General features: G+C 40.5%; 6 protein-coding genes across 11 annotated transcripts; 2 read left to right on the forward strand and 4 right to left on the reverse strand.

Annotated features, from left to right (window-relative positions):
- Positions 1-2,374: 2,374 nt before the first annotated feature.
- Positions 2,375-34,120, forward strand: HEATR9 (HEAT repeat containing 9). Its single transcript, XM_060760974.2, has 16 exons — positions 2,375-2,471; positions 10,805-10,854; positions 13,472-13,641; positions 16,207-16,303; positions 18,543-18,599; positions 20,185-20,241; positions 22,477-22,537; positions 24,308-24,438; positions 24,554-24,742; positions 25,493-25,585; positions 27,348-27,467; positions 29,185-29,258; positions 32,135-32,186; positions 32,921-33,007; positions 33,124-33,215; positions 33,571-34,120. Exons 1-16 carry the CDS (start codon positions 2,375-2,377, stop codon positions 33,653-33,655), a joined length of 1,512 nt encoding a protein of 503 aa, XP_060616957.2. The 3' UTR covers positions 33,656-34,120.
- A 23,699-nt stretch (positions 34,121-57,819) lies between these two features.
- LOC137096188 (protein CD300H-like) lies at positions 57,820-62,866 on the reverse strand. Its single transcript, XM_067464810.1, has 5 exons — positions 62,845-62,866; positions 60,659-60,673; positions 59,468-59,632; positions 58,638-58,985; positions 57,820-57,991 (listed from the first exon to the last, which is right to left on the reverse strand). The coding sequence occupies exons 1-5, from the start codon at positions 62,864-62,866 to the stop codon at positions 57,840-57,842; spliced, it is 702 nt and encodes a 233-aa protein (XP_067320911.1). The 3' UTR covers positions 57,820-57,839.
- Positions 62,867-76,693: 13,827 nt separating this feature from the next.
- Positions 76,694-81,961, reverse strand: LOC132766643 (CMRF35-like molecule 7). Its single transcript, XM_060760973.2, has 4 exons — positions 81,685-81,961; positions 80,595-80,918; positions 78,401-78,473; positions 76,694-77,345 (listed from the first exon to the last, which is right to left on the reverse strand). The coding sequence occupies exons 1-4, from the start codon at positions 81,725-81,727 to the stop codon at positions 77,207-77,209; spliced, it is 579 nt and encodes a 192-aa protein (XP_060616956.1). The 5' UTR covers positions 81,728-81,961; the 3' UTR covers positions 76,694-77,206.
- Positions 81,962-83,512: 1,551 nt separating this feature from the next.
- On the reverse strand, positions 83,513-93,070 carry LOC132766641 (CMRF35-like molecule 7). The gene is made up of 5 exons (XM_060760972.2): positions 92,913-93,070; positions 91,932-92,267; positions 90,352-90,436; positions 86,934-87,105; positions 83,513-84,594 (listed from the first exon to the last, which is right to left on the reverse strand). The coding sequence occupies exons 1-4, from the start codon at positions 92,950-92,952 to the stop codon at positions 86,946-86,948; spliced, it is 621 nt and encodes a 206-aa protein (XP_060616955.2). The 5' UTR covers positions 92,953-93,070; the 3' UTR covers positions 83,513-84,594; positions 86,934-86,945.
- Positions 93,071-100,023: 6,953 nt separating this feature from the next.
- On the forward strand, positions 100,024-203,640 carry RAB37 (RAB37, member RAS oncogene family). 6 transcript variants are annotated; one of them, XM_060764737.2, is made up of 10 exons: positions 100,024-100,044; positions 154,616-154,726; positions 177,851-177,961; positions 185,103-185,144; positions 190,154-190,220; positions 190,764-190,816; positions 192,745-192,810; positions 197,514-197,570; positions 197,788-197,864; positions 199,310-203,640. In XM_060764737.2, exons 1-10 carry the CDS (start codon positions 100,024-100,026, stop codon positions 199,413-199,415), a joined length of 711 nt encoding a protein of 236 aa, XP_060620720.1. In that variant the 3' UTR covers positions 199,416-203,640. The 6 variants fall into 6 exon arrangements, with proteins under 6 accessions (XP_060620720.1, XP_060620718.1, XP_060620721.1 ...); XM_060764735.2 differs by lacking the exon at positions 100,024-100,044 and adding an exon at positions 116,865-117,497; XM_060764740.2 differs by lacking the exon at positions 100,024-100,044 and adding an exon at positions 117,716-118,000.
- On the reverse strand, positions 137,536-152,439 carry CD300LF (CD300 molecule like family member f). Its single transcript, XM_060760971.2, has 7 exons — positions 152,117-152,439; positions 148,509-148,841; positions 143,476-143,563; positions 142,500-142,609; positions 140,934-140,968; positions 139,245-139,415; positions 137,536-137,794 (listed from the first exon to the last, which is right to left on the reverse strand). The coding sequence occupies exons 1-7, from the start codon at positions 152,175-152,177 to the stop codon at positions 137,708-137,710; spliced, it is 885 nt and encodes a 294-aa protein (XP_060616954.2). The 5' UTR covers positions 152,178-152,439; the 3' UTR covers positions 137,536-137,707.
- Positions 203,641-215,061: the final 11,421 nt, after the last annotated feature.

The following is a 215,061-nucleotide window of genomic DNA, read 5'->3' on the forward strand; positions in this document are numbered from 1 at the left end:
TGAAAATACATCCTGCATATCAGATATTTACATTATGATTCATAACAGTAGCAAAATTACAGTTATGAAGTAGTAACAAAAATAATTTTATGGTTGAGGGTCACCACAACTTGAGGAATTGAATTAAGGAGTTGTGGCATTTGGAAGGTTGATAAACCCTGTAATAGAGGTTTTGCTGAATTGATAAATATAAGGCCTCCCCCGAAAGTGAGACCTAGAATTTTTTTTTGTTTGGAAGAATGATCCCCCTGGTGGCCAGAAGCTGCAATACTGTCCCTGCTGTACAAGTGGTCCAGGAATTGCTGTGGGAACCCCAGAAGCTGCGTGGGAGTCAGGTACTTTACAGTCCTTATTTTTTGTGGCCTTGTGTGTGAGGGCCAGTACATTTATTATATACTGACAGCTACTGTACAGTATATAATAAATGTTTTTTTTTGGGGGGGGGGGGTCAACAATAAATGTGAATTCTTCTTCATGGAAAAATAAGACATTCCCTGAAAATAAGACCAAGCACGTCTTTGGGAGCAAAAGTTAATATAAGACACTGTCTTATTTTGGGGGGAAAAGGATATCTTTTAGCTTTGGATTGAATAGGGAAGGGTTAACACGCCTGTTGTGTTTTTGTTGTTGTCTGTGCCCCTGTTCAGAAGATTTCATCTCTCTGTCATTATGATAATTGGATTTTGAAAAAAAAAAGCTTATTATGGAAACAAGGATTGGTTATAAAGCTTCAGTAGAGACACCTTTTCCCCGTGAATTTCCTACCCAAAATGTAGATTTCTTTCACTTCCTGTTCTCGCACTCCTGTTTTAACTATGAGTCATTTGTAAGTTGGATGTTTGTTACTGAGGGACTGCCTGTACAGGCGTCTGTGGACTAGACCTCTAAGTGAAAATTCTCAGAATGCTAAAAGTACAAAGATCTTTAGGTTTTCAGTGTGTTTACACTGTATTTCTATGCTGTTATAATTAGGATTACATAAAGCAACAAATCCCCGGGCATTGTAGCTATTTCACAATTTAATGGTCTGTAAGCAGTAGTGTATAGAAATGCAAGGCACGGGTTTTTTTGTGGTTGTTTTGGCTTCAGAACTCTCTTGTCTGGATTAATAGGAACAAATTCTTCTTCAGGCTGACCATAAAACAATCCCTTGTTAACATAAAGGGAGATGAGTGTGTGCTTGTATATTCATATACACATAGATATATGCACATTGTTTTCATATATCATAAAATTTCTTCATGAAGGTAAAAAAGGATAAGTATTTCAGGTGGGCGTTGTTCTTAAGAGGAAAGGGTCCCCCATAGCACTCTTTTTGATATATAACAAAAGAGAACGATCAAAATGGTAAAAAGTCTGGAAACCATGTCATATGAGGAAAATCTTTGAATATCAGAATTATATCCATATATTGTTTCCCAAAGAAATTGGCATTTTGCTCAATGTTGAATGAAAATGAGCAATGTGGGCATAAGATAATACCATATATATTGCATTGTAAGACAGCCAATTCTGTTTCTTTAATTGATCTATGTGTTGTTCCTGAAATGTGCTATTTAAATAGTTTTTGAAATTCCTGGTTTTGTCTAAGGCTTTCATGGCCGGAATCACTGGGTTGTTGTAGGTTTTTTTTCAGGCTATATGGCCATGTTCTAGAGGCATTCTCTCCTGATGTTTCACCTGCATCTATGGCAAGCAACCTCACCTTGCTGCTGGATGATTTTAATTGGGGCTGATCTGTATGCTTGCCACAGCAGGGGCCCACAGAAAAGGGGCAGCTCAGACTTATCACTTGTCTGGATTTCTGCCAACAAGCTTCTTCTGGTCTCACTGGCAGGGTTTGCCTCCTAAATTGGGGCCAACAGAACTGCATTTTCTGTTGATTTGTTGTAAAATATGTTTTGGTGCTTAATTTATAAAATCATAACGTAATTTGACGTTTAATAGGCTTTTCCTTAATCCCTCCTTATTACCCAACATTTTTGCTTATTCGGCATTCTGTTGGCCTGTTTATGTTGGATAAGCAAGACTCTACTGTATGTACGACTGTTATATAGTATTATGTCTATGTCTTGTAATTATTATTTTGTACGTTTTTCTGTCGGTAATTGCCCTCAGGGAGAAAAAGCAGTATACGAATAAAATATTATTATTATTAAAATGATTAGTACCATCCACAAATACTTGGAGTTGAGCTATCATCACTCTGGGGTTATGTTTGGTCATACATGCAAAATAAAGGCTTTATCATAGAAATGGTTTATGACATCACTATTCACTCTCAGTTCAGGGAATAAATACTCAAATGTTTGACAACCTGTCCACCAGCCACTCTGTAGGTCAAGCCCCACACCTGCAGTGAAAGCTCTCAAAGATGGGTGGGTCAAAGATGTTCCCAGCGATGACTTCTAGTACCAAAATGCCCCGAGTCTCATCATGGGGCGTCATGATTGAGAGACCAGAAGACAAAGGTGAGGCTTGTGAAACAGTATCGAGCGGATGATTTCTTTGGTTATTATATGAGCAGCTCCTGCTTCAAGGGTCACCCTGTGACATACACGATCCTTAATGAAGAAAGACAATTAATTTTCTAAATATATTCAGAGAAAAGCTGATGCTATGGGAGAACTCTCTCTGGGATGTTTAGATATCAAATTTTATTTTTGTAACAAATTATGTGTGGGGGGGTTTCATGTCTGCAGAAGCCCGGAGATTTCGCTCCTACTTTTCTCACTCAGCCCTTCATGATGTTTCATACATTTTCATTACAGTATATGTTGTATTTGCTTTAAATAAAGAAGAAGTGTCTCCTTAGACTTTTCTTTTAAAGGACATCTTTCATTTATTTTCATATTTTTTTTGCTGGCTCTTACTTTTTGTTGGATGATGAAACACTACAATATAGAGAAGCAATCTTTGGTAATATCGAAAAGCACAGCAACAAAAATGACTTGAATCACTTCAAAGACCTAAAGCTTGTGCTGCAATGAATCTCTTAGGCTGCAATCCCACATGTACTTTTTTATATGTCCCCTTCTTAACTAAACTGAAAAGCATGTGATGAAAATGGGCTGGAAAATCTTTGATTCTACAGATATTTCAGTTATCAACCCCCAGTATACATTGCCAGGGATAAGAGCCTATGGGACTTGTAGCCTCGAACCTCCAAATAATGAAAAATCCCCCTTCCCTTTATTTAAAAACTCAAGGACAAGATCTCTGGGAAAGCCATAAACAGGATATAAGGACAATAGCACTTTTTACACATGTAACTTTGCAACTAGAACTTGGTTCTGGTTTGGCCTTACTATTGGGGATGCTATTTTACGCTACTGAATTGTTCTTTCTGGTAGAATGTTGATTACTAAAAGAAGTAACCACTCTGAATAGTAGTGTTGCAGCATATTATAGGAGGGATTATATCAAGAGAGATCCTTTCAGGAGGTCAGAAAAGTATGGCTTTTATTTCCAGCTGCTACCCTGGAGTGGAGCTGTGTCCAAAAGCATCCAGAGCAAATGATAAAGGCGTTGACTATGACTTTTATACCCTCCAATTGCAGGCAAACAAAGAACATGCGTCTACATACATTTTTTTTATAAATTTTTATTAAATTTTTTAATATACAACGAAAGTGGGGGAATAATGTAAGGAGATAGAAAAGTAGGAAAAAACCCCACCCAACCCCAGGTGAAAGAAAAAAGAAAAAAGAAAAGTCCAATAAATTCCCCCCCCCCCAAAAAAAAGGTGAAAAATGAAAAAATAAAAAATGGAAAAATATATATGAAAAAAAAAGGAAAAAAGGGGGGGGGGGGACTTCCTTCTGATTCTGCTCAGTCACTGTCCTTGATTATACATCCAAAATAGCGAGAGCCCCCCACACACACAAAAAAAGGAAAGGGGGTTCTGCATTTCCTCGTCCATATAACCTCGTGTTCTTTATGTAAGTTTCTCCATATAATCTTCAACCGTTGACCAATTCGTTTCTTTAATTACGTTACCTGTATTCTTTTTCAATAGAAAAGTCAGTATGTCCATATCTTTTATTTCATTTATTTTTTCTATCCAGTGGGGTCTTTCTGGAATGTTTTTCTGCTTCCACATCTTGGCAAAGACAATTCTTGCAGCTGTTGTTAAATATACAAACAGAATATCCTCATTAGAGTCCAATTTAATCTCATCATCTACAATTCCCAGCAGGTAATATTCTGCTTTCCTTGGAAAATTCTTTTTAAATACTTTTTGCATTTCTTCGTGTATAATTTTCCAATATTTTTGGGTTTCTTTGCAACTCCACCAAAGGTGAAAAAAGGTCCCTTCATGTTCATTGCATTTCCAACAGTTTTTTGATAGATTCTTATACATACAATTTAATTTTACTGGAGTCATGTACCACCTATGAAACATCTTTAGCCAATTTTCCTTTAAATCCATCGCATAGGTGTACTTTAGTTTTTTCTTCCAAATAATTTCCCAGTCACACATCGCAATAGGTCTTTTAAAGTTTTCCGCCCATTTAACCATACATCCTTTGATTAATTCAGTCTCTGTTGACCATTCTAATAATTTTTCGTATAATTTAGTTGTGCATTTCGTGTCTGTCCTTAAAAATTTATCCCAAAACACTTCTTTAGTCTGGAATCCGTGTTTTAAATCCTGAGTATATTGTTCCTTTATTTGCAAATAATGTAGCCAAGTGATATTTGGAAAACTCTGATTAACTTCTTGAAGAGGTTTCAAAACCACTGAATCCTTTTTTAAAAGTTCTTTGTACGTGGGCCAAGTCGTCCAGCCCAATAATCTCCTTTGTTTAGCTTCCATGGGTGAGACCCAGAGAGGAGTTTTAGAGTAAAAATAATTTTTATATCTTTCCCAAGTTCTAATTAGTGAGGACCGAATGAAATGATTTCCAAAATTTCTTTCCTTCTGTTCTCTTCCGTACCACAGATAGGCATGCTAACCTACCCGGAGGTCATGACCTTCTAAGGTAAGGAGTTTCTGTCTTTTTAGGGCCATCCAATCCTTTAACCAAATGAGAGCATTTGCCTCATGATAGAGTTTAAAATTGGGAAGTCCGAATCCCCCTCTGACTTTTTTATCTGTCAAAACTTGATATTTTATTCTCGGTTTTTTACCTTTCCAAACAAATTTCAGAATGTCCTTTCTCCATTCATTAAATTTCTTCACATTCCTGATTATTGGTATGTTTTGGAAAAGGTATAGTAACTTCGGCAGTATTGACATTTTTATCAGGGCAATCCTACCCAGCAAGGAGAGATTCAGATATTTCCATTTTTCTAAGTCTCTCTGGATCTCCTTCCACAATCTTTCATAATTATTTGTGAGCAGTTGAGCATTTTTTGATGTAATCCATATGCCCAAATATTTCATTTTATTGACTATTGCTAGTCCCGAAATTTCTTTCAGCTCTTCTTGTCTTTCTTTTGTCATATTCTTTGTTAGAATAGTAGTTTTTTGTTTGTTTAGTTTAAAGCCTGCTAGTCTCCCAAACTGTTCAATCGTTTGCAACCAATTTTTGATGTTTTCTCGTGGGTTTTCTATTATCCCTATTATATCATCGGCATAGGCTCTGGCCTTAAATTCTTGTTTACCAATCTTTACCCCCTTTATGTTTCGGTCTTCCTTTATATTTTTCAGCAAAATTTCCAATGCCATTATGAAAATTAGGGGCGAGATAGGGCAGTCCTGTCTAGAGCCCTTCCCTATCTTAAATTCTTCCGAAATTTGACCATTTATTTGCACCTTTGCCTTTTGGGTTTTATAGATTTCTTCCACTGCCATAATAAATTGGTGTCCCAAATCCATTTCTTTCATTAAAACTTTGAAGAAATCCCAATTAAGATTATCAAATGCCTTTTCTGCATCAATAGCAAGAAAGGCAACTTCTTTTTGAGGGTTAGCTTCAAAATATTCAATCATGTCTATAACCGTTCTCAGGTTATCTCTCATATTTCTTTTCGGGAGGAAACCTACTTGTTCCTCCCCTATCCAGTTACTTAAAAATGCTTTTAGTCTTTGAGCCAAAATATTCGTGAAAATCTTGTAGTCCGCATTCAGTAGGGAGATAGGTCTATAGTTACGTACATCCGTAGGGTCAGTTTGTTCTTTATGGATTACTATTAATTCCGCTATATTCCATGTCTCTGGGATACCCTGGCCTTGAAATATCCCATTCATTACCTTTCTAAGAGTTGGCATCAGTTCTTTCCTAAAGGTTTTATAGTAACCTGCGGAAAAGCCGTCAGGTCCTGGGGCTTTACTGGCATCCATTCTCCTTATGGCCGCTTCCACTTCTTCTTCTGTTATTTCTCTATTTAAGTCCTCTCTTTGGTCTTCTGTAATCTTTGGTATATTAAATTTACTTAAGTATTCCACTACCTCTTCTTTTGGTATTAGGTCACAAGAGTATAGTCTTTCGTAGTAAGTTTTAAAGGCTTTTAAGATTTCTTTGTCCGTCGTTACCTCTGTTTCCCCCTTACTAATTTTTGTTATTCGGTACGCTTGCTTCTTTTTCCGAACTTGTTTAGACAGCCATTTACCTGCTTTATTCGCATTTTCAAATTGGTATTGTTTTAAGAATTTTAACTGTTTAGCTTGTTCCTCTATTTCTATGTTACGTCTTTTCTGATGTAATGTTTCAATTTCTTTTATAATTTCTTTATTTCCTGGTTGAATCTTCAATTCATTCTCTTTCATTTTTAATTTTTTCAAGACCTCCATTAAATCCTTCTGTCTAAGTCTATTATTTCTCGCATTATGTTGTATAAAATGGCCTCTCATCACTGCTTTTGCTGCGTCCCATATTGTATTATGATGCATTCCTGGGGTATTATTAAATGCCATGTAGTCATTAATTTTCTTCTTATAGTGTTGAACATCGATTTCTCGTTTTATTAAATTATCGTTTAATCTCCATCTGCCCTTTATTTTTTTTTGGTTAATTAAAATTTCCAAAGGGGAATGATCGGAGATGTCTCTTGGTAGAATATTTATGTCCCAAATTTTTGTGATAACATTATTTGTGGCCCAACACATGTCTATTCTCGACCATGATTTGTGTCTATGGGAGTAAAACGTATAATCTCTCCTACTCGGGTTCTTCCACCTCCATACGTCCTCTAGTTTCTGGTCATCTTTCAGATCTAACATTTTTGTAGGTAGGCGGTTTACCTTCCCATTTGTTCCTCTCTTTGCAGGTTTAGTTTTGTCCAATTGGCTATCAAGTATACCATTAAAGTCTCCAAGGAGTATTAGGTCGTCAAATTCCACTTCTTCCAATTTCCCCTTTAAGGTCTCCACAAATTGAGTCTTAGGGCCATTTGGGGCATATATGTTACATATTAATGTCCTTTGGTTTCCAAACATAATTCTTACCGCAATCATTCTTCCTTCTGAGTCCTTAAAAGATAGTTCCGATTGTAAAGTGTCCTTAATGTACAAAGCTACCCCCCTCTTTTTTTTTTCAAAAGAGGAGTAGTACAATTTGCCAATCTTATCATTATTTAGATATGCTATATGTTTATGCATTATGTGGGTTTCTTGCAAGGCCACAATGTCATGTTTATCCTTCTTCAATCTATTAAATAACTGTTTCCTTTTATTGGGAGAGTTAAGGCCATTAACATTCAAAGATAGTACCTTTATTTGATGATCAGTTGCCATTGGTGGTTTCCTCTGCGTCTGGTCCCGAATCGTCTAGCTCTTCATCCGGGTTGGAAGTTCCATCGTCGTCCGTTCCTGTTTTTACATAATCTGGGGAGGTGAATCTGGCCCTTTTACTACGTTTCCCCTTTCTAGGGGTAGTTGATGATGATCCTCCTGCAAATTTGCGTTGTGGTTTTGGAGATCCATCGTATGGTTTTTTTTCTTCTATAGCGGGTTTTTGGTCCTTCATTAATTTCTCGTAAAAGTCCTTTGCCTTTTCCATTGAGGTCAGCCAGTATTTATTCTCATTCAGAGTCACCATTATACCCTCTGTACGTTCCCATCTAAATCTTATATTTCTCTTTTTCAGCTCATCTGTTAGGAAAAAATATTGTCTACGCCTCATTAATGTTGACTTTGGAAATTCTCTCAGGACCGCCACCTTCATTCCGTTAAATTGCAGTGGAATTTTACTATTGCTTGAAAGGACCTCATCCCTTGTCCATTTCCTCAGGAATTTGACAATTATATCTCTCGGAGTGTTATTCTTTCTTGAATAGGTAGTCGCAATTCGATAAACTTGGTCAACTTCCTTCTCCAAATCAGTCACTGGTCTTTTCAATGCCTTGGCCAAGATGTCCAAGACTATCATTCTGATATCTTCATTTGGGTTTTCTTGAAGATTTCTGAGACGTAGGTGATTTTCCAAGTCTCTCAACTCCATTGCTTCTTGGTTTTTTTCAAGTCTCGATCTTTGTTTCTCCCATAAAGACATTTTCTGTTCTATGTTCTTTTGTACTTTTTCCTTCTCCTTCGATTTAACCTTTAATTCTTTTATATCTCGTTTCATCGTGGACATCTCTTCATCAATTTTGCCAATTTCTTCTTTGAGATCCTTCTTTAGTTCATTTTTTAATTCTATTTTTAATTCGTCAATTTTATTTTGCATCTCTTTATTATGTTTCTCTTGTTTTGCCTCTAAATCTTTTATCCCTTTTTCAACTGATGTTTGGAAATTGGATTGCGCCAATGCCAGGTTTTGGATTTCTTTGACTACATCTTTCAGAGTAGGCTCTTGGGAACCTTGCGAATTTCTCCTTTGCAGTAATGACTGATCAATCTTCTGGTCTTGTTTTATTTTTGTCACAGGGTCTGGCTTTGCCTTTGGTGTTGCCATTATAATAATAAATTGGATTAAATATATCTTCAAATTAATTGCCAGTAATAAAATTTGTATAATTAGCTGTCATCTAATAAATGAATTATAGTATCTTAGCTCCGACAGATCAAAGGAGTTTAATTTAATCTTATATAAACAGTTCAATTCAATTAATTAATTAATTTAATTTTTTTCCCCAATTAATTTAATCAATTTAGTTAATTCAAAATAACTAATTATAATGACTAATTATTATAGAATAATTAATTGAAATTTATAAAGTTAAAGTTTAGCACATCCAAGATATTTTAATCAGAACAATTAATCACTCCTGTCTTCCTGCCGCTTCACCCGCTGTTCCGTTGTCTCCGTCTCTGTCTTTGCCCCGTCTGTCCCACGCCGTCCCGTTTAGTCCGTTGCCTCCTCCGTCGTCGTCTCCCCGCTGGTCTCTTCTTCGCTCCCGTTGATCCTGTAATTTGTGTCCTTTCTCTCCTCCTTCGTTCCTTTCCCTCCTCCCTCTCGTTTCCTCTTGTTTCTCTTATTTCTTCAGTAACAATTTAATTTATTCAGTTCACACTTCCGCCCTTCTTTACAATGGCGGGCGCTATTTTTCAGCCCTCAGCGGCTCGATTTACGCTTCCGCCCTTCTTTGTAATGGCGGACGCTGTATTTCCGCCCTCAGCAGCTTACATCCGCTTCTGCTTGGCTGGTGTTCCCAATAGTTCATCCGACCTAAGGGTTCCGCCAGGCGTGACTCACCGGCTCCTCCCCTTCCTCTTCGTGTACAGCTTCGTCCAGCCCTCTCTTTTTATTTACAAGAAGGTCGCGTCGGAGTCAAAACATCATGGCGCCAAGGTCAGAGACTGTTTTATTTTTTCAATGGCGCTCGCATAGAAAGATGAGAGGAGGGAGCAAAGGGAGGTGGACGAGGGGAGGGAAATTATCCCAGATTATCCCAGAAATTAAGTTAAATTCAGATCTTGGGATTTTGTAAGGTTTTATAGATTGTTATATTTATATTAGATTTAAATTAAATTTTCCAGTTTTCCAAAACATTATAGTTTCTTCCGCTTCTCCAAATTCTTCCAAGTTATTCCAAATTCTTTAGCTCACAATAGGTCAGGTTCAGCAATTTAACTCCGAACTTGAGGGAAATAATCGGGTGTCTTTGCCCCGTTTTCTTGTTCCTTTTTTTCGTCACAGAATCAGAAAAAAATAAGATATTATTTTCTTACCCACCCTCCGTTTCTGAGGGTTATTGTTGTTGAAAATTCTTCGCTCTTAGATAGATGGGGAGGTGGCAGTAGTTCCTGCAGAGGTTTCCCCCGCACCCCACGGGGCAGCCCGCTACCGGCGGATCTCTTCCCGGACCCTTTTCGCCCCCACCCTTGAGGGGAGGGTGGCTTTCGGGGTCTTCGGGTAATCCCACCCGGTTTCGCGTACCCTCAGCTCTCGATCCGGCTGAGGAGGGGAGCTATTTGCTCTACCCGGCCGCTCTCCGTGGGTCCTTGCCGAAGAGCTTCAGCAAGGCACTCCTGCCGCCATGCCGCCCCACCGGAAGTCGCGTCTACATACATTGACGTCATTCTCTGCGTCATTTCAGCATCATAGGAATATCAAATTCTATCTTCCAACATACAAAAGGCATGTCTGTGTATTTCTTTCTTGAAGAGCAGCATACAGCTTACATTCATCAATCAAGGGGCCTACTTTGACCTGTAATGAGGGAGATATAGGCTCCTCCTCTCTTAGAGCCTAGTTGTACCAATCTCTGTTGCTACTAGGATGGGCTTATCTCCCCTGGAATGTTCCTCTCCCTCTTGCTGTGCCTGGACGCAGCTTGGATTTCTGATACAGAGAGAGCCTGATTTTTCTAGACATTTCAGTGCTTGTAAAGTACATATAATTTATACATAAGTAAATATCTATTTTCCAATATCTCCTCATCAGTAGTGGATGCTTCTCTTTTTCTTTTCCTTCAGCGGCCAGGTTGTCTGTCCAGTCGAAGATGCCAAAAATCTCCTTTCACCAGGTACTCCTTGCTGAAGCTCACAGAAATGTTTCAGGATTACTCAAAGGTAGCAGGGCCCCACTGTTTTTGTTTGGTGTTTCAGTGTCCTCCTCCATTTGCTGTAACTAACCCTGCTTAAGGAGAAGTCAGTCTTCATCTGCCTTTCAACTTTCAGTGATGGAACTTGGTTCTGGTTTGAGCCTTACTATTGGGAATGCTATTTTACACTAGCAAAATAATAATAATAATAATAATAATAATAATAATAATAATAATTGTTTAAACTTTATTTATATTTATATACCACCCTATCTCCCCAAGGGGACTCAGAGCAGTTTCCACATATGCAAAATAATGCAAAAACATACAATATAAAACAAAAACATAGGCATAAACTGTTAACACAACATATATATTAAAATAAATTTAAAACCAGTTCCGCTCTCTTCTTTGTGCAAGGTAAGCTGCCAGGGGCCAAGATTTCAATAAGAGGCCTGGACTATTTGGAATGGGCTGGGCCAAGACTAATGCCAGGAGAAGGGGGAAATGGGGCCGGCTGAATGCTATAGTGCATATTGCAGCACTGCTAATATCCATGCTGGTTAAGGATGTTGGGACATGTAATTAATCACATCTTAAAAGCTCCAGGTTGGGGGAAGCTACCATGCTGCAGGAATTTGAGGGTCTGTAGTTTCTGAGAATACATGTCACATGGACATCTCTGTTCTCAAGTGAGGCTATATCTGGTAGCTTCTTTTATCTAAGTGTTGGCAGAAATGTAGACTTCATAGGAGTTCAAGTTTACAAACTGAGTTGCCTGGGGTATTTAGTGATGTACCCTTCATATCACCTCATATACCTCAGTTCTGACAGCATAATAATAATAATAATAATAATAATAATAATAATAATATCTTATTACAGCCAGAAACCTGCAGATTTGTTGTACAACGCTCAAAGGCCCTTCCACACAGCCCTATATCCCAGAATATCAAGGCAGAAAATCCCACAATATCTGCTTTGATCTCTGTTATCCGACTCCACAATCAGATAATGTGGGATTTTCTGCCTTGATATTCTGGGAATAGAGCTGTGTGAAAGGGCCCAGAGGCCTTCCACACAGCCCTATATCCCAGAATATCAAGGCAGGAAATCCCACATTATCTGATTGTGGAGTCGGATAACAGAGATCAAAGCAGATATTGTGGGATTTTCTGCCTTGATATTCTGGGATATAGGGCTGTGAGGAAGGGCCCAGAGATGTAACAGTAGATCCTCAACTTGCCTTCAATTCAACTCCACCAAACACTGTCAGAATTTACTCAAATTGTAAACCTGATTTCACTATATGTGAACTTTACTTTCCCTTTTTCATCCTAGCATATATATATGGCTTCTCTAGGCACATATCTTCTTTGTCTTAACAATGGATATTTCACTAATTTCCTACTAGAAAATTGAAACTGCTCCAATTTAAACCCTGTATGTCTCTGTAGACTAAGCTGGGAATTGAGAAACCTATGAACTAGATAGTACCTAGCCTTAGAGGTATGGAACCTTATAGGTTTTGCCCAACCTCTCCTCCAATCTCCAGACTCTCCAAATTAAAATGAATAGAATTTTATTGCCTCACAATTAATTCCTTGTCACTTCTGGAATGCTCCAGGAGTAGTGCAACAGTGAGAAGTAATGTTCAATCATCATCCAGTCTCTCAAAGTCCCTGAAAATCTCTGGATAGAGAAGGAAGCTACAACTAGTTCTGACCTCCTTTTGCGAATTTCAGGCACATAAATGGCTCAGTGTGACTTCTTTGGAGTTGCAGGAGCCAAAATGGTCTCTTGGACCCATCATATGTGCCTACTCCTTTTTGGCAGGAGTTCTTTGCTTTCCATGAGGTACTGTCTTTTGTCTGAATACTGCAAGAATGCTCAGCTGGAGTTCATGAAGCTTGTGGAGGAGGATAGCTACAGGAAGGCACAAAGCTGTAGCTATGTGTGGGGAGAATGAGGACATTGCCCACTCAGTAAGAATGAGATTTTATTTCAGTCTCCAGATTTCTAGAATTACAGTCACTGAAAATACCCACATCCGGAACCCTCCTATATGCAGTGTTTTCATTCCCTTGGTATCTTTGCCTCCCACTTTTCTTTGGATGCTCAAACTGTATCTTTTGAGTGTTCACTAGATTTTCAAAGTTACTACAATACTGGAAACTGGAGGTCTTGCATGGTGGTGAGAATTCATTTCCCCTCCTTGCTCATATTTGAATGGGGGACCAACACAAAGATAGGAGGTGCTGTAGACTATATTTCAGAGGAGACCATGACAAACCACAACTGAACATTGCTAGCCTCCAAAAACTCTATTAAATGTATAGGGACACCATCAATCAACATGGGATGTAAAGGCACAGATCCATAGTTGATCCCTTATGGGACAACAAGCTTCCAGAATGGCATTCCAAGAATTTGGAAAGGCGTTCTAAATTATTATTAGTGAAAATGCTTAAGGGTTATGCTTTAGAATAAGCATTCTGAGGAAGGCTGCCTTAGTTCAGAATTGTGCTAGGTTTCTAACAGTTAAATGTACTTTGCTTTGTGACTATTGCAGTGTTGACTGTTTGTTTTGTCTTCCTAGACTCCACACATTACTTACCCACGTAGCCCATCACTGTGGAGAACATATGAACCTGAGCCACACTTCATCCCACCCAGAATTGTTGAGCAGCCAGATCCAGCAACTTTGAAGAAGCAATGTATGTATCGAAAGAAGCTGGAAAAGGAGAAAATTAAGGCCATGAAGAAAAGGTAAGCAGTAAGATGCAGTTTCCATCTCTACAGTGAAAGCTGATCAGAACAAATACATTAAATTATTATTAGCTGTTTTTAAATAGAAAATACTTTTTAAAATGGGATGTTGATTATCCTGACTCTAATGCATTAAAATTATACTTCTATAAAGTATGTAGGATCCTAGAACTGCCTATCTCCCAAAGAAGAGAATAGTTCTTCAAAAGGGATCAGAAATAAAGGTGTGGGAATAAAGCAAATGAATACTTCAAAACATGTTTTGTTTAGACCTTGAAATATTTTTCAGTTTTCAGGCAAGATACAGTTTTGAGGAATTGTTCTTGATGAAATAAAATTAAATTGACCTTTTAGTCCAATTTGTTTCTCTTACAATATTGTAACATAACAAAACAATAATGCAGAAATCCCACACAGTGCTTGAAGTTGAACCAAACATTTCAAGGTCTCAATCCAATCAATAGTCCTAGCTGGAACACATCCATTGAATCAACAGAAGTTCTGGTATGTGTTATTTAACCAGGTTCCCATTAATTAAGCTCTCCTAGATGGGAGTATTAACTGGATGTAGGCCTGGGCTTCCCTGTGAGATTTATCCTCTTTTCTTTAAAATTAAGGTTGGATTACCATCTTAGATAACACCATTTAAGCCTTGCATTCATTATTGCCGCTCTCTAAAACCTTTTAAACTTTGAGCACACATCCTTCCCTTTCTCTCGGGATATAAGGGTAAAACATGTTCAGTACTGCATGCCACTCTTTCCAGGAGGAGGGATTCTGTTTATATATCTGTTTCCTTATCTTCACTTTGAGGCATGTGAACACACCCACCTGCCCTTTTCATTTGTCCATGGACCTTTTAATTTCTTCATTGTTATAGCATTACGGTTCTCCGACAATTGCTATGGTTCAATCCCATGGAATCCTGGAATGTACATGTTAGAGAGGGACTTCTAGAGTTCCCAGCCAGGCATTCCCTCTGTTGTTTCTGATTAAAGTCCCAGCCCTAGGATCCAAGATCTTGTCATGGCAATTAAAGTAAATTCATACTGCTACCACACAGCCCAACAAAAAAAAATATTGGTGTCTTGGTTTTTAGGTTTGTTCCTGGGATTATTTAGGGCACTGATTCAGAAAGGTGCATTGGATAGACTGCATCAGCCCTAATTTTTTACATATGGCTATCATGATTTTTTATGGGCAAGCAGATGAAGTGTTGGCATTGTTGACTCATATAATCTAGATCATAGCAGATAAACTGGGTTCAGATACTAGATTATGGGGCAGTATATATCCATCTGAAGACTGGCATGTTATATGTTCTGTCTCTATCTCAAAAACTAGAGCTGAAAGGGGAAAACTGATGCCATTTTTTGGAATCAAAATGTCAATTATAGCTGGAACAGATCTAACGTTTGAGGCACCAAAATGTATATTGGCTAGTGTGAACAGAATAAAATTGAGACTCCTGCTATCAAAAACTTACCTTTTTGCTTTTCTCATAATATCCAGTAGGTGGTGGTAGCATATCACAAATCCTGTATTTTTTTTAAAGAGCAGCTTTGCATGTTTGTCTTATTTTGTGTAATAATATATTTACTCAACCTTCTGTATCCACATTTTCTGCATCTACTGTTTCTGCACCCACAGATCCCACCATCCATGGCTTGGAAATGTTTTTTTAAAAAAATCCCAAAAGCAATCCTTGATTTTGCCATTGTATATAAGGAAAACCTTTTTCAAATACCATTGTATATAATGACATTTCTGCATCCATAGATTTTGGAACCAAACCTCAGTGGATATTAAGAGCCAGCTCTATTATGTTTACGCTTGGAAGTGACAAACAAATTGTCTATGTAGGGCACATTTCCACAATTTAATCGGGTTTCATTCTCAACTAGCATTTAAGTTTTGTTAATGGAGCAGTATAAGAACAGGTAAGCTGGATCAATGTGAAGGCCTATCTAGTCAAACAATATGTTCACACAATGGTCAGTCAGTTGCCTATGGGAAGCCCAACCACAGGACATAAGGACAAACTGCTAGGTTGGCAGAAGCTGGGGCTAACAGCAGGAGCTCACCCTGCTTCCCGGATTCCAACCACCGGCCTTTGGGTCAGCAAGTTCAGCAGCTCAGCAGTTTAACCCTCACAGCTCCCCACACCCAAATCCCACCCACAACCTCCCCAAAGCCTGCTTTTTATCATTTTTCCATCTCTAAAGTATCTTTTTTCTTTAAAGTGCCTGAAGTATACATTGTATTTGATGTAACTAACTGCACTGTGGTCTCATATGGGCACAGTGTGATGTTGACAGTTTTATTTTCAGTTTCCTTTGGAGCTCTTCACAATCCTGTCAGTGAGGTTTTTGCAAGGTGGGACTGGAGTCCTGTCTTCTATGCAGCCCACCTCAAGTCTGCAACACAGCTTAGCATTTTGGACCTGATGTCATTTCCAAACAATTTCCAAAACAGCCGCATGTTCAGTGCATTGCAGTTATCCAACTGAGAAGTAATCAAGGTACATGTCACTATAGCCATGATGTTGTTTCTTTTTTCCCTCAGATCTGATTTTTCTCTCTCCAAGTTTGTCAAGGTAGCAAAGATTAAACAGAAAGAGATCGGCATTTGGGAGGAAGACCAGAAAGCAGAAAGGCTCAAGGTCAGATGTTAAACAAAAGCTATGATTTGTAACAATGCATCCATCATTGGGAATCTTGATTCCATTGCTGTAGATCAGAGATTGGGAATGTTGTTGGACTGCAAAACCTATTAGCAGTCACCACTGATTATTTCAGGGAAGGCTGATAGAAATCCAGCAACATGTGGAGAGCCAGATGCTGCCCATCTCTGATGTAGATTAATGTGGCAAAACTTATATATTCCAATTTAGCTCAACTGTTAATGGTTCTTAGTGTGTCTCCTGGTTTATTACCTGTTTATATCACTTGTTTTTTTCTTCAGCGTGCATCCAAAACATAAGCTCTCTTCCACAATAGGCTACATGATTAGAGCCATTAGACACATGGACACAGCCACTAAATAATTTGCTGCACAAAACATTGATCTCAGAAATGGTGTGCAGCATATTATTGAGCAAAGCAACAGACAGTTTTGATGAATTTACATTTTACACAACAAGTAAGATTTTACTCACTTGGGCACTGGTCATCCTAATAGCAACATTTGGAAGCAAGGAAAATAGCAAAAAATGCAAATGGGAGATGACTGCTTTAGCAGAAACAGAACTCTAGACTGCCAATGTAGAAGGGATAGAGCCAAAAGTTTGCTGAATCAGGTTATTTCACTATTCAGGGTGGGAATGGTAGGGCGTCCACATGTTGTTGAACTGCAACTCCTATAGCTAGTGGTTAAGAGCAGCAAGGAGTTGCAGAGCAACAGCACCTGGAGAGCTGCATCCATCCTTTCTATAGGTATAAATCTGAGTCTAAATTCAGACATATGCTCATCTACATGAATGCAAGTAATTTTAAATTAAATGGGTCTTACTTAGGGCCCTACATCCCAGGATCTGATCCCAGGTTTTCTGCTTTAAACTGGATTATATGAGTCCCCACCGATAATCTGGGATAAACAGAAAACCTGGGATCAGATTCTGGGATATAGGGCATGCCTGGAAGGGCCCTCACACAGATGAAGATATAGGATTACAGCTTGACTTTATGAATCTTATCAGGAATTTATTCCAGTAAGACCCAAGCAAGAGGGAGATATGGAGTTTATTCATTCATGAGATTACCATAAATTGAAGTCAATTTTATAACACTTAACTGTAATAACAACCATATAAGGAAGGCTGAGCGAAGGAAGATAGATGCTTTTGAGCTGTGGTGTTGGAGGAAAGTTCTGAGAGTGCCTTGGACTGCGAGAAGATCCAACCAGTCCATCCTGCAGGAAATAAAGCCTGACTGCTCATTGGAGGGAAGGATACTAGAGACAAAGTTGAAGTACTTTGGCCACATCATGAGGAGACAGCAAAGCTTAGAGAAGACAATTATGCTGGGGAAAGTGGAAGACAAAAGGAAGAGGGGCCGACCAAGGGCAAGATGGATGGACGACATCCTTGAAGTGACTGGACTGACCTTGAAGGAGCTGGGGGTGGTGACGGCCAACAGGGAGCTCTGGCGTGGGCTGGTCCATGAGGTCACGAAGAGTCGGAGACGACTGAACGAATGAACAACAACAATGTATATTTGTGCTACTGTCACCATCACTGGTCGCTACCATCACCGGTGGCGCAGTGGGTTAAAGCCCTGTGCTGGCAGGAATGAAGACTGACAGGTCGCAGGTTCGAATCCCAGGAGAGGCGGATGAGCTCCCTCTATCGGCTCCAGCTCCACATGCGGGGACATGAGAGAAGCCTCCCACAAGGATGATAAAGAAATCATCCAGGTGTCCCCTGGGCAATGTCCTTGCAGACGGCCAATTCTCTCACAACAGGAGCGGTCGCTCCTGACACAACAAAAAAACAAACAAACCCATCTTATAACCCAGGGATGGGAATCAGCATTTCCCTGAGTCCCTCCAGGGAGATAGAGCGGAATATAAATAAAGTTTTATTTCAGATGATGCTGGACTTCAACTTCCTATAATTTTTACCTTTGACTAGGCTGACTATGATTTGCTGAAAACTTAAGTCCATTTTTTTCTTTGGAGGACCACACAATTCCCATGGCAGAAGGGGACCTGTTATCTACCCAAAAGCTATATTGCTTAAGGTCATAGTTTTATGGTTTGGTTAGATAATTATTGTAGCTTTTCCCTGTATTTTTTTCTTGAGATGTTACTCAACTCCACTTATAGATAAATGTAATCCATCACGTACTTTGATTCTTTCTCTTCTTAATACATCAATGTTTTCCAATTCTATGTCCCTACAGGTTCTCATAAAGTACTTGGCTTCCCCTGTGGAACTTCAACAACTCTATGCAGCTCAGGTAACATTAAGTGTTCTTCATTTGGTCTACAGTCTGTTTTATTTACCCCAGTTCAACACTTAAACAAGAATAGTACACAGGTGCCCAGACAAAGTAAAAGCTGCGACTCTGATGATAATAAAAGTTAAATTTCTGGGTCAGAAATCATAGTGTAAATTAAGCCCTTTTCTGGAAACAAGGAATAATGAAATGTGTAGCTTCTGAGTGTGGTGTAGTTTTCTTTTCTGCAGGCTTTTAAACATAGTGAGTATCTGCATGTCTTCCTTTGTTTCTTACATTGAGGGAGTGGTAGCTTGGGGGAAGAAGAGATTCCATCCAAATATTAGGAAAAGCTTCCTGACAGTAAGAGCTTTTTGACAGTGGAATATGCAGCTCTTGGAGGGTTTTAAACAGAGGCTGAATGGTCATCTGTTCTGAATGCTTTGTGTATTTCTGCATGACAGAATGAATTGGACTCTATGAACTATAACTGTAGAGACATTGTTGTAAAGTAGATATAGGAAACATGTGGCTTTCCAAATATGATTGGAGAAGATTAATCATAATTCATATCTACCATCCAGTTCATTTGCTGCTCGTGCCCCTCTGCCTAATTGAAGCAGAAGGATGGAGAGAAAGGACACCATATGTTACAAATGATGAAATAATCAGGAGAGATCTAATTCTAAAATGGACCCCCCAGTAGCACAATGGGTTGCTGACCAAAAGGTTGGCGGTTTGAATCCAGGGAGCGGGGTAAGCTCCCATCTGTCAGCACCAGCTTCTCATGCGGAACATGAGAGAAGCCTCCCACAGGATGATAAAACATCCAGGCATCCCCTGGGCAACATCTTTGCAGATGGCCAATTCTCTCACACCAGAAGTGACTTGCAGTTTCTCAAGTCGCTCCTGACATGAAAAAAAAATCTAATTCTAAATAAATATTGGAGGGTAAGATCTGATAAATGCAGCAGGACTTACTTGTATATGAACATGTTTGTCTTAGCTGAAATAATCCTTATTTGAGGAGGATAATCTTTGTGTTTCAGACTTCATGTTTCCCGCTAGTACTGTGTTTACAAATGACTTGTTTCCTCAGTTTTGAGAGCTGCATTCATTTTGCAATGTCTCCTGTAGTTTTTCATCTGCTGTAGATTTGGAGCCATCAGTTTAGAGATAGTTGATGAATTTATCAATTGTGCTTAATATAGGCAAAACCATACCTGGCAAAATCACTTCAAATCTTTCTGCCTGCTTTGTTCAGTTGGGTGTTTTTATTAAGTTACAGAAGTGAGATCAACTCAAATGGACCTTTACATTTATTATACCTGCTTTGTTTTGTTTCAGTGGAAGCAGGTGCCTGCAGGAATGGTGTTTTTTTTGTCTTCTGGAAAGTTAGGGGAAATGTTTGTGGCATGCTAGGAGTTTTAGTTCAGAATGATAACTTCCCCAATTTCTGATTTGGCTTTATCATGTACCTATATAGATGGAAACAGCTGGCTTTTAATATATTTTCCAATTCTTCCTTAGAGTCTATTCTCTAGAACTGGAATTGTGAAAGGAGTCCCTGGTGATAATTCTTTGTTTCTCTGGCTGGTTTTTGTAGGCCCTTGGGCACCTTGGTGTTGCTGAAGAAATGGTTGTATCTGCACTTTATAATACTGTAAGTACTTGCCCTCCAACATTTCATAGGAGGAAACCAAAACATATTTGGACAACAAACATCAGTATGTGGCCTAGATGGCAAAAGCTATCGATGAGGAAGAATATATAAGCTTGAAGGAACTGGAGCAGTTTGCTTTTACCTGAGCCTACTGGGATAGGAAAAGCTGCCTCCTCCTCTCCTTTCCTCCTTCCCTTACTAGTTAATTGAGTGTAAACTCCTTTTGAGTGAAAACTAGTTAGCTGAACTCAGAGCAAGTGAAGTAAATGATGGATGGATGGGAAAGTGGGAGAAGAAACTGAAACTGGGATATTTTTAAAAGCACCTGGAACTGGGATTAATCAGGATTGCCTCTGAAAAATCAAGACAATTGTATGATGTGGGAGTTTGTAGGGATTTGTAAGTATTGTCGAAGGCTTTCATGGCTGGAATCATTAGGTTCTTGTGGGTTTTTTCGGGCTATAGAGCCATGTTCTAGAGGCATTTCTCCTGACGTTTCGCCTGCATCTATGGCAAGCATCCTCAGAGGTGTGAGGTCTGTTGGAAGTAGGAAAAATGGGTTTATATATCTGTGGAATGGCTGGGGTGGGGCAAGGAGCTCTTCCCTGCTGCAGTTAGGTGTGAATGTTAGCTGATCACCTTCATTAGCATTTGAAGGCCTGCCTAAGCCTGGGAAATCTGTTGCTGGGAGGTGTTAATCTGTGCCTCCCAGCACAGATTAACACCTCCCAGCAACAGATTTCCCAGGCTTAGGCAGGCCTTCAAATGCTAATGAAGGTGATCAGCTAACATTCACACCTAACTGCAGCAGGGAAGAGCTCCTTGCCCCACCCCAGCCATTCCACAGATATATAAACCCATTTTTCCTACTTCCAACAGACCTCACACCTCTGAGGATGCTTGCCATAGATGCAGGCGAAACGTCAGGAGAAATGCCTCTAGAACATGGCTCTATAGCCCGAAAAAACCCACAAGAACCTAGATTTGTAAGTACATATCATACCTATGGAATTGATTGATCTTGCAATATTTTGAGGATTTAACTGTAGACTTTTAGAATGGTTGGATACAATTTCTCTCATCTGAAACCAACACTTTCTTGGAAAACCAACAATCAAAGTAGATACAACATTATCAATTATCTAGATTTCCTCTGTGCACCGGTTTGCACCAGTTAGCCCATGCAAGCAGATGTTAAAGGGAAAAGGCCACAGAAAAAGAAGAAAAATCGTTATTAGACCTTTATTTATTGATTTATTGTTTAATCTGTTTAATTTTTTAAATATAAGGTAGCAAGAACAAGACTATCAATTACCTAGATTGCCTCTATGCACCAGTTTGCAGGCTGTGTGTATGCATGTCTCTCTCTATGTAGAAATGATGTTATAGCATCACACTCCTCATCTCACTTTGCTCACTGCTGGACACATAACAGAAGAGATGAGGAGGGAAATATAAAACGTCATGAACTGTTATTGTCTTGTTATACTAAAGATTTCAAAAGGTGTTGTTGGGGGAAAGAATGAGTACGAGTTGGGTCAGTGACAGTCATGCATTTCATTTAGCATCAAATTACATAGGAGTCATATTTAGCAACAGGAAATTATCATGTGTGGCCCCTGATCCCCAAGAAGGAATAAAACGAATGAACTAAAAGAATGGGAGGGAGAGATGAAGGAAGTGAAGGAAGGAAAGGAGGAAGGAAAGAAATGAGGGAGGGAGGCCTGGAAAGAGAGGGCCAGTTGAAATTTGAATAGGGGCTACAATTGGTCCCCAGGTCGGACTTTGGACATGCCTGTTCTAATGTGTATGCACTCCAATCAGTGGTCTTATTCGTATGCACTACAAGTGCGTATAGTTGATGTCATTGCTGTTGGGTTTTTTAAAATAGTCACTAATTTTGTCATATTTTCTGGTATTTTAGCATCAATATTGTGGCATAGTCTGGTGCAGTAGGATGTATCTGGGAGTAACACCAACTGTAATGACACCTCTATTTACAGTATAACCTAAAATTTATCTTGACTAATATACAGTAGCTTACTACTTACTTTCCCTTTTCTTAAGGTACACACAGAGTGTTCAGGCTGTGAGGCTCTGATGAGCAGACAAACTACACTTTGATGTTAGATCTCATTGTTCTGGGGGATCCTTCCACTTCTGTTAAGTATAAAGGTAGAGGTTCATGCATGTGAGTGGTTTATAGCTGTTCATTATTACTATTTATTTTTTCAGCTTCAAGAAAGTAACAATCAGCCATTGCAATATGAAGCAGCTCGATCCCTTGCTTTGCTGGGTGAGTGGATTTTTTGTCAGATAACTCAAGATCCCTAGTGCTGGCATGGGGGAAGGGCGTTAGACCCATTGGTGGATCACCAAGCAAACTGGCAGGGACTTTCCTGTTCATTCTTGCATTCATGTACAACTTTTGTTGTAATATTTTTAAAGTGTGAAACTGGCTTAATAAAATAATAATAATAATAATAATAATAATAATAATAAAACTTTATATACCACTCTATCTCCCTGAGGAGACTCAGGGCGATTTCCAAGTAGAATAGAATAATAGAATAATAGAATCAAAGAGTTGGAAGAGACCTCATGGGCCATCCAGTCTAATTTCCTGCCAAGAAACAGGAATATTGCATTAAAAGCACCCCTGACAGATGGCCATCCAGCCTCTGTTTAAAAGCTTCAAAAGAAGGAGCCTCCACTACACTCCGGGGCAGAGAGTTCCACTGCTGAACGGCTCCCACACTCATGAAGTTCTTCCTAATGTTCAGATGGAATCTCCTTTCTTGTAGTTTGAAGCTATTGTTCCACGTCCTAGTCTCCAGGAAAGCAGAAAACAAGCTTGCTCCCTCCTCCCTGTGACTTCCTCTCACATATTTATACATGGCTATCATGTCTCCTCTCAGCTTTCTCTTCTTCAGGCTAAACATGCCCAGCTCTTTAAGCCGCTCCTCATAGGGCTTGTTCTCCAGACCCTTGATCATTTTAGTCGCGCTCCTCTGGACACATTCCAGCTTGTCAATATCTCTCTTGAATTGTGGTGCCCAAAATTGGACACAGTATTCCAGGTGTGGTCTAACCAAGGCGGAATAGAGGGGTACCATTACTTCCCTAGATCTAGACACTATGCTCCTATTGATGAAGGCCAAAATCTCATTGGCTTTTTTTGCCGCTACATGACATTATTGGCTCATGTTTAACTTGTTGTCCATGAGGACTCCAAGATCTTTTTCACATGTACTGTTCTCGAGCCAGGCTTCCCCCATTCTGTATCTTTGCATTTCATTTTTTCTGCCTAAGTGGAGTATCTTGCATTTGTTACTGTTAAAAAGTAACATCACCAAAGCTTACAGAGTAAACAACATAAGCATAAAATTAACAAAACAACATAAGCATAAAATTATTGCAATGACTTAAGCCAAGGGAGCAAAATTTTGTACCATATATTATGATATGTGTATTTTTTAGGTATTAGAATATATGATTCTGGGTTGCTGGAAAACTATGCAAATATCTGGTGCACATGTAAGTAGGTTACCTGAGTAGTATTGGTTCTGGCTTTTGGAGGACCATTCACCATATGGGTGTAGGAAGACTCTTTAATTGTATTGGGGATGAACAGAGGGATGTTGGACCAAGGCAAAAGGCAGCAAAATTTAAATCCATCAGCGGCAATGAAATAATTCCCCTTGGGATCAGGATGACTCTGTGCCTTTGGAAGCCCTCGGCTCCTTCCTTCGTTAGAGAACAGTGAACAAGAATGGCTGTGTTGTAGATCATGAATATGATTTCTGGGCAGAAACTGTAAGTACATGTATGTTTAGCAAGTAATTACTTGTTTATATTGGCATATCAATTAGTTTTTGATGTTTTGTTGATACAGATCAGTACAGCTATGCTTCTGGAGACTAAATGTTTTAGTTCTGTTTTACTAGAAGGTCCTTAGTCTTCTAGTGAAACACAAGGAGATAATTTGTGGCATTCCCAGATGTCCATTAGCTTCCTGATTATTTTATTTTACCTTTGATCTATGCCACTTATCTCTCTGGAGCAGGTTGCCTAGAGACTTCTGTAATGAAAGTACTCATTAAGCATCTGAAAGTAGTAACCCTGAACAAGAGAGAAGATATATTGGCTGCATTGAAGGTTTCTCTGCAAGCCTGGTTATTCACATCAACTTTTGAGGTAAGACATGAGGGTTTACTGTTGGTGGTCATGGCAGTCCCTCTCCTTTTTCCTCTGGACCTATTACAACAACATTCAGATCAATGCTTCTCCTCAAACTGCTGTCTTCCCCCAGCAACATTGCATAGGGTACCGGAACAGCTTAATGCGAAATCTACAGCGGCTGGTGAACTTGCAGGAACCATTGGATGATATAAGCTTCGATGCAGCCCTTTGCTTGGGTTATCTGGACAACTCCAATCTGCTCTCCCAACAGACCATGTTGATGTGCTTGACCCAGAAAGACTGGAAGAAAAAAAGTCAGGTGGGTGTGAAGTCAAAATGCAGACAGAAACCAAAGTTGCATCTTCATGTTCCAAAGAGACCTTTGAGATCATTTTGAAAAAGAGAGGAAGGAAGAACTAACACAGTCCTGCATTCTAATGAGACAAGGATGAATTTGTTGTCAGCCCCAGTTTTTCTACTTGGTGCATTTAAAAAATGTACATTTGTTCTTTATTTCCTACAGTATGCCTTGCTTTGCCATATGGTTCCCTCCTCACATATTTAAAAGTGCTTCTAATAAAAGGAGACAGATGTGCCACACACAAAAATAATACTGGGATTATTTTTGTTTTTCAAAGTAGACAAAAATAAGCAACTTTAGTTTCTTATTCTTAATTCTGCAAACTGCTAAGTGGTGCCAAAAACATATTTCCTTTGCATCTACTTTATTGTCAGTGCACCAGCAAAATGGAAGATTGAGCTTCAGCCAGCATCCGATCTGTGTGTGATGTTCTTCCGCTGCCACTGAGTGAGGCCTAGGCCCTGTAACTATAAATATAATAGTGTGACAGTTATTGAATGTACTCCTCATTAAGTTAACATATAAGTTTACTTATACTTTCACTATCAGAAATGCTAGATCATGATTACTTATTCTAACTATTTACCTCTAAGATGCATTTATGTCATTGGTCTATCTGAGTCTTCTTACAATGACACCTAATTTGACTGTTTACACCCTCCCGCTTGGGGAGTTTGAACTCCCTTCATCCACATCTTCCTTTTGTAGGCCTTGCTTATGCTTATAAAGCACATGGAAATCATGAATGCTGAAATTATCCAGAGTGTTCTACACCATCTCCAACATTGTCCTGTGTACAAAGTAAGTGACTTTTGTACTGTGGAGCTCTTATGGAACCTGTTCCAAGGCTTGTGGAGTTGCTTTTGCATTTTTGGCAATATTACTCTGTTTGCTTTTCCACAGAGCTACATTTAGAAATTTGTTTCTATTTTTTTCAATGTGATGCTTAGGTTATTTGATTAAATGCCAGAGCCTATTTGTTGTTGGTCTGTTGGCTTAGTTGTTTTGCTAAGTGACTCTGACCACATTTAGTTTCTAAAAAACAAAACAGTTCAGTGCAATGGACTTTTTTTTACTGTTTTCTAATTTAAACAGGCAACAGGATGCTGACAAGGAATCTTTGTTAGGATCGCAGTATAGGAGAGGAGGGTATAAACTATGTTTTGAACTTTCTCTCCTTGCCCAGCATGAAAACATCGCATAATAGTAATAATAATAATAATAATTTTATAATTATATTAAAATAATTATTTTTAATTTTTTATAATTTTTAATAATCATCAACACACAGTCCTAGATGCTTGGGAAGTGTCCGATGTGTGATCAAATACAAAAACCAGCATAATGATCTTGTTTGCTGTGTATCAGTCTTATTGTATATCAAATATTAATAATTTTCTTTCTTACCTGCTTTTCCTCATAGCTTGAAGTTAAAGAATAATTAAAATACATAAACATTGTAAAAATACTACAAATACACATATTAAAATGTATTTCTATAAAAGCTACGTATTAAAATGTATTTCTATAAAATACATGTTAAAATACACAAAACGGAGAATAAACAATGGACATGCATTCAAAATTCATGCTTAAAGACTGGCTGGGTAGGCCAATATAACAACTTCACTTAATGGAAAATCCCACACGAGGAAGAATTTAATCAGATTGTGTAGTCAGGCTCTCACTAGCATACAGGCTTTGCCGCTTATTACCTTTCCGAGTTCTGGTAAGCTGAACATATTGAAAAAGAATTGCCCTCCCCCTGCAAAAAAGATGTGGCGTCTGCACATATAATAATAATAATAATAATAATAATAATAATAATAATAATAATAATAATAATAATGTACAGAAGAAATGGGCAGAAGGTTGACTGGGATCAGATGCTGGATCTCTGAGCAATCTGTATCTGATTGGTATGTGCTTTAGCTTCTCCACTGATAACCTAATAACTCTGTCTCTCTCCAAAATGTGTTGTTGAAATAATTAAAGTTTGAGGAAGCAGGCTTGGATGTTTGTGTGAAAAAACAGAGTTCAGTCCAATCAATCTGTTGGGTATTCTGACCTGACTGGATTATTCTAAGCCTTCTTATCTCCCCAAAAGTAGCATTTCCACAATGTAAGAAGTAGACATAGCCCCTTTGACATATCCTCCAAAAGTTCACACGTGAAAACCAGGTCATGCAACACTAGAGTGTGGTCAAGATGGAAGGTATTATAAATGAAGAAGACTACTCAAGCTGGGAGCACCTGAAACGGTTTATTTTAAATGGGCCTTCTGAGAACGGGAAAATGCCATCTTCTCTCTCCTGCTGAATTACTCAAGTACAAAGTAAATTTACACTTTTAACTCAGTTTGCTGTATTTGAAGGACAAAGAGGGAAAGTTGAAGGAGAGAAAGACTAGGATGCTTTAAAAGCATCTGAAGAAGTGAAATGACAGAGGATTACGACAGTTGTAGAAGGATAGTGAAAGTTAGGCTTAATGAAGAGGAGGATAAAGGAATCAGTGTGTTATGGTTTGAACAGTTTTGTGTTCTCTCCCACCTGTTTGCACCTAGCTACGTGCGGACTCTGCACAACTGTTGACCACTATAGGGCTTGAGATTATCCAGCAAGAAGGCATGGAGGAAATGGTGTTTAATGTGCTTCTGATGAAGTTATCTGAGGAACCCTTTCTGGTGAGGCTGAAAATAAAACACCTGCTTTATTCTGTTTGGTTTGCTGGTCTTATTCCCTAGGACATCTTTGATTCCAAAGAGATGATATTTGTGGACTTTACCTTCTCTCAAAAATGTCTTTGCTAGATTTTTCTGCACATATCCAAAGCAATGTTTTAAATCATGAAAGGAGAATAGATCTCTTCTACTTTTTCCACTGGGAATACAGCTGCATGTGTAGGGCTCCATCAATTTCTTTGAATAGCTATTTACATGATTTTAAGAACATTCTGAACAAGAATACCCCTGTTTTTGCTGTTAAAACATAACACCACAACAATGGTAATATGACCAGTGATCCACTTGGTTTGCTTGCTATAGGTATGAACTGGACTTTAGTGCTAAAATATATTGATAAGTTCCCAACTAGATTAGAATCAGGCAAATTATAAATTAGCTTAGATTCATCTCATTGATTCTTTAGTCTATGGATCTATTTTAATTAAGGCTAGCAATTACAATGGAATCAGAAAATAAACCATGAATGCTTTTCATACATTAGGGACCTCTTCACACAGCAATCACTGGTGAAAGGGAAGGCACATGGGGCAGGCCTTGGCACCCCGTATGCCCTCCCTCATCACATGGTGGCGGCAGGAGAGGGTACTATGGCACCCTCTCCCCATCAGATGGCAAAAAGGGTGGTAACACGCATTGCCCCACCACCCTTTTTGCCATCACATGGCAAAAAAGGGAGGAAAGTGCTCTGACAGAGCTACCTAAACTACATTTTCCTTCCTGTAGTGGAGGAGAAAGTGCATTTTGGCACTTCCTCTCCACTTTGGGATGAATGTGGGTAGGACCTACTGTGCATTGTGTGATGGTGCACTGCAGGCCCGGTCCTTGCCTCACATAAAAGTGGCAAAACATATATGAGTTTTTCTTGAGCAAAACAGATGATGATGATAGTAATAATAATAACAATAACAATAATAACAATAATATTGTGGTGAAGACCTAAAAGCAGAACATTAAGTGTAGTTGAGTCCGACTCTAGGGGATGGTGCTCATCTCTATTTCTAAGCTGAAGAGCCGGCATTGTCTGTAGACGCCTCCTAGGTCATGTGGCCAGCATTATTGCATGGAGTACCATTAACTTCCCACAGAAGTGGTACCTACTGATCTACTTACATTTGCATGTTTTCTAACTGCTAGGTTGGCAAAAGCTGGGGCTGACAACGGGAGCTCACCCCATGCCTCGGAGTCGAATTGCCGGCCTTCTGGTCAGCAAGTTCTGCAGATTAGTGGTTTAATTCACTATGCCATTGTGGCTCCTTTTGAAAGTAATAGTATGTGTCATGATTTTTTGATTAGTTTTTTATACCCACCTTAAGCTTTTGCCTACATTTGCTTTACATCCAGCTATTGTAGTATAAGTGTGTGTGCTTAGTAGGCTCCCCAGGGTTCACCCATGGCCGCTCAGGTGGGGCAACACCTGAGCCAAGAGCCTCATGCTGCCAAGCAGTTCCACCCCATCTTACGCTGGTTTTTATGTCTGCAGGTCCTGAACGCATGGCCACTTTAAGCCAATCAAGAAGTGAAGGAAGAATGTCCCTGGGGGTGGGGAGGGAATATGGTATCCTGCTTCATGCTCTGCTACAGATCAAAGTCCTGGTCCAGGTTGAACTACTCAGTACTAGATGTTGTGTATTTAACAACATTCTTCATTTTCACCCAGGTGGTAAAGCAATTTGTGGCCTTAGCTATTGAAGAACTGAATATGAAAAAACAGGTCTGGGAGATAGTAGAGAAGTAAGTGGCAGAAAAAGGCAAAGTCTTTTGTGCCTAATTCTTTTTTCTGGCTTTTCAAATGATTGTGAGATAGTTTTGAGACACAGATAGTTTAGTATCTGACCCATTAGCAGAGAAAGTGATGACTGGATAGCAAAAACCCATAGGAACATAGGAAACTGTGTTATGCTGGCACAGACCACGAATTCATTTGTTTGGTCTGCTCTTTACGGCTTTAGATTGGACAACTGTGCTGGGGATTGTAATTATTACTTTTTTTTTTTGAAGAAATTCAAACAATACTTCTGTTGGCTTTGAATATTTTTTAGCAGCGTCTGGACCAGTTGCAAAATTTTATTCCTACACTCAAGTTGATTTCTTTCTTCTTCTTCTTCTTCTTTTTTCCGTGTCAGGAGCGACTTGAGAAACTGCAAGGTGCTTCTGGTGCCTCTATATCTCTTTTTATTCTAAGAGGTATAAAGACAAAAGAACCCTCTCCTTTAATTCTCCATTTTAAAGCAAATCTTACTATCATGGTCTGCTAATGACATGGCATAACTGCATTATAAAACTGTTAAAAAATTACAAGAGGAAAAATGGTTTTGAAATAGCAAGACCATCCAGCAGGCATGCACTCTGTTAAAAATAGGGTGAGTAAAGCAGGCATAGTTTCCTGCCTCTGTCTCTTTAGGCTAATCACTTCATCACACTAGAGAAATAAATCCTTCTTAAAATCTGATTTCTGCCTCCTGCAGAATTCTGGAGCTGGTAGTTTAGTGAGGCTGTTAAAGGGATTGGGAATTCTTTACCATTTATCAGCTAATCTGGAGGTCATTTTTATCACCTTTCTGACATTTGGGTCTCCAACTCATGACCAATGCTAATATCCATACAGACAAAGTCTACATCAACAGAATATTTAAGCATTCTTACGAGCTGGAATCTCAGGATATTTATATAGGATAATAAGGAGTCCTTTCCAAATCTTTTATGTTATTTATTTTATGCATTCCTAAAGGAAAGAGAAGCCAGCTTGAAAAACCCAGGCAGCAGAAGATGCTAAAAGAGACCTCCAGACAGATATTAATTCATAGAATCAAAGAGTTGGAAGAGACCTCATGGGCCATCCCGTCCAACCCCCTGCCAAGAAGCAGGGAAATAGCATTCAAAGCACCCCTGGCAGATGGCCATCCAGCCTCTGTTTAAAAGCCTCCAAAGGAACCTCCACCACGCTCCAGAGCAGAGAGTTCCACTACTGAACGGCTCTCACATTCAGGAAGTTCTTCCTAATGTTCAGGTGGAATCTCCTTTCTTGTAGTTTGAAGCCATTGTTCCGTGTCCTAGTCTCCAGGGCAGCAGAAAACAAGCCTGCTTCCCTCCTCCCTATGACTTCCTCTCACATACTTATACATGGCTATCATGTATCCTCTCAGGCTTCTCTTCTGCAGGCTAAACATGCCCAGCTCTTTAAGCTGCTCCTCATAGGGCTTATATTCCAGACCCTTGATCATTTTAGTTGCCCTCCTCTGGACACATTCCAGCTTGTCGACATCTCCCTTCAACTGTGGTGCCCAGAATTGGACACAGTATTCCAGATGTGGTCTAACCAAGGCAGAATAGGGGGGGGGGGTAGTATGACACTATACTCCTATCGATGCAGGACAAAATCCCATCGGCTTTTTTGCTGCTGCATCACATTGTTGGCTCATGTTTAACTTTTTGTCCATGAGAACTCCAAGATCCTTTTCACACATACTGCTCTCGAGCCAGGCTTCCCCCATTCAGTATCTTTGCATTTCATTTTTTCTGCCAAAGTGGAGTATTTTGCATTTGTCCCAATTGAACTTCATTTTGTTAGTTTTGGCCCATATCTCTAACCTGTTAATATTTTTGAATTCTGCTCCTGTCTTCTGGAGTATTAGCTATCCCCCCCCCCTCCCAAATTTGGTGTCGTCTGCAAACTTGATGATCATGCCTTCTAGCCCTTCATCTAAGTCATTAATAAAGATGTTGAACAGGACCGGGCCCAGGATAGAACCCTGCTAACAAATGGCCAAGAGCCTTCTGTCCCTCATTCTAAAGAGATAGGATCCACACTTTTGAAATAAGTCCTAGTGTAAATCCAAAAAGCCAAAACAAGTAGCCCTAAAATAATGCATCAATTGGGTGAGAAGGAGCCTATAGTGAAAGAATACCCACTTGTTTAAATCAGGCTGTAAGTGAATTCTAATTTTGGTGATTCTGTCACACATAATCTCACCCTGTATTTAAACTACATATGAAAGGGTGGGTGGCTCCACATTCATGTGGCTGTAAACTACAGAAGGAGATAGAAAATGTAGGCATCCAAATGAAATAGCTTCAGCAAGGAGCTTCTTATTCCCATTATGGTAGGCAGCAATTAGAAAGCAGAACAAGAGCAGGATTCTGTCATTTCCCAGAGAGGCTCGGTGTCCTTTTCTATTATGTTTGCATGTTTACTAAGTGACTTGTTTTGATTCAGGGCTAGTGTGTGCTGTAGAAATTGTGATCATCAAATGTAGTTCCAAAGAAATAGCTACCTATTCAAGGGCTTATAACCTGTGGCCCTTTCACAGTACACAACTATAGCAATGGAACCAATTACCTATAGAGAGGGTTTTTTTAAATGCATCGTTAGCTGGATGTCTTCAAAAAGAGGCTGGACATGTACCTGTAGAAGATCCTGCATCAGGCAAGGGTTTGAACGCAATGGACCATGAAGCCCTTCGCAACTCTGTAATTCAATGAAGACTTCCCTTTGGTTGAACTTTACACAGATCAGCTGAATTCAATTCTGTTGTCCTTTAAAAAATCTCATAAAGAGACAAAATGACATCTTACCAAAGTTTCAGTTAATGTTTCCATTATCTCCATAGGCAACTGAAGGATGAACAAGCTCAGATTCGAAAGCAGGCTGTGATTGCATTGGTAAGTGATTGCATTTTCTCAGATTGTGGCATAATTAAATGGTTTTTGAAAAGCTCCACACTTTTGGGTTAAGGGATAGTCTGACAATCACTCAACTTCAGGAACCCTTTCTCTGTTTTGAACTCGTTGTGAAGAAGACTCATGATTGTGTACCTGAAAGACTCAAGGCAGATTTCTGGCTGCCATACCTCAACATACTACTGCCTAACTGTGCCTTAAGTTGTGTTTTATTCTGTTTTACCCGGTCTCAGGGTCCATGCCATTGATGACATTTGGATTTATGCATTATACCCAAGAGTGTTTAACAAAAAAACACTGTGTCACCACACTTTTTCTTTAAAAGCTGCATATGAAAATTGGCTTGCTAAAACCTGTTATCATGCAGCACTAAAGAATTTGCCTCTGGCCCTTGCAGTTTTTAATTAACAGTAAGAAAAATAATGCCTTTTGTCCTAAAAAAATGATAGTGTCATTATAATAATTGTGAAGATAGAAGCTCCTCTTTTTAAAATGTGTTTATTCATTTTTTTTAAAAAAAGTATTGTTATTTCATTCTTGTTTTACTCCTGCAAACTAATACTTTGGCTTAATGTTGCAGAAATTATTGTAAACTGCTTTGAAATGACCTCTGTAGATAAATCTGGAATATAAATTTAATAAATAAATAAATAAAAATAAGTAGATTTGCCTTCCACAATGGCGAAGTCACACTCTGCTCCTTTGCCTCTTACCAGGGTGTCCTTGGTCTTCGCAAGGCGAGTGTTTTCCTTGCCATGTTGGAGATGCTGGAGCTGGATACCAGTGTGGATGTTCGTGTACAGGTTGGTGGTGCCAAAGTGCTCCAGCAAGACTAATAGGAAATAGAAATCTCCATGCTGCCTATATTCTGCCCCCTTTTTTGTGCTCTCTGCTGACACATCTCTTCCTTTCTTTATAGGTTATTAGGACATTTTCTACTCTGGGAATAAACAATGCACAGGTGCAGAAGAGTCTTAGAAGAAAGGTACAGACAGGAGGCATTCTAGCCAGGTATTGTGCTTATTAAGCAATGCATTGGATATAGGAAGGCCATGCCTACTCTGTCCCTTGGTAGACAGAAGAAGCTTTGTGGGAGGGGAGATGCAGAGCAAAAAAAGGAACATTGGTTAGAGATTATCTAGATCCAGCATTGCATTGAGCAGGTTGGGCTGATTGACTTCCAAAAAGAGTACTTAGTGTGGGCAGATAATATTAGAACGAGGCAGGGTATTCCTAGTAAATGGTTCCAAAATATGTGTTACTACATGAAGTCTTGTTCATAAACGTTTATTTTGTTTTAGATGCTCCCTGAGTCATTTCCCCCACCCCACTCTAATTCTCCTTCTGTTTTACTTTGATTTTATAGAGAATGTGCCAAAGCCTTGAAAATCCTTGACAAAATCTCTGTGGCCAGGAAGGAGTCAATGCTCAAATCCTACAGGGTCATCTGAGAAATCGGTTTTGGATAACAGAATGCCATGACGACCAGCTTAAATCCCAGGATTTTGCATTACACAACACAAAGGAAAGAAATGGGAGTGTGTGGCATGAAGCTTCCTTTGACTTTTTGCGGTAGGTGAACAAACTGTGGCCCTAGATATTCATGTGCCCATAGATCTGATCTTCAGACTTCTGCAAATGTGATCTATCCTCAGCAGCCTTCTATGCAGAAAGAGGTAGCAGAGAGAAGAAGAAGAAGTGGTGGTGAGGGAAGGGGGAGGAAGAGGGGAGGTTCAACTTGTAATTTTTCTTGCCTCACTACATCTATGCAGACTGAACACCTCTGGTGGATTGGGAGCTTCTGCCTAAAAAGGAGTCTCTTGTTTACAGAATGCCTTTTTTCAGAAATTACTAGTTTCTGGGAGGTAAAATTCAAAGCAGACCCCAATTTATGGTTGGTGCAGCCTTTTCATAAATTGACTTCTCTTGAGTTGCCATTCAGTTGATGCAATTTAAAGTCATGTTAGATGAAGAAATTTGCTCCTGCCTTCTTAAACAAACCTGCAGATCATGCCCTGTGAGGAGCATCTTACAGAACTGGGTATGTCTCACCTGCAATAGAGAAGGTTGAGAGGGGACATAATAGCCATGTTTTCTGCTGCCCTTGAAACTAGGACTAGGAGCAATGGGTTCAAATGACAGGAAAGGAGATTCCACCTGAACATGAGAAAGAACTTCCTGTAAGAGATGTTCAACAGTGGAACTCTTTGCCTCAGAGTGTGGTGGAAGCTCCTTCCTTGTGAGCTTTCAAACCAATGATTCTCAGCCTATGGGTCCCCAGATATTTTGGCTTTCAACTCCCCAAAATCTTAACAGCTGGGGACCCACAGGTTGAGAACCCCTTCTCTATAATTCTTCTATATCATGTATGTATGTATGTATGTATGTATGTATGTATGTATGTATGTATTTACAGTATTTATATTCTGCCTTTCTCACCCCTACCTATGCTCTTCATGGATGGCTGCAAAAGTGAGAGGCGCTAATGATAAATAAAATCCAGCAAAGTTTCAGGAAGATAAGTTCAACAATTTACATGGAAGAAGAGTCCTCAGAAACATGAGATTAGTGAAAAGAGAAAGAGTAATTGACTTTCTCTTTTTTCCCATTGCTTATAGAGAATTAATAGGAAAACATTACAAGTCATAAAGGTGTCCAGAGGCCAGATTTCCATAACATTTCGTCTGGGAAATTATAACCCTTAAAGATCAATTGAACATAATGAAGCATGGTGGAGTTGGAAACATGAAAGATGTATGTATGTAGATTTAAGAAAAAAACACAAAAAGATGGAATTAAAGAACTGGAATTTGAAAAATTCATGTAGAATGTAATACTATTGAATATTCAATAACATTGAATACAGCTTATTAGAAAAAATAATAGAAACAGGAGCAAAGATATATAAGTACTGTAAGGAGAAAAATCTGAATGCACTTTTAATTTGAAAGCATTGAAGGGTCTACAGAAGGTACAACAAATAGGATTTCTCTCTCAACCACCCCCCTCTCGCACCATCTCTAAAGAAGGAATACGCACCAAATTTGAAATACAGGCAGTCCCTGACTTACAAACATTGGACTTACAAAGGACTGGTAGCTAAGATTGGGGGTGAGATAACAAAATGAGAGAAATCTACCCTTCAGAGGGGAAATTCATTCCTGAAAGAGTTGTCACAGAGAAAAGGTTACTCCACTGAAGCTTTCTCACCAATCCTTGATTCCACAACAAGCTACATTTTTCAAAATCCAATTATCACAGGGATAGAAAGTGAGGTGAAATCTGAGCAATGGCACAGACAAGCAAAACAAACACCAGAGGATGTTAACCCTTCCATGTGCTTTCCAAGGCTAATATATATGGTTGAAGTTACACTTTAATAATGTACCTGTTCCGATTTAAACAAATTCAACTTAATATCAAATCTACAGAACCTATCTTGTTTGTAACTTGGGGACTGCCTGTAAACTCTCAATATACATTTTATCTCTGTTGAAACTGGGGTGTGGTAGACAAACACGTGTTAAATATTTTAAGATTTCTGCAGTAATAATACTAGAGTAATAATAAAATCATTTTAAAGCATATTATGGATTAAGGGTTTGGAAAAGAAGGGCTGGTTGAGAGGCAGGGAGACCAAATGAGATGAATAGGGGTAAAAGAAAAACTTGGAAAGAAAAGATAGATTAAGGCAGTTAAACAACACAAAGCAATAAATAAATAAATAGTTAAAACTTAAATTTTCCTGTATTTCTTTCTTTGACTGCAAACATTCACAAAGAAGAAAAGTCACAATTCTGTTTCCGCAGCATAATGTTCGGAGCCCCCCTGCAAAAGTATGTGAACATGAGAGTCTCTCATCCCTATTTCTGCTCTCCCCACTTTCAAAAAGTCTGTTTTTCACAGAACATTTGCTATTTTGGGTACCAGTCCCTACTTATCTGCACCTGAAGATCTGGTGAAGGTTTGGCTAGGCTCTGTTCCAAGTCCTTTTTGCATTGGGAAACAGCTGGACCATTCCTGCTTATGTTTGGACTGTGGTCGAATTTGTCACACTTCCCTTCTGTCCAGGCTTCTTGTTCACTTTTGCATACAAGCCCTCCTGAGAAAGAAGATGTACAGATGCTTGGCTGGGGAAACCCACACTGTCATAGATAGTCTGTTCCTGTATATCTGAAAGAGTCAGTGTGATGTAAGGATCCTCATCCCCATTGTCCATAGGCTGAAATAAAATGAAAAATACAAGCTTTTATCCATAGAAGGCCTCACTCATCGTGTCCGTGGCAGTGTTACATGGGGACAACATTCTTCCTCCAGTAGGTCCACATTATACTGCCTCACTCTGGGCTGGACATATGGGACAGTGGGCCTATGGCTAGACCAAATGTACTCAGGCAAGAGGCCACTACAGACAATAATATAATCCAATAATATAAATTGAATAGAGAGCAGAGCACTCTTGTAGAAGAACTTATATGAGTATTCATGTTACTGTTTTTGATGCTTCTACTACAGTTGGTAATTTTTGTCTTGTACTATGTTTTCTAGCCACTCATATGTATTCCCTATAGGTCCACTTCTTCGTTGATACTTGTATATTGATTCACTTGAAGAACTCTCACAAACTACCACCTGAGGAAGACTCTACACAATTGAAACTGGTCATGGTTTATAAAGACTTACAAACCTTGATTCGTAGGATTGGATTTACATCCTGTGATTTACATAGTCCTCCATATGGAACATGAACTTTATATGATATTAGCTTGGGGACCTGGCGCTGCCCAGGTTATTTGAGAAAGGAATTGTATATCAAGGTTGGTCTTTATCAGTTATTTATATGGCTCGCAGTGATCTCAGGAAGTTAGTGAAGGTACTGCGAGTCCCATCATCTGTGGTCCGTCCTCCTCCAAACTGCACCAGGATGGAGAGTGGGTCATGAGGGCTCTGTGTGCCAAGTTTGGTCTTGATTGGTCATTTGATGAGGGTTGCAGCATTCTTAGGAAGTGACTGGAGGTACTTGAAATCCCATTATCTATAGTCTGTTCTCCCTCAAACCTCACCAAAATGTTGAGTTGGCCATGGGGGCTCTCTGTGCCAAGTTTGGTCTTTATTGGTATTTGGATGAGTGTCGCTATGGTTTCCTGTTGAGGCTGGCCAATCAGAAACCATATGCAATTTTTTTCCCCTCTCAGCCACTTGAGAATCTTGGAATGTTGTGGCTGGCCAATCAGAGACCATATGCAAATAGTACCACAGTGGCAGCCAATCAGAAAGCTGCCACAAACACCTCCCACCGTACACATACATACATACATACACTGACTTTTATTATAGATAGATAGATTGGATTCGCAAACCTTGATTATAAGAGAGATGCCTGCTATGAGTATGTTTGTAATGCATTTACCATATTCCTTTGTTTCCTGTTTCAGGAAACATACCATATTGTTATCATATTCCTGTTTCAGGAATCATTTGTCACATGCAAGGAAGATTTTGTGTTAAGAGACTTGTATTTTGAATCATTGTGTAGTATACTTTGAACTTCAACAAGCTTTGTTTGCACATTGAATGCTCTATGACTATAGCATACATATGAAAAACATTCTTAAGTTTTATATTACTGGATTATATTATTGTCTATAGTAGCCTCTTCTCCGTGTACTTCGGGGAATCCTTTCTCTGTATTGTATAGACCAAATGTACTGTCATTGACTTGAACTCAACAAAAATGTGTCAAAAAGGTGATGCATTAAATAAGTGGAATATTTTTAAAAGAGATACTACTGTAATTAATACTATTAACTGCCAATATTATAAAATATTTAAGAATAAATCCTATCAGACACCCTAATGTTTCTTTAGTTATAAGTCAAGAAATGGAAATCAGGTTGCCTATTACTATTAGCAAAATGGTAAAAACTGTAAACTAAGTTGTTAGGATGCTGTATTAGGATTTGAGTGATCTAGGTTTTACTGGCTATATATTTGTTTTTCAGAACACAGTTCAAAGTGCTGCCCATGACCTTTAGAAACCCATGTTGTTTAGATTCAGGCTGCCTGGAAGACCATATTTCCCTATGTAAACTTGTCAGAACCCTGAGATCTATGGGGGAAGGTTTTCTCCTGGTCCTACCACCATCAGAGGTTTACTTGATGAAGACACAAAAGAGGGCCTTCTCGGTGGCTGCTCCCTCCCTGCTTTTATTTTGCTGGCAGACAGATATATTTCTATCCAAGCAGTTTTTAATGGGTAAGCAGGAGAACATTTTATGGCCTACCTTATTTTTAAACTTGAGTCTGTTTTTAAAATGCTTTATACTGTTTTATGTGGTTTTAATGGAAATAAATAAACAAAGCAAACTCATAATAAATAAATTCAGTGATTTCAGGTTTCAGGGAAGATGGTTGAACTATTCCTGAGAGACTGGTCTCTTGTTGCTACGACAAGGGATTATATGTTGGCAATATTTAACAGATGACATTAACAAAGTACACTGATTAAACAATACATTTTCTTCCTACCTTTTCTTGAAAGTGGATCTCATCATAGGTGTGTTTTGGATGGACCTCAACAACCCTGTAGAGCCCTGTCCCTTCAACATCTGGAGGGTGATCTGGATTAGTGTCCTCAATGTGGGCATCCTCTGTATTGTCTCGAGATGCCTGGGCAAGAGGCAAGAAGTGAACTGAATTTAGAAAGCATATCAGAGCAATGAGCTAAAGCTTTGAAAAGAACCAGCAAGGTGAAACTGGATCCTAAGCGAGGGAACATCTGACCCATTGGCTGAAAAACAACTTTAATCTCAAATCATAGAGTATAAAATAAGATACGAGTTCTGAAATGCATTTTTAGGTTTGTTCCTATTTATACAACTTCATTGTGAAGTACAAAAATGGTTGATATACCTGGTACTCAACTAAAGTGTCACTGATCATCAGTTTTGTTAATGTGTCACTAAGAACAAAATCTTAAAAGTGTTACCGCCAATTTGGGTTAGAGTCTCAAGAGCATTCAAAGATACATCACTGTGGCGACCATTTGTAATATACATGCAGTAACAAGCATCCAACTTGCAAACAGTTTACAGTTAAGGAAGTGGGAGAGACAATAGGAAGTGAAAGAAATCTACCCATAGGAAGGGAAATTCACTTCGGAAAGAGTTATCATGGGGAAAAGGTGTTTCCACTGAATTTTTATCACAGGCATGGCCAAACTTTTTCACATTGGGGCCGCATTGCAGGCTGGACTGGGAGGGGCTGGGGGGGGGGGGGAGGGGAGAATTATTATGTTTGACCCTACTTTAACTGCTCAAGACTATGGAATCCTAGGAGTTGTAGTTTTTCAAGGTCTTTCACCTTCTCTGCCAAAGGACCCTGCCACACAGCCCTATATCTCAGAATATCAAGGCAGAAAATCCCACAATATCTGCTTTGAACGGGGTTATCTGAGTCCACACACAGATAATATGGGATTTTCTGCCTTGATACTTTATTTATTTATTTTTATTTATTTATTTCATTTACTTATACCCCGCCCTTCTCACCCCGGGGGGGACTCAGGGCGGCTTACAGTGGGGGCACAATTAGATGCACAAGGCAATTCACAAGTAATACAAATACAAACAATTCAACAATTAATTAAAAACATCAGTACATAATAAAATAATAGAACAGTCTCTTGCTCAGGGTTCAGAGTCCATATATCCATTCCATTCCAATTGTCCTTGTCTATCATCAGATCCTTCAGTTAGCTGTCAGAATTCTGGGATATAGGGCTGTGTGGAAGGGCAGAAAGAGTGCAGGTGCGGTTCCAACATGTGACTGGGAAGGCCCTTCTCTTAGCAGGAGATTGTGGCGGGCCACTGTGTTCTCCTGCCGAGAGAAGGGGATGAAATGCAGCTGTGCAGAGCTCTTCCGAGAGCTCTGGGCAGCCACTTGTGAGTGGGAAGGCCCTCCTCTTGTCAACATTGTAAGAATCCTGGACCGTTTTGAATTTTCAGCCAGAGAACTCTTGTGCTTCCCCAAAATACAGTGGGTGCTATCACTGCTGTGCTCTTTTGAGTGGAAAATTAATTCCAGATAGGCTGAACCAAATAATTCAGAGATCAAACAAAATATTCAAGTATAGCTGTATATTTCTTGTACAGTACATGCATCCTCTGAAGAGTTTTGAAACTTTTTGGAAACTGGTGTTAAAACTGTATGGTATGAAGGAATATAGTGATTTGTCTTACCATGAATGACATGTTGGTTTCTTTTTTCCTTAGCAAACATACTCCTGAAATGGGGGCAACAGACAGAAATTAGTAGGGCATATTGTACACTGGCACAACAATTGATCTGAACACTAGATTAGTTTACTGGAGACCCAGGTTCAAATTACGACCCAGCCAAGGAAACCTTTGAGTGACCTTGAGTAAGTGATACTCGATGAGCCTCAGAGAAAGCCAATGGCAAAATCCCCTCTGGGCCCCCTGATACATTCACCTCAGGTGGCCATAAGGTGGAAATGACTTGAAGGCGCACAACAACAGTAACATGTTAAGCAGTTGAACAAACACACATGCACATGCCTGTGCTCAACTAAAACTCTAGTAGAATGAATTGCATCTACTGGAACAAAATCTGACACCTGACACAGTGCTAATACTAATGGCACCACAGGATATCCCCATGTTGCCAAATGTCACTCAGGTCCCTTCTACACTAGCATATAAAATCCAGATTATCTGCTTTGAACTAGGTTATCTGGCAGTGTAGACTCATATAATCCAGTTCAAAACTGATAATGTGGATTATCTGATTTGATAATCTGGATTATATGGCACTGTAGAAGGGGCCTCGGGCTCCTTTTAAGATTCAGAGAAGTTGAGGGTGCATGAATATGGATCTTTTAATCAATAGCTATAGCCATATTTTACAGATTCTATTTGCTTTTGTTAATGTTATATGTCTGGCTTTATGTAAATGTGTCATTGAATTTGTTGATGTATTGCATTTTATGTGTTGTATGGCATCATTGTGTACTGTTTTGTAAGTCACCCTGAGTCCCTATGGGAGATGGTGGCGGAGTATAAATAAAGTTTATTTTTTTATTATATACATTTAAGTTTTGCTTCTTACTTACCCTGTATCAATGTATATTTTTCCTCAAATGTCATACATTTGTAGATTATAGTATTTTATCATTTGTCAGGGATGATGCGGTTTTCACCATGACAAATATCAAGGGCAAAGGACCTTATTTCTCCTTTTTTAAAAAGCCTGTTTCACTGTCATCAGTTTGGAATAGAAGGTGTTTTTGAACATTTTTGCTATCCTGAGTTGATAGCTATTCATACAACTTTCACCAGCAAGAGATTGTTTTCATATCTGCAACACATTCTGTGTATATGGGCTGTAAAGAGGACAATAGAAACCCCAGAGCTGTTAGTTTCTGGCACTTTCTGGTGGTTTTGTATCTCGCAGGTTTGGGAGTACTCTAAACCCTCTAAACATTAAAAATAAAAAATGGATTAGAATTCACCTCTGGTTTCCACTTTATTGATGGTGTAGTACTGTTAGACATAGAGAACCCAGAGAGGCATCTGAAGGGTAAAAACTGCATGTTCTGAGGTTGCCCACGCCAGTCTATTCAAAAGTAAGACCTATGGAGTTGACTTATGCCTAATTAGAGTGACTGCCAAATCTCAAGGCATTGGCTTAAGTCCCCAAATTTCATGGGTAAGCTACAGATAGGAAGTAAGAGTGCAAATTCTCCAGATTTGGATAGGTTAGTGTTAGGGGAAAAAAGGAGATGTGTGTAAATTTTAATCTCAGAGCAATCTACTCCATGGATCTCTTTATTCTTCTCGACCTCTATGACTGTGCTCTTGAGAAACTTGAGATATCCCAAGTTGTATTTACTTGAGGGGACATCTATGTTACTTAGTTAGCTAATCTTCCTCACTTCTTCTCAAAGTCTGGCATCATCCAGACCTGGCACCTAATAAGCTAGAATTAAAACCGGGAATAAATTATCTCCCCCCCCCCCCCCCATAGATTTTCTGCTCTGATTGGGCTTTGTAGAACATTGAAAGGTAGGTATAACATTTAAAGGTATAATTTCAACTTTCCTGAATATTATATCCCCCTGCTTTCACTGAGTAACCAGATTTATTTCACAACTGTACATCCTCAGATATGGAGTGCAGGTGCTTTATGAGAAGCTTCCAGATGGTGGCGCTTGGGGATAGCTGCTCCTCAAAGAGGAGCTGTTATGTAGTATCCCGCAAGGCGCCATTCTATCCCCAACACTCTTTAATATTTACATGAAGCTGCTGGGAGAGATCATCCTTAAGCTTGTGGCGGGGTGCTATTAGTAGGCTGATGACACTCCATGCCTTCAAAAACAGCTTCAGCTAAGGATAGTGTGTCTCTGAATGAATGCCTGGAGGAGGTAATGAGTTGGATGAGTTGAAACAAAATGAAACTGAATCCAGATAAAACAATGGTGCTGCCAAATATCAAAACACCAGGAAAGAATCTTCCAGTACATGTCTACAGCAGCAAGAACTGAATATGCGAAACTATGAAAGCAATAAATAACATCAACACTAGATGAACGGATTACAACATCTTTTGAAATGGCTGTGTGATGGCGCGAGTGGCGCCACCTATGTATAGAACTGTTAGTTGTAAGATTTAAACTGTTGTAGCATGCTTAATCCTGCCCCTTTTTACCCTGCTTATGTATAGTTGTATGGATTGGTTGCATGTAGTTGTCAATCAGTACTGTTTGGCTCCACCTCTTCCTGCAAGAGGGGAGAGCTTCCTTTTTCTTTTCATTCTGCCATCAGAGTTCCTGCCACATGGACGTGAGTAAGAAACTTGATTCTAAAGGACCCTGATTTAAGTTACCTCTTAGCACCAGTTCTGAGGTTTTTTACCCTTGGGACTCATGCTTTATGTCCAGATCGTCCTGGACAATTATTGAGGAGACCCAAGCGCCTTCAAGCCAGTTCTTCTGGCACCAAAGGAAGATCCTGAATCTTCAAAACATAGGCCATCTGAACTGTGGTTGTAGTTTGCTCCGGCATTCACAGCCATTGAGGAAAGAGGAATCTTGGTGAGGCTTCTCAGCTTCAAACCCCTTGGACCCAGGACTAATTGAGACTGTAACGTATGTTTTCCTTCACCCCTCTAAAGTTTTCCAGCTCATTGCTTTAAAGAAATGACTTTGTGATAAATAAAACGTATTTTGAGCTATTTACAGCGTTTTGGGTTTTTGGGAGTTCCAGTTTCCTATAGGAGGGCAAGAAGCAATCCCTTGGGGGAAAGGTGCCACGTCCATCCCTCCTTCATTAAGACTAATAGCCCCCAAGCATGACAGCACAGGCTGAAATGGATAAATTAACTTTAACTCTAAAACAAGATAATACACAAAAAGTGGAAGGATAGAAACCTTTTATGGGTTTTTATAAAAAATCAGAAGAAGATGACTACAATAGGATTTGTGAACTAAAAGTATTATGAAATAATAAAGGAGTGTAAATTATATAGCTTGTATATAAAAGAGCGAAATAAAGGTTTTTTAAAGAAAATTGTTGAGTTAATACTTTAAATTAAAGAAGAAAAGCATACAACTTCAAGAAGCTTGATACTATAGATATATACACTTATATAAGAAGATTTATTATGTGTAAATCCTATGTGAATGATAGATAATTATAATAAATATTTACATATTTATTACTAATCTACTAACAAATGAAATTAACTTTAAGATATGTATATAGTTGGCTGCCATTAAGAGTAGAAAAAACAGAGTTCAAATTAGTTAATTGATATAATAAGGAGAAGGAATACTACACAGAGTTGGAAGAGAAAAGAAGAAGGGACAATAAAAGAAGATGAAAGAAACTAACGCAGATTTGGAAGGACAATTTGGTAGTCTTGTCAGAAAAGATGTTAAAGTTGGATTTTTTTCTTTTACTGCACTTCCTCCTTTACTAAAGAACATGTATAATGATAATCCCCCCTCTACATCTCTGACAATACAACAGAATTATGTATAGAACTATTTAACTAACATGGCTCTGTAACTTACATACTACATCCTTTTATGGTCCTTATCTTTTCCTCCCCCCTTTTGTTCTGTTTATTTGAGTTATTGTTATTATTATTTCTTTTGAAAACAAAATACTTATATAAAAAACCTAGAGGTGCTTCCCATCAAGTTGGTTCATAATATGGGCATGGAACTGTGTCAACCAGTTCTCGATGGGGCTACGCTCCCCTTGAAGACTGTGTCTTCAGCTTGGGAATGCTCTTGGATCCATGTCTCCAATTGTCAGCCCAGGTAGATGTGACAGTCAGGGGTGCTTACTTCCAGCTTTGGCTGATCTACCAGCTGCACCCCTTCCTAAATTTGGAGGAAATGAACATGGTAGTGCACATACTGGTAACATAAAGATTGGACTTCTGCAATGCACTTTACATTGGGCTACCTTTGTACCAAGTTCGGATACTCTAGTTGGTTCATAATACGGCAACCAGGAGTAATTATATCACACCTCTCCTAAAGTCACTCCACTGGCTGCCAATTAGTTTCCGGGCAAAATACTACGTGTTGGTTTTGACCTTTAAAGCCCTACATAGTTTGAGTCCAGATTACATACAAGATCGCCTTCTGTACAATCCGTCCCACACACTACTCCAGCCTGCCAGAACCTCACTGATGACTGTCACCCAGAGGACCTTTCCATTGGCCGCCCCAAGACTGTGGAATGACCCACTGGTAGACCTACAACAGTTACACCAGCTGTCGGATTTTAAGACACAAGTGAAAACCTATCTTTTTTGGCAGGCCTATCCAGACAGTTTTAATGATTAATTTTAAACTTGCATCTTATATTTAATATCTGTTTTGTGTATTTTTATATTTATTTTGTGGAAATATGTTTTAATATGTGTATTTTAAAGAATGTTTTTAGGTGAATGGGTATTTTACAATGTTGTAACCCGCCTTGAACTGTGAGGAGAGGCAGGCAAGAAATAATAATTATAATCATAATTATAAAATTGGGGGGGGGGGGGGGTTAAAAACAACTGTGCACTGAGTCAGCTCTTTTAGAGTTAATAATAGACACAACAAATTCAATTACAATACTATTTTCTTAATTTGAAGAGTTCATAAAGATAGAAAACTTAAACCCAAAATATGTTTGGAAGTCCAGAAAGCTTCAGAGTTTTTCTGCAAACATTGTTTTGGCCTTCTCATCATCCTGTGTGTATTGGGACTACAGCGATCTATAGGTCTGATCCATTAGCCTTGGGACTGCCTGATCACAAGATTACACTGCTTGAGGAAGAGCACCAAAATGTATTCTCCTCCCTAACAATGGCCTAAATACCCAAGGCCAGCCAATTCATCTTGCTAGCTTTTTAGTCAGGAAATTCCAGAAACACTTATTTTCATCTTCCTGGCAATAAAAATACAATAATAATGTTAATAACTTTTTAAAAATATTGCCTTTTAAATACTCCAAACCTACCTCATTCTGTTCAATGCCAGGACCAGTTCTGGCACCCCTTCATGTACAGCAGGGAGGTTTACTATGGATCTCTCTAACCTTCCTTACCACTAGTTATTCTGGCCAAGGCTAATGAGATTTCTAGTCCAATAGCCTCTTGGGAGCCGCATGGTTTCCACCTTTGCCTAACAGTTATCCATCAAGCCATTTAGAAGCATGTTGAAATGTTTCTTTTTGGGTTTATTCTCAACAAAATTGCTACCATTCAGCCAGATTTTGCTGTAGTTTAATTAAAACCCTTATGTCCAATGGAAATTTCTTTTCACTAAGTATACAGATGACTGTTCTTTTTTACTTATTATTTGTGATGCTATGCAGCAAGAAACTTTCTAACTTACTTTGTGTATTAGACTGAAAGGGAAGAAGGTATGGAGCATATGGTTGCTCAACTGAGAACTGAGAAGAGCTCCTATACCTTTAATGGCTCTGCAGAAAAGGGAATTTCAGCAGGTAATGATTGTCATGCAGCCAGGTAGCAAGGAACACCTAGAATCATAGAATCAAAGAGTTGGAAGAGACCTCATGGGCCATCCAGTCCAACCCCCTGCCAAGAAGCAGGAATATTGCATTCAAATCACCCCTGACAAATGGCCATCCAGCCTCTGCTTAAAAGCTTCCAAAGAAGGACCCTCCACCACACTCCGGGGCAGAGAGTTCCACTGCTGAACGGCTCTCACAGTCAGGAAGTTCTTCCTAATGTTCAGATGGAATCTCCTCTCTTGTAGTTTGAAGCCATTGTTCCGCGTCCTAGTCTCCAAGGAAGCAGAAAACAAGCTTGCTCCCTCCTCCCTGTGGCTTCCTCTCACATATTTATACATGGCTATCATATCTCCTCTCAGCCTTCTCTTCTTCAGGCTAAATATGCCCAGTTCCCTAAGCCGCTCCTCATAGGGCTTGTTCTCCAGACCCTTGATCATTTTAGTCGACCTCCTCTGGACACATTCCAGCTTGTCAATATCTCTCTTGAATTGTGGTGCCCAGAATTGGACACAATATTCCAGATGTGGTCTAACCAAAGCAGAATAGAGGGGTAGCATTACTTCCTTAGATCTAGACACTATGCTCCTATTGATGCAGGCCAAAATCCCATTGGCTTTTTTTGCCGCCACATCACATTGTTGGCTCATGTTTAACTTGTTGTCCACGAGGACTCCAAGATCTTTTTCACACGTACTGCTCTCGAGCCAGGCGTCACCCATTCTGTATCTTTGCATTTCATTTTTTCTGCCAAAGTGGAGTATCTTGCATTTGTCACTGTTGAACTTCATTTTGTTAGTTTTGGCCCATCTCTCTAATCTGTCAAGATCGTTTTGAATTCTGCTCCTGTCCTCTGGACTATTGGCTATCCCTCCCAATTTGGTGTCGTCTGCAAACTTGATGATCATGCCTTCTAGCCCTTCATCTAAGTCATTAATAAAGATGTTGAACAGGACCGGGCCCAGGACGGAACCCTGCGGCACTCCACTTGTCACTTCTTTGATGAAGAGGAAGCATTAATGAGCACTCTCTGTGTTCGTCCACTTAACCAATTACAGATCCACCTCACCGTAGTTTTGCCTAGCCCACATTGGACTAGTTTCCTTGCCAGAAGGTCATGGGGGACCTTGTCGAAGGCCTTACTGAAATCCAGGTACGCTATATCCACGGCATTCCCCGCATCTACCCAGCTTGTAGCTCTATCAAAGAAAGAGATCAGATTAGTCTGGCATGACTTGTTTTTGATAAATCCATGTTGACTATAAGCGATGACTGCATTTGTTTCTAAGTGTTTGCAGACCGCTTCCTTAACAATCTTTTCCAGAATCTTGCCCGGTATCGACGTGAGGCTGACCGGACGGTAGTTGTTTGGCTCATCCTTTTTTCCCTTCTTGAAGATTGGGACCACATTGGCCCTCCTCCAGTCTTCTGGAACTTCTCCTGTTCTCCAAGAACTCTCAAAGATGGTTGCCAATGGTTCCGAAATGACTTCCGCTAGTTCCTTCAATACTCTGGGGTGTAGTTGATCTGGCCCTGGGGACTTGAACTCATTAAGAGCGGCCAGGTATTCCTGGACGACTTCTTTCCTAATTTGGGGTTGGATGTCCTCCAATCCCTCATCCACTCCATCTTGCTGAGGTTGAAGACTCTCTTTTTGTGAGAAGACCGAGGCAAAGAAGGCATTAAGTAGTTCTGCCTTTTCCTTATCCCCTGTCAGCATTGCCCCATCTTCTCCTCGAAGAGGTCCTATCGCCTCCTTGTTTTTCCTTTTTCTACTGACATAAGAATAGAAGCCCTTTTTATTGTTTTTAATGTCCCTGGCAAGTCTGAGCTCGTTTTTTGCTTTAGCCTTGCGGACCTTTACCCTACAGGTGTTGGCTATTTGTTTGAATTCTTCTTTGGTGATTTCTCCCTTTTTCCACTTCTTGTGCATGTCTCTTTTGTGTCTTAGCACAGTTAGAAGTTCTTTGGACATCCATTCTGGCTTCTTTGCACTTGTCCTATTTTTTCTCTTTGTTGGCACGGTTTGCAATTGCGCCTTGAGTATTTCACTCTTGAGAAATTCCCATCCCTCCGTAACTCCCTTGTCTTTTAGTATCTGTGTCCACGGAATGCTGCTCAGCATTTCCTTCATTTTTTGGAAATCAGCTCTCCTAAAGTCCAAAATGCGAGTTTGACTTGTCTTAGTTTCGGCCTTCCTTTGTACCTCAAATTGCAGGAGCACATGGTCACTTGCCCCTAAGGATCCTACCACTTCGACCACATCGATCAGGTCCTCCGCATTTGTTAGGATGAGATCAAGAGTAGCCAATCCCCTTGTTGCCTCTTCTACCTTCTGGACCATGAAATTGTCTGCAAGGCAAGCGAGGAATTTGTTGGACCTTGTACTCTTGGCCGAGTTTGTTTTCCAGCAAATATCGGGATAGTTGAAATCGCCCATGACTACTACATCTCTTCTCTGTGCCTGTTTGGTCAACGGTTGGCAGAAGACTTCATCAAGTTCTTCCTCCTGGCTTGGGGGTCTGTAGTAGACGCCTACAACGACATCTTTTTGAGTCCCAGTTCCCTTGATTCTTATCCAGATGATTTCAAGCTGGTTTCCCAGCTGAAATTGCTTCCATTTTACTACTATTAATAGTACAGGAGCCCATTCCAGTTTTCACTCTAGCAACACCCTTCAAGAGGAAGCAGTTACAGTAAGATGACCCACCAGCCTCAATGTGCATTATTCTTACCTGCCCTCTTTTTGCTGGACATTACCACCAACACCACAGCTGCAAGTAAGAGGATAATAAACAGCAGCACTGTGCAATATATCAAAATGTTGACATGTGTTTCCCCAGATGCCCCGAGGGAAAAAAAACATGCAAAATCAGTCAGAATGCTTATTTGCATGTCTCTACTATTTTAGGAAATAATATAAGAGTTCTGCTTCTTTACATATTCCTTTAAATAACAATTTCTGTAATAAATATATGGTTCTTGCATAACAAGCACATAACATCCATGCATCCATGTGGCTATGGTCAATTTTAAACATTATTGTGCCATGATTTAGCAGCATACTGACCCTGGGTTATAAATTATAAATGTCATTTCCTAATTGGTTCTATCATTAAAAATGGAAAAAAGTTTATGAACTGCGAACGCTTTGTTTTTGCAGGACATTCTGCAGCACATTTTACTATAGTTTTTCAATCACTATCTGATATAGTCTCGACCAATTCAACACAGTTTGTGGCGGTCACAAAAATGAAGTTTCTGGAATATGACAACTACTTTCAAAGTAAATACCACATAATTAAACAGGAAATAACACGTTGGAACCAGGAACAGAATATTTTTCCATTTTTGCTACATAATGTAATTAGTAGCATTATGTAGCTACTCACCATTTGGCAACGTTTTATTGTCTTTTTAAAAGAAGAGGAAATAAAACATTGGGTTTTACATGTTAATAAGAGATAATCACTAATACAAACATTTAAGATTCGGAAGAAAAATAAAAATAGAGTTAGCGACAAGAAAAGCGGGTTCAAAGGGATTGTGAAAAGTTAATCTACCAAAAGTAAGAAGATGTAAGACAAAAAAGAGAGATATTTTGATTATGAAGAAAGCAGCAGAGTTGGAGCATGAAGTGTTAGATAGGGCTTTCATTTCCATTGCTGGAAACTTTGGTGTTCTACCACTTTTGTTTTTAAAGAAGGAACCCTAAGCAGGCAGCTACTGTAATGGTCATATTACATAGAGTTGTAAAGGATTATATGTTTTATAAACACATGCTCAGGGCAAACCCAAAAATCTTCAGGCAGGGAGAATCCTTTATTTGGTCATCCTGACCGCTGCCTCCAGAATGCAACAGTATTTACTTTTAAACATGGGGCCGAGGAAACAATTCCTTAGAGGCACTGAGGATTGATTAAGCTACCACCAAAATTAGAAAGGATTATTTGAGGTTTAACTGGATTTATGCTGAAGTAAACTGGAGTAGGCTGAATTAGAATTCAGAGCACAGAGCACAGAGGGTATAAACACCAAAGTCTTTCAAGTAGTGGGTTGTTGTAGGTTTTTTCGGGCTATATGGCCATGGTCTAGAGACGCATTCTCTCCTGACGTTTCGCCTGCATATGGGGAGCCCTCTCTGCCCATAGCTAATTTCTACATGGAACACTTTGAAAAACAAGCCTTGGAGACAGCAACAAAAAAGCCCCCGATGTGGTTCGGATATGTGGATGACACTTTCACCATTTGGAGCCATGGAGAAGAAGAACTCAACAGGTTCCTGGACCATCTTAACAGCATCCACCCAAACATCCAGTTCACCATGGAAAAAGAAAATGAAGGAAGACTGCCTTTTCTAGATGTCCTAGTCATCCGCAAACCAGATCAACAATTGGGTCACACCGTTTACAGAAAACCCACACACACAGATAGATATCCACATAATAACTCCAACCATCACCCAAGTAAAAAAAGAAGCACAATTAAAGCCTTGGCAGACTGTGCAAAAAGAATCTGCTAACCCCACCTCCTTCAAGATGAACTGAAGCACCTCAACTGGGCTCTCCAGGCCAATGGATACTCCACCTCAGACATCAGAAGAGCTGCAAGACCAAGAACAAGCCACGAGAATAAAGATGAAGATCCACCCAGAGGAAAAGTGTGCTTGCCATACATCAAGGGAACCACTGACCGCATAGGGAAGCTGATGAGGAAACACAACATACAAACTATCTACAGACCCACCAAGAAAATCCAACAAATGCTACGTTCAGCAAAGGACAAGAGGGATCCTCTCACTTCTGCAGGAGTCTACCGTGTACCATGCAGCTGTGGACAAGTCTACATAGGGACCACCAAACGCAGCGTCCAAACACGAATCAAAGAACATGAAAGGCACTGCAGACTACTTCAACCAGAGAAATCAGCCATAGCAGAACACCTCATGAACCAACCTAGACACAGGATTTTATTTGAGAACACAGAAATGCTGGACCACTCTCACAACCACCATGTCAGACTACACAGAGAAGCCATTGAAATTCACAAGCATGTGGACAATTTCAACAGAAAGGAGGAAACCATGGAAATGAACAAAATCTGGCTACCAGTATTAAAAAACTCTAAAATTGCAACAGCACAACAACAGAGAGGAAGCAGGCAGGGACATCTAATTACCTCTCAACAAACGTTTGCCCCAGGCACAGTCAGGCCATTGTATGCTAATCAAGGTGGTCAGTTGAAACATTCACACCTAGCTCCAGCAGACAAGAGTCCTTTGTCCCACCCTGGTCATTCCACAGATATATAAACCCCTTTTCCTAGTTCCAACAGACCTCACTACCTTTGAGGATGCTTGCCATAGATGCAGGCGAAACGTCAGGTGAGAATGCCTCTAGACCAGGCATGGGGAACCTTTGGCTCTCCAGGTGTGGTGGACTTCAACTCCCACAATTCCTTGAGGCCAAGGTAAGCCTTTGGGGCGAATGCCGAGCCTCAAGGAATTGTGGGAGTTGAAGTCCACCACACCTGGAGAGCCGAAGGTTCCTGACCCCTGCTCTAGACCATGGCCATATAGCCTGAAAAAACCTACAACAACCCAGTGATTCTGGCCATGAAAGCCTTCTTTCAAGTAGTGCTGCCACCAATATTAGAATACTCTTCCCCAGACTTGTGTATGGGGATATATTGTAAGAGAGGCACACAGAGGCATTGGCTTATTAACAACAAAGAAAGATGTTTATTTGTTTACTGAGAACAAGCATTGAATCTTAATGGTTGCAGAATGGTATAGAGCTTAATGGTTACTTCAAATAGTTCAATACTTCAGGTTCCAAATAACCTTTCAAAGTTCACAGGAAACTATTAGTCTTCCACTAATTAGTTCCTAATCTCCAAACAGCCCAATTCCAGGGTCTGTTCTAAAAACCCACTATCAAACTATTTCTCCTCAACTGCTCACTGACTTTCCCTAACTGACTTCTGGCTTCAAAAATTCCAACCACTTTCTTCAACTGTCTCCCACCAACTCACTTTTTCCCCACTGTCAGATTTCAAAAAACCCCTCTGGCTCCTGTTTTTTCTACATTTGACCAAGCTCCATCCACTTATCCTTTAAGACTCCCAGCCAATCAAATGGCTTTCCACATTTCCCCCAGGCTGCTTTCTGGCTCTGCCCCCTCTTGGAAATGTCTTTACCTAAGATGGCTGCCTCCTAGCTCCCTTACAAAATGGATGCTAAGCTATTGGGCCTATACAGAACTAACAAGCAAGGTAGGACAGTTCGTTACAGAGTGCACCTTTTCTTGCTGCCAATATTGCATCCGCGAAGAATAGTCCGGCTGAGCTTTTCCGAGTTGTCAGGGGCCTGTTAAATCCACCAAAATGCGAGACCTCGGATAACTCGGTGGCCCGCTGTGAAGCATTTGCTCGATTCTTCACGGATAAAATTGAGCGGATTCGGTCAGGCTTTGACATCATGTTAACGGCAGTCTCCGGGGATGTAACGAGAACATCTGCTTGTCCAGTTTTGTTGGATTCGTTTCAATTGGTTCAGCTTGAGGATGTGGACAGGATCCTTGGAGAGGTGCGACCCACCACATGCATCCTAGATCCCTGCCCATCCTGGCTGATAAAAGAAGCCAGAGGGGGTTTGGCAGAGTGGGTGAAGGTGATGGTTAATGCCTCCTTACAGGAAGGAAAATTTCCAGCGAGCTTAAAACAAGCTGTTATAAAACCGCTGTTGAAGAAACCGTCACTGGATCCCACTCAATTTGACAATTTTCGGCCAGTTTCCAATCTCCCCTACTTGGGCAAAGTCATGGAACGTGTGGTGGCAGCACAACTCCAGGGGTTTCTGGTAGACACTGATTATCTAGATCCGGCACAGTCTGGCTTTAGGCCGGGACATGGAACTGAGACAGCCTTGGTCGCCTTGGTAGATGATCTTCGCCGGCAGCTTGACAGGGGGAGTGTGTCCCTGTTAGTTCTGCTGGACCTCTCAGCGGCCTTCGATACCGTCGATCACGGTATCCTTCTGGGGCGCCTCATGGACATGGGGCTCGGAGGCACTGCTCTGCGGTGGCTCCGATCCTTCCTTGAGGAGTGATCCCAGAAGGTGTTACTGGGTGACACCTGTTCGGCCCCACAACCGTTGTTGTGTGGAGTCCCACAGGGTTCAATTCTGTCCCCGATGTTATTTAACGTCTACATGAAGCCGCTGGGGGAGATCATTCGGAGTTTCGGAATGAGGTGTTATCTCTATGCAGATGATGTCCAAATCTGTCACTCCTTCCCACCTGTCACCAAGGAGGCTGCCCAGACCTTGAACCAGTGCTTGGCTGCTGTGTCGGACTGGATGACAGCAAACAAATTGAAATTGAATCCAGACAAGACAGAGGTCCTACTGGTCAGTTGTAAGGCTGAACAGGGCATAGGGTTACAGCCTGTGTTAGACGGGGTTACACTCCCCCTGAAGACGCAGGTTCGCAGCTTGGGAGTGATCCTGGACTCATCGCTGAGCCTGGAACCCCAGGTCTCGGCGGTGGCCGGGAGAGCTTTTGCACAACTAAAATTTGTGCGCCAGCTGCGCCCGTACCTTGGGAAGTCGGACTTGGCCACGGTGGTCCACGCTCTTGTTACATCCCGATTGGATTACTGCAACGCACTCTACGTGGGGTTGCCTTTGAAGACTGCTTGGAAACTCCAACTGGTCCAGCGGGAGGCAGCCAGATTGCTCACTGGAGTGACATACAGGGAGCACACCACCCCCCTGTTGTGTCAGCTCCACTGGCTGCCGATCCAATTCCGAGCACAATTCAAAGTGCTGGTTTTGACCTACAAAACCCTATACGGTTCCGGCCCAGTGTATCTGTCCGAACGGATCTCCCTCTACGTCCCACCTCGTAACCTAAGATCTTCTGGGGAGGCCCTGCTCTCGACCCCGCCTCTATCACAAGTGAGATTGGCGGGGACGAGGAGCAGGACCTTCTCGGTGGTGGCCCCCCGCCTGTGGAATTCACTCCTCGGGGAGATTAGATCGGCAACGTCCCTTCTTTCATTTAGGAAAAAGTTGAAAACCTGGATGTGGGACCAGGCATTTGGACATTCTGGCAACTAAAGAAAGACCTGATGACAAGCTGGAATTTGACGAGACGGAATGGATTTACGGAACTCCGAACGCTGAGCTCAGGATTAGCCTACTACTGTGTTAGCCTACTAGTGTGTTTATTGTATTGTTTTGTACTGATGATTTTAATTTTTAATTTGTAACTGTTTAATTGCTTTTATATATGTATGTATATGTGACAAAGGCATCGAATTGTGCCTTCCTCTGTAAGCCACCCTGAGTCCCCCCTTGGGGGTGAGAAGGGCGGGGTAAAAGTGACTGAAATAAATAAAATTGCTACGTTTTACATTTATCAGCAAATACTTTTTTGGTTTTCAGGGTTTTGAAAATTGAGGTGCATACTAGCTTTGATTGAGCACTAGACTTGAGAAAATATAGGCATTACAGTATTAGATTTCTTCTGCAAATTTGGGATGGTCTGGTGTTTTCATAAACCTCATCAATTTGTCATTTTCTAGCAGATCCACCGTTTTTGTTATCCATAAATCTTGAGCTGTAATTTCTTCTTGTTTTCAGTAATCACAAATAATGAAGAGCTCTTCTCTTGTTTGATTAATTAGGTCCATTTATATTTAAAGAAAGTATATTTAGCATCCTCATTCTTGTGTTAGTAGATGATCATCCAATTCTTCTTCATTTGAAGTGGCTTGTTGCTGTTGTTGAACGTCTTCCTTATCCAGGTTCTACTGGAGGGGACGTGGTTTTAAAAAGGGAATTTTCAGAGATGCCCATCCCAATGTCCATATGTCATGATTTACTGCCATATTGACTTATTTCTGCAGTAGGCCTATGTTCACAGAAAATGCTGATTGTTTGAGAAATCAGTGCTCCAAAGAAGAAGTTACTATTCCAGGATAACAGTATATCCGGACAAAACCAGTTAGCTGTTGGCTAATTAGAACCCCCAAGTTTCCCAGTCGCTCTGAAGCCATGTTTGCAACAGACTAACAGATAAGATACAGTAATGGTCAGAGAACAATGCACTATAGTTATGTTATGGTTGTGCCATTGTTAGGATCCGACGTGTGCTATAATGTCAATCAAAATCATAAACAACTAATGAACAAATGTATAGCTAACTTAGACCAATGAAATGATTTGTCTTTGGGAACCAATGAAAATGTATATTCCATTTACTATAAATGCTCTGCAGCCCTATTGGGGGTTGCGACAAACCCTTTGATTGCATCCCTTTCTTCCTTTCTTCCTCTCTTGTTTAACTTTATCTAAATATTTTTCAGCCTGTATGATTCTCTTGTCAATCCTTACCTCCAATTTTTTTCAGTCCATCTGTAATAGTTCTTATTTGGGTCAAGATTTCCATCATGGGATATTCTTCTTGAGAAGGAAATCCTCTCCTGGAAGCTTCTTTCTGATCTTCCTGATCTTTGAATTTCGTTCTTGTTGACATTGTGGTCATTTTTGCAATCAAGCTGTATTTTTTGAAAAATAGACATCTACTGCATATGTACTAGGCACTAGACAACGTTTTAGGCCTGGAAAATCTTAAGAAAAGTTGGGGGTTGTCTAGTACACCGGGTATAAAACTAAAATAATAATAATTAAAAGAAAAGAATAAAATCCAACTACCTTAGGAGGGAGGGAGGGAGGGAGGGAGGAGGGCACAGGGAGGAGGAGCGGCAGGCCATATTGCCATGGAGGGGTGATTGCCCACTCAGCTGTCCCCATGGCTAAAGTCCAGGATCGCCAGTGCAGTGACAAGGGTGCTCTGGAGTTGCCTGAGAAGGCAGGAATCCTTTCTGCCTCGAGGCACGGCCATGGCTCGCTGAACCCACCGAAGGAGTCAGGAAACTACGGAGGCGCTGAATGCAGAGTTGTCTTAAATGGCGAGTATATCCCCAACTCTGTATTTTGTGTTGAAAAGTTGGGGGGGTCATCTTATAGCCCCAGTCGCCTTGTATTCTGGAATATATGGTAATTCTTAAAGATTTGTTGTAGTACCTCCTTTAGCCACTTTAGTGTACTGTGGCTTGCAGCTCTTTTAGTTGTTTCCCTGTTTTTTGTATTTCTGTATTTCAAGCTCTATGATTTTCTCTATGGTTTTATTTCTATAGTTCATCTCTATGGTTACTTCCTGTCTTATTTCATGTTTGGAATCTCTCCATAGGCTCCATGTGGTCCCAAAATGTTATGGCTATTGAGTTCTTAGGTGTGTTAATCAATTTTAATCTCACAGTTCTTATAGCATAATCTTTAACAAATTTATTTACTTTTTAGTTTTCTCACCAGATAGTTTTACAAGGCAGACATAGAAAATTATTGAAGAATAGTTTCACTATTTGGATTTTTACAGTGCTTTTAAAAAATCTCTACAATTTTCAACAAAAGAAAAAAGAATACAGTTTACCTCTCAGAGATGTCTTGCCCATGAATTTGGTAAGCTTACAGCAGATTTAAGGGCATCTTTTAGCTCATTTTTAAAGATCTTATATAAATGTTGTACTTCAAGAAGTGAATTGAAGCTACTTCTGTCTGCAACTGCCTGCTTGACAATGTTGCTGGGGCACACAATGAACCTCCCTCCCCTTCTCTTGTTTCAGTGGGGAAGGTGAGATCTTTCAAAATGATCAAGGGTCTGGAGAACAAGCCCTATGAGGAGCGGCTTAAGGATCTGGGCATGTTTAGCCTGAAGAAGAGAAGGCTGAGAGGAGATATGATAGCCATGTATCAATATGTGAGAGGAAGCCACAGGGAGGAGGGAGCAAGCTTGTTTTCTGCTTCCTTGGAGACTAGGACGCGGAACAATGGCTTCAAACTACAAGAAAGGAGATTCCATCTGAACATGAGGAAGAACTTCCTGACTGTGAGAGCCATTCAGCAGTGGAACTCTCTGCCCCAGAGCATGGTGGAGGGTCCTTCTTTGGAAGCTTTTAAACAGAGGCTGGATTTGAATGCAATATTCCAGCTTCTTGGCAGGGGGTTGGACTGGATGGCCCATGAGGTCTCTTCCATCTCTTTGATTCTATGATTCTACGATTCTAAGTCCCGAGAGGTTTGTGTCTGTCCTTTTTCTTTCTGAAAAAGTATTTCTCAACTCCGTGCAGTTGATAAAATCCCAAGGATGTACCAGTGCTCAGCCACTTTGCTAAGTCACTTCTCACAGATCCATTTTCTTCACTGGAAGTCAAGTCTTGAAAGCATTTCATGTTAATTAATCCTGTCTAGGATTAGGAGAAGACAATTATGCTGGGGAAAATGGAAGGAAGAGGGGCTGACCAAGGGCGAGATGGATGGATGGTATCCTTGAAGTGACTGGATTGACCTTGAAGGAGCTGGGGGTGGTGACGACCAACAGGGAGCTCTGGCGTGGGCTGGTCCATGAGGTCACGAAGAGTCGGAAACGACTGAACGAATGAACAACAACAACAACAATCCTGTCTAGGAAGGAGCTCAGGTTGTTACACACACACACACACGAAATTAAAATACTCACTCTGTGGGAATAGGGTTGAGACCAGATTCATCTGTGTCCTCTGCAATGTACCCAGGTTCTGATGTTTCAGTAGATGACAGCTTTTCATCATGTTCAATGGTTGATATCTTTTCTGGTGGCTCAGAGATTGTTGATCCTTCTTCTGGATCTGAGATGGCAGGAAAAAAAGATTGGCAGGATCAACAAAAATATTGGTTCTCATTATTCTTGGTAGTAAAAGAACATTCTGAATGAAATCTTCAGATAACGAGAGATAGCTGCATCTTTCAACGCAACTGCCATCCAAAACCTACCTTTTAAACAGTGCAGCATCCACTCCCCAACAAAGCCATTTCCATGATGCCGGAGAGCAGAGGGATGACTGGGAGCAAATACAGCCCTTTTACTGTAGTTGAAAGTGCTGTGATGTTGCAATCTACAATATATTCGGTGATACCCACTGCAGTTGCATACATCCCTGCTGATTCCTCTGCTTTCCAGAAAAATTGAAATAGCCTTCTGTGTGTGTTGTTCATACATTTTTGGGAGAATTTCATTGATTTTAGTGCATGTCTGGAAGAGAATTCTGATCATAGCTGTAAAAGTGAACTACAGCAGCCTGGGTCATAGAGCATTGTAATTCATGAACAGGATGCCAGCCACCATGTACTAGGGCATGAATAGGTCAACTTAATTTACCCCTTACTGCACTGGAGATTTTTAAATTTTCCACTTGCACAGAAATGGGCGTGAAATTGCATTTTTAATCCTTGACTTTTTATCACAATAATAAGAGAAGAAGGACAAATGTTTACCTTGGCAGACAATCACTTGAATATTATGTGTGGAATCAGGTAAAAACCTGCGTGTTATACCACACTGATAAAGTCCAGCATCTTCTAATGTCACGTTCTTCATATTCACTTGAAAACATTGGTTTTGTTGGCTGTCTTGGATCGAGATTCTGGTATACTCCACTTTTCTGTCTAAATCAGAACTTATTAATACAGCACAATAGTAGTTACTGAAGACTTTCCAAACTGCTTGGAATTTGCACCAATACTTAGAATGATTTTCATAGTCTTTGTCATAACAGCATTGTACTGACAGTGATGCTCCTACATCACTATGGACTTTGTTTGGACCATTGAGAGCCCAGCAACCTGCAGACAGCAAAAGAAGGTGAAGTCAGTGTTCATCCATCCTATGCCATACAATCACACCCATGTTGCCTCTGTTCATATTGCTTGCTCCATCCTGGAAAATTAAAGCAAGATCTGGGAATGTTGCCTTTCTCTGTCTTGTGACCTCAAGTCTCTTGGCAATGCACTTTCTGAATCATTGGGCAGTCCATAACAGCTACTCAATTGATTTTTAAAATGAATTCCTGCTTTGCCCCTTGTCATCATAATTATCTCATCCCACCAGCAAGGTGCTGATTCAGCCATGTTTAACTGGAATTTAGGAAACCCAGAGTCTAATCCCCATGAAGACTAACAATTCATGATCCTGGGTCAGGATCCTACTCCACAGGACTTTTATGCATAAAATGTGGCAATTGGGAGCAATCTGTCATTTTGAGCTGATAGGGGAGGAGGCAGGAACAATATATAATTGTAACTAATAACAAAAAGTAAATTAATACCTGGAATTAACACCCAACTCAGAAGAGAAAACATCTTCACGAGCCTCATGGTTCTGTTGTCCAAGTTTGAGGGCAGTTTCAGTGGTCCACAGTGTTGAATGTAGTCTGACTGATTTTGCAGTCCAAGAGTCAGATTCAACAAATCAGATGCAAAAAGCTGAGCAACTTAACTTTCTTTAGAGATAGTGTAAGAAAAGAAGCACTTTTTTTGCAATTTCTTGATCACCTGCTGCTGTGGTTGAGATATTTCCTCTTTTTTATTTTGAGAATAGGAGGAAGAAACAATACTCGGTCTTATTTGATTAGATGAAAATTTCAAGGGATTCTGCACTGTCTTCTCCAGAACAACTGGTAAGGTGCTCAAGGGAAGCTCAGAAGTGAAACAAGAGAAACCAGAGCAGTGTTAGAGCTTTCCATCTGATAATTAAACACTCCTCACCAAACTATAAATCCCTGGACAGGATAGAACTTTGGCAAGCAGAAGAGTCTCAACCTGCTACAGTAGAGCTATGTTGGTAAAAGGCAAAGAAGAAGAGGAAGTATTATCTTTCTTTCTGTGTCAACAGCAGTACTGTTTCTTAATCTGTGGTCAGAATAGCCAGGCGGAGAGAAGAAAGAGGATTTGCATGTTTGCTAAAACGAAACATGACCCCTGCCCTATAACTGTATTCTTCCCTTTTCTCAAGGGTTTGCCCCCTCAACTTGTCTCTGCTTTGTCCTATGCCTACTACTATGTCCTATATATTACGACTTAATATTCATTACTCGGTAGGAAGCCTGGGTACATGGATGTAGGATGAACTGCAGCCAGTAAAACACAGTGGCTTTCCAAAGAAATGTTCGCCTTCATGATCCTTTCCTTCATTCCCACATCTCCTTTGCTGCCCAGTTTCACCCCCTCTTCAATGGTATGGGGAAAATGAAAATGCTAACTGCCAGGTGGAAACAGGTATGACTTAAATAACCTAAGGGCTCCAGGTCCCATATAATCTTGGAAGCTAAGGTCAGCCCTGAGTAGTACTTAGATAGGAGACTGCCACCAGATTCCAAGTTCAGTAGGCTATATTTCAGAGAAAGGCCCTGGCAAAAACAACTATACATGTTCCTTAACAAAGAAAATCTAATTAAAGCCATACAAGTTGACATACAACTTGAAGGCACTTCAGCGAATGTGCATGTGAACACACACACAGAGTATGAGTAAAGCTCAGTTACTAAGTGTCAAGGGGAAACAATCTTTAACAGCTTTCTTTGCCAGAAGTTTGAGCATTTCTACCATTCATGGTAGAGGGCTGCCCTTTTTTGACAATGCTACTTAACAAGGCTGCTAACAGGGTGAGTGTGCCCCACGTGGGTAAGATATCAATGGATCAATTTTTTTGCCACCATCATTGTCATCTGTAAGGCCCTGAAAATGTGTGCTTATCTACAATGGCCATACAGTCCCAGAAATATATATATAGTGTGTTGGACATGGAATTTCATGAGCACAGCATTGTGATCCTTCTGTTTGATGTAGGAGTGCAACTTATGTAAATGGGTGTATGATGTCATTCCAAGGAGGCAAATGTAATTTTAATACCAATGCAACTTGAACTTTTGGGTATTTCTGGGTAATATGGAACATTATGGAACATTATTTGGTAATATGGAACATTATTTGCCCATAATGATGGGCAAATAATGAAGAAACCTATTGGACCTATGGAATGCGAAATATTGACCATGAGACTGTTTATTGTTGTGATATTGTGCTATTGTTGTGCTATTGTGCTATATATTGATGTTTTAATCTGCTAATTGTTTAATTATTGTAACTGTTTTTATATTTTGTATGTATTTGGATAAGGGCATCGAATTCTGCCCTCTTTTTGTAAGCCGCCCTGAGTCCCCCCTCGGGGGTGAGAAGGGCGGGGTATAAGTAACAGAAATAAAAAAAATAATTATGCATGGAAGAATCAACCTGTGCAGAACAAAACAGTATTGAAAGTCAATCTCATGTTGCTCAAGTCTGCAGTCCTCAATAAAAAAGAATTAGCATTAGGTTTTGCTGGGGGAACCCCTTCCTCACCAGCTCTTGAATGTCTGTTAATGTATCTATCTGTTCTCTCTCTGTCTTACTTCTCCTTTCTAACTAAAACCTCATGTTCTTACTTTTGCTTTTCTCGTCTTTGCATGCAAACCACTCTCTACTCTGTGTGTTTGAAGAAATGTAGTTTTTCAAGGATTTTCCCTCTTGCTTTTGAACTTAGAAGAATTGGAGTTAGAGAGAAGCTTAGACCCAATTCTTTTCTATCAAGAAACATAGTTCTTATATTTTTAAATGAACATTTTGAAACTTTAAAGATTGAACTCTGCATCTTTACCTTCTAATCTCAAGAATTCATTTGCAGCCACAACACGTCACCTTCTGCTTGCTGTGAGCTGACTGCTCAATTAAGTATCCTGCTTGTATTTTTGGATGCTCTGCTATTTGGGGGAGAATTTCCTAACAAATAGAATATTTTTATTTTGGTCAATAACCAGTATTAAATCAACCTGTACATAATGGCTGACAGACATATATCTTTTATATGCATAGAGACTGAAAGACAGTAATACATAAATGCAGGGATTGGTTGATAATGTTATCAAGCCACAATACCCCCCGCCACCAAGCACTGAATTCAGAAGGACTCCCCAAGCTGCGGACCTGTGTCTTTGGGGGAGTGTTACCCCGTCAAGCACAGGTTGCCATCCTATACTCTGATTGGCTTTTCAACTGACCAGGAGAACATCTGTCTTATCAGGATTAAGTTTCAGTTTGCTAGCCCTCATCCAGCCCATCTCAGCTGCCAGACACTGGTTAGGACCTGGGCAGCTTCCTTGGTCTTAGGTGGAAATGAGTAATAGAATTGTGTGTTATCTGCGGACAGATGACACCAAACTCCAAAACTCCGGATGACCTCACCCAGAGGTTTCATGTAGATGTTGAATCGCCTTGCGGGACTCCACAAGCCAGTGGTCAGGCGTGTGAGCAGGCATCCCCCAGCACCACCTTCTGGGTCCGGCCCTCCAGGAATGAGCAGAGCCACTGTGCTCTCAAGTCCTATCCTGGAGAGTCAACCCATCCGGATCCATAAGCCTCTTGGGGCAGACCATCCCCCGCCCCTAAAGAGGTTAGAATTCGCTGTCAAACCTGATCAGGTGGTGGTTGGTCCATGACAATGGAATGATAATGAGATCCTCCAAACCAACACCGTCATCCCCACCACATTAAAAACCAAGTCTAACATGTGTCCATTCACATTATTCAGATGCTCCCAACCTGATTTGTGATTCTGCCATTTAGAAACAATCCCTTGAGAAGTCCCACCTGAATTTTGACATTTTCCAACCTGAGACTGGAACAATCCACATAACAAAGTACTTGGCCTCTACTATTCTTCCCTCCAATGAGCAGTCAGGCTTTATTTCTTGAAGTATGGACTGGTTGGATTTTCTTGCTGTCCAAGGCACTCTCAGCACTTTCCTCCAGCACCACAGTTCAAAAGCATCTATCTTCCTTCGCTCAGCCTTCCCTATGGTCCAGCTCTCACATCCGCAGGTGACTATGGGGAATACCATTGCTTTAACTATGTGGGTCTTTGTTGCCAGTGTGATGTGTTTGTGTATTTACATTGTACTTATCTGTGTATTTAGAGAGTTTTAAAAAGGATGCCTGTTTTAAAAAGTGTGCTGGTGTCCTGAACTGGTCAAGCTAGAAAGGGGAGGAGGTGATCCTGTGTGATAGGGGTGAGTAAATTATCTGTCTTCTTTAAAGACAGAACCTCATGAAATGCCATGCAAAGAAGACAATTCTACCTGCTTTCCCCCTTTGTGGGATGAAATCCTTAGTTCTTGTAGCTTCTTTTAAAAAAAATATTTTTATTGAAGTTTTCCAAATACAATGTTTGGGAAATAGACATTTGGGGGGTGGGGAGTGGGGGTGAGGGGGGTTGTGGGGTGTATGTAGGGATTGAGTGGGGGGGGGGAAGAAAAAACAAAAAAAAGTGACATAACATAGGGGGAATAAAGAAAAAAGAAAGAAAAAAGGGAAGGAAGAGCTTATTGAAAAGAAAAAAAGAGCTTCTTGATTTTGATACATTGTTCAGAATGGATGGGGCAGAATTGTTGTTTTCTTGGGCTTTCATGAAGGTGTCTCAGAAGCCACATGATCAGATGATCGTCTGTTCTTTCTATACATTGCAAAGCCCGGCACAAGAAGATGAGCATTTTCGAGCCAACCGAAATCAGGAAAGGCAAATAAATCGGGTAACTGCATCAAAGAAACAGAATGTTATTATTTCTATAAAAGACAGCAATGTTATTTCTTACAGTTTCCTAATAGAAAAGTTGATCTGCATACTATGGATATAGAAAAGAAAATCTGCTGCAGGTTCCAATGCTTAGCCTCCAGAATTGAAAAATTACTGTGTCTATCCCATTCTTTACCTGATACCTTTCCAATGCAAATGACTGCTGATCATGAACCAATGGAATGTATTATTTATGTAGATCTATCAGGTGATATTTTTTACTAGTTGCTGATTGGCTACTCTCCTTGATTTCTAGCATCATGATCATGAGCAAAGCCTTCCTTAGACACATGAATGCATCTAGCCTATCCTTGCTAGATCTATAGATGGATCTATTTATAACATAATGAATGATGATGTTTACCATCAGTTGTCATATTTTCTCTAGAAGCTGTCTAACTGACATGCTCAATTCCTGATCAATGAAACCATAAATGATTTTATTCACTTAACAGTTAACAACATCCTGAGGTAAGTTCCTTCCACTAAAATCTAAAAATACACAGATTATCTGCTTATTCGAGGTTATATGGCAGTGGAGATTTATATCCAGTTCAAAACCAATAACCTGGGATCAGATCCTGGGATATAAGAACAGTATAAAAGGGGCCAAATACTAAGTGCTGTAGGTTATATTTCAGAAGTAATTCCTTTGTTCATATTTTGTCATCCCAAGTACTAGCTTCACCAGAATATGGTGAAAATTGGCCGCCTTATCTGGTCTACTTCTTACTACAGGGTCTGGAATTGGGAGGATTATTCTTATTGTTCCTACCTATAGTTAAATGCTTCGCATACTCTTATCTAATGATTGTTATATTGGAATGTTGATTCTTGTTTCCAGGTCTTCCTTTGCTTTTGCATTTCTTTTGCTGGACTCCTTCCCCAGTTGTGATCACAAAGATAAGGCAGCAAAACTCACAGTTTAACATCCTCATGAAATGTGCTGATGAAACACACACACACACACATTCCTATATACCTTAAGGATCTGGAATCCAGGATGGGAAAGGAGGAACTGCTGAGCTCAATGCTAGTTGATTTTTCAGTGGTTACTGATGCAGAGAAGAAAATAAAAGAAAGGTGAGACATCCATATAGTTCATGATAAGCCAGCCTGGATCGGATTAAACTCCCGACCGTTTGTCTAGCTTGCTGTTGACCTTTGCAGCCCAAAGACAGTTGCATCTCTCAAGTAGAAATTTAGGTACTGCTTATTCGGGGAGGCTAATTTAACTAATTTAAAACACCATAAAACTCTCCAGCAGCATGCAAAAGAATGAGGATATACTCCATCAGTGTCACAAGTGGATTGTGAAGCAACAGCTCCCCCTGCGGCCGGAATTCAAAACATACCCTCATGAAGCTGGAAAGTTCAACAGCCTCTGTGTGTCTGTCTATATATGTTCTGTGTCTGTGGAATTCATTGAATACTTGCCATGTATATGTGCATTGTGATCCACCCTGAGTCCCCTGCAGGGTGAGAAGGGTGAAATATAAATACTGTACATAAAGTAAAAATAAATAAATAAGCCAATCTCATCATACGTTGCAAATTTCAGCTGCAACTCCTGTTGTGCCACAGCTTTGCCACAGAGCATGCTGCCTCTCACTACACATGGGAGAAGTACTTCCAAGGTGTCTCCAGGGCAAAACAGTGCCAAAACCTAAGGTGCTGCTGAAAAAAAGCCGCCAGCAGGATCACGGGAGGTTTCCCGCATTACATTGTCCTCAATGAGGCAAGCAGGCTGGCAGACGCTTCCTCTCATGTGATGAGGGAAAGAGGAAGCCAGAATGGTACGAGGGACAGGGTGATAGGTCCCCATGCCTCCTGGGGGGGGGGGGGGACGCTGCAGGGATTGCCATGATGTGCATGTATGACAAGGTATTACATAGATATACACTTTACTTGGTAAATGTCTTTTACTTGGTAAATGTCTATTACTTTCTGCCCCGTGCCTCACTTTGATCATAAGCATTTGCCTCTATAGCCAGATAATCCTCCATTTTACATGAGAGAAGTAGTTAACCTTTTTTCCCATCCTCCTTCAGTCCTTATCAATAAAGGATGCCAGTTGCAGGGCTACACCTGACTCCAACCTTATTTTATGGAACTGAATGAACTGAAAGTGTTCACTGAACCCTTTTGCCTTCTCCCCCATTGAAGGTTTGACAGTGAAAGAGAAGAGGCATCCATGGTCACTTGGACGCCTCTGCAGATGTCAGCACAGGTCACCCCTAATGGCCAAGATCTCTCACAGAGCTCTGTGACCGCAACAGTGATGGTGACAGAGATGATAAGGCGACAGTTCATACCATCGTTGGGCTGAATGGGCCATGTAGCACGACTGGACTATGTTGAGGGCCTTAGACTGCCTCTTTCTTCTCCATGCCTTCTGCTATTGCATTCATCTGCAAATATGTCAGCTACAAAGTGTGTATTCTTATGGTGTTTTTACCTGTGTATTGTGGTCTGCTTGTAGAGGTCATCTGATGGATGATGTTCACTGAAATCAGATCTTCTTTATCATCCAATGATGCATTAACTAAAGCGGCTGGGAATTAGAAAAGAATCTCATTACTTCTGGACACACTAGGATGCCTCCTCCTTTTCCTGAGTCTTGTGGGCAACTCTGCCCGCAATGGTTTGAATCTTTTACAGAGCGCTGCAACCACTCAGCAGTGGTGACAAGAATGGTCCAGCAGGGCTGAATGGTATCAGCATAGCTAGACAATGTAGATTCTACCCCACTGCCACAGTGGTTTAGGCACAGAGGATGTCGCAAGCTCTGGGCTCAATCCAGTTTTGTTACTGCTCTGGACTGGCCACAGATTAAGTGACCAGTTTAGATATACCCTAAATAATAGGGCTGGGCAACCACAGAAAAATTTGTTTCTAAACTCGATTCGTTTTTAGGGGGTTTTTGCATTTCGATTTTTAAAAGAATTCCGAAATGTTTCTTTAAAAAAGTTCGAAATTTACGAAATTTCGGAAATTACGAAACAATTATGAAACAATTACGAAACAATTACGAATCGATTCGTTAATGGCGGACGCAACTGCACAATACGCTAAAAAAACCTCCAAATGGGACAGGGGGAACTTCTGAAGCTTCCCTCTCCCTCTGTTGTTGACTGTTGATGTGATAATTATATTTTTTTTTCACTGATAAAACAAACAACAACTATAAAACTTGCACCAGACATGCGGAAATAATAACGAAACGATTTCGAAACGATTTCGAAACAATTACGAAACAATTATGAAATGAATTGAAAAATTCGTTTCGATTTTTAGTTGCTCCTGAATGGTTCAATATCGCTTCGTTATAAAAAAAAATAACGAATTAATAACGAATTACGAAATTAACGAACGAAACCGCCCAGCCCTACTAAATATGGTGATGAGTACCTTATCACACTAGAGTTGAAAGAGTGGTACAACGGGCAGCAGCCAGATTATTTTTTTATTTATCGTGTCAGGAGCAGACCAAACAGTTGCATTGCATTTTTTAACAAACAAACAAACAAAACACAAAGTTTGCAAGCTTGGTAGTTGATTAAATGTCCTTTGACCAGTAGCTGGCCACTTGGAGTGTCTCTGATGTTGCTGCAAGAAGGTTCTCCATTGTGCATGTGGCAGGGCTCAGGTTGCATTGCAGCAGGTGGTCTGTAGTTTGCTCATCTCCACACTCACATGTCGTGGATTCCACTTTGTAGCCCCATTTCTTAAGATTGGCTCTGCATCTTGTGGTGCCAGAGCGCAGTCTGTTCAGCGCCTTCCAAGTTGCCCAGTTTTCTGTGTGCCCAGGGGGGAGTCTCTCATTTGGTATCAGCCATTGATTGAGGTTCTGGGTGTGAGCCTGCCACTTTTGGACTCTCGCTTGCTGAGGTGTTTCAGCGAGTGTCTCTGTAGATCTTAGAAAACTATTTCTTGATTTAAGTCATTGACGTGCTGACTGATATCCTAAAAGGGAATGAGCTGGAGATGTCACTGCCTTGGTCCTTTCACTATTGGTTGCTACTTCCCAGCGGACGTCAAGTGGTGCAATACCGGCTAAACAGTGTAATTTCTCCAGTGGTGTAGGGAGCCACTGGGGAAATTGTTTATGTGATTTATATTAATTGTTTTGTATTGATTTTGTTATTGCTTTTGTTTACTGATGTACTGTGGGCTTGACCTCATGTAAGCCACACCGAGTCCCTTGAGGAGATGGTGGCGAGCTATAAATAAAGTATTATTATTATTATTATTATTATTATTATTATTATGCCCTACTCACATGGAAATGAGTGGAGCCCACTCAACACATAAAAATATATCTTGCTAATTGCACCCCACACACTTATTTAAGAGACAATTGTTATTTCCTCCCACCCTGGACATTCCACAGATATATACACCCCCAGTTGCTTGAATACCATCAGATCCTCTGAAGATGCCAACTAGGTGAAAGATCAGGAGAAAATGCTGCTAGAAAACGGCCATACAGCCTGGAAACCACACAACGCCTCAGTGATTCTGGCTGTGAAACCCTTAGACAATTCATAACATGAACACTCCAGCAGCTTCTGTGTACAGGGTGCATCAGAAGGACAAGCCAATTTGTTCTTTACTTCAGCAGCAAAATATGCCTTCATTCTTTCTTTGTATGCATGTAATTTGCTAATATTAGCATCATTTTATTTTCATGCAACTTAATAATTGCTGGGAAGATAACGGTTTGTTTATGAAAGCTGCGTATCTGCCCAGTGTCGCTCACATGTTGGAGGCACTGCTGTCCCTCTGCTTCCATCCCTTTTTCTTATTCTCTCTCCTCATACCTTTTCCCTTTCCCCTTCCCCTCTCTTCCTTCCTTTCCTCCTTTTACTTTCTTCCTCTTTCCCTTCCTCCCTTCTCCTTTTTCTGTTTCTGTCTTTCTTCCTTTCCTTTCTTTTCCTTCCCCTTCCCCTTCTCTTAGGGCCTCGCAATATCTCCATGGCTCTCTTTGTGACTCTTTCTTTCCTTCTTCGTTTCCCCTCATACACATCACCTTTCTTTCTGAGTGACATCATGGAGGACAACTTTTCCTAGCAACAGTCATTCCTTCTCCCGGCAACAGCCAATCCAGTGACACCACAAAGGGCCACTGGATTGTCATCTAGCAATAACCTTTGAGGTACAGACAGGTGTGTGTGTGTGTGTGGTGTGGGCAAACTTAGGCCCTCCAAGTGTTTTGAACTTCAACTCCCAGAAATCCCAGGCAGCTTTCTGGCTGTTAGGAATTGTGGGAGTTCAAGTCCAAAACACCAGCAAGGCCAAAATTTGCCCATGCCTAATATAGATATAGATCTATAGACATGACTCTGACAGCAATGGTATTCCCTGTAGTAACCTATGGATGTGAGAGCTGGGCCATAAGGAAGGTTGAGTGAAGGAAGATAGACATTTTTGAATTGTGGTGCTGGAGGAAAATTCTGGGAGTACCTTGGACCACAAGAAGATCAAACCTGACCATACTCCAGGAAATAATGCTTGACTGTTCACTGGAGGGAAGATATTAGAGGCAAAGATGAAGCTTGGAGAAGATAATGATTGTGGGGAAAATGGAAGAAGAAAAATAAGAGGGGCCAACCAAGGGCAAGATGGGCAAGATGGATGGATGGTATCCTTGAAGTGACTGGCTTGACCTTGAAGGAGCTGGGGGTAGCGACGGCCAACAGGGAGCTCTGCCATGGTCACGAAGAGTCAGAATTGACTGACTGAATAAATAAATAAATAAATAAATAACAACTGACATCTGTTACCTATTAACTAACAAATCTTTGACAGAAATAAGACAAAACTTCTAGTATTTTCTGTAACATGTATATTCCAACTATTACACTGTGTAACAAAATTTGGAAAAAAATATGTTTCTGGCTTGAAAGTGTTATTACTTGTTTAATTGTATGGTTTTTAGCTAAAGAATCCTAGGTAGCTGATATTTTTGAAAATCACGCATTGGTTAAATGCTTTCACTCTAAGGCTGGCCCAACTCCTAGAGTTGTTTTTATGATAGGAAGTGGAGGAAGGGAGTCATGGACACTACTTTAAGCACATTGGAAGAAATGTGAAAACCAAGAATTTCTAAATTCAAGATATAAATCTTTTCTCTGCATCCAAATATGAGGCTGCTTCTACTGAGACTTCTAGTCTTAAGTGACAAGATTCTGGTCAAGAGATAGAATGCATGAATTCATTCCTCACTGGAGCTCCTGCTTATATTGGAGCTCCTGATTAATTGGGCCTTCCACTAAGCAGCATGGGGCAGCACAGAAATGGTAGCAGGGTATCGGAAGAGATACTCTTCCTATCTTAGACTTTTTCTTCCAATTACTCTTCCTTTCTCAGGCTTTCTCCTTTTACTTGCATTTTTTTTATTTTGCTGCCAAGTTTGGGAAAAGGAACTCACCTGGAAGAACTTGAAGAGATACATAGTATAAAATGCGTAATTCTTCTTTTTCTATGATGTCCCAATACTTCCCGGTATCTTTTTCTATGAGGTTCTCTAGGGTGACTGTTAATTGAAATGTTGTTTGGTTGTCTTTGATGGTGGTTCTGCCATTCTTCACCGCTTCCTCTGTTCCATCAGTTTTAACAACAGTCATACATGTACTCCAATCAGCTCCTTGGCACCAAGATTTAATGCTGTTTTTGTACATGTCTTCATATGGGAAGACCAGGACCAGTGAGTTGCCAGGACTTAGAATCATCTCTTCGGCATCTACCAGAACAGATGTGAAACCTGAAAAGCAGAATGAAAGGCATTCTGCTGAGACGATCATTCAAGCTGTGATCCTTCTTTGCAAAGCAGAATCTGTCAAATCACTTGTTGGCAATGCAGGATACATATTAGCTAGAGAATCCTAGATAATTTATTTTTTGAAAATCACACATTGGTTAAATGTTTTCACTCTAACGCTTACCTACCTCATAGGGCTGTTTTGATGACAGGAAGGGGGGAGGGGAGTCAAGGACACTACTATAGGAAGAAATGTGAAAAGCAAGCATTTCTAAATTCAAGATGTAAACATTTTCTCTGCATCCAAATACAAGGCTAGTTCTACTGAAGCTTCTAGAGTAGACTTAAGTGACAAGAGTTTGATAAAGGATATTTATTTATTTATTTATGACATTTCTACCCTGCCTTTCTCACCCTGAAAGGGACTCAAGGTGGCTTTACAAACAGGCAATGATTCAATACCTTAAAACACAATATACACTTAAATAAATATTAAAATAGAATTTAAAAGTACATTAAAAACAATTAAAACATTTAAAAACAATTCAAAGTTAAACACGTGATCCATGAGCGTAATCCAGGCTGTTCCAGTGGCCATTGCATATTGTTCCAAGTCTATCTACTGTACAAGTTCTCTAAAGGCTTGGTCACAAAGCTATGTTTTCACTCTCTTGCAGAAGGTCAGGAAGGAGGGGGTTGGTCTAATATCCCTGTGGAGGGAGTTACACAGCCAAGGGGCCATAACTGAGAAAGCCCTGTCTCTTGTCTCCGCCAATTGCACCTGCAAGGGAGGCAGAACCAAGAACAAGGCCTCCCCAGATAATCTTAAACTCCGTAGTGTTCCATAGAGGGAGATACATTCAGACAGATAAGCTGGGCCAGAACCATTTAGGGATTTATAGGCTAAAGCCAGTACTTTGAATTGTGCTCAGTAGCAGATTGGCAGGCAGTGGAGATGACGTAACAGAGGGGTTGTATGCTCCCTGTATGCTACTCCGGTGAGCAATCTGGCTGCTACCTGTTGGACCATTTGTAGCTTCCAAGCAGTCTTCAAAGGCAGTCCCATGTAGAGTCTGTTGCAGTAGTCTATTCAGGATGTAATCAGAGTGTGGACTACCACGGCCAAGTCTGACTTCCCAAGGTACTTAAAAATATTATTTTTTTAGTATTAGATATTCATAACTGGAGTTTCTGCTTATATGGGAGCCCCTAATTAATGAGCCCCACTGTTAAGCAGCACAAGGCAGCACAGAAATGGTGACAGGATGTTGGAAGTGATACAGAGTTCTGGGAAATGTAGTTTAGGGAAGCCGAAGACCTTTCTAGCTGAGAATTCCAAAGGACCTTTCCCAGAATTCTGCAGGAGATGGCCACATGATAGGAAAATGGGAGTGCCTGCTTTGTATTTAAGGTTGTTTTTCAGATGCCTTAAAGAGTGCTTTAAAATGTTTTAAATTTGTGTGTGTGTGTTTTTTATTTATTTTTATTTGTTCACTGCCTCAGCGACCCATGTGATACAGAAATAAAGTTCAATAACAAAGAAGTTGTGGGAAATACATTGAAAAGATAACGTATTAAACTTTCTCCAATAAACTACAGTGCCAGTGCAGAGTTAATATCATACGTAATAGCTGGAATATTGGTGTTACATAAAAATATTAGAAGTACATTTAATTTCTTTCAAAGAAGTGTTAGTTTACAGCTAACAGCTGTTGGGGTCAATAATAATAATAATAATAATAATAATAATAATAATAATAAAAAATTTATAGACCGTCCCCTCTCCCCGAGGGGATTCAAGGCGGGTTACAACAAAAAAAGAGGCAAGCATCCAATGCCCAGACAAATGCCACCCTCTCCCCAAATTACAATCTATATAAATAAAAATGTAATGTTCATTTGTGGGATTAACATAACTCAAAAACCACTGGACGAATTGACACCAAATTTGGACATAATACACCTATCAGGCCAATGAGTGACCATCGCTCATAAAACAATGAAAAACACAGTGGAATGGACTTTAAAAGGCCAAAAATAAAAATGCATTACAATGCATGCACAAAACCACATATATATACACAAACACACATATACACAAATATAAACACACAAAAACCACATATACACAGACTGGGCCACAGCAATGCATGGGAAGGGATGGATAGTAATGCAATATAATAAACATAATAATGACAGTGAACTTATTGTATAAAAAACTGACATCAAAATGAAAAATAAGAACCAAATAATCACACAGAAACAGACAGAGGCTTTATTCACTTTGCACAAATTTGTCTTCATCCTGGTGGAGTCATAGCTGGTGCCATTGTGCTAAGAGAGATGTACTCCAATCCCTTTCAAATGGGTTTCCTGCACCAGTGTTGGACCAGCAAAGTTTACTTTCAGGCTGAGGAGTAACTGTGTCAATCTATTACAGGAACCACACGATGTTTTCTAGCACTTTAAAAATTAGCATGCTTTATTGGGCTCCCCCCATTTGAAATGCATGGAGTATTGACTAGGTTTAATGTAACAGAAATAGCCCTCTTAATCTATGAATTCAACCATCAATGGTTTGAAAATATTCCTCCCCCCCCCCCAAGAAAATTCCTAAAAGAAAAAATCATTTTTGCCATTTTATAGAAGGGAACTCATTTTACTATTCCATAGTCTTAAATGGGGTTTGAGCAGCCACAGTACAGTATCTATGGCGATCCTGGAACCAAACTCCAGGAGACACCAAGGACCCTTTTTTTTCTTTAGTACTAGAACTGAGCAGAGCTTCCTCTCCTTCTTCTCCTGAAGGTACTTTCCTACTTAAGCAGTATAATCTAGATAGGGTGGGGAGTTCTTTTGTTGCAGTTCCTGTTGTTAAAAAACTGAGAAACAAAAACCTTCTCCAGCAACCCAGAGATCTTCCAGGACAATGGTTCCCAATCTGTGGTCCGTGTACCACTAGTAGTCCGCAAGAATGAAAATATGGTCCGCAGCCTCACAACTACTACACCATTGTCTCAAAACTAAGCTGCAACGAGAGCAACTGCTTTAGTGCTGAGGCAACAGGGATATCGGGAGGAGAGAGGCTGACTGGCCACAAAAGATTACTACTACCATATCAGATCTAAATTATTAAATATGGTTTTCTGTGAGTAAGCAGATGGTGACTGCTGGATGGCATATGTTCTCTATCAGAAACTAGAGCTGACATGATCTATCCAATGCAATTTTTTGAATCAGCACCCCAAATAACCAAACCGAATCTAAAGTTGACCAAAAACAGATTTGTAACTCTTTTGGTACTAATGCTGGAGAGTGGTCCCTGGCCAAAGTGGTCCCTGGTCAAAAAAAGGTTGGGAACTACTGTTCCAAGAGATTCAAATCTACCCTCTCATATCCCACACTGCTTTGCAACTGACAGAAAGTACTAAACATTGCGAAGATACAGTTAGAATAATAGAGTTGGAAGACACCACAAGGGCCATCTTTTCCAATCCCCTGCCATGCAGGAAAAGCACAATCAAAGCAATAAGTTATGAAACTAGTGAATTGATTTGCTTCTTAATGTACAATATGTAAGTGTCAATTTCTTGCATCTTATTATAAGCTGCTAAATCAGCTTCTTATAATAGGATGCAAGAAACTTTAAGCTGCTAGGAAAAATAACCCTCAGGTCCAGATCTGGTGCCTTGTCTCTAGCACTTCTGTTCTCGGTAATAGGGCTATCTTAACAGAAATATATGACCCCTGTTAAAAGCAGTAAACAGGCCCTGCGAACACATCTGCTCATAGGAATAAAAATGTATATTGTTGTTAAAATAAACATATTTATTGATACCTCCAACAAAATCAGTGTTTTGACATTAATAAAAACAAGATGTACAACAAAGAACTTTTAGACAATATAGCATGAGCATTGACCCTGAAAAACAAAAAATCATCATGAAAATGGTACTTAGTTGGTAAATCATACTGATGGAGATGATAAATCACAGATTGTGGAATTAGGGTGAGGCCCTTATCCTCATGGTGCCCTCCAGGCAACTGCTCAGTGTGCCCATGCGTTAAGGTGGCACAGCTTGAGCCATGCATTTCCAATTCTCTCAAGGTTTCCATGTCCCCTAAGGCAAACTAGACCAATGCAGCCATCTTACCTGTTAGAAGAAAGAGGGCTCTTGCTATCAAGTGCCATTGCTGTAGGCTGTCCATCCTCACAGGATTGTATTCTTGTCTACACCTTGACTACACAAGATGTTAGTTTTGTTGAACACTGTCAAAGAAATCTACATTCCAGAAGCAAGTGCTTTGTAATAGTATTTGAATACCACATACAGTACTTTATGATGAACAGATCCCAGACACTTCTCCTTTTGTTGGCCAAATGGAAGAACTGGCAATTCAACTTCCTTCCTTTGTTTTCCTTCTTGGAAACCCAGGTTTGACTGTTGTTGAAATCCTGTTTCCTCTTTCTATTCACAATATTTTTCAGAGTTAGGGGAATCAGATTAAAGGCAGGGAAAATTGTCACAATATAGGATACATGTATTTTGGGTTTGCTGATTAGTCGTGAATAGAACTAATCAAAGCCAACATCCTTAACTGGAGAGAAAGGTGCATTCTGACAGGGTCTGGAAGTACACTGCCATATAATGCAGTTTCAATCTGCATTATATGATTTGTGTAGACCCATATAATGCAGCTCAATGCAGTGTAGATCCAGTCAGAGTCTTACTTAAAATCATGCAGTTCAAGACAATAACATTCCCACCAATTTTGAAACATTGATGCTGTTACTTTCTTCACATTCAACTGTAAATCTGTCTTTGCAGAATGATGCTATCTGCATATTTTTAGCCTGATGTAAATATGCACCTTGTCAAATCTGAGCCAATTGTTCATAAGGCCAGTGAATGCAGCTGTTCTGCTGGGACAGTATGCATCTCACTGCCTCCATTCTTGTTTCATTTAGAACAATGGTTCTCAACCTGTGGGTCCCCAGGTGTTTTGGCCTACAACTCCCAGAAATCCCAGCCAGTTTACTAGCAGTTAAGATTTCTGGGAGTAGAAGGCCAAAACATCTGGGGACCTAAAGGCTGAGAACCACTGGTTTAGACTATCCCATCATATGGAGGCTGTTTTTGGTAAAATACATTAAAAAGGGGTTTACTATGCCTCTTTGTGTACCTTACTAACAAGCCTTGGCTAGGGTGCCACAGCTGATATCTCTATTTATCATGTGCGAAGCAACTTGAGAATCCAGTTATAATGTATAAAAACATCAAACAAAGTTAAAAACTTGGCATTATGCTATGTTTCCTTTGACAAGAAGCTGGCTACTTGGAGTGCCTCTGTTATCACCATAAGAAGGTCCTCCATTGTGAATGTGGCAGGGCTCAGACTGCATTGTAGTAAATGGTCTGTGGTTTGCTCTTCTCCACACTTGCATGTCATGGACTCCACTTTATAGCCCCATTCCTTAAGATTGGCTCATCTACCTACCCACTACAGCTGCTGCCTGGTAGCTGTTTAGGACATATAGTCTGTCTCTTCAGCAAAAGTCCGTCTGACGTGGGAGATCCTATTAGCAGCACTGCTGCCATCAGTTTAGCCTCACAGCATGAATGAATGAAAGTTTATTTATACCCTGCCACCATCTCCCCAAAAGGACTCGGGGCAGCATGCAATCCCATCACCATGGCTAGACAGTGCCATTGGTGAGCAGCATCTTCTAAGGGACTTGCTGATGTGATAAATCTGAAAATGGATAATTTCAGGAGAAAAGGCAAGAAAGAACAACATGTGATAAGGAATAACAAATGGCATTATGTGCTTTGTAACTCTACAAATCTAAAAACACCATGGTAATATGATCCTCCCCCATGGTAGTGAGTTCACTGTCAAATGTTAAGGGCCATGTGGTAGCAATATAACCTATGCGTCCTTCTACCTCCCTCGCACTGGAAGAACAAAAACAAATTCTTTCTGTAAATTCTTCTTTCTGTGAATTGTTCAGGGGAAGAACTAGAATTATCTTTCTCCCAGAGTATTCCTGACTAGAGTAGCTGCTATTTTTGGGCTGTCTTCCACCCAAGAACAAGGGCAGATCCTGTTTAGCTTCCAAGTTCAGACATGATCTGGTCCTTCGGATTATTTAGGCACCCATCAAGTTATCATTCAATTTATTATTCAGTTTATTATCATAATAACAATGGCAATCTCTTTTTCACACACATTACTACACAATGATATCCCTCTATCCCAGAATATATCCTGATAAATGTAGACCCACAGATGATTCATTAGCCTGTTATCTCCATCTTGAGACTGAATCTAAACTACAACAGGACACAAAATCTGGCCTAATATTGGGATTTTTCTGTTTCTTTCTGCATCCATTGGTTTCTGTATTGCCCAGCCTGATGAATAGTTCTGGGGAACCCTAGACCTTCCATTAACCTCTGAACAATAAGGGTATTATTAGGCAATTTCTCTTTCCTCTTCCTCTTTTTTTCTTCTCCAGAATGAAAATGTGAGTAGAAGAGTGAAAGCGGAATCCACTTTGTATGTTTAGTTCTTGTATCTTCTTGATTTTGATGTGCTGTTCAGAATAAACTGTGCAGAGTTGGAGGTTTTGGGCTCTTATGAAGGTGTCTCAGATGCTACCTGGGCAGATGACTGCTTGTCCCTTTTATACATCCAGCCCATTGCAAAGGTCAGACAAAGGAGGATGGGCATTTTCAAGCCAATTGATACCATGAAAGACACATAAACCAGGTAACTGCAACAAAACAAAACAAAATACAACATTATTACTATTACTCCAAAATAAAGCAATGCTATATTACCAGTTTTTTAATAAGAAAAGTGATCTGCATAATATGTGTATAAAGAAGCATTTGCTACTGATCCCAATATCTGACTACGGAATTAAAATATTACTGTGAAGTTTCCCGCTCTTATCTGGTGTCTTTACAATGCAAAGTATCTCTGATTATGGTCCAATGGAAGGTGCATATGCAGGGATAATCAGAAACTTTCTACTGGTTGCTGACTGGCTGCTAATCGTGATTTCTAGCATTGCTTTAGAACAGTGGTTCTCAACCCTTGATCCTCCAAGTATTTTAGATTTCAGCTCCCACAATTCTTAACAGCTGGTAAATTGGTTGGGATTTCTGGGAATTGAAGTTCAAAACTCCTAGGGAACCAAAAGCTGCGAAAGACTGTTTTCAAAGAATAGTGAGAAATAAGTGACACTCTTGATATAATGGTTCCAGTCCATCATCTCTTATAATCATCTATGCTTGCTAAAGTTGATGGGAGTTGTCATCCAAACTCATCTAAAGCACCTCATGTTTCCAGTTGTGTTATTGTGAGATAAATAGCCTCCCTATATCTCTTTCCATTGCAGCCCAGTAATCATCATCCTGGTGTGTATGTGTGCCTTCAAGTAAGCTATTGACTTGTGGTGACTCCATGAAAACTCATAAGGTTTTTATAGGCAAAGAATACTCTGAGACGTCTTTGCCAGTTCCTTCCTATGAAATGTATCCCAGACCTATATCCATCCAATTAGTAACCAAGGCTGACAATTACTAGTTTCTGAGAGTAAATGGGATATGGCTCTTTATCTGTAGTACTTATTATTACAGAATCTAAAATTTAGAACAGTGGTTTTATTTATTTTTTACCAGGGACCACTTGACCAGGGACCACTCTCCAACATTAGTACCAAAAGGGTTATGAATCCATTTTTGGTCAACTCTAGATATGGTTTGGTTATTTGGGGTGCTGATCAGTGCTCATGAAAAAAAATGCAAAAACATCCTTACACACCTGATGGAACTAGAATCCAGGCTGGAAAAGAAGTCATGGCTGAGCTTAGGACTATTTGATTTTTCAGTGGTTACTGATGCAGGAAAAAAAAGGAAACAAAGTTGTGAAATCAGTAAACCTCAGAAAGACAAAAACTCAACTTGTTAATTGTCTACTAATGTATTTTTTTCTGTTGTAAAATGCACTAATTTCAATACAACCACAACCAACCTGTGACTCTAAGGGCCCTTCCACACAGCCATATGACCCATAATATCAATGCAGAAAATCCTACAATATCTATTTTGAACTGGGTTATGTGAATCCACACAGCCATATATTCCAATTCAAAGCAAATAATGTGGGATTTTATTCAGCTGTGTGGAAGGGGCCTATGAGATGTTTTTAGAGATGCTTATATAGGAAAAAGTGTGCCTGAAAATTGAAGTATTGCAGTAATTATTTTAGTCAATGACCAGGAAAAGACTTTCTGACCCCTGCCTAATTTTGATTGTAAGCAGTTGACTTCTACATCCAGATATATCTCCATTTCACATGAGAGAGGGAGCTTACAATTATTTCACTTTCTTTCAATCCTCACTGATAAAAGATGCCAGTTACAGGGGTGACACTGTTTCCCAACTTTGTTTTATGGAGTGGAATGGGCCCCAAGCCTCCCTTGAACAACTCCCTTTGGCCTTTTCCCCCACTGGAGGTTTGATAGTGGAACAGCAATGGTGATCAACCTTCCTACAGCACACCCTGAATTTCCTAGTGATGCCACCGCTAATAGAGAAAAGGCGCAGTGAGCTACAATGGGTTATAGGACAAAATACAGTTATAGTAATATTGTTACAGTATTTCTGTCTTCCACACCAGCTTTGATCATCTTAAAAGAGCTCACACATTTTCAAGGAAAACTCTGGAAATTGTGATATGATTTGACAATAACTTGGGCTTCTTGGAACTTTGGGAAAGGCCATAGATGTTGTCATAAAAATTACTTCCTCAAAGAGAGGGCTGTCATTCAAAGAAGAGTTGGGTGTGACTGAGTGAGTTCTTTAATCTGAAATGTTGTACGTTAGCATAAATACTCACCAGGCAGGACCCTGAAAGCGGCCCATAGTCTAAATTCAACATCATGACCAGTCACAAAATACCCATTTCAGAGGAAATCAGACTGGTGGAATAGAAACAAAGAACTTGCCTAATGAAAGCCAAAACCCATAGCTTTGGACCTGCATTTCTTTCTCTGATTTTTGTTTTTCCTTCCAATCTATCTCTTCTCACACATGCACACACACCATGGGGGAGCTATCTGAATAAGGATTCTAAATTCCCCTCCCAAAACTATGAGATTTTTTACCCACACAAGTATGATGACACCTTTTACATGAGTGGAGTTTTATCTAAGTTGGGCTCAACAGAATTTCATTTATTGCCTTGGCAGACCAGTTTCAAGTGGACAGAAGAAAACCCCTCTTGGCTTTGAACATGGACATCTTAAAGAGTCCAGTTCAGCTACGCTTGGTATGTCGGCTGATGACTACCACACCATGACACCATCTGGTAGAAGGACATCATGCCATCCTTCAGGGAGAAGAGGTTAGGCTTTGTTCTATCAGACTGAAAACGTGTATAATGGCTTCCTGGGCAATGTTTATATGTTTTAATGCTCTTAATCTCATTTCAATTTTTAATTGAAATGTTTATTTAATTGTATATTGGAGGTATATTGTTTTTAAGGCATTGAATTATTGCCTATCCTGTAAGCCAGCTTGAGTCCCCCTCTGGGTCGAGAAAGGTGGGATATAAATATAGTAAACAATTAATTAACTAAATAAGAGAAATGTTGTTTCTGTCTTGCAGGCCATCTTGCAAATGGATCTGCTAGATTTCATACTATGCCAGAAGAAAGGGAATAATAAATGGATGACTGAGAAAGAATCAGAGCAAGGCTTGGAAGGATAAGAATGAATACTTATATCTCATAATCTCACTCATGTCACATTGTCATGCTTTATAGAGGAGTGCTGTCATCTTTGACTAAAATGAATATTGACTTCTGTTTGGAGCTGAGAGCTTTTTTGAGAAAGTCAGGTGCAAATTGATTAAATTAAAATTATAAAGCGAAAGAAGCAATGCAGTATTGATGTGGATACCTAACACAAAGAACTTTGGATGCACCTCACAGAGCAGGGACCACCTCACCTACCTGTCACATCAACAGGAGCCAATTGATTTGGACCTCCATTCACATTTACCCCACAGTTGTAGGTTCCAGTATCCATGCTGGTTAGGTTATCCATTGTAACAGTGAACTGGAGTGATGCATGGTTGTCTCTAATAGAGATTCTCTCTACTTTCTCCAGTTTCTCTGACCCTGAAGTCTGAATAATGATTGGACAATCTCTGTTCATTCTTCTGCACCAATATTTCACATTTGCTTCATACTTTTGATCATAGGTGCAGTTTACATGTACTGAGGTGCCTACAACTGCAAACACAGTTGTTGGGCCATTCAGATCACAGAAACACCCTGAAATATTAAAAAAACAGACTAAGTTACACACCTTCATTCTGATGTAAACACTGCTACATTTAGGGATTCAGTTGGATAGGTTGGATTGAAGTAATGTAAAAGTTTCAACATTTGACTATGATGCTGGAGACCAGGGTTAAATTCCCCAACTGGCCATGGAAACCCATTGGGTGACCCTTGGCAAGACACTCTCAGCCCCAGGTGCCCTTGGGTTGTTACAGGTTAGAAAATACAGGTTTGAAGGCACACAGCACAGATATTGTTACAGATGCTGCAGCAGTAGCTACTGCTGCTAAGGCTATTTTGCAGGATTGTTGTAAGAATGACTGAAATATGTGAGAAGCACTTCTAACACTTGGAAGATGCTATAAAAAGTAACTTTCGCCATCTCCACTAGCAGCATAACAATGTTAAGATTTATCAAATACCATAGCATAATACATCCTCACTTCAATACTAAAATATAATTGCCAGAAAATGTAGTGTCACCCAAGAATATCCCATAGTGTTTACTAGGATATGTACTGAAGCTATTGCTAAAGCATTTAAATCTTATAAAACCAAACATTTCTAATACTTAACCATTGATTTCAATACCCAGCCCCACATGTTTCCCAACAGTAACTTTAAAATCCTGAGATTTAACATTAACATTAACTTTCAGACATTATGTTCAGAAGTTATTATTTTATTGTCTTTTGCAGACTGGGCATATTTTAGCAATTTAGGTTGACCTACAAACTATTTTCTGAAACAAACCTACCAGGAAGGAGGAAAAGTGAACCCATCAAAGACAACAAAGCCATTATCTAAAACAAGCAGCTTCTCCCTTTCCACTCCTTTTTTCCTTTGAAGAAAGCACACTTGAGGACAATCAGCAGCAATGCTTGGTGGCATCATCTGTACATGTTATTGCTATGAAGCTGATAAGCAAACACTTTTTGCTGCTTCTTCTTTCTGAAAGTTCTTTCATCACTTCCTCTTGCTTTTTTCTCATTGCTTTTAGACACTTCAAAGTTGTAAACAAACTGTAAATTTTCTCAGGAGAGGGGAGATTGGTTTGAATGCAGGGCAGTTTTGGACAGAAGTTTAGTGACTGGCAACAACAGCCCAACAATGAGAAAGATGAGAATGCACACTAAAATGTAGAACTTGACAAAATTATTTGGAGAGGGGAAGTATAGTTTCTAGAATTCCCTAAGCAGCACATGGCCATATTCAGGTTGGACAGGAACACATTCTTCATTTTATTTCTTTTGCCCCTTGGAACAAAGATGGGAGAATTATGTAAGAGCAAATGATGGAAACAAGACACTACTATAACTTCTCCGCAGGAAGGGGCAGGCTGACTCGAGGTTGCTGCAAAGGTTTTGCGGCTTTAGTGTTCTGCACTCAAGCATAACCAAAAGGTTTCTAAGTAGCAATGAATAAGATGTACTTATGTACCATAGTTAATTGCATAATAGCCACGTCCCCATTTTTTGATCCAAAAATCAACATTTTTCCTTTTATCATATAAAATAATCACATTGTTTATTCATTGCCCCAACTTACTGTTGGCAGGCAACAGTAAAAGCATGTAGTCAACAGAGGAAGATTACCTCACTGCAGTAAAGTTTAGCTAAGCTTCTCTATCATATTTTCTTGATTCATTTCATAAGCTACAGCTTTGCCCTCCTGTCCACTCACTTTTAGGAATGGCACTTCATTTACTCACTCACCTCCATGCCTGCTCACCTTTCAAGCACAGACCTTCATGCAGCTGAGTGTGAGCAGGGGCGAGGGTAAGTTAATCTCCACTTGGAGATGCTAATATATAATCTTTAAGGAGTGTAGGGGTTTAAATAGGAAAATTAAAACTTATTATTCTTCCCTATTGCCCAAATTTCAGGGTTTATCCTGTGTGCTACAGGGTGGAGGGCAGAGTCTGGAATTGCTTTCCTTCTGTTAGCAAAGGAAGGATGTCAGGGGAATTCTCTCGGATCCAACATGACTCACCTTTACAGACATAGACATTTTATAGATAGCTGAAAAGAATAAATATTGCTGTGATTGGTACAAATTAGGATCCACAGTCTTATTGGTTCAAAATACATTCATTGTTGTAACGTTTACAGTTTGTGATTGGTGTACAGTGCAGCGGGAAACATAATAAAGCCTTTTACTGGAAGAATTATTGAGTTTGCCTTCTGGATCTGTATCACCCCTTTCTGCCTGTGAGAGCCCATTAACATAGGAAATGATTGTTTCAGGTGAAACAATGTTTGCTGATGGATATCTGGGCTGGGAAGAGGAAGACATGATTAAATAATAAATAGTAAAAGGCAAAAGATTTGTATGATCTGAAGAGAAACCAGAGTTTCTCACTGTTCAAGTTGCTAGAAGGCAAGATGGTGTCAGCATGATTTAATGGGCTCTTGTATTTTTGTTTTTTCTACTCAGTCTCCTTGAAATGGGGAACAGAAAATGCAATAGGACAAGCCCTGAGTCAACATCACACCATAAGGCTACTAAACAATTGAAAATTGACAATCTCTTTGGGGAGGGAACTGTGAGTATTTTTATTTAAATTAAATGCAGTGTTTGAAATGACTACTGACAACAATGTTACTTCCCTTAATTCTTCATGATAAAGCTAATGAGGCTCTATCATTAGCCACTGACAACAACTTGGCTGTATATCATGAAGGAGTGTCCTTGGAGTCAAATGAAACAGACACGTCAGAAGAGAATTCATTACTGAGATAAAACAACATACAGGGCAAACAATTACACCCCCCTCCCACATACACCTTGTAATGAATCAATGTCTTCTTACAGCCCACACTGTTGTTTCTATCTTTGAATGGCTAGAAAAAATTGTGGGACAGTTGGAGCTTCTTAAACTTGTGTTGACTGTTTCACTCAGAAAAATATACCTTTAAAAGAAAGTTCAGTTAAAGATTACAGCACGAGCCAGTGAGAAGGAGAATATGGTGTCTGAAAATGCCTCTAGGGACTGCTCAATAAAACCTACTAAGGAGCTACAAAATGTAACGGCAATAGGATTTTACAAGTAAATCAAACAATGCTGCAAATTGCCCACATTGGAATAAATAAGGACAAATGGAATTCATTTAGAGCTATCAGAACTTCTTTGGGCCAGCTATTACACATACATCCAGGTAACATCAATATGTTTGTGGTAGAGTGGCTTCCCAGAGTGTCGGCTCATGACAGGATTCTCATATTGTTTGAGCAGATGACAATTCTCTGCATGCTGATGAAGCTCTTTCTGTCCAGTTTGCAAATAACACCAACAAGGATGTTCCGACATTTAAGCATCACCCCTTTTGATCATTCCTTTGCACAGCAGTAATTGCTTGATACATCCCAAATAATTTTTTCACAAGAACATGCTGCACTTCAACCCAGACAAAACCCCATGCAACCTAACAGAGAAGCAGCCTTTGCACCTAAGTAGGTCAACTTGCAATGCTTGTAGATTATGTTTATTATCAAGAACCTGGATGAAAGCTTTGCTTTCGTCCCATATGGACTCAGTCTGATCAGATTTCAAGTGAAAGCCTTCAGTTTTATCCAGTGGCCAATGAGTGGTCCGGCTATGTCCATCTGCAGTTAACCAAGTTCTATGCATGGAAATGGAAGGTAGTGTTCATGCCATGGTTCACTCCTAGGATAAAAATAAATAGTACATTAAATGAAAGAGAAACAAAATTATTACCAAGAATATAGTCATTATCAAAGAGGTAACATGTGAATAGAGCATTTGGCTTAATTCTCTTGGAATGTGTGTTGTACTTGTTCTAAGAACAATTTTTGTACAGAATGTGAGTTTAAAACAAGTTTGACAAGAGAAGCTACATAAATGGTTCACCACTCTTATTTTGTTATTCATTCTATTATTATGCCGATAAGTAATCTAGCTATAGTTAATAATATCAGAGATACCTTGTCCACATCTTGTTGACCTGCCTGATGTGGTTGGGCTGCAACTCCAATCAAACCTCATAAAAGATGAAGATAGGCCCCTTCCACACAGCCCCTTATCCCAAAATATCAAGGCAGAAAATCCCACAATATCTGCTTTGAGCTGGGTTATCTGAGTCCCACACTCAGATAATGTGGGATTTTCTGCCTTGATATTCTTGCATATAGGGCTGCGTGGAAAGGCCCATAGCTGTAGTCCAGACACATCTGGAGGACCACAGGCTTTCTACCCTGTCTGACACATACAGAAGACTGGCAAATATATATTGCCAAGATTATACTACTGATACAAATACTAAAGATTTTGAATGTGCCAGATCTGTCAGTTCTGTCTTGAATGATTTGTATGGTATGAGCTAGCTTGAGTCAGGATAATAGTTCAAGAACTGATGCAATGTCAAGATCCCTGATTGTGCCAAGCCAAGCTGCACACTGATCTGCATAAACTATCTGTTGCAGACCAGCAGATCAGAATAGTGTGGATCTAGGAAGAGAAATAACTTTCCACATTAGTGGATTACTTTCTTTCTAAAATCTCCCTCCCAAAAGAATTTATGATCTAATGTTCCTAAGTTAGGATGCATTGCTTGGCACATTGCAGTCTGCTTAACTGTTTCGGAAATTTATAGATTATATTTGCCTTCAGCTTAGCTTTAGAGAAAAAAGGATGAAAGTGCTTTTAGATTTGTTGACCAGCTATACAAAATAGATGTTTACAAGGTATTTAAAAAACAACAGGTTTGCAACTGTGCAATTATTCATATGGGGAAAAGTTACTAGGAAATTCCCCCTTTGAAACAAAGGAAAAAAATCCAAATATTTCAAAAGTGAATTTATGGGGGAGGGGGGAAAGAGGAGAGGAAAACAAGCAGATGAATTTAAACCAAAACCAACAAATTCACTATTTGAAGAGACTTGAATTTCAGAGCATGCAGAGATTTTCATGAAGAGGATAGTCTGAGAGACAGCATATAAACCTCCAAAGTGATGTTAACAGAAAAAAAAATGCTTCACCACAAGAATGATCAAAATTTTGTTATTGTAGGTAAAAAAATTGCTCCTATACAGAGAAGGACTATTTTATTTTCTAACACTGCTCACTGGAGGGAAGGATATTAGAGGCAAAGATGAAGTATTTTGGCCACATAGTGAGAAGACAGGAAAGCTTGGGTAAGATAATGATGCTGGGGGAAATGGAAGGAAAAAGGAAGAGGGGCTGACCAAGGGCAAGATGGATGGATGGTATCCTTGAAGTTACTGGCTTGACCTTGAAGGAGCTGCAGGTGGCCATGGCGGACTGGGAGCTCTGGCGTGGGCTGGTCCACGAGATCATGAAGAGTTGGAAATGACTGAACAAATAAACAACAAAAAACGTGATTATCTTTGACTCCTGGTGTCCATAGACTGGCTAGCAAATTGGAAAACCTTATACAGGTTGAGTATCCCTTTTCCGAAATGCTTGGGGCCAAAAGTATTTTGTATTTCAGATCCCCCCCCCCCCCAAATTTTGGAATACTTGTATTTATATTTATGTACATAATGAGACCAAAGTCTATACACAAAATTCACATGTTTCATGTACACTTATACGCAGAGCCTAAAGGTAATTGTATGTAATAGTTTTAACAGTTCTGTCACTAAAACAATATTTATGTGAATTGAACCATTAGAAAACAAAGGTGTAGCAATGTCATCTACCCTTGTGGACAATTTTGATGGTCAATTTGTAAAAGCTGAATGCATCTTCTTTGGAGTCTTAAATGTATGTCACAAAAGAGCTGACTGCTTAGAACCATTTTATTGAAGGCTTAAGTTCAAGAAGTGTTGAAAGATGAAACACAGGTACCCAATTTATCACATATTTTGGTGGGATGCCATAGAGATATATGAGAATAAACTGGTTTCTCACATATAGCCTATAGTATCAATTCTTGCCTGATTGGCCTCCCGGCAGCTATTGTCCTGCGTCATATGGAAAGGACTGAGAGTAAAGGAAATAAGTGAAAAGAAGTTTCAAGTTACCTTTTGCTGTGACTACTTGACATTGTTCTTCTCATTTTGCTGTGTTTTGGTCCTGGGGCATCTTCCTTTATTGTACCATATGTTTACCCAAACTACAGCAGCTATCATGACCAGACAAATGGGAATTTTCAAGACGACAGTGAACAGGAAATCATTATTGCTGAACTGGATACTAAGAAAGGATATGCTCCATTAGTTTATTTGCTGAAATTCATAACGGCAAGCACATCATGCATACAGAACTATATCATACACTTATTTAACTATCTTGGGGGCTCTTACTCTAGTGATAGAAAAACAGCTTAGAATAGGATGAGCAAATACATATATGACTGAATATCCACTACTATTTTGGGATGAGGGTGGCAGAGGGGTTAAGAGTAGCAGAACACTCTCAGATCCAGACCTCTCCACTTGTGTTGGACAAGGGCACCCATCATCTCCAGCCAACAAAACCAATGAGCTACAATTCCCATGTTATTGTGGCTCAGAATAACTGAAGATTGTCCATGTGGAGAAGACAGAAATAGACTACAAGCACAAGCACAAGTCACTAGTTGGTATTAGAATAGTAGAATTGGAAGAGACCACATGGGCCATCTAGTCCAGCCCCCTGCTATAAAAGAAAAGCACAATCAAATCACCCCCAACAGATGACCATCCAATCTTTGTTTAAAAGCCCCCAAAGAAGGAGACTTCATTACACAGAGAGTTCCACTGTTGAACAGCTCTGACAGTCGGGAAGTTCTTCCTAATGTTCAGGTGGAATCTCGTTTCCTGTCATTTGAACCCATCACTCTGAGTCCTAGGCTCCAGGGCTGCAGAAAACAAGCGTGCTCACTCTTTTTTAATGACATAACTTAAAATATTTAAGCATAGCTATCCTGTCTCCTCTCAACCTCTCTTCTGCAGGCTAAACGTATCCAGCTCTTTAAGGCACTCCTCACAGGGCAGTCTCCAGAACTTTGATCATTTTAGTTGCCTTCCACCTTGTCAATATCTTTCTTGAATCGTGATGCCCAGAACTGGACACAGTATTCCAGGATATGTCTGACCAAAGCAAAATAGAGAGGCACAATGACTTCCCTCGATCTAGACACTATTCCCCTTTTGATGCAGCCCAAGATCTCATTGGCTTTATTATCCGCTGCATCACATTGTTCAGTCATGTTCAACTTATTGTCCACTAAGGAACTCATTACACATGTGGCGGCAGCAACGGAAGCTGTTGGCATGCACTCTCCTTAATGGTAAGGCCTGAGGCTCTCATCTCTTCTCGCCTTGCCAGGCTGGCACTGCCAATCTATAGAGATAAGCAAGGTGCAAGCAATGGAGGCTGTGTTGCCTGGGCGGCAGAGGGAAACCACACGCACTGCACACATACCTTGCTTCCCTCCATGGGATTGCCAGAACAGTCTCTAAGCTAAACCTTCATATAAATAATTAATAAAGATGTTGAAAGCACTGGGCCCAGGACAGAACCCTACGATACCCCGTCACTTCTTTCCAGGATGAAATTGAACCATTTTTTAGCACTCTTTGCGTTTGGTTGCCTAACCAATTACAAATCCACCAAACAGTAGTATTGTCTAGCCCACATTAGACTAGTCTGTTTATAAGAAGATGGGGGGACATTGTTGAAGCCCTTATTGAATTCAAGATGTGCTACATCCAAAGCATCCCTTGCATCTACGAAGCTTGTAATTCTATAAAAAGAGATAGTTAAGAATAGTCTGTATGATTTGTTTTTGAAAAATCCATGTTGACTTTTAGTGATCGCAATATTATTTTCTAAGGCCCCGTCTACACTGCCATATCATCCAGATTATTAAAGCAGATAATCCACATTATCTGCTTTGAACTGGATTATATGAGTCTACACTGCCATTTAATCCAGTTTAAAGCAGATACTGTATTTGCTCGAGTCTAATGTGCCATCAAATATAATATGCACTTCAATTTTCAGAACCCTGAACAAAAAAATGTGATGTGCACCAGCAAAAAATGAACTCTTTGTAATATGGCCATTACAGTTGCTGCCTACTTAGAATTCCTTCTTTAAAAACAAAAGTGTTAGAACACCAAAGCTTTCAGCAGTGGAAAAGAAAACCTTGGAGTGCATCTATGCAGTAGAATGAATCCACTTTGCTATGCTATGGAGTCATGGGGGCTGTAATTTTACAAGACCTTGAGTCTTCTCTGCCAAAGAGTGAGGATGACTCGGTAAACGGCAAATCCCAGGATTACATAGCATTGAGCTATGACAATTAAATTACAGATCAGATCCCTGAAATAGGAGCTCCAGGTGTTCGTGAAGCAGCTTTCCCTTTTGCTTTGGCTCAGCACTAGGATAACCATACAGCACAAATCTAATGCGCATCCTCATTTTGGCAAGGTGATTTAGTCAAAAAAGGTGAGCACTAGATTTCAGTAACTACAGGAATCTGGATTTTATGTGGCAGTGTAGAAGCTGCCTAAGTTATTACAGTCTTCCCCCTTAATGATCTGTTCCAGAATCTTTCCTGGTATAAATGTCAGGCTGACTGGATGGTAATTGTTTGAGTCCTCTTTTTTCCCTTCTTGAAGACAGCGACAACATTTGCCCTCCTCCATTTTGCTGGGACGTCTCCTGTTCTCCAAGAATTCTCAAAGTTTGTTATCAGTGGTTCTGAAATTACTTCTTCTAATTCCTTCAATACCCTTGGATGTAGTTAATGTAGCCCTGGAGACTTGAATTCATCTAGATAGCTAGGTATTCCATGACTACTTATTTACCTATTTTGGGTAGCATTTCCCCTATTACCTCATTCACTTCATGTTGCTCAGGTAGCATTTCCCCTATTACCTCATTCACTTCATGTTGCTCAGGCTGAACACTGATTTGTTTTTGGAATAAGACTGAGGCAAATACGGTGTTGAGTAATTCTGCTTTTTCCCTATCCTCTGTTAGCATTTCACCATCCTCTCCATCCAGATGCCCTTCAGTTTCATTGTTCTTCCTTTTTCTATTGAAGTAACCAAAGAACCTCTTTTTATTGGTGGTAAGCCTGAGCTCTTATTGCACTTTAACCCTTTGGCCCTTTTCCCTACATATGTTGGTTATTTGTCTAAATTCCTCTTCGGTGACCCCCCCCCCCTTTCCATTTTTTGTACATATCCTTTTAAAACCTTGGATCAGTTGAAAGTTCTTTGGACTTTCATTCTGGTTTCTTTAGACTTCTCTTATTTTCTCTCCTTGTTGGCACTGTTTACAATGTGCCTTCAGTATCTTGCTTTTAAAAAACTCCCAGCCATCATTACACCCTTCTCTTTTACTATTCCTAATCATGAGATCACATTATGTTTAGCATCCAATCCTATTCAAAGACTATTTTTGAAATTATACCGGGAACATAAGGGGTACAGGTAGAGATGGTACCTTTCAGGAGCTATGGTAGATCCACTTGAATCATTTATTTCTTGTTCTTTGTTTCTAATAAGGACTGATGAAAGGGATGAAGAAACTGTGGAGGAAAGTTGTGCTGTCAAATCTTGATCTAGGAATTATGAAGTGCATTTATGTTTCCTTATTGATTGAACTATTGAAATACTTCAGAGTTGGCCCAGATTGTCCTCAAGATGATGGTAATACCATAAGTTAAAGTTGAACTACAAAAATATCAGGAAATAAAAGTAAATACTATTTCAAGAGTGAGAAACCCATGGTGTGTGGCCTTTAATATTATGACGACAAACTGTTCCCAAGGGCTCTCCACTCATTCAGCTGAATTTCTAATAACACTGACAAAAAACTTCTTAAAGATAGCAAACTTAGCATGCCTGTACTCCATAGATCCCATTTTTTCCTGTCTGTCTAAGAGTATAGGGATAGCCTGTACCATAGGTAAAGGTAAAAGGTAAAGGCTTTCCTCTAACATTAAGTCCAGTTGTGTCCGACACTGAGGGTTGGTGCTCATCTCCGTTTCTAAGCCGAAGAGCCGGCATTGTCCGTAGACACCTTCAAGATCATGTGGCCGGCATGACTTTATGGAGTGCCATTACCTATTGGTCTACTCACATTTTCATGTTTTCAAACTGGTAGGTTGGCAGAAGCTGGGGCTAACAGTGGGAGCTCCCCCCGCTCCCCAGATTTGAACCTGTGACCTTTCGGTCAGCAAGTTCAGCAGCTCAGTGCTTTAACCCACTGCACCACCAGGGGCTTCACCATAGCCATGTCCTATTCATTAATCTCGTTTTAGGATATCTCCAGTCTATTGAAGCAATATCAAAAGTACAGTAATTTTTAAAAACTCATTGCAATTATAGCAAGTCCATAATCATAACAAGTCAGCTAGAGCAGACAACTAAAATTGCATTAAGCAACCATTCATTAAAAGCTTTGGGGATAGGGATGGGATTTGATTTGTTTGCTTGAATGACAAAACTGCAAAAAAAAAAAAGGCGGTGTAAAATATTGGGCCAAGGCAAGCTCCCTTCTTTACCAAGAAGATGGCACTTGCATACTTCTTTTGTTTTATTTTGTTTCTGCTAGCCATACGCTGGCTAAAATGGTATATCGGTCCTTAGATGTCTACTTCCCCTTCAAACGCAGAGATATCACCAAGGTTATCATTGTGTGCTTTTGAGTTGCCTGTCAACTCATGGCGACCCCATAAATTTTGTAAGTTTTTCTTTGTCATTGTTTTTCTCTGAAATATAGCCTATGTCACCGGTACTTCTTAGAAGTCATATTTCAACATACAAAAAAGGACCAACTGTGCTTAGTTTCCAAGATCAGATCAGAACTGGTACCTTAAGTATATTTATACCCAGTACCTTTAAATCCATCTACAACTAGAAACATTTCTTCATTTAAAATTAGAACTTGGAAGTCTGAGCATAACCAATACCCAATTACAGCACAGACCTGTTTCTAGCTTGCAGCTACAGTGCACAGGTTTCCTATGGAATTAATTGGCACAGGTTTCCTATGGAATTAATTTCCTCTGTGCAGTTTACCTGTAGTGATGATAACCTCCACCTGGTGCGAGATGTCGTAGTTCCACCTCTCAACCCCACAAAGATATGTCCCAGCATCTACTTCAGTGACATTCTCTATTGTCACACTGATTTCCCGAAAGATGTGGTTATCTTTTATGGATGTCTTGTTCACCTTCACCTCTGCCTCTGACCCTGTTGTTTGGACAAGGTGGCTGTGAGAACAGAATCGATAACTTTGCTCTCTGCACCAGAATTTTACAAATTCTTTATCCTCTTTTGTGTATTTACACTGCAGAGATATTGAGCTGCCGTAGGGTGCAGAGACTCTTTGGGGACCCTCCAATGCCCAGCAAACTGTGGAAAAAGAAATGGAAAACCATTTTCACATCAAGAAAAAATGACAGACCGTGTGAAACATTTTGGACTACCCCTCAAAACTCTGCAACCTGCACTTGTTATCAAACACAGGACCCGCCACCCAAAGATGTATAGTTTTTCAAGGGCAATAAGACAGAATAAAATAAAGTAAAATGAAATTATATATAAACTGGGAGAAACTCCAGGGGAATATTTGTGTTAGGTGTTCTAATTACCCTTTCCCAAGCACTTTGTGATATGATAACAGTCAGTCCAAATTAAATTAAGACATTGCAATCAGACATTAAAAGAAAGCAGTAAAACCGAAACAACAGATATTGAACAAATGCATATCAACTGCCCCAAAATCATCAATATAATCTCTCTTGGGAGAGAATTCCATGAACTGAGAAAGTTCAGTTCTTACTTCTGGAATCCACATTTGACACCATTCTGATTCCTTCAGATTTCTGCTCATGATTTGCTTTCAAGATATTAACCAGAGGAAAGTCAAAAGTAAAAAAAGAAATGTGTAGGTTGACCCCAAAGACCTTTGCCAACATGCCTCTCGCCATCTCTTTCTCAAACTGATGTCAGTTATGGCAAAGTATAATCTACCTCTGAGCTACAGTTTTCACTCACCTTGGGAAAGAGTACAAATCAAACCACATAATAGTTTCATTCTCCTTGTTCCGTTGAGTGACTTTCCTGAGAAATTTGGGTTTTTTGAGCTATTTCCAGAGTCCTGTTTTGCATTGTTTGCATCTCATAGCCAAATCCTTCAACTTCTCTCACTGTTTGTGTTTTTCTGCAGGAAAAAGAGAAGTCAGTTGTTACTCACTTGGTGAAACACATGATTATTAATCTCCTACAAAAGGCTGAAATAAATGGTAGATATTAGAAACCTCAATTTTCTAGTCAGACTTGTTTCCTTTGAAGAAATGTAGGAAATTTCTTTAATGTGAGCAAATGTGAAAGTAAAACTAGATCTTTCCCCCTCCCCCACCCCCTTAATAGTTATGTTCTCAGCAAGTGTGGTGGCCTTTACTGTGTTGGAATCATTTAATGAAACCTGATGATGATATGAATATGCTGAGATTATCTAATTACATGTATAAGCTAGAGATACTATGAGAAAAATATAGAGATTTTTATAATTGTACATGTAGTGTGTTAGCTACTAATTAATCTAAATTTGCAATATTGCTTAATATATCAAGATGACTGATAGATTTGACATTGATATCTGAAATTTAATTCAGATATGAATTTTAAATTTATTTACAGTCTTCACTGTATTAGTTGACAGTGATGGCCTACAATTTCTTATGTTCCCTACAATGAAGGATATGTGGCTTTAATGTAGGGGTGTCCAAACTTTTAAAGCTGAGGGCTAGTTCACAGTCCCTCAGCCTGTTGTGGGGCCAGACTATAGCTTGAAAAAACATGAATGCACTCCTGAGCACACTGCATATGCCAGTGGTTCTCAACCTGGGGGTCGGGACCCCTGAGGGGGTCATGAGGAGGTGTCAAAGGGGTCGCCAAAGACCATCAGAAAACATAGTATTTTCTGGTGGTCATTGGGATTCTGTGTGGGAAGTTTGACCCAATTCTATTGTTCGTCAAGTTCAGAATGCTCTTTGATTGTAGGTGAACTATAAATCCCAACAACTACAACTCCCAAATGTCAAGGTCTATTTTCCCCAGACTCTACCAGTGTTCACATTTGGGCATCCTGAGTATTTGTGCCAAGTTTGGTCCAGATCCATCATTGCATGAATCCTCAGTGCTCCTCTGGATATAGGTGAACTACAACTCCTACACTCAAGGTCAATGCCCAAAAAACCCTTCCAGTGTTTTCTGTTGGTCATGGGAGTTCTTTGTGCCAAGTTCGGTTTAAATCCATCGCTGGTGGAGTTTAGAATGCTTTTTGATTATAGGTGAACTATAAATCCCAGCAACTACAACTCCCAAATTAACAAAATCAATCCCCCCCCCCCAACCCCACTAGCATTCACATTTGGGCATATTGGGCATTTGTGCTCAATTTAGTCCAGTGAATGTAGACATATCCTATATATTGGATATTTACATTACGATTTATAACAGTACTAAAATGACAGGTATCAAGTAGCAACGAAAACAATATTATGGTTGGGGGTCACCACAACATATGGAACTGCATTAAGGGGTCACGGCATTAGCAAGGTTGAGAACCACTGGCATATGCCTTATTTGTACAAAAAAGTCACGAAAGAACAATACAATATGTAAAATGAAGAACGATTTTAACCGACATAAATATACCAGTCTTTCAATGGAAGTGTGGGCCTGCTTTTGGCTGATGAGAGAATCATGTTAATTTGGATGTTATGTGCCTTCAAGTTGTTTCAGACAGTGGCATATGCTGCCTCAGAGTTTGGTGGAGTCGCCGTCTCTGGAGGCTTTTCAGCAGAGGCAGAATGGTCATCTTTAATTGTGGTGGCGGCAGGGGGGGGGGTGTTATACTTGACGCCTGGTTCTCCCCTTTTCTTCCCAAGAAAGGAGTTGCAGCAAAGGGCAGGCTTTTTGGAAAACAAGGGGAGGCGATGTGGGATGAAGATGGGATGGAGAAGGAAGGGAAACAAGGAAGCCAGGCAGACATTCGGCCTCTTGTTCCCCTGCTACTTGACCATGCAGCAGCAGTAGTGGCGACAGCAGTTACAGAGGCAGCAGTTGAGTGCCTGGGAAAAGCAGGTCAATTGGGGTGCCTTCCTTTGCAAGGAAATAAAGAAAAAAGTTGTGGGAGGAAAGAGAGAAAGAGAGAGCGACAAGGGGCCACTGGGACAGGATACCTGAGGCCAGAGCTACCCGAGGAGAAGGGCACGCTTAATCGGGGTGAGGGGATACAAGAGGCTGCCATCTCTCTTTCTTTTCTTTCAAGGGCTTTGATCCCCAAGAAGAAACAAACAAATGAACGAATGAAGAGAGGAAGAAAGTCAAGGGAGGGAGGGAAGGAGAAAGTCAAGAAAGGAAGGCCTGAAGAGAGGACGCCAGTGGAAATTTGAACAGGGCCTGCATTTGGCCCCCGGCAGGCCCGTAGCCAGGATTTCGTTTCCGGAAGGGCTAAATTTTGAGTCTGAGTGAAAGAGGGTCTAGCCTAGCAAACCTTTTGTATCATTTCCCCAATACCCCCATGCATATGGGATATATTGAGTATGGTGATCAGATCATGATATGAATAAACATAACAGTTTAAATAATGCACCAGTAAGGCCTTTTCGCGAACCACCATGAAAATTTCAGGGGGGGGGGGGCTGAAGCCCCTCAAGCCCCCCCCCTCCGGCTACATGCCTGGCCCCCGGGTCAGACTTTGGACATACCTGCTTTAATGGATGTCTTTCCCTTAGACTTGGTGCTATTTACTCCACGGGGAGTAAATACCGCCAGCATGGTGCAGTGGTTTGAACATTGGACTGTGACTTTGGAGACTAGGATTCAAATTTCTGCTCAGCCATGAAACCAACTGGGTAGTCTTAGGCAAGTCACACTCTCTCAACCACAGAGGAGAGCAATGTCAAACTTCTTCTGAACAAATCTTGCCAAGAAAACATCCTGATAGCTTTACCTTAAGGTTAGAAATTATTTGAAGGCATACAATAACAACAACCTAAATCACAACAGTCAAGTAGGATATTGGCACTTTAGAAGCATAGCTTTTAAAACCTGGAACCTTTTGTAACCCATACATAAATACTGTACATAGATATATACTTTTTGATCATTGTACCTTGGTTGCAGAATAGTAATTGGATAGCTGTTGGGTGTCACTCTACCACCCTTGTAGTAATGTTAGATTCCTATACATATGTTTTGATGCATGTATTGTGTTTTATGGTGTGTTAGAACCTCTTCACATGGTATTTTATTTTGCTGTTCGCGTTGGCAATCACTGGTAAAATAGAAGGCATGTGGGGCGACATGTGGCACTCTGCGTGCCCTCCCTTCTCTCCTCATCACATGGAGGGGATGGGAGCAAGTGCTCTGGCACCCTTTCACTCCTCTCATCAGATGGCTGAAAAGGCGGCAATGCGCATTGCCCTGCCTCCTTTTCTACCATCACATGGCAAAAAGGGGTGGAAAGTGCGGATAGCATTGTCGGAGCTACACGAACTACATTTTCCTCCCCGTGGTGGAGGATAAAATGCCTTTCAGTGCTTCTCTTCCACTTTGGGAGGAATGTGGGCTGGGCCTACAATCTTATGACAAGATGGCGCACTGCAGGCCATATCCTTGCCATGATTAAAAGCAGCAAAATGGAACAAAAATGCCCGGTGTAAAGATAGATAGATACGTTTTATTGATTGGCTTTTTTTTTCCCACATAGGAATATTTGAAAATTCTGAAGGAAGCTGCTTTATTCAACATACAACTGGAACCTATTATTCTAGAGCTCTTCTAGACCATAAATATAGAATGAAGTAGGGGATAATTTTATCAGCACAAAGAGAGATAAAAGAGTAAGACAAGAAAGACAAAATCTTTGAGTATTTAGAAAATGTGTGGGGATTGAGGTAAAAACACTTCTGCAGACAAGAGGAAGGCCACAGAAGAAATCCATGATTGTTTTTTACAAAGTAATCACAGTCTAAGTTTATTTTCTGGAATGGTCCTCTAGATGTTTGTGGACCTCAGCTTCAGTGATGAAGCATGCTGGGAACATTAACTTCTAAGAGGTGCAAACACATTTTATTTATTCTTCTTCTTTTTGCTTGTTCTGTACAATTCTGTTTATTTGGTTGGTTACTTTTATTTCCAGGGTGTCTTATACAACTCAATTAATAATAGCAGTTGTAATAATCATTGTCAGAATCCTCTATGGCAGTTACGACTGTATAACCTGCAGTCATGACTGTTATGTATCCACAATTCCTACTTATCCCCTAGTTTAGAGGATACACAGAGACCACGAAAGTCCCCCACTCTCCACTTGCTAGGTACCAAGTGTCTATTCCTCTGTGGATTGAGAAGTAGCTGGTTGATAGTCCAATCCTTTTGTGTGAGTGATGTCTGTTGTGAAGGGGAATTTTGAAGAAGACATATAGAAGACGGAAGCTACTATCTTCTGAAACAGCTGGAACTTCCAAACTGTCTTCTGCAATACTCCTACACACATTGTGCAATAAATTATAGTAATCTATCCCAAAGTTTACTAGGGCGTGATGACTCAGGCCAAGATTTCTGGTAACCAAGAAGTCAGCCTCTTTGATGAGGTCCAGGAACTTGTTTAGTTCTTCTTCTCTATGGCTTCAAATGGAGAAGATGTCATCCACATATCTGAACCATATAGTAGGCTTTTTTTGGTGCTTGTTTCTCAAAGTGTTCCATGTAGAAATTTACTATGACCAGGCTAAGGGCCCTTCTACACAGCTGTATATCCCAGAATATCAAGCCAGAATATCCCTGGATTCAGATAACCCATATCAAAGCAGATATTGTGGGATTTTCGGCCTTAATATTCTGGGATATAGGCAGAGGTGGCCCTAGGTAATTTTCAGCGGTAAGCAAACAGTATTTTGGTGCCCCTCCCCCCCCCCCCCAACCAATCACTGATATATATTTTCTGTTCGTCGTGGTAGTTCTGTGTGCCATATTTGGTTCAATTCCATCATTGGTGGAGTTCAGAATGCTCTTTGATTGTAGGTGAACTATACATCCCAGTAACTACAACTCACATATGTCAAGGTCTATTTCCCCCCAAGAGCGCCTCAAGAGCGCCCCTGGACAAAAAGAGCCCTAAGGATGCTCCCCATGGCTTCTCCATCTTTCTGTTCATAGAAAGCATTGCTCCATTGGAATTAGCTTGTAGTGAGGCAATGTTGAAACAGGGCTGTGATGTCTTTTGGGAAATTCTGGTTGATTCTGGTGTCTGCTATAGGAACCTTGGTGAACAGAGACACCACATCAAATCTGATCAGTTTGTCATTGACACTGAGTTTGAGATTGCTGATTTTTTTCCCCATGAAGTGGTCTGAATCCTTGATGTAGTGTGTAGTGAGCCCAATATAGGTTTGTAGTTGTGTGGCCAGAAATAGTATAAGCTGTTTACCAGCATTGAGAAAAGGTCCCTGGCACCAACAAAATGTTTTCTTGATTTTGTGAGCTCCAGCTGTTCTCTCAGGAGGGAATGGGCAATCTGAATTTTCTGCATTACCTGGTCAGTTGCTAGGATAGAGGGCAAGGATGTTGGAGTGGGAAACAGGTGAAGGTCCTACCTGCACTTGACAAAGAATTGAGTTTGTTGTAGGAAGATATAAAAGGAAATTATGGTGAACCCAGGAACAGGTTACAGTTCTGTTTAGGACAGTCTCAGAGTGGCATGAACAATCTGGCAATCTAGTGGTGAATGCAACTCAGAAGACAGGTTTCATCCTCAACTGTTGGCATAAGTAGTCAACACAGCCAATATATACATTAAAGTTTTCTGCTCCTCCTGCACATTGGTGCAAGGATTTGGCCTGAAGAACATTACTGAACTGTTGTTGTTGTGGTGGTGATATACCTTCATGTTGCTTCTGATCTGTGATAACCCTAAGGCAGGCATGGACAAACTTTGACCCTCCAGGTGTTTTGAACTTCAACTTGCACAATTCCTAGCAGATGGTAAGCTGGGTGAGATTTCCGAGAGTTGAAGTCCAAAACACCTGGATGGCCAAAGCTTGCCCATGCCTGCCCTAAGAGGACCCTATTATAAGGTTTTCTAGAAATGAGAGTGATTACCCATCCAAAGTTTTAATTGCTGAGTGTGAATTGAACCAAGGACCCACACTGCCCTATATACCAGGATATCAGGGCAGAAAATCCCTCAATATCTGCTTTGAACTGGATTATCTGAGTTCACACTCAGATAATGTGGGATTTTCTGCCTTGATATTCTGGGATATAGGGCTGTGTGGAAGGGCCCCTAGTCTCCAGAATCATGATCTTTTAGCTTCTTTCCAGATTCCTTGGATGTTTACAGTACCATTAAACCACCCAAAAATGTTTTATGGAGAGTATACAAATAAATGAAATATATAACATACAAATAATAAAGAATGACAAAACAGCATGTAAGACAACCAAGGTAGAAACTGCAGCACAAGGTAAAAAAAACAACACCTTTATCACATAAAATAAAAACCCACCAGTATAACAATATGATTAAAAGAGAAAAATCAACGTAAAATAGTTCTTTTAAAAGCTTTGGGGTATGAAAGATTGGCATGGTGCCATAGCCTAAGTGGCACAATTGGCAACTACCTCACCTTGTCTCTTTAGATAAAATTACGTGTCAATTCAAAGAGTACCAGAAACATCTGAACTGAAAAAGAGACTGCCTCTTTTAACGCTGTTGGACAGAAAAAGTGGGCCACCCGCAATTTAAAGGCAGACATAGTCTATAAGATGAATATAAAGCTGACTGGTTCTCTTCTGGCTGTGCTTTTGGGAACTCCATAATTTCATCAAAACAGCCACAAACTGCTGAAACAGTTTGATGCAGCTGCTGTTCGACCCACCTCACTGTCAGCTGAAGGCCACCCAAAGATTATGAACTGTGGCCTGGGGTTTTCAGTCTCTTTTGTGGGGAAGATGGGATAGTAGGAGAGATGTGTAATCATCATTGTAATGTGAATCACTAAAATGCCTGCTCATCGGGTGGAAACAAAAGGCATAAAACTATTTGGGTCAGTGCTCAGAGGAACGCTGCTTTAAGGCAATGCAATTAGATTCCATGCAGAAATTCCAAAGGAGGGTAAGGAGATATCTCTGAATGCTCACGCACATCTATGGGAATCCTTTCTGACACTGCTGGATGCAGTTATAATGGGTAAAAAATGAAGGGCTGGACAGTACAGGAGTGCATGGACTATGACAATTTAAACTTTTAATTAAATTATAAGCATCTGTTTCATTACAATTTTCCATAATGTGCATTTAGGAATTTGAATGACATGCAGTCAGTCTTCCATTTCTTCATTTCTTCTTTTGCAGATTTTTAATGGAATTGATTGCTATGGTTTTTTTATAGACAGTTTATCATTTTCATGGGATCCTGTATCCAAAGCTTGGCCAATGTGGAAGGTTGACTGTAATATTACTGATAGAAAAAAAATTAAATATTGTTTAGATTCTTTTTAACCTGTTTACTATTATTAGATGAGGTCTGGTCAATGTTAAATGGAATTAAATTCTCCAGATTATAGTGAGAGCAATTGATTATGTAATGTCATCTCTATTGAAATTAATGTGATTCCAAAGTGCTTTGCTGTGGTTCCGTTCCTATGTTTTTTTCTACAGGTCAGTAAATGTATTTATCAGTGGATATTAATATGTTCTGTTGTATTTTGAAATGCTAATATTTTGTTACCACTAGAGTAAATTCCATTGAAATCAAAACTTCATTTGAATTTCAGTGGGATTTATTCCTATAGTCTCCAATGGTTTATCTACACCAGGGGTCCACAAACATTTTAAACAGAGGGCCAGATCACAGTCCCTCAAACTGTTGGAGGGCCAGATTATAATTTGGAAAAAAAATATGAATGAATTCCTATGCACGTTGCACATAGCTTATTTGTAATGTAAAAAACACTTTAAAACAATACAATAATTAAAATTAGCAACAATGTTAACAAATATAAACTTATTAGTATTTCAATGGTAAATGTGGGCTTTCTTTTGGCTGATGAGATAGGATTGTTGTTGTTGTTGTTATGTGCTTTCAAGTCGTTTCAGATTTAGGTTGACCCTGAGCGAGGGCCGGGTAAATGACCTTGAAGGGCCGCATCCGGCCCCCGGGCCTTAGTTTGAGGACCCCTGATCTACACAGTAGAATTAATTCAAATAGACACCCCTTAACTGTCATGGCTCATGATATGGAATCATGGGAGCTGTAGTTTCATAAGGTCTTTAGTCTTCTCTGCCAAAGAGTGCTGGGGCCTTACCAAACTACAACTCCCAGGATTTCCTAGCATTGAGCACTGCAGTTAAAGAGTGTCAAAATGAATGAATGCTACAGTGTAGCGCAAAGGCCCAGTTTTGTCTTTTAGATCTGACAATCTGCAGAGAATTTTTTTTTTGTGGGCCAGGAAAGGAAAAACAACTCCCACAGGACATCATATCCCCCATTCCCCTGTGTCATAGATGCATTTTATCTCACTACACAGGGTTCAGAAGACAAAGATGGATCCCAGTTGTTTTATAAAAACTACTGCCCATCTATGCTTTGCCATTGAATTTACACTGATGTGCCAGAAAGGCCCCTTCTACACTGCCAAATAATCCAGATTATCAAAGCAGGTGATCCACATTATCTGCTTTGAATTGGATTATCTGAGTCTGCACTGGCAAACATTCAATGCTGCAATAAAATATATATATATATATACTGAACATCTCTCACAATTATTAGACATTTGAGGTGTGCCCTAATCAGAAATGCTGTTGTGCTTTCAACAGTAAAAGACAAAGCAGCTGAAATCAGTCGCTATCTGTTTCAGATAACTGGTTCCTGACAAAGATGACTTCTTTCTGTATGTGGGGGTCAACTGGCAGCCTGAAAAAGGCATCTGATTCTTCATAGCTATTTACTGAAACATTTCTAACCCATGTTATATCAAGGGATTACCATAAATAAAATCTCTTTAGGTTAGGTGTGAGAATCATGTAGACCTAGAATCATAGAATCATAGAATCAAAGAGTTAGAAGAGACCTCATGGGCCATCCAGTCCAACCCCCTGCCAAGAAGCAGGAATGTTGCATTCAAATCACTCCTGACAGATGGCCATCCAGCCTCTGTTTAAAAGCTTCCAAAGAAGGAGCGTCCACCACACTCCGGGGCAGAGAGTTCCACTGCTGAACGGCTCTCACAGTCAGGAAGTTTTTCCTCATGTTCAGATGGAATCTCCTCTCTTGTAGTTTGAAGCCATTGTTCCACGTCCTAGTCTCCAAGGAAGCAGAAAACAAGCTTGCTCCCTCCTCCCTGTGGCTTCCTCTCACATATTTATACATGGCTATCATATCCCCTCTCAGCCTTCTCTTCTTCAGGCTAAACATGCCCAGCTCCTTAAGCCACTCCTCATAGGGCTTGTTCTCCATACTCTTGATCATTTTAGTCGCCCTCCTCTGGACACATTCCAGCTTGTCAATATCTCTCTTGAATTGTGGTGCCCAGAATTGGACACAATATTCCAGCTGTGGTCTAACCAAAGTGGAATAGAGGGGTAGCATTACTTCCCTAGATCTACACACTATGCTCCTATTGATGCAGGCCAAAATCCCATTGGCTTTTTTTGCTGCCACATCACATTGTTGGCTCATGTTTAACTTGTTGTCCACGAGGACTCCAAGATCTTTTTCACACGTACTGCTGAAGATGTTGTTAAACTGTATGACCCACAATGTCTTCATCAATGTAGCCAATGGGGAGGAATGCTGGGAGTTGCACTCCTGTACATCTGAAGGGCTACATTATTCCCTAAACATGTGTGACTTTGTGCCTTCAAGTCATTTTTGATTTATAGCAAACCTAAGATGAACCTATCACAGGGGTTTCTGGGACTGAAAGTGTATAAAAAGTGTATTAGGTCTGGGCAATAACCAATAATTGATAAGATCAAAGCCCCAGGCCAGCGTGAGCACCCGACTGTCAGCCCAGCTCACTATTTTTCCTAAGCAGTTAGAAAACAACTTTAGCTGTAAGTAGAGAAATTAGGTACCACTAAAATAAGCGAGGGAGGTATTTTACAACACCATAAGAAAAATGCCTGGCAGCCAAAAAAATAAATAAAGGAAGGAAGGAAGGAAGGAAGGAAGGAAGGAAGAAGTCCTAATGGATCTTCATCATAGAGGATGGAGCGACAGCACCCCCTGTGGCTGGATTTGAGCACAACTTCCAAGGTGACAAAAAGCTGGACGTCAACACAAATACCTCCTTTCTGTTCTGTCTGAATGTTTGCCGTGTTTGTGTAGTGTGATCCTCCCTGAGTCCCCTTGGGGAGATAGGGTGGAATATAAATAAAGTGTTATATAACCCTGCTCTTCAATGTTGTAGTACAGTTCTCAAACTTAGAAAAATGTGAAATGTACTAAAGAAATAATAATAATAATAATAATAATAATAATAATAATAACTACTACTACTACTACTACTACTACTACTTGGCTTCTTTCATTTCACCTTATGGTGTACCAGTAAACATACAGGTAGAAGCCAGGCAATGGTTCTCTCCAAATGATCCTCTGAAAAGTATCCCTAATGAAAACTCAGGAAACATCTGACTTGATAAACAACACATGTGAGTTATTTTTTTTTATGCTAACCTCCAGAGGCTAAAGATGTGGACTTCAACCTGGCACTGTTTCTTCATTGTCATATGGAAGGTGCTGCTGGTTGCTGGCTGAGTTTGCAGCTGTGGATATTTCTACAGATGTTTCTTGCAGAAAGCCAAATTTTCTTCAACACCTCTTGGGACTGTTTTGTTTAGTCCTATATTTATAAGTCACAGTGTTGCTGATCCACAGTGCCCCCCTCCCAATTTAATGTAGACATTTAGAAGACTTCAAGGAAGAGACATGATTTCATTTTTATTTTTAAAATCTTTTCCTTGCCTTGAAGTTTTGCTGTTCTGAAGCCACTGGAGGTTCCTGGAGGACCAGCATCAATTGTACTCCAAAATACATAAAAATCAAACCCATTAATAAATGTACTAAATGATATTTTTGTGTAATTTGTATTAATTGTGTACTATATTAATTCCTAAATGTATAGAACTAAATTAGATATATTGTGATGGCATCTGTTCCCCTTAAGTTTCTGAAAACAGAAATCACTCAGCCATCAAAAAGTCCCTCCAGCGATCTCCTAGATTTAACAATACAACTTCCTTTGTGTATATGTGGAAGACAGATAGTCCTTTATCACCAGGGATGTGTTTATACTTTATACTATTTAATTGACTATTTACATGACCAGGATCTTATGGTTTTCATGGAAGAGAAGGCTAAGACAGAGATAAATAATTTAGCATTTTGAAAGGATAGCCAAGCCTCTAGATATACAGCATTACTACCTTTTGTTTTCCGTACCTTACACCTTTGTCTTTGTGGAAAAAGACAATTGAGTCAATCAAGGAATCAACTGCATATCCGTATCATCATCCTCTTCAGTTTCACACCCACCATGTGTCTCTGCAATGGACTGGACCTTTAAACCAACTAATAATCAGCTCTTCTCCCTCCCACCATGGGGATCCCCTCCTCCTGTCTTATGATAAAAGAACAAAAACCTAGTCAATCCCTGCAAGGATCCTAGCCAGCCAATCAGGAGGAGGTGTGGGAAGTCTGAATAGCTGTCAAAATATACAAAATGCCTTGTATTTTACTGTAAAGATGTGCTTGTACATTTTTTAGCGGTGACTGTAATCAACCTCTGCAGTTTGCCTTCAAACCTGGAGTGCTTTGATCTGCATTCTGGCTGATCTAGTTTAGTGGAAGCTCACCGGGCACGGACCTTCTAGTCCGCAGATTTAGCTGAAATCACTACAGGAAGACTGCCAGTTTTTCAAAGAACTTTCCTGCAGACAGTATCAAACAGCTTTTGTATAAACCTTTATGTCTGTGATGTGGAAAATGTGCTGATTTTTGGATATCAAATTGCTGCTAAAAGCACAGAAAAAGTCCGAGCTGACTTTCTTCACTCCTTCACATTTGGTGGTTCTACAAGGGGTGAAAATCATGTATGTTTTCAATTCTTATTTGGTCAGCTGATAAATACTGCATACTGCTGTCCAACCACAGTTGGATGGATGTATGAGACCCACATCTGCTTTAGAAAGAGAGTTTTGTATCCCATTTTAGATCCCGAATATGAGCTCTAAAAGTGTCAAATTTCCTAAAACACCAGATTACATGTGCTCTTAGGACCCTTCTACACTGCCATATAAAATCCAGATAATCCGATTTGAACTGGATTATATGTCAGTGTGGACTCAGATAATCAAGGCCCCTTCTACACTGTCATATAATCCAGATTATCAAAGTGGATTGTCCACATTATCTGCTTTGAACTGAATTATGTGAGCCTAAAGCAGATAATTGGGATTCTATATGGCAGTATAGAAGGGCCCCCAGTTCAAAGCAGATAACGTGGATTATCTGCTTTGAGAAAGAAGCTAAGTAGGGTCAACCTTTATTAGTCCTTGAGTGAAGTATTGTCAATGAACACCAGGTGCAGTAGGCTATATTTCAGAGGAAGGGACTTGCAAACCAACCTATTTCAGTTTCTTAGGCCCCATCTACATTGCCCTATAATCCAGTTTCTGATACCAGATTATCTGCTTTGAACTGGATTATATCGCACTTAGACTCATATAATCCAGTACAAAGCAGATAATCTGGAATCAGATACTGGATTATATCGCAGTGTAGATTCAGTCATAGTCTCTATCTGCACTGCCATATAAAATCCAGATTATCTGCTTTGAACTGGATTATATGGCACAGTAGATTTGTATAATCCTGTTAAAATCAGATAATATGGATCATCTGCTTTGATAGTATAGATTATATGGCAATGTAGATCTAACCTTAGATTCCTAGCCTAACAAAACCCTATGAAATTCATAGAGTCACTATATATACAAATATGACCATAGCCATATTGTTACCTCTGTCATATGGCTGCCCCCTCGTGGCTCTTCTGGAAATTAACACAAAATATTTCTAAATAACAATTCTGCTTATTCAAAGTTCAGTTAAACAGAGAATGATGTTGTCAAGTTAAACCTGTATTTGGCATTTCTGTGGGCAAGAGCAAAACATAAATTTTGAAGTCCCCAGGACGTCAGTTGCATATTCTATAAAACAAGAACCAGCGTGTATCCTATTTTGTCATAAACTGCACTTTGAAAATACAACCTACATTGACAATAAAATGTGGCCTTTTCCACATCAAAGAACTGATTCAGAGCTGTTCGAGATGAGCTGATACGCATTTTGAGGGGTTCATTTGCAGTGTTGTCAGCCAAGCAAAACAACAGAAGGCTAACTAAACCACAAACGTGATGTGCCTTGCTTGTTCATCCTTAGTAAGAAAGAAAGCATAGGGCCAGGAAAGGACACATCCTGATATTGATTTCATCCGTCTAACATTGAATTAGTTAACTGCTGTACTTAGTAAGCAGCATTACTTCTTCAGGGAAGATAGGGAGAGTTGGCGAGCGGAGAAAAGAGCTGCAGAGATGAAATGAAATTTGCCTTGTTGTCTTACAGGGAAAGTTATCTAGTGATGAGAGCCAGTGCAGTGTGGCAGTTTACATGACACACGATGACTTTGTGAGACCAAGGTTTGAATTCTCATTCAGCCATAGAAATTCACTGAGGCCCATTCTACACTGTCCTTATAGCCCAGGATCTGATCCCAAGATATCTGCTTTGAACTGGATTATATGAGTCTCTATGAGGCCCCTTCCACACAGCTGAATAAAATTCCACATTATCTGCTTTGAACTGGAGTGTCATTATCTGCTTTGAACTGTCAAAGCAGATATTGTGGGTTATTCCGCTTTAATATTCTGGGTTATATGACTGTGTGGAAGGGCCCTGCCATATAATTGGGATAAGTAGATAATCTGGGATCAGATCCTGGGATATAAGGACAGTGTAGAAGGGGCCAAAGTAACCTTTGGCAAGTTGTCAGTTGATGAAGAAGTCCATGGCAAACCTTCTTTTAATAAATCTGTTGAGAAAACCCCTTGATAGGGTTATATTAAATTGGAAGTGATTTGAAAGCACTCAACAACTGTAGTAAGATCGTTGCTTGCAATTGATTCAAGAGAGAGCAGAGATAAGATGATGTTTATGGACTTTGGGAAATTGTCTATTTTTCCAAGTAGAAGTATACATGAATGGAAGAATAACCCTATACTACTTTCGTACTAATGATGGGAAAGCAAGAAATGAACTATTGGGCATGTGTTTTATGGTTACTTAATTAAAATCACTAATTAATAGTCACTAGTGGAATGTACATAAATAAAAATGTAATGTTCGTTTGTTGGATTAACATAACTCAAAAACCACTGGATGAATTGACACCAAATTTGGACACAACACATCTATCAGGCGAACAAGTGATCATCACTAATGAAAACACTGAAAAACACTACGGAAGGGACTTAAATAGCAAAAAAAAAGCAAAAATATGCTACGGTGCATGTGCAAAAGCAACTTCCCCTGGCAAACAAAACACACAGTAGCATATCCACACTCTCTTCTGGACTACAGCTCCCAGTATCCTAGACCTGGCCCTTTAGAAGAGAAGGATGATCCAAATACACTGCTTCCAAGCTGCAAGCTTTCTTCTCCTTGGATTTCTTTGAGAGCATCCCATTACCTGCATATTTCCAATATCCTATTCCTGGACTGCAACTCCCAGCAATCCTCCAGGTAGATAAGATAGATAGATAGATAGATAGATAGATAGATAGATAGATAGATGATAGATAGATAGATATGTAGATATGTAGATAGATAGATATGTAGATATGTAGACAGACAGATAGACAGACAGACAGACAGACAGACAGGTAGATTGACCAGGAGCAGTGCTGGGAGTTGCAGTCCAAGAATAGGTAGAGAAGGAAGAAAGGGGAGAAAGAGGAAGGGAAAGAAAAGCAGGAGGGAGGAAGGAAAGAGGAAGACAAGGAAGGAAGGAAAGAATGAAAGAAAAAAAGGTAAGGAAAGAGAAAGAAAGAAGGAGAGAAAGAGGGAGGGAAGGTTGGCCACAGCAACGTGTGGCAGGTACAGCTAGTTAGATATACATATGTATCCAATATCTAATATTACTATATGTTATATACTATTTTATTTGTGTGTGGGTTTTTTTGTTACTATGTTTAGATGTGTGTATTTCTGTTTGGGATGTGTGCCATTAGTGTTATATATTAATTAAAAATAACATGTATAACAGGATCATTGTTTTTCAATCATTCTGCCTCACTGTATGAATCTGATGTTTTAACCCCATGTTGTATCAGTAATTTTATAATGATTCTGCTCACTTAATTCATTACAATTGTCAGCAGCCTTTTGTCCTGTGCAGCCCAGTCTGAATTACTATTTAAATATAATTAATTAATCATGATGCACCTCTGCAACATTCTTCCCTACTGTTGATAATCCTACTGACCCTAATTCACTGGTGACCTTGGCTATATTTCTGCTCAATACGTGCTTATTTATGTTAGTTTAAAAACACAAATGGTGAGGAATGACATGAGATGCAAACCAAAAACATTGGAAGGATCCCACAGTCATTCCTCACCATTAGTGAGGCCAGTGAACTGTGTTGGGGCATGGGAAAGGGCCTTCTCCGTTGTGGCACCCTAATTGGGGAATACCCTACTTCTAGAGTACCGACTGGTGCTAATACTCACTTCATTTGGGTACCAAGTTAAAACTCACCTTTTGATCAAGCCCTGTCAGCCTCATTAATTCAACCTAATTAATTATAGATAATTTTAAAACATTTGCATCTTTTAAACTTGTTTTAACTCATTATGTTATTTAGTGTTTTAGCCCATTTAAATGATGTTGTTGCTTTTAAACTCTTTAAATGCTATTTGTAAACTGTCCTGACTTCTGAGATCTGGTGATAATAGGCAGGGTATAAACATTTTAATAAATAAATAATATATTATGTCTACTTTGGGAAGACAGTCTTATTTACTTCTATCATACTTGTTTCCAGGAAAGTGCTTTTGCAATTGCAGTCACAATGCACCTTGCTTTCAATTGAACTTTTTCTACTTTACAGTGGTCAAAGTTAACTACCTGGTTGTATTTTCAATGAACTTTTTGCATGCCTGTCATCATTTTGATATGTCTTTTTATACCATACAAAATATGCACACAGTGAAAACCTGGTGGTCTTCCAGATGGTCTGGAATTGCAACTCCAAGTAATCCCAGTCAGCATAACCAATGGCGGTGAATGCTGCATGTTATAGTTCAACATCTGGAGAATGATATCCTTCCTTCTCCTTCAGATGGCTAAGAGTTGCAGAAAACTTCAGTTTTAAGTAGGGAGCTATTGAACTATATTCCAGTGGGTGCATCTATATGCATTTAACTGTTTTGCCTCTAATCTATAGAATTTGAGATTTGTTGTTTGGGGATTTAGAGTGAATCTATACTATACAATTGGGCACAGCTCCATAATAATTAAACAATTCATGGAGCTGAGTTGTGTTAATATGAACTAAAGCGGCTTAACATGGTCTTTAACCACATCAACCAAAGTTTCTTCCCCTAGAATCTGGAGCAAACCATGACTTTGGGTCCATGTTAACAGTCAAGTGATTTTGATGTGGAACTGCCCACAACTGTTTACATGGCCATTTTGTGTTCCCTGGACTTGGACAACCTGGGGAACATGGGATGGTACTCACTGTCCCCTCCTGTTTTTCTTGTCATGAGAGTCAGCAGGCATGACATGGGTTATGTTAGTTGTTCATTGACTGGAATGATGCTGGCCAGAACTAAGAGAACTAGGAGAAGGGAGGGAGAGAAGATGGGATGATTCTTCCCTTCCCCCTCCCCACAACATAACACTGCCCCTCCCCCCCAGTTTATCTCATTGTAGGTGGCAAATGTCTCACACAAGCAGTATTCCTTTTGTTGGCCACCATGAGAAGGAGAGGATGGTAAAGGTGACCGTCTAATGGCATTGAACCAGGTTTGGCACTGTTGGAAGTCAGGACTCACCCTCATTTCTGGAGTGGCCAGTGAGGTGGCACTTTAAACCATCCCAGAGGTAATCCAGAATTATCATCATCATCATCATCATCATCATCATTTAATTACTTATTAATTGCCCTCTTTCCAAGATGCTCTAGGCGATTTACAAGTTAAAATTGTAAAGAAAAAAATACATACATACAGATATTGATAAAATTAACATAGGGGCACCTCCAATTGCCCCTGGGATAAGTGGGCAATGTAGATCTGCCCTCGAATTCCTATGGCTCAATGCTATGGAATCCATGGATTTATAGTCTGATGAGGCACCAACACTCTGGTAGAGATGGCTAAAGGCCTTGTGAACTTACAGCTCCCATGATTCCACAGCATTGAGGCAAGGCAATTAAAATGATGTCAACTTGCATTAATTTTACAGTGAAGATGTATCCTTAGAATTCTGTGCTAGGATATTCTAGTGTCACAACTCAAGAAAAGTTTTAAGATGAGTTTACTGTCTCCATGAATCATGGTAGTTAAAATAGGATAAAACTGTTATAATTCTGCAGTGTGGATATCTGCTCAGGAAATCCTACTGAATTCAATGGGGCTTATGTTTACATAAGTAGTTATAGGAAGACATTTGAAAAAAAAGTTTTAGTTAAGATACCCTATTGCTTGTATTTGTTGTAGTACAGGAACAGAGATACCTTTGTTAAATTTGGATTTAAAATTGTGCACAGTAAGTGCATGCAAATGCAGTACTAGAGTGCACATTTAACCAAGGAGCCAAAGAGAGTTCCCACATGAACTATTTAATGTACATTCTCTTTTTGTTGCATACATACATTAATGCATTCCTCTCTGTACTGCAATGCAGATAAAGAGTGCACATCTCTAATAATTGATCTAGGCTTTGCCGCATCGGAGAAATTACTGTTTTGACCACAGTCTCCAGAATCATGGCCATACTGAATTGTTACATGGCACTGTGGCTTTTAAAGGTTAGATAGAAAAATATTCCCTTGTACACCTTAAATGGAATTGATACAAGAGATCTTGTGTTACTGTTTTCACATCCTATACAAAAACTTCATCCTGGACATGGAAGTTAAAACCAATACAGTCATTATCAGGGTTCTGCTCCTGGGTGGTTATTTACATAAGTAAGCATATCAAAGTAAATTTGACATCTTGGCTTCTTTTCTGCATCCTGAGATAAAATTAGTATGCTTGACATAATGAAAAGAAATGATAGAATAGCTAATTTTCCAGGACCTTACTTCCCCTCTTCTGACTCATTACAGTTTCACTTCAAGTCTTTACTCAATGAAAACAAATTAGAAACTGAAGAAAGTTCAAGGTTCCATTTTTCCTCATTCAAGATAACTGATTTTTAAAAGAGGCAATAGAAAATTGCATTTGTACATGTACAGACTTACAAGCATCCCAAACAGGATAAATTAGATCCAATTTATAGACATGACTAAAATACAATATATCCACATCCCATTGAAATATGTTAATATATTCTCAAGTAGATAGTAAGACCTTGTACCTTCACATCCTTGCTGCAGAAAAGCATTAGATGAACTGCAAAACGAGTCTATCAGTTGGAGAAGATATTTTGAGTAGCCCATTGCATGAGATGTAATATTCCCAAAGTTGCTAGGTTTTCTTTTTAGCCATGATCTTCTGCTTTTAAGAAACCTCAGACAGAATTTGAGCCATTGATAATTTTCATGGCACTATGATTTTCTGATGGGGAACACATCAACTTCATTGAACACATTAAAAAGTTGCTTCTAGTAAACACAACACTGTGAGGAATGGAGAACTTGAACGACAGAAGGTCAAAAGATGGAATCTTGCATTTCAGAACCATGATCAAAACAATCAAAGGCAAGAGTATAGAAAAGGAGACACCCTGACTTGACAGTCCTACATGTAAAAAGGCACATATAAGTGTACTGTAGTGGATCACAGGCTAAATAGGAGCCAGCAGTGTAAATTATTTCCTTATTTCATAGATTCCCCCTCCCCCTAATTGGAGGTTCAAAGTGGCTCACTATGATTCCCTAAATGGGGGCTCAAGGTGGCTCACGATAGCTGTATAGTCAATACAGCCATAGCAGGGTTCTGCACATGGCAAACAGAAAAAGGTAACTCCATCATGTTGCTTGTGATCCTATTGTAATGCTTCTTTTGAAATTTGGGCATCGACTATATGAGTTGTGGCTTCCTTGGAGCAAGTGATCTCCTTTAAAGACTTACAGGAAGATGCAAGGCCATATGCCCTACAACTGAGCCTCAGTTAGGCACTCTGGAAACAGTTGGAGAATATGATGGTGCTGTTCTGGAGCTCCAGATTCTGCCTGTTGTTCCTACCAGCCCAGTATCCTGTTGCAACATCTGCTGATGTGAGGCTTTGTTCTGTCTTTTGACTTCACTTCCCGTAAGACCCTACCCACTTCAGTTCAGAAGTAGACTGATGAAACTCTGCATTGGCCTTTGGCTCCTGTGGATCATCTGACTCTCCTGTGGTTTATTTTGATTCTGATATTGTTGCCATGCTCTGACTGTCATTGAGTGTCCTTGTTATGGCGGTGGTTAGTTTGGCTGTGGCTTGCTATACTGTCAATGACTCTGGACTGCAACAGCCTGCTAGGGAGACCTTCATGAAAACAGGACACTCTTGCCTTATCTTTGCAGAGCTGGAGTTCATACCTTGAGTTTATTCCTTTACAGCTGGAATATATTATTTTCCGATTGCCCATTAAAATGCAACAGTAAGGCTCTGGCTTTTAAAACCTCTGCATCAAGCAATCCCATAGAGCACGTATTCCAGCAACATAACTGTATATACAACTGGCATAACCCTCTGCCATAAGGGAGCTTCCCCGAAGGCACTGAACTCTGCCATCATTCACTAAAAATATATCTTCCGTCCACAGTGTGAAGGCTGAAGGTCAAGCAATGCTAAAAAAGATGGGGGGGGGGGGAAATTATTGGAACACGTAATTCAAAATGAAGGGAGGGTACCTTGAGTAGCACATTCTGCATAGTCCTAAAGCAGAACTAACAAATGGCATAGCATTTGTTCACCAGGCCTTATAAACTCTTGCTATTCCATCCATCTTTCCAGACTCTGCTGGATTTCAGCTTAGTGGTCAATTTGTTTTTAGTTGACTCTTGCCTCATCTATGTTTTTCAGAGCAAGCTGCTGTTATTGGCTCATTTTTCTGGATCACCTAATTCAGTCTCATTGTGCTGGTCAGCTGTGTTGCCAGTCTATAAATAAAATCAGGCCTAGCTTCCTTCACCAAAATAAGCTGAAATGATTTTTACAGGAAAGGAGATTCCACCTGAACTTTAGGAAGAACTTTCTGACTGTGAGAACTGTTCAGCAGTGGAACTCTCTGCCCTGGAGTGTGGTAGAGGCTCCTTCTATGGAGGCTTTTAAACAGAGGCTGGATGGCCATCTGTTGGGGGGGGGGGGTGCTTTGAACACAATTGTCCTGCTTCTTGGCAGGGGGTTGGACTGGGTGGTCCACAAGGTCTCTTCCAACTCTATGATTATATGATTGGAAGAAATAAACTTTTCTATGAGATGAGACTAGCAAGGTTGTAATGAGTTCTACTGCTGAAAGTTTCCTGGGACTGCATTCTATTGCGAGGTGAGACCAAAGACAGCAGAATGAGATCAAAAATGTTTCCACGGTTATTTTAAAGTTCTTAGTGCTGGTAACTTAGCTGAAGGAGAGACATTATGTGTTCTAAAGTGAGAGAAAGCTCATACAAAAGCTGAGAAAGTGATGGTGTCATATGTAAGCAAGCATAGGCAGCTGAGAAACTCCAGAGGAATTGATTGGGGTCCCCAAGATGCTAATTTTGGCCTTCGTCTGCAGTTTTTTGCCCTTGGGCTAAGCTTTGTTTCTGAAGAGAAATAATCTGAACAATGAAATCCTAATGCTTTGCAAAGAGAGCACCATGTCTGGAATAATAATAAGTGATCAGTGTCCACTGATCTTGATGTGACAACACCAACACAATACGAAGGCATGACATCATGAAGACACAATTTAATGCATACATTGATGTTAAATACGAACAGGGGGCAAACAAGTAACTGGAATTCTGCAATAAGATGGCCGTGTTGAAATTAAGTTGTAGAGGTCACCCTGTAATGGCCAGAAATCAATCTTCAATATTCAGAATGATATACCCACCAGAATTTGAGGTGTAGTATTTTGAGAGAATGTGGGAAGTGAAGCCCACGACAGCAGGAAGAGATATACATTCCTCTTCAGATAGCTGTTGATGTTCTGATGGAAGTCGCAACAAAGAGGTAGATATTTAGGGACTTAATCTCCCTATATCCCATGAATGGATGAGGGAAGCATGCCAACCCAAGAGCTGGCACAATCCTTTGCTAACCATCTGCCCTGCTTTTCATTGTCATGGAATATTTGCTCTCAATTACCCTTGGATTGCACTACCTACCCACTGGATAGACTTTAATAAACTGTTCACTTGCTGTTTATCCATATATTTATCCATTTTTCTTTTGCAGCTTCCACACTTAAGCAAGCACAAACCTCCTTCTATAAGACAGCCTTTCTCTATCTGGTGACTTCCAGTTGTTTTAGATTTCGGTGCCCATCAACCAAAGCAATTGCATGCTAATATAATCATAGAATCATAGAATCATAGAATCAAAGAGTTGGAAGAGACCTCATGGGCCATCCAGTCCAACCCCCTGCCAAGAAGCAGGAATATTGCATTCAAATCACCCCTGACAAATGGCCATCCAGCCTCTGCTTAAAAGCTTCCAAAGAAGGAGCCTCCACCACACTCCGGGGCAGAGAGTTCCACTGCTGAACGGCTCTCACAGTCAGGAAGTTCTTCCTAATGTTCAGATGGAATCTCCTCTCTTGTAGTTTGAAGCCATTGCTCCGCGTCCTAGTCTCCAAGGAAGCAGAAAACAAGCTTGCTCCCTCCTCCCTGTGGCTTCCTCTCACATATTTATACATGGCTCCTCTCAGCCTTCTCAGTCCTGAACAGTTGAGGTTCTGCTGCTGGTCACTGTTGAGCAGTTTCATAATTATAGTATAGCCTTTAGGAAAAGCCTAAAAATCTGGCTCTTCCGGTGTGCTTTTGAGGAATTAACAACAAATCCCCATAGCATGACTCTCCCAGTACAAATTTGTCCTTTTGAGGCACTCTATCTCATCCCTTAGTGAAAACCAACCCCATTGTTTGTCCCATCTGAATCTCCCACCAGATTCACTACTTAATTTATCTATCTCACCTAGGGTTTTATAATTTTATCCCTTGCATTTGGCCCTGCCCACTGTGTTCAATTCTTTTATTCTTTTATTTTATATCTTGTGTTTACCCTATTCTATTATTTTGTTATTGTTTGCATTTGATTGATGTTATTATCTGTTGTATATATTTTACTTTGATTTATTGTAATTCTTGGGCTTGGTCTCATGTTAGGTGCCCCGAGTCCCCTTGGGGAGATGGTGGCGGGTATAAATAAAGATTATTATTATTTCCATGAGGGATATGTTTCAAGGCTCCCTGTGGATATTAATTTTAAATGTTGGAGGAAAAAGACTCCTTGTGGATACCTGAAGCTGTGGATAACAGTGAACTCTATATTTTGGCTATAATTGAGCCAGAAGCATACCATAGAATCATACTCAAGGATCTCGAGAAGTGCACAATCACTTCCAGGAGCATATTTTTGGAGAATCATAGAATCCTAGAGTTGGAAGAGACTTCATGGGCCATCCAGTCCAAACCCCTGCCCAGAAGCAGGAAAATTACATTCAAAGCATCCCTGACAGATGGCTATCCAGCCTCTGTTTAAAAGCTTTCAAAGAAGGAGCGTCCACCACAGTCCGGGGCAGAGAGTTCCACTGCTGAACAGATCTCACAGTCAGGAAGTTCTTCCTAATGTTCAGATGGAATCTCCTTTCTTGTAGTTTGAAGCCATTGTTCCGCATCCTAGTCTCCAGGGCATCAGAAAACAAGCTTGCTCCCTCCTCCCTCCTCCAGTGGGCAACTGAAACCATGGATATTGAATAAGTGGATAAGGGGGGCATGCTGTATATGGAATGCTGGGATTAGTAAGCATTGTGTCTAATAAGCATTTTCAGCAACTGGGTAGATAGATACATGAGTCATTTTACATTGATTTGTCTCTGCCCTGAGTCCCTTTGGTGAGAGAGGGCAGGTTATAAATAAAGTATTATTGTTATCATATTATCATTATAATAATTTTAAATATAAAGATGATGCCAGTTCTCCTTAGAATCTCTTTTAAAACTTCTCTATAACACTTGCTTCTGTTCCCAAAATTAAATACATCATTCAACAAAAAAAATATTTGAAATGAAAATATTAAAATGAGGGCAAAACTTCTGGGTTCCTTCTCAACCTAGGGCAGCTCACTTCCATTTGGAGCTGTCTGGCACATTTTCCTCTGTGTTCTCTTGTGGCCCTGGTTGTGTGACATAATGACATCAGCTCCCCTGAGCACTTTGCAATGGCCAAGAGGCATGGTTTCTGCTTTCCAGACAGAAAGATTGGGAGTGGGGCTCTGATGTTTCCAGATTTAATTGAAACATAATATATGGGAAAGCATGCATTTTATATGGAATGTAGAACTATTCATTGTGTTGAGATTAATTACATTTTAGCATCTATGTTTTGCATATTTTCCATTTTATCCCTGCAGCTTTGGTGCTAATCCGGGGGGGGGGGGGGAGGGAAATAATGATGATGATGATGGTGATGATAATAATAATTCAATAATGCCTCCCTGTTTACTCAGAAACCTGCAGAGATAGGTTGGGAAGAGTTTCTGGCAGTGCCGGAAAAGGAACCAGGGGGCAGTGTGATGTAAGAGGAAAGACAAGAGTGTTTATTCAAGTTTGGAAAATTCAAGCGACGACGAAGAGGAGGAGGAGGAGGAGGAGGATGCCCAAAAGCTGCAGCTTCTCTCTTGAGCGGCCTCTCGCCTGCAGCCAGGCATTGGCTGGGCGCTGTCCGCGGTGCTGAACCGTGAGGTCGGAGGCGTTCCCTCGGATTTCGGGCTACTGGAAAGGCTTCTTCACCAAACTGGATGCCTAAAAGCGAGAGGCTCCTCGCAATCCCAAGGCAGCCCAGGGCAGCCCAGCCCCTTCCAAGGCGAGCTCTCCTCCTCCCCTTTCCCTCCCAGAGGAAAATGTAGCCCGAGTGGAGCTGAGGAGAGCGCCTTGGGCTGGCTGGCTTGCTGCATTGGAGCCCTGGCCCGGAGCCTTGACGCAAGAGAAGGAGTCTCCAGGAGGAAGAGGCATGGAGACCTATTGGGGCTACCAGAGCGGGGCTGGCAGCCCTTATGCCTACTCGGGAATGGGTGCCAATGGCACTGGCAACCAAAGCAGCACTTACTACAACGAGGACCTTCTGCATAAGGTATAGAAAGGCCTTCCTTTGTGTTTGTGCAAGGGGTAGCTGGAGTTAACATTAGGACAACAGCATGAATGAACATCAAGGAGGCACGGCAATGTTTATTTATATGTTTGATGTTTAGCTGAGTGCCCCTTGCTTGTAGACCCACCCTTTCTTGCTCTACACTGTATTTATGCCAAAGCCTCCAGATGATGCTTCCTGCATCCAGGGAAATGGGCAGCAGTCCACGGAAACTTGTGTTAAACTATGCACATTGGTCCCTTGGGTCCCATAGGACTTTGTGCTGAGTTGTACACTGCACAAAACAGTATCTGCGATTGGTATATGGTGCTTTGCAAGGTGACTGCACAAAGCAGGCAAAAAACATCCTGCCAAGAACTTGCAGGTCCCCTGAACTGCAGCAAGCTTTTTGTTTTTCTTCAAAGGAAGGAAATGAATGGGTCTTTCGAATCAAAATTAGGACCTCTTGAAACAACATCATTTCTAAATGGCAGGGGAAGGAGATGGTAAGTTAAAATATGCTATGTTAGTAGGAATGGAAGTTTAAAGATGGTTATTTGTTCTAAACCATGGAATCAGAGGGAGTTGCCTACATGCTGACTCCATTATTAAGCAATTAATTGGGTAGATCTACTCTAGTTGTGACAAACCAACAGGATGCCAACTGATGACTGTACAGTATCTTTAAAAGGAACTGTAACCCCAACTTGCATCTATTTCCTGAGCTTTTGCTCTTTTGCATGAACCATCCATGTAAATAGCTGCAGTGCTGGCAGAATCCAAAAGAGGGCGAGAATGAACATGATGATACTTTAATGCCAAGCTTTGGCTTATTTATAGAATCCCAGAAAAAAAAAATCTGCACTGCAAGAAACTCAATTTGCCAGGAAATTATAGGGAACAGCACTACTGTTCGTGACTGCTATATTGTTCAGCTGTCGGGCAATAATGGCTAGGCCTTTATTTATTTTCCAAGCACTAATGAGTTTAATTTGTTAAGAGAGGCAAATACCAAATGGGATGAGAAATAAGGGCATGCTTGCAAGAACAGATACTAGTGTGAGATTTTGAAAACTAGTAATGTGAACTATAGTTTTCCATCCCCAATCAGAACATTTTTGGGGGCGGAGGACACTCTTCTATTGTTTTTATGAGGCACTTTTTTTTCTAGATTATAGATTCTCTAGAGATCTCTAAATAGTTCTGGGTACAGTTAAAGCTACAGTACTAATAATTCCAGGGGTGGAAAGCTGTGACTTTCCAGAAATCAATAAACTGCTGCTCCCACTATCCCTTGCTTTTACCAGGCTGGCAGGGCATGGTGTAACCAGTAGTCCAACATCATCTGGAAAGCCAGAAGCTTTGTGTGGGTTTACTCCCAAAAACCTACAAAATCTTTGAATTTAATATGTTTTCATTTATACTAATTAACTGCATTAGAGTTGATGGGTGAAAATTTCTGCATGTAAATACAGGCAACCTCAGTTAACAAAGTAGATGTGCTCCTGGACATTAGTTCTTTAACAGGAACTTTGGTACCAGAAGCAGAAATAACATAGAGAGGCTAGGGATAGGTTTCTACACCAACACAAAAAAGATGAATAATTCAACATGGTTCAGCAAGTGTTTCATTAAAAACTAATAATATACCTATGTGAAACATGGGAAAGCAACCCACAACTGTAAATATGATACTACCCATATGTGATGAACTAAAACTTCCATTATAACCACCTACCATCTTAGCAAATCTGTCTGGGAATCATGGGAATTGTAGTCCAGCACATTTCGAAGATGGCATGTTGGAGAAAAGTGTACTGTGGAGGGGGGTCCTGACTCCTGAGTACCTGAAAGTTGTGTAAGCAACCATGAGTGAGGGATCCTAGCTCAAACTCTTCTGTACACACATTTTCAGGTTATATTTAAATAGTGATTCCCCTAGTGTGACTGAGCTATTTTATTTTTCTAATGAAACAAAATAATCGTGAGTTATGACTTAAAATAAAAAGTTTGTGTTCTTCAGTCTGATTTTTTTTTCTAAAATGAAGATATTCTCCATCTTTTTGACCTGCCTGAAAGAGAGGATCCTGGGTAAAATGATATTTACCAAAAAGAATTCTGGATAAATCCAGAAACCCATATGACTGAAATGTTAAGGGTTTTTTTACTATCTGCCTACCTTACTGAATCCAGTGGTTTTAAACAAATGTCTACAAGCATTACAGCATTCGGATGGTTCTTTGATATGTGAAAATGGAATTCATGTGTCATTCCAGGTTGAGGTCTGCTCTCTTTCCATGGAGTTGCAGACTTTGAAATGTAGTCATTAGCTTCTATCACTCTCCTCTTGGCTACATGAAGTGTTCGTTTTTCAGGCCTCTTTCCTGTGTTATTTTCTATCTAAAAAGAGATTTTTTTTAAAAAAACAAACCCTTTAATCTTTATTTAAAATTATCTAAATAAGGCAAGATGTATAGGCCAAACTCCTTCTCATCTCTGAAAATGTGTTGAAAGACTATTTTGAGGAGAAGATGAGATTATTGTACAACAGCTAAAATATAACACAAATGCATAGTTTATCCGGTCTGGGTATTTCTAGACATTGAATGGTAGTTCACTTAAAATTAAATTGTTTTCTTTTGTTTCCTGCTATTTTCCATAACAACTCTATAAGCTTTGATATAAATGGGTTATACAAGTTTACTTGTCAGGATCTTGTCAGACAAATTACAGAACAGCCAAACTTTCAGGGATTCATTTTTTTCCGTTCTGTTACTTGTATGGATTGGGAGCACCAACTGCCTTGCTGTCAATTTGTAACAATGGTCACATAGTTATCTAGGCCAAAGCAGATGTGACATCAGAGATACATGGCCAGATCTCCTGTGGGGGATTTGCCCTTTAAACAGTGAATACAACCACGAGAAGTGATGTCTGGGATCTGGGATCACGTGCAGAAGGCAGATTTCTCAGACTCACCTGACCTCAAAGCTGCAATTTTGTATGGTAACAGCAGTCCCTTCCAGAAGAAGGCATAGTCTCCTTTTTCTTCCTTCAGTTGTCCTTCTCCTTCTCTTTGGGTCTCTTGAAGTGCTCCTATAGCGATGTTAAGTGTCTCAGCTCCCTTGCAATAATAGCAGCCCTGCGCTCAAGGCATTTGCTGTCTGTGTTGTCTAACAATGTCTGTACGTTTCATGTTTCAAAGTTCATCTTTCTTTTTTGGCCATAAGATGGTGACCCCAGCAGTCCAGTCAGGGATGTGAGAGAGGCAGACTATGGACCTCATCACACTAGAGAATGAATCCATTTTAGTGAGGTTGTTAAAGCCCCCCCCCAAACTACAAACCCCAGAATTCTGCAGGAGGCAGAGACTGGATTGAAAGTGGGTTCATTCTTTAGTGTAATGAAGTAGTAGCCCCCTCTCTTTATGAGGTGAGCACAATGGATCCTACAATGAGCTGTTCAGTTGTGGATACAGCTGCTGAACTACTCAACTGCCTCGGACTTTGAGGCAGAACAACTGAATCCATATCCACCATCCATGTGCCAGTCTGTGGCTAGAGGCTTCTAGATTTCGGAGTCCTGACCCTGTTGCCACTCACTGATTGCCATGGGACTTCTGGTTTTGTTTTATTTTTCTTAGAAGATGCCTGTGCATGAGTTTTTTTTAATGTGTGGAGGTCGGTGTACAGCTGATTAACACACAGTCCTCATAGAATGAGGTTCCTAACCAGTGGCAGGGTGAACAGATGGTGGCTTCTCATCTGTTGCAACCGTCTTCTGCCTTCACAGACGTTGTAACATGTACCATGCTATCTTCCACCTGCTCTACCATTGATGTCTTCAGGCTTTCAGATTATGCCCGCAGGTTCATTGGAACATGCAAACCCCCTCAACATGACAAGGTGACAATCCATATGGGTTTATGAGTATTTAGATATTAAATAACACCTCACTTTCTTAACATGAAGCTTCAGTTAACCATGAATAAAATCAAATACTAAATAAATAAAATGAAGTAAAGCCATTACAAAGAAATATTAAACAGATTAGATAAACTTTAAGATCATTTCATTCAGTTACAGTTTGACTGAAATGACTGGCACTTGAGAAAGGTGGTTTTAATTGATAGGCATTTTCTTAAGTACTTTTAATTGTTTTTTCATTCAAATTTTTTTAGAAGCTGTGGTTTGCATTAAAATGCTTTCTTTTTAATTTGTCACTTTTAAAACTTTGTTAGGAGACACTATTGAGCTCTGCCTTGGGAGAAAAGAGGATAGAATAAAAAATAGGTCACGTTAACTACATCTGTAAAATACATGACAAAAGAGGACAGTTAAAATTCTCTTATATAATAACCCAATTTCTCTGCCTATTGTCACAAGAAAACTTGGAGAGCTGAAGATGAATTTTAGAGGATGGGCTTCGTTCAATTGCACTAAGAGTACCCCAACAGTCATGTTTCAATGATATGGAAGCCTGGAAACTGTCATTTTATAAGGTTTTTAGCCTTCTCTGCCAAAGTGTGCTGGTCCCTCATCAAACTAAAATAATTCTAAGGTTCCATATCATTGAACCATGGCAATTAAAGTGCTGTCAACCTGCATTCAATCTACAATGTAGATGCATCCCAAGAAAATTTTGCGTCCTCATGAGACAGGTCTGAGTTTGGGAGAAGAGGTTCTCCTGAATCTTCAAAGCAGCTTGGGTGGGAGATTGTAGTCCCTCAAACAGTCAAATCATACTTTATGCACTTCCAGAACTTGGTTTCCTAAATGATAGAAATATCAAAACATGAACATGAAACAGACAGATATCACTGTTCCTGGTCTTAGTGGGAAATGCTACCTGTATTGGCATAGCTAGACCATTTGGATTTGAAGTATGTAAATATACAGCCCCTTTCACACAGCTGTATAAAATCCACATTGAACTGGATTATATGGCAGTGTGGACTCGAATAGCTCAGTTCAAAGCAGATATTGTGGATTATCTGCCTTAATATTCTGGGTCAGATGGCTGTGTGGAAGGGCCCTAAATAAAAAGTTTAACAGTCTCTGCATCGAGTTTAAATGTCAATGGAATAATGTGAGACATCTGCCATTTTCAAATACAGTAGAGTCTCACTTATCCAACCTTCACTCATCCAACGTTCTATGTTATCCAATGCAGTTGTGATGAATTCCCTACCTTTTTAGGCCCAGGAACAGCTCAGAAAGTAGTCCCAGGAAGTTCAGCAGCCATTTTATGAGATGGTGCAAGGAGGCAGCCATAGAATCATAGAATCATAGAATCAAAGAGTTGGAAGAGACCTCATGGGCCATCCAGTCCAACCCCCTGCCAAGAAGCAGGAATATTGCATTCAAATCACCCCTGACAGATGGCCATCCAGCCTCTGTTTAAAAGCTTCCAAAGTAGGAGCCTCCAGAGAGTTCCACTGGGGCAGAGAGTTCCACTGCTGAACGGCTCTCACAGTCAGGAAGTTCTTCCTCATGTTCAGATGGAATCTCCTCTCTTGTAGTTTGAAGCCATTGTTCCGTGTCCTAGTCTCCAGGGAAGCAGAAAACAAGCTTGCTCCCTCCTCCCTGTGGCTTCCTCTCACATATTTATACATGGCTATCATATCCCCTCTCAGCCTTCTCTTCTTCAGGCTAAACATGCCCAGCTCCTTAAGCCGCTCCTCATAGGGCTTGTTCTCCAGACCTTTTATCATTTTAGTCGCTCTCCTCTGGACAAATTCCAGCTTGTCAATATCTCTCTTGAATTATGGTGCCCAGAATTGGACACAATATTCCAGATGTGGTCTAACCAAAACAGAATAGAGGGGTAGCATTACTTCCCTAGATCTAGACACTATGCTCCTATTGATGAAGGCCAAAATCCCATTGGCTTTTTTTGCCGCCACATCACATTGTTGGCTCATGTTTAACTTGTTGTCTACGAGGACTCCAAGATCTTTTTCACACGTACTGCTCTTGAGCCAGGCATCCCCCATTCTGTATCTTTGCATTTCGTTTTTCCTGCCAAAGTGGAGTATCTTGCATTTGTCACTGTTGAACTTCATTTTGTTAGTTTTGGCCCATCTCTCTAATCTGTCAAGATCGTTTTGAATCCTGCTCCTGTCCTCTGGAGTATTGGCCATCCCTCCCAATTCGGTGTCGTCTGCAAACTTGATGATCCTGCCTTCTAACCCTTCATCTAAGTCATTAATAAAGATGTTGAACAGGACCGGGCCCAGGACGGAACCCTGCGGCACTCCGCTCGTCACTTCTTTCCAGGATGAAGAGGAAGCATTGGTGAGCACCCTCTGGGTTCGTCCATTTAACCAATTACAGATCCACCTCACCGTAGTTTTGCCTAGCCCACATTGGACTAGTTTCCTTGCCAGAAGGTCATGGGGGACCTTGTCGAAGGCCTTACTGAAATCCAGGTACGCTACATCCACGGCATTCCCCGCATCTACCCAGCTTGTAGCTCTATTGAAAAAAGAGATCAGATTAGTCTGACATGACTTGTTTTTGATAAATCCATGTTGACTATTAGCAATGACCGCATTTGTTTCTAAGTGTTTGCAGACCACTTCCTTAACAATCTTTTCCAGAATCTTGCTTGGTATTGACGTGAGGCTGACCGGACGGTAGTTGTTTGGGTCATCCTTTTTTCCCTTCTTGAAGATTGGGACCACATTGGCCCTCCTCCAATCTGCTGGAACTTCTCCCGTTCTCCAAGAACTCTCAAAGATGGTTGCCAATGGTTCCGAAATGACTTCCGCTAGTTCCTTCAATACTCTTGGGTGTAGTTGATCTGGCCCTGGGGACTTGAACTCATTTAGAGCAGCCAGGTATTCCTGTACGACTTGTTTCCCAATTTGGAGTTGGATGTCCTCAAATCCCTCATCCACTCCATCTTGCTGAGGTTGAAGATGTCTTTCTTTTTGTGAGAAGACCGAGGCAAAGAAGGTATTAAGTAGTTCTGCCTTTTCCCTATCCCCTGTCAGCATTGCCCCATCTTCTCCTCGAAGAGGCCCTATCGCCTCCTTGTTTTTCCTTTTCCTACTGACATAAGAAAAGAATCCCTTTTTATTGTTTTTAATGTCCCTGGCAAGCCTGAGCTCGTTTTGTGCTTTAGCCTTGGGGACCTTTTCCCTACAGGTGTTGGCTATTTGTTTGAATTCTTCTTTGGTGATTTCTCCCTTTTTCCAGTTCTTGTGCATGTCTCTTTTGCGTCTCAGCACAGTTAGAAGTTCTTTGGACATCCATTCTGGCTTCTTTGCACTTATCCTATTTTTTCTTTTTGTTGGCACGGTTTGCAACTGCGCCTTGAGTATTTCACTCTTGAGAAACTCCCATCCATCCGTAACTCCCTTGTCTTTTAGTATCTGTGTCCATGGAATGCTGCTCAGTGTTTCCTTCATTTTTTGGAAATCAGCTCTCCTAAAGTCCAAAATGCGGGTTTGACTTGTCTTCGTTTCGGCCTTTCTTTGTACCTCAAATTGCAGGAGCACATGGTCACTTGCCCCTAAGGATCCTACCACTTCAACCGCATCGATCAGGTCCTCCACATTTGTTAGGATGAGATCAAGAGTAGCCAATCCCCTTGTTGCCTCTTCTACCTTCTGGACCATGAAACTGTCTGCAAGGCAAGTGAGGAATTTGTTGGACTTTGTACTCTTGGCCGAGTTTGTTTTCCAGCAAATATCGGGATAGTTGAAATCGCCCATGACTACTACATCTCTTCTCTGTGCCTGTTTGGCCAACTGTTGGCAGAAGACTTCATCAAGTTCTTCCTCCTGGCTTGGAGGTCTGTAGTAGACTCCTACAACAAGATCTTTTTGAGTCCCAATTCCCTTGATTCTTATCCAGATGCTTTCAAGCTGGTTTCCCGGATTGCTGTCATGCATTTCTTCTGCAGCATAAGAGTTTTTGACATATAAGGCTACTCCGCCTCCTCTCCCCTTTGTTCGGTTTCTGTGAAAGAGGTTATAGCCCTCGATGTCTACATTCCAGCGATAGGAGTCATCCCACCAGGTTTCAGTGATGCCTATGATATCATATTTGTGGTGTTGTGCTAAAAGTTGGAGTTCGTCATGTTTATTTCCCATGCTCTGTGCATTAGTGTAAAGACATGTGAGCCCCTGAGATCTTCCCCTGAGCTGTTTAATTGGGATTATTGTGCTTTCGGTACTTGGTCCTTTTTGTGTTTGTGCAGCCCTCCGTTTAGCCTTCTGGTGGTTCCCTGACATTGTGGGTAAAGTAGTGTTCACAAGGCTGTTGTCCCCCTCCCCCAGTGAGCCTAGTTTAAAGTGTGCCTAATGAGGTTTGCGAGTCTGTGAGCAAAAAGGTGTTTTCCTACTTGTGTGAGATGCACCCCGTCCCTTGCCAGTAGGCCATCCTCCTGGAAAAGCATCTTAGAGTACCCATTTTCTAGAGGGGACGGAGTTTAGGAGCAGCCTGGAGGGAAAGATGGAGGAGCTTTGTAATTGGCTGGGAGAGAGTGGGCGAAGCCTAGCTAGAGGGCAGAGGAAAAAAAGCTTTGAAGTAGGTGTGTTTTAAAATCTGACAGGGCAGTCAGGGTCTGGTGTTTAAAGAGTTCAGTTAGATTTTGGGGAGAGCTAGAAGAAGAAGAAGAGTTAGTGAAGCGTAGAGTTGGTCAGTCAGTATAGATAGATAGCTATTAGGGAGAATAGCTAGTCTAGAGTAAAGACAGATCCAAGGGAAAGGACTAACTGGAGTTTTAAGGAAGTCTAGTCAGAGGGAAGTCTGCTAGATTCTTGAGGGAGTGGAGAGTTGTTTTGAAACTAAGCCTTGACCTATTTTTAAAGTAACCATATGCTTTTACTCATTTTTCAACCGCTAAGCTTAAGTGCCCTTATTGTCAAAGTTCTCTCAAATAAACAACTTTGTTCTTTGTTAAACAACAACTGTCTCAAGAGTGCCTCTGTGTGAAATAGTTCCAGTTTAGTGGAACAGAATTAAAAGATTGGTGGCAGCAAACTACTAGAAGGTTTTCATTATTATTTACCTCGGAGTTCAGAGCCCTGAGTGCGAATCTAGCACAACACAGTTTACTTGAAACCTCTTGCTAAACCAAAAGCTGAATGTTCTTTTAAGTGTGATGGTTGCCAGTGAACACAGAAGATTACCTCAGAAAATAGCATGTTGGTGGCAAAGGCTCAGCAGTCTCCAAACATTTAATTGAATTTATTTAATAATCTTTTACTTTTTTGGTGGTACGGAGTTGGGATAGTTTGAATAAATGCCCAATCCTTTACCTTTTTGGTGAGCAGCATTTGGGATTATATAAACATTATTCTTTACCATTTGTTTGGCAAGTGGTGGGATGAATAAAGAACCCTCTGCCAGAAGAAATTGGGGTTTGCCCTGAGTGTGTGGATTTAGAAATTCACAATAATCCTTTACAGCAATCTACCTCCTGTCCGAATCCACAGCTGTTTCAATACATTGCAATGTTTTGATGCTAAATTCGTAAATACAGTAATTATTACATAATGTTATCATGTACTGAACTGTTTTTTCTGTTGATTTGTTGTAAAACATGATATTTTGGTACCTAATTTGTAAAATTATAACGTAATTTGATGTTTAATAGGCTTTATCTTAATCCCTCCTTATTATCCAACATTTTCGCTTATCCAACGTTTTGCTGGCCCATTTATGTTGGATAAGTGAGACTCTACTGTATGTAAATATACAGTCCATAGATGTGTGTATGTACAAGCATTCTCAATGAGTTGAAAACTGTAGTATCTAATCACAGTGGTAAGGTTGGACTACAACTAGAAAAAGAATATTTACTGTGATGGCACAAAGTTGGCTCATGATTTCACGGCAACTTCCCAAGTAGCTTCTAGTCTCCCATGTCTATGGAATTAAAGCACAACTGCTGTGTATCTCATACCATAGAAAATCTGGAATTATGACAACATTATAAATAATATACAAAACATTCATGCTCCTGAGACCTGGCCAAATGAAAATGCTGCTCTAGGTGCCAACACATTTCCCCTTCTTGAATGCATTTTATCATGCTGCTGTTTCCTAAAAACCTTTCAGCAGTTGTGATAAACTTTAATCAAGTCTTCCTCTTTCAGCTTCAAACAGGACTTATGGTCTGGGAAGCACCGATGCAGTATGAGGCTTTGTATAAAGTACCAGGTGTATGGTTAATTAATGACCATGACTATTTTTCAGAAACTGGAAACATTACCTTTTTACAGTATCTCCATTGAGTTTTAACTATTATGGTGTAAAAAGCTTCAGAAGTTTACTCAGAGTATTGTATTATTGATTATGGTTATGAATTGTATACTTCCCTATTAAGAGCAAACTACAAACTACTAGATGCGAATAGTAGATATATTGCAAAAAAAATGGTCAAATTAAATTATGGACACATTACTGTTGATTGACTTTCCTATCATCTACAGCATCTCAGATAACATTTGAACAGATAAAAAGAAACATAAAATCTTATTCCCACTTACATAAGATCTCTTTGGTGAGCAATGTATGCTTCTATGGCTTTTGAGTTTAGTTGTGCATTTGTTTTTACTGTTATATTGTATTAGCCTTTTTGTCAATTGCCTTGGAAATATGATCTAAACCAATGCATACTGTAGAATAATACCTCTTATCCTGTCGTCTCCATTTCTTTCTACCAAGAAGAATTGCTCATAGATGGCATACTGACTGAGCCAGGGGTATTGGTGCTAAAAATAAAATTATAAATAATATACAAAAGTTCAACCAAGGGTTCTTCTAAGCACTGCAAGCTGTTCACAAGAGTTGACTTTTGGACTTGCAACTGTGGTATGTAAAATTTCATAATTCTAGATTCTTTTTTTTGCGAGGGAAAAGGAGCGTGAGCGAGAGAGATGGCACGTAAGAATGAAACAGGATGGGAAGGTTTCCATTCATCCTACAGGGCAATTGTGACAGCCTCGAACTCCTGCACGACTCTGTTGTGTGCAGTGACCTGATTTTTTTCTGTCTTAGGTAGCTGGGATGCCAGGCTAAGCATCAGCTGTAGGAAAGATGGGGATTTGGCACCACTGTTAGCTGAAAAGATAGTAGAAAAAACAATTATGCATAGCCCATCCATCCAATTCCTTGGAAAATATATTCTTCCAAGATTCCTCTAATCAATATCACAATGGCTGCATTGGTTTTGGGAATTTTGGGAGTTGTAGTAAATAAAAAGTAAATTTAAGGGCATTTTCATGAGGTTATTTACATACACGTAGGCTGAGCATATTACCAACATATAGGTCGATGTAGCTGTGCAGGAAGAGGTGCTACTTGTAACCTTGGCATTTGACATTGGCTTATAGCCTCCCAGCTTATGTACCTGGGTGTGTGTGAACATTGGTGGTGCTGTGCACCTTTAACCATTTCCAATGTATTACACCCCTAATGTGAATCTATCGTGAGTATTTCTTGGAAAAAATGTTCTGAGTGAGGTTACCACTGTTTTCCTCTGAATATAAGAGAATGTGACTTGCTCAACATCACCCAGGGGATTTCCATGGCCAAGCAAGAATATAAACCCTCATTTCCTAGTGTCCTAGTCCAATACTCAAACCATCTCACCACACTGTTTGTGTGTCAGCATGCTCCCCCAACTATATAATCGGGGAGCAGGGTGCTACATCATCAATCCCAATCTCAGTGGTTTCTGCACTTCAGAATATTGTTTTTGAAACATGGCAGCAATGTAAGAAATGCATTTTTATATTCGATGCTTATATTGGAGTAGAAACACATGTGACTGAGACCAAGACTGCATCTTCACTAGCCAAAAAAGATGACGCTGGTCTGAAGGAGGTATTCCAGATCAGCATTGCTGACTCAGCAGCTGGATGGCTGAACTGTGTGGCCTCAAACCAACCTGGCATTTAGATGGTAGCTGCATGGCTGAGTGTACCAGAACTGGGTCAGCACCACTTCACCATGACCCTTATTTTGCCCCCAATGATCTGGTGTTTGCAGTGCCCATTGGATATGAAATTTGTGCTGGATGCTACTTCATGCCTGGAGTGAAGATATCCAGAAATAACTTGCAAGAGGAGAGGGGGAAAAGGAGGAATGCTCCCTTCTTTGATCACCTAATCACTCTAGATATTGTCACTCCAGGAGCTGAGCAATATCCAGCACCACTTTATGTCTGATACCTCAAACACCAAATCAATAGGGCAAGTTCTCTGTCTTCTGGCTGCCAGATACTGGGGAAAGCAGGATGGTGGTATTCATAGTTGTGACTGCTTCCTGAATATGAAGCAACACAGCTGCTTATATGTAGGCCAGAAGTTGCAATTTACCCTGGATTTTTAGGATGCTTTATAGCAGGGGTCCTCAAAATTTTTAAACAGAGAGCCAGGTCATAGTCCCTCAAACTGTTGGAGGGCTGGATTATAATTTGAAAAAAACATGAATGAATTCCTATTCACATTGCACATATCTTATTTGTTGTGCAAAAAATACTTAAAAACAATACAACAATTAAAAAGAAGAACAATTTTAACAAATATAAACGTATTAGTATTTCAAGTGTGGACCTGCTTTTGGCTGATAAATCAGGATTGTAGTTGCTGTTGTGTGCTTTCAAGTCCTTTCGAACTTAGGTTGATCCTGAGTGAGGGCTGGGTAAATGACCTTGGAGGGCTGTATCTGGCCTTCGGGCCTTAGTTTGAGGACCCCTGCTTTAGAGTATCTCTCATGACTTCTGTTAATGTGGTTCAAGGCTGTATTAACACATATTGGTTTCGTGTTTTGTGCAACCATCACAAAGCTGGTTTGCGCACCCCCCCCCCCCGAGGTAAAGTGGTAGTGAAGATGCACCCCCAGGAAGATAAGAAATTGATTTTAAATGACATGATCTGTTAACCAAATGAACTGGAGAAGTTGGACTTCTAACTTTGAATTATGCATGCCTTCTGAGAATAATAGCTCAGTAACTATCTTAATGCTGACATAACCTGAAAGCAGTATTTTTTCCTTTTATTTTCTTTATTCAATTTGTCATCAATCCACTCTTGGGCTTCACACAAATCTACCATTTGTCAAAATATATGATTTTGTGCTATTCTTTTCTATTTTTGGCCAAATAGCTTAAGTTTGGATAATGTTTTTACTTTAGCATCTTAAATTTTGTGTCAGTGTCATTTGGGTTGCTAGCCCTTGTGACCCTATAGCAATTTGTCCTTCCATCAGTTCCATGGCTCAATCCTAACTGCTGGTAGACGAGACATGATAGTCCTGTGTCTTCCTGGCTGCCCCCTCTTTACTCTGTGACCTCTGAGTGGCAATTGGAGTTGTGGGGAGGAACTCCCAACTGATATGAAAGGGCCCGTAGTCTACAGGGATGGGAAAAAACCTCCCACCTATTTCTTTCAGTGATTTAACTAATTGAATTCACTTTGAATTCAGGGTCCTTCTACACCACCATATAACCAAGCTCAATGTGGATTTATACAGCTGTGTGGAAGGGGCTTCAGTTTGCAGCCAGGAATTGCGAAGCCAGGAGAAATCAGCCCAAGGGGAGCCGTGCCAGAGGGAGCTACCAGGCGAGAGGGCGCTTCGGCAGCAAAGGAGGCCATGGCAGTGAAACAACAGACTTTGCCGGAGGAAGAGAGATAGTCGCAGCGGCAGGAGAAATGGACAATGTCCTGAGTGAAAAATGGGTGTTGGATTCCGGAGCTACACACCACATCACGAACAAAATAAGCTGAAGACAATAGGAAAAGTGGGAGGAGTCTGGGACATTTTAAGAGCAGCTGAAAAAGTGGACAACCCCAAGTTAATCAGGACTGCCCTTGCCTAACCTGAAAATGGATATGATATTGAACACAGCCTATGAGTCACATAAAAAGCCACCAGGTTTTTAAAACTAGGAGAAGAATTTTGTTTCTTTCTGGTTTGGTTTTTGTCTTCATTTTTGGTAGCCCATACAGTTCCCTTCTCTGTCTATTGAAATTCCCTGCCCCTAAAGGGTAAGTACCATGGAAAAGAGATGAAAAAAGTCATATGTGGTCTCATTATGGTAACTATCTATGTATTCTCCTGATTAGTGCGGGCAACGTATTTTGGCTTGCTTTCAAGTAGCCAACTGCTTATATTTAGATAATAGTAATTGATATAGATTCATTTGAAGATAGCAAAAAAACAAAACAAAACAAAATATGATTCTAGATAATTCAGCTCCAGGACTACAGCTATCTTTGAATTCTGACTAACCTACCAAGAATATATAATAGCAACCATATATCTAAGCCATGTTGCTCTGTCCTTATGTCTGTGGAAGAAAGAATATCGGTGTCCATTTAGTTTTGTTAATCTCTCACCGGCACTCCACAGCGAAAGAACCAGTTTGAAGAGGCTATACCATATATAACTTCTGGATCTGTAAATTTGCAGTAAGGGCCTGGGGCAGTGATTTGTCTTCCATTTTCTTAGTTATGAAATGATTAATATGACTTTCTCCTAGGTAAAGCCTCTGCATTAATAACTAATATACTGCCTAAGTGTTTTCAAGTTGAGGAAAAGTAAAATTATGTGACATGTCAAGATGAATCTAAATCCTCTAAGGAAGAAGCCAATGAGTGAACTGCCCTATGAAGGAGGCCTAATATGGTGTTGGAAAATGTTAGGAGAATTAATAATGCATAGCAGCTCAGAGCCAGAGGCACTGAACACACATGCAGACCCTTCCATGCACAAAGGCAGGAGGGAGAAGATCCATCCTGAGTGAGCCGGATGGTTCCTAAGTTCATAAAAGCTATATGCAATATTTATTGGAAGATATATTGGGGGGGGGGGGGGGAGGAGGAGCTATAATATAAATATACCATAAATATAAAATTTAATAAATTCTATATGAATTCTCATTCAAATGAAACCTGAATTGTACAAAAGAGTGAATGTAGTTAATATTCATGCTGACCATATAATACTCCCAGTACCAATGACTATACACCACTAAATACCAGTTGATGGGGGAACATGAGAGGAAGGTTGCTATTGCTCTTCGGTCATTCTTGAAGGTTTCTCTTTAGCAACTAGTTGACCAATATGGAAAAAGATAGTTGCACTTCATAGGCCTTTGGTCTGAACAGCCAGAGCTTTTTCAATAGATTGCATCCTGAAAACATCCCCATTTGTACATTCATTTAATCAAGGGGTGAGAGCCAGGTAGTTCTCCAGACATCCTTGAACTGTAAATTCTAGCATTCCTCATCATTGGTTGGGCTGGTGAGGGCTTCTAGGAGTTGCAGTTCAACAATATCTGGGGGGTTCCATTTTGACCACCTGCTTTAGTCCATGTGGAAGTGTCCTCTGGTCTTCCTCCTGCAGATTAGCTTGTTGGGTAAGGCTGCTGATGAGGTTATTCCCAATTAACCAAATTTTCTTAGTCTGGTGTGGTAGAGGAGTTCTGTGGGGCCTGAATGTGTGTTTTCCATGTCTATGATTTTGATGAAACTAAAAAGAAAAAAGCTGGTGAAGACACCAGCAGGGTGATAAACAAAACCAGTAGCATTGTGAGATGAAACCAGACAGGACACTATCTGGCCAGGCCCCAGGAGTAAAAGAAAAGCTGAATGGCATATGATGGCTGGCAATGGATCGGGCACTGGATGGGACAGAGAGAAATTTGTCCCTTAACATCCTAGAGTGAAAGCATGCTCATATGGGAAGGGCTGTTTATGTTTTGCCTTTCCATATTGCTAATTTCCCAGCCTTCCAATCCATTGCCACAGAAATGACCATTCCTCAATATGAAAACTTCAAGATTGCTCTAAGGAACCTCCACTCAAAACTGGCTCATACTAGTCCCCACACTGAAAGTTGATTCTCAGCAATATTGCAGGTAAATTAAGAATATGAACCACAGTTTGGATGATTGGTTATTAAAATGGATTCAATTTATGGATAAACTCTCTTGTATATTGAAAAACGAATCTATACAGAACTTTCAAAACAATTGGACACCATTTTATTGTATCTGAAAAAACAAAAAAGATTGGGTCTTCACCGGTTTTGACAATTAAAATAAACCCCCTTTTATATTTTTGCTTGAGATTGGAAAGTTAACAATTTTAATTGAAAATATCAGATAAAACAAAGTAAATAGTGCAGGATGTCCTGGAGTAACAACAGGAAGTCAGTTAAATAGAATTTATAAAAGGACAAGGTATAATCACAAGAGCTGTAAATTTATGCATTATATGTGTTCATACAATTGTTAACAACAGTATTCAAAATACAACTATGTAATGCCTTTTTACATATATATGCACCAGATGAAATAAATTGTGAATAATATCATCAAAAGCTTAAATAAAAATATTATTAATTATAATAATTAATAATATGAGCCACAGAGACTTGCCACCCGCCTACCCATTGTTTGCACGTGCAGTGCCAGTATATTAAGCCTTTAGTTACTATGCATTTGTGTGTCCCTGGACCAACTGTGAGTTTTGATGTGCAGAGGTACAGTTCGCTCTGCCTATAAATAATTTCCATTCTCCTGAGAATAAATGCTATTGATTGTTATTTAGGTAACATGACATTAAAAGCCTCTCTATTGACATAGCAATTTAGTTCATTTAAGGGAACTTGAGGTACAGGATGGGGAACTACATGTCAGCATTCATAGCAGCTGTGAATTATTTACAAGCTTTTAGCAACACTAGAGCTGGAGATCTGCATGAACTGTGAATTAATCCCATTTCAATGAGACACATGCAAATACTTATATCTTTCTCTGACATAGTCCCTTTCTTATTTGGAACTAGCTGCTAATGACGTCACCACACATTTGGTTAGATAATATAAGAGCTGACAGAATAAGTGAAAAGCCAGTGTTGTTTCCTCCTTCCTGTTTTCTTGCCAAGGTTTATGAACTTGTTTCTTTGCAGTCTTGAGAAGAAGAAACAACTTATCTCCACAATGCACACATGTGGGCCAACACAGTTCATTATAGACCTTATTTCCCCCCCCCCCCCCAACTTTAAAGCATTTATTATCGATTGAGGGTATGCTTTATGACAGAGCTCTTCCCAAAACAAAGGGGAACTTCCTGTCAGTGAAATGTCAAAAATAATCATAAAAAGGGGAGTATGGAGAAGACAGTCAGAAATTGTTTTCTGAACCTCAGGAATGAGGATGTAACTGGGGGAAACACCCCAGAAAGGAGCTGTCAAATTTGCCCAGGTTGAATTGACTGGGAGTAAGAGGTGCTCCTCTACCAAGCATTGACATGCTGAATTCACGCCATCTGATGAGGTCCTTAGTCTTACATAGGATTTATTGAGAGTAAGTCTCATTGAGTTCAGTGAACTTACTCCCATGTAAAAGTGTATAGCATTGTCATCTTGAATTTGTTTTTCTCTATGTAGATTAGTGAGATGTGGCAAGTGAGTTCATTTTTTTTTTTGCAGTATAGGCAATATCAGAGACTTCAGAAGGCCTCTAAATTTTTTTCTCACAGCCAGAATTAGCTGGTTACTCAGTCCCAGGCTGGATATACACTGCTATATAATCCAGTTTCTAAATCCAGATTATCTGATTTGAACTGTATTATATGAGTCTATACTGCCATATAATCCTGTTCAAAGCAGATAATGTGGTTTCAGAAATGGAATTATATGGCAGTGTAGATGGGGCCTCAAACACAGGCTGTAATCCTAGGGGTCAGAAGAGTTACTTTCTGGATAAAAATTCCAGAAACCGAAATATGTCAATCCAATATTTATGATAGTTACTTCTCAATAAGTGGAGGATATTGTACTTTGACTATATCATAAGAAGGCATAACTCAATAGAAAATACAATAATGCTTGGAAAAGTAAAAGACAGTAGGAAAAGAGCAAGACTGCATTCAAGATGGGTGGATTCAAAGAGCGAAGCCCTGGCCTTAAGTCTGCAAGACCTGAGTAGGGCAGCTAAAGATAGGGTGACTTGCCAATTTCTTCATTTGTAATCAACTCGATGGCAATTAACGCCTTTCTCAGCAATTCCTCAGGTAATTCTACACTTTGAACTGGAGTTTTCTTTTTAAAATACAGAAAAGATATGTGCAAGTAAGTGTTTTCATTAACATCATGAGATGATTTATTGAAAATGTTTCCCCTTTTATCTTCAAACAAAAACATTTCCCAGATTGACTTACAAAGATCCATAATTAAGCAGTATTTGATCTAATATCAGTGTGTGCCATCTAAATAACTTGGCATAAAATGAAAAGGGACTGGGTGTGAAGCATAAACATTAACTCATGTTAATTTTCTTAGCTACAGATCTCCTAAAATGGTCACCTGGGAGGGGAAATGATCAAAGAAAGGAAGGGCCAAATGGTGTTGGTCTTTCCTGTACAGCTGATGTGATGGCCCTGCTTCTATGTGCTCTTTTGCTCTGGACACACTGTATCACTGTGCCTGAATGGCAGTCAAAACAGGTGGAGAGAGCAGAGGATAATGGGATGTGTTTCTTCCCCTGCTTTGTTTTTTCTCCTCTCCTTCTGCTTTAGCTCTGGAAGAGCAGAAACTTCCTTGTCCTTTAAGAACATCACTTTGCTTATTCAAATTGTAAAAAGTTTCCAGTTTATGCGTACTCCTGGGAGATCATTCACAAGATCCAGTGCTCTTTCCAAACACAAAGAGCAACAACTCAACACAATCATGTTCCCCACCATAAAAGGAAACTCAGGAGCACAGAAAGAATATCTCCAAGCAGTCTCTCTTTGAACAGTTCAAAACACATTTCTGTGTTCTCAGCAGGACAGCTCAATCCCCTAGACACCAAAATGAAGCAGGCAACTAGAAAACTTTCCTCTCCACTGTGGCAAAGTAAGCCTCCAGGCTCAGTGTTACTTATTCCTTTTCTTTCAAAAAGTAGCTCTTGATTTATTCTCACTATTAGAAGCCACTTGCATCCCTTCACTTAAAATACTTTATTCCCAAGAGAACATCCCCAACAGCAAATCGAAAAAGACAAGGACCACAGCTCAATTATACAGAGGGAAACAGCCAAATTACAGGTAACTTTTGTACCACCTGGATTCCAATATACAGAGGAATTTCACAGGAACAATTTGGTTTACATGAGCCCCAGAAAGCAATTTCAATGGCTGTGCAATGGTGTTCTTGCAAAAAAAATTAAAGTTCTGGAGAGTTTAAATTCCAGAAACCATATTGGGACTATGAAAGCATAACAACTGATCAGCAGTGCAGTGCGAACAACACTGGTTGTGTGGGGCTACATTTTCTATCACTACTAGTCAGAACAGTCATGTTGTGCTGGCTCAAAAAAAAGACTGACTTATAGGTTTGGACTGAAATATTGGCCCCATGTACACTGCCATATAATGCCATAGAATCAGAGTTTGAGGAGACCTCATGGGCCATCCAGTCCAACCTCCTGCCAAGAAGCAGGAAAATCGCAATCAAAGCACCCCCAACAGATGGCCATCCACCCTCTACTTAAAAGCCTCCAAAGAAGGAGCCTCCACCACACTCCGGGGCAGAAAATTCCACTTCTGAACAGCTCTCACAGCCAGGAAGTTCTTCTTAATGTTCAGGTGGAATCTCCTTTCTTGTAGTTTGAAGCCATTGTTCCGCGTCCTGGTCTCCAGAGCAGCAGGAAAAAAGCTTGCTCCCTCCTCCCTTTGACTTCCTCTCACATCTTGATACGTGGCCCTCATTATGTCTCCTATCAGGCTTCTCTTCCAAAGGCTAAACATGCCCAGCCCTCATAGGGCTTGTTCTCCAAACCTTTGATCATTTTAGTCACCCTCCTCTGGACACATTCCATCTTGTCAATATCTCCCTTCAATTGTGTTGCACATATCATGCATAAACTGCATGATATGGTCAATGTAGACTCCTGTAATGCAGTTCAATGCATTATATGAGTCTACACTGACAATACCATTGCCATGACAAGCCAGCCTTAGCTATGGCTTCATACACATCATTGAAACTGCAGTTTCAATGATGTGTATGAAGCCATAGCTAAGGCTGGCTTGTCATGGCAATGGTATTTCCTCTTACAAATATACATTTCATGGTTGACAAGTGTCTGGAACAATATACGTCCCATTTCACAAAGAAGAAGAGAAGTGTCCCATAGATGAGTTTCCATCTCATTCTTCTTCATTTCACAGCACTTTCTTGTAGTCAGGATTGTGTGGAACATTTAATTTACATTGGCATAAATGGCTTGCTCATTTGGGTTAAAAAAACTTAAGCTGGCATAAGCAATGTTTTCTGTGTTGGTATGAGCCTGGAAAATAAAAACAAGGAACACTAGTTATTGCTCAGTTAGAAAGTAAACCAGAAATAAGAATATTGCAGGCTGGGGACCACATATCATCCCACTGTTCAAATTTGGAAGGGACAGGCCTCCTTCATTCTCTCTCGTCACATTCTTTCAGCTGCTTTTATCCTACTCCCTCTTTCCTCTTTCATGCTCAGATTACTTCAGTTTCTGCAAACTGATTTCACAGTGCAAAAGTAGTGTGTTCCTAATTCACTCAGTGGGGGGAGGGGGGAGGGAAGAGGGGGGGGGGCAAAATCGTGCCCTTTATGAGGAAGCCAAGCCAAGGTGAAATTAAACAGTTGCAGCTTGACCTCTTTTTGACCAGGGACCACTTTGACCAGGGATCACTTTGGAAAGGAGTGGCAGGCAGCCCAAAAGGAGCAGAAATTTTAAAAAGTCAAGAGGAAGGAGGTTCACAGACCAGATTTTCATCCTCATAGCCCACTGGTGGTCCGCTGCCCACAGGTTAAGAACTACTGCTCCAGAGGATGTGGAAGCCAGAGGCCATCTTCCAAATTGGTAAAAGATCAAGATGTGTCTTCTATATTACACATTTCCCATGGCTTAAAAAAGGTTTTGGACTTTTTTCACAGTGGGATAAGTAGGGACAGGGTTCTGCTTTCAAGGTCCCTTGTGAGGGTTGGGGTTAATGCACTCCCTTAGCCTCTCAGACCTGCCCATTTCTGATTTAGGGCACCATGTTTAACTGTCAGTATGTTTCTATCACTTGTACATTCAAAGGTCTTGACTCTCATTTCCTCGATTGTTGCTGTTATCATCTAATATACCACACAGAGCAAAAGAGATCAGCTGGGGTTATAAAAGTAAATGCAAGAGTGGAAGTGTTTTAGACTGTGAGCTAGATCCACATTGGAGCAACTCCAGCCAAACTAGAGTAAACTGGGTGACCCTGCCTTTGGCTTAGCCTCACATATCTCTCACAGGGAGGGTTTCATATCAGGGCTCATGATGGGGGCCTGGATTTGTTAAAATGTGGGAGCATTGTTTAAATAACATCTAATTTTCAAAGGCTTGAAAAGTCCGGATTCTGAGTTCTTTGAAGAAATAGCATAAAAGGTTTGGGTGTTAGAACAGGACCATGGAGACCAGGGTTAAAATTAGAAGGATACAACAAGAATAATAATGATGACATGTAAGTACCATTTGCATGAGTATGGGAAACAGAGCTGGAATTTAAATGGGATACATGTTTCAGGCTTGTGGGTGGGAAAGGGGGGAAAGGAAGGCAGATAATGCTTTGTCAACAAAGGTTTCTTCCAAAACTATCATCTTTGTGGTGTGGTCTATAAACCTAGCATTTCTATACATTTTTTTAACATTCATGAAGAGTAAAAAACAGGCTATTTTTAAAAATGAAAAGTTGTGGCAAATCATGTTATGTGGGGGGAGAGACCTGTGGCAGAGAAGCAGTATCAGCAGTTGGTGTTCTTCTTGTGACAGATGTGTATTCCACTTCTCCTGGGTGGTAGTTCATGGCTTGGTTGACTTCAGAAGGTGCTGCTTTGTGATTAAGTTTTGGCTTCACAGCTGCACTTGAAGGGTTCCCTTCTTCCTGTCTCGGAGACTGAGAATAAACCAAAAGAACACTGAATATAAACCAACATTTTCTGTGCTTGAACAGATCTCAGCAAGCTATTCATTTACACTATAATCTCAGGAATGCCACTAAAGTAGGTAAGAACCAGGATTTTTGTCCATTCCCCAAAACAAGGGAGCTCATAAGGCAGGGCAGACAAGATTTTATGCTATTATTATTATTATTATTATTATTATTGTTATTATTCTGACACAACAACACAGTATGACACATCAAACGAGATGTATATGCTGGATTTCGTATCACAAAATCACAAGTTGAACAAGCATTTAGGACTGTGTGATGTATTTTTGAATGATGCACACAGATCCAAGTAAGGTGGGCTTTTGCAGTTAACAGATCATGATTTTGTCAATGTTTATTGTTTTCAAATGCCGACTGAGATCTTTTGGCATGGCACCGAGTATGCCGATTACCACTATTATTATTATTATTATTATTATTATTATTATTACTATTATTATTATTCCTATGTATATTTAAACCTCGCTTTATCTCTTCTGAAGACGACTCAAAGTGGCTTCCAATTAAAAGTAAGAATATACAATTTAAAATATGCAAATATTCAAACATTAAAACAGAATTAAGCATAACAATATTAAAAATCCACAGTTAAAATACATTAAAACATATTCAAACCTAAAAATCCAAATGCTGCCCGAGAAGCCACAAGAAATGGTCTTAGCGAATACAGGTGGAGTATCCTTTATCTGAAATGCTTGAGACCAGAGATGTTTGAAATTTTGCAGCCCAAACCAGCTGCTCCTTTGTCATCCAAGTCAGGACTTCTTAAACTTTTCCTCTTGTGACCCCTTTCAGCATGAGAAATGTTTACATGCCCCCGGGCATATGGGTATATAAAATAAATCTAAAAATCAAATATTTACTGATGATAAATCACCATTTTCAAAGTTTGCTCAATTAGCTGGCAATATTCCTGCTGCCATCTACATGAAGGAAATGCCATCATCTCAAGCTCCCTGGGGTCTTCCAAAGGCACAGGAGGTTGAGTCATTTCCCTGCACCCATCTGCCCCTTGTCCTCAAATGGCCACTAAAATAGCCATGGAGTGTCCAGGTAGAAAACATGTTGGTCAAGTATGCAGAGAACAAGGCAAGAGTCACTTATGGGATTTTATGGAATTATTGAATTTGTAGTTTGGTGAGGCACCAGGCTAAAGCCCTTGTGAAATTATAGCTCTTGTTTCCATAGCATTGAGCTATGGTAATTAGAATAGTATTTAATTGCATTAATGCTACAGTGTAGATGCACTCTACACCTAGGGTAACTTTGCAATCAGCTAATGCAAAGACATGTTGTCTGCTCGTGTGACTGTGACACACAGGGGAGGTTCCAACTGTTGGCATGGATGAGAAATATATTTTGTCATTTGGTCCAGGTGGCTTGCAGTATCAAGGAGGTTGGAAGTATATATACAAACAACTAAAAGGGAGAGAAAAAGAAAGAAACCCAATAGTTGCTTACCATAGGCAGTGGAACATCCTTGCATTCTTTGGCAGCTGGAAAGATAAATAGCTGTAAGGCACCAATGCAACATATCACCATTCTTTTCTTTTCTTTTCTTAGCAAACCAGATCAGGTGAAAAAGCAATGTGAACACTTGGAGAAAAATCTGTAGAATTTTCCAGAGCTTTTGAAAGCAGCACTAAACATTTCAAGGCTAAAATGAGATCAGTAAGCAGTAAATAAATAAGTAAGCAGTAACAGAAACATAGGGAACCCCCGGTAGCACAGCGGGTTAAACAGCTGAGCTGCTGAACTTGCTGACCGAAAGCTTAGCGGTTCTAATCCGGGGAGGGGATGAGCTCCCGCTGTTAGGCCCAGCTTCTGCCAACTTAGGAGTTTGAAAACATGCAAATGTGAGTAGATCAATAGGTACTGCTTCAGCGGGAAGGTAATGGCGTTCCTTGCAGTCAGGCTGGCCACATGACCTTAGAGGCATCTTCGGACAGCATCAGCTCTTTGGCTTAGAAATGGAGATGAGCACCACCCCACAGAGTCGGACATGACTAGACTTAATGTCAAGGGGAAACATTTACCTTCTAACGGAAGCATAATGAGGTACAAGACTAGCAAATAACAAAACATGTTATTTATGCATGACTCCAGCTGTTATCATTATTTTTACAGAAAAAAGAACTAATTCCAGCCCCAGCTCCTACATAATCTCCTTCAATAAAAAGTTAAATGTAACTTGTGATACAAAACCCTTACCATCAATATTGTTGTTATAATGCTGATAATAAAATTGTTGGTCTCTATTATTAAAAATAATAATGTGTAACAGTATTAGCTTCAATGTATTCCTTCCAAATTATGTAATGTCTACAAATAGAGTTCTCAAAGCAGGAAGGAAGTTTCTCAAAGGAGATGTGGGCGGTTGCTCTTGCAAGAAGTAGTTTTTGTTCAGTTTTGTTCTTGCTTCCCCCTTTCTATATCTTTGCCTGAGAACGTATCTATGACCCAACTGACAATGTTATTTCAAAATCTGATTGGTCTTTCAGGAGGTTGTATTGTTATTTGTACTTCCATTTATACATAAATATCTGTTTTCAGATATTTATGTACTTTCATCTTATAATAAGATGTTTATGTAGTTTCATCTTATAATAAAAGAAAACAAATAAGCTCTTTCTCTCTCTCTCCTCTGCCGGGACAGTACATATAATACTGTGCTGTTTTCCTGTTTTACAAGTTTCTACACTTGCAGAAATGTGTTGCTCATAACAAGTAGGATAACATTGTAGTCTAAGATTCAACTCCTTAATCTGAAAGGTGTTGATACTGATTATGCCAACATAACCATGTATGCATAGGCTGTACAGATATCAGTCTGAAAAAAAGTCCTGGGATATGGGAGGGAGGGAAGGAAGGAAAGAAGGGAGGAAGGGAAAGAAGGAGGGAGGAAGGAAGGAGGGAGGGAGGAATGATCACAAAGTTCAAAGGGATAGGAAGAGAATATGGAGGAACTCAGAAAAGAGACAGAGGAAGGTAAGATATACACAGGGACATTTCCATGTTTCCACCCACCTTTTTTCTTCTTTATCTGCCACATTAGCAGTAGTGCTCCTATTAATATGACCACCAATACTAGAAACACAACAGGTAGCAGGATTGTCAAGTTCTCAGGGAAATCAGGGCTGCAATTTTAAAAAGAGTGTAAGTGGACATAAGGCATTACAATCTCAGGCTTATTTGGCATACAGTTCAGAATTGTTGGGTGAATGGACCTGTTCTTACTGAATAGAACATGGAAGATCTGGGGCTTCTTCCAGAGATGTGCCTGCAATCAAGAAGAATGGTCTTTCCCTTCTTGCCTTCTGCTGAAAGCCACCTTATTGATTATGCCAAACAAAATTGGTCATGTCCTCAACTCTTTCATTCCCAGAATTCTTTCTTTATGTGCCCACCCCAGTCTGGCCAAACTCACAAATTATAATAATGAAAGCAAAACTTGTTAGCAATGTTGGAATGGAAGCTGGCACGTGAAATATCCCACTTTATTACTTGGTGCTCAGCTGGCAATTCACTTTTCACAGAAAACTGAGGTAACAACAACAACAGCAAAATATAACAGCAGAAAACTAGAATCTATAAATAGAAATTATGGCTTGTATGCCTGAGATTTCCCTGGAATGGCATTTCTGTTTGTTGTTCAGTATTTGTATCTATTGTTATAGGAGCCCCCGGTGGCGCAGTGGGTTAAACCCTTGTGCCGGCAGGACTGAAGACCAACAGGTCTCAGGTTCGAATCCGGGAAGAGCGTGGATGAGCTCCTTCTGTCAGCTCCAGCTCCTCATGCGGGACATAAGAGAAGCCTCCCACAAGGATGGTAACACATAAAAACATCTGGGCGTCCCCTGGACAACGTCCTTGCAGACGGCCAATTCTTTCACACCAGAAGCAACTTGCAGTTTCTCAAGTAGCTCCTGACACTTGAGAAGTAGCTCCTGATGGCAAAAAAATAAAAATAAAAATCTATTGTTATGTGTGTGTCCATACTTACCCCATAGGCTCTTCTGTTGTTATGGTAGGGAAATTTGATTCTGTCGTAATTACAGGTATGGTCGTAATTATAGGTACGGTAGTAGGTGCTAAAAGAAAACACCCAGAATCAGAACACTATTAAGACTTCTGGATTTTTGCCTTTATTCATAAATGTTATTACCAAAAGCACAGGTGAGAAAGCCACTTAGATCCATGTTTACCTTTAAATTTGTTTCAAAAGTCAGAAAACTACATAGGGACAAGATTTCATCACAGTCATATGGCATATTTTGCTTACACCATTATTACTCAGTAGCATCTTCTAATGTTAGATTTTCTGTAATCACTGCAAATATAATGTCTGCCCATCACTGATGGAGATTGCCCTGTTTCAGTATTGTGACTGATGCTATTATTCTATTATTTCTGTGCAACAACACACCCAGGGGCTGGCTCCCTAGGCTTTTACTATGACTCCGTAGTCTAGAGAAACACCTTAAAAAAGATACAGCAAAAAAAAAAAAAAAATAACACCCATTATCCCCTTCTGCACAGAAAAGTAATCCAAGGTTTATCTGGCCAAATATGAGATCAATCTTGAATTCTGTCCTTGTATATAATCTTTTGTACACCTCATATATCTATATAAATAAAAATGTAATGTTTGTTTGTGGGATTAACAGAACTCAAAAACCACTGGACGAATTGACACCAAATTTGGACACAAGACACCTAACAGTCCAATGAGTGTCCATCGCCCCTAAAAATACACACACACACAACCCCAGCAGAACAGACTTAAAAACCCCAAAAATACACACTATATACATATACACATACACTCATATACATATACACATGCACACATTCACGCACGTATATATATATGCACACACACAAATATACACACACACACATATACACATGCACACACATATACATATACACATACATACACACATATACATACAAAATGCATATAGACAAGCACATGCATATATACAATATGGATGTATACATATAAACACACAAATACACAAATATATATATACACACACACACATATATATATATATATATATACAAAAACACCCATACATACACCTATATATATACACACACACTCACACACACACACAAATACACATACACATATACACATATATACAGACACAAAACACATATACACAGACTGGGCCACAGCAACGCGTGGCAGGGGATGGCTAGTACTAAACAAAATGAAAAGGAGAATCTAATTGTATGCATTAAAGATGGATTACAGTAGGAGAAGTTATTTAAAGCATTTATCTACCTTTCTAATAAAGAGCTTTTAAAGAATATTATTGTACAGGTCAAATATCCCTTATACTAAATGTTTAGGATGAAAAGTATTTTGGATTTTGGAAGACTTTGCCGTACTTGCACATACAGACAGAATGAGATATCTCGGAGATGGAAACTATGTCTATATACAAAATTCCTTTATGTTTGCTAAGCACCTTATAAACAAAGACTGAAAGTAATGTTATACAATTTTTAAAAATAATTTTGTGCATGAAACAAAGTTTCACCATTTCATCTACCTGTGTGGACAGTTTTGGAGTTTCAGATTTTGGTATTCTTGATAAGGGATGTTCAACCTGTATATTATTTAATGAGTAAAGCTTTAATTATTTCAATTGCAGGCTCTAGCATTTTGATCTGCAAATGCAAAAAAAAAAAATTCTAGCAGCTTCCTTATGCTCTTATTAATTCGTGTTTACTGATTTCCTGAAGCTGGGATATATGCCATTTTCAGGATTGTTACCTAAACACATAACTGTTGCCACAAAGTGTTTTTAAACTATATGACCTGAATGCTATTTTGATGCTTTCAAAGTCTAGAGGTTAGAATGGCAACAAAATTCTGTGGAAGTGATTCAAAAATAAATGGATACAAAACAATAGCCAGGATTCTGGTGCTTAGATCCAAATAGAGTAGACCCCTAGAATATACCCTTAAATTATGAATCTAATTAATCCAATGGGTCTAACTTAGTTGCCACTAACAATAAGATTCGAGCCTAATTATTATTTCCTCCCCTTCCCTCTCAGTACAGCAAATTCCACCTGTAGAGCAAATAAGCATCAAATATGCTCTGAGATTCTACTACACTAATTCACTGCTCTAACCATACCTTATTTACTCCAAAATATTGAAATATAATACATTCTATCCACTTGTACAACAATCATGTAAAACAGTCAATCATCTCATGGCTCATTGCATTTTCTGCCACTTTAGGAATACTGACGGAATACCCAAAGGGACATTAAATTCTTGCTAAATAAAGGTTTGAATCCAACTCTAAGAACTCATCTACACGAGACCCAAAATCCATAGTGTTTATATGTTTACATGATGTCCAGAGATTTCTGGTCCTTACTGTGTGTGAAACCAGATTAAACCAATTAGTCCCATGCTAAGGAAAGTTGGGGAATTTACCTGGAGATTGGGCCAAACTCTGGAGTAGCCCCATATCTTGGGCACAGTGCGGAGACCACAACTGAGTCTGATGTCAACCAGTCTGCTGTCCATACAGCCCACTGCTGTCAACCTCTTTTTCCTGTGCTCACCTCTCTCCTTTTGATCAGGCAAACATCTCTGTTGATGTTAGCCTGAGATGCCCATGATGGGCAGGAGCTCTGATGAAGCTCTGTGACTATGCGGCAGCAGTAACAGAATTCCATCACTACACATCTCAAAGGCCATGTCAACACCTAACTGATTTGTCCAAAATAAACTGCTACAGAGATGCCCCAATGCATCCCAAAAGCACCCCCAGAGCCCTTTGGCAGTTCCCGTAGTTTTGCTGAAGGAGCATTAGAGATGCCATCACATTGCCAGCCACAAGTAGCTTCCTGGCGAAGGCTTGCTTGTGACATTTCTTTTCTGGGCCATGTGTCGTCATTCCATTTTTTAAATTATTTCTAAAAACTTCAGAAATTTCTAAAAATCAGTGGATGACCATGTTGGAGCTCAACCTGTGATTGTGTTTAAGGATCAGGGTGCTTTGGCTGTGGGGAATGATGGCAATGAGGTTCATGAAGGTTATGGTGTTTCCAATGATACTGATGCAGAGAATGACCAGGAGATCCTTGTTCAAAGTGTATTTTCTCATGAGAATGTCCCTGAATGGTGTGGGGATGATGGTATGTTCCTTGAATTGCTACTGGAGAATTCTCATGATTTGGAGCTTGAGAACAGTTCGGCACCTGGCCCAGCTGCTGAAATTAATGAGCAAATAGATAGGTGGGGTGTTATTAGTCAAAATAGGAGAGCAGATCAGTGGCTCAGGCATTCTGCCAGGCTCACAGAAAGAAAGATAAGAGATTCCAGGCTAAAGTGAAACTAATTTCTGGCCACTTTGCACATAGCTTAATAAGAAGATAAAAGTCCCAAGTACAGGATTCTGGAGTTTGCAGTTTATGGAGGGGGCTTTTAAACTGCTCATCCAGAGAAACCCTGGGCTTCCTTAAACCACAAGTCCCAGGATTCTGCAGGAGGCAGTCACAGCATTTAAATTGGATTAAAGTGGGAAAATGCTCAAGTGTGATGAGGCCCTAAGACTCCAAAATCTCTTTCACGCATGCTGTTGTTGAGCCAGGCATCATCCTATATGTTTGTATTTCATTTTTTTCTGCCTAAGTGTAGGGTCTTACATTTTTTGTTGCTGAAATTCATTTTGTTAGTTTTGCCCCAACTCTCTAATCCATTAAGACCATTTTGAATTCTGATCCTGTCATCCGCAGTATTAACTATCCCTCCTAATTTGTTGTTATCTGCAAACTTGATAAGTTGCCCTCTGAACTTTCATCCAAGCCATTAATAAAGGTGTTGAACAGCACTGGGCCTAGGACAGAACCCTCTTTATGGACATCACTGGTCACTTTTTCCAAGGATGAAGTGAAACCATTGGTGAGCACCCTTTGGGTTTGGTCACTTAACCAATTACAAATCCATCTAACAGTAACATTGTCCAGCCCACATTTTACTAGCTTCTTTGCAATAAGATAATGGGGGTCTTGTCAAAGGCCTTATGGAAATCAAGCCATTCATGGTATTCCCTGCATCTACCAAGCTTATAACCCTATTGATAAAAGAGTTTCATGACTTGTTTTTGAGAAATCCATGTTGACTTTTAGTGATAACAGAATTCCTAAGTGATTACAGTTTTCCTCCTTAATGATCTGCTCCCAAATCTTTCCTGAGATTGATGTCAGGTTGACCTGATGGCAATTGTTTGGGGCCTCTTTTTGTCCCTTCTTGAAGAAAGGGTCAACATTTGCCCTCCTCCAGTCTGCTGGGGTTTCTTTCGTTTTCCAAGAATTCTCAAAGATGATTGCCAGTGGTTCTGAAATGACTTCTGCTAGTTCCTTCAATACTCTTGGAAGTTTCTGCTGTTTTTTTTAAACCCACAGAGATATAATTTCCTAATATGTATGTGTACCTGTGTGAATAATAAATTTAAAAAACCCAATACTATTCTGTTTATGATTGCTGTATAAAATTCCCAATTTCTTAATGCACTATAACGTTAAAAAAGATAAATAAAAGAAAAAGAGGAAAGGTGAAGGGAAAATAACATAATATACTAATATGTTTTAAAAACCAAAAAGAATTCCCTGATGGATACAAAAGTTACTGCTGGTACAGCAAATTGCTAGAAAATAATCTGGGCCAAAATTAACATTTCTACATGTATATATAAGTCCAATCATATCCTGTGACAATCTAAATCAACTTTTTTTCCACTATAATAAATTTTGGCAAAAGTTACACACAAAAAAAACCTGCTTCTGAACAGTACAAAATCATCCACCTTGCCAATAATTGTCATTTGTTCTTAGAAGTGCATATTCCCAGTAGAAACACTCTTCAAAGTTTTGTACCTAGTAATGCCCATTCTAAGTGGGCTAGGACCAATTTTACTCTTCATCTCTTATGCTTTCTTCTTTTAATCGTATTTCTTTGTTTTTATTTTGCTGCAAAGTTTGGGAAAGAGAACTCACCTGGAAGAACTTCAATAGTTACACGGAATCCAATGTCAGGTCCTGCTCTTTCTATAGCGCACCAGTATTTCCCAGCATCTTTCTCTGTGAGATCCTCTAGGGTGACTGTGAATTCAAAATTTATATGGTTGTCCTTGATGATGGTTCTGCCCTTCTTCACCACTGCCTCTGATCCATCAGTTTCAACAACAGTCTTACATGAACTCCACTCAGCTCCTTTGCACCAATATTTTATGTAGTTGTTATATCCTTTTTCATATTTACACACCAGAAACAGTGACCTGCCAATAAACCCAATAACTTTTTTAGGGCCTACCAGAGCAGATGTAAAACCTGAAAAGCAGAATGAATGCATATTAGGACAGTTAATTAAGCTGTGAAGCAGAAAGTTGTCAAGTTACTTGCTGGCAATACAGGATGCATAGCTAGGAAGTCCAATATACAGGAAGCCTCCGAGTTACAAACATCCAACTTACAAATGACTCACAGTTAAGAATGAGAGTGAGACAACAGGAAGTGAGAAAAAATCAACTGCAGAAAAGGAAATTCACTCCTGTAAGAATTACCATGGGGAAAAGGTGTCTCGACTGAAACTTTCTCACCAAGCCTTGTTTCCACAACAACCCTTTTCAAATGTACCCCATCTCACAGAAATACAATGCAACGCAAAATATACCCTGATAGAAGCCTGGAAGGAGGAATTAAGTTGCAGTGACAGAGAAATAGACAATTGGATAAAATCAATCAATAAAATAAAACATCTGAAGATTAAGGAAATGCAACAGAAAATACTGACAAAATGGCATAGAACCCCCGTGCAATTGGCATATATTACAAGAACCTGCACAAAACTATGTTGGCATAATTGCGAAAAAAATGAAACACACACTCACATGTGGTGGGAATGTGAAAAAATATACAAGTTCCATAAGATAATTAAGAAGGAAATGGAGGAGGTATTAGGGATAAATATAGAATGGAACAAGACTCAATTTTTCACTCAGAACATGGAAGTCAAATGAGGATTTAAAGAATGGGAGGAAATAATAAAACACATGATGGATGCAAGTTGTCCTCGGCTGGAAGGACCACAAGAAATGGGATATAAAAACTTGGTATAAATACCTAGCTGACTACCTACTCCAAGATATTAGTGAAAGGAAAAGTTATTATAGGACGGGCCAAATCAGAAGGACCTGGGAGGCAAAATGGAAGGGTCTCATTTCCAGAATAAAGGGGAAAGATAGATATAAGGAGTTAAATAAGACTATTCTCGTGATTGACATTTGTAGTAAGTATAGCAAGAGTAGTAAACTGTTCCTGGGTGGGGGATGTGGTGGTGGAGGGATTGGCAAAAAATACTTGTATTTTGACTGCTGAATTTTTGAGATTGTATGTTTCTATATATGTGTGTGTGTGTATAATAATTTTTTAAAATGTACCTCATCATTTTGTTTTCTAAAATCCCACCCACCCCTTTACATAAAATAGATTGTTTGGTAAGAACTTTGTCCAGAACTTTCTCAGATTCTCTAGCACATTTTTGAAAAGGTGGGTTTCCTGAGAATTGAACTAACCAGATTGCAATGGCTTGTGATCTGACCTAGTCAACATTTTTTTTTCATTCCTCTGATTCGCCTGAGGTAACATGAGGGAGTGGTGGGATATTAGAAAGGAAGATGATTATTTCTCTAAAACAAAACTCTATTTGCTGCCTGTCTGTTACATCTATACAGTCAAAAGCATCAGTTGCTTGTTTCTCAGCTGGTGCCATTTCCAATGGATTTCCTCTATAGCAGTGTTTCCCAACCAAGGGGTCGGGATCCCTGTGGCAGTCATGAGGGAGTGTCAGAGGAGTCACCAAAGACCATCAGAAATCACAGTATTTTCTGTTGGTCATGGGGGTTCTGTGTGGAAAGTTTGACTCAATTCTATCGTTGGTGGGGTTCAGAATGCTATTTGATTGTAGGTGAACTGTAAATCGCACCAACTACAGCTCCCAAATGTCAAGATCTATTTTCCCCAAACTCCACCAATGTTCACATTTGGGCATACTGAGTATTTGCGCCAAGTTTAGTCCAGATCCATCACTGTTTGAACCCACAGTGCTCTCTGGATTTAGGCAAACTACACTTCCAACACTCAAGGTCAATGCCCACCAAACCCTTCCAGTATATTCTGTTGATCATGGGAGTTCTATATGCCAAGGTTGTTTCAATTCCATCCTTGGTGGAGTTCAGAATGCTCTTTGAGGTGAACTATAAATCCCAGCAACTACAACTCCCAAATGACAAAATCAATCCCACTCCCCAACCCCACCAGTATTCAATTTTGGACATATTGGGTATTTGTACCAAATTTGGTCCAATGAATAAAAATACATTCTGCATACAAGATATTTACATTAAGATTAATAACAGTAGCAAAAATTACAATCATGAAGTAGCAACGAAAATAATGTTATGGTTTGGAGTCACCACAACATGAGGAACTGTATTCAGGGATTTGCATCATTAGGAAGGTTGAGAACCACTGCTCTTTCAGACTGAGTAGTAACTGTGTTACAGAGAACACAAGAAGTTTCCCAGTGCTTTAAAAACTAACATATTTTATAGGGATTAAGCTGTCATAGGCTTATACCCCCATCTTCAAATTCGTGGAGGGTAGACTAGGTAGAGAGACATTTATATGCATATGTATATGTCTAAAATGTTATAGAAATGACACAAAAAATCAGAATTGTGTTTATTAGAAGTCTGAAATAAAATTCCCCAGATATAGCTTGGAGTAAGACTTATTTGTTTATTTCACTTGTCTGCTGCCTTTTTTCTCAGAGCAAGAGCCAGGGCAGCTCACATAAAGAAACAAATCAAGTCTACCAATAACATTAAACACAATTTAAAACCATCACAAACACATTAGCATTAAAGAATGTGTAGCTCCAATTTATTTTACTTTACAGCCTGCCCTCTATTCCCACAGATCCTGTGCTCATGAATTCTTGACCTTGAAAATATTCTCTCCAAACCACCCCCAAAAGTTCAAAGAAAAAAACTTGATTCTGCTATTTTATATAAGGGATGTTCATTTACTACACCACTATTTATAATGGGATGTTAATGTTAATGTATTTTGGTATCCTTTGGGAGTCCTTGAACCAAACCCCAGCAGATAGTAAGGGTCCTCTGTCCTTTATTTTACATACTACTGGAACTGAACAGAGCTTGTATTATAGTCCTTCAATTCCTGCTTATACCAAAGGTACTTTATTCACTTGATCAATATAATCCAAATGGGGTGGGAAGTCCATTTGTTGCAGCTGTTCATTTTAAACAATTGGGAATGAGAAACCCACTCAAGCAACACAGAGGTTTTCCAGAAATTCCAACCTACCTTCCATCCATTTATGTCCCTAATGCTCCCTAATGCTGAATATGTAAAGCATTCATTTATTGTATCTGACTATAAGTCTTTTAATTTGCAAAGACAAACAGCTCCTAGTTTGATGCCTCTGTCTCTAGTACTTCTGTTGCTGGGGCCACACATTCCCAACTCTCTCGGGGCTTCCATGTCCCCTAAGATGAGACAGGAAAAAGCAACCATCTTACCTGTTAAAAGGAAGAGGGCTCCTACTGTTAAGTGCCATTGCAGCTGGTTGCCCATCCTCATGGGCTTGCATTCTCTCTTCTTTGTTCACTACCTTGACTAGCAAATAGAAAACAAGAACTTGCGTTTCCGTTGCTTCTTTATAACACTATCAGTGAAATCTACGTACTTCCCTTCCCGCAAATGTTTTCTCTAATATATGCATGCCACAAACTTCTTGATAAGCAAACTCCCAAACCACTTCTCCTTTCCTTGCCCAGTTGCAGACACTGTGACAGTTCAACTTCCTTCCTGATGGGTGGAACAGAGGTGTGACTGTTGGTGAAATCCTGTTGTGTATACCCTTAAAAGAGAAAGGAGAGAAAGGTGTAGCTCTATGAAATCTTTATTTAAAACACATACGTAAGATTGATTTGGATAATGGAGTTTAATACAGTAAACACCAAACCTCATCTTGATCTTCTCAAGGATGAAAGGTCTGCCTTGGCATGCTTCACTGAAACTTGGCTGGGGGATGATAGTGAATCAAGAGGGTAGCTATGGTCTATAAAGATTATCTTAACCAGACCAGATTTCCTATTAGGGAGCTGAATCACATTTGATAGGGAGATATTGGAAATATAGATATTTATTGATACATAAATTGTATGTACTTTAGAAGCACTGAAATTTAGAAAAATCAGGTTCTGTGTTAGAAAACTGAGCTGACAGAGAAAAAAAATGCTGAAGGAGATCTGTGTCCAAGGCATGGGCAGGAGGGGGGGGTGAACATTCTAGGAAGGGGGAGATAAGCACCAACAGATATAAGTAAAAAGTAAGGAGCCTATCCCCCTCCCTCCTGACAGCTCAAAAGTAGGCCCCTGATGGATGTAAGCTGCTCTTTAGAAAAAAATACTGAGACATGCCTCGCGCATGTTGGAAGATATAATTTGATATTTCTATGATGCTAAGGTGACGAAGTGATGTCAATGTATGTAGAAGCATGTTTCTTTGTTTGCCTACATTGGTAGAGGTATAAAAGGCACAGTCAACGCCTTTATCCTCACTCTGGTTGCTTTTGGACACAATTCCTCACCAGAGTCCCAGCTGGAAATAAACGTACTTTTCTGACCTCCAAACAAAGGATCTCTTTTGGTATTATTTCTCCTATCATGCTGCTACACATTGGGTGTGTGTACCTGAGTCTGAAAACCACTGATAGACTAGGGATTCTGTTAGTGTACCGTCCATCCTGCTGCCTAACAGACTCTCTGGCCGAGCTCACAGAACTTGCCTTGGAAGTGTTGTTGGAGTCACCCAGACTTTTGCTTCTGGGGACTCCAACGTTCCTTTGAAGGCCAGTTTGTCATGTGCAGCTTGGGAGTTCATGTACCCATGGCAAACGTGGGTCTATCCCAATTGGTTTCTGGAGCAGGTCATGCCCTTGATTCGATTTTCAGCTCAGAACATATGGATCTGTGGGCAGAGGAGATAAATACATTTGAGTTGACATGGTCAGATCCTTTTCTGATCAAGACCAATATCTGAGCTACAACCTACCCATGTAGGGCTGGAGGACCTATTAAAATAGTTCTCCCTCAATGGCTAATGGATCCTTTGAGATTCAAGGAGGCCTTAGAGGGTTCTATGGATGGCATCACCAGCAATTCTATGGAATCTCTGGTCACCTTGATTAGCACTGAATTGCCTTGAAGCTTTAAAACCTGGCTGTTTCCTGCTTCAAGGCCATTAAATGGTAATCAAGGTGAAAGGCCACTCAATGCTAATCAAGCTAGCAAACTGCAACATTCACACTTGCCTCAAGCAGACAAGAGTTCTTTCTCCCACCCTGGGCATTCCACAGATATATAAATCCCACTTGCCTAGTTTCCAACAGACCTCACAACCTCTGAGAATGCCTTCCATAGATGTGTCAAAATGTCAGGAGTGAATGCTTCTGGAACATGGCCATAAAGCCTGGAAAACTCACAGCAACCCAGTGATTCCAGCCTTAGACAGCACATTACTGGCAGCAGCTGCCTTCCAAAGTCATGGGGCAGTGACTCTTTTCTGGAGTTTGAGTTCCAATTTTAAAGTGTTTCCTAAGTGCTAAACTCTGGCACCAAAAACAGCTTCCTCATCTAAAAAGCTCCTTTAAAGATCAGGCTAAAACCAAGAACATGGGACCAATCTCATTATTCTGCAGAGACTGGGCCCACCAACTCTCAGTGCTTACATTATGGAAGCCAGTTACTGGCTCATGGAGAGAACAACAATCTTGAAAAATGTAGGAAGAAAATGCCCTGGTTTAAGATTTGCATCTAGCAGAGCATGTGAGACTTTACCTGACACCTCACATGCCTGAGGTCCACACCTAGCCATTCTCCTCTAATGTTATAAAGGTACATATTAATTCACTACTTGCACTTGTATTTGGAGACTGAGAGATAAGTTACCAGCTGCTTCAATTTGGCTGTTTGTTAAACTGAGTGAACTTAATATATCTTTCTGTTTTTCTGCAGACTATCCTAGTTGGAGACAGTGGAGTGGGCAAGACATCACTGCTGGTTCAATTTGACCAGGGCAAGTTCATACCAGGCTCTTTTTCTGCAACTGTGGGCATCGGATTTACCGTAAGGGCAGCTTGGCTACTGTAGCCATGGTTGGGAACTAACTATTGTTATTGTACAATTGTTATAAGGTCCTTTGTTTCTCTGCACCACTCTTCTTCCTCACTCGGGTACTTTCTAGGTCAGGGGTCCTCAAATCTTTTAGGCAGAGAGCTGTTTCATGGTCCCTCAGACTACTGGGGTAGGCAGACTAGAGTTTGAAAAAACATGGAATTCCTATGCACACTACACATATCTTATTTGTACTGTAAACAATGCAATATTTAAAATGAAGAACAATTTTAACCAACATAAACTTACCAGTACTTCAATGGAAAATATCAATTTGCTTTTGGCTGATGGTATAATCTAGTTAATTAAGATTGTTGTTGTTGTGTGGCTTCAAGTCACTTCAGACTTAGGGCAACCCTAAGTCTAAAGTTTAGGGCAGGGGCTGGGTAAATGTCCTTGGAGGGCTGCATCCGACTCGTGAGTCTTAGTTTGGGGACCCTTGCTAGGTGCTTTGGACTATATTCCCCATTACACCCAAGCTTTGTCCACACTGGCATGGATAGATGAGAGTTAAAATCCAAAACATACAGAGGGCTCTAGAAATTATACTGTACAGAAAGGATTCCCTGAATGGGTTTCTTGAAGTTTAGGAAAAATACAGAAATCTGCATAGCAAACCAAATGCATGTTTGCCCTGAAGAGAAATCCCATTGCCTCTATGCCATGTGCAACCCTCCCCTAAGCAATGTGCTGTTCTTGCTCTTTTCCTTCCCTTTCTGCATTCCCTTCTTCTTCCTGGTTTTGTTGCTATCCTTGTCATTAATGGAGGGCATGCCTCAGAACCCAATAGTTTAACAATACCATTAAGAAATAGACAATGTATGTTGAAGTAGCCAGTAAAAATAAATAATCTGCCGCTCTTTGCTGAGAAATAATACCACAGAAGTTTATGTCCATTTCTTGTTCCTTACTCAGTGCCAGACATAGGACTGATAAGACAGAATAAAGGAAGAGTAGGGTCACACAGATGTGGCATGACTATGTACAAGCAATAGAGACACTAGCAACAGGCAGGAAATCATCTAGTTTGTGATTATATTGTTACCTTTGAGGGATGGGGCATATAAATATGTTCTGCCACAGGCACTTAACTTTTGGGGCGATGAGAGTCTCTGTTCTCTGGTTAGCAATGCTAAAAGATTGCTTTGTATGAATAAAGGTAAAGTCACATGCTACTTGTTGACTAACTGAGTGAAACTAGAGCTGAAGGGGGAGATCTTAAGTAGACTCATTTAAACTTGAATGTCAGGCCAAGAAACAGTCAGCCCTCTGTATCTATGGATTCTGTATCCATGGGTTCAACTATAAGGAGCTTGAAGGTTTTTTCTTTTTTAAATTCAAAACACAGACCTTGCCATTTCATACGAGAGACACTGTTTCACTGTGCCATTGTCTATCATGGGATTTCATAGGGCTCATCTTGTTTATGGCCATTTCTTGATGTTGCTGGGCAGGGTGCTATTTTCTTAACTTTTTAAATCCACAATTCTCAGAGAAATTGCAAAAGGCATTGTTCTCTGTCTAATTCAGCTTCAAACATCTCCATAGCCTCTGATAGGCTAGTCAGCCTCATATTCATGACAATTTCTCAGGTAGCGCTCAGCCATGATGGGACTCCTGCCTCACAGCTGCTCACACCATATTCCTGCCTTGTGATCCTAGCCTGCCTGCCTTGCCTTGCACTGCCTCACCCTTTTTGTGCCTTTCGCTTGCCGCCTTTCCTCCTCTCCTGCCTGGATGGATTCCACTCAACCCTGGATTCCATCAGCTGCTGCTTTTGAGCAACCTTCCCACCAGCACAGAGGCAGCCTGCACGTCACAGCACAGTTCTTACCAGGTTTGTAACTTTCATTTTTCTCAGTCTGACATCTCAGGAATATCCCATGACTATCCTCAGTCTTGTCCTGTAACTTGACAAAGGGAGCTTCTAAGCCAGGGAGCTGTGGATTTAGTAATATAGTACAACACCCTTGTCTACAGGGGATATGTTTCACAACTTACCATTGAAACAGGAAACTGAATAATAGTAAACTCTCTTGAAATGAAATATTTCTACTGGAAGTTACTACAGAGTTGTACTGGAGAAAGTCTCAGAGAAGTACCATATTGCATTGCATAAAAGTTGCACACACCCGCATTTTAGGGGGAAAAGGCTATTATGTGATGGCGACTATTACATGGTGAAAAAAGTCCCATTGAGGGGCTTCTTTAAACACATAACAGTAGTCCTTGTGAGAGCACAGCCACATGGGTGGATGATGCTTCACCTGCCTGCATGGCTGCACCTTCAAAGGGGACAGCTGCATGGACAGGGGAAACCTCACCTGCCCACGCAGCTGCTCCCTTGTCAAAAGGAAAAGAGGGCAGGCAGGGAGGGGAGTCCCTTTTGCCACTGCGGGACTCAACTCACCCAGGTGAATGAACTAAGGGTGCGACTATTATGCAGGAAATGTCTGGTATTGCCTTTCTCATAAGGAAGGTGCGACTATTATGCAACTACAAGTATTATCCTATGAAATACCATGTCCCCTCTAGGAATTTATTAGATCTTCTATGGTGACTGTATGCTAACTTCTGGCAGAAGCGTATCATACAATCACTTGGAAAATCTAGAAATTTCATAGAAATGACGCATTTTGTTGGGTAGAGTCAGGGAAACTGTGGGTAGAAGTCCTGTGCTATGAGGTTGTGCAGGATCTTAAGTTCTGGTTGCTAAAATGCATATTTTCAGGATTATTTCTCCTAAATGCATATGTTCTATTCATTTGTTTTGTTTCCTAGTAACAGTGGTATTCCACCTTTCTGGCAGTGAGCTCAAAGCAACACCCACAGCCATCCTCTTCCTCACTTTATTTTTACAACAAACATGTCAAACAGTTTGGCTGAGAGAGTATGTCATTAGGCCAAGGTCAATGCATTAGTTTTATGGTCCAATGAGGACTAGAACCTGGATCGTTCAAATTCAGTATACCAACTATTACAGGGCACTGGCTATATTCTGGCCTGATGCAGGCATTCATAATAAATGAAGACTTAACATGGGGAGCATGGTAATCAAACTTCTCTGCCCGCTTTCTTTCACAGAGAGCAATGGAACTGGCAACAGAGTGGACAGAGCACACTTTTCTCCCTCCTCTCCATGCTGACCTTGCATACTTACTGCGTGCTTGTATATAGAACTAGTGGGGGGGGGGGGAGGCTTTCATGTGCTTTGTAAACGATCTCTTAAATTAGTCATTTCCCCCTGTCCACATGCTCCTTTTACACCATCACAGAAGCAACTCCAGCAATCAGTTGCTTTGGAATTTACATTGTTGCCTCAGACATGTCAACTGTTTGTCTTACTAGCTGATGAAAAGTGAGAGAAAGACTGTACTTTGAATTTGAATGCCACAAATCATGGATCAAAAGAAGTAAAACTGTTATTACTCTATCATTTTTTTTTTAAAACCCAGCAATATATCAGAAATCATTTGTGGAAAATTGCTGTTTTGTACAGTAGTCACAAAACCGTGGGTCTGGCAACCCAATGTTTTAATGTCTTGGTTATCTATCCATTTCATTTTCTAAGATACTGCATTCCCCTTCTCTTTAATACCCCCCCCCCCCCCCCAAAGTCATTCAGCTATTCCATTGCCACTGCACAGACTCAGACCTGACTGGGATTGAGGTTTCCTTCTCTTCCACCTCTCCATTTTCCGGAGGGTCCTGATAACCTTTTCTAGTTGCATAAGGATCCAGAGTCCTGACATTGAGGTGGTGATTACGTTAAATTCCGAGGCTTGAAAGTGCAAGACTGCCCCCTCGTGGCATATATTGGAACAATTGTTTCTGAGATATACACAGAATTGATGGCCCTGGGAACTGTGTTTTAAAGGTATAATAGCTAGCATGCTGGACATGGAATATGCATTGTTGTTTCATGTAAAGCATTTTATCTCCACGGGGCTTGCAATTGTAGAGCACAAGGTGGATTGTGGTTAAAAATCAGCTTTCCTTCTCCCATGTATACTGTGAAATTTCTAGATATGTGAAAATTACAAGTATCTTTTGCTATATGTTTGGGGAAGGTGTAGCATACCAATTTGAAGGGACAATGCTCTCCTCCCATAGCTACAACTTTGTTGTAAGCTAAAAGTAAGGAGTTAACTGAGAATCTGTAGCAGAGCCATCAAGTGCCAGGCAGTTTCTAAATCAAGTCAAGAGGGGGCTCCTTGCAAATAAATATTTATAAGCAAGTGCAACATTATAAATGGCATGTCATAACTCCTGCCGAGCACACTTTAATTTGTCTGTCAAATATGCCTGAAACACTCTACTCTAGGAACCTAGGATGTGTGAAACATTTCACAAGCCTGGAAGACAAATATATTACTAATGCTAAGTAAAATGTTCTCTAAGGGTGCTGTGGTGAAACGCTGTCCAAAAGAACTGGAAGAGACCACAAGGACCATATAGTCCAAATCCCTGCCATGCAGGAATGTCCTCTGGCAGAAGGTAGTGGACTCTCATTTATTAGATGTTGCTAAAGACTCTTCTTTGTTGGATGGCTATCTTTCAGGAGTATTCCTGGCTCGTAGATGGTTGGCGAAAGTGAGTGATACCTCTAATGGTTATGTAGAAGCAGGAATTTCATCAGGTGTTGCTTGTAACCTGGTTGTATGATGAACAACACTTGCTGCAATTCTCTTTTTCACAGAACCATATAGGGCACATCCAGATGGCCCCTTTAATGCAGGAGTTCCTGCAATTAAAAGAGGGCTGTCCAGATAACATCCCTGAGAAACATGAATTAATTCACCACAAACCAGAAAAAGCCCTGGTTTGTGGAGAATTAATTTGTTAGTGTGTTTATTCCATGCCTTCTTTTTTTTAAAAAAAAATATTGTAACTTGCTTGCTTATTTACTTTACTTTTATCCTGTCTTTCTCCTCATAGGGACTCACAGTGCTAACAATAACATGATACAACACAATAGAATTTAAAAACAATTCCACCCACAACATCCCCAGCAGCCTGCCCCTCATCTTCCCCCAAATGTCTAAAGACAGAGATTATGTTTTCACCTGACTGCAAAAGGCAAATAGTGCCCAGCCACAAGGAAGGCCTGTTTTGTCTGTTAGAATAATTCAACAGAAAAATAGTGGCTCTTTTTTCCAATGATCCAGAACTTATAGGATATTTAAACTGACAGCCATCAGAGTAAACAATGGCGGGCACTGCAGTCAGTCTGAAAGTGTGACCTCCTTTTTAAAATATGTCAACGTGCTAAAGGTTTACAGATGTAGGCACACCACACAGATTCTCCTACTATCTCTGGAATTAAAATGACAGTTCTTTGCCATGTCTAAACAGATTCACAGCAATGTAAGGGAACCTCCATGCTTTTTAAATTAGAGGCATCCGCCTTGTGAAGGAAACTACTGTATATGTAAAGGTTGACCTCATGTACAAGTCAAGGGTACATTTTGGGGACAGAATTATAGATTTTGATATAACTCTTGGATAAGTTAAGGCAGAGAGGGAAAATCATGAATGTTCCCTCTGGCAGCCAGCCGCTCCTAACTGTCACCACAGCCATTCACAGGCATTCAGAAACCCATAAGCAGTGCAAGACAGAGAGAGTAGAGGAGGTCGGTGCTTCTTTTAGGTTCTTCCAAGGTGGATGGCTCCTTTTAAAAAAAAGAGTTAAGGCACAGTACTCACATTGACGCATGGATAAGTTGATCCAAGTTTTGGGGGCTGATCTTTTGACTGAAATTTGTAGTCATAAGTATATAACATACTAAATTTCTTCTTTTAAAAAATGGGTAGTTTGTGGCAGATCTTAAGGTCACATGGGACTGCCAAAGTTGAGGAAACTCTGGGTGGATCTACACTGTAGATGTAACACAGTTTGGCACTACTTTAACTGCCTGGCTCAATGTTAAGGCCTTTAGTTGTCTCTGCCAAAGAGTGCTGGCATCTCACCAAACTACAACTCACACAATTCCATAACATTGAGCCATGACAGTTAAAGTGATATCAAACTGCATTTATTCTACAACGTAGATTAATCTTGTGTCATGCAAAATCAAAGATAACATTAAATACAGCACCCCCTCCCTTTAACCCAGTGATTTTCAACTTATAGGTCCCCAGGTGTTTTGGCCTAAAACTCCCAGAAATCCCAGCCAGTTTACCAACTGTTAGGATTTCTGGGAGTTGAAGGCCTAAACATCTGGGGACCCACAGGTTGAGAACCACTGATTTAAGCTATTCAATATTTTCCCTAATATACCCGGACTTCTTCAGAGAGATGTGACTTAGTAAACAGACTTAGAAATAAAACTTGTGCACCTTCCAATGTCCAATTGTAAAACAAAGCATCCTATAATCAGAAAATATAAGTAGGGGAATGTATATCTTTATCATTACTGGGGTGAGGGATACCTCTGTAAAAATGTGACACACATACATCTAGTGTGTGTCTCTCTCAAATAATTTCAAGGTAAATTCACACTGGTTTCATGGCAGTTCTCATTCTATGATTTTATGAGACTCTCCAGTTTTTACATGTGAGTGTGTTAGGTCACAATAGAAAGACAAATAACCTGTTTATTACTATTGCTCATTATATAGGAGGATAAAATTCGGCATGGTAATATGTCCCACAATGAGTCTGCACATATGCAAACATATTCTTCTTAAAGCCTCCTTCTCCGAGAAGGAGCTATGTTTTAACCTTCAACTGCCCAGAAAAGTTAGTAGCCATACTGCTCTTTCTGTCTTGAACCCTTGGACAGAGTTGTGTCCCACTAACTGTGTTACAGGCTCTTGAAAGAGCACATAGCACCCATTGGATTGTAGAGGGAGTTGTTATTTTTTGGTCAGCATAGAGCTCTTTTTTTCTTCTGAAACTACTAAGATAATTATTTACAAATTCAGAATTAAGACTATATTTTTGTACATTTTGGACTCTTTTGGGAGTTCTATAACACACAAATCTACCAAATAATCAACTTAATGCTTAATTTTCAGAATTGGGTCCATTTAGCATTCTTGAATATTTTCCATAGTACAGTATTGTTTTAGAGACTGGAAATACAGGTTCCTCTAGTAAGACGTAATGGGAAAATGCAGGCAAACCAGGAGGGCTTGGAGACCTGGGAAAGGTAGCTTAGAGAAATGCTTGAATAAATCATAACTCTATGGGCTATTTATCTGTGTTTGCATGCACCATTACTTTCTGGCTCATGGACAGGGCGCAGCTGCATACCCAAGAAAGAAATCCAATCAGGAGAGGCAATTCTTCAGCAAAAGCCTACATTAGTTATAATAGGATTCCCTGATGCCAGGACTTGGACCTTCTTCTCTAGTCCTCTGGTTGAGGAGGAGGAATCACAGGGCAAAAGCACTACCTCAAAAATGTTGTGCCTATGCTATGTCCTCATTTATTAGACTTTGGGGTTTGTTTTATTTGTATGGGATGCTCTATGCAGTTGTGGTTGATATGACATGTATTATGCTTACTGATGTTATTAGAAACTATCACTTGTATCATTACTCTTTGAACATCAGCAAAGTGGACAATAAGCAATGTTCTTCCTGTGGCAAGAGAGTATTAAAAAATGATGGTATTTTTCAATTGGGGATTTAGTCTATCCAAAATTCACATGTGGCTATTTGGCACAGAAAATAGCATTTTCTCAAAGGAAATGGCATTTTCTGCACAGAAAATAATATTTTTTGCACAGAGTGTGGATTTTTCTATGCAAAAAAATGTTTTTTCCACAGAAAAAAATGTTTGTTGAGAAAATACAAAATAACCACATGCAAATTTATATAGATTAAGTCCCAAATTGTAAAGACCCTTCTATACACATTTCTTGGCACTCCAGAAACATGATTTTCAACCAATTTATGAGTATTTTTAAATACTCGTTTCATCCCAATTGTCTAAGGTGTGGTTCCATGAATAGGATAGAGAGTTTCAGATATTTGCATATACTTACTTATCTTAACTACCAGATGATTTGATTTGTGTGTGATTATGATCATTTAAGGAAAGAGAGGGAGACCTCTCCACCCACCCACCCCCAATTGAATGCATTTACTTGCAGGTAATATGGCAGGGCCACATGCTGGCAGTTGTGGGGGAGCATTCTCCCTTTCTCGCTCTTTTTCCTGTCATCTGCTCTCTGTCTCCCTCTTCTTTCCCATCTGGAGCATGTCAAAGAAGGGACAAGTTCTATTTGCAAAAGGTCTGGAATAATTGATTGCAGAGAAACTTTGCAATTAGGCATTTCAGTTAATGACAGCTGTTTTCCCAATGTTTATGTTACTAGAGTCATTGATGGAACATGGGAAGAGCCTTGAAAGCACAATTGTAGAAAAGAAATAGTCCAGGTAGGCCTGCCCTCATCTGTCCTAAATAGCCTAAAGGCACCAGATCTCGTCTTATCCTAGAAGCTAAGCAGGGTTACTACTTGGCTGGGAGACCCTTAAGGAATACCAGGCACCATGGGCTGTTTCCAAGGAAGGAACTGGCAAAATTACCTCTGTATATTCCTCATACCTGAAAACCTGATGAAATTCATGGAGTCACCATGTGTCAACAGGTGACTTGAGGGCACATGCCCATACACACAGGCATGCCCTCAGAGTGCAACATAGAATCAAAAATTCCCTGACTTCCTTTAAGGATGCATACAATTTCCTGTATGGAGAAAGAAAATATTTGTTCTCTGTCACATTGGTCTTCAGGAGTTTCTGTAGTTAGGGTATTGGCATAACGGAAGCTGAGGAACAGTTTTCTGGAGCAGAGTGAGATCAATGTAAGCCTCCACCCAAACAGGAAATAGCATGAGTGGCCTCGAGTGTGTCTGGAGGTTGGAAAAGGCATTCCCTGAATTGCCCAGCCAGCATGGATTCAGAGAAATCTATATAATCCAGAATCAACATTGCAAATTTTAGCCGGGTCACCCTCCCTTAGGAATGTTAGGTGAGAACATTAGGAAAGTGGAATTTCCCTACAGAAAAACTTCCATTTATTGGAGTACAGGACGGACATAAATGTGATAAAAATAATAATAATGCAGATTAGATGAAGTCAAATATACTACTTGCTCATTCATAAAACTTCTACAGATTTTTAAATTAATAATTGTGTAATTCTGAGAAAGTTAAAGCAGTACATCAATACTTTGCATATAATCTATTTACACACGTTAATTTTTGCCTAGATGCCAAAAATAAAACTCACACATACTTATTGTGAGTTTATTGTTTATTGAGAGCAGCAGGCATGTAGCCGGGGGGGGGGGGGGCTTGAGGGGCTTCAGCCCCCTCCCCCGAAATTCTCAGGGTGGTCCGTGAAAAGGCCTTACTGGTACATTATTTAAACTGTTATGTTTATTCATATCATGATCTGATCACCATACTCAATATATCCCATATGCATGGGGATATTGGGATAATGATACAAAAGGTTTGCATGGGTAGATCCTCAGCCCCCCTCCTTTGAAGCAAACTCAGCCCCCCCCCCCACCCGAATCAAACTCGGCACCCCCCAAATCAAAATCCTGGCTATGGGTCTGGAGAGCAGGATATTAGTAAATGAACACATATAGAAAATGGTTCCTGGTTAGATAAGTCAGCAACACCTTTGACAAGTCACTAGCTCCCTTTTAGTGCAGATCGCAGGACTGATAAATCTGTCTAAAATGGAAGGAAACATTAAAAAACCACTATTGATAAAAAATAAGTTTCCAGGGAGCAGTAAATGTGTTTGGTTGATTCTGAATCTTTTTAAAAGAAGTTTAAAAGGCACCCTTTAGTACTTTATGACTGTCTGGAACTGAATCTTGTTTCTTGTAGTGCTGTGACTGTTTTCATATTCATTTCATGTTTATTACATTACAAACATTTTATCCTTCTTTTCTTGGAAATGCAAAATGGATAAAAAATGCAACAAAGAGTCCCATGAAGACTGTTGTTAAAGACTGTGTCTCCAACTATTGTCTCAGCCAGGATCCAGTTTCTTGTAGAGTATAACCTATATTCCTCTTTTGAATCTCAGAATCTGATATGATGGCGTTTTCACTCAAGGAAGCTTCTACCTGATCAATTAGGTGGGAGATGGAGAAGAAGAGAGACTTCATTTTGCTCAAAGATACTGCAGGTGCAAGGGCTATTTTAGTAGGCGGAGAATACCTTAGGAGCTTTATTCTGTGATTAGCATGATTTTGCACAAAGGAAAGATTAGTAACACAGATTAGTTAAAGAGATTATTTAGGTAGGGTGATCGTTTCTTGCTCTGCAAATGAATGAAGAATTCTTGGCAGTTCCAAAAACAAATATACACACAAACATTGTGCTACTTATTTACTGGATTTATTTTCAGATTAGCAGACACTGGAATGAAATTTGAGAGTTTATCTGGAATCCAATTTACAGTAATTTTGTTTTTGTAGATTTTGTTATGCTGTTTGCGCTATTTTAAATTGTAATTTGCTGTTGTCTTTACTTTTAATCTGTATGTTTCTTGAGCTTGGCCCATGTAAGCCACCCTGAGTCCCCTTGGGGAGATGGAGGCGGGGTAGAAAAATAAAGTTCTTCTTCTTCTTTGTTTGATTAGCATCCTGTATATCACCAAAGTATATTTAAGTATCTTTAGAGACCAAGAATTAAAACTGTGGGTGGTTCCGGGAGGAAGAGGTAAGTTGATGCCGTTATTGCCTTCATGTTGATTTCAAGTTACAGCAACGCTAAGAGGACCCTATCATGGGCTTTCCTTGACAAGATTTGATGAGAGGGGAGTTGCATTTACATTCCCCAGAAGCTGAGATAGTGTGACTTGATCATTTTCACTTTGGGACCTTCCACACAACCCTATATCCCAGAATATCAAGGCAGAAAATCCCACAATATCTGCTTTGAACTGGGTTATCTGAGAACTGGGTTATTTGAAAATGTGGGATTTTCTGCCTTGGTATTTTGGGATATAGGGCTGTGTGGAAGGGCCCTTAGTGGATTTCCATGGCCGAGTGAGAATTCAAACTCTGGTCTCCAGCATCATAATTCAGTACCCAAACCATTACACAGTAGGTTTGTTTCACAGAAATATTTTCATCTGCTGTGGGAATTATTGTTCAAACATTCCACCCCAGGACCAAATTTATGATGCTGAAGTTGAACAAAAGAAAATGAATGTGTGAGGCCGGATCCAGACAGGCCTTTATCCGTGAAGCATCCGCATTAAAGAAAAATGCGGATGTTTCTGGGGGCCTGTCCACACTCACCCCAGAAAGCACGTGCTTACTGGAGTGGGTGCCCAGACGTTCTCTCGGGACTAGCCAGAGAGAACGTGTGGAGGTCCTACCCCTCAAGCCCCCAGAGCCTTTAGAAAAGTAATAAAAATGTAACAGGCCTCCATTAGAAGCCTCGGATGGCGCGTAGAAATGATGCGCCAGGAGAGCGGGAGAGGGGAGTGATTTTCGTCCCTCCTCTTCTTCCCCTCCCCTCCTCCCCCGGCTGTTCTGGTGCATAATTTCAACGTGCTGGGCGAGCTGGTTGAGGCTTCTAATGGAGGATGGGTAAGTATTTATTACTTTTCTAAGAGGTCTGGGAGCTTGGGGGGAGGGGTGGGTATTCCCACAGTTTACCGGGCGTTTTTAGCCTGGTAAATTGTGGGAATGGTGTCTGGAATATAGTCCAGACACCAGAAATAGTGGATTCTCAGCTTCTGAATCTCCAGATGTTTTAGCCTTCAACTCCCAGAAATCCTAACAGCTGGTAAACTGGCTGGGATTTCTGGGAGTTGTGGGCCAAAACACCAGGTTGAGAACCACTGCTGCATGGGGAGCTGGAGCTGACCAAGGGAGTTCAACCTGCTCTCCCTGGATTCAAACCACAGCAGTCTTGCCAGCACAAGGGTTTAACCCATTGTGCCACCTGGGACTCCTTTATTTATTTATTTAGTATCAAAAGCATTGCATAAATGAGTATAAAACCGATAAAAATAGAAGGCGGCTAAGTATCTTTTGACCAAAAACGGGCAACAGCAATGGCAACAATTCTTCCTCTATACAGGAGGCAGGGCATAGTGGACAAGCATACAGACGCTGAGTTGTCTGTTCTGCTCCACAGTCACACAAGGTGGGGGATTCTTTTAGGTAGCGCCATTTTGCCAGGTTGTCTTTTGATCTCCCAACACCACTTCTGAGCCTGTTCCGGGACTTCCAAGTTGCCCATTTTTGGTTTGCCCCTGGAGGAAGACCCTTGTGGGGAGCCATCCAGTTGGGGAGGCTCTTTGTAATTTGGTGAGGCCTCAGCACTCTCTAGCAGAGAAGCTTCATGACCTTGTAAAACTACAACTCTCTTGATTCTCTAGCCTTGAGCCAGGTCAAAAACTGCACTGATTTAACAGAGTAGTTCAGCCTTGGGCAAACTTGACCCTCCAGGTGTTTTGGACTTCCTAACACCAGGAGGGCCCAAGTTTGCCTATTTATTTATTTATGATGTCAGGAGCGAACCAAAACAGTTGTATTGCCTATGCCTGGAGTAGATGATGCCTGTCACAAATCCGAATCAGAAACAAAATGGATAAGAGTTGGCAAGTCAAACGGAAGGCATCCTTGTCTTTCTCTCGATCTGTTTTACTTGTCATGTCAATAGATTGAAATGACACCAAGGAGGAAAGTGTTGAAAGGGCGAGAAAGGGTCCTTGGCGATGGCCTTTCGCTCAAGGTGTGCAGCAGGGGGCGCTTCTCCCCCTCCTCCCCAGCTCTTGCCCCCCAAAAGTTTCCTCGGGGGCTGCGGCGCCCCTTCCCCGCCCCGCCTGGAGAGCAACAGCCGGGGAGAGGAAGGAAAGGGGCGGGCCTGGGGCGGGGAGGGGAAAAGGAGGAGGAGGAGGAGGAGGAGGCGGCAGGGCGCCGCTCTCTTGCAGCGTGGCCGGAGCTCCCCAGCCTCTCCCCGGCAGTTCCTGCTCCCTTCCCCACCATGAACGGCAAGGGAGGCCGGGCCAGCGCCGCCGGGGCAGCCCCGCCCACGCAGAACGGGACCCCCAAGGCGCCCCCCGCCCGGGAAAGGCGCGCCTCCTCCACCTGCAGCAACAGCAGCAGCGGCGGCGGCGCTGCTTTCGACGTCTCCGGCAAGGTGCGAGCCTGCCCCGCCCGGCCTGGCCAGCAGGGGGCGCGCCAGGGGAGGGCGGCTTGGGAGGGACCTCGCGGGGGAGGGGGAGGAGGAGGGAGGGTGGGCTTCTACGGGACAGTGGCCCCGCCCCTCCCAACTCACCCCTCCCAACCCACCACCTAACCCCAACATATACAGCAAGCATGGGCAAATTCCGGCTCTCCCTCCAGGTGTTTTGGACTTCAACTCCCACCATTCCTAACACCATTCCTGGCTGTTAGGAATGGTGGGAGTTGAAGTCCAGAACACCTGGAGGGAGAGCCGGAATTTGCCCATGCCTGGTATATATATTTCTAGAACATGGCCATATAGCCCGAAAAACCTACAACAACCCAAAGTTATTAATAATCCGGAATGATAAACTGTTTAGGATGTACAGCAGTGTGTTTGCGTGTGTATGTATAATTACACATACATACTGAGTAGGTCAAATTCATGAAGAATATTAATATTTTGTAACTTCTTTATATATTTTTTCATTTTTCAATTAGAATGCCATAGCATCATATACTATATAAAAAAAGGTAAGCTGGCCTTGTCCGATGATGCCTCCATGGTCATGTGGCCAGCTTGACTGCAAGGAGCACTGTTACCTTCCTTGCATGTTTTTGAAGTGCTAGGTTGGCAGAAGCTGGGACTAACAGCAGGAGCTCATCCTTCACCTCAGATTCGAACTGCCAACCTTTCAGTCAGCAAGTTCAGCAGCTCAGCGGTTTAACCCGCTGAGCCATCAGGGGGTAACGTCTCTATTTTTGTTGGTTTTTAAATTATAATACCATAGCATCATATGCGATGTATATAGGGAATATAATTATATTGCATATTAAAAATCAAATCTCATAAATGATGCCTAGTATCGTATATAGAGGAACACTATGCAACTTTTGGTTCACTTTTTGGTGTGTGTGTATGTATATATGATATCTTGTATGCATGAGAGTCATACCATCACCCAACAATGTATACAGAAAGTGATTGCATTCTCTTCTCTGTTACCCAAGGAAAGAGTTTCTACTTTTCTACTGCCAAATCTCATGGGCCACCTTTATCACCCCTAAAATTCCTAATCTAGGAGATAGTTAGGGAAACATTTGACTGAAAGATGCTGGTAGGGCTCATGCATTAATGGGAAAGTCTGTCTCCTTTGTTTCAAATGGCATGTGGGTGAGCAGCAGAAAATTGCCTGCACATGCTTAGAGGCACTCTTGTTCAAGCGCTCCAGGTTGATCTGAGGCTTTAAGGCAGGGGTGGGCAAATTTCGGCCCTCCAGGTGTTTTGGACTCCAACTCCCACAATTCCTAACAGCCTACTGGCTGTTAGAATTGTGGGAGTTGACGTCCAAAACACCAGGAGGCCTGAAGTTTGCCCATGTCTGCTTTAAGGTGACTGCCACCCTCCCTAGTTAGGTTTCACTACCATTAAAATAAGCAGCTGGGTGTCCCAACTCCAATTGCTTAGTCCACCATAAACTGTGTCCAGAATTTAGCACTTCTGGATTTAAAGATCAGTATTCCTCTTTTTTTAAAAAGGAAACTGAGTGTTGGGGAGGCACTGACCTAGACTAAAAAAATGAATTGCCAGTTTTGGAAGAGTGGCAACCCTTTTTGGCTGGGAAAATGGTGCAGGGAAGATACAGATACTCTTGTGGTCCATAAATGGCACAGCTCTTTGCCCTGTGAACAATGCTTAGGTCACCAACAACCAAATGGTCCAACCTGGAGTGAGAAATAGCATCAGGAGCCACTTCCCTTGCTGGGTTTCTTCCTTGCTTCTTGCTCAGCCAGAAAGGGTGGCAAAACTCACACCCAGCACTAAATGCCGATCTGTCAGCCTCCAAGGCTGATCTGCCCACTTGACTGTTCTCAGTTTGGGTGCGATGGCCAGAGATGTCTTCTTGAGCAAGTAAAAATGGATCCCCCAGAAAAGGCAACACAGTGTGTTCTTTTTCTCTCTTTCCTCTCTGTGTTGCAAGGGCTGTTCAAACCACAGCAGGAAGAAGAGCTCAAAGTGGGCTTTGTGGGGAGGTTGATCATGAGATCTGTCTCGCAGCAAAGGCAACTGAGAAGGGGGAAGGGCTGAACAAAGCACTGGAGAGAACTTCCTCAAATTCAGATTCAGCTCATGCACCCCTCTTCCGAAAATGGGAAGGGAGGTGAGGAGGAATCACCCCTTTGGGCCCGATACAACCAGCAACAGGGTACTTCAGCTCCTGGACCCAACAATAATGACCAAAAATGGCTCTCTCTTCCGTGGCATCCTCCTGGTCTGAACCAGTTAATCCCAACCTTTGATCCGCCAGGTATTTTGGACTTCAGCTCCCAGAATTCCTGACAGTTGGCCAAGCTGGCTGGGACTCCTGGAAGATGAAAACGCAAAAGTCTGGAAGAACAAATTTTGGGAACCAGGGGTTTTCAAGCTGTGGGTCCCCAGGTGTTTTGACCTACAGCTCCCCAAAATCCCAGTCAGTTTATCAGCTGTTAGGATTTTTGGGAGTTAGAGGACAAAACATCTCGGGACCCACAGATTGAGAATGCCTGGTCTAGGCTATTTGGGTTGGTATTTTTTTTCCAAGGAGGATCTGACAGTTGGTTTATAGCCCCCATAATCTCCCAGTGACCAAGCTGCCTGGGAGGCTTTTGGGAATTCTAGTCTAAAAGGTAACTTTTCCAAGCTATTGAGAGGTGTGTACACAGCTACAGTGATAATTTGACCCAAACATGCAAAAACAGCTTTGGCCAGAGTGCCAATTGCCCAATTGGTACCTGGCTTTGTGATTTCCTGATTATGTTCATCATGATACTAATACTAGTGAATAAGAACTTCCTAGCATTATTCTTTACCTGCAACATAGAGTATTGCCTTTGCAAGACGCTCTCATTAATTGTCACTATGCCTGCCTTGCCTTGGGAGTCAAGCACAGATCTGCTTCCCCACAGTTTAAAAGAGCCTCTCATAGGTTTGTATGTGGAAAAGGCAGTGCTGATTTGTGCGTAGAAGCTGTTCAAGCGCTAGTTCATACAACCACCTGTGATAGTTTTGCTGCCAAAAACTGAAGTATAGCAAAGTAATATTGAGTTATTTCAGTAGCAGAGGGAAATGCTTGCACACAACCCAATTGCTATCTGGCTTTGTGATTTCCTGATTATGTTCATCATGATACTAATACTAGTACTGGACTGAACTGGGCTATGTTTTGTCAAGGTGGGAAAGTACACAGCTGCATCAGTTAATAGTAAAAGAGATTTCCTGGCCATAAAGTAAATAGTTACACAAAAATTATGTTTAACAATCCCCAAAGCATTTTATGTTTAAACAAGTGCTGTAAGTGGGAGCTTTGAAGCAGGCATCCGGTTATACCACTCTCACTCCACATTAGCTGCCATGGCTTCCTCCTATGGAATCCTGGGATTGGCAGTTTCGCAGAGGATTCCTAAGGCCCCGCCCTCAACTGGATTCCATTGGATGTTGCCATGGCAGTTAAAGTGGGACAGTAGCACTTTAAATATGTATTGAGAAAGGGCAACTAGAATGGAGCACTAAATGCATCACACTAGAGAATGAATCCACTTAAAATCTGGTTTCTGCCTCCTGCAGAATTCTAGGGTTTATAGTTTAGGCAGGAGCCTTTAACAACCTCACTAAACTACAAATCCCAGAATTCTGCAGGAGGCAGAAACCAAATTTAAAGTGTATTCATTCTCTAGTGTGATGAAGTGGGGTTTTCCCTGTTGATGGCTTTTCAGTGTTCCTTTCCCCAGTGTGTTTGCCATATGTTTTCATGGACACACATCTTGAACTTCAGGAAGGGATGGGGATTTTGAATAGCAAAGTCAAAGGCAGAGAGTGGTTAAACACCTCTTTCTTTCCCTAGTTCTTCACTGAAATGCTTCCCTTATTCCCATACCTTAGCTGAAGTTTGGGGAAATTGTGTCTGGGTTCCACTACATACTTGTAAGCATGCATTTTAGTGATGTGTCTGTGAAATCATTGTTTCATTGTGGCCGGAATTGCTTGAGTCACAAGAAGTAGAGAGCAATTGTCAACCCTAATGTGGATCCTGAATGCCTTATTAAGAGGTGAGGGCGAGATGAGTAGAGATCATCTCCTCCTCCCAGAATCTCTCCATATAGCTTGCTTGGAGTTTCTGGAATCTGTAGTCCAATATTAATTGCTCCCAAGCTTATGGCATTGTTAGCTGGTCTTCCTATCTCTGTTTAGTGTATATGTCTTAGACGTATGACAACCCAGTCACAGGGTTTTTGAGGCAAGATTTGCTTGAATGAAAAGATTAAACCGTGGATTACACCATTGAGCTGTTAAATTTGCTGACAGAAAGGTCGCAGGTTCGATTCTGGGGAGCGGGGTGAGTTCCTGCTGTTAGCCCCAGCTTCTGCCAATCTAGCAGTTGAAAAAAATACAAATATGAGTACATCAATAGGTACTGCTCCAGCGGGAAGGTAATGATGCTCCATGCAGTCATGTTGGCCACATGACCTTGGAGGTGTCTACAGACAACGCTGGCTATTCAGCTTAGTAATTGAGATGAGCACCAACCCCCAGAGTTGGACACAACTGGAGTTAATGTCAGGGGAAACCCTTTACCTTTACCTTGCTTGAATGGGACTTCCCTTTGCTTTCCTCTGAGACAGACTTATCCATGGTCACCCAGTAGTTTTCCATGAATGAGTTGGGAATTTGAACCCTTGTCACCCACAGTCCGAGTCCACCACTCAAACCACTATCCCACTCTTGTTCTGAGACACTGTCCCTGCTCTCAGATGATGAAGTGCTTGCAGCCTCCATAGCAATGCTCTGGGAGTTTGGCAGAGGGCCCCAGCAGATGCCGGAAAAGCAGATGCCAGCCTTGACACAAGTCTTTCATTCAGGCATTCCTGATTTGTTGTAGAAACAGTAACCCTGCCCAGAGGCCTGTCTCTTTTGCACATCCGCCCCTGTTCTGCTCTTCCAGGAAAGAAGCAGCCCCAGTACAAAAAATGGGAAGGATGTCTTTTCTTTCCCACACTTTTAAAAATACACCCCTTGGGAGTATCAATGTGAGGTGATAAAATAGTGTGCTTCCAGTATTAAATACTGGAGAAATAACTATTGACTCCAGCTGTCGAGGTGCAGTTCAGAAGACCAGGTAGAGATTTCCTGAAGTGATTCCCACTCCAAGTTGTAAAGGGCTCCATTACTCCAGAGATGTCTCTTCTCCCAGTGCTTTCTTTAGGGTTTTTGTTTGTTTGAGTCAGTCTTGTTTGCTTTCAGATCCAGGGTGGAAAAAAACCCTTTTAAAAGACTTGACATTTAAGAGCCGGGTGTTTGTTTATTTTGTGCCAGGGCTACTGATCTACCGGATAGTTTTGTCCCACAGCCACAGACAGGAAGACTGCTCTTATCTGAGAGCAGGCTAGGGGGAATCGCTCTTTATAGTTAGATGAATACTTGTCAATCCACATTTCTCACAGTGATATATTCCAGAGAGTTGCCCTGTTATTCTCTTGCAGCAGAAACCGAAAGGTTCCTAATGGCATCTTAAAGAGGAACAGGTTTCTCAGTACACAAGCCTCTGTAGACTAGGATCTATCTGATTAAAATGGGCCTTAATCCATGGACGGTCCTACCACATATAGTAGTAGGATAAATACTACGACGTGACTATGATGTTGATTCCTGGATACTGTGGTACTGCTTCCCTGAAGTAAATATTGGCCCAGGGGTGCCAACAAAGTTTGTTTGCTTAGAAGGAGGAGCAGATGCTGATTTGCCTGTTTGCTCTCTTATCTTGCAGTCGTGGCGAGGCACTAGCAATAGAGGAAGAGAATCCCAGCTCAAGCAAAGTTTACTCATGGCGCTTATCCCCTGAGTAATGTGCTGCTTTGATGCTATCTCCAAGATACTCAAGTCCATAGTGAAATCTACACACGTGTTTATGGGTGGCAAAGACTTTCCATGGAGAGAAAGGCAGACAGTGCTGAGAAAGAAGGCACAGATTGAAGATCCAAGTTACAGACCATGCATATAGTAATTATGACTTTGGCTCCATTGACTGAAAGAAAGTGCAAGGTTTGTGCTGTGAGTCAAGAGACCAATAAAAGTGTGGCGCATGTAGAGATTGTGTTAGTGAATATGGCCTTGCTTGCTTACTCCTATGGATGTGGTCAGGTGTCTTGTTTTCTGCAGTCCAAAAATTCCTACAATTCATTCAGTTAAAGATAAATAAGGTGGCAGCATAGTTTGACTTGCTTGATTGTATCAGGCACACCCTGGTACAGCTATCTCTACAGGCAGTCCCGAGTTGCAAACATCACACTTAAATCCAATTCCTAGTTATAAACAGAGGTGAGACAACAGGAAGTGAGAAGAAATCTACCTCCAGGAAGGGAAATTCATTACTGAAAGAGTTATCATGGGGAAATTGTGTCTCCACTGAAGCTTTACCCCCAACCCTTCTTTCCTCAACAACCCCAAATTTTCAAAATCCAGTTGTCACTGTGAGGTGGTTTCTGTGAGGTGAAATCTTCTGAATAGGGACACAGATAGCAACCCCCCCCCCCCCCCCCCCGCTCCTGCTATCCAAAACTTTAAAAAATTGCTGGAGTTACACTTTCAAAATGTACCTGTTCCAACTCGCATACACATTCAACAAACCTACAGAATGTATATTGCTTGTAAGCTGTGGACTGCCTGTGTATAGTCCAGATTGAAGATTGTGATTCCCAAGGTAAGGTCATGTTGCCTGTGTAGAAGGAGGTGCAAAATAAGGAGCTCAACAGCATGGACCTTGAATATATTGGGGCAGGGAAAACAAGTATGTTCCAACTGCAAATGTAAGCAATAGGTCACATGGGTCAAACTTAAAGCCTGTAGATCAATTCCAGCTTGCAATGACATTTTATGCTGGACTACAACTCTTGTATTCCTCATTGTTAGACATCATGACTAGAGCTGATGGGAGATGTGATATAGTAACATCTGGAAGGCTGCAGTTTTTTCTGTTTAGTTATGATGCGTGCCTTTAAAATATCTTTAACTTTTCCCCAACCTCAGAGCCATAAGTGCTGTTGAGCTGCAATTCCCATTATCACCAGTCCACATGGCAGATAATCAAAAGAGATGGGAGCTGTTGTTCAATGAAATCTGGAGACCCAAATTGGGTAAAAACTAAAGAGCATTGACCACTATGTAAAAACAGTAACAGTTGGCCCTCTGTATCCATGGTTTTTGTATCAATTGACTCAATGGCCCTTAGAAGGCAACTATAAGGCTGATGTGGCCCTCAATGAAAAGGAATTTGATATTTGCAATAGATGGTAGAATGATGTTCAAAAGGGAGAGCTGAGTAGCATGGACCTTGATTCCATTATAGCACTATGGTTTCACTTTGACAACCAGGGTTGCATCCTATGGAATCCTGAAATACGTTATTTGGCAAAGTAATAGGCACGGTCTTGTTGTCTCCTGGTTAAACTGCAAAGTCCAAGAATAATGACAGTTTAAGTGGAATCACAAGAGTTCTAGGATTGTGTAGTGTGAAAGAGCCTCATTCTCTTTTTCAAGAGAGGTGAAATGGAGGAAAAAAGAAGGGCTTTTTATAGATCTAATCCTTTAAAGAGGGTAAAAGTCAGGAGAAGAGAGTATGTAACTTTCTTTTCATCCCAAGGGAAGGGGTGGTGACAGATTCATAGAAGAAGCCCAGAATCTGTCAGAAAATCAGTTCTGTCAACTTGATGCTCATCAAAATTCTTCAGTTGCATGCAGAAGATCACATATTGCTTTGATAGTACAGAGCTAAGCTCAGCTTCTGAGAGAGCACAGAAGGTAGAAAGATTGTTCTCTATTGTATACTCAGCCACATGAACAGGGGCTTCCCTTCCTCCCCTTTCAAAATGGAAGGATTACAGTGTGGTAGAAAGTGTCACTTATGTCCTCCGCCCATTGCTTCATGCCCTACTTATGAGTTTCCTGGAAGCAGATGGCAGTAGATTGACCTTTGATCAGATCTGATCCAGCGGGACTCTTCCTTTTTGGATGTGTTTGTATAATCTTTTTCCCCCCTGAGGAGGTAGGTTGTAGATGTGGCATGGCTTAGAGGCTATATACTGATGTCTCTGAATTCAAAGCTTCTTGACTAACAAAATCAAATTACTCCATCACAGCACTGAGTGGGAGAATAAACAGGTTTCAATATCAAGCCATTTCCCACATTTTGTGTTTGAGTCCTTCAGGCAGATAGTTCCTACTGCATAAAATTAGAAGACATTTTGCAGTTGTTCTACCTTTTTTCCTTATCAGATTTTTCTGATCAGAAAAAAGCAGAAGAATTCAAGACAGCAATGTTTGGACCTATACATTTTTAGAGCAATTGTAAAGTCTAGAAGAGGGTTTCCCAAACTTTTTCAACCATGGAGCCCTTTTTGAAGCAAATGTCTATTGAGGAACCACAATAAATGTTTATGTATTTTATTATATATGATATTATATATAATGTGTATATATCAGGCTTTTGGGGATGAGGGAGGGGAGTAAAAATGGCTTTTGAGGGCAAGGAGTGTGAAGGAAAGGGGCTTTTGGCAGCGAGGGAGGTGGGGAGGGAGAGGAGGAGAGAAGCTCAGAGCCCCTCAGTATGCTTTGCAGAGACCCAAGGGCTCCACGGAGCACACTTTGAGAACCACTGATCTAGAGCTCTGCTTCTTAAAGTGTGGATCCCAGTCCCAAATGGGGTCCCCTGAGCTCAATGTTGTGCTCCCACAAAATTGGCAATACTAATGTGTTAGCAAAAACATGCCTTGTTTGCAGTGGACTCTGCGGAAGATGCTTCAGCTTTATTCAACAAAAAGGAAAACCAGTCTGTTTATCAAGCCTTGAAATGCTGATTTGTTATCAGTAAATGTTTGCTTTTTATACTTATTTTATATACTTATATACCTGGAGCCATGTAAAAATTTCTCAGGTGGAAGGAGGTCATGAGTGGAAAAAAGTTTTAGAAGTTCTGGTCTAGAATAACCTTAGCTGACAGAAGAAAAGGCAGTTTGAAAACATAAATCTTATGTTTTATCCTTGGATGAGTCCAGCTTAGGGATGAAATGTATATTGACATTTTCTCATCCCTGATTAGAAAAAGTGTCTCAATATAAGAGGCGCCACACTAAAAATCTTCTGTGTGATTTTTTTTTCAACCCTGAGTGAGAGTTTATTTAATTTACCCCATAATACTGTATTTTCCTAAACTTACAGTGATTCCACTCTCCCCCCAAACATACACCCATTTTCAAAATGGTTACAAGAAAGTCCCAAAATATTGCAAAGTGAAAGCTCCCATAATCACACTTAGTGAGGAGGAAAAAGTGCAATCTTTCATTTTTGCATGTGAGAATAAAATAGTATAAGCACAAGTTATATCCTTGTTCCCCATTTTTATCCTGCAGTTGCCCTGTCTCCAACACAGTATTTTATGACAGTTTCATATGTATATTGCAATGCTTCTTCAGTCTTTTTCTTCGTCTCCCCTAAATAATTTAATGAAGAAAAACTAATAGGAGCCCAGATTCTCTTGACTCTTGTGGCTTTCTCATTAAAAAAAATCATCTTATCCTGTTTAGCTATTCTCCTATTGCTCCCGAAAAGAGAAATGCTTCTTTAAGGAATTTGTCATGTGTACATCCATGCAAATAATTAGCAAAGTAGGTAGGAGGAAAGAGAAAGTTGACCAGAATGAATGAAGAAAGAGCAGTTCATATTGTTCACAGCTGCATCTGGCCTCTTCCCTGTCCAGGATCAGGACCCATTCATTTCTGCAGCTCTTCTTCTGGATCAGCCCCCCTGCCCCCAACCACATACACACTTCATTCTTATACACTATCCCTTGCGCTATTAATGGGCTTTTGCACCCCCGTGTTATAGGTGATGCTGCTTGGAGATTCAGGCGTGGGGAAAACCTGCTTCCTGATCCAGTTCAAAGACGGGGCCTTCCTCTCGGGGACCTTCATAGCCACTGTCGGCATAGACTTCCGGGTGAGACCCCACTACAGCTGCCAATGTCTAAAGGGAGGGACCTCTTTTTGCTACACAATCAGGGAGAGTGGTCAGGCATCCTGTTGTTGTGTCTCCCAGGAGAGAAGCACAGTGCAGGCAGAGAGGTAAAATGAAAGTTAGATTAAACATAAATGTATGAAAGTATTTGACATGGTGAGGTTTTGTTCTTTACCTAGAAATAAAGATCAAGACTATGGCACATGGACAAGGGTTATTTTCAAAGTCTTCTCTTCACCCTGTTACAGCTCTTAAACAAATCTCTGGCACACATCTAAAGCTGACATTAGCCCCAGAAAGGAGGGTTCCTTGGCACTAAGAAGTGGGGGCATCCCTTTTATTGGCAGCCAGAAGATAAGCTGAAATTTCTCTTAGTACTACTAGTAGTGGTACAGCATAGGTGGAAGTGTAAAGGATTCCTACTCTCTATGCTGCAGTCCCAATCTGAATACATTCATTCAACATACACATCATGGGATCTCTTTTCAGAACAAAAATCAAGCATGTCAAATGCTTACATACATATAGTTTGACTTCAGTGTCAAACATGAGTGCAGGAACCTGTGAGCAGAAAAAAGGAGACCATCAGTTCAACTCCCATGGATGAAGAAAAAGAGAGCACCACAAAGGTTTGTTCTCTTCTTAGCCGTGGTGCTGATGACTTCCACGTCAGCAGGACAGTGATATATATATACAGTATGGCCCCCATATCAGAAGGGACAAAATACAATGGCCCAACAATGGATATCTGAAGCTAGGCCTAATAGTAAACCTCATTTTTCATTATACTTGGGCTGGAAGCATACTATAAAAAACACATTGAAGACCCTAGAAACCAACAAACATTTGGGCAGTTGAAACTGTGGCTATCGAATCCATGGGTACTGTAATTCCAGGTTGTAATCCTTTCTTTAGAGAGGTGTCCATTGTGCTGAACATATATAGGAATGGGCTTCAGTGCCTTGGATGGCTTCACCATTGCTCTGACATGGGAGCTGCTAGCTACCAGTGGTTCCTTATGCTTTTAAATAGATAATTAAAATGTGCTGCTACCAACATAGATCCTTCTGCCAGGTGGTCCTAGAGCACCAAAAGTTGCCCAGAATAAACTTATATTGATATATGCAATTCTTTCTGAGTAGCATAGAGTTCTTTGGAATGACTGGAAAGCTAGGTTGTGATCTGATGTACTCAAAGCATTTGTTTAAAAAAAAAATCAGAGAGCTGTTTTTATGTCTTGGCAAGTAACTTTGCTCTCTCAAGCTGAGCAGGGTATCCCTTCTACTCTGCTTAATGGAGCACTCTTGCACAGTTTCTTATGTTGGCCCCAGGTGTAGAACTTAGGAGACCAAGTTGTCATTTATTTATTATGTTTCAACCTTGTGCATGTTAGACCATTTGGCTTTTTTTAAAAATTTTTGCTTGGTGTGCTAAAACATCTATGCTTCATGAAAACACTTGAAAACTTTAAAAAGACATGTGTATTTATATCAAGAATATATAAAAGGACAATGTAAAGAGATTTAAGTCATAGAGTCCTTTAATATAGTGCAGGTTAGAGGAGAGATTGGTGGAATGAAATGTGTGGAAACTCTAATGGGGAGATGGGAGTAAACAAAAATATAGCACAAAATACTTACAGGTTGGGCATTCCTTATCTAAAATTCCAAAATCAAAAAATGTGAAATTTTCCACATTTAGAGGTGGCTAAGGTAGTGTCACCTTTACTTTCGGATGGTTCCGTGTATGCAAACTTTGTTTCATACACAAAATTATCAAAAGCAATGCATATAAAATTGCCTCCAGGCTATATGTATAAATGAATTTTGTGTTTAGATCTGGGTAACCTTTCCAGGATATTTCATTATGTATGTACTGTATATACAACTATGTTAACTCCAAATTCAAAATAATCCAAACATTTCTGGTCCCAAGTATTTTGGATATTCAGCCCATTCTACTAGATCCAGAAGGAACTCAGGGAAATTGTCACTGCTGAGTTTAGTCAACATCTTTTGTTGGTAACTATTGGAATTCATACTCATGGAGGGTCTGTTCAAATTATTGGTTGATGAAAAGGTCAATAACTATGAGTGTTGAATGAAAAGTAATTCCTCCACCTTCGTACCTCCTTAACAGATGATAGTACTGGTATACGGCAGGTACTGGCTTGTTCAGTAGACTCTCCTCTACAGTTCCATTTTGGCGGGAAGCCTTAGCATTGAATGGTTGAGTTGTTAAAGTGTGAAGTATGGAACCTTGCACAGACGGTCAGTCAATGCGACTTAAACAATGTGCAGTCATTGAATTATTGACAGCAGTAGGTGTTATCCCAAAGGAGATTCATCAGAGAATGCAAGATGTTTATGGTGATTGTGTTAATGTGAGCACTGTGCATCACTGGGAGAGTAAGTTTAAAGATGTTGAGGTGGGAACATCTGACTTGCATGACAAACAAAGAGTTGGATGTCCTGTGACAGCAACCACCGAGTTTCACAAGCAAAAGGTTGACAGATTGATTCAGCACGTTAGTCGTTTCACTCAGAGAGAAATTTCAAGCATAATCAGCATTTCACAAGAATGTGTGGATCACATTATTGCTTTGCTTGGCTATCGGAAGATCTGTGCACAATGGGTTGCGGAAACAGAGTGTCGACTTCTTCTGTGACGGCTTCAGAAAACTTGTTCATCGTTGGCAGAAATGTAGCCAATTGTCTGGTGATTATGTGGAAAAGTGAATGGTGGAAGTTAAAGAGCACATTCTAAGGATTATTTCTGCGTTTGATTTATTAAAATATTTCGATCCAAATCCAAGTCACGAAGGTGGGGGCATTTCTTTTCATTCAACCCTCGTAATAAGCACTCCCTTTGTTGGATGATTGCACAGGAATCTTAACTGTAAAATACAGTGTTGGCCTGATTGGGAATCTAACCCAGTAAGGCTTCTTTTACAGTCTTATATTATCTGCTTTTCAAAGTTGGAAGTGTAGTAGTTTATTTGTCTCCTTAGCAGTTATAAAATGGCATAAGCTTGCTTCAGCCACATTTTCCAGAAATGTATATGCCTGGAGCTTTCCTATTGCCTTGCTCTAAACATTTTTCTGAGAATCAATTCACAGATTACCCTGCAATCTAATACTGAAAAACCGTTTTTGTGGTTAGGGCTTGGCATTGCAACATAAACCTTTTAAGCTGCAGTAATATCGCTTATTGATGCTCCAACCTGCTCTGCTCATTAATTTAATGCTGTTGCTATTGGCAAAGCATTGGATACAAGCTGTACAACCTAACTGGATCTCTGCTTACCAGCATTAATGCTGTGACCTGAAGCAATTGGAACCAATTTTTCAGCAACTATCTATCCACGTTATCACACCAGGGCTTTAAAGCAGCAGCCCCGCATTTCTGCCACCTGCAAAATTCTGGAAATGTAGTTTATTGTGGGACCGTTTGAATTCTCAGCTACAGAGGTCCTCACCTTCCCAAAATACATTTCCCAGAATTCTGCAGGTGGCAGAAATGCAGAGCTGCCCACTTTAAAGCCCTGGTGTGAGAAAGTCTACCCTGATGCAGATATCTTCAGAAGTGGTGGACTACTACAGGATGGGCATCTCTTGCCTGAAGTGCTGGGGGGGGGGGGTGTACTGTCTTTGTATTTTGGTGGGCAGAGGGTTGTGGGTTGAAATACCTGTATTTGCATATACATACATAATGCGACATGTTGGGGAAAGGGCCGAAGTCTAAACATAAAGTTCATTTATATTTTATATATACCTTATACACAGTGTCTAAAAGCCTTATGTTTCATATACATCTTATACACAGAGCCTAAAAATCATGTATACACACTTTTTTAAAGAACTGCATAAATAATACTATAGGATTGTCATGTTTTTTTAATGGAAGATTGCTTTTGTGTGATTGAACTGTAAGAATGAATCATTCAATAGGTTCATTTCTCCTGCTGCTACAGTGCTATGATGGAAAGAGAGTTTCTATTTCTCAGAATGCTTTCTCCCCGTTTTCAGTCCTCATAACCTTTTACAGATGTCCAGTAACGGAAGTACATGTGTATATAGGAGTGTGCATATAGTGATTTTGGAGGCATTTCTTACTACACTCAGTTGAAGGTTTCCTATTTTTAAAAGCTCAGCATTTTAAGAGTGCTGCTTTTTATAGGGAAATAAGCGTGTTAAATTGAAATGTTGCCATGAGTAATCTTAGATGCGTTGACACATCTTGTTCTCAGTTCTTCAAGATTGCTTTCACTAGTTCCTTGTTTTATCGTGAACACTCACAGAGTGAGTGATCAACCCAGTTTTTTTAGTTTGTAGGGTTGTCAAAACCTAGTAACTGAGGATTGAGGCACTGAGTTGGGGGTTTCATGTTACAAGATAGAACTTGGAACCGTGAATTCTTTATCCATGCCACAAACAGTGCTCAGGTTGTAACTGTGCTTCAGTGGGAGGTAATTTTTCATATCCCAATAAGGGACTACAAACTAACTGAAGTAAAATATTAAGACTCCAGTATATAAGCACTATGGATTGCAATATGTTAAAGAAAAATCAAGAACCCATAATGTAGCCTGTGAATCCTAATGGTTTAGAACTTGAATGCTGTTTCTACCCAGCTCCTTCAGAGAAGTACACTGTGCTCTTCCTAATAGCTGCTACTCAGTTGGGCATGAATGGATCTGCACCAGTCATTTTTCTTGAAAATAATATAGGTGTAGGCTAAGGTGACAGTTACAGATAGCTGTGTGACACTATCTGATATGAAGTCAATTATCAGTCTATTTGATTGAGAGGCAGTCAAATAGACTGACTAGTTTCAGGCACACCTGAACAGTGGTGTGCTTTATTAAGCAATGACATTTACAGTACTATATATCCTCCTTACTCTACATTTCTAAGAACTGACATGAGGCACTGGACAGACAGCAATCGCTATCCTGCATGAGTGGTCTTGACCTGGGTCCTCTTTGGGGAGGGGCTGAGCATTGCTGCTACTCTGCGGTGATCCCATCAGATTTATCACATATCTCTGACCAGTCGATATTGTTCTCTCCCCAATTTTCCTCATATTCAGTGGCAATAATAGGTATCCCTCATCTTTTCATCCCTTGTCAATTTGAACTGAAGAAAATTGGACAATAATTGTCCTTTTGCTGAGATTCGTTTTTGATGTTTGGTGGGGAAATATTGACAAAGAATAGATTGATGCACCGAGAAGCCCTTATACATTTTCCCGAAGTGTCCATTCAGAGGTATTGTGGAACATGGGGTAACTGGGTAGTTATTGATTCAGTTAGCATGTTCTTCTAAGAGTTGCTATCTGTGGTGCTTGACAGAAAAACAAATCAGTTGCTTGACATACATTTAGCTAAATGGGATGTCTGTAGAGACACCAATATTCACCTTGCTAATCAGACCAAAGGAGAGAGTCTCCTCGAGCCATTCAAATCAATAAATGCTGAGATAACCATATAGTGTGGAGATCAGAGTGCCAGGAATTTGTGGCTGTTGGTTCCTATATGCACACTAGGTATTATTCTGCATTTTAAAGGAGCAACCCTTAATGCTAAGACCCATTTGGAGATAAGACTCATGGCCTTGGATGGCTTCTTCACAGTTTGGATTGAACAGTGGAACAGATTCACTGCCCCACTGACATGGGCTTGCTTTGCGCTGTAGAATCAATATAGTTTGAGACCAGTTTAACTGATTCTTCAATTCTGTGGAATCATGGGAGTTTTAGTTTGGTGAGGTACCAGCACTCTTTGGCAGAGAAGGCTTAAGATCTTGAAAAACTGCAACTCCCATGAATTTACAGCATTGAGCCATGGCAATTGAAGTGGTGTCAAACTGAATTAATTTTACAGTGGAGATGCACCCGTGGAAACTGTCTGCTGCCACTGGCTCCAGAATAGAACTAGATTGAAATTTTAAACTCAGTCATAAAACTCACAAGGCAGCCTTTGGCCTCTCACAGATTCACACCTCAACATGCCTCACGGGATTGTTGAAATGATAATGTGGGAAGAGAACCTTCCATGCTACCTTGAGCTCCTTGAAAGAATGGTGGAATAAAAATGTATAACTATCATAATCATGAAACATAAAAGAGTCTTTTCAGTAGCCACACAACACAACTGTACTTCATCTTTGGAACTCCCTGGCTCTTTCTTGCTTGTTTGGTACCTAATACTTTTTCATCTACAAGCATGGATGATATACATCACATTTTCATTATTTAGCTGGTTCAGTAGAAAACCCTTATATCAAAAAAAAAAAGGAGAGGAAATGGGGTATGTTTTGAAAATAGAGGTACCAAAATGTTTTATAGCAAGTTGCAATCCTTCAGATAGGGCTGAACCATAATTCCCAGCAGCCCCAATTGGTATACCCAGTTGTAAAGAATGCTGGGAGTTGTCCAGTAATATCTGAAGGGCTGCCTGATTCCTTCCCTTCCAGTGACTTGAAAAACAACTTTCTAGTTAATATAAATTTGTTTGTTTGTATGTTTCTGTTTGGGTAATAGTTATGGCTTGATTTTGTTCCCAGGGCTTTCACTGCTAGGAATGCATGCACCTCTTATATGTGTTGGGGGGGGGGGGGGTCCTCATGAGTCAGATCCAATACCATAAGTATGGTTTGGATTGCATCCCTCCCCAGATTCTGGCAATAAACCAAGTTTCTGTAGCTGTCTTGCATTGTCAGAGTCCTTCTTTACAATAATAATTGAATAAGTAATACCTCTTTAATAAGGCATCAGCTCTGACTTAATAATGTTAAACTGTACCACATTATGGTGCCTGATGGCACAAAGCAGCAAAAGTTATGGATAGTACCAACTCAGACCATTTTCACTGTTTAACTGGCCCAACTTATATGTAGAGTTCATTGAAAGCATTTAATGTAGACCAAGATCTGTCATATGCATACCAATTGGTCCCTGATATAGGCAATTCTATAACGAATTTAGTTTAAAAGTTGAATTGTAGTACTGTGGAGCAGTTGGCTTTCCTTCATGTGATTGATAGGAAAAGCCAGATCAGTCTTTTCCCTTGCTGTTATTGTTCCACTACACTGGTGTGCTTTTATTGTTTTCTTTCTTACAGAACAAAGTAGTGACAGTGGATGGTGTTAAAGTGAAATTACAGGTAGGTTTAATGAACACAGGCTGAAATGACATGTCCTGAGATTCCTTCTGAATTGATGTGAGAGTTTCTCAGTATATACCAGGCATGGCCAAACTTGGGCCCTTCCTCCAGGTGTTTTGGACTTCAACTCCCACAATTCCTAACAGCCGGCCATTAGGAATTGTGGGAGTTAAAGTCCAAAACACCTGGAGGGAGGGCCCAAGTTTGCCCATGCCTGGTATATATGTTGTCATTTGATGATGGGATTGCATTTTTATCTGCTGCAGGATGGGTGTGCTTTCTCCAAACGAGGGTTGCCATTGACACGTTTTCCCTTGTCATACAGATTTTAAAGGGGGAGATAGGAATGTGGATGTAAAACATTTCATGTTGGTGACACACTTTTGAGGTGTGAATAATTTTGTGACACAGTCGTTCAGTTCTACTTACGAACCGGAGGTTAAACCAACCCCCTTATGAGAGATACACACACATATATACATAAATTGTAATAACAAAATCTGTGGGGACACATCATATCTCATGAACACCTTTCATTCATATATATATGTGTGTGTGTGTGTGTATGTATATATATTTAAAATATATGATTTTGTTGCTTTTTCACGTAGGCTCAGAGGTTTCTCATTATGTTTGCACGATATGCCTACACACTGCAGTTGATACACTGATGTGTCACAACAAACAGTTTGGAAAGCTCTGCTGCAAAGGTTCACCTTTCTGGTCCTTTCCTCCTTCCTCCCATCATAAGCCGAACTGACTCAAATGGTTGCAGGGACAGTGAGATTATTTAGTTCACTAATGAAGTGAAGCATGCAATCTGTGAAGGTCACAGAGAAGTTGTGATGTTTAAACATCTGAAGACAGGGTGGAATATTTTCTGAAAATTCCTGACATTTTATTACCACCCTCAAGTAGGTTTTTTAAAACTGTGAAGCATATGGAAACAGCATTGTATATATTTTTTTCTTTTTTTACCATTTAATTTTTTTACAATTGTTAACAGTATAGTGCACCCATGAAATGGGAATATTTTATTATAATTCCCTAACTCTATACATTTAAAAATATGGGCAGATATAGAAAGAACATCCCTGTATCATGTCCAGTATTATGGTATATACATCATAACAAAGAACAACTATATGTCTATGTATTGTCGAAGGCTTTCATGGCCAGAATCACTGGGTTGTTGTAGGTTTTTTCAGGCTATATGGCCATGGTTTAGAGGCATTCTCTCCTGACGTTTCGCCTGCATCTATGGCAAGCATCCTCAGAGGTAGTGAGGTCCTCACTACCTCTGAGGATGCTTGCCATAGATGCAGGTGAAAGATCAGGAGAGAATGCCTCTAAACCATGGCCATATAGCCTGAAAAAACCTACAACAACTCAACTATAGGTCTGCTCATAGCCTCCAAATTGTTTATTTGTGATTCATTATGTTTTCCTCCCAGATTCTGGAGAGTTTCTCCTAATTTTATTCTTATTGTTTGATAACCAGAATTCCCAATACTCTCTCTATCCCCATGCCTTATATATAATTCAATTCTCTAGTAATTTACATATCTTTGCAGACCACCCACTTCCAGGTGTCTCAAATAGCTCACGACAAAAAATAATGACATCATATAACAATAAAAGTTTAATACAGGATTGAAAATGTGATTTTGTGGACTCAAAACAATTTAATGCCAAGCCAGATTAACAAGCATGGGAAAATTCTTAAAGGCTTCAACATGACACTGAAAAAAGTTCTAGACCAAGTGGTGTTGTTGAACGCCAGGTCTGTCAACGGAAAAACAACTTGGATTCAGGACTTAATCCTGGAGGAACGGGCAGATCTGGCGTGCATCACGGAGACCTGGTTGGATGAAGCGGGGGGCGTAAATCTCTCCCAGCTTTGTCCTCCAGGTTTCTCCGTGCAACACCAACCAAGAGCCGGAGGACGGGGAGGCGGGGTCGCAGTGGTCTATAGAGATACCATCCATCTAACCAGGAGCCCCATCCCGCAGACCACAAATTTTGAATGCGTCCACCTGAGGGTGGGTGACCGGGACAGAATAGGGATTCTGCTAGTGTACCGTCCACCTCGCTGCACTACAGTCTCCCTACCTGAGCTAGCGGGGGTGGTCTCGAGCCTGGCGGTGGAGTCCCAACGGCTCCTTGTGCTGGGGGACTTCAACATCCACGCCGAGGCAACCCTCACAGGTGCAGCTCAGGACTTCATGTCCGCCATGGCAACCATGGGGCTGTCCCAACAAATAACTGGCCCCACCCACTGTGCTGGACACACATTGGACTTGGTTTTCTGCCAGGGATGGGAGCAGGGTGGCGGTGTGGAGGAGTTGTCCATCTCTCCGTTGCCGTGGTCCGACCACTTCCTGATTAGATTTAGGCTTACTGCGCCCCCTAACCTCCGCAAGGGTGGAGGACCCATTAAGATGGTCCGCCCCAGGAGGCTAATGGATCCGAACGGATTCCTGACGGCTCTTGGGGAGTTTCCCGCCGCCGCGGTAGGCGACAATGTCGAGGCCTTGGTCGCTCTCTGGAATGGGGAGATGACCAGGGCTATTGACATGATCGCTCCGGAACGTCCCCTCTCAAGTAACCGAGCTAAACCAGCTCCTTGGTTCACCGAGGAGCTGGCAGCGATGAAGCGAAGGAAGAGGGTTCTAGAGAGCGTGTGGCGATCGGACCCAAGCGAGTCAAACCGAGCACGGTTTGTGTCCTTTTTGAGGGCATACGCCGCGGCAATAAAAGCCGCAAAGAAAACTTTCTTTGCGGCCACTATTGCGTCTGCAAAGAACCGTCCGGCGGAGTTGTTCCGGGTTGTCAGAGGTCTTTTAACTCCCCCTACCGGTGGGAGCCCTGACAACTCGGCAACGCGCTGTGAAGCATTTGCTCGGTTCTTTGCAGACAAAGTCGCTTTGATCCGTTCCGGGCTGGACGCCACTTTAGATGCAGTCTCCGTGGATGTGACACAAGCACCTGCTTGTCAGATTTTGTTGGATTCTTTTCAGTTTGTGAAACCCGAGGATGTGGACAAGGTACTTGGAGGGATGAGACCCACCACGTCCATCCTAGACCCCTGCCCATCCTGGCTTCTTAAGGAGGCCAGAGGGGGATTGGCCGAGTGGGTAACGGTGGTGGTTAACGCCTCCCTTCGGGAAGGCAAGATTCCAGCGAGCCTAAAACAGGCTGTTATAAAGCCGCTGTTGAAGAAACCATCACTTGACCCCACTAAATTGGACAACTTTCGGCCTGTTTCCAATCTTCCCTTTTTGGGCAAAGTCATGGAAAGCGTGGTGGCCTCACAACTCCAGGTATTCTTGAGAGACACGGATTATCTGGATCCGGCACAGTCTGGTTTCAGACCGGGGCATGGTACCGAGACGGTCTTGGTCGCCTTAGTGGATGATCTCCGTCGGGAGCTAGACAGGGGGAGTGTGTCCCTGCTGGTGCTCCTGGACCTCTCAGCGGCCTTCGATACCGTCGACCACGGTATTCTTCTGGGGCGCCTTGCAGAGATGGGCCTCGGGGGCACTGCTCTGCAGTGGCTCCGATCATTTCTGGAGGGTCGTACCCAGAAGGTGTTGTTGGGGGACTCCTGTTCAACGCCGCAGCCGTTGACCTGTGGCGTTCCTCAGGGTTCCATCTTGTCCCCCTTGCTGTTTAACATCTACATGAAGCCGCTGGGTGAGATCATCCGGAGTTTCGGGGTGCGGTGTCACCTGTACGCAGATGACGTCCAACTCTGTCACTCCTTCCCACCTGCTACTAAGGAGGCCGTCGAAGTCCTGAACCGGTGCCTGGCCGCTGTAATGGTCTGGATGAGGGCGAACAAACTGAAATTAAATCCAGACAAGACAGAGGTACTCCTGGTCAGTCGCAAGGCCGAACAGGGTATAGGGTTACAGCCTGTGCTGGACGGGGTCGCACTCCCCTTGAAGGCGCAGGTTCGCAGCTTGGGTGTGACCCTGGACTCATCGCTGAGCCTGGAGCCCCAGGTTTCAGCGGTGACCAGGGGAGCATTTGCACAGCTTAGGCTCGTGCGCCAGCTGCGCCCGTATCTTGGGAAGTCTGACTTGGCCACGGTGGTACACGCTTTGGTCACATCCCGCCTCGACTACTGCAACGCTCTCTACGTGGGGCTGCCCTTGAAGACGGTCCGGAAGCTCCAGCTAGTCCAGCGCGCGGCAGCCATGTTGTTAACGGGAGCTGGAAGCAGAGAGCATACAACGCCTCTGCTGTCCCAGCTCCACTGGCTGCCGATTTGCTACCGGGCCCAATTTAAGGTGCTGGTGTTATCCTACAAAGCCCTAAACGGTTCCGGCCCAAAATACCTTGCAGACCGCATCTCGGCCTACGAGCCCACGAGGGCCTTGAGATCATCCGGGGAGGCCCTTCTCTCGGTCCCGCCGGCCTCACAGGCACGTCTGGCGGGGACGAGAGAGCGGGCCTTCTCGGTGGTGGCCCCCCGGCTGTGGAACACCCTCCCTGCTGAAGTTAGACAGGCGCCCTCCTTGATGGCCTTTCGTAGGGGCCTGAAAACATGGCTCTTCGAGCAGGCCTTCGACTGAGTGCATTGAATGACCATGGACTGAACTAGGACTGTGAATTTGGCTATGACCCCAGGACTTGACGAAGCGGTTTTTTAGTATAAGTATATGTTATGTTGTATTGTCTGGTCTGTATCGTCTCGGCTTTTTGTACACTGTCTCTTTTTTGTTGTTGTGAACCGCCCCGAGTCGCCCTCGGGCTGAGAGGGGCGGTCAATAAATGCAATAAATAAATAAATAAATAAATAAATAAAGATACTGTATCAAACAAAACTTTCTCTGCAGGAATTTCTATTTTAGCCTTTGACCTTGATAGGCCTCCTCCTGTGAAGAACTGCCTGTTCATTTTTATTTTGTGTGCCATGTACTATACTTGCATTTTTCCTACTTTGGAATAGAAAGGAGCTCTTTCCATCTTCTCTTTCCTTACTAAACTTGCTTTTTCTGCAGATCTGGGACACGGCAGGCCAGGAGAGGTTCAGGAGTGTGACTCATGCTTACTACCGAGATGCACAGGGTAAGTCCTTCAACAGAGCATTTCCCAGGCTGGGTCAGAGTGCAGGTTTTTAGTGGAGCAGCATTCCATAATAGGGCAGAAGAACGTCACTTCTATGCCAGAATTCATGCACTGTACATGAAGAATATCCCAGGTTTAAATCCAGATATCTCAGTTGGAAAGATCATAGGCAGCATGTCTGGAAATGTGTCTCTTTGTGAGGATATGGAGAGCTGCTGACAACTAGCACGTACTATAGCCAGCTCACTGTATCCATAGATTCAGCATCCATGGCCTGAAAATATTTTTTAAAACATCCAAAAACCAAATGTTGATTATGCCATTTTATATCAGGGACACAATTTTACAACACTATTGTACATAATGGAACTTGAGCATACATTTTGGTATCTACATGGCATCCCGGACCCAAATCCCTGTGAATAGTGAGGACCACTGCATACTGTCGACAGATGGAAAGACAGATCATAGGAAATCAGTTTCAGAGGAGCAAATACAAAATTAATAAATAATTAAACATATCTCTTTTTTGTTATGTTTCAGCACTTCTCCTTCTTTATGATATCACCAGCAGAATGTCTTTTGACAATATTCGGGTATGTATTTCATATTATTACTACTACCGGTATTATTTCATACCTGTAGTGTGGATATGTTATTCTCTGAACATCTGTTTATTTGTGTGGAAGGGTGGTTTTCCATGTGTCAGTAAGGATTTAGGTATCAATAGCCCATTAAAAATGCCCCTATCCTGAGGGCTGATTTGGACCTATCAAAAATCACCAGAAACTCTTTACAATGAGAGTTTTTCACCACCCCTTGAACTTGTTAGCTAAAAACCTAAATGACATGGCCTACTGGAAAATCCTATAGGAAATTGGTGGGGGGAAATAGCTTCAGTAAGTGTGAGTATTGTTAACCAAGGGCCCTTCCACACAACCATATAACCCAGAATATCAAGGCTAAATCCCACAATATCTACTTTGAACTGGGTTATCTGAGTCTACACAGCCATATATTCCAGTTCAAAGCAGATAATGTGGGATGTTATTCAGCAGTGTGGAAGGGAAATCTGCTAGCTAACTTCACAAAGTTTAAGAAAACAAGTCCTTGCCCTAAGGAGCATTCTGCAATTAGACATGGGAAAATAAGAAGAAATGGGAACATGGGAGCAGGGGTAAAAAGGGAAAGGGTGTGCATTCTCCACTTTGGCAGAAAAAATGAAATGCAAAGATACAGAATGGGGGACGCCTGGCTCGAGAGCAGTACGTGGGAAAAAGATCTTGGAGTCCTCGTGGACAACAAGTTAAACATGAGCCAACAATGTGATGTGGCGGCAAAAAAAGCCAATGGGATTTTGGCCTGCATCAATAGGAGCATAGTGTCTAGATCTAAGGAAGTAATGCTACCCCTCTATTCTGCTTTAGTTAGACCACATCTGGAATATTGTGTCCAATTCTGGGCACCACAATTCAAGAGAGATATTGACAAGCTGGAATGTGTCCAGAGGAGGGCGACTAAAATGATCAAGGGTCTGGAGAACAAGCCCTATGAGGAGCGGCTTAGGGAACTGGGCATGTTTAGCCTGAAGAAGAGAAGGCTGAGAGGAGATATGATAGCCATGTATAAATATGTGAGAGGAAGCCACAGGGAGGAGGGAGCAAGCTTGTTTTCTGCTTCCTTGGAGACTAGGACGCGGAACAATGGCTTCAAAATACAAGAGAGGAGATTCCATCTGAACATTAGGAAGAACTTCCTGACTGTGAGAGCCGTTCAGCAGTGGAACTCTCTGCCCCGGAGTGTGGTGGAGGCTCCTTCTTTGGAAGCTTTTAAGCAGAGGCTGGATGGCCATCTGTCAGGGGTGATTTGAATGCAATATTCCTGCTTCTTGGCAGGGGGTTGGACTGGATGGCCCATGAGGTCTCTTCCAACTCTTTGATTCTATGATTCTATGATTCTATGATTTATATCAGTCACATATATTTAGATTTAGTTGCATTTGGGTGTTGGGACCGAGGACCCTTCCACACAGCCCTATATCCCAGAATATTGAGGCAGAAAATCCCACATTATTTGCGTTGAACTGGATTATCAGAGTCCACACTCAGATAATGTGGAATTTTCTGCCTTGATATTATGGTATATATGGCTGTGTGGAAGGGCCCTAAGAAGCAACCAATGGTGCTTAGTCCAAGGTGGTTTTTTTAACCTGAGACAATAGAGTCTTTCTATCCTAGGATGAGAGAATGCCACAGAGGGTCACTCTCTCATTTTACACTAGGCAAAATTCCCCCCTCCTTAACACCTCCACATGGAGGGCTGTTAATTGTTTTTAATCTGCTTATCTTGTGGGGGGGTTCCAATCATTTAAGAAAGTCTCAGTACCAGGGGAGGCAGCCATGAGGAATGTGTGGCTGGTCAGCTATTAAGAACCAAAGTGAGTCTGTGGCTGGTGTTGTACATTTTTCCCAATATAATGGTTTTACACCACATGATGTCTTCTCTCCTTCCCCCTATCTTGCAGGCCTGGCTCACAGAAATCCATGAATATGCACAAAAGGATGTGGTCATTATGTTGTTAGGCAATAAGGTGTGTATCGTTTTTTGACAGGTAAGGGGAGATCTGTGCTCTTTTAGACACACTTTCTCTGTCTCTCGGATATTTTAAAAATTGGATTTGTTTTGTTTTGTTTTGTTTTAGATTACAATCTCACCCAAACTAGTAAGAGGTTTCTTGGAATTGTCACCAACAATTTTTTTCCAGACTTTTATCTTATCTTGACTTAGCTTCATCTCAACCAGCTTTAAAATGGCTAGCAAGTACCAAGGGAGAGAAATGCTGTCCTGAGATGAGGACAATTCAACAAATTGCTTTTAATTTTTCTCTGGATTAGATTTCTCATTTTTTTTTATTTCAGAAACATACAAACTAAAATATAACTATTGATATATAAAACCATCAACTAACAGTAGTTATTCTACACCTTCTAATAATAATATATGTACCACCTATTTGAAAGAAAACTTCCCAACTCTACCCCAGGATAAAGTCAGATAACTTATTGTACTATCAAACCTCGTAACAAGCCGTCTCTCTCTCTCTCTCTCTCTCTCTCTCTCTCTCTCTCTCTATATATATATATATATATAGACTTGAAGAATACAGTGATCTTTCAGGGATTATTTCAGGGCATTTCCCTCTCAAAGTACATATACAGTGCCCTGGTAAATAATAGAGGACACGACATGCAATCTTTTTGAGGACCAACTATATTTAAGTTGCAGGGAGCATTATCTGTGTCCCTCCTGAATTGCACATGAAATTGCTTTGTGATGAAAACAGCAAAAAGGAGGATGCAAATATTATGAAGTGGAGACTAATATACAGTGGGGAAAAAATGTGCACAGCTGCAGGACTTGCCTTAGTTGCTAGCCAAGTCAAGGGTGAGTGAATCAAGGGTGCAACAATTATGCGAAGAAAGTTTTAAAAAAACACTTTGAGAACCCCTAAAATGGGGGTATGACTGCTATACAACCGTGACTATTTTATGCGGAAATACAGTATTGTATATCCTAGAAGGCCTCTTCTCTTTGCAATCACGCCTGCCAATTTAGAAGAGAAAATAGAGGTGGAAAGAAGGGATTGTGTTCAGTTCTAGTGTCTCTATTGCCTGCTCACTGGATGGCACTCTGTTATCAGCAGCCCCACTCAAGTCTTGCAAAATGTGGGTCAAGGCTGTAGTCAATGAACGTTAATGTCATAATTGAAAATTTTCTTGTAACTATGTTGTGGCACTTATAACTTTATCATTTTATTAGTTGTAGTTGTTTGAAATAGTCAGTAAACTAATTTGGTAAATTGGAACTGAATTGTTTCAGCTCATCTTCACCTCTCACAAATCATTCTATCACTATCTTATGAGGTTATAAAAGAAGTTATCTATGTATATTGTATCTACATTGAGTCCTGTCTGGTTATGAATAAACAAAAGGAAGTCTTGCAGCATCTTAAAAATGAAAGAAATGTGTGTGGGTGGGGGAGGCCAAAGCTTCCATGAATTAATAGTATCTTAAAGGTGGTGTAGAACCAAGAACAATTGATAAATAGTGGAGACAAAAGGCTCTGGAATGCAAGACCTCTCACAATTACTCTTCAGATCCCAAATGTATACAAGATAAGATGTAGAGACAAGATACCTTGAGACTGTATTTGGAGTGGGATTTAGGTGGCTCCAGGAATAAGTGCTGCATGGAATGGGGATGCATATTTTAACTCTTCACTTTTATGCCTTTTTAATTTTAAAATTAAAATTAATTTGATCAACTGTAATAGTACTTATAGGGGAATTCTAGATTAATATGTATTCTAGAATTAGGAAATGGAAAGAGTGTTGCCACTTTTTTTTCTCATTTATAAAGAACGATTCCTCTAGTTAAACATGCAACACTAGCCTTTGTTACGCCAATCCCATTGATTGAGGTAATAGGTTCTGTTTTGCCAGAATATCCAGGTCAAGGCAATTATTTGCATTGTTAGCCTGTTTTCTATCCAAATGTTCCCTAGCTCAAATTCAACAATTAAAAATGGGGGGGGGGGGGAGTTGTCAACACTTTAAATAGAATAAAGTGATATAATCATAAAAAGTTATGATATTCAAATAATAAGAATAATAAAGCCACCATAGGCATAAGCAGAGGGTGGGATTTGTTTTGGTTTCCATCCTTGGGCAGGTTTTGTGTGTCTGTGTGTCACAAGCGTAGTTCCCCCAATTGCTACTTCTATAACTGCTCCAGGAACGTGCTTGTAGAAGACATCATAACTGGGTGATCTGCTTCCTGGTAGAGCAAGCAGGCTACAGTTCAAATCTTAGTGTTTTATGCTGACGTATCTGAAGTGTTGAAGGCATCTTTGTTGTTTGTTTGTTTGTTTTTACATTATATAAGGAGGTATCATGAGACTCTGAATGGCACTTCTACTATGGCTGTGTACTTGATGGTGGCCATGTGTAGCTCTTTCTCCAAAACCACTGACTGGATATAGGAATCTAGCCATGCATTGTCCAGGTGCCACTCAGCCACCAATGAAAAGAGAGCAGCCTTTACATCCTTTCCCAGATTTCCAGTGTAAATATACTGGCAGAGTTTCATGTTCATTTAGTGTTAGATAGGATCTTGGCCCCTGAATCTGAATCAAACTGAAAAATCCCTGCTGGCGCAAAGTAAGGTTTCACATTAAAACAGGCCAGAGCAAATTGTGTGATTTGACCTTAAAAGCTTGACTCAGGAAAGTAATATGAGAAGCATCCTTGAACTCATTAGTTAAAATGCAGTAAATAAAGTAACTGGCAGAAAATTAAAAAATGCTATTTTAGCAGATTATTAAATTCAATGCATAGAGAGCAGAGTGCTTTGATTTGTGACTGGAGATAGAAGAGAAACAAGATCTGTGTTTGGGAAAAATAGGCCTTGCACTTAGCAGAATTTTAGATGTGATCAGAATGTGGTGAGGCTATGTTTATGGTGAATGTGTGAAATAATGTATAATATACAAGAGACACATTGCCATATTATTCTTTGTATAATATAGCCAGTCCTTCACATTCATTAAATGAAAGGCATAATCAGAAAGCACATACCACTGGACTCTTCTTGACCAAAATCATCCAGCAGAGGGCAGTTAGGGTTTATGATTTCAACCAATGGCCTTTATTTCATTACCACAATGCTTACTAATACTGAAAAGTATAAAGAACCCATGGAATCAAAGGGCTATTTCACACTGTTTACAATTATAGTGCTATGATCCCATTTCCACAGCTCCTGTACTTTAAATAGTTATGCAGACGAAGGAATTTCAGCCTTCATGACAAGCAACGTCTGCTGAAATTTCTCCTTCTACTAGGGCTGGGCAGTTTCGTTTGTTAATTTCGTAATTCATTATTAATTCGTTTTTTTTAATAACGAAGCGATATTGAACTATTCAGGAGCAACTAAAAAACGAAACGAATTTTTCTAATTCGTTTCGTAATTGTTTTGAAATTGTTTCGTAATTGTTTCGAAATTGTTTCGTTATTATTTCGTTATTATTTCCGTATGTCTGGTGCAAGTTTTATAGTCGTTGTTTGTTTTATCAGTGATAAAAAAAAATATCACATCAACAGTCAACAACAGAGGGAGAGGGAAGCTTCAGAAGTTCCCCCTGTCCCATTTGGAGGGTTTTTTAGCGTATTGCGCAATCGTGTCCGCCATTAACGAATCGATTCGTTATTGTTTCGAAATTGTTTCGTAATTTCCGAAATTTTGTAAATATCGAACTTTTTAAAAGAAAAATTTCGGAATTCTTTTAAATAACGAAACGCAAAACCCCCCTAAAAACGAATCGAGTTTAGAAACAATTTTTTCCGTGGTTGGACAGCCCTACCTTCTACACAACCAATAAAGTCTTTTCACCTGGCAAGCCTATGTCTTTCATATTTTTGGAATGTTACTAAATCACACACAACTGCTTCGTCTCATAATTATGAAATTAAAAGTGCATCTGTATCTTTCAAAGCTGGTAAGAGGCCTGCCACCAGGACCCAGGACCTGGAGAATCTGGTGAGATTGCTAGAGGCATCTCTAGCAGCACAGGAGCTATTAGCTTCATGGCATCCAGATGTGCTAGGTCTTTTGTCTGTTGCATTTATTATTCTTCCAGGTGATTATATGGCTCCTTCAACAATCCCTTTTGCACAATGATCCTGTGGAGTAGAGTAAGCTAGAAGAAAGTGCCTGGGCCAGGGAATCTAATTGTGGGAGCTTAACCTCCCTCCCCCCCCCCCCCCCCCCCGCCATAGTCCAACATCTTAATCACTACATCATCTTGACCTTAAGTTCCAGACAGCATGACCCACTCAAATGAAGAAATGGTTACCATTAATAAACTGTATAAAATTGACGTGCTGAAGAGAGCAGGAGGATAGAGAAAAATATTGAGCTCAGCAAAAGATATGTAGCTGCTGCCTAAGTTAGGTACAAAAGTTTGGTCTGTCAGAGACCATCCTTTATCCCAAACAGATGGTAATAGCGTTTCTATAGTTTTTCACAACATTTCTATGGCTAGTTTTTCTATAAAGACCTGTTCATAGACACTTCCTTCTATACACCTGAACATGTAGACTTAATGTATGAAAGCTTATGCCACAACTTTGTTCCCTCAGGTGCTACAAGACCCCTTTGCAGCTGGAAAATATTTTTGGGCTTTGTCAAATCCTTATATCTTCCTTACAATCCCCTTTCCCTCTTTTTCTGCAGGCTGATGTGAGCAGTGAAAGGGTCGTAAGGACAGAAGACGGGGCAGCACTAGCCAGGGTGAGTAGTGCCAGCCCCACTGGCCTCACTATGTAGACTAGACAGCAGAGTTCGCTGCCTCCTTCAGTCCAACCAAACACCATCCTTCCTTCTAAATCTCTAGATGATGGTTTTAAAGCTGTGAGGCCCTGGAACCAACAGGCCAGCACAAGTGTGTGGCAGGGAGTCATTGAGTTTGTTGCCAAGCTGTAGCCATGATTGGTGTGTTTTTTTGCAGGAGTATGGAGTGCCTTTCATGGAGACCAGCGCAAAGACTGGTATGAATGTGGAACTGGCTTTTCTGGCCATTGCAAAGTGAGTAGCAATCTGTCCCACTTCCTGAGAATAATGACAGCATGAGTGATGTCCAAGGCAGCTGTGACATCCTGGTTTTTCATATTGAGGTCTCTTTTGTGTGATTTGTTGGCCAACTAGACTAAAGTGGCATCTGTTTAGCTAGCCGCCTAAGAGCAGAAATGGACAGGTTTGACAAGTCTGGAGGGGATGGGACATTTTCACCCTCCCCGACTTCACCAGATTGCACCGGGTCATTTTGCAAAATCCCAACCTTATGAATGCAGAACAAATAAAGAGTGAAACAAAAAAAAACACCCTCCACTGTTTTGATACAAAAATGAAGGGAAAAAACAGTGTACAATTGGTTATTTGAAGGCTATTGGTTACCCTCAAGCATCTGCTAAAACATCCTAATAGATTTCATTAAACATTGGAAATGGCCCCAAGACTTTCTGAGGCCTAAAAGAGGCCTGGAATGATGTCGTCTAAATGAAATGATTTTGGGGTATTATTGGCCACTACAAAATAGAGTGTACCTTCCCCCCCCCCCCCAACCTGTGAGGGCATGCAGGAGGCACATATGGATCATGGCCACAAATTGCCCATTCATCCCTTAAGTATCCAACAAATATGGCCACTTCCATAAATGACTAGATGACTTGTATCTGGCTACTTGAAACACTGCTCAATTAAGATTCAAAGTAACTTTCAGAAATGTAGAGCTGTGTAGAGAATTTATACTCAGAATTATCCTATTTCTTGCATTCTGTATTTGGCTTTTAGCAAGTTGAAAGTTTCAGTTGCTTTAGCCATTTCCACTAGAGATGGTGTTCCAGCTCTTTGTTCATTTTTTCTGCTCTTTTTATTCTTCACATCCACAATATTTTTGAAAGAAGAAATGAGAGTTATCCATAATAGTCTAGATGTGGCTATATTGTGTATGGATAGATGGCAATTCTAAATATATTTCAGTTTGTACTTCAATCTGCTTCATAAATTGAGTTACCACCAAATCTCTCCCCCTGCCCACTCCTGCTGCTTGACTGTCAAAGCTCACTGAACCAATATTGGTAGAGAGCTCCTTCTTCTCCTCCTCCCCATTGCTCACACATACTAGACTTCTTCCTTGTATATTGGTGGACTCTTTTGATCCCATTGACTCTCAGCTTACATTCTTCCTAAACAGTGAGATAATCTGGAGATATTTTGGAGCATTTCACACACTTTGCTTAGTGAGAGAACATTCAGGACAGACCTTGTCTCAGTTGACATTCAAGGTCGTAGCCCAGTGAGTGGGCATCCTTGGCACATTTTCTTGGGTGGGTGAGTTAAGCTTGCTGTGTCCCTGGCAAGCCTGCTGTGACTAAAATGGTCTTTCTTTAGCTAACTTAGAGGTTTCTGTTGCGAGAATGGGTTTCTGCAGACAGGATCATCTTATTGGTGTTGCTATTCTTTGCTTCCAGAGAACTCAAACAACGAGCTCTCCTTCAACCAGAAGAGCCCCGGTTCCAAATCCATGACTACATAGAGTCACAGAAGAAGCGGAGCAGTTGCTGTGCCTTCCTTTGAAAGAAGAGGATGCCAGGGCAGCCTGGAGGACCTCGTGCCAAGGAAAGAGGGCAAGAAGCAGACCAGCACATTGGAAATGCAAGGAGGGGGAACTGTTGGGGGCCGGCAGCAGAATCCTCTCCCAGAGCAACACTTTTTAAGAGAACATTATTACTAGATTATAGACAAGATACCCATCATGCTCCTTTGGGACGGGGGTGTCTATGTCTATGTTTGAAGTTGTGTGTGAATGAGGGTGAGTGAGTAAAGAGCATGAGAGAGAGAGGGTGATCTCACTACAAAGGCCAAGTATATTCAAATTCAGGATTGGTCAAGTTATTCTTTTGGTAGGGGATATTGAAAGTGTGTAGTAGTACCAAAGCCTGGTCTTCATGCCACTAAAACAAATCAAGCTTTCCCTGGCTACCATGTCATCAAACCTCACCTGCTATCTAAATGGGACTAGCCTACACTGACTTCAGCGGCAGACATAGGACCTCTAGGGTTAAGGTCTACCTGGGCCAAGACTGTAGGAGTCCAGAATAAATATATAGTTAACTTTAATAGTGATAACATGACTGGGAGCAGGGAATTTAAAACCCAGTAACCCTTTGTTTTTCTAAAAGGTGATGCTTTGTGTGATAAATGAAATTAGCAGGAATTTTCAGTAAAGAAAAAATAGACAGGTTTCCTTTTGACCTTTGATTCTTTCCTGCTTCCCACACCCAAGGATCCTGCCAACTGAGCTGCCTTCCTTCTCCTCCCTTCCTCCTCCGGCCCCAAGGAAAGGGTGCAGGGATACAAGTATTATTCCTAGTGCCTGTTACATCAGAGGAATGCTGCTGACAGGAGTTAGTGTGGAGTGACAGAGTGCTATAATGTTGTGTTCTCACTATAAACAAAGAAATGTTTTAGAAAGTTGTTGCTTCTTTTCATTTTCATCAGACCAAAATTTTTGGGAAGGAAAGTGAATGTGTCAAAATTGCAGCAGGCTGGAAAGAATTGATCCTACTTTACCAGATACATTTTATCCCAGGCTTTCTCAGCCTAGTACTGTCCTGATAAACTGAATTTAAGCTCTCATCCTCCCCAGCCAATGGCTATGCTGACTAGTATTCATGAGCTTTGGAGTCCCAATACATATTAAAAGCACCAGGTTGAAATAGGCGGGTCTGTTGAAATTGAGAGTTGATTTGTTGGCTTGGGGAAAATAGGGGGGACAATGCACATTTGCTTCAGTCTCCTTCATAGAAAATAGATTTGATGTCCCTGAAGGAAAAACAAGGCCCCCTTTCATCAGTTCCTATCACCTAAGGAGCAAAGCTGAAAAAGTCAATCTGGACTGGTGTTGTGTATCATCCAGTAACTATCCAATGGGGATATATACAAGGATAATACCACAGTTCCCCTCTTAAAAGAGATTAAAGCATTCAAGAATTCTGCCATCATGTATTTTTCAGTATTGCTTGATTCAGTAGTGCTCAGGAGTAGCATCAAATTGATTCAGAATAAAAAATATAACCCTATAGCAACTCTGCACCCAGCATGGCATAGTGATTTGAGCATTGGATTATGACACTGGAGATCAGGGTTCAAATCCCTGCTCAACCATGAAACCCCCACTGGGTGACTTTGGGCAAATCACACTCTCTCTCTGTCTCAGATAACTCATACAATCACACAACGACAACATAGTGAGTTACAGAGTTAATGTGGGTTTCAGCAGGTCTGAAGCATTTTTAAATCTTCCTGGATGGCATCCAGTGATTCATCTGTCTATATAATGCAACCTAGACAGACTTTTTTGTGAATTATTTCATGTTTTTGTTTTGGCTTTTTACCTCTGCTTCCTGCAAATAAATGCCAAGTGGATTATATTCAGTTTAAAGTATCAAAACGTGTGCTCCTTTAGTATATACAGCCCCCACCCCCCAACATCCATTGCACTGCACATGCCATGATAAAAAAAATCTCCCCACACATCCCCATATTTATTTTTAAATGATTGCCCTTAATTTCTTCATAGCAAGTTACCTTCATTTCTGCCTTAAAGAAAATTGATCACTTTTAAAATTTTATTTTATTGATCACTGCAGAGCATTGTGTGAATTGATTCATTCTTCTACACTCTCTTTCTTCCATATCCTTCCACATAGAATCATTGAGTTGGAAGAGGCCTAGTGTGCCATGGAGATTGTCAAGCCAGTGGTGGGTTGCTACTGGATGAGGCAAGAATTTCCCATAGCAAGTCATGCTTAGACTCCTGAAGGCACTTAGACTATAAATGAAAACCATAGTTCCACAGAAGAGCTCCCTTCCCAACAAGGCCCTATTCGGTAAGTGCATGGCAGAGTTCATTAGTTGGTATCTAAATTAGCTCCAACTAGAGTAGACCTACCAAATCAGATCTACCTCGACTGAGTCAATAGGTAGGTAAATCTAACATTCTCAACAAGACTAACAACCAGACTGAGGTTACTCTTACTCAGCAAAGCCAACAGTACTAGTGGGAGAATGTGCGTGAGTAAAAAATGATCAACTAAATGACTTTAGGAAAGTCCCTGATGTGGAAGAAATAGGGTATGCAAGCCAAAGCTTGGAAAAGGTACTTTTTTGGACTAGAACTTTTCAGAAACCACAAGCCAGACGTGCTCAAGAAAGTTTGGGAGTCTCTCTGAGCTCCCAAATTGTGGTGTGCCTTCACATTGCTTTTGTCTCCATTGCCCTCTGCCAAAAGTAAAAATGGATGACCCTGGTGTGGCAAGAAACCCTTTATCAGCCTTGATGTGCTGGCAAATATTCAGGCTATGGAGTGGCAAAAGCTGTTACACTATCCAGTAAAGAAGCACAACAAAATGATTCGAAAGAGGAGACCAATACAATCTTCTGCCTTAATACACAAGCACATCTATTTGCACCGTACTTAGTTGCTAGCATTCCCCCAACAATTGTAGCCTAATTTTAGATATTTTAAATGATATTTTAAGAATTTAATATGTTCATAATTATGTGGATTACGTTATGTCTTGTTCATTTATGTTGATTTATAATTTACTGAGTTGTTGTTGATTTGTTTATTGATTTGTTTATATATTACTCTCATCACTTAATGTTTGCCATTGTTTATTTTGTTGTGAGCTGCCCTGAGTTTCTTTGGGAAGATAGGGTGGGCTATAAATAAAGTTTCATTTCATTCATTTCATCACTTTCCCCTCCCCAATCTTACTTTGTAACTTGCAAAACAGTGTAAGATTCTTTTCAGCCCTTCCTACCCAGAAGTCTGGTGATGTAGCGGCTTGAGTATTGGATTATGGTTCTCGAGACCAGGATTCACATTTCCAGCTGGGCCATGGGAATCCACTGGGCATGACCTTTGTCAAATCACTCTCAACCTCAGAGGAGGTCAAGCCCTTCTAAGCAATATTTGCCAAGAAAATCCCATGATAGGGTTCCCTTAGGGTTGCCATAACTCAGAAACTACTTGAAAGCACACAACAACAACAACAACAACAACAACAACAGAGCTAGAATTTTGAGGGTCAGCTCAGAGTGGCCAAAAGAATGAAATAAATGCGCTGGAAATTAAGCAACAAAAAATGCTTCTGACCACAAAAACACCACTTCTGCTTTTCTCATAGGTAATCCCTATTCTTGTTCAGACTCCCTGCCCCATACCATTTGAGTACTGATGAGAAGAGCCTTCTCCATATCTGCTATGGTTAGACACTAGAGAATAGCAAGCCTTTGTTTATAGGACACAAACTGATTCAGATCTCCGTTCTCTCCAATCTAGCACAAGATCTGTACATGAGTCCAAAATAGCTGTATGTTCTAATTTCTTTAAAAAGCATGTCTCTTCTAAAATAACTGGTATTACTCATGGCTCTGACCCAAGTCCAAACCAGCGAGGAAGAAGCAAGGGTAAATTATATGGGATGTGACTGATTATTTGCACAAAACCTTGATTCTTTGTCATCTGTTTTTATACTGAGAGTTAACTGTCTGAATGGGGTGATATGTAACACAATGTGTGGCTGTAAGTTGGAGTGGAAGGGAATCATTGAAATGCCCTGCTTTGGTCTTTCAATTTTTTCATTTCTTTTCTGTACCTTGACATAATGCAAATCTTTCTACGTGCTGTTCCCATACATCAGTGATCTGCCTTCCAAAGAACTAAAATGAAAAGAAGTATTGTATAGTATGTTCAATGCCATTTCCTGAATAGTAAAATAGATCCACATTTGAATATCACGGGGATTTTTTAAGACATTGCAGATAACTAGAGTTTCTAAGGCAGCATTTGATATTTCCTGACAGATTAATACTGCTCTTGTTTTTAAAAGGATTTTCATATAAGCTCAAAAAGGGGTGCATTAAACATACTAGCAGTTTCTTTGAATTGCTTAACTGCCACAGAAGATGTCACAGCTACATGTGGTCACGGGGAAAGATCTCTGCCTTCAATAGAAAAGTCCCAGTTTCCTTTATTGCTGTTTATATATTATTCCCACCTACATGGCTTCTAGATAGCCTGGATTATAACACCCATAACTCCAACCAGCATGATTGGTTATAGTGATCTTGTTGTAGCCCAACTAGTCATAGCACGGTACAACTCCCATGTGTTGTTAAAAGCAGTGTTTGCAAATCTGTTTATTTATTTATTTATCTTGTTAGAAGCAAATTGAGGGCACAGTTAAAATGTATTTTAAAATACATAGTTTTAAAACTTGGCATTATGCTAAATGTCTTTTGACCAGAAGGAAGACCACCTGGAGTGCCTCTGGTGTCTCTGTGAGAAGGTCCTCCATTGTGCATTTGGCAGGGTTCAGGTTGCATTGCATTGATTGAGGTTCTGGGTTTTTAGCCTGCCACTTTTGGATTCTCGCTTGCTGAGGTGCAAATCTGTTAAAGAGAGCTGAACAAGTTGGGAGGGGAGGGAGTTCTGCTCAAAGCAGATCTTAGAACAATTCTTTGGTATGAGTACAGGTCCTAAACATTTTTTGAAAGCTAGCGAGGAGTAGTGGTATAAGCATTTGTTCAAATCCCAATTCAGTCGTGGAAACCCACTGAGTGATCTTGAGCAAATCACACTCAGAGGAAGACACAGGCAACCTCCCTTTGAACCAGTCTTGCAAAGCAAATCCAGTGATAAGTTCTCCATGGGAGTCACCATAAATTGGAAAGGGATTGAAGGCACACAAAACAATGGTACTAACAAAAGAGGTGTGACATGATTGTGTTTTCCCCTTTTTCAGTGCAGAATTTGGACAACAAACTGGCTAACTGGAAAAAAAAAATCTCATTTGATTTAGTGACTTCTGGGTTGACGCTCCATGATATGAGCAAGGCATATCCCCTAGGATTTCCTTATGTTTCAGTTAATCGGCCCTGAAACCTCTGGGCATGTGATGCCCCTGACCTATAAAGCCTATGTGACAAGGTGGTTTCCTATCTCTTTTTCTCTCTCCAGACTTGGGTATATGCATATATGACCTTTACTATGCCCACTGGACCAAAGCATGGCAGTGTAAGTCTCTTCTTTTTTATAGATTCACAGTAATACAGGGTTAGTCAAAATGCATAGGCCAATCTGCCATTCAATTGAATGGCTTATTGGCCTATGCATTTTGACTAACCCTGTACTTGAATCTCAGCAGTTCCCCAAACTTCTGTTGTAGACAAAAGCACAGGGTGTATAAAGCAATGCATTCATTTATTTAAAACATTTGGTATATTACTTATGTCTCTTACTTCACATTGTTCCTTCCTACTAGGGTGGCTGTGTAATGCATTCCCAAATCCAAATCCAAATGGGGAATGGATCCTGCCCTAATTTGAAATAGGCAAACATATTAACTCTATTCCCATGCCTGAACAACAACACACAAAGGTATACTTTCTAGCTTTCCCAACATAGCAGGGACAGACCCAGCAAATCCTCTACTGTCCCACATTTCAGCTACTTTTAAAATGCCCCAGTTTTTTCTCCTCTTACTCTTCTCTTTGTCATCAGCTTACTTCAGTTGCTTCAAACTAGCAATAGTTCAAAATGCAAATGTACGGTAGTTTGCATTCAGTTAACTTAGCTGTAGACTAAGAGAGGAAGAGTCCTTCCCAATAAACTCAGGCAACAGCAAACTGCTGAAGACACCCTTGCTTGTGCATTCTTCTTCATTATTAGCATTTGCCATCTTGATCACATTCTGATGTTGCTTGGCTACATGTGTCCCAATTTTTATCCACTAGATTTAGAAGAATATGCCAAATGAACACAGGATTGCTTTTTAAAAGTGAAATACCCCTCCATGTTAGAGTTCATCTCTGTGTTGTTAAATAGAACTCAACACCTCTCATTCCACAACTGACTGAGGAATGAAGGCATGTCACAGTTTTAAGCATATTTATTTTAATGGAGGCCACACTGAATTTACTGGGCCTTACTCAAAAGTAAATGTGAATAGCACTAGAGCCTTTTGTCTTAGGAAAAAGCTCTTGGCCACCTTCTCCAATTGTACTGTATAACCTCTCCTTTCACTGTCACAAGGGAGCAAAAGCTCTGTATTGTCACATTATAGCAGGGCACTGTCAGTCATTTAAACTGTTCTGATTTCCCATTCTATTAGTGAGCAATAAATGGTCAAAAATATTTAATTGTGGGTTTTTGGATTTTTTTATATTTTACAATACAGATTGACAGCATTGTTTATTCAGCAATGTCCAATGATGTTCAAGGGAAATGACTCCCAAATATACATAAGAGAGCAGGTGAGATGTAGTGGTTTAAGGGTTGGACTATGACTCTGGACACCAGGGATCAAAGCTCTGCTCAGCCATGGAAACCCATTGAGTGACTTTGGGTAAGTCACACTCTCTCAGGCCCCTTTTACACCACCATATAATCCAGATTATCAAATCAGATAATCCACATTATTTACTTAGAACTGGATTATATGAGGCCCCTTCTACACTGCCATGCGATCCAAATTTTGAACGCAGATAATCAACATTATCTGCTTTGAAGTGAATTATATGAGTCTATAGTTCAAAACAGATAATCTCGATGTTATATGGCAGTGTAGAAGTGGCCCCAGCTTTAGAGGAAGGCAAAGGCAAACTTCCTCCTGAACAATCTCACCAAGAAAATCCCATGATAGGGTTGCCATAAATTGGAAATGACTTAAAAGTACACAAGACAAATACATAAGTACATTCACAGCAACAAAAAGGTTGCATCCTCACTTCCTGCTAGCAGTGTTTCAGTTTCTGGCAATCATCCCCATATTATGTTGGCCATGTAGATAATGTGCCAAGTTTGGTGCAGATCCATTGTGGACTGGGTTCAGAATGCTCTTTGATTGTGGGTGAACTATAAATTCCAGCAACTACAACTTCCAAATGCCAGGTCTATTTTCCACCAGTGTTCACATTTGGGCATATTGAGTATTCGTGCCAAGTTTGGTCCAGATCCATCATTGTTTGAGTCCACAGTGCTCTCTGGATGCAGGTGAACTTCAGCTCCAAAACTCAAAGTCAAGGCTCAACAAACCCTTCCAGTATTTTCTGTTGTTCATGGGACTTCTGTGTGCCAAGTTTGGTTCAATTCCATCATTGGTGGAGTTCAGAATGCTCTTTGCTTGTAGGTGAATGAATCCCAGCAACTACAATTCCCAAATGACAAAATCAACCACCCCCAACCCCAATATTCAAATTTGGGTGCATCTGGTATTTGTGCCACATTTGGTCCAGTGAATGGAAATACATCCTGCATATCAGTCATTTACACTACAATTCATAATAGTAGCAAAATTACAGTTATGAAGTAGCAATGAAAATAATCTTATGGTTGGGGGTCACCACAATATGAAGAACTGTATTAAGAGGTCACAGCATTAGGAAGATTGAGAAACACTGTATTAGAAAAAATAAGAAAGTACCCTATATTCACAATTCTGTGCATACAGGAATACATCCTGTACTCTCTTTCCTCCACGAAGCCAGGCGAAATTGGACACTTCACCTGGCCTGTGTGATAAGGTCATGAGTGGAACGATGGTATATCAATCTGCAGATCTCAAAAGCTTTGTTTGTTGTCTGTTCAAATAGTTTCCCACTCATGGTGACCCTATAACAGGGTTTGGGGGGCTGAGAGTGTGTGACTTGACAAGGCGTCCCAGTGGGTCTACATCTGGGTCAACATAAAAAGAAAGAGCTGTAGTGGTGAGGAAGAAGCTACCTTTCATTGGCATTTGCTTTGCCACACTCAGTGGGAGAATCCAGGTTTGCAGCACATTATCTTAGAAATGAATAACCCGAGTCTCACCATGTTTTATAGTCCAAAGGTGACAGGAATAGTAAAGGAGACGTGTTAAATTAAAACCTTCCTACTCCTGTTCTCATACTGCAGACTCTTGCATTCTTCAAATACCTTTATCATCCCACCAACATGACTACTGTTGTTGCAGCAGCTACAGTGATGTTTGGGGTGGTAGTGGGAAGAAATTGGCCGCTGTTCCTAGAAAATGTGTTTGTATTGTATGGCTAAGATGTTGATCCTTCGTAATCTTATCAACTAAATGAACATTCCCTGTACTGCCAACAGAATAGGGAGGGCAGAGATCATACTGAAGCAAGCATCAGTAATATACAACATAGGAAATATATTTAGGGATAGCCATATTGATCAGTCAACAAAATGTATCACAAACCAAAATGCACAAATAATGATATTTTTATTGGAAAAACTTCAAAATACATGCTGCAGGCTTTCACAGTTGTTTTCATTTTTTAAAAAAGTTAGAAATCAGACAAGAGAAACAGCCACAATGTTAGAATCATAGGTTCACATTCTGTCTGAGGTCCCTTCTACACTGCCATTTAATCCAGATTATTAAATCAGATAATCTACATTATCTGCTTTGAACTGGATGATATGAGTCTACGCTGCCATATAATCCACTTCAAAGCAGATAATCTGGATTTTATATGGCAATATAAAGGGTCTGAGACTGGCAGCAGAAAAGCAATTTCCTTGAGATTCAGATAATCTTGTTCTATGTGAAGTTGTTCCTTTCTTAGGTAGAAAACATTTAATATCTCAAGATGTGTCTCTACTGTTACATCTGGAAAGAGCTTCCAGGAAGCATATTCAGGGCAGCTATGTTGGCCATGCAACAAAATATGTCGTATTCTGTTCATGTTTTCTTATAGCCCAGGTTGGTCCCCATTCTATCTTCATTGCTCCTCAATGCATTTATGATTATGAACTTTAGTCTTTAATCCTTTATTAAGTTGATTGCTTGACCATTCATTAGCAGATGTCCCGTTAATGGAAGATATTGATATTAGGACCCTGGTTGCTAGGATTCATAGCTCCCCAGCCTTAAAGCAAGTTCGGTTGCTACTGCTTCTGAGCACAATTCTAATTGCTGTGAACAGACATAACTTGAAATAGATATCTGAAAATATAAGGATGACCTTTAAGGATCACGACAATATTACTTTTTTCTGGTTGTCCCGGTTTTGTTGTTTGTAAATAAATCATAAAATCATAGAGTTGGAAGAGACCACATGGGACATTTAGTCGAACCTCCTGCCATGCAGGAAAAGCACAGTCAAAGTACCCCTGACAGGTGGCAGATAAAAACTATTAAAAACAAAACAAAACTGTTTTTAAAAACAGTTACCCTAAAGTAAAGCCACACTCTACCAACCTGTATCTAGACAGGGATTCTGCTTCCAGCATTTCTCCTCCAAGGCCATATGGTTGCTAGATGAAGGCGTGTCATTGCCCCGCTTTGGTTGATGCACCAGCTGCTGCCCTTTCTAGGAAGGATGGATTTAGCCACAGTGGTTAATGCTTTAATAGCCTCCTGATTACTTTAATGTGTTCTATATGGGAATGCCCTTGAAAAGTACTTGGAAACTGCAACTAGTGCAAAAAGCAGAATTTAAGAAACGATATACCCCAAGTCTTGTACCAAGTGTGCTGACCTCTGAGCAAAACGAAAGGTGCTGGCTTTGCCATCTTAAGCCTTAGCATGCTGGGGGTCACAATATCTGGAAATCACTCCCTTTTGTAGGAGTCCACCTCAAATTTTGAAACTTCATAGTGCATGTTTGAAAACCCCGAAGGACTCAATTGGTGAGTACATAAGATAGCATTTCTCAATTCTTCTACATTGGTTGCAGAACCCACCATTGAGGGTGGTCGGGTTAGTTCTATCCCTTTTGAGTTTGCAGCACAAAATATAATGTTTGCTATATTATAAGTCCAACTTAATTTTTAAAAGATATTATAATGGAGTGGAAATGTAATGAACACTTGAACAATCAGGGGCATCTTGGTTTTTGTCAGCTTGAAGAACCCCAACAGAAAGAGAATGAAACATTAATCTTTGTAAAAGAGCACCAGATTCCATGTGATCTTGGCATCTAAGCAGGGTCAGCCTTGGTTAATACCTAGATGGGAGACCGCCAAGGAATATCAGGTACTGTATGCTGTATTTCAGAGGAAAGAATGGACAAAGGCAGCTCTAAGTATTCCTTGCCAAATATGAACTCTGTAGAGTCACCATATGCCAATAGGTTACATTAAATTTATACACACAGTTTTCTGTGATGTCAAACATACATAACTTACTCATAACTTACTCATTCTTGTAAAAAGAATTGAAGGGGGGGGGGGCTGGGGGAAGAAAGCCAAGGACAGGAATTGTCATGAGCCAATGCTTTATGTAATCTTACCCAAAAGTCTTCCTCTGACAGCTTTCATAAAGAACCTGGGGGCAATCAATATGTCTTAAATATTTTGTTCCTCATTCTAAAAGAAATAATCCAGAATCTGTTTTTTCAATATTTTCCACAAAAAAGGCCTTGAAAGAAAAAAAAGGTTTCCCATATTTTATCCATCATTCTGAGCTCTCCTGTAAATCTGTCTGTTTTAACAGCTGTTTGTTAGTCTAGCAGCCTGATCTTTAGGCAATATTACCTCGTCTGTTCCAAGTTCTCCTCAAAAGACACAATTACATCATATTTTATAATCCTCTTTTAAAAGCAAAGCCAAGTACACATTCTCTTTTCACTACTCACAATGGTAATTCTTTGTGGACTACCTCTTATTTCACTCTTCCTTATCTTACACCTTAACAAGTAAAATATCAAAAAAAATCCCAGAATTCCCTGGGCAACATCCTTGCAGATGGCCAATTCTCTCACACCAGAAGCGACTTGCAGTTTCTCAAAAAACCTTAACAAGTCTTTTAACTGGCAAGCTGGAGAATCTTTTCCCACCCCTTTGATTTGTTTTTCTGGGATATTATACCGTAATTATCTTTGACAGGGCCAAAGGATGCCCCCCCCCCAAATGTGCCAGATTCCTTGGGTTCATGCTACATGCGTGATCAAAAGAGATCAGAGACAGAACAATGGGTTGGGCTGCTGTTCTAGGCACTAACTCTGCATGGGAAGAGTTGCTTCCTCCTACATCATTATTTTAGGTGATGTTTTTGTACCCTTTTTTGTGCTAGACAGAAAACAGATATTAGAAGTTGGCAGCTATCCATAAGGAAGTGAGGTTTGCTCCAGCCTGAGCCACCTCACATGACACCTCACTTTCCCAAAAAGCACTGCTCATATTTGCTCCTGCCTTGAAAAATGGGAGAACGGCCATCTCACTTCCACTTTCTCTCAATTCCTCCCAGTTCAGTTACATTTGATACCTTTCTTCTTGTTGTTAACTGCTGTAAAGTAAGGTTTGACCTCGTGAACGAGAGACCTCCAGATCACCCTTTTATCAATGTCATCTTATCTTTCTGCTTGTAACTAAACAACGCTTCCCAGAGTTGCCCAGAAATCCCTTCACTTTAGTTAATTTCTCGATCTCTTACTATAATTCCAGCTGCATGCTCTGGGCAGCTGATCTGGCTGCCAAGGGAACTGCTCCTGTACGGCAAAAAATCCATTAAATCTTCCTGTGAGCACAAAATGCCCACTCATAGGGAAAGCTGCCACCTGTGCTCTCTGTTGGTGATGTTTTTCCCAAGTCATTTTGCTGCATGAGACGGAGATGGCACTCTCCTTTATTCCAATTATCCCATACAATTATAAATGCTGCAGTTAGCATTCTAACCTAAACAACTGACATTATCCCAGTCCTTAGAAGATACAAGAAAGCCTGGTGCAGTGTTTGAATATTGGACTAGGACTTTGAAATATCAGGTTACAAATCCCCATTCAGCCTTTGAAACACATTGGATGTCCTTGGATAAGTCATGCTCTCAGGATGTGACCCTGTTTCCCTGGTCCTTTAAAGCAGAAGAGGCATTTTTAACCAACTGCAAGCCTGGTTCCTTTGAGATATACAGAGTCCATTGGCAATAATTTTCTACGCAGATTACAAATGGTTGCAGGTACATCATGCTTTTTCACCTCTATATGACAAATAAGGAGCTCCCACTGGTGCAGCAGATTAAACCGCAGAGCTGCTGAGCTTGCTGACAAAAAGGTTGGTGGATAGAATCTGGGGAGTGGGGTGAGCTCCTGCTGTTAGCCCCAGCTTCTGCCAACCTAACAGTTCAAAAACATGCAAATATGAGTAGATCAATAGGAACTGCTCCGACGGGAAGGTAATGGTGCTCCATGCAGTCATGCCAGCCACATGACCCTTGGAGGCATCCATGGGCAATGCCAGCTCTTCGGCTTAGAAATGGAGATGGGCACCAACTGCCCAGAATTGGACATGGCTAGGCTTAATTTCAAGGGGAAACCTTTACCTTATGACAAATAAGCTCTACTTGTATGGAAGAGCCCCTTTTGTTGGCTCAAAAGTGACAGAGACAAGACTTTATTACATAGTTAAGGATTGTTTTGCTTCCCTATTTTAAATTGAACAGGATCCTTGGCCAGAGGCCATGAATTGTTTTACACGTAATTGTTCTGCTTTTCCTTCTGTTCTTCTCTCCCTCCCTTTGCGCACGTTTGCCTCCTTTTTCTTAAGTGCTTAGTCAGCTTAAAATGTCAGAGTGTGGCAACTACTGTGAATTCTTTCTTTTGCCACCTAGGAATGAGGATGTGTGGCCTAATAAATAACACATTAAAATATATAATGCAAGCTCTTGCTGGGTAAGCCAAAGTCTCCTCAGGGGAAAAATATTCTCTAAGCAAATGTGCTATGAGCATTGTTTTGTCTATTAGTTGAAGGGAAATTAACACAAAGAGAGAGCATGTGCTAAAGCAAGGGTGGCAAAGCCCTTTGGAATGTTGAACTGCAAGTCCCATTGGCCATAGCTCCAAAGGCCAATGGTGAAGAATGCTGGGAGCTGCAGTTCACAACAACACCCATACTGTTTTCCCTGCACCACAAAAAATGTACTTCAATCCAGGTCATGTTGCACTCTAATCTATGGGGAATGTGACTATTTAATAAGGAGGCAGGATGCAAAGGTGTCAGGGAGCTCCAATCCATTAAATCAGGATGTAAATGGGAGCAGGTAGTTGTCTTGTTTGGAACCAAATACAGATATGGAATCAACAGATCTGATGCCTAGGTCAAACCATATAGGGATGGTCTGATTCTTAATACTCAAGCTGCTACTCCAAACTGAGCTAGAAGGATTAGCACGAGTCAAAAACACAATAAAAGCTCCAAATACGCATGCAGAGAAGTATCTTCCCATGATGAAACACTTCCTGTGCTGATGAATGCAGTAGCTGGAGAAACCATTTCTCTGCCAACACCCTCGGAGGACAGGCTGCGGCCTCTTCCTTCCCTTGTGTTCCCCAGTCTGCTTGGTGCATGCAGCTTGTGGTTTGGCTCCCTGATTAAAAAAAACCCCTGTGCAGTTGACAAACCATGGGAAGAAATTGCCTTTTGGGTTTAATTATAAATAAAGGGTGTTGCAGCCATTTTAAAATACAAGGATGCTTCGATCATTCTAGCACATTTAGATAGCCTTGAGGAAACTTGGGCAAGTGTTTGCATCACAACCTATCTTATCCTGAAAATACGGTATAAGTCCAAACATAGCTTGGAGGTACATTCAAGAGTGTGGTTGGAAATACATTCCACACAAAATGGTGGAATCAATATGAAATCTTAACGGGTTTCAATAAAGAACTGAGATTTCCTATGTTCAGGTCTGCACTTATTTACTTACTTACTCTATTTGAATCCCACGTTTCTCTACCCCGAAGGGGAATCAAGGCAACTATTCAATGCCGTTGAACAACAAACAGTTAAAATACATTAAGTTAATGATTTAAAAATTAAAATTAAATTCACATTAAAACATATAAAACATTGCAATCACTATTCAAAAATGGCGCGATCCACATTCGTAATCTGGGACTGTTCCAAAAGTCATTGCACATAATTACATAGCTATTATTGTGCTATAGTTAATCTCTGAAGGCTTGACTCTAGGGCCAGGTTTTCACTTTCCTTCTGAAGGCCAGTACGATAACATACTTCCGTTTGCAAACAACCACACTCTCCATGGATCTGGGGCAGGAGTACTTGGAAACAGGTTAGAGGCAACTCTACTATTAAACAAAATGAAGGGGTAACCTCAAGCAGCAGATTCTGGGAGGTGGCAACAAGGTATTGGTAGAGACAATTGGGTGCCTGCCTTGTTCCCTAAAACTAGCCACCTGTGTGCATGAGAAGATGCTGCTCCATCTCTAGTGGTGAGGAATGACTCAAGGACCAAACCATTTGGGTTTGGTGCATGGAATGAGGGGGACACTATGTCGCCTCCTGCCTCAGGCGGCAAAATGTTTTGCACTGAAGAAGATCTACATTTGCTTGACATAATGTGTGAAATGTCTTGTTCATTGTGTGTCATGATTTCTGACTCTGAAGAAACAATTAATGCATGATCCATGGTTCTTCATGTTGCTTCCTTCTACGACAGAAAGGATTTGGAAACAATATTAGAATTATAGAGTAGACTCATAGAATCTAGTTGGAAGAGATCCCAAGGACCATTTAGTCCAACCTGCTGCTATGCAGGAACACAGAATCAAAGCACTCCTGACAAGTGGCTATCCAGCTTCTGGTTTAAAATCTCCAGAGAAGGAGATTCCACCACACTTTGAGGCAGCAGCCTATTTTACTGCCGGACGGCTCTTAATGTCAGGAAGCTCTTCCTAATGTTTAGGTGAAATCCCTTTTCCTGCAGTTTGAATCCCTTGTTCCTAGTTTCCAGAGCACCAGAAGCAAGCTTGTCCCCTCCTCAATATGACATCCTTTCAAATATTTAAACATATTTATCATATCCCCTCTCAGCCTTCTTTTCTCCAAGTTAAACAAACCCTAAACATACCTTCTTCTTCAAGGTCACCCCAGTACTCTGTGGTTGTAGATATCTTTACAACCTATAAACCAGTGGTTCTCAACCTGTGGGTCCCCAGTTGTTTTGGCCCACAACTCCCAGAAATCCCAGCCAGTTTTCCAGCTGTTAGGATTTCTGGGAGTTGAAGGCCAAAACATCTGGGGACCCACAGGTTGAAAACCACTGCATAAACAAAGCCATTATGGCCACACAGTTATGATTATCTGGGATGTGCACTCAGGGGATGGCCTATGACTTAATTCCCCTGCATGGTTTTGATCTTTCCTGGCAGAGGACACTTTGCTTCAATAAGGCAGAGGAATATGCTCACCTGT

Source organism: Anolis sagrei, chromosome 2 (genome assembly GCF_037176765.1).
Source record: "Anolis sagrei isolate rAnoSag1 chromosome 2, rAnoSag1.mat, whole genome shotgun sequence".
Classification (NCBI taxonomy): domain Eukaryota; kingdom Metazoa; phylum Chordata; class Lepidosauria; order Squamata; family Dactyloidae; genus Anolis; species Anolis sagrei.

What these genes read in the sequence shown, in the direction of transcription:
- LOC137096188 (XM_067464810.1), bottom strand. Translation starts at nt 62,866, where the DNA reads ATGTGGATTGTTCCAGTCTCAG. An exon ending in GAGTTGGGTGTTAATTCCAG is followed by an intron (nt 58,986 to 59,467) that starts GTATTAATTTAC and finishes TGCTGTCTGCAG; the next exon opens with GTTGCTGGGCTCTCAATGGT. An exon ending in TCAAGTGATTGTCTGCCAAG is followed by an intron (nt 57,992 to 58,637) that starts GTAAACATTTGT and finishes CTGCCATCTCAG; the next exon opens with ATCCAGAAGAAGGATCAACA.
- LOC132766641 (XM_060760972.2), bottom strand. Translation starts at nt 92,952, where the DNA reads ATGAAACTATTATGTGGTTTGATTTGTACTCTTTCCCAAG. An exon ending in GATTTGTACTCTTTCCCAAG is followed by an intron (nt 92,268 to 92,912) that starts GTGAGTGAAAAC and finishes CTTTTTCCACAG; the next exon opens with TTTGCTGGGCATTGGAGGGT. An exon ending in GGAGGTTATCATCACTACAG is followed by an intron (nt 90,437 to 91,931) that starts GTAAACTGCACA and finishes TTTCCTCCACAG; the next exon opens with TTTCTTCATCCCTTTCATCA.
- RAB37 (XM_060764735.2), top strand. Translation starts at nt 117,378, where the DNA reads ATGGAGACCTATTGGGGCTACCAGAGCGGGGCTGGCAGCCCTTATGCC. An exon ending in CTGTGGGCATCGGATTTACC is followed by an intron (nt 154,727 to 177,850) that starts GTAAGGGCAGCT and finishes CCCGTGTTATAG; the next exon opens with GTGATGCTGCTTGGAGATTC. An exon ending in GCTTTTCTGGCCATTGCAAA is followed by an intron (nt 197,865 to 199,309) that starts GTGAGTAGCAAT and finishes CTTTGCTTCCAG; the next exon opens with AGAACTCAAACAACGAGCTC.
- CD300LF (XM_060760971.2), bottom strand. Translation starts at nt 152,177, where the DNA reads ATGAGGATGGGCAACCAGCTGCAATGGCACTTAACAGTAGGAGCCCTC. An exon ending in ACAACAGAAGAGCCTATGGG is followed by an intron (nt 142,610 to 143,475) that starts GTAAGTATGGAC and finishes TTAAAATTGCAG; the next exon opens with CCCTGATTTCCCTGAGAACT. An exon ending in AGGATGTTCCACTGCCTATG is followed by an intron (nt 139,416 to 140,933) that starts GTAAGCAACTAT and finishes GTTTATTCTCAG; the next exon opens with TCTCCGAGACAGGAAGAAGG.
- HEATR9 (XM_060760974.2), top strand. Translation starts at nt 2,375, where the DNA reads ATGGGTGGGTCAAAGATGTTCCCAGCGATGACTTCTAGTACCAAAATG. An exon ending in CAAAAATCTCCTTTCACCAG is followed by an intron (nt 10,855 to 13,471) that starts GTACTCCTTGCT and finishes TTGTCTTCCTAG; the next exon opens with ACTCCACACATTACTTACCC. An exon ending in AACAACTCTATGCAGCTCAG is followed by an intron (nt 18,600 to 20,184) that starts GTAACATTAAGT and finishes TGGTTTTTGTAG; the next exon opens with GCCCTTGGGCACCTTGGTGT.
- LOC132766643 (XM_060760973.2), bottom strand. Translation starts at nt 81,727, where the DNA reads ATGGCTTTGTTGTCTTTGATGGGTTCACTTTTCCTCCTTCCTG. An exon ending in TTCACTTTTCCTCCTTCCTG is followed by an intron (nt 80,919 to 81,684) that starts GTAGGTTTGTTT and finishes TTAATATTTCAG; the next exon opens with GGTGTTTCTGTGATCTGAAT. An exon ending in CTGGATTCTAGTTCCATCAG is followed by an intron (nt 77,346 to 78,400) that starts GTGTGTAAGGAT and finishes GTTTTGTTGCAG; the next exon opens with TTACCTGGTTTATGTGTCTT.